This window comes from Emydura macquarii, unplaced genomic scaffold (assembly GCF_026122565.2).
Source record: "Emydura macquarii macquarii isolate MOO-44397 ecotype Brisbane River unplaced genomic scaffold, CSIRO-AGI_Emac_v2 contig_1253, whole genome shotgun sequence".
In the NCBI taxonomy this organism is placed as follows: Eukaryota; Metazoa; Chordata; order Testudines; family Chelidae; genus Emydura; species Emydura macquarii.
The window spans coordinates 95,025,816-95,282,032 of record NW_027131390.1 but is presented as its reverse complement, the minus strand read 5'-3'; the positions used below and the strand labels follow the sequence as shown (position 1 = coordinate 95,282,032).

The window sequence follows — 256,217 nt, the reverse complement described above, 5'->3', positions numbered from 1 at the left end:
CACTGTTTAAAAATGCCAATAAAAACCTCATTTATTTCATATATGCAAGTTGATTTGCACATGTGTAACTAGATAAGCTTTTTGCATTTTTGGCTTAAGTTTCTTTATGGTTGTGTGTCTTTTTTGTTTCTCTTGTTTGTAATTTATTAGTTGAAATTGTGTGTTTTGCTTAATGTCGGATTAAGTTACTGTTGCAAATATTTAATTTTTATGTGCCTTTTTTGTTTTTGGATGGCTGTTTGGAATGTGGGCACTGTCTGAACAAGTATAATGGAACACTGATTTGGGGGCTTGAAAAAAGGCCTTGTTACTAAATAAATACTAAGTGTGAATTCCAAAATGTTTTTTAAATAGCAGAGAAAAGCTGTCTAGAAATATGAAGGAAAAGACGTAACTGGTTCTTTGAAAAGAATCACCACTATAAATATCATATCCCTTGTTGAATATGTGTGGAATGATGGGAGGGTAGTGCGCTGGGGTACAATATCTAAACATAGCTCTCTAGTTTAATGACCTTGGAGCAGAATAGATCCACTATGCACCACAAGAACACAATAATAGCTAATAATAGACGTAATAGCTATTAAAATTGTCAAATGTGAGTGTGTTGAGGAAATGGGAGAGACGCATTAAAGATTGTGTGGCGCTCAGATACTTCAGTAATGGGGATATATAAAATAGACATGAGTCTGGGTGCCTGAAAATATATTGTCCATTCGCTGGCACTACTAGACGGAATACAATCTTTTGGTTTTTTATGGGTATCTGACTTTGTGGTGAAGGTCCATAACTGAGAGGAAATTCAGAGTACTTAGCACCTTGCAGGCTCTTGGAGAATTAGAAATGTTTGTCTTTCCTACAGGAAAAAGAGGATATTGAATAGCTTATGATCAAATTTCAGTGAGAAGGTAGCATGATCTGGTGGACTGAACTTGGAAACATGGGCCAGGAGCTCCTGGGTTCCAGTTGCAGCTCCATCACTGACTTCTGCATCGTTTTGTAAGTCATTTATTGCCGGATTTTTTTTCAGAGGTGCTTAGCCCCCGCAGCTTCCATTGACTTCAAATGGAAAATCACATCATTAACCTGTGTTTCGTTCCCTCTGTACAATGGGGCTGCTAGTAATTAGTGCACTTATGTACCTCAGCCTGGTGGAGCAAGGATATTAGCTCATACTCCATTTTGAAAATACATGGCACAGTGCAGCATACTGCTAGTGTAGCCTGCCCCTTTACATGGCTGCCATACCCAAGTTACATAGATGATTTAGAAGCTCACAGCTGTGGGTTTAATATATACAAGCCCAAACTGCTTTCTCAAGGATGTCTGGCTCACAAGGCATTTGGGGCCAGGTTCTGTTGTCATCGAAGTAAATGGTGGAATAGACTTAAAAGGGGGCTGGATCAGACTCCTGTAGCCTGATGCAACGCCCATAGGCTTCAATGGCCTTTGCATCCAACCCCTCCATTCTGTGTTCTTCAAATTAAGAAAGCGACAGCTCCTTTTAATAAACAGGAGGCATGGTTTGATGAAGGGTCTGATTCTAAGGGGATAAAGGCTGCGCATGTTAAGTTACTTTTATCAATGATAGGCTCTCTTGTGCATGTCTCAGTCACAAGTGGATCTGACTAGCTCACTGCTATGATGTCTCTTACTGCCATGCCACCTTATTTATTTAAACATTGAATATTTTAAATAGGTTGAAGTTTTGGGTGGTGGGGGAGGGTGTATTTCAGTTTCTAATTAAAAACTCAGATGACAGATTCCTCTTAAGAATCGTCAGTGGGGGCGAGTGATGAATTGTTGCTCTAGCTCTGCTTTTATTTAGATGTACTAGTTTTGTTGACATCGCCACTACTTTGTGACATTTGGGTCACAGCCACTGCACGTTCACCTCTTGATTAGCAAAGTTACATCCACTTCTCTTTCTCTTTATCCCACTGTCTTCTGGGTGGATCTACTCAATGAGATTTTCAATTGGCAACAGCTGGGTTGGGACAAGAACAGGAAAGGCCCAGGATGCCTTTAAATAAATGTATTACTGTTGCTGTAAATCCAACATTGAAATATATTGCTTTTAAATCTATTATTTAAACAGACCTTTTCCTTCATATTTTTAAACTGCTTTATAGAAAAAATATTTTTTCCATTTGTTTGAAACTTCGGAGTTTAACACTATCGAAATAGAATAAGATCAGCAAACTGGCTAATGAGCATGAGTGCGTACCGTAGGGATATCTAGCAAATACAAATGCTGAAGCTTGTATGTGTTGCATTGAGTTATCCATCCTATCCTTATTCACAAAGAGAAATATCTTTACACAGTTCAGCCACCACAAACCACTTATTTATATCTATACCTGGCTTAATTTGAATGTAACTCCTTCTATGTTAATACTGTTAAAAACAGCAATACTATTTTGAGTCAGCAGCCCCTCCAAACTCTTCAAGAACTCAGCATTAATGTAATTAATGAGACGTTGTCAGATAGTTAAGACACAATATTTGCTCTGCTTTAAGCTGTAATAAAGCAGGAATAACCTCAACATTCCAAACACAGAACATGCTTTTAAAATCTCTTTACTGTAAAACCTGTAATGTCCTTCCCTCTGCTTCTCCCTGCTGTTGGCAGGGAGAGATTAATACTAGGGATGGTCTAGAGTAGACTGACACTGTGTGCCCAACCGCATTAAACTGGATTATCCATGTGAGTAAAGCTACTCATGTGCACAAAAGCTCTTTAGGATCACAAGGGTGCATGTTGCAGCACTGGACCCCCTGCTTGTTCCGACTGAAGTTAATGGCAATGTGTCCGTTGACTTCTGTGAGAGGAGATGTTTGCATCACACTGGAAGAGCTCACTCTGGTGTCTGTTAGAAAGCATAGGGCCAGATCCACTCCCACCTTCCCCTGGCTGTGCATAGAGGGCTCAGTCTTTCAAGGTGTGGACACACTGATCCTGATCTAACAAAGCACTGGCTTAGTTTTAAGCATGTGAATATCCTCATTGAGTTGATTGGGCCTACTCATTTGCCTAAAACTAAAGACGTTAAATTGAAGACATAATTTACTAGATTGGGGCAGAGTGTGCAGCAGCTTGAGAGATCAAAAGCACAAAACACGCGGGGCCAAATTCATCCCCGCTGCCACTCTATTAGCTTCAGTAGGGTTATACCAGGAATTAATTTGCTGCATTCATTAACAAAATTTTTGCTGTAATCATTGATGCTGGGGACTATAAAAGAAAGTAAACACTGCTGTTCCTTCTCCCTAAGAAATACAGGGAGGAACAAGGAAATGCAGTATTTGCCAAATGAAAAAGGACATTGCTAGGACCAAACACTCAATTTGCATGTACACAAGAACTTCAGGGTCAGGCTCAAGTTATGTCTTTTTGTTTTGAACTATCTCTTGAAGTTTAGTTCTTTGCTTTTCTGAATGGTTGTGTTCCACTATATTAGGTTCAAGCAGTTTGATTCACATAGTACAAGTTGCAATGGATAGTAACATATTGTCAAATTATTGAAATTCATTAGGATGAGATTCTTTAAAAATATGTAAATGTCTGAATGTGTATGGTAATGGCATAGAACTATGCTTTGTTTTTGCTGTTGTAGAGAAAACTAGGGAGAAATTTATTTTTCAATAAACTTTTTCTTGTGTGATTTGGATTTGTGATCGTATGTGTGCTTAAATGGGAATTCCACCAGCTGCAATTTTGCAAGGATCACAGCAGTGTGATTTGCACTGCAATGATTAGTGGGCTGTCCACATTTCTGTCATGAAACTCTCTATTCAGAGGTGATTAAGCTACAGCAAAAATTCTGTCTACATTGATCCTGGCAGATAAGACAGGTAGGGAACTAGTTCTTTACCCAAGATGTTTCTTGTTGGGCTGAAGGGGTATAAAATCTGGGTATTTTTAATTCATGCAAAATAAGTTAAAATACCGATTGAAAAGATCAAATTTCATTTGAGGAAAGCACATCAGTAGCTGAATGTCCTCTGTTTTTGAAGGATTTCTAGCACACAAATGTGGCCAGCAGAGTTGCTATGGCTTTAAGAAGCTAATATGACAGGTATTCATTCACAATAAACCAAGTGGGTCCAGAAGAAGAGCTATGATCTCTTGGGTAAAATACCACCTTGTTTTAAAGAGACTTATTATGTATATACATTTAAGACCTTAAAGACCTTGTGGTTGTTCTACAGATTGCTGTTGCAATATTCTCACTCCTACCAACCCATGGAACGAGTGACCAAGCTTGGAACTTCAGGCAACATGCTCAGCTGGTTTAAACGAGCATATCTCCATTTCATGTCAATGAGCTATACCAGTTTACACCAGCTAAGGATCTAGCCCCTTCTATCTAATTTCTTGCATGATATCATGGAACCCCACCAGTAGGCTGCTTACTGTATGTTTGAAGAGATTTGAAGTCTGTATTTACCACAGATGATAGGTGCCAGATTGAGCACTCTGAAGACTGAAGTCCTCCATCCAGAAGCAGGTACAACACAAACTTCCTTACACTGCCCTATCAACGTATCTCACTGTTACCTTTCTGCTGCTGAGAGGGCAGTTCGCTCTCCGTTCCCTTTCACTTCTTGGTGTCCCTGCTGAGGTTAGCAACAAGTTTTTCAGCTGGGGTCAATTTCCATGGTGGCTTCTGGGGGTGCAGATGTTTGTCATTGGGGACTGGAGCGAGACTGCCAACTTCATTTCTTCTTTGCTCTTGTTGCATGGTCAAGACTCTGTCCAACTTAGCCTATCCCTACTTTGCTGCTCTCTTGTTCCCTCCCCTCTCGTTCCCTCCATTCTGCCTGCCGAAGCTGCACACCTGACCTTGCGCTTTGCTTCCCTATTTCACTCTTGTTCTCGGGCTACTTTCCATGAGGCTTCAAGTACCTTCAAATTTGATCTGCCAAGCCTTCACCTTAAATTGTAAATTTCTTGGTAGAGTAAAGGCAAACTCCAACAGCATGCACTGGGGGAGACAGAGAATAACTTTAAGTAGGTTGTAGAAATGGGTATATGAAGGAGGATAAGTTATCTGAATGTGTAGGCCTCAGAGAAGGAGGTAGGTTTTGAGAAGAGACTTAATGTACTTTGGTGGTGTGGGGGAGGTGCTTTCTAGATCCATCTGTTGTTTGTTCCTGTCCATCTGTTGTGGACAATAGAATTCTCTTTGGAATAATCATTTGGTGCTAAAATGAGATATTAAAAACTACTCAAAATTATAATGGCCAGGTTTTTTTTTCAATGCCCATATACATGATCAGTACCGATAAATTATAAATAATTGTGATGTTCTTTTTTATATTACTTGAAAATCCGCAATCTCATTTTATTACTGTTAAGTTTTTCTTTTGAAAAACTTTCTTTTCTTTGTTTGATTTTTACTCTGCGTACAAAAAGAGTAACTGAGATTCAAAACAGAAATAAAAGGCAAATATGGATTACTGTTACCTAAACCACTTCTCGTCTGTTTTGGTGAGTATTGTATAACACTAAAAACCTGTAACAGTGCTCATAACCTGAGTTGCAATGTCAGTTTCTAGGTGTTCTACTGACTTAGTAACATCAACTTCAAACTTGCCTAAATAAGTAATCCGCTGTATTTAAAAAATAAATGTAAAGTGGTGAACACAAGAAAAAACTGCATGATGCCCGCAAGTTGTCACCTTGCCTTCCATCTGGCTTCAGAATCTCAGCTGCATGTTTTATTCATTAGTTATATTGAATAGTTTAGTTTATCATGGCTGTATGAACACGTGTGATGGTCTTTTTCTGCTACAGATTCCTGGACCTGCTCCTGAAAGGCCCTTTCTTTCTTTCATGCCACAGAACTGTTTCCTTTTCAGGGAAGTAAAGTATGTGTGTATTCATGTATAGTTACTCCTCTTGCTTGATCTCCTTGGCATGCATCCTGTCATTCTAGATTAAAACAGATGGAAAACTAATCTGTGACCTTGTTGCCCATCAGTGTATCTAGGTGCTAAAGCACTAAAAAGTCTACTAGTATCACACTGAATTGTTGTTAGTGTGGTGACAATTGGGCCTATAATTTTTGCCTGCTTGGGAACTAACCGTGAAAAGTAGGTCAGGTTGTTTTCAATAATGAATGTTACAAGCAGAGGCTAGAGAACCAAGCAGAGAAATTGAGTTAGGCCAAACAAAAAGGCCTAGTTGATCAGGCTCAAAGACTCTGTTGAGACTGGATTTTATAAATAAGAAAATATAGGAACAAAGTAATTTATGCCAATTTTGGCCTTACGGATGTGGGTTTAATTGGTGGACAAAATGAGGAAGAGATGAACTATGCAGCACACTTCTCCCCCACCTCCACCCCCCACCCCTTTTTGGGATGTCTTCCCTGACCCCCAAGACAGAAGAAGCAGACCAGACAGAAGGATTTTCTTTCCTAGGGGAAGCCATCAGTCCTTGCTTTTGTTTAAGGAACTTTATTCTTCACCTGTGAGTCCTGAAAGTCACCATGACCATCCAGTCCTCAGCCCCATCGGTGGATGTCAGCCCCATCACCTGATTGTCAGCACCACAGAGGCTCCAGTCAGAGGCATGTAAGATCTGGTTCTGTCTCCCTTTCCTTTTTGTGTTACTTTCTGACCAGCTATGCTCCCTCCTTTCCCCTCTCTTGCTCTCTTGGCTGTTCATTGGATCCTGAAATCAACTGTACTGCTTGCATCAGCGCAGTGAGATGAGACAGCCCATCTCCCTGCCCTGTCTGAGGACAAAGGAGCCCATCAGATGTTATCCCTGACCAGAATGTGAGCCAAGGTGCAGAGCGACAGGTGTTGTGGCCGACCTGCCAGCTGAAAGCATCCATTCATGACTGACCAGCCGCCCAATGTTCCAAGAAAAGCTGTATTTCCTCCGCCTTTTCTATCCCCGTCTCTCCTCCACCTTATGTCTGTGTGTCTGTTAAAAACAGGAAAAGTGACTACGCTTCACAGATCAGGACTGGGAGTAAAATTAACCCTCTCCTTTTCAGCAAAGAACGGTTGCTGGCAAAATAAGAGCCTCTGATATTTTGCCGCCGAAAGGAGAGAGGCTTTAACACGTTTTGATTGTTTTGCATAATTACTCAATTTCAGGATTTTCTCTTATGATTTCTAGTTTTTATGTTTCAATCAATAAACTTCCAACTTTAGAATGAGCGCTCTTGGGTGTTTGCCAAGAAACTGAGCAAACCAGGGTCTCCGTAGAACAACAACCCTGAACCTTTGTTCAGTGTTGGACAGTGATTGTTTGATAACACCTTTAACTCTTTTGGCCCTTGAGATCCATACAGTAGTGTACACTGTTCATCCCTTGATTTGGCTAGATTGGGGGATGCTTTTAACGCTTTCACACCCCATCCCCTACTTGTTCAGCTTTTTACATAATAGGAAGGCTTTTGTGAAATGGTGGGTTTTCCAACAAGATATGATGTCAGGTAGATGGGCAGAGGTGCAGCCATGTAAGAAAGAATGTGGGGAAGGTGCAACCTGGAGTGGAAATACACGTCTTGCTGGTTTACTGCAAATAATGGAGGGGTTGGGGGCAGGAGAGGCTTCCCCCTCCTCCTGCAGCAGTGGTTTCACCCATGGGCTTGGTTTCAATCAGATCTCCTCCAGCCAGGTGTGGATCGCTCCACCAAGTCCTCCCTGCCTGCAGCTCCCAAAAGCCTCACCCTGAACTCTGACAGCCTCATCTTCTCTGTGGGTCAGGACTGAAGAGATGACTCTGAGCTGCAGCTGTTCCACTCCGTGGGAGGGCATTGCCATTCAGGCTGAGCAGTCCAAGTGCATTAAACCTCTAAACCCATCCTTTGTCGTGCTCAAGTTTTTCCTTCTGTGGAATTCCTGAATTTGCTAATTTTGTTAGGTTTTGTGTTAAGATCTTTGGGGGGGTAAATGTGCTACTGAATATCACGCGCTAATGCATTGGTTTAAACAAGCATAGTGCAGCGGACAGGTGCTGTAGAGGCCCTCATACGTGAACTGCTCCTCCTGCTGTTTGTCCTACAGAGACTTCCAGTCCTACTGAGCTGTACATGGTCTTTCTGCTGTGGAAAAACTCGCTAAGCTGCTGGATGCTGACTCAAGGCGGTTGCTGCAATGGGTAAAAATTATTGAGCTGCTGATGCAACGTTCTGGAGAAGGGCGAATTTGCAGGCTGCAGCCTGGGCTAGGAGTTGGGTGCATCTGGTGTTCTGACTGACCACACTGGTGCTGCTCTGCTCCCATTACTGAGATGCTGGAGAGAGGCGCCGTCCGGCTGCAACCCGCTGCTTGGTTTTACTGCAGCTGTGCTAGAGAATCCTTGTGTGAAACAGGTAAAATGCAGTAAAAAGGGGTTTTGCAGACCCGTAGGGAAAGGGTTCCTGCAGACTTTGGGGCTCTTCCTAGAAGAAGCCATTGTTGATTGTGGTGTTAACACTTCATACTTCACGTCATCAAAGCAATACCAGTGCTAATCCCTCACAACATCCCCTTGAATCAGCCCCATTCTGCAGATGGAGAAATTGAAATGTGAATTGATCCAAGTCACACACGGTGGGATTTGATTCAATCTCATGGGAGCAGAGCAGTGCAAATGGCCCCTATTTGTGTCTTTAGGGGCAGCTGAGACACAGGCGGAGTTCACCTACCAAGGACCTTTCTCGGGGGAGAGGCAGCTTTAATTTATAGTTGGGCTCTATAGGAATCCCAATGGCAGAGGCTACCAAAGAAATGGGATAGTTCAGGAAGCCCTACTTCTCCTACCTCTTCCTTTGCCAGCCATGTGCAGCCCGGTGCACTCTGAGCTTCCCAGGCTGAATTGAGCAGAACTTGAAGGCTGTTTCTACTTGTGACCACCAAGTACACACTGTCATGTGTAAGTCAAGAGACTCATGATATGTGTATTTTGCTAAAAGCCTCAGGTCCTGGAGTCACGTGATCCTGAGATCCCAGCAGTTTTTCTAATGTAAGTGCCTGGTCCTCATGGTTGTGCAGAAAAGCTTGGAAATATGAAACCTAGTCTCAAAACCCGGAAGACAAATAAACACCCCCAATTAATTTTTTCAACGTTTTTTGGGTTTTTTGGAGCCTAACTCATGAGTTCTGCAGGCTTGGGGTTGGCTGTACTGTGGACTTTCTGCCAGTAGGGCTTGCAGGGGGGTTCAGTTGACAGAATCAAGTCCAAATCAGTATTAGGACTGACTTATCTGGCTGCTAGCCCAGCGCTCACCCTACAAGGCTATTAGCTGTGATCAGTGCTAGTGCTTTCACTATCTCCTTACTGACCCATGGTGTAATCCAGTTTAACTCAGGCTTCTGTGTGACAGACAAATGTCACTAATCCAGTAAATGCAGTTCTTGTACTCAGTACATGTTTGAATTGGCCTGGCGTATCCAACAGCTTGTTGTGGTGAGGGAAAGTGTTAATGACTTTCCATATAGATTTAAAACAATGCGTAGCATCCTTCTGATCTGGGAGACTTTTAATGCTATAATGCCTGTGCCTTTAAGAAGGCACGATCTCAAAGCAATGACATTGATTCTGGTAGCAGTATCGTTATCCCTGGAAATGAAGCATTTTCTATTTACTTGCTAAACAAATTTAGAAAACTGATACCCCTTCAGCAGAGGATTTACTTCAGATCTACTTTCCAGGAGCTCTGTGGACTTAATTTCATTGCTTGGTGTCTCATGTGTCAGTTATGTCTCTTTGTCCACCACTAACCTGCTGCTGTCCAATGGTTGGTGTGCCAGCTCCCAGAGAGGATGTGGTATGATCAGAGCAGGGCATGTGGTAGTATCTTGTATTTGAAGTTCAAGAAATAGCAAATTTGTTTCCCAAGCATCAATCTTGCCGGGGGGGGGGGAAGGCATATACATGCACACTGCCTGGGGGCTAATCTCCAAGCGAATCCCTTTACCTTTTCTTGGTGCCTCTTCTACAAGAGACAGCCTGCTGCAAATGACAGCCTCCCATTCACTACACTATCCTAGGAGACTTGAAAAGAGAACTGAAAGCGAAGTCATTCTGTGAGAGAGGCACTGGACTGGCCATGGCAGGATCTGTGCAAGGTTGCCCACTGTGTCTCAGTACTTACCAGGAAGTCCAACCTCATTCATTCCTTGGCCCCTCTGATGGTGCTGTCATTGGATGCCAAATGTAACAGTGCTTTTTATCCCGTGGGCATTAAGGATTGGACTGGATGATCCTCATCATCATCATTAGACAAAGGCCTGCTGATATAACTCAACGACCTAAACAAGAAAAGTGTAGAACTCGAAATCAATGGTCCTAAATTGGTGTGTCAGAAAGTAGGCCAAATTCATGGACAAAAATTAGATCGATTTCATATGGCCCTCTCTTTTGGGAGTCCTTAAAGAGACTTTAGGGAGAAAAATTGGCTACTGGAACAAGCTTTACCATTATGGCTGCCATCCCCCACCATCTCCTGGGATCCCAGCCCTTCATCCTAATCCTGAGAGATGTCTTCACCAGACTGGGCCAAAGAGAGAGGGACCCAGATGACATCTTCATCTCCACTAGCTGAAATTTGAACACCAGGTGGGATGTTGAGACTTTATTTCTCCCCCTATTCAATGAGTCCTTCTCCTTGCCTACCTTATTCCTTCTTTTTCCTAACCCTCTGCTTTCTTATTCTGTTTAATGAGTCTGACTTAGCTGACCAAGATTGCATATTTTGCAACACTGCTGTAAGCCCAGAGGCAGCTAAAAGCAATGCCCTGAACAGTCCAATGCTGACACAAGTTTACCAGGTCTCCGAGGAGCTGATAAGACCATGTGCCATGGCTGTATTTTTTCAGCCATGAGGTTGGAAGCGAAAGTCAACATGAGGCAGAAGCTCCATTTTCTATCTTTGTGGTTCTTTTCTCGTCCCCTATTCTCTCCTTGTTTAGTCTTTTAGGAAACAGGCTTGAACTTTAACAACAACAACGACAGCACCAGCCCATCTCTACTAACCTCTTTTCCCCAAAAGGACAGTTATTACCATCTTTTATTCCATTGAAGAGACTGTCAGACAAAAGTTTTTTTCCCCCTCTACAGACTGTCTCCGCCTAAAGGGAACAAGGGATGTTGAAAGGAAAGCTTTATTTCATACTTCATATTTTAGATTCTTTAACTGTTTTTTTCTTGTCTGTATCTGTAATAAAAGGTTTGGATGATTTTTAAAGGTGTTTGCCATGGTACTGAGCAGGCTGAGGTCTCTGTATAGCAGACCACGAGCCTTGTTTAAAGCTGTCTAATGTTGAACAGTAACTGGGATATGCTAATACCTTTGACTCTTTGGGCTCTTTATTCCCATCTAAATTAATACAATAGTGGGTATCGCATAACTGCTGCCTACTATAGCAGAATGTACAGGCTCTGTTCAGGAGAATCGGTATCATACCCAAAATATCTGCTATTGAGGTGCATTTGCAATCTGCATCCCATGGCCAATCTGCACTCACGACTGACTATAGCCAGTGCCCTGAGCCCCTTCTTTGTATGAACACTGATGTTTCTCTCCGACACTCTTGTGCACACACACATTTTCCCTAGGATCACCTTGAACAAGGGCCATTTTATATTAGCAACTTGCTCCAGCAGCTACGATCAAATCGTATTTTTAAAAAGAAATCTGGCCAACGTAATTTAACTTAAGCATTAAGGGTTCGATTCCCAAATGCATTTAAGTGACTTGGGAGCATAGGTCCCATGGAAGCCAATGACACTTGTGCTACCGAATTATGTAGGCTTTTTGAAAATCCTGCCTTCAATTAACTTCACTGGGAACTGGCACAGGCTCTAATTTTGTTTCCTAGACTTCAGCTGTGTGTTTACCATGTAATTTTTCTAAGATGCAGATAACAGATGTGTAATGAACAAAACAAAACAACACTGATAATTTTGCTAGCTGTTTTACTAGCATGGGACTTTTTTGTACATTAAATAAGCAATTATCTCTTTCACTATTGCAACACATCATAAAAATTACCCCTTAAAATGAAGCTCAGTCTCTCACAGAAGAATATACACAGACTGTGATAGGCTTAGTCTTACTTCTGAATACCGGAATGTCTCTCCATGGTTACTCTCTTGGCTTTTTCCTCTTATGGATCAAAATCCCACAAGTATTTCCATTCATTTACATGCTAATGAATAACGACTGGCTCCAGGATGATTGCAGACGACCTTTAAAGCACTTGTGACAATTCAAAAACTGCTGGAATTAGTTTAAATTAAACAAAGCAGGAACTGATTCCACTTTCTTGTGGGATCAGCCACAGCTAGTGTACATGAACTACACAACAAAGGACATAATCCTGTTCATATCTATATCTTTTTGTCAGGAGCATTTCAAAGCGCTAATACAGAGACCTCTCAATTGTTCACCTTTTAATTTCACTGCTTACACAACGTCTCCAGTCCTATGCTCCTGTTTCACATCAAGCACTAGGCAAGGCTGACCAACAAAACAACTTTCAGTGCAGTCATTGATGGAAAGGGTTGATTTTCTTCAATGCACCCAAAGGTTAGTGACTTCCATAACAAAGACAGTCACCTTAGAAGCTAGGAAGTGTCTTGGCTAATGCTGATCTTGTTCTTGGACCTTCCCCTGAAGTATATGGTGCTGGCCATTGTTGGAGTCAGGAAATGACTCAGTGGCCCTCAGCTCTGAACCACTAAGGCCACTCCTATGTAACGTAGAGAGGCTGAAGCGTGCAGGAGCATTGATTGCACTGAAGAATATATATGGTTAGGACACTTAAATAACCTGCTCTTCTCAATCAGCGAGAAAACATCTGCTCCATCAATATCTATGAGGAGCTACAAGTTACCAACAAAAAAAAAAAGGCTGATGAGACAATAAATGAGACTAAGTGAAAGTTTGATGAATGACTTCATTTAGTTTGTGCTTTGGAAAATAGTTTCTGGCATTAGCCATAATTAATGTATTATTAAAGGCTTTGCTTTTATGCCAAGTGAGTGCTGGAAATGCATTAAGCTTTTATTCTTGCAATATGTAGAGATTATCAAGGACAAGATAGTGTTTTGCCGAGGTTTTGCTAAGCTTTTGCTAAAGTAATAAGTAAAAATAACTATTATAATTATTGCCAATTTGTTAAAACTGAGTACAGAAATCTAAGAACCTTGGTCAATAGGGGAAACTTTATGGGGAAATTGAAATAAAGGAACGTGGAGGTTTTCCTGACTATGGTAACGGACTATGGGATGGGTGTGTGTGTATGTTTAGCAGTAAATTAATATTTTTGGTATGGAATACAATGAATCTGCATTCCTGTATTAGATAGATTAATTAACAAATGCACCCTAGCACTGAGGAGCTGTTGATGGAGCACAGGACAAATCTGCATTGCTGTTTTAAGAAAAAAAAATCTAACTTATGACAAATGCGCTTAAGACTGCAACGCGCTACTGCTTTTGTGGAGGTTTGTCCTGTACTCTGTTACCTAGCGCTCACTTTGTTAACGGTTGTGCTCGTCTCCCCGTGATGCTGAGAAGTGCTGTATGTACTGCTGAATGGCATGTAATGATCTTTAATGCTATCCAGTGGCATTATGGATATTACTGCTACTACTTAGCACTGAAAAACTTGAACTCACCCAAATGAAGTACAAAGATCTAGATGCTAGAGAATGAAAATCCAGTTCACAGTGAAAGATGCATTTTTCTGCCCCATGTTTCCTCCACACAGAACAATATGGGGAAATAGAAAAATGTAAAGCCATTCCTGTAGTAGAAGAGCAATTTTAATTGGGTATAGCATTCTTCACTTCCTAGTCTATACAGCTAGTGAGGTTTTATGCTGTTTAACAGCACATGTCCCATCCCAGGAACTGATTAATTTTTATTTTCAGTTGTATGTATGTACAGATCCATCCAAATGCTGAGATGTTAACGATGAAAGGGGTAGGAATGGGCGTGCCAGATGCTCTTGCTACTCCCAATGACTTCTCACAGACTGTGTAGGAAAACGTGGCCAGCAGCTACATTACTTGTCTATATCTGTCTCCTGAACTAGGGAACTCCCCATTTTGGGGGAAGGGAGGAGATAGTGCACCAGCTGGGATTACTGAGAGTGGACAGAGTTACAGAGGGCTCTGAGATGCTGTGAAGGTCTCTGTGGAGATGGTTCTGTGCCCCTTTGCCAGGGATTCCCAAACTCTGTGTTTATGGGCCTGACCCCGCACCCCCCCCAAAAGGAAGAATGCAGAAGAAACAGAATGGTACCACAAAAAACTTGACAGTGTTTAGGCTGATGGTGCATTGAGACCACAGCCTCTCATGCTGACCAGTTCTGTCTCATTGTTTCCCTGTACTCCCCCCATCTGTCTGTCTGTCTGGCCGGCCATCTGTTGTCTCTTAGATTGTAAGTTATTTGGGGTGGGGACTGTCCTTTTTGTTCTGTATTTATACAGGACCAAAGGGCCCTGGTCAATGACGGGGGCTCCTAGAGACTATGATGATAACCTTGTTGAGTATTTTAGCCTTACTTGGGCATTACCACATAATGGAACAATCAAGCTGTCTGTTTTTATTCAGCTGCAGTTTGCTTGAATTTGTAAGTGCTTAATGATTGGGAATCAAATGTGCTATACAAATATAAGGCATCAAAAAGCAATGATTATCAATTCCTTGACAATTTGATTATAGGTCCGCTGCGGTATGTTCTCAGTCAAATGAATGTGGGTCTCCCTGCTCTTTGATATATTATTCTGTCTCCATGATAGCATAGCTGCTTTTTTACCCACCAGGGAACAAATGAAATGTCCCAACACTGACTTGCTTCTCCTGAAAAGCCAACCTGAAATATACGAAGTATAGAGGAAATGGCAATGACCAGAGAATCTAGTTTAATGGGCTGCTGTACAGGAAGACTTTGTTCTACAATACATTTTGGAAACAGCTTTCAAATGTTACTTACAGGTACTGTATAAAATAGATAACAGTTTTATTGTATACATCATGATCCTTGGACATTATAACCAGGATATTAAGAAATACATAGGAATGTGTGGTGGAGGGTGAACAGGGTTGTTTTTTTTTTTGTGTGTGTGTTGGTTTTTTTAGATTAACCTAAATCTAATGAATAGCTCTGTGTTTCATCACGGTTCAAAGCCATCACTGCTGTACCTTCATCAGGCTACAGAACAACTACATATTCACAAATACTGGTACATCTGTGTATGGTACAATAAAAGATTGAGAATCACATTTCTCATATAGGTCCTTCTTCCACTTAATTTTAGCTTTTAATACTCTGTGTGCTTGTTTGGTCCATGCAAAGCAATCTATTATCTGTGTCACTTGTTAAATAAAAACGAAATTCAAATTTGAAGAGGGCTTGGATTTTAGATAATTTAGGAAATTATGAAATGATTATGGAAGTATAAAATTAAACTCACTCTGATAATAGAAATGAGTGGGTCTTGTGCTGTTTTTTCTTTGGGGGCCATCCTCTCAACTCAGATGGTTTGGAGGCAAAAATCTGAGTTACTTCAGTGCCTTAAGTGACAGTTGTTAGCATCCATAATCTACATACAGTACATTGTTGAGTTGTGAACTGAAGAGGTTGACAATAGCTGTAATTCAAAGTTACAGCACAAGTTTGTAAAGTTTGAGCCAACATTAAAAGAAAATGCTTTCAGAAACTGGCACCTCTTATCTACAGACGTCTATTATATAAAACAATTTCACTCTAGAACACGGAACATGGCAGCTGGTTTGGAATTGCAAATTATGTATGTTTTCTACTGTCACAGAATTCAATAGCTTACTTGAAAGGAAAATGCTGCTGTTTTGCTGTGTTGTAAGCAGTGCACATATTTGCCTGTTATACAGAGAGATTTCCCATTAAAACAAACGTTAAAAGAAAATGTACCATGGGAAACACTGTATATTCAGTAAAATATCCGTGCCGCCACTTGCCAGAACGCATGATGCTGCAGTTTTACAGTCCATACAGAGGTGATATGTCTTCATTCAAACATTTCGTAATGGCGTGTTTGCCTCACACGTGGAACCATATCAATAAGCAACCTGTAAAGGAAAGCACAAGTGAGTACAGTAGAGCTGTAAGGGGAAAGCACAGAGCCAGGGGAATTGTGTTAGGCACTCTCATGAAATAAGAGGTTTATCATCTCCTAACTGCTGAACAGAGTGAAACCAGGCCCAGAACAAGCCCTGCTCAACCTATGATGGTTGTGGGGCGGCACAAGGGGTGGGGAGGAGGGTTTCTCCTCAGAAGCATTTGAAATACCAGGTGCACTTCTCTGCAGTTTAGATCTAAATGCAAGGGGCTGGGTTATGGCTTAAAAACACAGCCCAGTGTAGGAATGGGGAGGGGCAGGGTGATGCTGCAGTGAGTCCCTTGGAGGAATTGTGGCTGAATCAGGGTTGGCTCTCTGCCGACACCAAGACTGCTTTGAAAAAGAATGTTACAATGGAGGAGAATGGCAGAGACTGTGCTCCTCAGTGGCCAGAACTCAGTGCAAGGCTTATCCCCCAGTGGCTTGAATGCCCCAGAAAGACATCGGCGCTTGCTAGCTCTTTCCCTAGGAAGTGAGGATGATGGGGACCTGGCAAAGCAGTGCCGGCAAGCTGTGCAGTTGGAATCTGCTTGGAGTGTTGACTGGCCATGGCATATTCTGTCCATCCAAAGCAGTGTGGTGATGGCGGTAAATAGTTTGGGTGTCATGGGTTATATTTGAAAGATTCTAGGTTCTGTTGGTCATGTTTGCATTGTTCCTACTTTAATGTCCCCCGTCTCACCTCTGCATTTGGCCAGAATACCCTGCCTCTGCTGTGGAATGTATATTCCAATGATTTTACAGGGGCGTTTCTAATTAAAATGTTAATAACTTTCCAAACTGGATTATAAACTATAAATCATAGGTGTGGGCACTAGATGTCTGCAAGGGACATCCAATAAAATAGTTTCTATCTTTTATATTATTATTTTTCTATAAAGTAGCAAAAAGAAAAAAACAACCCTGAAGACATTCATCACTCCAAACACCTGCGGTGAAATCCTGGCTCCAATGAAGTCAATGGCAAAATTCCCATTGATTTCAACAGAGCCAGGATTTCCCCTCCAATTTTAGTGTCATCATTCAAAAATCCTTTATCCATTCACTTCAGAAAAAATAGTAGAAAAATTCTTTGGAACTTGGGTGACCTATCAGTTTCCAAGCCAATATATGGTGTATTTTGTAGTGTTATAGAGAGGGAGGCCAACATCTAGTTTATAATTTAAACTCCATTGCAGCCTCAGCTATGGAGGAGATAATCTTCCTATGTTTTCACTATACTTTCACACAGGAGAAACAGGGCTTAGAATGTGCCATAAAAATATTTTGAAGGAATTCTGCCTCAAAGTCAAAATTTTGTTGTTTTAAAACAATACAAATAAGCACACACAAAAATAGATTTTTTAGCTAAAACAAAGCAACACAAAAACCCCTAAAATTATATTTTTGGCTTCTCTGTAACATAGACTAGCTTTTGTTTTTTAAACCCCACTGCCACCGCACTGCGCATTGTGCTGACAGCTACCGTACTAAATACCAGAGATTTATTACACCGAAGTTATATAAGCCTCTGCCAGCTGATGCTTATTTTATTTGAAACACCAACAATCCTTTTGTTAAAGATGTTGTGCTGGGCATAGCAAATACCTCTTAACAGAAGAGATGTGTTAAGAGTGAAATGTAATTGTTATGTGAGTGGTCTCCATTTCGTTGTATAGTGTTCTGTTTTCATTGCAGGATTAATGGAATATTATTTTGTTCTTGAAAAAAGTAACTTTTTTTTAAAAAGGGGAATATTCTGAGAACAAATAAATCCTAAACACACCCAAGGGACTAGATGTTCAGGGGGATGGTGCAGAAATTTTTTTCATCTCTAGGTCACATTTGAGTGGCTAGAAACTTTGTTCTCCCATAGAGCTATAGAGAAACCCCACCACCATCCATTCTAGAAATTAGCCTTTCTCCAGCTCCCATCTATTTGAGGAGAACAGGTTCCCAAACAATTAATAAACAGCTTTCTTCTCTTTCAGATACTGTTGCCTTCAATAACTAACAATATATCTGGTAATGTGATGTGAACTACCAGAAGTGTGCAGGTATGCACATGCATTCCAAATGAATATTGCTCTTGTTCATTAACAGGCGAAACCTTTAATGCTGTAGATCATGAATGAATGGCATAAATGTGATTACTATTGCCTGCTGACAGAGCAAAGTAAAAAGAAAAATTTAACTCACTTGATTCCATAGGCAAGTATTGTAAGTCCCATTAAAACTCCTACACTGCCATCCAGGTACCAGACAGAAGCATTGTGCTTAAAAACTTCTGCACTTAGAAGGATGGAAAATCCCATTACTCCACCTACAAGAGAGTTGAAACCTGGAAGAAAAAAAAGACACATACAAATCAAGGGAAGAACTCAATCTCTTAGCATCAGCTTTAATCATCTCAACTATGAAGAGACTCGTGTGGACAAAAGCCATTATACTGCACCTAGAAGCATAGAGGGCAAAGAGTCTCTTTTGACTGTAGAGCAGAGCCCATTTTATGTTGTACTGCACTGAGAAGGAAGGCACAGGTCTCTAACACATGATAAGCCATGGCTTACGATGGGGCCTTCATTTGAAAAAAATCCGACTTGGAATGTTCAGTATCACCCCTTTATATCCTAGGACCTGCTGCTGCTCTTCATTTCCAGCGTGACTGAGGTGAAGTCCACCTCTTGTCATTGTGTCTCTTATTCAGTCATCAGCCACCACTTTTCAGTCTTCTTTTAGTCTTCATCCTAAATCCTATTAAGCGAGTCTCTTTCCTTGAGTCACTTTGCCACTTTCAAAGTATATGTCAAAGGGTAATTCTAGCTGAAAAGTGACCTGGTTTTTTTTTCAAAGGACCCCTTAAAGTTCTAAGTTATTGTTTCTTATGAATGTCCAGATTACTACTTAGAAAATGAACACACATCATCTTCTTTCTAACTTCAAGAGGTGAAAACTCCATGTTGGCATCTGTCTTTAAAAATATCATGGATAAAAGTTCTGCAGGCCAAATAATATTCTGATAATTGTGTAGGCCTACTGATGTACACAGATGCCCTAAGAAATACATGTGCCAAAGTGCATTAATGGGTTTGTACCCGTGTAACTGGTTACACATTAATAAGCAACTTAATCAATAACGTGAGTCCATCTCACTCGCCCATAGTGTGCGCTGTATTTCTGTCACTTAAAGGAAGCAGAGCTATCTCTGAATACATGCAAGAAGCAGATCTAATGAGCATGAAGGTGCCATTTTTACATAACGTCAGAGAACTGCCCTTTATGATTTTTTGTTTTTCTTTTGGTCCATATATCCTGCTTTAAGGTACATTGAGGCTTTGGCTTATAGCTGAATACACTACTGGATGTAATAGAGAGTGAGCCTGTTAAAACTATTCTCCATTTGTTCCCCATACGTCTCAAAAGTCTTGCATGCCTGTCACTCCCAGTCAGGAGTGCTTGCAGGCTTGATAATGTTCTTTTCAGTCCAATTTCTTAATTTTCTCTTTTAACCTATCAGGTTGGCTCTTCAAAGACCTTTCCTCTTCTAGAGCATTTAGTTTCATTCCTTGAGATCCTGCTTTTTTAAAAGAAAAAGTCCTTCCTCTCACTGCATGTGTGCAGCCACCTTTTCTTCCCAAACTCAGGCTTCACTGTTTCACCCTTTCATGGTCAGTCCTTTTCTACTGAACAATGGGCTTCTACCACCAGCCCTCAAAGGCCAAGATCTGACTCAGGCTTGGGCTGTAGCGCTATAAAATGGCAGTGTAAATGTCTAGGCTTGGGCTGGAGCCTGGGCTCTGAGACCCAGCCCGCTCATGGGGTCTCAGATCCTGAGCTCCAGCCTGATCCCAAACGTTTACATTGCAATTTTATAGCCGACTCAGGCCAGCAGCTTCCATGCCGTAGGTCTTTGATTGCAGTGTAGACATACCCCAAGTGACCTGCCCAACGTCACACAAGAGGTCTCTGAGAGAACAGGGAATTGACCTGGGTCTCAGCTAGTGCCCTAATCACTAAACCATCCTTTCTCTTTGTTAATTTTCAAGGGCCAAAGGGAGTTTTGATTAAAATTCCATGGCACGACATAGCTTCCCATCTGGAAATGCAGCTTCACCCTCAATATTAAATAAACCCCAGTGTCTTGTATTTATCACTCAAAGGGACCAGAGCAGTGCGGTAGTTAAGTGATGCTCTCTTATATAGCCTAATGTTCTCAATAATAAAACTTCACATTGTACAGCATTTTTCATCACAGTTCTCAAAGCATTTTGAAACCACTGACTGAAACCCCGCAACACTCCTTAGACTGCGGTAAGTGTTATTATCCTCATTTTATATATAGGTAAGCTAAAGCATAAAGAAATGACTTGCTCAAGCATCACACAGCAAGTCAATGACAGAACCAGGAAGAGAACACAGGAGTGGCAGCCTCACACTCCAAACACTAAACTATCTTGTTTCTCTGATTAATGGCCTTGCAACGGAAGACCAATGCTTTCACAGAGAAGAACTGGAATCTGGAAGGGTTTTAGCTTTCGGACAAAGGGTTTAATTATTCTTTTGAAGTTATCATTGCATCCCTTTTCTGGGTAATGCAAGCTTGTTCCTTACAGGCCATTTTCTAGTGTTTTGTCCATTCTATCTCTGAGTCCCAAGCAACTCAGCTTTCATTTATTCCTTCTGGGAGATTGTGCCACAATTTAACATATCTCAGAGTCAGAGTTTTCCTTCACTCTCTAAATTTCATCCCATCACTCCATATGTCTATCATCCTACATTCCATTCTGTCCTTGTTTACAACCTTCAAATATGGGCAAACTGTAATGTTCTCTTTAGTCTTCTTTTAGCCTGACTCTACATATTTAGCTCCTTAAGTTCTCCTAAATCAGTCCTTCCTGACACAATCATTTTTGTTCTTCTCTGAGCTCTCTCTTATTTGTCAATGTCTTTCTGGTAATGTGCAGAGAAGGAGGTGAAACAGAACAAGTTCTGAATTCTAATGTTCCTGACATTTGAGTTCTCAGCAGAATAGCATTTGGGCTAACTGTTGTTTGTGTTCACACAGATTTCAGCAAGACTACGTCCTAGGTAAAAAGACTTCATTTCTTAGTTCTGAATGTTGAGGTGAGATTTTCAAAAGCACCTAATTGATTTAGGAGCACATGTCCCCCTGACTCTCTCCTTTCTGGGTCTTGTACTCTGAAGTCACTTAGGCACTTTTGAAAATGCCATCCCTCATGTTTTTGAGGATGAGAATATGCTTGTTAATGCTGACTAGATCTAGCTTACTAATACTTGGGATCTGGACAGCAAGAAGCAAGTTGGGGAACAATGGTTGTTGGAGAACATCAGTGATGGTTCTCCATGACTGTAGCCCTGATGGCTTAGTAAGATTTAGAGTATGAATCTGGAGCTAAGGAACTTTTATGCCCCCAATTCTGCCCCGAGATATCTGTAAGACTCTGAATGGAAGTTGTACGGATATTTGAGGGAAAAGCTGTTCTCCTTGGAATGTAATTCCACTATAGCCTGTCTGGAATTGGTCTGCTCTCTAAATCACAGTAGCAAGGACACTGGAGAAATTCTCACCTAGATGAAGGGAAATTTGATTTGGACAGTACAACCCAAGGCTGTACCCAGAACATATTCTGAAACGAGCACACTTTTACACAGACCTATATTGCCGTGATCTCTACAGAGTGTACATGAAGTAAGAATCTAATCATAAACTCCCCTCTACTCACATCCTGACAGATTCCTCCTACTGCAAAGCACTGCTGCTTCTCAGTGCTGAATACCCAGCAAACTTCCTATCCCCCAAGAGAGAGCTGTCCCGGGAAGGTGAAATACTCCAGCTGACTGAGTGCCATTCTGTATGGCACACAATTTGCTCTGGGATGATGACGTTGCTGACTACAATTCTTGTGTTTTGTGATTCAAGCTGTCACCTCGCAGAAATATGTGAAGAAGGAACATGCTTCTCAGCCTAAGGGAGAAATAATGATCCAGAGGCAGGATTCAAGGAACTGAAGATGTAAATATTTGAAAGCACATATTAGAGAAAGAGGAGCCTTTTAACAGAGTGAAGATAGCAAATTCACACAGGTGTTTCTGTTGCCTCCACAGCTTGTAGCCTCAGTTTGATTCCTGTATTACAGATAGTTAAGTACTTCTCTGAAATACATTCAGTATTTAATTAAGAGACTCTTCTAAGTCTTGAGAAGAACTTTGGAGTGTACAGTGATCGGCTGCCAGATAGGGAAGGTTGTATTAAACCTCCCTTGAAGCACATCACTAGTTCACAGCCTTCTCGTACTAATACCTCAGGCATATATATGAAAAATCAGGGCTTGCGCAAATAGGCTCGTTAAATCTATTGAGAAATGGATTTTTTTTCATGTAAACCCTTCAACTCAAAAGTTTGCCATATGAATGAAATCTTTCTAGACTTAGAACAAAGATACTTACTTTGATGGGTTTATCTGACAATCCTCACATGGATTCTTTTGATACTGGCATCTGTCTAGTGAGATCTGAAGCTGCCTGTGTAACTACCGTATCTTGGGGATTTCTATGACTCAGGTGTAAAATACTGATTGTGAGCCACCTGCAAAATTTCACGGCACTTGTTGTGCTAGTATAGTTATTGGAGAGACATCTTTTCTTAATCATAAACCAAACTGAGAGGCAGGACAGGCCTGCCACATCTCCAGTGCATGAATCTGATTCATCTGAGGTTCTCCACATCCTCAGAACTTCATATATCATCGCATCTTAGTATCAGAGAAAACTTGCATTCCACTCACCCCATCAGAACTGGACCAAGTCCCACAGATAGAGGTATCGTATCCAGTATGCATATGCAATGAAGTCTATTCTACCATATATAGTCTGGACCACTCTCCCTACTGGCTGGTCGAAACCAGAGAGCAATGCCTTGGCTACTCTTGATAGAAATAGTTAACATGTCCCTCAGATAAGTGCTCCTCCTAACATTATGAAGTCTGAGAAGTCCAGCATTTCTCACCAGTGACCTCGTTAACTGCCAAACTCTCCCTTCCTGGGCAAGATTATTGTGAGGCTGGCAGCAGAAGCACCAGATCACCACTAACATCTTAGACAGTTCTCTATCTGGCTTCAGGCCAGGCCATAGCATGGAAACAGTGCCAGTCACACACATGACCAGTGGCAAAACAAAACTGGTGAGGCAGGAGGAGAACCAGGAAGGAACAGAACAAAAGCCAAAGGGAGGATAGGATCAGATTTTTGAAAATACCTTCTTACTGCCTGTAGCTGGGGGAGGCACTTCGATAGACAGCAGAGAATGACAGGAGTTGAAAAAACGTGTGGCAGCTAGGGTGCTGCTGTCCCTTCCAACCTTCTGTTCATTCTCTGCTCAGCCACTGGCTAGACAAAGGGGGATGGGGCTCATTAATTGGCTGCTGTGTGCCCCTCCTTGCATACTTAAGCTAAGCTCAGGCTTTTCAAAAGCCTCTTAAGGTATGTCTACACTGCAATAAAAGATCTGCCACATGGTTTGGCTGGAGCCCCGGCTCTGACACCGCATGAGGTGGAAGGGTCCCAAAGTTCAGACTCTAGCCCAAGCCCAAACGTCTACACTGCAGTTTTCAGCCCCACAGCCCATCAGTTGATCCAGGCTCTGAGACATGGTGCCATGGGTTTTTCATTGCAGCGTAGATGTGACCTAACTATTTGATTAGCTGCAAGGAAACAGTTGCTGTTTGGCCATGCCTGGAGCAAGAATACATGTGGGCAATGCTGCAAGAGTCATGGGAACAGATCCAGCACATGGACTCTTAGGTTCCCACTTTCAGGAAGCCAGGGCAAGGAAGAATCAGGATGGCTTCTACAGCCAAGAGATGCAGTGCCCAGAGGAAAGGCACTAGTTTTGGGACCCCACTCCATGCTTGGGGGGGGGTGCACTCTGGTGAAGAGGTCTCTACCTTGCCATGGGGGTCACACCCAGGTTCCCCAGTCTCAAGGCCCAGACCACTTAAGGAGCAGGAGCCCTGCAGGGTGGGGGGGGGAACGGGGATGGGGAAAGGGGGTGGCTTGCTTCCAGAGCTGCAGAAAATAAAAACAAGAGGAAGCTGCAGGGGATTTAGCAGTGCACTTCTGTCACCCCCTCTGCCTATTGGCAGGAGACAGGGGCAAGGACACATGGGGCAGCTGATGCTGTGGGAGCATCTGGCTCGCTAGGTTCTGCTGCCAGGACTGTCCATGGTGCTGCTGCCCTTTCTCTCACCCTGCTCATGGTGGATAGGGGTGAGAGACACGTGAGGCTGTTGGTATGGCAAGGGGCTTTCCAAAACACCCATTCCACAAGCCATTCAGCTGGGACCTGGCAAGATGCTAAGTTCCCTCCCACCCTTAGCTTAAGGGGGAGGGTGCTAAGGTCAAGGGACAGCGTTGGGCCCTGCTCCCCCCCCCCCACACACACACTTGGGGGTAGGGGGCACAGTCTTTGGCTACAAGAATAAGGCATTGGGGTGACTGGGGCAGCTACAGCTCCTGGCTTTGCAGCAGCCCCTCCCTGTGCAGCTACAGGAGGGGTTGGCACTGTGGGGTTGAGAAGAGGCATGGGGGTAGATGGGGGCCATAGAACAGGGTTCCCCTCTTGTTCCCTGGGGGACCCCAGTCCAGCCCTTATGGAGACATTTAAAGTGGTGGCCTCAATTGGGCAAGGATTCCATGCTGAGGAAACGTGGACCTAGGGTCACTGCTCTGTGGGGATACAGATTCCTGCAGCACTTCAGACTGGATGGGACCACTGGTAAGGCAACAATGGTGAGGAGGGGAGCTGGGGGAGACACTCTCCCTCCTGGACTGAGGATCAGAGTAGAAGAGGGAGATTTCAGTGGACAGGAACCAGGACCTTGGCTAGGACCATTCATCTTGCAGCTAGCAGGCCACAGATGCCACAAGTTTGCTCCGCTTGCCAACAGAGATCCACAGGTGATTCCCAACCAGCTGTGGAACCTCGGCTGCTGACAGCCATAGGAGTAGTCAGGAATACAGTTGCCCCAAGGATATTCAGGGCCTGTAAGGTGTACCTTACTGAGTTCACAGAGTCTAGAGCTCAGCAAGGGCTCCAGCATCTGTGGCCCATCCCTTAGCATCAGATGGTGAAATAGGCTGTGTCCTTGGTGCGCCATGGGTTAGCTCCCACCACTGGATTGGGTTGAATAGTTGGACTGTCCTTTTGGTGTAAGCTAGCAGGTTTCCCAGGCCCATGTAGAGATTTCCTGGTGTGGAAGCTCTTGATCAAGGCGATGGGCACAGAAATGGTGACAGGAACTGCATAACCATTCTTATGGGGTTATTAAACGGCCTGCCCACGGTATGCAGTGCAATCATGGAGGCCTTTTTATTTAAGGCAGCATTTGTTGTGGCCTTCTTTGTGCTTTCAGGGTGACAGTGCCTCAGGCAGCCACAGACAGGTCCAGGTGGGTGGTTTAATTATCGGATGTGCAGTTGTCATTTGTGCAGTGTTGCTGCACTTACGGTTCTCTGAAACAGATCAGTATGGGAATGGGGCCTTGGTGGTATGAAAATGTGCAGGTGAATGCCTATGCCCTATAAGGGCGGTCAAAGCTTTTCTAGCCTTATGGAACCAGGAGCCAGGCTCACTGTTTTTACATGGGATGGTAGCTTCCTAACGAGATACCAGTTCACTGTGGTAATGAGAAAAGCTTTGGCCTGCTGTAGCCTCACCCCCGGCTAACTTTGGTACACATTCTTTCAGGACTGGCACAGTGACATCAGCAGCAACATAGGGCTTTGACTTTCACTAGGTTCAGGCCATAGAACACTGGAAATCGGATCGTTACAGAACTTGTGTTCACCCCAGGTGAAAGGTTGCTGGGATGGGCATTAAGTATAACTAACGCTGGCTGGTTTTGATCCCAGAGATATCCAAAGCATAGTCGATGTTTGAATTTGAAGATACTCTCTAGTCCGCAGTGGTTCTTAACCTTTCCAAACTACTGTACCCCTGAAGCCTGAGTCCCACCCCCATGGGGCTGAGGCATGTAACTTAGTTTCATGGCGCCCCTGTGGCTCCAGGCAATTGCCTTTCTTGCCACCCCCAATACCAGCTCTGCACTTGCGACCCCTCTAAAACCCCAGGTTGAGAAACACTGCTCTAGTGCATTGGGCCTGCAAGAAGGCAGCCAGGTTGGCAGCTGGCTCACTTCAGACTTGAAGCCGTACACAGGCTGTTGGTTCAGCAGGACAGGCATGCTGTGTGAGCGAGCTGGTCCTGGCACTCATTCATGCTGCTGGTTGGTGATGGGTTGATTAAGCAATTGGGGCTGGATGTTGGCCAGGCCGTAGAGCAGGTGCATCATAATTGCATTGCAAGGCTGAAGCCATTTGCCTTTGATGGTATGGCCAACAGGGCATGAGCTGGTCTCATCACTCGTTGATGCTGCTAGTTGATGTTGGATTAAGCAATTGTGGCTGGACGTTGGCCAGGTCAGCAGGTGGACTGAAGCGGAGCTGAAAGGCTGAAGCCATTTGCCTTCAGTGGTATGACAGATGATGGAGCGTTAGTTGGTCTCAGCACTCACTGATAGCCAAGCTACAGCCATCTGACGCCCTGATTATTCACCTGGGCAAAAATGGTCTTGGGGACTGCACAGGATTAAATTTAGGGACCAGGATACAGAGGGAACTGGCGCTCTTCCTGCAAGGCACTCAGTTTGTTTGGTCAGAGATACTTACAAAACGAGTTTGGCAAAGGGCCATTGAGCCAGCATGTCAACAGAGCAAGGAAAAAATGTGAATCGTGAGGTAGCCAGGATAATTTTGAAAGTTTGGTGGTGGTGGAGGGGATAATATATAGCAATATCTGATACAATAGCCCTGAGCTCCCTAGGGGGGATGGAGTTCATCTGTCAGATGTTGGGGCTAACATTTGGCTCCATGACATCAGGGATTGGGTGAGGCAGGAGATGTGTACTAAGAAGGAATATACATTCTGAGATATAGACAGGAAGAGGTTATTAGGGATCTTTGGTTGAGAGAAGGGAGAATCCAAATTAAATAAAATCAGTAGACTGATCCTCTACACGGGCAGCTATAGAAAAAAAAATGCTAGCATAAAGGTAACAATTAAGGTTGCCAGATAACTCTCAAGTCAGTAAATTATTCCAAATGCTAAGATTGCGCTGGCATTATATACTTTCTATTAATCAATACCATTAAATATACAAGATATGTAAGGTGCATGAGTTAATATTGTGGATCAACCCTCACATTTGCCTTTTCAGTGCTTGATCTCATCACTTTAACACTGAATTAATATTAGTATTAAAATATTAATAATAAAACACAATAGGCACAACATTTTTGTACATGAACTTCAAAGGCTCATTCTTGCCCTCAGAAACATGAACATGACTTTCACTGTAGTAGATGAGAGCATGAGTATTTATGGGCAGAATTTTATTTTAAAAGTTTGATTGGAGAGGTTCCTGGAACATCCTACGAGATAGTGTGTTGTGATGGCAGAATGTCTATGATGATGCTACATTTTGCATAATAATGTAGAAGAAAACAATGTGCTCTTGACTGATGATGCAGAATGACACATTCAGTTTGAGACTACTGCTTGAGAAATGTACAGTATCTATGTACTGTCCTGCATGGAATGTAGAGCTCTGATTTATTTTCCTGAGCTGGCCACAAGATGTCACTCTTATTCCACAAAAATCCTGTTCAACTGCATTCATTTGGTGGTTGCCTATGATATTTACCCGTTGAAGAATGAAATTTGATTTTAAAATGTCTCATTTTTATTCTGTGTTTTGCTATGTAATTTATCTCTGAAAAGAAAAATAAATAAAAGTGTCTGATGGTGTTTTGTTGGTACTTCTGTTTGAGCCCTGGCCTACACTTACCTGGAAATTCAGCGGCAGTCAACGGGAGTTAAGCAAGCTACGCAGAGTAGCTTGTGTAACTCCCATCGACTGTTGTGCTTCCCTTCTGCACACCGTCTTCAATGCACTGCGCTGATGGGAACTGCGTTCCCGTCGAAGCAGCGCTTCGCCATTTGAGGGGGTGGTTTACCAGCGTCGACTTCCTGATTGATTGAGCGGGTCTACACCGACCACTCAATCGATCCAGGAAGATCCATTTGACGGTGGCTTCTTTGCTGCTGTCAGTATAGACATAACTCATAAATCCACCCAAAGATTAGGGGTATTACTGTGGGAGTATATGGCTTTTTGTGGGCTGGGGAAAAAACTATTTTCAGTACGTGTCACCGTTTCTTAGTTCTATGTTTTGTAGTTCAAAATCTTTAATAAAGGCTAGTGGGAAAAAAATTACAATTTGAGAATGAGTTTCCCAGAGCTTAGTAGTGGTAGTGATATTTCCAAGGTCTCTGGAATTAAGACTTCACAAACTATACAACACAATAGCATCTGTTTTCTCTAAGCATCATTTGTATCCCACTGCATGGTAATAAGACATTCAATCCTCTGTCATTCATCACCAATGACAGTTAGGAGCTGACAATGATAACTTTCCTCACATGGCCAGTGCTGAAGATGTGGATAATTTGTAATAATACTCCTATCCTGTCTTATGACATTTCTATCACATCCATCATCAGACGGTCTAGGTGTGTGTTTTGGTTTTTTACACTGATACAGTAATGCTTCCACCTTGTCCCAGTGATCCCATTCCATCTCCTGATCTCCTTCACCCCCACTTATATCCCCCTCCCTTGCCCTTCTCTTCAACCTATCGTTGTTTTCTGGCACTTTCCTCTCTCAATACAAGAGGCTTTAGGCTCTCATATCTTAAAAAAAAAAATTCCACCTATCTCTCCAACTACCACCCGAACGCCCTTCTTCCTTTTATCTCTAAGCTTATTGAGCATGCTATTCATAATCATTTCCTGGAGTTCCTCTCTTCCAATTCCATCGTAGGTCCTCTCCAATCTGCCTTCTACTCCTTGCACTCTGCTGAAACCAATCTCAGCAAAGTTTCTAATTACTTTTTCCTAGCCAAAACTCAGAACTAGTACTCAATCCTCAAGGACCTTCAGCTGCCTTCAATACTGTTGTCATGCCCCTATATATGTACGCCCACAGCTTTTATAACCCTGTCTTCTCCTTGGTTTTTTTATCTCTCTGTTTGCTCCTTCAGCATGTCATCTGGAGGGTCTTCCTCATCCCATCTCCAACTTTTTGGGAGAGTTCCACAGGGCTCTGCCCTTGGTCCCCTTCTCTTCTCCCTCTACACCCCATATTTGGGTAATCTCATCCACAAAAACAAGTTCTGTTATCATCTCTATGCCACCAACTTGAAGATCTATCTCTCTGCTCTGGACCTGTCTCCTATTGTACAGACTAAAATTTCAGCCTGTCTGACATTTCCAACTATAAACTTAAGCTCAACATGGTCAAAACAGAGTTCTTGATATTTCCCTACAAACCTTCTCATTCCCTCCTTTCTTAGTCACCATGAACGCCGCCACCCTCATTCTTGTCACTCAGGCCTGTAACATAGCTGTCATCTGTGACTCAGCCCTTTCTGTAGATCGTCACATCCAGGCTGTGTCCAAATCTTACAGATTCTTTCTGTATAACATCTCTAAAATTTGGCCTTTTCTATCCATCCATGAAGCTAAAACTCTTATCTAGGGATCCTCATCATTTTGCATCTTGGCTACACCAATGTTCTTCTCTCTAGCCTTGACAAATTCCGTCTTGAGCCACATAGATCCATTTAAAATCTGCTATAAAGATCATTTTTCTGGTTCCTGATTTTGATCATGTCAGCCCTCTCTTTGCATTCCTCAGTTGGTTCCCCTTTCTCCATCATATTAAACATAAGCTACTTGTCTTGACTTACAAGGCCCTTCACAGTTTATCCCCATCCTACCTAGCATCGGTCATATGCTGTTGATTCTCACATCCATTCTGTCAATGATGCCATCCTCCATCACCCACCTGTTACATTTTCAAACAGGTTCCTTAGTGTTTCCTCCCATGCTGCCCCTCATGCTTGGGAGGGGCAAAACTACCTTGCTGTCCTTCTCCAAACCTCTCCTTAAAACTTTCCTCTGCCATGATGCAAACAAAATCTTGATATTGCCTAGCAGTTGGTGTGCTGAGGTAACTGACTGTCATACTGAGGAATATTGTCTCATTATTTCTTTGTGCTCTCTCGGTCTGTTGTATCTAGCTGTTGTCTCTTGTCATATATTTTGGGGCAGTTTTCATCTTTTTGTTCTGTGTTCCTACAGCGCATAGCACAATGAGGCCCTGATCCATGACTGGGGTTCACAGGCACTACTGCAATTCAAATAAATAATAATTATAATACAGAACCATTCACCAGAGTATCCCAAAGCATTACAGTTTATTTACATTTATACTCAAGAGTGACTCTAGAAATGGCACTGAGACATTACATATTTCTCAATGACTCAGTAGCAAATTACTGAGTTTACAAAGCTGTCTAACAGCACTGCACCCACATTACTGAGATATGAAAATCAAGCTTTGTTCTCTCTGGCTCATGCATCTGCCTTGGCGATAAAGATACTGCAATTAAAACTTTGTTAAAAATTCAAGTGAAGTGCAAGCTGGACAAGAACCCTTCCAATTATTGTGCTGGCTGAGCAGTATCAAGGGGAGTAAAAAAAGCAGTAAAAATTGTGTGTTACTAAATTAAACAGATGTGACTCAAGAAACAGAAGATCTGTGAAGGAAAATGGGGTTATTTTTACATAGTCACTTTTTTCACTGTAATTGTACTTTGAGGAACCCTGTCAGGTGTGTATTAAATGCATTTCACAGATAAGAAAACTAAGTCACAAGAGAGGATATGTAACTTGCACACAGTATTGTGTGAGCTGAGAATACAACCAAACTTCTGGTTTCGGTCTACAAATAGGAGTCAAAGGACCATAGTTAATTATCTGTATGGAGATAGTATCCAGAGGCCTCAATTTGCATCAGGGCCCCATTGTGCTAGTTGATATAAAAATATAGAAGGAGAAATGTAGCTTGCTCTGATACTCTTACAGTGTAAGAGCGTGTCTACATGGGAAAGTTTTACCAGTTATACAAATATAATTACACTAATATAGTTAAACCTCTATAGTTATATTGGTATAACTCCCCATGTGGACACACTTATTCCAGAATAAAAGTGACTTTTTTTCAGTTTAGTTTAAACACCTTCCATGTGATATAAGCTAAACTGGAAGCCACTGATACCAGAATAAGAATGTCCGCTGGTATACTGGTCATACCAGAGCTTAATTTGTGCCATGGGCTGGCATCTCTAGTCAGCAGTTCATAGCTCCAGCACCTCTGAGTTTGCTTTGTCAGTTATGAAAGTAAAAAAAATGGCTTGAGCCCCAGCACCTCTTTCATTACAAATTAAGCACTGAGTAATACTGTATCAGTTTACAGTCATACTTCTGCTTATATTGGTAGAACTTCCCATGTAGACACACTCTGTTGATGCATCTTGTTTCAAATCAGAGCTTAAGATACAAAAGGATGGAAATGGATAGGCAGCAGGGAGAAGATAGTACCTTGCAGTTACTAGTTAGATATTGCACAATCTGATAGTTAATAATTTTCAGATTTGGAAGTAAGTAAATAAAATCCTCTGTCCCTGACTAACCATTCAACCAAAGCACCCTTCGTTGCCTAATTTCTAAAGCGTCACTGAAGAAGTAGGTGTTGAGAATGAGAATGAAAATGTTAATGGCCATTATGTATTCATTCAGAAAGAGCATTCCACGTGTAACGCTGACAGACGCTGGTCAGCGGCTGACAGGATACCTCTGAAGCTTGGTGTATGAGCCTCTACTGCAGAAGATGAAAACCACATGGCTTTTAGCTAAGGCTGTACCAGACTCATCAATCTCTAGCTGGGCTCAGTGCCACTAGAAGGGGACAGATACCACCTCTAGCAGGAATGGGTTACACATGGAGCATGAGCGAAAGCCCAAAGCTAAATCCCGAGCGGTCACGTGCTAGGATCATCTGAGCATATATCTCCAAACCAATTCCCTCAGGCAGTGGTGGCACCTTAGTCCCTCCTGTTCACTGTCTGTGGCACTCTAAAGTGTAGTCTCCTGAGGGCTGCTGTGCTTTGATCTAATTACAATTGTTGGGCTTGTACAGGGGTGGTTGGGCGGTGTTCTGTGGCTTGTGACATACAAGAGGTCAGACTAGATGCTCTAGTAGTCCCTTCTGGCCTTAAACTCTGACTCTAAAAGGTATCAGACAACTCACACTGAAGTCAACTAGAGTTGCAGGTTTGCACCTTGTTTCTGAAGTTGGCCCACAGTATGTAAGATCTTCAGGAAAGGCATCAGGAGACCATGTCTGTTTTTATTCTGCAAAGGGCTATGCACACCTACAATATTTTGCTGTGTAAATCATAATAGTTTGTCTCGCTGGCATTGAATGAATTTAGATTTTAAAGAGCTATGATTATCAAATCTTGCAGTAAGGCAAAAGCTTTCTAAACAATTAGCCTTAATAAGGAGAATTTGCTGCTTTGAAAATAAACTTATGTTTCAGAAAGAAAATGATAGGCTGTACACCCACAAGCATCTTTATGAGAGCAAAGGGAACCTGTCATAGCAGGAAGTAAAGTAGTAGGAAACAGAAGCAAGGAAAGTACTAAATCTGTATCTCGACTGCTGGCTAGCACTGTCTCCCCCTCATGCATATATTAAAAATAAAGCCACCCTGCTGAAGATGCAATTTTATCACATTCGTAATATCAAACTGCTACATTTTCTGAGAGAGACAGACTGAGGAACTTATATAGTTTGAGCCCTAATTCTTTTAATCAAAGGATGAGCAGGCTCCAGATCAGAAGCTACACAGCTAGCATAAGGCTGTAATGTGCGATAAGAGACTTTTGTGCCATTTCTGCCAAGCAAAGGACTCATTCAGGATCAGAGCTAGCCAGGAATTCTTTGACACAATAAGTTGTCAGAAAATGATGATGTGCCAAAACCAGAAGTTTTTTTGGGGAGGGTCAGTTTCAATGAATTTCCCGTTTGGAAACTTATTTTTCAAAATTTTTTCTAAGTCTCAAAAATCCCATTTCAACATTTTCAAAACAAAATGTTCCTTTTTTGGTTTGAAACAACTTTTCATCTTGAAAATCAAGTTAATTTATAGCAAAAATTTTTAAAATGAGGCCACAATTGAAATGTTTCTAAATTATTGAAACAAAATGTTTCAATCCAATCCCCCAAAATTGGGGGGGATTTCTAACGCATGAAAATTTGAGATTTTGACTGATTCAGAACAGGATTTTTTCCCCCTAAATCTCAATTTGCAGTACTGGAAAACCATTTCCAACTCTATTCAGGACACTAGCTGTAAATTAAAGAGTAGAGAGAAAATGTCCGTCTGCCTCAGTACATATATGCAGGAAGTTCTGGGTTCATGTAGCTATGTGACTGACTCAAAGACTTTATGGAATGAATTCCATTGGCTTTAAGACCTTTGAATCAGGCCCTCTATCTCCTGTTTTAAAGTCTGGTCTAAATCTGGGTCAGGCAATTCAGGGTACATCTACACTGCAAAAAAGAAAACCTATGATAGCAAGTCAACCGATTTGGGTTCACAGGAGTTGCACTGTAGGGCTAAAAATAATAGTGTAGATGTTCTCTCGCGGGCTCTGAAACCCACAGAGTGGAGTGGTTAAAAATAACCCTGTACACAGTCTACACTAATGCTTCCACCATTGCTAGCATTACTGATCCCCTGTCAATGGTAGGCCATTGATAGAATTTTTTTTTAAATTCACATTGGGTCATGACCAGCCAAACCTAGTAGTGGGAGCCAAAGTCATGAGCCAGACGTCAAGAGTCTGCTGGGTCAGGATACCGAAGGATCAAAGGCAGGAGACAAACTGGAGATCAGAACCACAAACCACAGTCAGGTCACATCAGGACACCAGGGGGTCAGACGCAAGAGACAAGCTGGGGTCCTGGAACAAGTCAGATGCCAGCAGTCAAGCTGGGTCAGAATGCCAGGAAATCAAGCTGGGGAAAAGGAAGCAGGAGTAGATAATAGGGAGCATAAGGCACACACTCCAGAGCAGGATGGGGTTCAGTTGTTCAAAGAGCTTCTTGTTCTTGCTATAGGCCCAGCAGCCAACTCAGCTGCTCTGGGGCTCTGCCAATTAGCCTTCAAGGATGGAGCCTCTCTTTGGGGCTGGCTTCGGGACTCTCTAGTAAGTTATTGCCAGCAGTCTGCCAGGTGGCGGGTTGGAGCATGGTCACTCCCATGAACTCTGCAGACCCAGATTTAAGATCATTGGGTCACGACAAATTGTGGACAGTATCACAACTGTCACACTTTAGTAAATCAAGAGTAACGGCATTTATTTCACACCAGTTATTTCCAAGCAACTGGTGTCAGTGGAGTTACTCTGGGTTTACCACAAGTATAAGTGGGAGTAGGATCTAGCCCATTGTATTGAAAATATTTTTTAAAAGACAATAAAACCCTAAGAGCCAGGTTCTGGTTATGAAAAACAACTAGATGTGAACATGCAGGGACAAGTGCCTCTTGTTTTACTCATGTAAAACTCCCAGTGATATGCCATCCATTTTTCATCTTGTGCCTCCCAATGGGTGTTTCAGACAGATATGGCAAACAGCATTTGAACCTTCATGAAAGAAAATTTTCTCAACACTAAGACAAGTGAGAATTCTATTTGCATACTAAAAGAATACTCAGGGATTGGAGAGCCCCTATGCTGTAAAATAGGCCATTGTCAAGGGTGTAGTTCATGCTTCTCTATAAGAAATGCAGCATGCAAGGACGCACAGCCTATCAAGCATACAATGTCCCTGAAATAAATTAATTTCTGGTTACTCACTATAGAAACAATGGCATCTGAATCATGTCCCTCTTGTCTTTCACTTGCTTTTTATGCACCTAAGTGCTTTTTGTATGTCACTTAAAATTAAGGGAAGATGGGAAAACAGAGAGGCAATTTGTTTACACATACAACTGACTGCATTGTGAAAGTGTAACCTATTGGCAACCCAAGTAATTACTTGGCATTGCAGCCTGAAATTCAGGTTCTAAAGACTTGTGTAGTGATAGAAAAATGAAATACATGTTGAATTAACTTTGACTAGCGCCACCATTATGATATGGTCTGGGATCAGAAAATGTAGGTTCTGTTTCCAGCTCTAACTTGTATGACTTCGGGAAACTAACTTACTGGTAACATTTCTGTCTCTCAATATCATCATCTGCAAAATGAGGATGAGCTGCATCTAATCAGAGAAATTAAGGCTTATTTCTTTACTGTTTGTAAAGAGCTCAGAGATCCTCTGGTGGAAGGTGTCATAACATTAATACTAAAATGTGCAATCTATAAGGTGCAGAGACCCCAACAGATGTCTGTAAGGACTTGTTTGAATGATGAAGGCACATAATAGTCCCCAAGAGGGCCTCCCACTGAGGCAAGAGTGCTTTCGTCACCTCCCAGGGTTCCTTTAAGGTATTCCATAGGAGAGATACTGTGGCCAGAAGCTGCTGAAAGCCACAACAAGGGGCCATGACTTAACCTTAGCGATCCCCATGACCTCATAGTGCTGGCCTCAGTGAACAGTCCTAAGAGGATGTTATTAGGGATGTGTCTGTAGCAGGTTGGGGAGGTCACGGAAAAGGAAAAGGTAGTAGGTGAGGGGAAAACAAACTCATAACAGTGAGACACGGGTTAGTCACTGGGAATGACTATAGGTAAGGACTAAATTGGAGATGGAGGGGGAGAGCTAAAACCAGCCCCTGGATCAAGGAGGGTTGCATGAAAAACACGGAATGGAATTAGCTGGTTGGAGTGGGGGAGGGGAGGGAAGAGGGCGACAAGCGAGGCGCCACAAAAAGCTCCTGTACCCATTTAGGCCCCGTAGTCTGTCAGTCATGTTCAAGGTCAGTCCACCAGGGCAGGTGGGGGGAAGAGAGAGAAGTGAAGGAAATTCAACACAATTTTAAACAAGCTACAGGTATGGACCCATCATGGTAATGGCTAGTCCCTGCCCTTGTGCTTGTGTGTTGTATTCCTTCCCCTTCTTTTTTTTTTGGCTTAATTTTAGGATGTTTCTTGTTTTTAGTTTGTAAGCAATTTGGGGCTTACAAGGCCATCTTATATGTCTGTACCTCACCCATCGCATGTTGGGTGTGTTTGAAGCATACACAGATAACAGAATAAAACAATTGTTCATAACTAAATATAACAGTCATTAGAGCTAACAAAGTTGAGGTGGAAAAAAGAAGGATCCTTAAGGTGAAACCCCCAGGGCAGCAAAATTATACTGCCATAATTTGTTAATTGTTTACTATCTGCTGTGTGTATAGATACAGTGTATTCACTTGAAAACCATCCTCTCACAGATGAAAATCTCTACAAGATTTTACCTTCCCATGAAATCCCAGCCATAATTGTGGATTCACTTGTCCATACAGCAAATCCCTGTGGTCTTTTTGAAGTTTTACAATCTTTGGTTTTGTTTGTAAAAAGAGCATTTGAGCATATTTATACCTTTAAAAACAGCAGCAGCAAAAACTCACCCATCCACATCTAAGTGGGGAGCAAGAGTGAGTAGCTGCTTTTAACAACTTTTAAAATTTGTTTCTTCTCAGAAATGCACAGTGTGTGAAATTCACCCATGAAAATGAGATGGAAGAATCTGCATTAGAACTATGATAGTTCCATTGTGTGGGATGGATCATTGTCAGCTATCCCTTGATACTAGGATGATATCTGCTAAGGGGAAAGTCGTTGATGAGACTGAAGATGGCTGAGGAGTCCAATTTTTGCTCTACAGAATTTTGCACATATGTGACGGGCGGTTGCTGGGAAAGAGCACAACTGCTGGCCAGGATGCTGTACACTTTCCTTCCTCCTCCGTTTCTCAGCCTCTTGAGCAAGGCGATTCTCTTCAAAACAGGCAGAGGCTTGATGTATGATGTAATGCCATTACAGCCTATTACTAGCCATTTCTTCCCAGTTCATGGAGTAAATGCCTCCCTTCTTACGACATACTTTCAAGGTGTCCTTGTAACATTTCTTCTGACCTCCACAGGTCCTCTTACCATGACTAAGTTGAAAAAAGAGGACTTGCATCAGAAGATGAGTATCAGCCATCTGGACACAGTGATCAGCCCAGCAAAGTTGATGTTTCATAATCTTTGCCTCAACACTGGTGACATTAGTGGCAGAGAGAATGTTGGCATTGGTGCCATGGTCTACCCATCTGATGCAGAGAATCTTCCTAAGGCAGTGCTGTTGATATCACTCCTATGTCACCTATATCTCACAAAGAAGAGTGGGGATGACTACTGCATTGCAGACCAGGATCTTAGTTTCCATCCACAGATCTCTGTCAATAAAGACACGATGGAGTAACTTTCCAAACAAAGTGCTGACACAATGGATCCTTTCAATCTGCATATCAAGATTAGTTGTCTGGGAGAGGTAGCTACCAAGATAAGGGAAATGTTCAGCGTTTTCCAGGGATTCACTGCCAATGACAATTTGTGGGAGAAATGGGGCAACCTGTGCTGAGGCAGGCTGGTGGAGCACCTTAGTCTTCCCAGTGTTGAGGGAGAGTCCTAGGCTACGATAGGCACCTGAGAAGAGATCTAGAGTGGATTACAAGTCAGCCTCAAGTGTGCTAGGATAGCACAGTCGTCAGCATACTGAAGGTCAGTATGAACAGTCCTGGTGAACTTAGTTTTAGAATGGAGATGCCGCAGATTGTGGTACGGATAGCTGAGGAGTAGATGTGCATAAGTGACAAGTGAGGGTCCACTGAGCTGAGAACTGCACCAGCTCCACGAAGACCAGCTTAGCAGAGTGATTTGGTGACCTTCTGCCTGGCAGAGTGACTGAGTGCATATGGGTGGCTGCTACTATTCCAACCCAAGAGGGGAAGATAGATTCAATCTTCCCTACCCGCAGAGAGTTCTGTTCATAAAGGGCGGAGGTGAATTTCATCTCTTGGGCATAGACAATGTACCAAATGTGGCTTTACACAAGCTATATAGTATATATAATCTGATGTGCCGACACTGTCCTGCTTTGCTGCCAATTCATGTCTGATTTGCTGAACACTATTACCCCTGAACTCCTGTATTACTGCTTTCCAGGTTCTTCCTCCCATGTTTGTTGTGTTTGTTTCGTTTTCCCCAGATGTATTAGATGTATTTTTCCCCAGATGTATTTTTCCATGTTGACTCACGTGTTATTTTGTCTATGCTTCTAGTCTCTCTAAAGTCATCTGCATTATTTCTCTGTGGCTGGTTTTCACCTCATCCCAAGGAATAACATCTGTGATTCCATTAACCTAGAATCATGGAAATGTAGGGCTGGGAAGGACCTCAAGAAGTCATCTAGTCCAGCCCTTGCACTGAAGTGTGACCAAGTACACTTAAGCCACAACCCTGCTTGGAAGCCTACTCTAGTGCGTAACTATCCCTATAGTTAGACAGTTTTTCCTAATGTCTAACCTATATCTCCCTTGCTGAAGAGTAATTCCATTGCTTCTTGTCCCATCTTCAGTGGACATGGGAACAATTGATCACTGTCCACTTTATAACATCCTTTAGCATACTGAAAGGTTGTTATCAGGTCCTCCTTCAGTCTTTTTTCAAAACAAAAAATTCAGTTTTTTTAACTTTTCCTCTGAGGCTATGTTTTCTAAACCTTTTTTCATTTTTGTTGCTCTCTTTGTTGTCTTCTGGACACTCTCTCTAAGTTGTCCACATCTTTTCTAAAGTGTAGCATCCAGAACTGGATACAATACGCCAGTACTCCTCACCAGTGCCAAGTACAGTAGGAGAATTACCTACTGTCTTATATACGATACTCCTGTTAATAAACCCTAGAATTATATTAGCCTTTTTCACAATTGCAACACATTGTTGGCTTATATTCAATTTGTGATCCACTAGATCCCAGATCATTTCAGCCTAGCCAGTGATCCCCTTTTTGTATTTGTGCATTTGATTTTTCTTGTTCTAAGTGTAGTGCTTTGCACTTGACTTTACTGAATTTCATTTGGTTAATTTCAGACCAATGCTCTAATTTGTCAAAGCATTTTGAATTCTAATCCTATTAGCCAAAGTGTTTATAACCCCTCCCACCTTGGTTTCATCTGCAAATGTTACGTGCATACTCTCCACTCCATTATCCAAGTCATTAATGAAAATATTGACCAGTTCTAGACCCCTGCTGGACCGCATGAGATATAGCTCCCAGTTTGACGGTGAACCATTGACACTGGACAGAGAACTACTATTTGAGTATTGTATTTCTACCAGTTTATAGTAATTTCATCCAGACCGTATTTATCTAGTTTGCCTGTGAGAATGTCATGTGGGACTGTGTCAACTATAGCTTCCCTTCTATCCACCAGGCCAGTAATCCTCTCAAAGAAGGCAATTGGGTTAGTTTGGCATGATTTGTTCGTGACAAATCCATGCTGGCTATTCCTTATAACCCTATTATCCTCTAGCTCCTCACAAATTGATTGCTTAATAATTTATTCCACTATCTTTTCTGATATCAAAGTTAAGATGACTGATCTATAATTCCCTAGTCCTTTTTTGCTCCCCTTTCTAAAGATATGTTCTGTGTTTGCCCTTTTCCAGTCCTCTAGGATCCCACCTGTATTCCAGGAGTTCTTGAAGATAATTGCTAGTGATTACAAAATTGCTTCAGCTATTTCTTTAAGTACCCTAAGATGAATTTCATCAGGCCCTGTTGACTTAATTCTAAATCTAACTTATATAAATATTCTCTAACCTGTTCGTTCCCTATTTTAGCTTGTGTTTCTTCCCCCCATTGTTAATATTAATTGTGTTAAGTATCTGGTCACCATTAACCTTTTTAATGAACACTATAGCAAAACAGGCATTAAACACTTTAGCCTTCTTGAAGTCATCTGTTACATGTTATGTAAGATACTAAATAATACCAGTGAATGGTGTTAGACTTCCATTAGCCACCTGCCTTCATCTCAATATTTTGCCATGCATAGTTGCCCTTTGTTCATGAGTCTTCAGCCAATTCTCAATCCATGTGATATTATCTGAATGATTCTGTATGATGAATATAATATTTTCCTACTCACCATCAGTTATCAGTGCTCTGCTTGTAAGGACTTTTCCCAACATAAATTTGATCACTGCCAAGATAGAGCAAAGGATTCCACTTAAAATGGAGACACTAAACAGAAAATCATCCTGTAAGAGAAGATGGTAGATATTAGTATGTCTTCCGCATCTAGCTGTCCTGTATATTAATTGCCAAATTCTATTTTGAAATAGCTCACTTATCCAACAGAAGTAAAGACTTGGTATTAGATTTCCATTCCACTCTTTGCTTACTCTGGTGTGCCTAGTCACTTCATTACTGTAACAGCTTCACACGGGGCCCTCCTATGGCTCAGGTCCTCTGCGACCACAAACCAGTCAGAGATCTCAGCTTCATGATCCCACCAGTGAGGTTTATTTACAGTTTGCTTGCTCACCACCTTCTATTTACAGACAGTTCAGCTTAACTGCCTCAGGGGCCTCACAGTCTCAGCTACCAACCGAGAGTCGCTCATCTCCTCCTTATGCTATGGCTTCTTTTTTTCTTCACCCCTGCACGTCCTTCCTGTGAGCTTTTTGTAGCCCCTGGCTAATGAGGCTGGCAGCTGCTCCCTATTGGCCCACTAAGTGCAGGTTTACTCAGCAGGACCCAATTCTCTTCCTTAATTGGGGCTCATGTGACAGAGGGCTGGCTCAGCTTTCCTTTGCCTAGCACCCTATCTCAATCACAAATGGTTAATAATGGGCCCAAGCACAAACTTTTGGATCTTGAGCCAGACTACTCAGAATTAGGAAATATTTTGATCTGGATTTGACTGGAGGCTGCTTCTCTGTCTAACCACTGCATGAGTAGTAATCTGTTAACTGAGTTACAGAGTCTTCATCCTGGCTTCCTTACTTTGGTTGATTTTGATCTGAATAATAATATTTTAACATCATTTCTGGGTTTACAAATCCCTATTCATTAAAAGAGAGGATGAGGGAGAAAGTGGGCTATGGCCAAACGCAGGTGCCAGTGAAGTCAATAAGAGTTTTGCTATCAATTACTGTTTTCTGCAGCTGAAATTCTGATCTCATAATCTGCTACTGGTTTGGCTTTGCCGCTTAGTTTAAGATGTTACAATGTCAATACAAATACATGAGAAACTTCTATTCTACACCATAAACAACTGAAATCCTTCCAGTGACATATGACTCCTGTAGCCATTTATAACTGCAACACAATGTTAACAGAACTGTCTTGATTCGTGTGAATCATCTCTGCTGACGTCCAGTGGTACAATGTCAATGGAACCCTGGGATTATGATAAAAATAATTCCTGCACAAACTCTTACTGAGAGCAACAGGATTTTGCATCAAGTTGATCCATCTCCATTGTTATCAGCAGAGGATAACTATCAGAATGGGAGACCTAAGGAAAGGGAAAAGGGGCTTTGGAAGGAGGTCGTCACTGGGGACAAAAATCAAGAGCATAATATCTTTAAATAAATCACTAAATGTAGGTGGGAATCATATCATTTTCTTTTTTTATTCTATTTAGACTCAGATTTTAGGGCCAGAAGGGATATTAGCATCGTGATCACCTAGTCTGACCTTTTGCTCATTGCAGGCCACAGAAGAATTTCTCCCTCCCCATTCTGTAACAGACCTATAACCTCTGGCTGAGTCACTAAAGTCCTCAAATCATGATCTAAATCATTGAGAATTGAGAATCCACAATTTACTCTAGTTTAAACCTGCAAGTGACCCTTTCCTCAGTTGCAACTGTAATAATTGCAACTATATCTGGCAATGGCTGACTTGATAGCTAAAAGGCCCTTAGTTTTCCCTGCAGATTTTCAACCTAGCTGGTCATTAGCTAACAGGAAGATGTGGCTTCTCAGCCCAGGCAAGTGAAGCACAGCCTAACCAAGAATTCCCAAAAGCTACAAAATACATTGAGCATATTCTTTTTTATTTAATTGAAGAATGTATACAGATTTAAGGACAAACTGTGATTTTATTTAAATGTCACAACTTACTCTCTCCAGCACTGAAACACAATGCCAGAAAGTTTGAAGAACATGGTGCTGCACGAGGCTCAAATCTTGGTATAGCTAATAGTGCATCAAGAAGTTGCCTTGTTATCCTGGTAATTTACCAGGCCCAGGAGACACTTTATAAGGGTATTGCCATGGTAACCACTGCTTGATTAGGCCAGAGCAGGATTGTAGCAGGTAAATTCAGGTTTCCGGGGGGGGCAGAATTAGGGCCTGTGCTATGCACCTTCCCTGCCCCATGGGGTGGTGGACCCCGTGCGTACGTGTAAGGAGCCTCCACCAAACCCCAGATCTGCTTCCTGGGCCACCCCCAGGCTCGCCGAGGTAGCAGTAGTGGCAGTGGTGGCTCATGCTCCCAGGTTTGTCTGCTGCTTTGTCACTATAAATAAGGCATGCTTTTAATAGTTGTTAAATTATACATTGGACAGGGGCTGAGGTGGAAATAACTGTTTTGAGCCTCACTTGCCAAAAAAGTTAAGTCGCCACTGCCTCCCATTGATCATTGTCAGTGGAAATCCATGTAGCATTTATATCAGAAAATGGGGGGGGGGCAGTATGTGAGGGTGGTCTGGCTATATGATTAACTGTCAGTAGCACAATTCCACTAGTGGGAGTGCTAGTATAGACTGGTCACTGGTATTTTACCTCTTGTGCTGTCATTTACCTTTTTTCCAAGTAAGTTTATATGACACAATGTAAAAAAAGCCTGCAGGTGTCTGCACTAGAACTCTCACTGTTGTCACTGATGAGAAAAGTGTAAAGAGGACAACGTCTGCTGCGTTTTAGCACTTCTCCCTAGTCAATGTGACACCGGGCGCCTTTTACGTAAGAACTACATATGCTATAGTCTACAGTATGGTTTGACTAACATAGCTCTCCAATTACAACCCCGATCCACGGCAGTCACGGAAGGATGTTTAAATAGTTCTGATACCTATGTGGGCACAGCCTAATTGGATCTAAATGTTAAATTTAATCAGAAACGTAATCAAATTAAAGGGGGGACTAGCAGTGTGTTTACAGTATGACTTGGATTTCTTTACATATGAAGGCAATTTCCCATACATACCTGGGGAGGAAAAAAAACCTTCAGCTACTGATCTAAATATAGATTAGTATATTCACCTCTATATATGTGCAATTAATTAGCATTCATTCTTTGATTAATTTCATCACATGTCCTGATGCTCAAGAAGAGTTAGCCAGACCTTATTTCTCCATTAAGTTCTTCAGAGCATGAAACGTGCCCTATTTTTGGGAAACTTTATCTACAAATGCAAAGAAACAATTTAGTAAGCACTCAGCTGAGCAAATGCTGTGTCTCTCCTACATCATGGTCACCAAGGTAAGACCTAGGGCTGAGATGAGACCCTCCTGCTTAACTGGAATTTTGTGAGGTGGGATTTAAGTTTAGTTGTTTGCTCAAGCCTAGTCCATCAAGGAATTTTAGGGGAAGTTAATTAATGTGGGAGTGGCTTTAGGACACAAGATAGAACTTTAAGGGGTTAAGAAATGGAAGGTCTTTATTTTCCGGGGCCGGGGTTGAGGACTCCAAAGGCTAGTAACTCTCCACACAGTAGATTTTAAAATAGTTTCATAATTTTAAGGGTGACAAGGTGAGTGAGGTAATATCTTTTGTTCAACCAGCTTCTGTTGGTGAGAGACAGAAGTTTTCAAGCTACACCGATCTCTTCCTCTGAGTAGCTCTAAAGCTTGTCTCTCTCACCAACAGAAGTTGGTCCAATAAAAGATATTATCTCATCCAACTTGTCTCTCTAATACCCTGGGACCGACACAGCCTCAACAACACTGCATACAACAATGGAAGAGATCATAATTTTAAGGACAGCGACAACTTTTTTTCCCTTCAGGCATGTTCCACAATTGATAAGACTTACTTGAATTGCCAGGAAAAGATTTAAGTTATACTGTGGATTTCATGGTCACCAGCTGTGATCTTTTCAAAGATGATATACTTCTCATTAAAGTTTTATTGTGGAAATCAGTGTGTAACTTTGCTTCTGTAGCTTTCTGAGGTTTTAGGAATACATTTTTTGCATGTCCTTGTTGCTTTTTCCAGCATTAGGGAGAACAGTGAATGTTGTAGTGAACCTCAACCACTTAGTACTTTGTTTACAAAGTCAAATGTATATAATACATTGCCACTGTATAAGCAATGATGTGCTATGGCTTAGGTTGCTGTATTTATACCATTTCTGCCTTATTCTGCCAATTAGTGGGGAATTTGCTAAGACGACATTTTTCTCACTTCAACCAGAATTCCTTCAATCTGCTAGTCAGACTTAGCTATAGTTTCTTAATATGACTCCAAAGGATTGTGGGATGTGACTGCAAATAATTGTAGGATTAGGTTGACAACAAACAAGCATGGCTCCTTTTAAAGGTCTTAGGTGGAGAGAATTCTTGATTTAGATGTTCAGCAGTTCAAGTCTGACTCTTCATTCAGAATCTTGAAAAATATGTATCTGATTCCTTTTATTATAGCATTTGTTTTGTTCCTTCTGTGTTGTAGGTTGTTTTTTTTTGAGAAAGGCTATGATTTTAAGCTATATTTGTTTTGTAAATGAGGACATGTAGCATAGGTTTTTGTCCTGAATTCAATTTATTTTTTGTATGTTTTGCCATATCCATGGTGCCTAAAATGTATTTTGCCATTTGTTATGGCTGCCCTGTTGTGTGTTACTAATGTGATCAGAATTTGTCTAGCCAGTTTTAGAATCCATGAATAACCTATACATTTAATGAAGGTTTCTAAATAGATAGATATCACTTCTACAAACTCTTAAACTGAATACATGAATGTATTATTTCTAGGGGTTACAGTAAAAAATTTACATAAGTTATTTCTGTCATTGAATTATAGAACATAACTTAAGTATTGTTACAATTCATGTAGTGCAAAAAGGGATCTGATGATAGAGAAAAATTGGGATGTCGACTGGGTGACCAGATATGTTCTTCCAGCTCTAGTTTTTATGGCAGATGTACAAAGTGAAAAATAAAAAACAAAGTGACCTAAAGAGCTTAGTTTAATGCCATAAGACACTAGGGGCCAGATTTTCAAAAGAGCACAGTTTGCATGTCAGTACCTAAATGATTATGATAGTAGATGAAAGTTTTAAACAATATCCACAGAGTGACATTAGGTACTGTGGTAACTGAGTACTTTATAGATTAGATAGGTAGACTAGAGAGAGACAGAGAGAGAGAGAGAGAACAATTTTAAAAAGTAAAAAGGCTTCCAATTCTAAAACCACTCTCCTTAATCCCTTAAAATACTCCTTGATTTCCAGATGCGCAATACCTGGAAATAGGAAGAATGATGCAGCCCTTGGCTCAGAGGTAGCAGGAGGGTTTGAAAGGTGGAAGAGGAGACAGCTCGGGGCACCTGTCTTGTGGATAAGACTGCGAAAGAGTTTGGCAGCTAAGAAGGGAGATGAGAGTGCCAGCCTTGGATCAATAGGTGAGAAGGTTGCATGAGGGTTGTCAGCTCAAGTTGCTTGTTGGGAGATAGGTTGCAGTAACATTCAGAAGCTGATATGCCGTGGGTAAAGACAGATGGTGGGGCATGGCAGGAGGGTTATGCAGCTGCCTTGTACACCAGGGAGATTGCGGTAGGGTTTGGCAGCTGGGAGGAATCCAGTGGAGTGCTTTTTGGGGGACTGCAAAATGTTTGGAGTTACTGGCACAAGGAGGGGTTCTTATTAGGTCAGTTGCTTTGGGGATAGGGATATTAAACTGATGCATCCAATAATATGTCGTATCGCAGATATGTAAGAGTTAAATATGGCACTCTGTGGCTGTAAAATCATTATCTGACTAAACTAACTTGTTCTTCTGAGAAATACTAGAAGAGACACAATATTGGAGATCTAAATTAATAAAATAAGCCTGACCATCTGGCATCATGTCCCTCAGGACCTTCCCTCAGCCCCACCCTCTTCCCTTAGCATCTGAAAATCACAAACAAGTCTCACTGTTCATTTACTCTCTGCATTATGTTACTTAAAGCAATAGCAGTTAATCAAAGCAGAAGATTAAATTTTAGATGCTGAACATTTCCATAGGATGGAGTCTTCTCATCATGATAAATAGCTCTTTCCTTTTTCATTCTCCTCCCCTCTCACTCCCCACTGCGTGTACCCACACCTCTTTTACTTATTTATTTAGACAGAGTGAGCGTATGATTTCATATATAAAATATCAGTGCACACTTAGTCTGGTTCAGTGCTGGACTGCCATTCTCCGCACCATGCAGGTGCAAGCAGCACTGAACACATTATAACAATGAGAATCCCCCTGTACAAAACAACCTCATGCTGATGCACAATTGCGTGATCCAATGGTTGCCTCATAGGGTATGGACAGGGCACTGATTCAAGGCTGGTTCATAAGGGAGGATATGTATCCGAGTGCATTTCTTAGGGTACATCTACACTGCAGCTGGGACCACGCTTCCCAGCACAGACAGACATGCTATCTATCTCTGCTCAAGCTAGTGCACTGAAAATTGCAGTGTAGCTAGGGATGGCATGGGTGGTGGCTCAGGCTAGCCCCCAGAGTACGTCCTCTGGGGCTCTGGGAGGGTTTGTATTCAGGTGGCTAGCCCAAACTGCTGTGTTATGTCCCCCTCCATTTACACTGCTATATTTGGTGTGCTACGTGAGCACAGCTAGCATGTATCTGCCTACCCATGCTTGGGAAGCATGCTTGACTTGTAATTTCTGCATTTCAGAATTAACATTGAACTTATTTTAAAGCATTGTGCTCTCTAAGTTGCCAGAGAGGAATAATTTTTTAGGAAAGGGAGCTCTCAAATCTTGTCCCTTGATAAAGCCATCTAGTAGCCCCCTATACTTTAGCCAAGTGCACTTTGACCACAGGTGTAGGTGAGAATGGGATTTCTAGAGGGGTAATGACAGTTCTGTGTCCAAGCTGCATTTTGTTAAACTCAAACAATCTTTCCATGCAGAGCAGTGACCATCTGTTAGTAGTAACGACCTTGATAGTACTCATTAACATATATTTTTGACAGGTTTCCACCATGGGTTTTTTTTGAGTGCATTAGGGGTCTGTTTCTTCAGATAAACCCCACATTGACTATCTTATATCTTCAAAGTTAGAAAGGGGCCCTCTTGTTTTTTAAAACTTTCCTTGGTTTAAGTTTTTAAAAATAACCTCTTTTACATAAGCTACATTAATTTTTAAAAAGTTATTTCTTTGAATAACAAGGGTGAAGGTCAATTTTTATCTACCTCCTTCACATAGTTCTAGGAAGGATAGTGGGGAGGGGGCTGTTACATAATTTCTCTCCTTTAAACTTCTTATTTTATACATTAAGACCATTTAAACAGTTAAAAATGTGTTAAATCCCATTTATTTTTATTGTAAATGGTAACTGTTCTTTAGCTGCACAAGTTAACAGCTTTTGTAAAAGCTTGCTTCTTCAGATAGGCATCATTGCATACAAAAGAGACCTTACATTTTATTTAAAAATAACTAATGTTAAACTTTATTTAACATGATAGCAAAAGTGTTAAATGGAGGGTTGCTTCTTCAAATCTTTTGGCAATCACAAAGCCACAGCTTAATAGCTTCAAATAGGAGAAGGGAAATATTTATCTTACTCTTTCTGCAGTCACAAAGCCATGCTTTTTGTCTTCTATAATGTTTATAAAATACAGCTTTATTCCTATTATTTAATCCATTACAAAATTAAAGTTTAACTGGAAATTGACTTTTAATTTAAAGTAATTGGAATAAGCAAGCTTAATATAACTTTTACAAGTGTCTTTAACAAAACTAAATCCTGTTTTTTAAAACTTTCCTTGTTTTACATTTTAAAAAATAGCTTATCTCTTTTTTTGTATAAACTGCTTTTTTAGTGTCATCCAGTATAAATCTGCTCACATAGCTTTATTCCTATCATGCAGTTATGTTAGCAAAATAATTTTTAAAAGGGTTTGTTTCTTCAGGAGCAGTATTTATCTTACATTTTCAAAACAGTTAGAAAAGGGCCCTCTTGGTGGTAAAATACTAGTTTTTCCTTTTAAATTTAAAAAAGTTTTTGCATAAGCTGCTTTCTGTGTGTCATCCAAAATAAGGAAGCTTGATATAACTTTCATTATCTCTGGTAAAAAGTATTAACTCTTTCACATAAACAGTTTTGTATTATTTTGTTAGGGAAAACTTTAAAGACTGATGCATTTGTTAAAACTTTAACAGACTTTAAAAAGTTAAACTGTGGGAGAAAAACAGCCTTTTTGTCCATTGTTTTACCATTTATATAATTTATTTACAGAAGTTTTAAAAAGCCTCTTCTGTGGGTTTTTTTGTTTTTTTCTTTTGGTTTGGTTTTGGTTTATACCAGCCTCTTCAAATGATAGGTTCATTTGGTTCAAAAAATGAATTCTATGATGTATCTGAAGAACAGTTTCTGATTGGCCTGACCAAAAGGCATGGTTGCCCTTGAGGCTGCCTCCCAGAATAGTTATTTCCCTACAGGCAACCATTGGGATAAGCTGCTTTTCTCCTCTCTCTATCCCTCCCTACCTTCCTTTGCCTGTGCTCAGTAACCTAGGTTTTCTTGCCGCTTTAAAAAGTTTTTCTTCTCTCTTTCTCAGCCTCATGCTCTGTAAGCGACACAAGCTCTCTTGCAGCTTTTTTTTTCTTTTTCTTTTTCTTTTTTTCAAAATAACCTTTTTTCTAAAAATTAAAAAAAAAAAAAAAACACTTTTTGAAACCCTTTTGCTCCTTTCCCTGCCATGTGGTGCTCACTGTCTTTTTTCCTCTTCTCTCTTTACCCTGCACTCACTAAACTTTCTCTAACCTAACAAAGAATTCTTTAATTACCGAATACCCTTTGTAATTTCTTTTCTTTAATTTTTTTCTTTCTCTCAGCCTAATGTGCTCTGCCTTAAAAACTTTCTCTCAACCTAACAGAGAACTCTTTAATTTCAAAATAACCCTTATTTTCTTTATTTCAAAATAATCCTTATTTTTTTCTCTTTTCTTTCAAACTAACCCTCATTCTTCTCTTTAAAACCGTGTGCTCTGTGACACAACCTCTCTTGCTGCTTTCTTTCAAACTAACCTTTCCCCCCCCCCCCTCTCAATTTTTTTCTTCTTTTAAAACACAGGCTTCACATGTCCAAAGACAGGCACACAAGCACCACGCACAGGCCCCAATCCAATTTTTTTTTCTCAAAATGGCTGATGGTGCCAAACATGCAGAGTACAAGCCCAGAAATGGGAATTGGAGGGGAGGGGAAATAAGCCACAATGGGGCGTGGCAACCTGTCAAAAAATAAATACATGTTAATGAATACTATCGAGGTCTTTACTACTTCTGTTAATTAGCTTAGTTCCTGCAACATTATTAAGTTTGGATGGTAGGGAGTTAGCAGCATTTACCCATATAAGAAGGGAAGAGTCTGATAGAGAGAATGGATATATCTCCAAGATTTCATTTCATTGGTATTTGTCCCTAGAGGGATCCCTTCCAAGTGTTTTCAGTGGGTTAGATCAATGTGTCACTGCAGATATTTCACTTCTTATTAGCTTTTGGATTAGTAGTTGAAAGAAACTCCAATAACAATCCTCCAAGCCTGTTACTAAATTTAAGATATTATTTGTTTTTAATTATCTTTTCTGCTTCTTTCTAATTCTAGACTCCAATATCTGCACTGATCCCACACTCCCTTATTTCTACTAGTTGCTCATGTCTGCACAACTGAAGTGATTCAGTGGCTGCCTTGCAAAGCATGGATTTTCTCTCTCCATTTTACTTTCAGCCTCTCTAACAGATGCAACAATGGGAAAGGACACATTATTACCCTTTTCAACATGCTACTTTGAGGTCTATGGATGAAAAAATATATATAAAGAACAAGCAAATCAATTCTGAAAAAAATAAACCTAAACCTTCTGTTCAAATTGGTTCCTAGAAAGACCCTATTCCCATTCCAAACACAAATCATGAGCACACTGTTTTACTGAACTCCTCCAATATCTTTTGAACCTATTCCACCCTTCTGAAGACTCTTACTCTCTCTGTGCGTCTCCATATTTCTGGAAGTATTGAAATGCCACAAGAAAAGCATTTATGTTTATGAGGAAGGAAACTTAACTCACTCATTCTCTCTGTATTTAAGCACTCTTACGGCAAGCATCACAGTAGCTATATGCCTCCTGAACAGTAACTATATTATCACACCACTCCAATGAACTAGGGAAATATTATCATTGTACCACTAGGACAGCCGTTCCAGGTTCACCAGTCACTATTTTGAGAACTAGTCCCTGGGGACAGGTGTTAGGATTTTACAGTTTTGTAACAATATTTTTGTTAGTTACCATGATACAAAACATACTTTGCATATTTTGTCATTTTTTAATTATAACAATCCACACTTTTATCTAGTGTAGCACATTTTCCAAGTACATTACAAATATTACCTAATTCATCTTCATACCAACTGTATGAGGGAGGGTAAGTTTACTCTGGATTTTATAAATGGAGAAACTCAGAGAGAATCAAATTCACCCTTAGCAGAAGGAGGTGCAACTCTCCTTAAAAATTTTCTCTCAAAAGAAAATTGTTCCTGCTTCTGCAACAGTTGAATTCAGCCCAGAGAGATTAAATTAATTTCCCCAGGCCACACAGCAAATAACTAGAAGAGTCAGAATTAGAATTCAGGAGTTACAGGCCTTTGATCCACTACATTATACTACCTTCTGTTCCCTTTTCTTCTTTTTGTTCAGAAGTATAAAGCATACATAGGGGTTAGCTAGACCTACAAATGAATATTCATCTACTAAATATACGGGAGGAAAAATATTCTGATATGATTTACGTGCCTTTTGTGTACAAACTGGATTATTCCTCCACTGTGCTGTAGCAAATGACAGAAATATGGACAGATACTTGCTTACTCTTGCAAGAAGGTGTCCTTTGCTGTACCGATAAGGACAAACACCAAACTTCATTGACACTACATGTGTTACACTATTATCTGGGGAAATGCAAACACTGACAAATAGTAAATGTAAATTGATTCACAATCTCAGGTGAAATTAAAGCAGTCAGTCTCTTCATTGGTCCTTTTAGCCTTCTTAACAAACAAAAATGTGTGGTATCCGTCCAAGTGATAACTCACCATTTTCTTTACTATTACATTTTATTTAATTATATTATCCAATAGTATTTAATTATTCAAACAGGATGAAAAAAACCAAAAGATTAATCATATCCATCAAAGAAGTCCCAAAGTTAAATGTTAGCACATTCAGACACAGTATTTGACAGCCAGGATCGAGTTATATTCTGATGTTTCTCCTCATATTTGCAAGTAGTTCAAGATCAAAAAATTACTGGAAACCGAATAGGATTCCAGACACAATTATATCAAAAGGATGTAGTGTCAATATTTCTCCAAACATGTAAATGAACACAGCTACTGAGTTTCCTTCCATTCTTTGGAGATAAACATAGGATACTGTATAGTTTCTTTCCTAAAACTTTGAGATGTAATCCTCTTTTCATTAATATCACTCCCCCCAGCTTAGTGTCATCCACAAATTTGAAGTTGCAATCCACCCCATCCTTCAGATCATTAATGAATATGTTGAACAAAACCGGCCCCAGGACCGACCCATGGGGCACTCAACTTAATACCGGCTGCCAACTAGACATCTAGCATGTTGTGTGTGTGTGCGCATGTGTAAAAATTATATTTATATAGATATATAACATGCTTAGGCAGTAGTCAAATGATAAATTACATAATAGCTACTCACATTAAATATGTGGAGGTGTTAGCCCTGGATAAACTGCAAAGCCATATGATAAATTACAGGACTATAGAATGTTACCACTTTGTTGCACCTCCAGCAAATTTCAGTGTCCTAGGAAGGATGTCACATGGATCAACTGATAAGAGCCACATTAGCACAGAACAAGACATAGCATTTCATCTTGCGATAACTCCAAAAATCAAAGTACAGGAGTAAAAGGACCACACCAGTGAGCAGTTTGAAAATAAATAATATCTTCAATAAACAACATAAAGGTATTTATGTTCGTATGTATATATGGGCTTGAAAGGATTAGATTTTTATTGGTAAATGTCAATTTCACTGTGTACACACAAAAAACTATGAAAAAATATTTCCATCGTAATAGAAATTTACAGATAGGGAAAGTAAGAAAAACACTGCTTGAGAACTTCTTAGAATTTGATTTAAGTATATTTGCTTTGTGTATTTTGATATGTGAGGTTGATTATTTGTATTTTAACAGTGATAAAATTTTAACTTTTTGAATCTGTGTCTAGTGTCACTTAATAATTATTGTCTGATTCCCCCTCTCCCCCCATGCTTTTGTGCAATTGGGAAAATTTAAATTGATCATCAAAAAAATGCTTGAAGATAAACGTCAATTTTATCTGTCAAAATTACATAAAAACATCAAATTCTGCCAAGCCACTGTGTGTGTACGCATGTGCGTGTGCACGCGCACACACACACACACAAACTTCATATACATACACACAAAACAATCTGTAAGTCTCCAAAAATCACTTATGCCTTTTCAAAACACTACAGATATAAACTGAAACTAAGGGTGGATGAAAAATATGTCATAGGATCTGCTCTGGACAGAACATGGCAGCAGAGCCTTGGTCTCATAACTTCTTGTGCCCTACAACCTGGAGGAGAGACGCAGAGCACGCTTCCTGGACACTACAATAAAAATAAAAGATGGTCACATTAATACCACCCTATACCGAAAACCAACTGACCGCAATACGTATCTTCATGCCTCCAGTGTTCAGCAAATTTAACTCCTCTGGCAGTAACAAAAGGGATAAATCTCCATTTTGATGCCATCTGTCACTCACAGTTGTATAAGAATTCTAAACGTAGTGCTTCATTCATTAAATGTGCCTAGGCCCACCACAGGCAAAATTTCCATTGACTGTGAGAGGAGGTTCAACTGCAGGTTTTTGCCTGTTGTTTATACCACAATAATTGGAAAAACATTCATTATGCTATTCATTACATATAGTCTGTAGCACAGTCCTTGCAAATAGCACTGGAGTACAAGTGCTTAGGTTTTTAACACTTGGGAGAAATTCATTTCTGAATCAAACAAACCTCTGTTCTCCAGAATAGTAACAACTTATACATAATTTACTACCCAATTTTCCCAAAGTGCTATGTCATTGTTCGGTGCAGACTTTTTCTTATTGCAGCTAGAAAAACTTAAATTGCCAAGCCTCAGCATTTGACATACACACTCATTTACCACTTGAAAACTGTCCATGGCTCAGTCCATTTAACAAGACAATCAAATTCCACTTTTCAGGCATTTCCTAAAGCCTGGTCTACACTACAGAGTTTTGTCGACCAAAGTCACCTTTTGGCAACAAAACAGTGGTGGTGTACACACTACAATGCTTCCATCCCCCGCCGACAAAACTCCCTTGCTTTGGCAACAAAATAAAACCGCCTTGATAAGAGGCATAGATCTTTTTGCAGCAAAGTTAGACACTATGTGCCGTAACTGGCCTCCAGAAGCCATCCCACAATGCATCCGTGATTGCTCTGCTCTCAGTTCTGAACTCCGCTGCGCCACTCTGCATTCCAGGTACACAGGTATGCGCCTCCGCCTCTTTCAAAGCCCCAGGAAGTTTTGAAATTGTTCAGCGTGGAGAGCTTACACAGCTAAGCATGCTGGTTCCCGGCAGCAAAGGTACTGCTGCCCGGACTAAAGAGGAAGGGGATGCATCTCCCGGGTCTGTGGGGAAAGGCAAAGGAAATGTGAAAGCAAGCAAGAGAGGTAGCACATGGCTGTGCAATGGAGTGCAAAAGTAGTTTAAACTTGATGTGCAGCACACTGAGGAACCAAAAGAGTGACAAAGAGACAGAGGTTACATGTTAAAGAAATGGGTGAGATGGCAACAGTGTTTGAACTGGCCTGGCGTGGGGTGATTTTTGTCCCAACAGGAGGGGCTGGCAAAAGCTGAAGCAGGAGATTAGAGATTTGGCATTGGGACTGAAAGGAACGACTTATGCAAACAGTACATTTCTATGGGGTTATCTTTATAGCCAGATGAACACCTGCAGCAATTGTAGCAAGCACTGTCCTTCTCCAACACTACATGATCCTGTGAAGAGCTTCCAGTGAGCATGGGAGTTCTTTAGGGCCCAACCAACCCCTTTGCAAATGATTTTCAACAGGGCCAAAATGAGAAATTCCTGTAATTTCTGGTGCACATTTTATACAAAGGAAAAAAAAATCAGATATGTCCATTGCAGCATGAGAAGAAATATGGGGCAGATTTTTGAGTTATATGAGCTTGAAACCCATACCTGGGTACTCCAGTTATAGCTTCCCTTATTGGTCCTGAATCTGGGACTAGTTGGACTACTGAACTACCTAGGGGAAACGTACCAGACATCTGACTACCTAGTATATTAAAAAGCTTTAAACTTGTTCCCACTCCATTTTTGTAAGCATTGCTGATAACGCTGAGCAAACATCGACTAGAGCAAAATGGACATTTTCTGAAAAGATGGAGCATCTATGAAAATTGGGTCATGCTTGTAATTGAGTATTTGAGTTTGGCACATTTTGGGATGCATGAATTCACAGACTACCCAAGATATTGTTCTTTAATCATTAGTCATTGTTCATAAATATTGAACATAAATTGAACATATTGTTCTTTAATCATTTCCTCCTTCTAATCACTTTAGATTATTAATGTTGAGATTACTTTTGCTAGTAGATATGTACATAATTCCTAGCTGCCATCCTAAAAGCATATCCTGACAAGGGGAATGCCAGCTAAATGAAGTTTCCTATCACATAATCTATGAAACTTAATATTAGAAAACCATACATGTTAGTTAAAGGCTATTTTATATGCCCCAGAGAAACTCTGCAATATTGCAGCTATGTATTTCCTTTGATGAAATTGTATATGTTCCCATTAAAGGTACTGTTAAGATACTCAATATAGACTTCAGAGAATCTCAGTGCAGCTCATTTTCTACTTAGCAATGGTGCAAACACAAAAGATTCTCAAGGTGCCTGGGGCAAAGTCTTCTAATTAGTGTTAGGAGGATGTTAAATTTGTCTTGTTAGACACTGAAGATAGTTGAGTCATTGCCTGAGGAAGATTGATGGAAAGCCAAAATGACACAATAAACAGGAGTACCTTGCTGAATCAATATGTTGTGTCATTAGAGTTGCACTGGACATGTTGCCATGCATTACCTTGTACATGGTTTGGCTGTTGGGGAATGGATACATATGGTTTCAATGGAGTTGTGCTAGTGGAAATTTGGTGCATACAGAGAACAATCCAGCCTAATGCCTCTTAAAATGCCTGACTGATCTGAGATCAAAGGTCCAATTCCGTAAATTGTGGAGGTCTTCTCTGTACCCTAAGTGGAAGTTCTGGGCACTCAGCTCAATCAAGCAGCATTCGGCACCTCACACAATGGGACTCTAAAATAGGATTTTTGTATTAGCCTATAAATCTGACATTCCCCTTGGACTCATTTAATCTTGGTTGGAATTAGCAAAGAGAGAACTCAAATCTATGGCAGAAATCCATCACGTAACATGGCTAAAATATCAAAATTACATTTCCATCAAATCCGAAGAAAAACGCCATGCACAAAACATTTCTGCATGCACTGAGGGATGATTCCTTAGTCACTGATATTTTGAAATCCATTTGTTTTTCTTTTTTCTTAAAACACATTATAATTTTTCCCTTTCTGAAATCTATTTCAAGAATAGGTCTACCCTTTACTGAAGGAACTTGCACATTCTTTTTATGTTTCTGGTACATTAAAAATTGACGAACTAAAGGACCCAACTTATAGATGGCAGGAAATTCAATAAGGTTAGCATAATTATTCCAGAATAATTCAGAGGTGGCTGACTACCCTTTGAGGCATTTATCTAAGCCAGTTTACAATTAACAAATTGATATGTAATTACATGATATATTTCTCATTCAAGACTTGTTCATATCTTCAATTATTTGTTCTAAAAATTATGCAAATTAAAGTTGAGCTCAAAGAAATTGTATCTGCCCCACCATCCTGTATATATAATCCTGACAAAGTCAGTGTAATTTACCATATATATCAATGATGAAAAATGAAGCTTTGTACTTCTGGCAGTGGTTCAACCTATCATTTTGTTCCACACAAACAGCCATGTAAATTGTGCCCAAATGATGAGTAGAGCTACACATTCTAAACGTTCCATGTCTTAAAAACAGACTGACAATGCTAGTTTTGTGCTCAACATTTGAACATGAAGGGCTACATTTGTCAGTGGTGATACTAGGATTTTAGCCACAGGATTCCTCTTGAAATCAGAGACACGCTGCTAAAATTTCACACAGCGCTTTGAAAAGTTACCCTCTGCTCTGTAATGACCTTAGCTCCAGGAAAGGCAGATCTGAGTATAAATTATACAAAGAAGTCATCCAGTGTGACTCTCCTGAGAAATTTACATTGGATTATATACTCTGGATTGAATTTGGGCCATGTTACACTGGTGAAAAAGTGGTGTCAGGGCCAGGCGACCCAGTGGACCATCTGAGGTGCTAAGCTTGGGGAAGGGGCGCTGAGCTTGGGGTGTGTTTTTGTTAGCGACAAAAGGGAAAATAGAATGTTTGAAGTAAAATGTTTCAGGTATTCTGAATGTGGATTCATTTTTCACTAACCTCCTACAATGTTCTGGACCTTTGTAGAGTCTCGTGGAACCTTCCAGACTTTCTGAAAAATACATTTTCATCGAGACTCCTATAATGTTGTCGGCCATGCCTTCGTGTATATATTTGCTTATATATATATATATATCATGAATAAATACAAATGTATCATCTTATATGATAGGGATAAATCATGTGTGCAAATCATGCATCAAAGTCATGAAATAGGCTACAAATGAAATAAAAAATAAGATATTCAAATTTTTAACAAATGGAGGGCTGGGGCGCTGAACACACTCTCCTCTGAGGTGCCATTTGGTCTAGGGTGAGCCCTGAGTGGTATAATACTTCTGGCTTATGTGGAGTTACAGGCGCTTTGTTTTGCTCTCACGCCACCAGAGTAACTCCACTGACATCAATGGAAAGCCAGCGTTAAGATTAGAATCAGCCCCAGAGATTGTATTCACAGTCACCATCTTGAAGTGAAACTGGATATTGTGTTGCTGTGAAGAAAAGACAGGGTATATTAGACTGTTCTACTTGATACCTTTGCCATTAAAGCTGAGCAAATAACTTTGAGTTTTTTTGGTATGGTGGCTGAACAGGAAAATCCAAACCGAAAATCCAAAAAGAATTACATTTCAGGTCAACCCAAATTGGAAACTTTTCTTGCTGAAACAAAAAAAGGTAATTTCATTTTGGGTCAAACAAAATATTTAGTTCAAACCAAAATGCTTTTTTGGGTTTGTTTGTTTGTTTTTTTGTTTTTGTTTTTTGATAATTTCATTTTCAGTGTTTTCTAACCTTTTTTCTTTGTTTTTAAATAAATCAAATTAAATTTAAAAGCGAAACATCATTTTGAAACAAGTTGAAATATTTAATTTTTTAAAAAGTCTACACAAAACATTTTGTCTTTTTAAAAATAAAATATTTTTGACCAAACTATTTGCCAAATTTGACCCTAATTCTCTAATTGTTTGTCAACCCCAAACTGTTTTTCAGCAAATAAATTTGTCCAAAAATTCACTCAGATCTGGTTGCCATTTAAATGTATAAATTACAGCTATATTAGGTGATGATATACCCACAAAATTAATATTGATACTATAAATTAGTAATATAAACTATATATTAGCTGATGCGCCAAAAAGAGCAAACAAAACCTCCTCGTGAGTCATCACTATAGAGACACCAATATAGAATAATGCTCACAATTAGGACATGCTGGCGGCGATATTTCATTCCATTTAAACAGGTTTTCCATTAATGGCAGACAGTGTTAATGATGTTGTTTTGGGAGCTGTAGAGCTACACAGAGAACATATTTGTTCCTTGAAAAGGTCTATGCCGGTGGGAGGAGGAACTGTTTGCACTGGGATAATATTGCAGCTAAAGCAGAGCTATAAATAGGAAGAAACAGGCAGAATCAACATTAGATTCAGGCATAGAAGAACAAAATACCACTAGATCACCTGAAGGGGTCCCTATTAAACAGTATTAATTGCCATTAAATATTTTGAATAGCCTTTAGGCAAATCTCCCCATTGGAGATTACAGGTGGCAATATCTCTATTATAATGCTGTTCTCTCAGTCTCCAAACTTTCCATTTTTATTCTTGCGTTGCCTATATATTCACTTGATTCCTATTGCCATGCAAATCCTCAATGAATTGGTTTCACATAGAGAGCTGAACTATGACAAGACAGGGAATTCCTGCCATATAAGTGGCCCTGAATAGTAACATATAAATATCAACAGCATCATTTTTTGCATTTTAATAGCAACAGCTTTCCAGGTAAGATTCTTTGATCTATTACATTCTGAAAACTCCTAAGTGTGTGTGTGTGGTGCTTGCCATATTATTAGATGGCCCCACACTAAACCAGCCGAGCTACACTTTCGTGTTGTCACTCCTATCTGGGTGTGTATGCGAATGTAGCACTCATGGAAGGTGGCAGACTAATGTCTCTAGAGACTAAATACAAAAATTCTTCAATTAAACATTTTTTTCCATCAGCAAATGCCGATTCATTGAAAAGTGACAGAGTGATGACCCACCTCAGGCAATGCAGGGACTTGAACCTGGGTTTTCCACATCTTAGGTAAGTGCCCTAAACGGAGCTATTGGCTATTCTGGGATAGGTGTTTCTCTAGTGTTTTTTCATTATCAATTTCAAAAGGTCTTGTTTTCACTCCAGAACAAAAATAGATTTAAAAACCTCAAGTCCTCAAATGTTGGGAGATTCATCTCTGGGCACAATACTTTCTACAACACAACTTTCAAGATTCTTTATTTCTGATGTAAAAAGTTTCAAAAATGAAATGCTGAGACATCAAATTTGTGTGAATCGTAAGGAACTCTGAGACTGAAATGAATGACATCCCTTGAACTGAGCTCCACTTGAAATAGATGATCCTAAGCTAAAGGCACTACCTCTAGTCAGGAAAATTTTATTTCTACGTCAGTTCAGTCTTTTTGCCTCTTATCTAATTGGTTTTTATACTGTGGACATTTGCCTGCAGAGAAATGTACTCAGACTTACAAACTCATTTGCTGTGGACCACTATACAGCCATGAGATGGCTATTCTGCCTCTTACAAAAAAACCTCCCTGCATGGCTTGCTACTGTTACATATGTTCAGGAACATATATTTAGATGGGAATATTCTTGCTAATTAAAGAAAATATCATACTTAAGCCCACAGGGGCTTGCTCTAATCTTGATGGGTGTGTAACTCCCAATAAAGTATTGAATGTAGACTTTTAATTTAGTTTTTTGTCCAGCCACAAAGAAGTTTCTAGAGAGTAAAACCCCACATTGTTGATTTGTGTTTTGAAAAGTGTGGATAATAGTTTGAGATTGTATTTTGTAGTTTCCAGGTCTGCCTCCCTCCATCTCCTGGTTGAAAGCAGGCGGCCAGGGTGCTAATATGATGTGGGGGGCAGAGTTGGCAAAAGAAACACCCCAGGGAAAAATTTTCAGAGTAATGTTGCACTGCATGGGTATGGGTTGGAGGCATCCAAGTCAGGTGTGTACAGAAACTTTTATGTGCACCCAATCCTGACTTAAGCATGTCCATTGGGCCTGGGTATGTTTGGACCAGCAAAGACTGGGAAGGCGCTTCGGGTGATAGAAATAGTTCCCTCGGCTGTCCCATTGGGCTGCCAGTTTGGATAGACAGGAGTGACGGGGACTGACTCTAAGTGCTTCTGGAAGGGACGACGCACTGAGCTGAGAGACAGCTGGCTGGCGAAGGTTGCTCTGATGGGCAGGGAGAGCTTCTGTAGCTGCACTGAAAGCAGGGAGCAGGAGAAAAGCCTGTGTGATGCCCCACAGTGGGATAGCTAGAAGAGCCAGCTCTTTCTCCAGCGGAAGCTAATGCATTCTCCCCTCACCTGCTTCTCTCCTGCCACCTGAACGTGTCTCTGGATGTGGAGGCAGGAGCTGGAAAACATAAAATACAATCCCCAAATATTTTTTCCACATTAAAAACAGAATTCCCAGATAGGTGAGGTCTTGCGCTGTTGATACCTTGTCCTCATTATAAAATGTACCTGGGATGGAGAGACGGCACTTCCACATCAACATTAGGGCCTAAATCTACTTGCTTTACACCAACTCCTATAGCCCTCAATAGGAGCTTTAGGTGATTAAGGTGAGCAGAATTTGGCCTGTACTGCTAATGTGGGTCATACTTGTACATCAATAAAAGATTATACCTTACAGTATGGAAAAAATATCACTTTAAGACCACGACCCTGCAATGATGTGTACACAGGCCTCTTCACCTGCTGGAGCTCCACTGAATATGATAGGACTTCATGAGGGTGCAGGGTTTGCCTTCCTGCATCCCATTGCAGGACTGGGGCCCAAGAGAGCATCTTATAGAAAAGAATGGTCTTACCACTTCTGGGAGCAACTTCGTCGCAAGGTCATGGATGGCTTTGACCACTATACATACAGCTGAAAGAAGAAATATCACCCCCAAGATGACACAGGCTCTGAAAAGAAAGAAACGGTGAGAGCTTATTGGAGCTTTCAGACCTACTCATTAACAACCCAATGGACAACCTTAATTATCAATTATATTGAGGAGATAAAGAATAGGAGTCTGGGGTAAAGGATGGAACCAGAATACAATCCCAGTTCCTTTTCATGTCATAAATGCTGGGCAATAGTTGGAAAAAATTGTGCAAGAATAGCTGTCTGTCTGCACACGTGCCTTTCTGGTCTAACTTCCCTCTCTTTGCTAGAGGTTGATGGGAAGATATTTGGAGGACCTAGATGGTAACCTGACACCTGAACTGTAGTTGTCTCTTTCCCAACATGAAGGAAGAGAAGATTATGAATCCCAACTGGTAATCAGAAGCACTGCATTTTAGGATTCAATATCATTCTACAGAATGCCCAAGGATCTGATAATGCCTAGAGGCCCCAAAGAAGAATCCGAGCACTATTGTGCTACGTGATATACATAATTAAAGTACAAAGACAGTCCTTACCCCAAAAAGCATACAATCTTGTTGTATGACAAAATGAAACAGATGAAGAAAGCAAACAAAGGAGACAAGGGGAATGAAAAGAGAATGAGGCAACAATGAAACAAGTATGTTTTACATATAATCAGGAGCACATCTTTAGATGTGAATATTCTTGCCAATTAAAGGAAATATAATACGTAAACCCACAGGAAGTAGTCATAGTTCAGACTTACAATGCACACAATTGACATTCAGAATTTCAAAGCAAGAGCAGAGATAAAACTCCTGTTTCTGATCCAAAAGCAAGGGGCCCTACTTCTTTGCACTGGAAGAGACTCGCCTTCTGCAGTTAGTAGCATAGGGCATGTGACACCAGCTCAGATTCCTTCCAGGACCGTGGTGCACCCAAATACTAGCCCTTCCATTACACACAGTATCAAGACATTCATAGCACTGCTCAGTTGGATTCTCTTGGCAAATTTACTTTATTAAAAGTACTCTGTAGTCAGTACATAAAAAGCATATAAAATACAGCAACAAGTTTAAAATAGTACAATATTTAAAACACTAAATAGTTGTAGAAATCATAGGTCTACAAGTGTATTTTTCTTTAAAATTTGTTAAAAGAAAGTAACAATTTTCTTTGTCTGGTATTCAGTATTTTGGCACCTATCTGTCAGAACAATCTGAGGATGCTATAATTAGAATAGCACTGTGCTACTATTTTTAACAATTTAGACATCAGCCCATCTGGCAGAACATATTACATTCACATCAAACTCAGTTTAGGCACCGCGATGTGATTGCATTGGTCTGCTAAGGTCAAGAAATGTAGCTGCAGCAATGGTGCAGATGCAGCATTCCAGCACTTTGTTCACTATTGTACTAATACAGCCAGATCCTGAAGTAGTCAGAGTTCAGACATACAATGTACACAATGGCCACTCAGAAGTTCAAAGCAAAAGCAGAGATAAAACTCCTATTTCTGATCCAAAAGCACAGGGCCCCCTACCTCTTTGCACTGGAAGAGACTCACCACTTTGCACCACATCTTTCACAACTCTGGCCACTAAAACTTTGAGTAAAGGGCACAGAGAGGATCACCCTTATGCAAGGATGATCCTCCAGTAGTCTAGCGCCAGCAAAGAGGCTCATATGTCATGCATCCTTCTTGCTGTTGGGATAACAGGGTTATCTGTTGGTTACTGGAATGACACAACTTTGTTACACTAGTCCTGGAGTAAGTGTTGAGCTTTTTTAGCTGTTTGCAGCCTGGGGTAAGTGGAGAAGGCCCTTTTAGTGTGCTCTCCTAGAGTACATGGCGGAAAGTGTGCACTGACCAGGCGCAGGTCCAAGCTCACTCTGCGCTTTACTCTGCCTTTGTACACCACTCCCAGACTTCTACTCTGTGCATTTTGAGAGTACCCGAGAGCTGCCAATAACCTCTAGGTGGAGGAATAAGCAAGTAGGATGGCTTCTATGCAGATCTGCAGCATTAGGTCATCATCAGCCTGCATGATTTTACACTGACAAGTCTGCTCTTCAGAGAAGACTGTGGAGACATAATAATGAAGGCAAAGTAGGTCATTTCCAAAGGGGAGTGAAGATTTGCAAAGGAGAAAACAGAGGGACAGTGAGCAATCTTATTGCACATTTTCTAAAAGCTCCTGGTTCAATATTGAGTAACTATCATAGATTCATAATTTCACTTAATCAGAATGAGTCAGTGAATGGGAATACATTCAAAGCCTCCTACACTCAGTATGAGGTGGAAATGGTTTTTATTTTCAATATTACCTTCATGTACTATTTTAAATACTTTATTTCATAATACTTAGCATTGATAGGTGTCTCATTAAATAAATCCAAGACATAGGTACTGTGTGATTGTTCCCATTTGATGGATGGAGAAGCTAAGACCTGGGGCCGCATTCTATTCACACAGATATTAAGAAAGAGTCGGGCCATTGACTGAGCGCAGATTTGGCCCACAAAGATTGAGTGACTTGCCTAAGGCCAGTGGCAGAGCCAGGACAGGACATTTTCATTTCATGCAGGACCATGGTGCCTTTTTTATTTAAAAAAAAAAAAAAAAAAAAAAGTGTGTGGGGGGGTTTATTGTCATTCCTGACAGGCTAAACCCCAGCCAATGTATACACGCATGTGCTGGGATCAATTTGCCCCTGCTAGCACAGGGAGCTGCAAATTACATTTCCCTGTGTCAATGAGCACTGCTCCACCCCAAGGAGATTCTCCCTCACAGAAAGAAAGGTATTGTTTCTACCACCACCCTCCTTTAATAGTTCTGGGGAAGGCACTTTTAATCTACATCAAGGGCTCCACAGGACAGAGACTGCTAGCGGGTTCACTGAATCAGTGCATACCTTGGCCACGTTAGCTGAATCTTTTTCTTGCCCTGACCCAGCAAACACAACTCCCTAGGCCTCGTATCATTGATTATGCCCGCAGAAGCAAACAAAACGTAAGCTATCCTTGAGCTGCTTGTCTGGCTCCCAGGAAAACCTTTGACCATGGTAAGTGGTGCATGACTTGGAGATCTCAACCAAACTGTTTTGAACATATATAAAGGTTCAGTGGAAATTGTGGCTCAAAGTTTGAGTTAGGTCTTACTGTGTCAAAAAGGATCCCACTACTCCTACTTAAATTGAGATAGTTAGAAAAGGAATACAAGGGAGAAATAGTGGGACAAAATGGGTAGGAGATGTTAATAATCATGAAAATGTTGTTAACAGGGAGAAATGCAGTTATATCCGTTGGCTTGAGTCAGCATTCAGTGATCTTATTTTGCAAAGTTAGTATGTCTTTTATATATGGGCTCTGAGAATCTGTAGCGTATTTTTATATGCATAGTGCAATACTTTAATGGCTAAAGTACATCTCTCGCTTCATCCTGAGTACATTAATTTATCTGCAACATAGCTAAACAAAGTATTGAATGTTATCTTCTTTGACCTTCCAATTTGCCAGGAAACAAAATCTTGTCTAGACTAGAAATCATACAAAATTCCATTTAAAGAAAAAAATGTGCAAAATGAAGAAGCCTTGAAAAATTAACACAATTTTAACCGTAATACAAAATAATAGTACTGTAATTTTATTCACTTTATTTGCTTCATATTTATTTTCAAACCATCAAAACTATAAATACTACAGTATAAGTGTGTTCGCTCCCATCTATTAACAATTACTTGACTACTTTGCAACTAAATAAAACATTTCCAGTTACAAGTGCAGTCTCTTAGTACTAAGGTGGGAGGCAAATGCAATTTCATAATTTCTATTATGAGTCTTGATAAGACAGCTTACATTGCTAAATAATTTCAAGTCAGCTCAGATGGGAAGTTGTCCACAGAATTATATATCAAAGGGTACATCTACACAGCATTCTCCTTTTGGAGGTGTGTAGAGTACATACATGGCTAGCCCCACTAGCACGGATATAAATAGCAGTGTAGACGGTGATGCACTGCTTAGGCAAGTAAAGACACTCCTGAACCCTCTGGGTATATATCCAAGTATGTACTCTGCAAGATTCTCTACTCACATAAGTAGTGTCGCTCATAACTCCACTGATATTTTTAGCTGTGTAGTGGCCCACTGCCTCCCCACTACTGGATTCTTTCCCCACCACAGGGAAAGACTCCATCACCAGGAAGAAAGCAGGAAAAGACTCAAGGAGTGAACCCTTCCCCACCGCAGGGAGCTGCTGGAGCCTTTCACTGCCACCGTGAAAGACACCCAACAGAGGGGAAAGACTCCAGCAGCTCCCTGCTGCTGAGTCTTTCCCTCGACTGCTTCCCCCCTGCCAGAGCCTTCAATGACATTTGTAGGTACACACTGCCATGTGGACAAAGTCTACGTTTCACTGCAGCATGTAATTACACATACCCTACATGCTGCCACAAGAGGTGTGCGGTGTAGACATAGCCAAAATGTACAAAGGAGGATCACTGCAGTTAAGGGGCTTGATTCAAAACCTTTCAGTAGGAGTCTTTCCACTGACTACAGGTGGAATCGGACTGGGCCCAGAGCAAACAGTAGCGCACTCTCTCTCTCTCTGCGTATGTTCATAGAAAGGCATGGTGATATTGACCAATGCATACCATCCATAGTTACTGTACATATTCCCAGACAAAACAACTTTAAGAGAGAGCTGAAGTTCTGAAGAATTATTGGTTACTTCAGAGAATCACCTTATTTAGGTTGCTGGGTTTTAAAAAACAACTCAACTATTTGAACGGCAGGACATTCAGAAATAAGGTTAAAATTAAAAAAACTCTGGAAAGTCACAGCATTCAAGATTATCACCACAATATGTGGCTGATTTAGCTGTATATGTATTTCACCTGCTTTTTGAATCTTTGAAACCACTAGAAATCTAATTGTATACATGCCCTTTCCCCTGCTTCATACATGTTGAGCTAAATGCTTCACCATGCTTCATAATATATAGGAACCACTTTTCTCACACCCGGTCAGTGTAGCCACCTCTGGGGAAGGAGCACAGCACCCACGGCACACCACTTGTTGGAAGGCAATAAACAAGCATGCCATATCCAGCTGAATTGCCAGGAGAGTTCAAGAATTGAGTGTAATGAATTAGCTATGCTGAAATTCTGCCCATTAACTGGGATTAATGCTGCTACCTTTCTTGCTGACATTAGTGCTGCTACTCTTCTCAAGAGTGTCATGGCATTTTTAAGAACCTTAGTTTTCTCCCTCTTCTGTAATAAACTTTCAGCATCATAGTGCCCCGCTACCACATTCAGGCATTAATTCTGTGCAGTAGACATTCAGAGGAAAGAGTTCAGTTTGATGAATCACTTAACATTACTTCCTGCAGCACCTATTTTTTACTTAGAAGTCTTCCATCCGAATATTAAATCTGCTTAGCTTGAGATGTGACAAAAGGATTTTTAAAACAGTGACATTTTTTTAAAAGTAGGAGAAAACATTGCTCTAACATTCTTTCACCTGGGCTGTCACAGAACCACTGCTCAAACCAACAGCTCTGTAGTGGGAAATGATGTGAGTGTAACACAGACAGCAGCATATTATGATATTTAACTATATCATATGTGAATAGTGATTTGAAAAGCATCCTCTTTCTTGTAAAAAGTCCTTTACCATATATTTACAAGAGAAATTCATGAAAATCTAAGGAAACCATTCTGGTCATTTGAATCAATAGGATGCATTTTACAAAGTCTTTAAGTATTTAGATTAAAAGTCCATGATGTATGGTTTTATTTGTTCCTTTTGAACAAATACATAAAGGAAATTCCCACAAGGCAAATTAAGTTTAAATATACATTCAAGGCCAAAAAAACAGGGTGACTATTGTAAACTGTACCCATTAAAACATGTGCACAACCTATGCGTATAAGCATATTACACGTGTGTATGAAATATGTAACTGCCCCTACAATTGGATACTTATGTTTACAATTCCCAGTTTAGGAACTGAACCTGCACATTCTTTCTTGAGCAAAATTCCTACTGATGTCAACAAAAGAGCAGTCCTTTTATGGGTTTGCATAAGCATAGCTGCATTTTAAGAGCTCAAATCTGAGACTTGGACCCTACAAGTCTGACTTAGCCAGTTAAAAGTCTGGCCATTCAAAAATAAGGCTTGGAATGCTTCTTTTTAATGTGCTGCATTATCCTTCGGTATTACAGTTGTCTACAAACAAGAAGTGATGCTCAGTGCCATGCATAGCAGTTAGAATAACAGGACATAATGGAATATATTAAGAATGGAATTTCATCCTTAACTCCTGATTTTGGTGGGTTTATTTAGTTTACTTAAATTGTTTCCAAAGTCATGCTATTTGATCTAGTCTGGCAATATTACAATACGGCTCTATAATAACTGAATCAAGTCTTGTGTTTGTTCAGAAAGACTAGAGTGTTAGATATTTCTCTTTTTCCTTATTTTGAAGTCTCTCAAAAAGAAATTAAAATCTAAATGTATCATATGAAATGGTGGAAAAACAACAAAACTGCATTTCTTGTGGGGGGGGTAAATCATATTTCCTATTTGGTATATTAAAATTTAAACTCATAACTTCCTTTTACTCAAAAATAAAGGTGCTGTCACATTGACACAACCTAAGTAGAAAGAATATGCTGTGTTTATTCTGAAGCCCCTGGTGTGAAAGTTAATATATGAGCATCTCACTCAGCAGCCAACAAATCATTATAAGCCCAGGATAATTTATCACTGCAACTGTGTCAGGTAACAGTAAAGATCTAATGAAAAACTCATGAAGCTGAGATATCCTCATGTGGCTCTGTGGCTTATAGAATGTATTCTTCTGAAAGGCTTGTATATGTTCTAAAGTGGGAACACAGGGACACAACGAGAACATAGCTGAAACATTTTAAAAGAAAATGCACAGTCATTCAAAGATTGCCAAACTGGTTTGCTAAACTGACAGAAAGACAAGCTTGTTGGAATCTTTTAGGAAGCAAAACAGTTTACAAAATAATATACTTCAGAAGGGACAAAGCAAGAACTACTCTCTGAAACTCCAATTTATGGAGTCAATTTATGGTCAGCTTTTCTGCAAATTAAAGCTTGAGAGATGCTGAATTTGTTTTTTCCTACTGCAATGGCATCTGACATATAACTAAGGGATTTAGTTTCCTCTAGATCTCAAATAAAACATAATGTTGCAGTTAAATGGTGAAAACACCAAGACTTCGTTGGTTTGTCCATTGACCTATGCCTCTGTGGTAAATCTTTATCTGTGGCAGGTATTTCTTCAAGAAATGTTGGTTGCAGTAGTTCCATCTGAAAATACAGATGCTGCTACTGTAGGATATCATTGCACCAACTGGCTCATTTTGTCAGGGTATAAATGTCACATTGTCATTTGGATCGATGCATTATGTTGTATCCTCCAGACATCAAGAATGTAAATATTTAGCTTACTGCAAGCTGCCAAAGATTTATGTTGCTTATGAGCTTCCAAGAACCCCTATTCCCTTCCAAGTAACACACTAAATCTCAAAAGCTAAACTGTGCCTTTAAGGCACAAACACGTGTTGTGGGCGCTGCAGAATTATACAGCCTCCCCAGCCTTGAGTGCAGGGACTGCAGTTATGAACAATCCTCGTGTGTAACCTCACTCACGTGTACTTTCATTAAGTCCAGCTGCAATCTGGCACTAAATTAAATGACATCCTACCAGGACCTCATTTTCTATAACACATTCCCTCTACCTAGCTCCAACTTTTTAGTCTTGCTAATAAATCTCTCAGACTCACAAAGAGACTAGAGAATGCAAACCTCTACTTGATACATGATGTTCTTTGCTTGCATCAATCATTTGACATTCCATACAAATTGACAATTATTGATAGGCAACTTTGAATGCCACTGAGCTTTACAGGCAACACCAACAGATCTTGTAAATTCTAAAACAGGTATTAGAAATTTAATAATTATGGCATTCTTTTCTCCCTAATCCAATTGGTTAATTTCTTAAGAAAACAAAAATCCAAATATTTAAGTAGTTTGCTTCTTAACTCATGTGACAAAGCAGTCATGTGATTCAGGGATGTATCTTACATTTAACTATTTTGTTCAGATTTTTCTACCTAATGGGAAGAATAAAATCATGAATTATTTCAGTTATGGAATAAAAGGCCTAACTGGTCCAGATCTCTGGGATCATTAATCTTCAAGATGATAAAGCAATTTTCCCTTCTGAAGTACCTTGTTATATTGGTTATCACTTACACAGATGAGTATTCTCACTAGAGCAAATGGGATTATTCACTTACATAAGTGTTCAGTGTGAGTAAGGGCTGTAGAATCAGACCTTCAGTTATTTGGGACATAATATATTATGTAAATAATACTTGTACATACTCCCACAAAGAAACAGAGGCAAATCCTGCTATAAACTACACCAGAGTAAATTTGGAGTAAACTATTCCAGTGTAATTGAGAGCAAAATTTATCAGACATAATCTGACTGCTTTGAAACACCCATTGCAAGACTTTTCCCTGCCTAATTCTCCTCCCACTGGCTTTCCAGCAAATGGAATATACTGACACAGTGCCTAACAGGGTTTATAATGAAGCCCTTGGTAATTACTGTTCTCAATACAATTTGGTCTGAGAGCAGCAGAGATGGTACAACACAATTAACGTTTCAGAAAAAAAGTAGTGATGCATATAAATGCAATCTGTATACATGTTTTAGTTTAAACTCGTCAGTTCATGGATGCTGTTTTGGTTTTTTTTTCTCCTCATGTACTTAGTAAGATGTCTTTCATGTACTAGAATCAATTTCATCAGCATTCTTAAGGTTCATTAGAATAGTCACTGATCTGTGATGACACCATGCGGAATAAAACAGGATCGTCAATATCAGTCAAATTACTCTGGCTTTGTTAACATACAAAGTGCCTAAAATGTGATTTTTAAAATCTGTCAGAACACAATTATTTTTCTACATTTATAATCACTGGGTACATTTAAGAGCTATTGCTATTTTGAACTAAAACAGAAATGTAGTTCATACAAAACACAATAACTAAAATAATCACAGGGATTTTTTCTGTTCTCTACTAATTTCAGATCTCTTTCCTTAGCATTAAGGTAATTTATAACCTTAAAGACATATTCTGGCCAGTTTTGCAGAGCTTAATCTTGGAAACACATACAATTTGTTGGGTTTATTACCAGGCTAAATATCATTGAAGTTATTCCTGATAGTAAATAATGCTCAGTATTGTCTTTATTTCACACATAAAACCATAAAAGCTGCACATTAATCATATAAAATAACAAGAAAGCAATAATGAAAAAATAGCCACATTGGATGCATAACCTTGGCGATATCTGATCAATGTGATCACTACATGTTGTGTTGTACAGTCAGTTTCTGCTCAGTATTGGGTACCTTTGAAGTTCTGGAGTGATTTATCCCTAATTTTCCTGTCCTTCAAGAGTCAAAACTTGCTTGTGAACAGTTCTATTAACCTTAATAGCACTACTCAAGTGGGTATGACAAGCAGAATTTGACCCCAAATAAGTAATAATGTTTGTAAGGATGTTCACATAATGTATTTTCCAGAGAAAAAAATGTATTTCTAAAAATTTTTTTGTTTTTGCTCATGCAACACAGCCTCTCTACCTCTCCAGGTTATATCAAGAAGATCTTTCAATAGTAACAGTTCGTAACAGCCCAAAGAAAAATAACTGTTATGATCCTTAGGGAGCTATTTGCATTGCTGGTACTGAGGATACTGTGTTAAAATTATTACTTTGCAGGGAACTGTAACCCAGCAGTAAAAATGTTCTCCAAGCCAAAGCATGGAATCTGAGGTCTGTGCCCAAGAGTAATGTGGCTGCTGTTTTTCAGCAAAGCTGACCAAGTCATTTTTATGTTGCAGTAGTGCAAAAAGGTCAGATATAGGATTTAAGCTCTCTTATAACCCATTAAAAGAGACCATCGGTAGTAAGAAGAGGAAAAAATGAGTTAAAAGATGAATTAATTAATTTAGAAAGCAACTAGTATGTATGTATGCTAACTCCTATTTCTATAAACATTGCAAGGACTTCCATTTATTTTTCAGATGGACTGAGTGAACATGTGCATTAACTGCACTAACACAGCAGACTGCTGACAAGTAGTTGCCTAAAATAGATTTTCATTGGGTCAGTCATTATGAAGACCTTTCTTATGTGTGTCTCCATTTCTGTACTCATTTCTCTTTCCAGTTCTGCATCTTTCTCCGTTTTACACATTTGTCTTCCGTGCCTATCCTTTTTGCATGAGAACTTCTCTGCCTATCTGCTGTGCCAGTCCTCTTCATTTCATCCTTTCCTTGGCTCTCAGTTCTCTCCCCACCCAGGTTCAAACCATGTTCTGTGAACACTGCTTCCCTGTGACCTTGGCATTTACAGGAATCTGAACCTCGTGTATTCTGTTAATGGGAAGTGTGTCAGATTCAAATGACTCTGGTGATTGTGGCCCAAATTCTCTGCTGGCACAACTCCAAAGATGTCACTGGAGTAAAGCCAGCAAAGTATTTGGCCCAATGTCGTCTCTATTCCAGCAGCAGCTAAGCCGCCTGTAATATTGAGGCAACTGATCTGGAGTGTTGTTTTTAATACCCACCTGAAGCTGGAATAATGTCTAGACCCAACACAAACACTTTCCCATCCCCATGCATTTTTCCTCTTCCCCCTCTTATCATTACTACTTGATGATACATTGCAGTTCTTCACAGACTCTCTTTTAGCCCTTATGTCAATAAAGGCTCAATTGAGAAAGATGCTGAATTATCACTAGCAAGGTGTTAAGTAGCTTCAACTTTCAGTGAAGAAAATGGAAATTGAGGATGCTCAAAATCTTTAAAAATTGGGTCTTAAATTTGCATCAGCTGCTTCATTGCTGGGACTGGAATGTGTCCATCTGAACCGAATATTGTATTTTGTTAATCTTGTTAATCCCTTAATGTGCCATTGGTAGGTGCTGTTAATAGGGTGGATCAATGTACCCAGCAATTGATCAATGAATTCAAGGAGCCTATGCATGGCATCAAAAGTGAACGTGCTTAAAGGTGGGTTTTGTATATTAGCAGTTTGTAACACACAGAGTGAAATTAAAAATGAATTATGTGAGAGGCAACCACCCAGTTTAAAAGACAATGAACCAGTTCTGTGGTTATTATTTCATATTAATATTACAATAGTGCCTAAAAGCTTCAGAAAAAATAGTAAGGAATATAATCCCTGCCCCCAAAGAATTTATTTCAGGCTTTTGCAAACTGGTTATAGAAGCTGCATGTGATATTGCCAATTATTTTTAAAATAGATGTGAAAACATGATGCAGCTGTTAATTAATATTCAGTCTGTAATACTGCACATTGTCTCTGTGCAGAGATGATCTATTACTAGCTATGCTCTTTCTTAGTATGGCTCTTGCAACTGTGAAGGCTGTAGAGTCAGTCTTTTAAGCCCAGCTACTCTACTAAATTATAGTCTAATGTTATATATTAATGCAGTGTGTGTGCATAAGAAGATGAAATGTTTGCCTTACTCTGAGTTTTCCTGCTTTTTTTTTCAAGTCGTGTCACTAAACCTTTATGTCCTTAACATGTTTTTGTTTGTTTAATTATACAAATACACTGCTTGGTTATGTCTGTGATTTACATTATATTATTGGATTTAGTCACCAATGAGGGTTTGAAAACCAACCTACGCAGAATCAAAGCTGTTCAGACTTTTTGCACCTGCACAGTGAAATGTGATTAGGGAATAATGTCATTTTAATGTGCATAGGAAATATGTGGGTTTACTGTTCACGATATACATTCCAAAGACTAGCTCCAACTGTCAGAGTCTGAATCGGCAGTGCTTCCGATCATCACCACCATTCATTGAAAAATCAAGGTCATGAATCAACACAGATCCACTTAAGAAATTTTTGAATTAATATTGGAAACATAGAGCTGAAGAGTGTCTTTTTTAAAAAAATACATCTTCCTTGATAAAAACACAGCTTCTAACTCATATTATAAAATGGAGTCAGCGTAATCTATGGTGCTCATAAAATGGTCTTACAGCATCCTTTAGAATTTAGATAGAACATGGAGGGGGAAATGCTTTTTATATCTGGGGAATCCAAATTAGAGATGGGCCATGCTGGAAATGTTATAGGTTGTATGTACTTAATATTTTTATTGGCTCCAGGAGCACAGTGTTTCTAAATTCTTCATGGAAATGGAGATGAAATAGGGCCAACAGGGACCATAAATTATTAGACTTTTCAGCTATTTACTATCTACTGATAAAGGCAGAGAAACATTTCTATAACTTACTATATTTTGAACAAATCTGTACCATATTTACTCATGCCAGATTTGTGCTCTGCATTGCTCTATCTATGGGTAGACTGCCTTACAATCAGCTGCAAGACATGTGAACATCTGGTCATTCTGTTTAACCTTACTGCAGCTGAGAGTAGTAACAAGGGATTCCGTTCAGACCTCTGACACTGAGTAAGAGCCTCATAAGAATGTTTGTAAGATTCGTTTTCACTGAAGATTATCAAAGTCACATATAAAATGAGAGATCAAAGAAATAACAATAAAACAAACACAGTGGACCCTGATCCAAACCCTGGTGAACTCAAAGGAAAGACTTCAGTGGGCTTTGGATCATCCCTCAGTAAATTTCTAGCCAAGTCTGCAAGATTTCTGATGCTTGACTTTTTAAAAATAGAGTCTTACTTAGAATATATAAAATAGCTAATGTGTGTTTGGGTTTTGTAATTGTATATAGAGGTATGTTTATATTTATATTTCCTATATATGTATTTCTGTTTATGAGAGTAATTACATGATGGCTTACAGGTTTTTAATTGGCCTATGAGGCAATAGATTAATGCATGACTGATAAAAGCGGTGATCCAAAAGAAGTGTCAATAAAACCTGGATATATCACTGTGCACTATCATGTACTTTATATATGCCACATATTTTAGAGAAAAGATAGAAATTCTGAATAAGTTTTTAAAAATTCATATTGCCTAAATCCAGGTTATAAGTCCAACTGTTCAGGCTTAAGAGAGAGAAAAAAAGCAATAACTAATATTGTTAAATCTCTAATGATTTATAATATATCTTCTATGAATTAAAGCTGGGTGATTATAAAGCTCAATATGTTGCACCCCACCAGTGTTAGCAATAGGTGCTCAATACCATTCAAAAGGCAGACATAAAGCTCCCCAATAGAGTAAGATGGGTCTTTAGCACAACTATGCTGGGAAAGATTCTGCTTTTAAGCTAATGATGACATTTGTCAGGAAACAAAAAAGAAAGAATAATAAACAGTGGATAGGTAGGAACTTCGGAGTTTGTATTTGTGGGTTCTGATTCTTCAATCCTTGCATATAACTTGTGCCTGCATGTGCATTTTACCAGGACATACCAATATGAGAAGTCTATTAGCATCATCTGGTCTATTCATAGTGGTAAGCACTACTCAGTGCTATTGTCTGCAGTAGCAGGTCATTAGGTCTTAGCTGAAAGTCCCATTCATTGCAATTAAGAACAGCAGAATCTAGATCTCTCTCTCTAGCTATTCTGTTTTGTAGAAAACCTTCGTAAATGTGATACCTTTCCAGGTGATCATTCAGCCAGTATATTAGCACATTAAAAGGGATTACTCTCTACACACAGAGATGTGCCCTTAATTATGGATGGGTGTGGATTTTGCCGTGGGTGCATCACTAGTTTCTCACATGCACGGCATAGCTAACCCATATTTTGTTTGGATATGAAAGATATTGTAAATGTTATGATTGAATGTAAATGATTCCTTTCATTCAACATTATACAAACATAACAGTGCTCATTTGTTAAGACTGAAATATGTATGATAGATCCAACTTGCAGATCAAGTGTTAGATAAACTGCTGGGTCATTGGAAATTTTATATTTTAGAGCTGGAAATTTTTTATCTCCTCCTAAGCAGAATATAATTTTTTTTAAAAACCTCAGTGTCCCAGCCTCTCCAGTGTTTTTGAATATTTATTATATGTGATTTGATTTATCACATTATTTAAATCTGTTTTCAGTTCCCTAAACATTACATTAGGTTCTCTCAAGATCAACCAGCTGTGGGACCCATGGATACTGGATTTTCACTGGTGACTGCCTGTCAATAATAGACAGTTCTTTAGTGTAGCACAAAAAAGGCATAACAAAATCCAATGGTTGGAAGTTGAAGCTATATAAAGTCAGACTAGAAATAAGTTGCAGATTTTTAACAGAGAGGGTAATTAATTATTGGAAGAGCTTACCTATGGATGCAGTGAATTCTTCATTTCTTAGTCTTTAAATCCAGACTGGACATCTTTCTAAACAATATGCTATAGCTCAAACAGTAGTTATGGGTTTGGTGAGGCTGGGTGAGGCTTTTTTGCCCTGTGTTATGTAGGAGATCAAATTAGTGGTTCCTTCCAGCCATAAAAACCATGCTCCTACTTGTTCTCTAAGGAAAATCCCTGGGGAAGAGATTTTTTCATTTGATCCAGTGGGATCCAGTAATCTGAGATAGGACCAAACCTAGCTGCCATTTCTAAAAGGCATAGACTGGAGGGAGTAAAGTTAGGGAGTGGCACTAATAAGCCACCGTAACATTTTTAGATGATCTCTGATAGTACTGTTGACATATGCCTTCCCCAATTTCTTGGGCTGGTACTGTAAGTCTAACACGAATAATTCAGGGAGAGATATACTCCTGTCTTGCTCCTGGGTCCAATTAAAATAAGGGTTTATCTAAACAGAGCAGCAATGCATGCTATAGGGGGGTGAATTCTAAAGTGCACCAACTCACCTGTGTATACTCTGCTGGTGCACATTTTAAGTTCCCTAATGCACATTAAGGCAGTGATGTTTACATTAGTGTGCAACTGTGACATGTTGTACCTCATGTACACCCTTATAGTGTGATTTGTGTATCATTCATGTTCACCCTTATAGTATAACTGTGTATTGTCTAATGCAAAGTATGCCATGTAAGGTGTTTTTGGAATGTCATGAGATACTGAACATTATTGCATGTTTCCTGCAATGTTGTGAGTATGTGCAGATATGAAACTCTGCTATGTCATATCCCCAGATGTGTGTTTCACATGGCTTGAATAGAGGCAGACCAACACAAAGCTGTGGTTCCATGCCCTGCAGAGGCATGCATACAGGAACAATGGACTGGCCTAAGCACCTTTGAGCATTTTGGCTCAAGTGGAAGAAATCGTGCCCATTGTCAGACATGGCCAATCACCTGACCCCAGGGGCTTGAGGAAACTTGTTAAAAGAAAGAGACATCTTTGTCTCAGCGCTCTCCCCTGGAATCCATCTTCTAAGGAACATCAAGGACTGACAACAGCCCACAAGAGGGAAGTCTGGCTGCAAGAGGCATCGCAGCCAGCTGTAGGTAAGATAACATCACAGAATGAAAAGCTGCTTGAAATATTAAGCTTAGTTTTGGATGCAAGTTACCTTTTTAGTTAATTGTGACCCACTCCTTGATTTATATTAATCTCTCAATTTATATTAATCTGATTTATAATCACTTAAAATCTTGCTGTAGTCAATAAACGTATTTGTTTGTTTTATCTAAAACAGTGCATGTGGATTGAGTGTGTGCAGAGACCTCAATCAGAGTGACAGAACTGGTGCATATTAATTTCTTTGGTAAATTGATGGACAAATGTAAATGAGGTTGCAGGGTACAGTGTACAGCACTGAACCCTGTAAGACGGCAGTTCCCGGGGTTGCATCAGGAACTGGGGATGTTTGCTGAGAGTCTATCCAATGAGTGACTGGCCAGAAGTGCTCCTTCACTAGGTCAGGAACTGATTACTTAGCAGGAGGCTGGGTGTGGGCTGACCCAGGAGCAAAGTAATCTTACCAATAAAAAAAAAAGAGTATCCCAGGTCAGGATGTTTCCCAATTTAAAACAGAAATGGACACTTTCACCTGGAAAAAGCCTTTTTCAGCATTAGGTGCAGCTACTGAATAACCTGGAGTCCATGGACCAAATTCTGCCCTGTTATACAACAGAAAATGCTGTAGGTATTGGCTTTCCCAATTAAACAATAATGCCTTGTATGCCCTCATTATCTGTCATGCCATGGCAGCGTAGAAAATAACTTCTCTGAGAGTTCAGTAGGAATTATTAACCCATGGTACAATTCAGTTTCCTTACTACCAACATTTGGATAGGAATAGCTGGAGTCTGATATATGCAGTAAAAAAAAAAACACTTAAAGAAATGTAAACTTTGTGGCATTCCCCTCGTTCTGAGAAAGGATTTCTATTTAGCCCAGTACTATGGCTAAAAAACATGTTGACAGATGCATTCCTGGGAAATGCATTTAAGTGAGTATTTTTGGCAAAAAGAATATATTGTATAAAACATTGGCTGCTGATTGTATGTGATCAACATGCCCAAAACGTGGTCCAATGTACCGACTTCAAACAAAACCTATTAGCCAAAAAATCCAACAGCAGCACAGACTAGCTGCATGTGTTAAGTAGCCTCTGAAATTCATTGTGGAGAAATGCAAAATAATGATACTAGAAAACAGAAACAGGAAAACTGCAGCAATACCTAAACAAACAAACATACTGTGAACCAGCAAGAAGGAGGAACAACTGAGTTGATAAAGTGCTAAATTTAGGCATAGTACTTGATAGGACTTAAAAAGAAAATTGAGACTTCATAAAGGTCTGGGCAAAAGTCAGAGGAATCACAATCTAGCAATTTTAATGGACTAGCATGGTTATATTGGCAATTGGTTCAAGAACTGATTTCTTCAGAAATTTACTTTGGAGCCTGTGATGGGTGTACAAATCCACACTGGGTCTGGCAGAAAAGGGTTAATGGTCTAGCTTGCAAATGGAGGCAACAGGAAGTTCAAGAAAAAGTTTCAAGAAAAAAGATTTCATTTTGGGAAATAAACATTTTCCAGTTCATCATGTTCACAAATGAACATAACTGACCCTGCCAAAGTGTTATATCATCCACGAAGGTCTTATATATGGAGGTATCAGAATGCCAAGTTGTTGTAAATATGCCTCAAACTATTTAGGAAAGGAGATATTAAAGATGATTCAAATGGTGTTTTCTTTGTTCCACTGTCTACTGCATACCTCTGACACATCTGCCTCCTAGCTTTCCATTCTAAATATCCTCCTTTACACCCTGTGATCTCACCCTGTGATGCAGTTACCATGTGGGAGCCACACGTCTCTTGGCCTAACACTACTAGCTATTTTTAGCTTAGATCACTCTGTGCAAGAAACATTTTTGTTTTATGGAACTAAAGGGATTTTCTGCCTGATCTTTCATATCATCTCAGTCTGAGTCATTAAGGGTATGTCTACACAGAAAAAAAAAACCCACAAAAAACCCATGGCAGTGAGTCTCTGAGCCCAGATCAACTGATTCAGGTTCATAAGACTCATGCTACAGGGCTAAAAATAGCAATATAGGTGCTCCCGCTTGTGCTTGAGCCCAGGTGCCCCAGTGGTGGTGGGAGGAGGAATCTTAGTGCTATGGGATTTCACAGGGAACTCTGGGTTATAAGCTTTCATGTACCTTTTACATTTTAAAAAGTCAAAACAGAACTATATAATAATTGCTTTGTGCCTCAGTTTCCCATTTGTAAAATGGGAACAATAGTTCCCTACCTTGCAGGGGTATTGTGAGGCGAAATAGAGTAAAGATTGTGAAGTGCTAAGATAATATTCTAGAGGGAAACATAGCCCAAAGGTAGAAGATAGATAAACGATAAGTAGCTTGGAAGGAGCAAGATTAACAAACCATTCCCCAAAGAAACTGGCTGCTGATGAGGAAGCATACAGCACAGGGGTATAAGATCCTGTGAAAATAGCAAGCTGATGCTCTGCCTCTTTCCCCCCAGATCTCCCACCATTTCAGGTTAGGAGGAGCAATAATGGGAGAATGTGGAGTGGGATCCTGAGCCAAATGTTTCCAACATGAAGCAAGGCATTTGGTTTAAGCCCTGGGCATGTACATGTATTTTACTGATTGGGTTGTAAATTCCTGGGTTTTATTTAAGTATTTATTCAATTACTTGGTTGTATTGTAATAATTTTTCCCTGCTATTGCTTCGGCTCAGATAGTCATGAGTGATACAATAACAGCTTGAAGGACAAGAGCCTTTTTCTGATGAAGATTACACAACGCAGCAGCAGCACTTAGTAATCAGAAACAAACAAAGATCAGCCGGCTGTTGTCCTGATGCCACTTTTACATTATAAACTTTCTGTGCTTGCATCAGCACAAAAAGCCAGGCAGATCAGAGGTGCATCAAAGGTTTGCAGCACTACATTAATCAGCAAGCCTGTCAGGCATCTGAGAGCTGTACAAGTTTGCCTGGTGCCATTCTGCCGCCAGTTCTGCATGAATTGCTGGTGCAGCTTTCTAGGCGCATAATGATTCAAGCATCTGGATGGCATTTCAGGCTTCTGGCAGTTTTTTACAGGTGTTCAACTATATGATATTAGGTCTTTTGGCACAGCAATGCACATAAATCCCTTTATCAGAAAGTGTGTAAGCTAAACTTGGCCAAAGTACTCGGACTGCCAATGGCTTGATTATATTTTTACTGTCTTGGGCTTAGTTGGCTAAAGTTTGAAAGAAAAAAACTGTTCATTTTATTTCCTGGATGACCGCCATAATTGATCTTGAGCACCCTCCATTTCTGATGACATCTATAGGAGTATAGGGCACTCAGCATTTCCCAGGATAAAGCCCATTATCCTGAAGTCAATTAATATGTATTGTTGAAGAAGTAGAATGTATGTTGTGTGAAAGACATCATTTAGAGTGCCACAAGGGGGTATAAATAGGAGGGGATTGAAATTAAGAAAAGGGGAATTTAGAAAACTAAGAAATGAAAAGTCCTCCCTTGAGGTGAGATCAAGACAGTAAAAGAGTCTATAGAGGAAATGGGGAAGCTCCATCACTTGAATCATTTAAAGCTACTCCAGACACAGCACTGGAAAATATATTGTATGAAGCAATCCTAAACTGCCAGAGGATGGAGTAGATGACCTCAGAGTCTTTTCTCTCTTTTACATCTATGATCCTACAAAGGTTTATAACTGGTGATTGGTGGGTCTAAGTTAGGGTCTCTTCCCCTTCCTTTCCCTTTATCCCTACATGAAGAAAACTCAAGGAATGAATTGCCAGAACCCTTCTTTAACAATGCTTTTAGTCTTCTTGTTTCTTCAGATTACCAATCTTTTTCCAGGTAACCTCGTTATTTCAATCCTCTTTTTTTTGTCTTGGATTTCCTGATCATTTGCTTTCTTGATGACTTGTTCAACAGCTCTAATTTTTCTTGTACATTTATATGCAGCCCAGCAGGTCATGCTAAGCAAATCAAGAGCTAATGAATCATATACTCAGAATAATTCTTAGACTCTCTTCCCAGCTGGCTGGCCTTTCTCAGTGCTTCTATCTCTATCACTTCTTCAATTAAGGCCTCTAAGGATAGAGGCTAGTTAACAGGCTATTTTATTTGTGTGACAAATTGGAAAAATGCTAAAATGATTAAACATCCAAAACGTACCAATCACAGACCTATCAGCTATGCATTTTTTCCCAGTGGGGTGCTGGACAGAATAAAACTGAATGGCTGATATGGCTTAGAATCTCATAGATTTAATTTTTTTGTAAAGACCCAGTTTATGAGGATACTCATCATATTTGCCAGGTCCACTGGTAGGATTAGAAAATACTTTGTAACTTTTTCATTATAGCTTACCAGGCACCTCTTCCCATGATGATTTAAAAAAAAACAAAACCAAACAAACAGAAAAAAAACAATGGTATTTTGCAAGGTTGCTTGCAAGCTTCAATTTATCAGGCCATCTGTATCACAGAATTTTTAGAAAAAGTAGAATCAAACAGATAAGTTATACCATATTAAGCAGCAACTACATGTGAATGACTGTGAGAATCAGCAAAGACATGCAGTATCCATTTCAATTCCTCTGTATACCTAACCACTGTTACAAGAGTTTTTTCCTGTTTTCAGAGAGGAAGTGAATGCTGTAGTGGGAAGTGTGAAACCTTCTAAACTAAACTCTGTAGGACAAATTCTAACACCAATTATAGCACTGTATCCCCACTGACGTCAACAGGATTTCATGGGATTAACACGAAGTAGAGTTTAAGTCAGTAAACAGAAGAAAAATTATTACTATTGTTTTTCTTCTGTGCTCTGATATGGAATGCTTTGAAAATTTCGATAGGCATTGCTTTTATCTATGCTATCATCAGTCTATATTTCTGGACTCTGGACTTCGATTACATCGTTCTTTCACGTTTGAATGTTTTATTATATTTATTGAATTCCTTCTCCACCATGGCTAGAACCTAAAGACAGATAAATGCAAATTAGAAATCAGGCCAGAAAATTTTAAGAGTCAGAGTGACTAACTTGTGGAACAAACTACCAAGGCAAGTGGTGGATTCTACCAAGGCAAGTGATATCTTCATATAAAGACTGGATGCCTTTCTAGAAGGCTTTAGCCAATCACAAGTTGCTGGGCTCAATACAGGAGTAACTGGATGAAATGTAATGGCCTGAGATATATAGGAAGTCAGACTTGATGATTTAATAGTTCCTTCTGGTCTCATAATTAAGGTTAAGATTTTGTCCGAGTTATTTTTAGTAAAAGTCAGGGACAGGTCACGGGCAATAAACAAAAATTCATGGAAACCTGTGACCTGTCCCTGACTTTTATTAAAAATAACTGTGACAAAATGGGGCTGATGAGGGAGGACTGAAACCTGAGCAGGGGAGGGGTGGGGAGCTGTGTTGAGAGCCCAAGCCCTGCTGCGGAAGGGGGCCGGATCCAACATCCACCACTTTCACAGCTTGGAGGGCTGGGGTCCTGCCGGCTGACAGCTCTGGCCTGCCACATCGGGGCTAAAGTGGAAAATATCATGGAGGTCTCTGAAAGTCATGGAATCTGTGACTTCTGTGACCTCCATGACATAATCTTATCCTTACTCATAATCAATGAATCTGTAAATATGTTCAGGGCTGTTTTCCCACTGTCTTTTTTTTTTTCCTTATGCTTTTTAATCCTTTGTGTCTTTAATTTTCTCTCACTTAAAAAAAGTCAAGACGTTTGGACAGTTAGGACTGGATCCATCAACCACTGACCACTTGGTTTTGATCCAAAGCCCATTAAAGTCAATGAGAAGCTTTCCACTGATTTCAGTGGGGTTTGGGTCAGTCCCTTGGTGCAAGACTCCAAAACAGTATTTAGAGCACACACAAAACCGTTTGCTAGCTGCTGCAAAGGAATTCAGGTGAGTAAAGAAGAATCTTCAAAGAGGTTAATACACACACACACACACACACACACACACACGTTCACCAATGCGTATTTAATTCAATCACAAGAGTAGGTGGAGCTACAAATGAAGGCATGCCAATAAAGGGCCAAATCCTTCTCATTTTACTCAGGCAAATAGCATCAATGACTTCAGAATATACGCATGAATAAGGCCATCAGGATTTGTTGGAAAATAGTCAAAGAAATTCTGTGTAGGCAAGTGCCATCCTGGTGAGACAAAGCTGTGGCTAAGCATGCTTAAACATGAATAATGCGTCACAACTTGAGCACCCACATGAATTGTCTACATTCCTCAGGAGGCAGGGGCATCAACCAGCAGAAGAATGCATCTTAAAAAACTCAGGAGGCAAATCCCACTGGGACACTGACACATAGTAAAACAATTGCTACTGCTTTTCAGGATGGTAAAAGAACAAGAGTAGTTATGAGTGTATAAGGCAAGGACTATTTACAATAGCAATAAATAACCTGCACGGCTCAAACACCATACCAGCCTCTTTTTAACCCCAACATGGAGGAAAAATCATTTCATGCATAATCTTTCAAGCAAGAGGCTGATTAAAAACAACAGGAAATTAGAGATGTTCCTCCCAGGGAAACCTGGCACCATAGGAGTTGTCTTTGTGATTTACAGCTGCAAATAGCCCCTCCTGCATGGCTATAGTATGATGATTCTCTGCCAGGTCTAGGAGCTACAGAGTGAAATCACAAAGAGAATCATATCACCCATCCAATGATAAAAATGTTCAAGATATGGTAATGTTCTTGTGCTTATTATTGATCCCATCATGTAACATTAGATGTCTTGCTTTAGAAGGCATGACCAAAAATCCCATCCCATTTGTCTGGTTTTATTTAAAGCATAGGAGTTACCTGAAGGCAAATTTAAAATAAGTATTAAAAAAGCTAAATATACTTGCCATTTTGCCTATATATAGCCCTAGCTTGAAGGCATGTTGATTATTGTTTCATACTGGGGCTTATTTACTTTACAGAGCTTTGTATAAGGCACACTAAACTCATACTGAAAAAGCCCAGAAGAAGGAGACTTCTTAGATAAGTTAACTAAATACTGAAGGGAATCTCTGAGGAGTCCCAAAAACCAAAGCATGCCAAAAATGTCTGGGCAGTAAGTCCAAATTTATGCAGGAAGATTAATTTTATTCACCTGTTTCTGAAAGTAACACCTTGAGACAAATAAAATTTGTATAAGGCTCTTCAACTGAAGAACTCAGTGTTTAGAACTAAAATCCTGTGCTATGTTGGTCTAAGGAGCTTCCAGGGCCATCAAAAACCCACCAAGGAGGAAAACTAAATAGGATTTGAAGAGGGTAACTAAAATTAGTCTAAGGCCCATTGAAAGCTGGGTTTAAATTTTCTTCACTTTTTCTTCTCCCTTTGCGAAAGGGAGAAGAAGAGCCAAAATATATAAAAATGCTCTGGCAAAAAACCCCAATAATTTTCTCCCATTTTCAAATCATTGTATTTCCCCACTCCAGAATATTGTGTGTGTAAAATATTTTGTGTCACTCTGTAGACACTAAGCTAAATTCAATCCTGGTTTAAGTAGGTGTTGATTTTTATGAATCAGGGAGTACTGCAGCCTTCCATGGCTGTTAGCTGCAAAGTACCATATACGGAACACTGCCAGAGTAGACTTTACAGCTTCCTTTTTGTTCTGGCAGCCTATCACATGAACTAGAGTTTGTGTATTTAAAGAATATTGGCCAATACTTTTTTAGATGCCTAAGTATGGAGTTAGGAGCCTAACTTTAGGCATCCGTTTTTTAAAGAAATGCACACTGTAACTTGTACATAGGGTGAAATTCTTGCTGATGTGCTGTGTCAAATCATAATTATTTTGCTAATCTTTACTGAATATTCTGCAATTGTCACATGCATTGACCATGAGAATTCCATATTGTGAGCTAGTGCAGAAGACACAGTGGCAATCATCTCTGTGATTTAATGCACTGCAGATTGGAGAAAGGAATTTTGTCCATATTGTTTATGCCAGAAATATGCACACTACAAGTCCTTACAACTAGCTATTGCAAATATGCAGTTGCTATTTTTTTGTTAAAATTACATGTAGATGATGCAAGATCCTTAGTTATAACATCATCAGTAGATGTTGCTATAATATAGTTTGCATGTGTGTTTGCATAACTACAGTGGTTAAATTATATAGATATCCATCTACTATCTTTTGACTAATCCAGACTCAATCCTATTGGGTTATGCAACCTCAACTCCTAATTATGTTAATGAGAGTTGAGGGTGCTCAACACTTGAAAAATCAGTCCACAGTTTTCTTCTGGTGAAAAATGAGTATAACACAAGCATCAAATACTAGAAACTCATCCTTGTGTGAGTAATGAGATGACATGTGAAACAAAAATTTACAAATTCAATGCTAGTTGCAATTATATATCATCTCACATTGATCCTTCAAAGGGAAACATGTAGAATACTTTCTCATCTAAATCAAATGAAGATGTGGATTCATGTCATGGGGGAGGTTTGCTTGAGTTAGGGCTGCAAGTTTGGGATCATAAACTGAATGAAAAGAAAATTAAAACTTAATGGCATGTTAGAATTTTTGTCCTTGTCATTGTTAGAACATCATGGCTTGATTGCAAAGGCTCTACAGTCTTCTATCAAAGTGAAAAATAAGTAAGTATACTTACATGTATTCCCTATGTGCAGAGTGTACAGCAGCTGCATTGTTGTAACGCCACAGAACTATCACTGATGACAAAACGTCCAGGATAGCATCAAACTGAAAAGGATACAGAGTCAATTGCTTTTGTGGGTTATTAAGGTGTACTGTAGTTAAAGCAATGAATCTGTAATCATGCTGCAAGGGCACAAAGCAGCTCCAAATAAATCATTTTAATGAAAGCTGGATTTACATTAATTTAAATTATCTTTAATTTTATTTTACTCTGTATCAGTAGACAATAGTGTTAGTGTATATCAGACTTCAGCTAGTCAATCAAAGAAAGAGCTTTATGTCTATAATCCACTAGTATGCAGAGTTACTTGGCTAAAAAAATAATTCTTGCAATGATGTGGTCACCACAATATTTATAATAGTAATATATTCCTTGTACAAAGTCTAAAGCAAAAAAGGGCACCTGTCTTTCAGTGACTTGTCCTACAAATTCACAGGTTTTGTTTAACAGAACTTTGCAACGTAATTTCATCTGTTTCATTTCACTTTATGCCACATCTTTGGAAAAATCTTCACATTTGCAACACTTTAAAAACAAGAAATTTGTCCATGTTTTTGATACAGTACCATCTCAGCTCAATGACTGGCCCATTAAGCGTTTCCTCACTTTTTGATGTAGAAACTGCTGGGCACTGACAAAAAAGTATACAGTGCATTTCAGTAGTGAGTTAAGTGATTCTTCTACTCTGTGCCTAGAATAATTCACATGTGCAACCCAAATTTTTCACAGACAGTCCCACATTTACGTTCGCAACAAAATACAAAATGTTTAACTTTCAAGTTGTTTTTAATTTAACTAGGAATGTTTGCTCTACAGATAACCTCTACTGAGAATATATTAGTGTTCAACTGCAAACTGAAAAATAGTAGTGACTTTTAGAGACCAAAGATGAAATCCTGGCCCCAGTGAAGTCAATGGGAATTTTGACATTGACTTAGATGGGGACAGGATTTCACAAGTGAATTTGGGACCTCAGATCTATGCCTTCATGGGGGATGAACATGCTGCAGGACCTTACAATGGAAAATTGGTTCTGGTCCTAGCGTCCATCAGCATAAGATCTAAGCACTGATATGAGCGCCTTTGTCTGCTGGGAACTGAAAGCAGATCACCCTAACACTTTTACTATTACCTCTGTGATCAGGTTTAAACAATGATCTTTCTAGTCAGCCACTGATTTTCTTCTACTACACCTGGATGAACTCCTTGGCTTTGAGTTCACAAATAAGAAAAATTGTGTTCAAAATTCAGAATTAGCATACAACATAATATCTCACTGTGAAACATATTTAAATCATAAAATTACTTACAGCAAATCCAAATGATGATGCACTGTACCTCATTATGGAGACAGCTAAAAGAAAGAAAATATTATTTAGCATAATTTAAAAACATCTCTTTGATATTATCTTTCATCTAAGAGGAGAGCTGCACTTGGAAAATGAGAAAAAATACACATGTATATAGAAAATAAGTTAGAGCATTAATTAGCTGCAAAACCAGATTGCGATGGGCTGGGCTTCTTTCAAGTCTCACAAGAACGCATAGGGAGGCCTACAAGGAAGGCGCAACATGCAATAAGGAATGGTGTGGTGAGCTGGTAAGTATCCCTCTTTCTTCCAAGATGGTACTGGGCCAACGCCCAAGCATGGCATTCAGAGGTGCTGTGCTGCCTTTCAGATGAAGTTCTGACCAGAGCTGTGCGGAAACCAGAATTTCTGTCCCATAGAAACTTTTGCATTTGAATTTGTTTTAGTTCCAAATCAGAATGAAACATCCAAAATGCCAAATTCTCCATGGAACAGATATTTTGGAAAAAAATCCATTTTGCAAGAACCAAAATAGAATTTTTCCAAAATTTCTAGGCTGGCTGGGGTAAGGTAGCTTCCCGCTGGCTCCTGGCTGCCTGACCAGCTTGTCGGCAGAAAAACCAGGGAACCAGGCAACCTAAGGCAGCTGGCCAGTTTGGAAACTACCTGCCCTATTCCCTGGGCATCCTGGGGAGTAAGAGAGTCCCAGTCACTCAGCTCCTGGGTAGCTAGGGACCCCAGGAATCTGGGCAACCCATCCACCAGCTGGCCGGTTGATGAGGAAGCTAGTAGGAAACCAGACAGCCAAGTTTCCATCAAAAGTTGACGTCCCTGCGAAGTGTCTATTCCATCAAATCAGCATTTTCCTATGGAAAACTGTTCTGTCAGAAAATTTTAGATGAATTCTAGTTCTCACCACCAACAGCACTTAAAAATCACACAATGCTTGTCTCAAGCATAGGCGTGTCTGTTAACTCTTGTATCCTAGCCAAATTGCAATTTAGGTATTTATATTCCGCCAGTCATCATTTCATCTGCAATGCGTTTCCTCACTTTCTGAGGTAGAAGCTGTTGGGCAGTGATCAAAAAGTATCTGCTGCATTTCAGTGGCGAGTTAGTGACCCTGCTACTGTGTAGTTAGTAAATGCTTCTGGGATCCTTCTGGATGAAACGGACTACATAAATATGAAGTACTGTATCATTATTACTCATTAATTATACTCTATAAGTAAACTCAGTATTGTACTTCCTGCAGATCTGTATGCTAATTTCTGTGGACGGGACCTGATTCAGCCATGCTTACTCCCATTGAGTAGCACCATTGATTCGTATTTTCAGAGTATATAAATACAAATGAACAGGAGAAAGGGCAGCAGTACTGGTCCTATGTTAAAAGAAAGTTCTTTTTTTTCTTTCTTTTGAGTTAACATTAACAATAAACCTAAACATCAGCCAGTGGGACAAATTTACTATTTTTCCTAAACCCAATACTAAGTAGAATATATCCCCAGAACTATGGGCAGGGATTTACACTCATAATTCCCATTATCTCTGATAGATCTTATTATCATCTTGATGCATGAATATTCAATGTAGGTGACGATACTTGTGTGGGATTAATTGGCTGAGCACACCCCGGAGACAGAAGCTCCCGAGTTCTAACCTCAGCACTGACTGTGACTTTCCCTCAGCCTAACAGCAAATCACTTGACCTTTCTGCTTCAGCTTTCTTATCGGTAGCATACATAAGATAATAAGAGGGTTGCCATCTCTTAGGGTTTTATTGTAAGTCTCACCATAGCTGGCGTTAGTCTGGCATATTGTTTGTAAGCTTGGAAGTGACAATACTTACTGATCTCCCAGAGGGGTCTGAAGGAAAATTAATGTTTGTGAAATATTTTGAAGATTTTAAGTTTTATCTGTTAACTATGTTAGGACCATTAACTATGTTAATATAATTTAAATCATAATATATTTTATAGAAATACCATGCATAACATTTTTAGCAAAGTAAAGGAACTAGATGATTGGTTTTAGCTCCATTTGTAAGTTACCAAGGCAATGGTCACAAAAATGGACATCGACATAGGCAAAAAACTATTGATTTGGAATTTTAACACTTTTGCACAAAACCAGCCAAACATGATGTATGTTTTCTGACCATTGTGAGTTTTAAGACGGTAATGGAGAGGTCTACTGATATTTTATATTGAACCTCAAGCCCCTTTGAAGTGTGCCTTGGCTTGAAAGTTCAATGAACTTGTGAGCTATGCTTGTAAATGTTCAATAATCATAGTCTGTAGTCATTTTCCCAGCTTAGAAGAAAACAAAGCTCTTCCTCAGATGACTGGCTTGCCTCACTCCTAGACCATGCCCTGGGTACAACCTGGTATATCTAAGGTAAGAAGGGGATTGTCCTGAGGCTTATTGGAGGTAGGAAAAGAATAGATGGATAGATGATTTGGCTTGCTGTAGAGGATGGGAAGTTGATTGAGGAAGAAGTGGACAGCAGTGGGAGGGGTTCTTACTATAGGTCTGAGTTCATCCCACTCGCACTTGCAACAGGCCCTTCAAGCTAATTTGTAGCATCCAGCTGATGAACCAAATCCTGCAGCATTTGTACAGTCCTAGTATTCTTCTGTCTTGTTCTCTTTTAAATAAGGATCTTTAGCAAGAAAATGTGGTTAATTGCCCCTGCACTATCTGGTCAACCATCAGAAAAGAGTTCTAATTTGTCCAACAGTTCTGAATGAAGTGAAACAGGCTTCATATGTGTTACCCATTTATAAACTGACACCAGCTAATTGCTTTTAGGAGAAGGAAAACATTTCAGGATTGTTTGGGGAATAAAATGACTATGAAGAGCTGTAAGATCAGCCTTAGACATTTTCACTCTGTGACTTGACACAAAGGAATACCTAATTTTCAGTAAAGCAAGAACTCATAGCAGTGTCTGGAACAGCATAGATACTTTCATTTAACTATTTCTCCCACTAAACATGTACTGCAATTCTGGTTGCGGCGGGAGTGTGTGTGTGTGTGTGTGTGCACGTTATTGGTAAACACCAATCTGGGTGACTTTTAAAAGGAATAAATAGCCACTCTTTTTTATCATGAATTCTCACTCTACATCCTCTACTGCACTTCCTTGATGAAAACGGGGACTATATCTCTCCATCATGACTGCTGGGCAACAGCCAGACCAGACAGGCAGGGCTGATATGTAGTGGGAGACAGCACTGGCAACAAATACCCTCTTCATTTAAGGGTTTGACCCGACTGTGGATATAATATATTTAATGCCAGCGCTTAGGTTACATGAACAAAATATGGGCATAGACACACAGACAGAGTTTTGTAAAGGGGTGTGTTTATATTACACAGCCCAAAGCCACATTTCTTTTTTTTCATTCTCTCACTCCCATCTCTGTGTAATTTTTTTTTAAACACTGCTCCATGCCTGGAATGATCTTCCTATCCCAGCTGATTAAGCACTCATCTTCTCATTCTAATTCAGATTTAAAACTAATTTATTCCATGATACTCCCAAAGATGACTTTAGGAATTCTACCCCCTCTGGGATGTTTTGTGGGGCCCTTCTTGTAATCTTGACACAAAGGAGATCTTCAGGACAAGGATGGTCTTTGTTTTTGTTTAGTGTACAGCAATGAGCACATTGCCACAAACACAAAATATATCAGTGTGTGTCTATGCCTCTTTTACCTATTTCAGTGTTCTCCAGTTGCACCTCCCCAAGTTCTAGGCACATAGCAAAGACGTAGTATGTAATAAAATACATAGCTCTTAAGAAAAATTCTTAATGAAGTAATTCAGATCTTATAAAAACTTTAAAAGTACACCTCCTCACAATCTTTCTTGACCCAAAATAGCCTCCATTCCACTTATCCCGATTTCCTGCCCACCCATACAGGAAAACCACTGGATAACAGGTGAGTATGGAAGTGTATTTTGAAGGAGATCAAATCCAGCTTCTCATGGCTCAAGAAGAGAATTATTTCCAGAGCCAAAAGGTCCTCATCAAGAATGCCCCTATGCCTGCACCTTCCAGTTTAAAGCAGTGAACTGTCAACTCAAGCACCACAAATGGTCCTAACTGTAGTGTGGTATCATACACAGAGAGAGAGATGGTCTTGCAAGCGACTGGAATTTGAAGACAGAGAGAGAGAGTGTGTGCACATCTGCCTGTGCATGCATGCTTACAGATGCATCTCCCTCAAACTTCAGCAGCACATGTCCCTTTAAAAACATGAAACCATAAGCAAACGAAAACAAACATTATGTTGGGGAGGAGAGTATTAATCTGGATGTTTTGAGACAGAGATTGATATACTTCCAGATCTTGGCAGACCCTGAGGTGCTAAACTGCAGTTGCGGGGTGGAATGCCAGAATAATAAAAGTAGCAATCAACATTTTAAACAGTTGAAAAATGTATTTTATTTTCTTTAATTACTTGTTGGTTTTCTAATAGCAATAAAGACCTATTTGTCATTCTTTCCAAGCCAGACAACAATCAATTAGAGGGAAAGCACCCACAGCTTTGCCTCAGGCCTATTAATACCTCTAGTTGATAAGTAATGTGACCAATAAAACTCGGCTAATAAATCACTGTTGCTTAGTTAGAATGCATGTCAGTGAGCTTAGTGTCTGTGACAGGAATGATAACTTTTTTATTTCCATGCAGTAGGTCCAGCAGTAAAGGTAGCCATAGGACTTCCATTTCATAAAATGGCATCCATCAGGTGATGGGTCCTGTTTCATGCAATGGGGAGGAAAATCACAAATACACTTCTAGTGAAGTGCTTCTCAGCTGTATATTTCAATGGACTGCTGGATGGGTCATCTCTGTCTCCCTGTCACCAGAGCACAGCTGCAGCTTTCATATCCCAGGAGCGTACTTACAGAACCGCAGGTGTGGATCTACAGTCATGCAGCTTCCCTTGCCCTCAGACCCTCGCCTCTGCAACACATGCTTAACCCATGTCCAACTAATCTAGGGCAGTCCATTAATGGGGAACCACAACTCCACTGCTTTTCATCAGGAGATGAGCACTGAGAAAATAATAGGACAGGTATGTTAAAAACCCTGCTGAGTCACTCAGAGTGGTCTGTACACTTTTATCACAGCTACTATCTCAAGCTGGGGAAAGCTTGCATTGAGCATCTGTCTGACATAGCCCTTCCCCAGCACCACAACAGTGCAGACAACCTTAATGTGTTTTCCTGACAATTGTTTACCGAATGTGCGAGCAGTCAAAGTAAAAAATTGAAGACAGTGCAGTAAGTCACAAATCTGTCATTGCGTCCACCAAAGAACCTGTACAGCACAATCTATTCAGTTTGCCAAGCTATGAACCAGATTTTGCCTTTCCCCTCTCCTCCTTTCCCCACTTTCCCCCAAAGGAGTGCTGAGCAAAGAAGTATGGTGTTTCCTATATATTCTACCATGACAGGAGCAAGGATCTTTCCCCTGCCAATTCCATTTATCCTCAAAGAAAACAGTTTAGTTCTTCAGCCCTGGCTCCACTGTAGACACAAGGCCATTCTCATAGAGGCTTTGTGAGTCCGTATTGATTCTGGGCCCCTTTAAGCCCACCTTTTCCCAGGCAACACAGCTCTTATTGAACTGCATAGCCAGAGCATCCAGCACCAGCAGCTGCCCTTGGGGTTCTTCCCCATGTGGTGGGGGGAGGGAGAGGGTGGTTTCGCTGCCCTCCTAGACAGACTTCCATGAGATCTGGGGACCTAAAAGAATGGTGTCAGAGGTGGCTGATTTCCTCCCACCACACAGGTTGGAGGAGATCTGCCTACAGAGATTTCCCCTCCACAGGTGGATTCTGGCAGGACAATCCCTGCACTATGATTTCTTTAGAATTAGCCTTCATGGGAGATGAACTTAGGTGCCAGGTAAGATAGCTCCAAAACGTATGTTTTTGCAAAAAGGTTTCACTACATGTAATGTTAATAGACATGGGAAGTGTAGCGCTAGCAAGACTGTTGCAGGTAACCCCTGACCCTGGAAAGCGGGGAACAACTCAGTAAACTCTGTGGACTTCTTCACCCTACTCAAGTCTGCTCTGTACTTTGTCTTGGATCCTGAAGAGCATGGTCACACTTGTCTGTATAGATTATAAACTCTTCAGAGCAAGCACTGTCTCTCACTGTGTTTGTACATTATCCCAGCACAATGCGACCCTTATCATGGTTGGAACTCCTAGACCCTACTGTAATGCAAACAAACAAACACAAGACGATCTAGCATCCAGAAAACAAACCAACTTTTTTTAAAGTTGGTGTCAAATTCATTTGGAAAAGAGTTTTTGTTCTTGACATATTTAATGGTAATTTCAAATCTCTTTTCCAGGGCAAACAAGAAAAGAGCACAGTGTATCCTCAAGAGCTTTGCAGACTCAAACGGCTACTGAGGAATAAGTGAGCTTCAGTGGGTGCTGTCACATTTCCCAGGACCATCTTTCATTCCCAGTCCTTTGCAGTTAATAGAAGTCTGAAAAAAAATATAAATAAATGGTGTGGGGCAAATTTTCAGCTGATATAAATTGTCATAAGTCCATTGAAGTAAAAGAAACTATAACAATTGACAGTTTGACATCATCTGAAAATCTGTCCCATATTCATTACCCATGCAGTGAACTTTCAGGCATTTGTCCAAAGATTTTTCTGTGAGCCTAATCCAAATAATTATTTTCAATCTCCTCACATATTAACAAAAAGGGCTAATTATCTTTCACTCTGAGATTTTAACCCCTAAATCCTTCATCTGTGTTCCTATTGTACATTTTTATTACCCTATTTTTCTTGTTTCTTATAGTTGAAGATAAATCCTCAGCTAATCCAGTTTGAGCAGTATTTTTGCAAGTTTTCTATTTGTTAAATTTGTAGCTGCAGCAGTGATTGATGGTGAAGTGACCACCCGAGGAATTGAAGTCCAAGTTGTCCACAGAATGGTTATCACATGGGTAGCAACAGTGCACTGACTCATCACTATACCTTGGCACTGACCTGGAGAGGCCACTTAAAGACCAGAAGGGTAGTTCAGTCTGTATGCCTACTCAGGCTTTGGTCTCTCTCCAAAAAGTGCCAATTGTGATGGAGATTTTTGTGATGTTGACAACTGAAATGAAGCCACCTGAAAAAAACATTGTTATTTTAACTTGCTATTTATATAGCAGCAGTTCAGTGGTAGGCACTCTAATCTACTTCCTCTTGATGACAATTGATTTAGAATATGCTAAAAGGTGAAAATATTAAGTATATCTTCTGAATTTTGTTTTTGCATTCATTCTACTTACATTTTCATGACAGCAAGGGAGACCAACAGCACTGATTAAGGGCAGGCATATGTGCAAGCTTCCTTTCATCTAGCTCTGCCAAAAGATCTTAATCTTTGCTAATTTAATCCTGGTCTTCTTTCAGACAGAGCATGCCCAAGGTGTCAGATAAAATACTGGCTTTGTGATGTGGACTAAATGTTTGACTGAAACCAACAAACTCATTTAATTTGTGAGCTAAATATGGACCAATATTCAGAGACAAAAGGCTAACAATTTAGCCCATTGTCCCATCTAACCCGTTGAATGCTTATGTATCTAACCAATACAACCTATTCTTTTAATAACATCAGAGATGCTATTGAAATAGTTACCAATATTGAGGAAAGCATAAGTATTTGCATATTGCCAGGTAGCTGTCTCTCACAAGAGACGAACAGCAAAGGTCACTGAAATGTTACCATTTATCATGGTAACTGGAAAAGGTCAAGTTATTCCTCATCTTGATCATAAACTGTATTTTGCAAAGTAACTAAAGGCTGTCTTCTAGGTACACAATCAATCCCATTATTATGACATGTTAATTTCTCAAGGAATTAAATAACCTAAGCAAAATACCAAGCGGATACTCTTCACACCCAGAGGCAAGTTCTGCCCCAATCAGACCCTTACAATCACACTGACCTAATGAAATACAGACTTCCTCATAAAATGTAATAATTATATCTGATCAGATGATAAAAAACCAACAACAACAACCCTGATTTGTGAATAAATATGGATTTAGGCACTCAAGTTGAAAATTTTTGGCCTAGGTCTCTTGGTTTCCATTCCTATTCCTTAACCACAAGATCATCCTTCCTCTTTCTAAACTGATGTAGAGTTCTTTGTTAAAATTTAAGCCCTGTTAAAAGTTAGAAGAATATGATTTACACAACAAATGTTTCTTATTTTATTTGAGAACAATCTGCTGATGATACACTACTCTTTACCTGCTTGTGTAAAATGTTTAAGTCAGAGATTCATCTCCCTTGTCTTGCAAATTGCTATGTTTCTATCTGTGAACTTTGCAAACTTGAACAGCACATTACCATATTTTGGTTTTGTGTTGAATTGTTTGAGAAACATCCTTCCAGTTTGCAGGCATTTCAAAGCAGTAAGCTAGATTCATCCCTCGTGTAATTCACTAGGTACAATACAGCTGTGAATGAATTTAGCCCCTCATTTCAGCCTGCCATTAGCTGGCAGACATATGCTGTTAAACATTTAAAAACCATCATTGATTTAATAGGCATTCAAACTGTCAAAAGAGGAAAAAAACAGCAATGGGATAAACCTTCAGCCCACTCAAGCAAGAGACAGCAAACGTCACCTATAGTACAAAGCAGTGAAACATGCAGAACCAATCACAACAGCATCTAAAAATGCTGAGGTCTTTAGGGCCTAGTGTAACCAAAAGATGTCCATCCCTACTTCTAGCAGGGCTCCTTCCAGAAATATGTTGAGTTGGGAACAGCTTTTGCAAATATTAAAAATGGCAAATTAGTGAGTGGCTAAATATAATGGGTCAAAGGCATTGTATAGGCCTTTAACTCTCTTGGTAACCAGCCCCTAATAGTTCTAAAGAAATAGCACTACTTACAGGCAGGCATAATAAATCAATAGTAAGCTTTTTATTTTAAGATTTATATTAATAACCAATTGCTGAATTTTGTGCCTGTAAGATTTACTCTTCCTTCTTTTCCTTTTCCCTCCACACTTTTTCTCTCCTTTCTATCTTGGTGTGGTTCTTTTCCCTAATTCTTATTTTCCCTTTCTCTTTCTCTCTCACTCCTTCCACTCTCATTCTGTCTTGCGTCTACTTCCCTCCTCCTTCATACAATTTCAGCCATTCCTTCCTCCCCAACCAATCTCTTTTGCCTATACTTTTGTTCTCATCCTCTCTTTTACCTGGATCTCTCTCTCCTCTTTCTTTCGCTTCATTCCCCAAAAGAGGATGTGGTATGTGCAATATAAAGATTGGATGGTGGTGGGGGTTGTTTTGGGTAAGGATGCTTACTGTGAGCTGGTCAGGAATTTTTTGATTAACTGTTTTTTTCACTGAAAAATGCTGATTTGTCAAAAACAAAATTGTTAGCAAAACAGGGTCGGGTTCAATATCACTTCTGACTTAGCCTTTTCCCACTGAAAGTCCCATGTGTTGATGTGGAACAAAAGTGCTTTATTTTAATTGCACAATTTGCACCAGCTGCAGTGCATCCAATGACACATGCCTTAAGACCACCAGGCTTGATTCATTCCCTTTTTTCAGAGCTGCCTCATCATTTTCAGCTTGTTCACAATATAGAATCATAGAAGTGTAGGACTGGAAGGGGCCTCAGAAGATCATCTAGTCCAGTCCCCCTGCATGCAAAGCAGGACTATGTAATAACTAAACCATTCCTGATAGGTGTTTGTCTAACCTGTTCTTAAAAACCTCCAATGACGGAGATTCCACATCTGCTTAGGCAACTTGTTCCAGTGCTCAACTACCCTGACAGTTAGGAAGTTTTTCCTAATGTCCAACCTAAACCTCCCTTGCTGCAATTTAAGCCCATTGTTTCTTGTCCTATCCACAGAGGCTAAGAAGAATAATTTTTCTCCCTCTTCCTTGTAACAATCTTTTATTACTTGAAAAAAACTGCTATGTCCCCCCTCAGTCCTCTCTTCTCCAAACTAAACAAACCCAGTTTTTTCAATCTTTCCTCATAGGTCATGTTTTCTAGACCTTTAATAATTTTTGTTGCTCTCCTCGGGACTTTCTCCAATTCGTCCACATCTTTCCTGAAATGTGGTGACCAGAACTGGACACAATACTCCAGTTGAGACCTCATCAGGGTCTACTCACTGGTTCAAGCTATCATGGTCATATTATGAAGCATTTAATAAGACTTAAATCAACACAGCTGGTTTTTAAAACCCTGATGGGTGTTGCTACTACATGCATTCAAAGCTCACACTTTGATTCTCTTCCTGATGGGAATGTGCACTCACCCACTACTTGCTGTTTAAGGGTCCCTCCACTGCATTTGAAGTTGACAGGAAGTCATGGTTTACTATAGTGTGCACGATAGTGTGAAATGTCTCTCCTTTCTGTAATCTCATTTTGTCTTTCATTACTTTTAAAATAAACTCTTAAAGCATGTTCACCCTCCAAAGGTGTTTCCAGAACAACCGCTGTTGGCCCTGTATTTATTACCTTTCTTTTCAATATCTTTCTTTGCAATTTTGACATAGGGCCCCATCACTTCTTTTTCTGTTTGTGCTTTAGGAGAGAAATACTCTATTACATCCTCTGTTGTTCAGCACACCAAGCCTGGTGGTGGTTGTGGTGGGGTGTTATATAAATAACATTATTACTATTTTCCATCTGTCCATTTTTTTTCTTTTCTTGATACAAGAATACATAGACAGAAGTTGCATCGCTACAAAATAACAGAACTGGGCCCAGAGTAATGGATGTTTGTATTTTTGGCATGTACAACAATTTGAGTGAGAGAATGAATAGTGCTAATATCTTGTACAAGGATGAATATGACCAGCGTCTCAGAGCCAGTATTTCTTGAATGAGATGGCTAATAAAACTAATGATATAGCTGCATCTACTTAATATGACATTTGTACTGTACTTATGTGCATACTAATCAGAAATGCAAGAAATTACTGACAAAGTGTGTGGCCTGTTTCTTGAAAGGCAAGATAGCTGGATTTTCCCCCTACTGGAGAAAGACACTCTAATTTTTTTAATTACCCTGACCCTGATCATGCATTGAGAACAAATGACCAGTTAGGTCACTATGTGCGCATCCATTTTGAAGAGTAAAACCTACAAAGATATATAAACATATATAAGGTTAGTCCTACTTTGAGTAGGGGTTGGACTAGATGACCTCCTGAGGTCCCTTCCAACTCTAATATTCTATGATTCTATGAACAGACAGTCCAGCTCTCTTCTCAGTTATATTGGGACAACCTCCATGATTTTGAGCGCACAGGTATAAATAACAGCAGAGTTTAACCTGGGTGTACTCAGGAGACAGGGTTTCCTTGACTTAGCCAGACTTGTGTCAGGGCAATGACATTTCAGCCCAGCATGGTACTAAAGAAAGTTTTCTTTTGCTCCTTGTGGGATTGTGCACTGATAGTCCAGCTCTAGATGTAGCTGTTGCAGAATCCCAGCTGCACCAGAAGTGCCTTAGGGCAGACTTCGTAGTCTGTACCAATGACAGATCATTTGTGAGCCAAATCCTCCCTTCACATATTACTGGAAGGGGGTGACCTGCAAAAGATAGGGGAGGCTGGGGATCTGCAGGAGACAAGTCTATGAATTTCTGACCTTCTACAAAGCCTCAGTAACTCTTCTCATACCAACAATAACCCCCCCATATTGACCTGTGCTGCACTTGATTCCCTTCAGGTCCATCCCCCTCTACCAATACAATAAAACTGTACAGAGAGGAGTTACCAGTGCTCCAAGCTGCAGCACCTAAAGATGCAACCTCAGTTCTGGTGGAATTCAAGGAGAATGTGCTGCATAGAGCATTCTTGCTGTGTCCTGACTCCAACTTCCCCCACATATATTTGACTGTGCAGAGCTGAGCACCATTGTAGTATCCAATGGGGACAAATACCAGAAAACATTTGGGGAGAAACACAGAGTGATTGTACCATGTGTTACCCATCTCCCATAGCAATTGGGCAGTTCTCTTCCCATGCACCATAAGAAGAGGGTACTATATGGTACTTTTGCTTTTTATGATCCTTAAATAGAGCAGATTCAGAAAACATTGTTCGGTGATGACAAATCTAGGCTGAGAAGGTTTTTGATGCAACAGAAACTTCATACATACCTGATCAGTGCCACTATCTACAAGTATAATCAGCTAGGCCTTGAGTTCTAGACTTCTTGAGTCAGAGTTCATTTTTTTACTTTGTCCTAACTTCTTATTGCTGCTTTAACTGTGCTTTGTTTGTTAATTACATATTATTTTCATACAGTACTACAGACACAAAGAATTTAAATAAGGCAACCGTTGTGTTGTTAAAAAGATGAAGTACTTTAAAAATACTTAAAATAAGTTTCCAGTGTTCTAAAAATCTAATTATCAAATTGTCAACATAATACTGGACATCTCAATGATTCAAAAAAAAAGAGAGAGACAGACTTTTATGGTGCCTATAATGATCCTGTCATTGCTTGATACTACAGCTACAAACTCATGCAAGTGTAACGATTCCTTTTATTAGACAAGCATATGAGCTTTAATATATAAACTTGTGATTAAAAGAGTTGCTCTCTTACCATGACCAGTGTGACAATATTTTCAGCTGATAAAGTTTTGCCACTGTCTATTATCCTTTGAATACCGACTGACCTCATCACAATTAACCATGCCTTTGTTATCTCAAGCTTTGACTACTGTAATGTGCTTTATCATCTTAAGATTTTTCAGAAGGAAAACCTATTTTATAAGAGGCGACTCAGAGTTTGGCTTGCTCAGTCTAACCAAAAGAAGGCTGAGGGGAGATATGATTGCTCTCTATAAATACATCAGAGAGAGAAATATTAGGGAGGAAGAGGAGTTATTTAAGCTAAGCACCAATGTGAACAGAAGAACAAATGGATATAAAATGGTCATCAAGTTTAGGCTTGAAATTAGATGAAGGTTTCTAACTATCAGAGGAGTGAAGGATGGGGGCAAAAAACATAATTTGTGTCAAGACTGAGCTTGATAAATTTATGGAGGGGACGGTCTGATGAGGCTGCCCACAATGGCATGTAGCTGATCTGTGACTGCTAACAGCAAATATCTCCAAGGGCCAGTGATGGGAGACTACATTGGGAGGGAGGGCATTTTTTTTTTTGACTCCATTTGCCCATATGTAAAGTTAAAGATTCTTGGGTTCAACATTAGTGAAAAATATTTGTACTATAAACAACTAGCATATCTCAAAAGATAGTCATTTCGTAATGAATGATGGTAGATATAAATAAAATCCTGCCATTTTTGTACTGTTATTTGCTTTTACTATATTTAAAATAAAAAATACCACAAATACCATGACAAGTTTCACAATTAAAATAATAATATGCAGCACGAGCCACGACTTCTCTGCACCAGGCAGCAGAAGCAGCCAGGCAAGGAGAGGAAACATGCTCTACCATCCACTGGGATTATACAGCAGGCATGCTCCTCCATTTGCCTTGGAGCTCTGGGAATGACTGGTGTCTCTCTGCACCTGGGGTGGGGCAGTTCCATACCATTCCTTGCATTAGCCTCTGGCTAATGCCACAATTGAGCCCTTTGTTGTTGATAGGGTTAACGTAAAAGTGGTCCCTAATAACACAAAAGCTGACAGATGTTTGAACATCATGATGAAAAATGTGCTGAGTTAAATTTATATTTCTCCACAATGCTTTCATGAACACACAAAGTGCGAAACACAACTCGCCAAGAAAGGACCAGAGGAAATTCCCTTTCTTGACATTTAGCTTCATATTACATGTTTGCTCTCTAAGCATTTTAATTAATTTAGGAATAAATAAAACAGGGATGAGTTGAGCCAGAATGCTTTAGTGGTTGAAAATAATTAGTCGTCTTTACAGCTTTTGAATCATCCTCTTCAATTCAGAAGACATACCAGTGTATCCAGGTTTTAATTAAATGGCAGGCAAGCTGCTTCAGAACCAAAACAAGCTGCCAAACCCAATTACCCAGGCTGAAAGAATACAGGAAAATATATTACAGGGATTTTCTTTTTACAAAGCAAGATTTGTAATGTAAACCCCCTTACAGATCTTAGGTGGCTAGCAGAGAAAGTTCAAACCCTAGCTTTAAGGATACACTTAAATAAGAGGATTTCAATTTATAATTGCTTTCCAGTGAAGACAGCTTTAAATCCCCCACAACTGATTATGGGAAAGAAAATATCTCAAACTTGCACTCTAGCCATAAATGCCAGTGCCTCTTCTTTAATAGATTCATAGGAGATTGAGATTGAAAAGCACCTCAGGAGGTCAGCTAGTCCAATCCCCTGCTCAAAGCAGGGCCAACTCCAACTAAATCATTCCAGCCAGAACTTTGTCAAGCCGCACCTTAAAAACGTCTAAGGATGGAGATTCCAACACCTCCCTAGGTGACCCATTCCAGTGCTTCACCACCCTCCTAGTAAAAAATATTTTCCTAATATCCAACCTAGACCTCCCCCACTGCAACTTGAGACCATTGTTCCTTGTTCTGTCATCTGCCACCACTGAGAACAGCCTAGCTCCATCCTCTTTGGAAATCCCCTTCAAGTAGTTGAAGGCTGCAATCAAAGCGCCCATCACTCTTCTCTTCTGCATCCTAAATACGCCCAGTTCCCTCAACCTCTCCACATAAATCATATGCTCCAGCCCCTTAATCATTTTCATTGCCCTCCAGTGGACTTTATCCAATTTGTCCACATCCTTTCTGTAGTGGGGGGCCCAAAACTGGACACAGGACTCCAAATGTGGCCTCACCAGTGCTGAATAGAAGGAAATAATCACTTCCGTCAATCTTCTGGCAATGCTTCTACTGATACAGCCCAATATGATGTTAGCCTTCTTGGCAATAAGGGCACACTGTTGACTCATATCCAGCTTCTTGTCCACTGTAACCCCCATTTTCTGCAGAACTGCTGCTTAGCCAGTCATACCCCTGTCTGTAGCAGTGCATGGGATTCTTCCGTCTTACGTGCACTTGTTCTTGGTGAACCTCATCAGATTTCTTTTGGCCCAAGTCTCCAATTTGTCTACGTCACTCTGTAACCTATCCCTACCATCCACCATATCTACCACTCCCTCCAGCTTAGTGTGAGCCGTGCACTTGCTGAGGGTGCAATCCACCCCATCCTCCAGCCCATTAATAAAAATGTTGAACAAAACTGGTCCCAGCACCGACAGCTGGGGCACTCCATTTGATACCAGCTGCCAACTAGACATCGAGCCATTGATCACTACTACCCATTGAGCCAAACTATCTAGTCCATTTTTACTTATTAAAAGACTTTATTGGCCTATGTATTAATGGCCTTGATTACACAGTAAAATTTAATGGCAGTGCTATATTGGTATAAATCCAAACAGAGACTTTTATTCCAGAATAAAGTATCCACATGGGGAGTTATAGTGCACAGATTTAGCAGTATAATTATACCACTATAGTTCTGCCACTCAACTTCCCAATGCAGACAAGTCTACTGCAGTTCTAAATCAGTTGGTCATTTTATAATTTCTATACTATATGACCAACAATTTCTAATATTTAGGGCATTGCATCAGCATAGTTTATTGTCCAATAATGCAGTGCCTTGGAATGATTTTAAATTGTCATCATTTCACTGTGGACTCAAGTGGCATATCTCATAGTCTAGTACAATATATTTTACTGTTATCTTGAATCAAATCATACATTTAATTTACATTTCTAACTCTATTTAAGAAACTAAAATGCACTAATAAGATTAGATAGTCCAAGTAAAATCATGTAAAATGTACAGACAAGTGGAGAGGAAGAATCAAGTTTAAATATGTAGGCACCAATCCTGAAATTTACTCTGGTGCTCTAGGCAAGCAGGCATTCAGATAATTTGCAGCTGCATGAAATATTTGTTGTTCGCTTCCCAGATGATACCCATTTTGTAAGAATGAAAAGGTAGCTGGTAAACCCTCCAGATATAAATCCCCAAGAGGAGCAATTCTGGACAGTTCCCACTCCTCGAACAAAGCAACCTACCCCACTACACTATAAAGGTGTCTGCAAAAGCTTTCTAATCTATTGGATTTGTTCCCTCTTCTATTTCATGATTTATCTTCAAAAAAAGCAAAAGATGGGTTTTTTGTTTGTATGGTGAGTTTGGTTTTGTTTTGGTATTATTTTAGCTTGTGTTTTACCTTAGAAATATCAAGAAGGTTAACTCTGGCTTCCTTATTTTTTAGCAGAGCTGCAGGAATGCAGGAAATGATCACTTCCAGTTTGAACAAGGTTAACAATGCATTTATTGATATTATTCATTTAAGTAATCCCTTCTACCTTCTATGGAGATAATTAAACAGGCAATTGTTATTCTGAGACATTTCTGCTAAATAAGTCAAAAGGAACGAGAAGGGAGGGAAAAGAAATGCCCTGCATAGTCATTTTTATCCATATACAATGAAATGCAACTTAGCTGTCAGAAAAACAAAAATAAGCTATCTGGTAATTGTCAGTTAAGTACAACCGCAGGAAGCAATTGCAAGCCCTTCGGAGATATATATCTCTCCAACAACATTCTGATCTCAGCAATTTATTGGTAAGGGCTGTAATATAGCAAGCTGTCATCAATCCTACGTTACATATTATAATGCAGAGATACATTGCCAACCAGGATCACATTCAGGAAACAGGCACATGTAAAAAGATCACAATGTAGTTAGATGTAGATTACAACACTGGAAACAAGGTGGTGCAATGAGTTAGCCTAGGGAAATTTAGGACAAACGTTCACTCTGAATTTAGTTTGTTCTGCAGCTTTACATTAGGCTCTGGCCAAATTTTAAAAAGGTCCTCTAATTTTCAACCTGAGTCTCTTTGAATGAGCTCATCTACAAATCTGATAAACCAAGTGTCTAACCTTCTAGGTTAGGGCAAGCAAATGCAGATTTTGCGCACACATATTGAGAGGTTGGATGCAAATTTATCCCTTAAGATTTTTCTGTGTTAATAGCTTTGTAATAGCATAGCAGTAATTAAAAAACTGAAGACTTCTGTGGAAAAGTGTAAGACTTGCCTGTGATCTAAGAATCATTTTTACACTGTAATGGCTGTCTTGCAGCTGTTCAGTCATGGTGATGTCTATTAGTATGGATCCTTAACCTCAGATCACAAGACCCTATAGGCCAGTGTTTCTCAATTTTATTTCCCCCCGGAACCCTTACGCACCCATGCAATACCCTCCGCCAAAAAGTCGAGGAAATCTTCCTCTTTTCGGCGGCGCGGTGTAGGGTTGTTTTGGCGGCGCGCTCTCTGAGCCATATTCGGCGGCCCCATCAGCTGTTCAGCGGCGCGCGAACAGCTTTTCGGCGGCCCCATCAGCTGTTCGGCGACACCCAATTTTTAGTACTTTCGGCGGCGCGGTTCCGCTTCTTCGCGGAACCCTTCAACTCAGCCCACGGAACCCTGGGGTTCCGCGGAACACCATTTGAGAAACACTGCTATAGGCCATAACTGCTTAATTGAATCAGTGAAATTTTCCATAACTAAAAGAACCACATATCAAACTGTACCGAATACTTTGGTTTTCCAATTAAAATATGCATTCTAAAACAAGCTGTAATTGGCTGTATGTGCTCCATAGTAGCTTTGAAATCCAAAGTTAGTTAGGGGTTTCATATATTTTTAGCATACAAAGAAATACCAATACTAAACAAAATTAGCCCACAAAATGTGCTGTAAATTCTCTCACAGTAAGAGTCCCTTTATGTGAAGCATCAATTTTTATGAATATGCAGATTTCTTTGCTATACAAACCAGTTATTAGCACAAAAGTGGATGAAGATAAAAATATCCTTCTAAATTTCAGGAGACTGGGAATATTTAAAGTTAACTCAGAATAAGAACTAAAATGAGTTATAATTAACTCAATTTTTCAGTAGCATATCCAGAACACCTACCATTAACACTAATGTAAAGTATATCACTGATCTAGCCAAAATATCCTGGCTTAAATATTTAGAGTTATTTTGGGTGCCCAACCTTCAAGGTGTCTGATCTTCAAAAAGTCTTGAGCCTCCATCTTCTGAAAATCAGGTCTTTTTAGGAATCTTAAGTTGGGCACCCAAAATCACTAGCCACTTTTGAAAATGTAGACCTCTGACCAACAATATGAAAAGGATCTTTGTCAAATAATTAGTTTTAAAGTCAGTTGGACACTTTTAGTAGCCCTTTGCTGCACAGAGAAACCTGAACAGATCTTCAGAATTTTGTTGTCAATCATGTATTTTTAAAAATCATATACTTTTCTCTGATATTAATAACACTCTTGACTGTTAAAGGGAAAAAAGCTTGAATTTTACTTTCCACTCCTTGTGCTGCTTATTTGCCCTTTACCTTTCTTTCTACTTGCAAATGAGACTAGATTGTTTCTAGTCAGTGTCTAGTCACTCCCTGGTTCCATGCACTAAGGCAATGCTACAATGTTTCATTTGCAAACACAGCAGGGAGATGTTTCTGGATTATTTAAAAAAAGAAAGAAAACTATAGTGGAATTTTTTAAGAATCTGTATTGGAAGAGTTTCATAAACCCTTATTTTTACAAAACCTAATTTGGGGGCCTGACAGTATGTATGCTCCTTAAAATAACTAGGGCTTAGAAGTGCAATACTGTCATAGCATTTTATATTAATGAAAGATGTCTTGCTTGCTATTCCCACTGTGCCAGGTTTGCTGCTTTCCTTTCTCAGTGATGAAAGGCTTTGAACTCACACGGTCTGATGCACCAATGAGGCTTCAGCCCGAATCCCTCAATGACGTAAGTACTACCTACCACCCCTAGTGATTTCAGCTGCCTGCTGCTTGATGAAGAAGAGTGGGTTTTGGTTTTTTTTGCAAATCCTTCTGTGTCAAAAGAGGTATTTCATATTCAATTATAACTCTAATTACATTTATTTATTCACTGTTCGGTGACACCCCCTCCCCAGGTAAGCACCTCTTAATCGTTAACAAGTTATCATCTGTTTTCCCTTCTTTGTTGCTAAGAATTCATTTTCTTTCAGTTGCTTGAGACCCTGAGCCCTGGGAATTCTACAGCACTTAAAGAGTAGTTTTTGCAGCAAAACAAAGAGAACGCTGCAGCAAATTCAATGAGCCTGATTCTTCTCACACCTACATCAGAGAAAATCAGGAATAACTCCATTGAATTCACCAGTGTAAAACCAATGTGAGTGATTGGAAGATAAGGTCCATCAGTAATTTTCCATGGGGTCATGGAATTTAACGCTTTCAATTTATACTTTAATATATATATTGTGAGAGGACAATACAATCTTTCCTCATGCAAAATCTCTACTGAATTCACCCCAACATTCCCAAGGAGGGAAAAACACCACGCAATACATTTTTCCATAATATCTTCAAATGCTACTTGTTCTGGAGTTCACACAGAAGTTTCAAAGGTCTGTAAAAAAAATTTTAGACACACAACAGGATTTTTTCAGGTGGCAAAAGAGTCATCACTTCAAGGACATTACCCAGCCTATCATGAACTACCATAATACTATTCAGCCTAGTAACATAAAGCCAAACAAAAAATAACAACCTGAGGTCCAGATCGCAAGTACTTATGCAAATACAATTCCCATTGGCTTCAGCGGGAATTTTATGCTCCAAAGAGTTGCAGGATCAGGCTCTGAGGGAGTGCAGCGGGGAGATGGTATTTTCACAGGCTTTTTAAAATCATTGCTAAAATATAGCACATCACTGCCATAGTGTTTAGACACCCTGGCTATAATGTGCTTTAAAAGGATGAAAGGTAGACACAGATAGCTTCCACCCCACAACATCACTTCTCACTGCAAATGGACACTGCTGCTAACACACATACACCAATGAAGTGTGTGAGTTTAGCTGCATCATTTTAAAATAAATGAAAGAGCAGTATTGTGATGGGTTCCCCCCCGGGGTACAACCTGGGACGGCAGTACCACTGTGCCCCCTTAACTCTTCAGCCTGGGCTCTCTCTCACAATGCTTTGCTAGTGACAAGCAGTGAACCCCTCCAGATGCTGTTACCACTAAGCACAAACGCATGTGAAGCCTCACATCCAGCTAGGTAGCATGAATGCTCCCTGAGCCACACACAAATCTCACAGGAAAAGGCACCAGGCAGTTCATCCCAGCTCCCTGCCTTGTATCCCAAAGTTACACCATCCTGCCCTGATGAGAAGCTTGACCAATATAAGTTTATTAGCTAATTCGCCCCTCCCTCAACATGGAGAGGATATACACAAGTTTTTGTTAATTGAGCTGAGATTTTCCAAACACGTCAGCTGAAACACACTGTTTTAGTTAAAATATAAAACAGATATATTAACTACAAAAAGATGGATCTTAAGTGAGTACACATGGTAGGCATAAGAGATCAGAGATAGGTACCAAAGAAAATAAAGATAAACACAATCTAAATCTTAAACTTTATAGCACTAGTCAGTATCTAGATTAAGCAGTTTTTCTCCACTAGATGTTATAGTTCTCAATATACAACCTTCTCCCTGAAGCTTGGGACAAGTCTCCTGCTGAAGTCTTTGTCTCTCAATGCTCTCATTGCTTTCAGTGTAGGTGGGGGAGGAGAAAGGCCAAGGCATGCAGCCCCGTCCCTTATTTTATATCTTTTGACCATGTGCCTGGCAGACACTAATCCGGACATGTCCAGGTGGGCTTTGCTGAGTCACGAGGTTACTCAATTCCCCGGTGTCGTCTTTTGCCACAGAGCTGTAGAGTTGAGCAATTCTCTGTGTGGTACTTGTGCAACAATCATTGAACTGTAAATCCTCTGATTACAATTACATCCCCCTTGCAGGACAATAATCACTTAACACCCTCCTGGGTGGGAACCACCGTCCTTGTAGAAGAGACTTTTAAATTTACAGCATATTTCCCTAATGACAATACAGCAAAATCTCATAACTTGATACACACTAATGATATGCATATCTGGACAAAACAGTGGGTTTTAGCAGATCATGACTTTTCTTATATTTTACATGGCATACTTTGTACGAAATATGTCATAATTATATACGATTGATGAATATGGGGTTTACAGAGTGCTGTTTTTGCATACAGTGTGTCACAAGTATCTCAGGAAAACCTTCATAACTGTAAGAACAGTAGGATAATAGAACTGACTGCTTAGGGAGGTTGTGGAAGTTCCTTCACTAGAGGTTTTCAAAAGGAGGCTGGATAACCATCTGTTTCAGATGATTTAGACACAAATAAATCTCACATCTTGGGAAGGGGTTAGACTAGATAACATTTGTAGTCCCTTCTAACCCTATGATTCTATGATTCACAACAAATAACATACAAGGTAAGAAGCCAGAACCTCAGCTGCTATAAATCAGTGTAGCACTCTGGAAGTCAAATGGAGCTATGCTGAGTGATGTCACCTTAGGCTCTGACCCACAGCTTCTGTGCTGTAACTGACTATGTATGTAAGACGGTCTAAATTTTCAAATTTCAGGTTTTCAATGGGGAAAGAAAATCTCTAAAAAATTGCATCCAAAAAAAATTTGGGTGGGTGGAGGGATTGACCAGTTCCAGAGTTGAAATTTTTCTAATGATCAAAAAAACTGTCAACAGTTCAACAATTTTTTTTGACATTTAAAAAACACAAACATTTTGAACAGTAACAATGAGAATAACAAGGGAGAAAAGATCTATATGCAGATGAGAGACGAGACTAAAGGAGAGTGGATGTGTTGCTGTAACGCTTTTTTAGACTGAAGAAGTTAGACAAGCTGAAGTATGTGAGTGAGGCTGAAGTAAGGCTTTATCTCAGGATCCATATAAAAATTGTCCTTACAACCATGGAGGACCCTTTGGAGGTTTTTGAAAAGAGGGGTGACATGGCAGTGTTTCTCCGTACATGTGAGATGGTGGGCAGCAGCATCAGTGCACATGGAGTGTGGGGAGCTGAGACTAAAGGATACTATGTAGAGAAGAAGGGTTTTGCAAAAGCTACCGCAAGACACAATTCACACATATGACTGAAAGCCCTTAAAATAAAGAAGGAAAGTGTCTTACTAAATATAAAATATATAGACTAGGATTTTCAAAAGAACATAAGTGAATCTTTATCCCTTATGTGCCTTACAAAATCATAACCTTAGTTTATTTTTGCAGTGCAGACAAAAAAGAGAACTGTCTGTCTCTTCCTAGACTGTATCACTAGTCAGAGCCAGTCATCTAGTAGACTAGAATGTACTTGTCTATTTCATGGTCATGCATCCTTCCTTCACAGTAATCTATTGCACTATCCAGCAAGCCATCACGTTGGCTAGCACAAAGTCTTTCAAAGGAATATGGGAAGGAGAAACTCTTGTAGCAACATCTCTCATCTATGCTATTCAAAGTTCTGGCCCACAAGTGATGTAGTTTCTAGTGAAGATAACTGAGGTGATGGTATATTGATTACAGAAACTCCACTCTGATGGCAGGCTCACAACAAAGTCCTGCAGATGACCTCAGCTGCTACAGAGCAAATTGGTTCAAAATGGCTAAGAACCTGAATCAAAAAATAATGAAGATCCCTTTTATAACAAGGATATTTTATTTATTGTTTGATTATTTCACATACGCCACTTTACCCAGGAAGATCAATTCTCTTCTCCTTTGTATAAGTGACCAGGCACTTGGATTTGGGACTTTTTTACTCATATTCAATAACAGAAAGAGAATAACAACAGCTCATGACCTGGCTTGCTATAAAGCATAAGCAAAACTGACACTGCTTCCTCTTCACCATAAGGGACTTGTTTTAGTCTAAATGGCCAGCTGGTTCCAAATCTTACAGCTTGCTTGCTCACTCAGATGATTCTTGCTAAGGAAAATATCTCCCCTTCCTATCCTTGTTGCTATGTTTATGTTTCAGTCATTTTAGGCCATAATTCTGCAAACAGGTCCATGTGGTCAGACCCCTCTAACTTTCATAACACTCAGCACACAGACCTATTAATATAGATCTAATTGTAGAATTGTGGTCTTAGTATTTATTCAAAGCCTACAGTTTGGTTTTTTTTCTAAAAAAAAGGTGACTTATGAAAGATTCCTTAAGAGAGTTATGAACATGCAAAGCAAAGGAGCTACTTGCCCCTTTGTCAAGAATCTAAGCAGGGTTTCAAGAAAATCTCAGTCAAAAGAAATCAATAGCTCCCCAGTTATAAAATCATCTCAGGAATCCCTGTTACAATCTGTCATATCAGCTGGGAAGTCAATGTTCAGTATTGGACAGTTCTGTATACTTGATATGTCTCCAAATGTTTATGCTGACGTGCCCATTTCATAATCTGGTTCTGCCCTAGTCCTTTCATGAAGAAAAGAACAATGCAGATTGTCAAGAATATTCAGGAGAAAATTAATTTTATTTTAATCAAGATTGATTATTATTATTTATTTGTACTAAAGAGTGTCACAGTTCAGGATTAGTTGCACCTTTGACCCTTTTTTTGGTCAATCATGGAGTGTGAATACAGCTGACAATCTAGTGAGCTCAGGTCCTGGAGCAATGAAAGCTGCAGGCTGTACAAGCCTACTTGGAACTCTGGGTAATTATTCATGGGGCTAGCCCAGACTGCAACATATGCTACGATGGCTTCACTGCTCTAGTACTTAAACTAGCTAGATTAAAACTAGATCAGTTATGTCTACTTGAGAGGCAGTCATCCTCGTGATTGCAGTATAGACAGACTCTTTGAGTGTCCCCTCATCAGGTCTCAGACCTCTTACAGAGTGGAATCCTGTGATTCTGCCACATCAAACCAGGTTCAGTATTACACTATACTGTGTATTCGCTGTGCTTACCCAGGAAGTCCAACTGAACTTGGTACCTGCGGCTCTTCCCTTTGAGAACTGTGACCACCACTGAATACAGTGTCCCAAAACAGCCTTGTTAAAACAGAAGAATTCATAGATACATAGCATCCGAGGCTGAAAAGGGACCCTTATGATCATCTAGTCCAACCACCACTATAACACAGGCCACAGAACTTCCTAAAATATTTCCTAAAGTATTGTTTAATCTTAACAGTAGGGACATAATACCACAAAAGAGAAAAGGATTTTTAAAACAACAAAAGGCCTACATAGGTATCTTTTATACCTAAAGGCTTGCCATCCCTCGGTAGAGACTATAGGCAGGTCTAATTTCCCAGACACCCCAACCTCTGGGATCTGGGTCCATTTTAAACTTTCTTTCATTCCCATCTCTACCCATGGGTGTACTTTGCGGGAGGGTAGGCGGAGCATTGCCTCCCCCAAACAAAGGCGAGGTGTGGGACGGACACACAGGGTCGTGTGCCACTGCCCCTACCCCCATTTCTGCGAGCACCGAGCTGCCCTGTGTTCGGCCTGCCACAGGGAAATGAGGGGAGCTCTGTCATTCCCACACTGCACTTCCTCCTGCCCCTTGGCACATTTCTGGCTCACTTGGCCACAATGGCTGTCCCTCTCACCACAAGCCGGGCCCGGGCTGGGAATGGAGAGGGCAGAAGGGAGTCGCTTCTCCTGCCCGGTGCTCAGTCCCTCTGCAGTTGCATACCGCTCTCTGCGTCGTAGTGCTGGTTGACTTCCTCTTCTATGTATGCTGGGCACCCTGCATGTCTACCATCCTGTTTCCTGTACTGGTGAATGCCCATGGGGAGGCAGGGCAACTGGGAGGGGGGTCTGAGGAAGGGCATGGAGGTGGGTGGAAAGGCAATCATGAATTGTCCACAGAGCCCCAGGCAGGCAGTTCTGAGCTACAGACCATTCCTCAGTGGGGTCTGTGTGTGTGTGTTGGTCTCTTCACCCCATGCCATGTGCATGGCTAGTTCATGCCATGTGCATGGCTAGTGGAAGACTGTGGACATGGACACGGACCATGGACTTCGGAAAAGCAGACTTTGACTCTCTCAGGGAGCTGATGGGCAGGATCACCTGGGAGGCTAATATGAGGGGGGAAAGGAATCCAAGAGAGCTGGCTGCATTTTAAAGAAACCTTATTGAGGGCAAGGAACAAACCATCCTGATGTGCAGAAAGAATAGCAAATACGGTAGGCGTCCAGCTTGACTTAACAAAGAAGTCTTTGGTGAACTTAAACACAAAAAAGAAGCTTACAAGAAGTGGAAGCTTGGTCAGATGACTAGGGAGGATTATAAAAATACTGCTCGAACATGCAGGAATGAAATCAGGAAGGCTAAAGCACAATTGGAGTTGCAGCTAGCAAGGGATGTGAAGGGGAACAAAAAGGGTTTCTACAGGTATGTTACCAACAAGAAGATTAGGGTAAGTGTGGGCCCATTATAGAATGGGGGAGGCAACCTAATGACAGAGGATGTGGAGAAAGGTACTCAATGCCTTTTTTGCCTCTGTCTTCACAGACAAGGTTAGCTCCCAGACTACTGCACTGGGCGGCACAGAATGGGAAGGAGGTGAACATCTCGCAGTGCTGAAGGAACAGGTCCAAGACTATTTAGAAAGATTGGACATAGACAAGTCCATGAGGCCAGATGCAGTACACCCGAGGGTGCTGAGGGAGTTGGCTGATGTGATTTCAGAGTCATTGGCTATTATCTTTGAAAGCTCCTGGCAATTGGGGGAGGTCCCTGATGACTGGAAGAAAGCAAATATAGTCAACATACAGTCAACATGGATTCACCAAGGGAAAGTCATGCCTGACCAACCTGATTGCTTTCTATGAAGAGGTGACTGGCTCTGTGGATGTGGGGAAAGCGGTGGATGTGATATACCTTGACTTTACCAAAGCTTTTGATACAGTTTCCCACAGTATTCTTATCAGCAAGTTAAAAAAATATGGGTTGGATGAATGGACTATAAAATGGATAGAGAACTGGCTACAGCATAGGGCTCAATGAGTAGTGATCAATGGCTCCATGTCTAGCTGGCAGCCGGTCACAAGCGGAGTGCCCCATGGGTTGGTCATGGGGCTGGTTTTGTTCAACATCTTCATTAATGATCTGGAGGATGGGGTGGATTTCACCCTCAGCAAGTTTGCAGATGACACTAAGCTAGGGGGAGTGGTAGATACCGGAAGGTAGGGATAGGATACAGAAGGACCTAAACAAACTAGAGGATTGGGCCAAAAGAAATCTGATGAGGTTCAACAAGGACAAGTGCAGAGTCCTGCACTTAGGAAGGAAGAATCCCATGCACAGCTACAGACTGGGGACCGATGAGCTAGGCAGCAGTTCTCCAGAAAAGGACCTGGGGGTAACAGTGGATAAGAAGTTGGATATGAGTCAGCAGTGTGCCCTGGTTGCCAAGAAGGCTAATAGCATATTGGGCTGCATTAGCAGGAGCATTGCCAGCAGATCGTGGGAAATTATTATTCCCCTCTATTTGGCATTGGTGAGGCCGCATTTGGAGTATTGTGTCCAATTTTGGGCCCCCCACTACAAAAAGGATGTGGACAAGTTGGAGAGAGTCCAGCGGAGGGCAACAAAAATGATTAGGGGGCTGGAGCACAAGACTTATGGGGAGAGGCTGAGGAAACTAGGCTTGTTTAGCCTGCAGAAGAGAAGAATGAGGGGGATTTCATAGCAGCCTTTAACTACCTGAAAGGGGGTTCCAGGGAGGATGAAGCGAGGCTGTTCTCAGTGGTGGCAGATGACAGAACAATGAGCAATGGTCTCAAGTTGCAGGGCGGGAGGTCTAGGTTGGACATTAGGAAAAAGTTTCTCACTAGGAGGGTGGTAAAGCACTGGAATGGGTTACCTAGAGAGGTGGTGGAATCTCCATCTTTGGAGGTTTTTAAGCTGCGGCTTGACAAAACCCTCGCTGGGATTATTTAGCTGAGGTTAGTCCTGCTTTAAGCAGGAGGTTGGACTAGATGACCTCCCGAGGTCCCTTCCAACTCTATGATTCTATGACTCTATGACACTTGGTTATGCAACAAGCATGTCCTCATGAAACTCCACATCTGTGGTTCTCATTTTTTCTCTTCACCTTCCTCCCCTTAGCCAATGCAGCTAAACAACTCCAAGCTGGTGTGTAAAGCCTGCTTCTGTGATCTTTAACGGGCAGGTTCCTGCACCAGTGAGGCAGCTGGGTTTGATCTGATGGGGATGGTTGAAATTTGAGGTGGGGGCTGCAGTTGCTAGCAAAGGATATGTGGGGAAGGATAGGGGGGCCATGCTGCCTGGCATGTGGGACCCCTGAAGGGGGGGACTTCTGTAGTGAATGTTGTGCTTTAACCATGGAATTTTGTATTGTGGGGGCTTTCTGGATTGATCCCAGTGATAATTTGGGTTACCCCAGTGGGGAAGGAAGGGGGATGGGATAAGGCAGGGGGGAGAGAAGGGAATAGGCGAATGAGGGTGGGTAGGCGGGATCCCGATATGCAGCGTCCCCTTGGCAGCAGCTGGGGATCCCCAGGTAAGCCATCCTATCCCCCTATCCCCCCAGCCCTGGCAGCCCAGGTACCACTCCAGGCAGGGGAGAGAGCAGTGAGCCAGGAAAACTGTCTTCAGTGTGTGCATCACACCCCCCCAAATATAGCAATCAAACTATACCTATATCTTCAGCTCCATCCTTGAGGGACCTCCTTTTTAATACAGCCGAAGTCCTTTGTTATCCTGTGTTCTCTGAGCCTGCTTAAACTGGTTTGGGCAGCACAAGTCAGAGCAAGCAACGTTAACATCACTTGTCCTGGATGTTTGGGCTCAGAGGCTATCATCTAAACTGTTGTCCTCAGTCCTGCCTGAAGACAGACCCTTACTGAATTAACTCAGCGTATGCATACAGTAAATGTTACTACAACCAGGCCAGGATGGTGTATTCATAAGTCGTCACAGACAGTTCCTAGAAGCCCCAGTCATGGATTAGGACCCCACTGTGCTAGGCACTGACTTCTTTCTTTCTTTCTAACCAACAAACCTATGGTTTTCTATACTATCCATTCCAGAGTATCTTATGGGCTTCCTGGGAAGGTAACAGTTGAGAATGACTTGCTTCAATATATTATTTCATATTGAATGCCAACCATTATGTTTGTTTTTCTACTGTCAGCCCATAGAAAACTTGGACTCTGCCCGATTCTTACTCAGGCAAATCTCTCCCAGAAGTAAAATTTTGAAGGCACTGGGACTATTGCCTGAGTAACCACAAAGGGCCCAACTCTGTCATCCTTACTCACGGTGAGTAGAACCTTACTCCACAAGCAGTCCCACTGATTTCCTGTGAGGACACTCAACTAAGATATTTCTCAATATGAATAAAGATGGAAGAATCTGGCCATGGATGTCAGTGGGAATTTTTTGCAGAGATGAAAGATACAGACTTTTTATTCTTAATGAAAATGGGTGACAGTTACCTGTGTCCAAAATTACCCACTTTAGTAATAATTTCATAATGATTTTGGCACATTATTGCTTTTGTTAAAAACATGGTAGTTTGCCACCATTAAATTAAAGAGAAAAAGCACTTTAAAATGTTATTATCAGAGTAATACAAGCTGAACAGCATGCTAAAGTTCAAATAAAATTATGAATGATGTTTGGTGGGAACTCTATACAGCAATCAATGGAAATGATTTTCACTTTTTTGTGTTATCATTAGTCTTTGTCATGAAACAACATACTGCAGCAATTATTTGACCAATGGCTTTTCTTTAATAAATTTTGCATTAAGTATTGTCAGCTTTATGCTGACACAAAGGAATTAGATGAATTCTTAGGTTTTTCTTGAGAGAAATTGTAAAAACAGGTGTTGACATTTGCAAGCTATAATACTGAATATAAACCAGATGATTAATTTTAGAGCTAACTGTCTCCTCAACTGCCATAATACAATCCTAAACATAATATTTCATTAAAACAGAACTTTGGTTAGAAAAATTTTAGTCTGAAACAAATAAAAAAGACTTCATTAATGTTCACCAAAACTAAACGTTTGCAATTAACACAAATTAACCTTCACTCTCACCATGTATTCCAACCCAGATTCCAGAGACCTCCTCATCCCTGCATATACCCTACAAGGATAATTGCCTCTATATGTCCAATATAAGCTACAGACATCCACTCAATCAGGCCCTTGAAGAGACATAGCACGACAGATTTCAAACTGTACATCATGTAATTAACAGAACAACTGTTATGTTTGTTGGGATTCTAGTGTTTGACATCAGACACTCTGAAACAATTAAGCATCTAACTTCAACATCAAGATACACTATAGGAATCACTCAAATATATTCACATCTCTCAGAAATGCCATTTCAGTATGATTGCAATTTTTAAAAGTTCTCCCTTGCAGCCACTCTGCGGTGGGTATCAGTTGGGTTTTATTAATCAAAGCTGTGTTCATTTCCAACAACATTCACACAATTCAGAAAAAAATATCCCTGATGTTTTAAAAACTCAATGGAGAAAATGTAGACTTAAAATTTACTGGGTTATTTTACAGTCAAGAAATGGGGGTTGGGAGGAACCTGTATATAATCAAACTATAATTAGTGAGACCGGTGTGAGTAATATTTTATAAAGAAATTCCAACAATCATCGCCACCTTCTCTTGGTCACTAGCGAAGCAAGCCACATTAATAATGACAGTGAAGGATGAGTCATTACATTCCAGTCACCCAATGCTATATCATGATATTTGTGTCATGTTGTATCAGTATGTAATCATGTTGAGTTGCAGTGAATCAGTGTCCTAGCTTATAGTTGCAATAGCTTGATTGGAACATAATTATGTAATAAGGCATGGCACTGCCATTATTTTGTGACTCTCTGCTATTCCATCCAATGACAAAGTGGCTCTCTTCAAGGATGAGAATCACCTCTCTAGCTTATTACATCTGTTTAAAGCAGCGCACTTTGTCAGGGCATTCAGAGCCTGATCCAATACCCATTTAAATCAATCAGACTATTTCCATTCACTTTACTGGGCATTGGACCAGGCACACGCATCTTCCAGAAGCATTTTTTTAAATTTTCAATTTGCAAAAATACTTTATATACACACACATAACATAAATGTATTAAAACCCTTGCACAGTGAACTGTTTAATTCATAGCTGAAGGCAATTCACTTTAAAGCCCACAACTTAATGGTCTCCAGTGAGAGTCATAATTGATGATGGTATGGAATTCCAAAAGAAAGACCTGCACTCTTTCAATATTACCCAACCACTGTGTCTGGATGAAATAAATGTTTTAGTTGTTTACCACAATCAAACAATTCATGAGACATAATCATAATTATTTAATAATTTAAATATGTAAATTATTTAATAATAATTTATAATAATTTATAAAATGACACCCAGACATCCCAGCAGTTGGAGTGCTGTACAATATAGAGATTGTAAAAACTTTAAAAAACAATAAGACAGAGAGAAATACGGATAGAAATCTTTTTCGTAGGGGAAAGATGAGCACATTTTAAAAGAATTTTCAGGATTAATAATATGCCTGTTATGTCACACCAAATATGAAGGTCTCCTTTTTTTCTTTTGCATTCTTTAGTGTAAATTAAACCTGTGCATATTCAACTATATAATTACAGGTATATTAAGACTGAGGTTGCCTACAGAGTCTGTCACAGCATGTACATCTCCAAAGCCATTCAGGAAAGCCAGGTCAGTCAACACCAGTTGACTTTCAGTGTAACTTTCAGTTACACCAGGGCAAATCCCACTGTCCCAATGGCTTTACTAGGAATACAAATAGTCTTAAGGAAAGACAGCAAAATGAACTTCACACCAAATTATAACAAGGTGAAGTTAATCCTTTGTGTGCATCTGGGGAGGAACGTGGGGGGGAGGTTGAGAGGGAGGGAGGGAGAAAGAGAGAGAATTGTGTTGGGAGCAGAAGGAAAGAACAATACCAAAGATAAGTTGATATTTGTTCAAGGACATCTTCTCATTTTAAGAGCTTTGTAATGCCCTGCATGAGACAGCCTGTATAATAAAAAAGGGCTAATTCTTCAGTGGACTGTGTGGCACACTAGAAGAACCAGAGGTGCAGGCCCTTCCCAGCAGATGTGAAGGGAGACAGTGCAGAGTCAGACTTATCAATCTTCATCCTGTCAAAATTCTGCATTAGGTGCATGCTTCTGACTTACCTTCCTTTATTTCCCAGGTCTGAGCCTCGTACCATTAAGAGGAGGGTACTTTTTGTGGGCAGAAAGCAGATATGGTTCAAGGTAGGCCTCAAACTCTATCACACAGCAGCCATCTTAGGCAAAAGCAGTACCACCTGACCAGCTGTTAGAACACCATAAGCTAGGCATCAGACTCAACTAGTAACAAGTAGGCTGGGGAATAGGACCGTCAGCTGCTTAGATGGGTATCTTTTGCCTTTTTCACATGCATGTTTCCTCTTGTTTTTTAAACAGAGGAAGATTTGTCTCTAAATGAAGAAGTCAGCAGGTGAATAAGACACTCCTGGGTCTGACTCACTGAAAAACGTGACAAAATAATACAGTAGATGTCAGCTCAAACTTGGGCAGACCTAAGACTTCTGCTCTGTCCATTTACTACAGATCTCCAACAGTTGCCATGACAACAGTGGATATTCTGAAATGCTCTTAGTTTATAGTATAAATATTTTATATTCTTCATGCAGCTATTGTTTGTGGGTTGGGGGCAGGGTTCCTGTCACAAATGTTCTATCAGACAAATACTGTAAGATTCAGCCATGCTGAATTAATAGAATAAATTAAATATCAAAAGCCATGCTCAGTTTAATGTCAATGTTTTTAGGAAAAGTAGAAATAGCCCGAATTGATAAAGCGTGAGATATGGAGTCAGGGAAGGGAGATTATGGCAGGCTCAAGTTCAAACTTAAGTCACAGAGGGCATATTGTTGTGTTGGGAAGTGAGAGACCAGAATGAGATGAACACTGCTGGAGATACGTGAACACTATACTGCACTGAACAAAAATGTGTCATCAGCTAGTGTAGAACACTTTGCACTGCTGAGATGGCCAAAGGAGGCATCACCAATGAGAAGTGGAGTGGTAATGACTCAGAAGAATAAGAACAATAAATAGGATAACAGGTCCTGTGCCCTTCATTTCACAAAACTTTTTGGGCTGCATTTTTAACTCCATTGTACTCATGTTAGCCTTGGTTTGCACTGGGAGTGGTGAGACCAGAAGCTGGTCTTTTAGCTAATAGTTTGCTCTATTTGCTGAGCTTTCAGTTAAATTAAAACTTCACAGAAGTAAGAAACAGCATCTGACTCTTCAACATTTGCAACAAGAGCAACCTACAATTCAACACTCTTCAAATTCTACTTGCTGTATTACAGGCTCATTTGGAACACTACCGTAAACAGCTCATAAGCAAAGCAGAAGTTGTACTCATGTCCACTCCTTGGAATGGAATGTTCAGATATCTCTTCTCTGAAGGAGCTGCTATGTACAGCAGTCGGTCAGTTCCAAAACTTCTTTAACCAAATGCTGCAAAAATACATTTTAAAAATCAGATCTCTTTATAGCGAGAGCTCAAATACCATTCTGAACACAGAAGTGAAGCCAGTGGAGTTACTCCAGATTTACACTGGTGAAAATGGGATCGGAATCTGTTTCACAGTTCTCAAGCTTTCTACAGATTCTCAAAAACATGAAATGTCAAAGAGAACAGCATGTCTTCCCACATTGCGTTTTAAACTACAACCTGCTGTATAATCAGATTTCCATTGAAATAAAAATATTGAGTACTGGGAAGATGCTTGACAAATTCTGACCTGAGTTACACCCACGCAACCCCAATGATTTCAGTGACGTTACACAGCATAATTGAGGACAGAATTTGGCTCATTGTCTGTACAGAACCATCAGAGATCACCTCATCCTCAACATTCTTCTATACTAGTAATAGGACACTGGATTTAACAAGTGCTCGTAAAGAGTCCATTTGATTTCCTTTTGTTTTCAGAATCTGAGTCCAACATTAATCACAAAATTTCTCATGAGCATGCAGGAGATTGCAGTGATCTACATGACAGAGACCCCACACATCATTCTTTGGGGAGGGCACAGGGCTTGCTTAGCATAGAGCAGAGGGCCTACTTCCAAATGTGGCAGATCCCCAGGGATCCATAGATGAATTCATCCATGGAGGAACTGTGTCTCCATACAGTGCCTTAGTGGCTCTCCTAGGTCCCTGGCACCTCCCTAGCCCACCTACTCCCCAAACCTTTCACCAATACAGACACCAGACCCGCAGGACACTTTCTATAGGGTTCAGCTGGGAGAGGTCTTCCCTCCTCCACCTTTCCATGATGGAGGAGGGAGACCCACACATGGAGGATCCTGTCTGTACTCATACCTCAGGGGGACAATCTGGGCCAATAATATTTGACACTAACAAAACACATTACATTTGACAACTCAATGTCCTTTAAAACATTATGGGCCAAATCCTGCAAGGTAGAGTGCCCTTAACTCCCACTGGAGGGAATGGGAGTGCAGGGTAGAGCTGAGAGAATGACAGATTTATCGTTTCATTAAAACTCCAAAAATAAAACAAAAAATTAAAAATTCATTTCAGGTCAAATTGAAACTGAATATTTTCTAAATGTTGGTGAATCAAAAAGTTTTAAAAATTGTTTTGGGTTGAACAAAATGCTTTCTTCAACCCAAAATTAAAAATCAAAACAAAAATATTAATGTTTCTTCATCTTTTAAAATAAAACTAAGAGAAATTTCAAAATAAAAAGTGAATCTGAATAGAAAAATAGAAACATTTATTTTAAAAACTGTCAAAGCAAAGTGTTTCAATTTTTTTTAGATTTTTTTAAAATCAAAACAATTTGGCAAAATCGACACAATTTCACAAAATGTTTCGGGCTTGCTGAATTTGCATTTTTTCCAAAAAACTCTCAGCTCTACTATAGGATTCTTAGCATCTTGCAGGAAATTCTCCACATCTTGCAGAGAACTCTGGACCTATTTAATTAATTAAGTCCCACAACACCCAGAAGATTGAAGTATTTTATTGCTTTTCTCTCAGGAAATTATTCACTCTACAAATGAACAATGAGCTGAAGGTTTTGATGGGAGAGAAACGTTTCCTGACTGTATTATGTTTGATCTTTGTCTGCAGAGCAGTAAAATATATTGATGTCCTTGGCAGTTTTCAGCATATTTGCACTTTCTGGCAATCAACTAAAGGAAGCTGGGGAGTCATTCAGATGCTGTGTTTGAAATTTATAATATGAATATCCTCATCACACAAAATAGGATTTATTCTTGTAGATATCCCATGCAACAAAAGAATATGCTGGGAGAAGAAGAAAAGTGCGAATCAGTGGAGATGTAGGAAGAATACCCATGCAAAAGGACTAGACAAAAAGCACACCAGAGGTTCATCTCTTTGTTCTACAACTGTTCACATTGATTAACTGGAAGGGGGCAGCCCAATCCCACTGTTAGCAGAGCCAGGTTTTGGAGAAAGTCAATCTCTAGTCCTTTTGCCTGCAGATATAGCATTGGAAAAATACACCAGTACAAACGAACTGCAGACTGAAAGGAATATGAAACTAGGCTACACTTCCTCAGGAGAAGCTTGTTGAGACTCAAAGATTCACCCCCACCCGGCATACACATACGCAGTATAATGTAAAACCAGCCTCTTGTTAGTGTTGTCAGCACAATATGTCACTGACTGTGTACACTGATCAAAAGCTCTGATCAGCTGTTGCAATTCCAAATTTAGTATAAAAAAGAAAGGTAAATGCAAAATGTATATTCGGAGCTGCTGATTCCAAAGTCCCAAGAAATAAAAAGTTTTAATTCTAAGCAACCTTTTCTTGGTCATTTCCAAAACAAATAAGGATTTTGATGGCTGATGGGTTTGCCCACAGGAGGATTATGCCTGAAAGGGTGAGGTTTGGTGTATGGAACTCTACATGAACTCAGATATTGGTAGCTGTGACAGCAAGTTATTATCTGAAACAGTTCTCCAAGCTGTAAGGCTTGAATGAGTTCTGAGTTAGTATGGTCTTTTTTTCACCCCAGGAGAAAATGCTAAAGTATAATATTGGACCCCACCCCCCATGTATATTTAGGTACATACGTATGTCCACTGGGTTAATAGACTGATCTTCTGATCTGACTTGGTGCTTCAAATTTCCTTAAATGATTTCATTGTTTCTTAAATTTTAGAAATGACTGTAACTAATAAAAAAATGATTAAACACTGATGTGGGGTTTCTACTGACTTTGCCTAGACTTCTCCAGGTATAATTCTTGGATTTCATTCAAGACATTATTGATTGGGTAAACATCTCCTCTCGTGGAATTTCCATTGAAATGAATGGGGGGTAACATGGGGGTAATAGAGAGCAGAATTGGGCTTGTGGTATGCAAATAACTCTATACTTCCAGGTTAAAAAATGAGTTAGAATAAGGCCCAAATCAGGGTCACTGCACCAAGATCAAGAAAAGCTAAGAATAAGAGGGTTTGCAGCTATAAGTGGGGGTGACGGAGTGATAGAATGGAATCCTCCCTGGAAGGGCCAGCCTGAAGAATGCAATAGCCTCTATCAGGGTGTCTCCCACAAGATGGGGTTTGGCTGGTGGATCTATGAAGCCATAGATACACTGGGCAGAGCCACAAATTTCCACTGTGTGCCAGTGAGGAAGGAGGACGGTTTCATAGCACACAGGGCATGTCGACTTTGTGCCATGCCCTCCACCTCCCTCCCCATAGAGCAGAACTGCATCAGCTGTCTCTCAGGTGGTGATTGTCTGCAGACAGAGGTAGCAGACTATGCCCCTAAAGGCATTATACTAATGATGTCTCATATTGAATACGTTCATCTTCTGCTTTATGAATCAGAGTAAAAGGTAGTGAAGGATGGTGAGCCATTAGTTATAATATAAATACAAAGTAATGCTGTAAAACTTCAAAGAAAATACATCAGGTAAGATTATGTTCATATTTAATTCTTCCCTGTATGGTTTATTCTGTTTTCCTTCCAAACTTGCTTGCAATGGCTGCTGCAAGCATTTTAAGTAGACACAATTAATTCCCTCCAGAGCAAAGGCAAGTACTATAAGCAGCACTGTTAGGCTCAAGAGATGTTCAGCAAATGTGTTCAATCAACACTTGCTCCTCCTGGAATACAGAGGATGTGCCTTCGCATTACATTCAGTCATTGTCCAGTGTTTAAGCAGTATGACAGGCTCCAGCTATACCAAAAGGTGCTTTGGCTGTAAGGGTGAAGGGCAGAGACATTTTAAACTATATTGTGATATCCAATTTTCCTATTACTTAGTTTACATCTGAAAAATTCCAGCTACTTTAAATGTGCAAGTTATAGAGAATGATTGTGTGAATCTGGACGTGATTGTGAGTAGGCAGCTTTAATTTACTGTGCCAGAGTTATTAATTCTATAAAATTCTGTTAATTATTCTCAATGGCATAAAGGTTTCACTGATAAAATGAATAAATTTTTCTATTTCATTACATAATCTCTCCTTCCTATGGATGAATAAAATATCAAATTTAATTTAATTATAACTGAAAATACCGAGCTGCTTTTATGCATAAAATTAATTAGTACATGTACTAGCACACTGCTTAAAAAGGTAATGTATCAACATATTCCTGGACAACTGTTCTAGTTCAAAATACACATTAAGGATTAGGATCCTTGTGAATGTGGCCAGAAAATATATTTCAGAGCTATGGTCCTGATCCTTCAAACCTCACACGTATTAGTAATTGTAGTCATGTGAGTAGTCCCATAGATTTCAGTGAGACTACTAGTGTGTGTAAGTGTTTGTAGGATTGAGCTCTTAAATTGTAAAAGTAAATGTCTACTAATGAGACTGACAAAGAAAGAAAGAAAGATTTACTGTCTGTAGTTAACTTAATTATTTGGGTAAATATGGATCAGCTGTAATAAACTGATAAAATGAGCTCAAATCTTAACCCCAGATCCAAATACCCTTTATATTTGCAGAAGTTTGAAATATAAATCAGAAATTTACAAATGTTAAGGAAATATAATAGTACAAAAATCAGCTAGTCTAGATGACCTGCATCCTACGGTATTAAGGGAATTAGCTAGTGAATTTATTGTACCACTGACAATGATTTTTTAAATAGATAACATTTAGATACCATAATGTCAAATGCCTTAGATTAGAAATACAGAGATAGGAAGAATTGGGGAGACATAAAAGATTGAAGAAAACCAAATGTAATACTTATTATTAATTTTAAAAAGAAAATAAGTAATTAATACCTAGCTCTTATATAGCATTTTTCACACATAGACCTCAAAGCACTTTACAAAGGAGGTCAGTATCATTATCTCTACTGATTTTAGAGATGAGGAAATTAAGGCACATAGAGGTGAAATGACTTGCCCCAAGTTCACCCGGAGCCCAGCAATAACCATCTAATGCTAACATCACAATGTTCAAAATAATGGAACACATTTTAAGAAGAGGAAAAAAAATATTAAACATCAGAAGGTAACTGAACCAGGAGTAGAGATGTAAGGAGGCCAAAAATTCTATTTCACAAGGAATTTTGAGTTTTGAAATTTGGCTTCATTCCAAATCCGAACAAAACCCTAATATTTCAAAATTCTCTGAAGGAAAATTTTTTTTAAATTAATTTCAAATAAATCACAGTATTCCATTTAAAATTTCTTCATTTAAAAACAAAACATTGAAACCTTGCATTCCCAAAATGTCTAACTGGACATGTTGATATTGTTGAAAATTTGCCCCACCCCCAAGTTTTTTCCTCAAACAAAATTCTAGCAAAATAAACTCAATTTCACAAAGCATTCTGATTTCAGTGGAACACATATTCAGAATACGGGTTCCATTAAATTTTCTCTGACCAGCTTTAACCCACAGTAATACACTGTACAGTTATAAAGAATATATCTGGCCAGTTAAAACCTGTTTGCTTTTTTTATAGCTTTATTTACATAATTAGTGAGTGAAAGAAATATAGACATCATATATTTGGATTTTAATATAGTACTTGATAATTTGTGTTCCAAAATCATTCTTGAAAAATATACCTATATTAGTTTGGATAGAAACGCTACTACACGGATGGAAAACTGGCTAAAAGATAGGAATCTTGAGTAGGGGTAGAGAGTCACTAGACTCCTGGTCTATCAGACTCTTTATTGCCCCAGAAGGGGAAAGACTATAAATGACACAGCTAGAGGGCCGGAATCATAGAGAAAGCCACCCAGCACAGGGCCAAATGACTGTTGATGCAGTGGAGGAAACTGAGGCAGAGTCACCATACCATCAAAGTAGGTCCATCATCACTAGGTCCAGTCCTATATGCCATCTTTATTAATAACTTTGACGATCAATTGGCAAATGATAAACCTCCACTGAGAACAGAGAAACAATATGGAGGGGCTGGAGAGATTAGAAACATGGGCAGAAAATAAAATGAGGTTTGACTTGGAAAAATATAAAGTAATATATATGAGAAAAAGTCATCTGCAATAGGAGAAAAGAATCTGGGGAGCAGTAACACTGAAAGGGACTTAGGGAGATATTAGAGAGCAACTGAGATTCAAGTTTGCAATGTGATGTTGCTGATAAAAAGCCAATGTAATTTTAGGTTGCATAGGCAAAGGCATCATGTCAGGAAGCAGAGATAATACGTCTCTTGTGAGACTGCAACTGGAATATTATACTCAGCTCTCAGCATCACATTTTCAGCAAGATCAAATCATTGGAGATTGACAAAAATTAACTGGAGGGAGTGACCTATAAGGAGCTAAATCTGTACTGCTTAGCTAAGCTACAACTACAGAAGATTCATTATAATAGTCTACAAATAACAACTGAAGGGTGTTAAAAGCATTGACAGGGGAATTTAATGTGGTACAGTATAACTATAAGAGCAATGGGATGAAATTAAGAAAGAGAAAATCTGGATTTATAATCAAGAAAATTTTCCTGACAATTAGATGCAACAGGTTGTAAAATAGTCTCCTTATGGAAGTGGTGAAAGATTGATCACAGAAGATTTCAAATGAATTAATAGTTTTCCCTCTCCTCCTCACATCTTCAACTTCTGTTTCTATGGCTGCCATGGGACTTCATGCTACATATACCGTCATTCCCTGACTAACAACAGTTTTTAATCTAAACAAAGTAACCAATATAAGGAGATATGACAAAATGATTAATTTGATTAACTATCATTACTTCCCTTTAAACTGGCAATGGCTTCTTGCCAAAATGCTACCAGTATTCTACCATTGCGACAAAACCAAAATGCTGCCAGTATTCTCGAATACCATTCCAACACACAAACAGAACTGATAGTTCCGATACTTTTCCTTCATTCATCTTGTATTTGTCCAACTACCGCTGGCCCCTTTTTTTCCGTGGATTAGAGATTAATTATCACAAGAATCTGAGCCCTGTCAACCTATCACTTTACATCTCTGAAATCCATTAAGGAAAGTTGGCACAGGGCCATTCTTACACCCAGGTACTTAGCTGCTTTTATTTCTGAGAGCTGAGTCACATTTATGTCTCAAATTTCCCATTTCTCTGGTAGCCTTCCATGTTTGCAGAAGATGTTATTTGCTGCTAATCCCCAGTAGTATTTCAGTAAAACAGAGAAGTACATGACAAAGACCAGTAGACTACAGAGTGCTACTCTTTTGGTCATCGGTCCACACACACACCAAGTATTTGGCAATACCAATGCATAGCAATTTCTCCTTTCCTCAGTAGCAATAATTCAGTTACTTAATCACATATACATAGAATTGTGAACACAACATATACTTATCCACGTGATACTGAGTAACTCTTCTGCTATTTTGCTTATTTTGATTCTTTTGCTAGAAATGGGGCCATAACTCTATTGATAAATGTACCAATAGTTTAATTATGAACGTATTAAGTTTGATATTTAAAGATATCTAGCCTGTCTTTGCTAGAGTTACAGCAAACTTCTCTAACATGTTTATAACATGGTGTGGTATTATAACCAACCATATTTACATCTGTATCTCCTCTGGAGTCGATTTCTATTACCTGTGACTTTTCATACAGTAGCACAAAGGCTAATATGGTACCATGAACTCCACATAGGACATTAACCTGGGAGATGCTGAGCAACTGAAACTGAAGTTATTGACACTGAAGTCAATGGGAGTTGCACGTGCTCTTTCCCCTCTCACAATCAGACCAGCAGGGCCTGATCGAAAATCCATTGAGGTCAATGGAAAGACTCCCATTGACTTCAATGGGCTTTCAATCAGGTGTGGGGAAACTTATTGCAGTCCTGAAAAGGATATATCATACTTTGTTCTGTGCATTCAACCATTTCCACTGGCCAGTACACGGGGAAGGAAGAGCCATGGCTTCGCCAGCTCCCAATAGTTGACTGTTCCATCTTGCCCATTTCCTCACAAAAGTAGTCCCTCTGAAGTCAACGAACCACTTATAGTATGTAATGTTAAGATTGTGCGTAAGTCTGTGCAGAGCTGGGATCAAAGATTTCACTGACTTCAATGGGATCTGCATGTCTTAAGAACATATCAAGAATTTGAAAAAACAAATATTCTGTATTTTCACCTAGGAGGAGAAACGTTTGGCTGTGTAGGGGAGGCGGAGAGAAAAATATCCCTACAAATAATAGATTAATAAATGCTCCTTATATTAAGTTTCTGGTAAAAAGTGTTGCTATATTGAGCTATTATACATTTATGTTTTAAAAGTACCATGATTCATGAATCTGAAGCTATACTTGCTAAATGAAGAAAGTAAACATTTGTGTTTAATACAGGCACTTTATAGTAGTTTCCTGAGAAGACATATTATTAATTTTAACAGAAAGGAAAGAAAAATGTAAAAGAATCTACATTAGCTGGTGGTTTACAAGTAATAGAGGCTTGCTCAATGTCCTTTAGAAACATCTGGAATGAATGGACAGCTCACAATGCTGGTTTAAGCCCCCCTTGGGGATTTGCTTCTAGAAAAAGGTAAGGCATTTAGTTTTGAAGCTAAAAAATAATGAAATAACTAATATTTCACATTATGTTCTTTATATTGTCAGGCCAGTCCTGGCTGTTATAATGTGCATTATTCTTTGTATTTTCTTTTAGAAATTGTCTACTGTCTACAAACCCATCATTTAAGAGCCACGTAAATTATTCAACAAATTGGTCCTCATGCTACGAAGACTGAGAAACATCTCAGAGGTATTTTGTTGTTAAAATCTTAATGGTTGTAAAGATACTGCAAATGCAACCACCCTACATGTGGGGGGAGGGAGTTTAAAAAGCGCATTAATCAAAATTATTCTCGTTCACCCAGACATTTCAGAATTTACATCAGAACAAAATCAATCATTCTTTGGGTAACATTAAGGGCTGAAATTTCAAAGTCACTTCCAAAATAGTGCCTGCAAAATTTTGCAAGTGCACCCAATTGTGCATGTCTTACTCCACTATGCTATTAGAGCAAGGAAACAGATACACTAATGAGTTCACTGGTTGCATTTTTGGGTCCACCTAAAAATCTAACATTATTGGTTTTATCTACATTTATAAATAGACATATATATATATAATCCTCAGAATCCTCCAGGGTCCAAATGCAGGACACAATGTGGAACGCTGACCCAAAGTGGCAAATCCTACCTGCTATATACAAACAAACAAGTAACCCCCCTGGCTTCAGCAGGGTATGGAAAGCATGATTTGTCCAAAAATGGAGAAAATGAAAAAAGTAATAGTGCAGGAAGCTTAAAATGATGTTGATTTCATTTCTTGAAAAAAATTTTTCCATTGCCACTGTTTCATGACTCGATATTTCAGATATAAATAATGACAAACAGGAGAGAACTCTACATTTGCAGGGACAGACCAGAACTAATTTCAGTCTAAACTGCAGAGAGTACAACTTAATAAATGACATTTGAGAAGCATGTAACTGGACAATTTCATATATATGCAGCAATGTAAGGCTCCAATTCTGCGAAGACTTACACAGATGCTTATTTTTTTGCACTGTGAGTAGTCTTGTGACAGCAGTGCATACATTTGACAATGCATTAACTACAGTATGTGTAAGACTTTGAAGTATTGGATCCCTTTCTAATTATTATATTCAGCCTCGTTCTACCACCCACATTTTAATGACTAGCACCTTGCTCTTCAAGTACTTCCATTGAAAGGGACCACTTACAGAGTGAGATACTTCTTATTGTGAGCAGGGGTGGCAGATTGGCTACACCTTTACATTTCTAAAGCCTGGTCTACACTTAAAAATTAGATCAACCTAGGTACACTGCTCAGGGCTATGAAAAATTTTGCACCACGTTCAGTGTAGTTAGGTCAACCTAACCTCAGTGTACATAGGTGCTGATTTTTATTTTTGCCAGTGGGTGCTCCTCTTTTTCCACTCGTCCAAAGCGCCCCTTGCATGCCGCTCGCTCCTTTCTGCCCCATCCTGCTTTAAGGACGAGACAGGGCAGACAGGAGCGCGTGGTGGGTGGAAGGGCCCTTGAGGGGAAGTGGCAGAGTGAGGGCAGGAAAAGGCGGAGCGAAGATGGGGTCTCAGTGGGGAAGAGCACAAGCAGGAGCAGAGCAGGGACAGAGCAGGGGTAAGGCCATGGTACGGGCACCAGCTGCACTCTCTGCAGAAGCAGGTACCATTTTGTGAAGCAGAGCTGATGCAGCATGTTACAGGAGAAATGCATGCTTTGTGCTCTCTCATCTGGTTGTTTTTCCTTAATCTAAAATAAAACACATTCAGACTGAATGTATGTCACCGCTCATTTGTGCATGGGAAAACATAACAGGCATAAAAAGTAAATTAAATATAGAGTTTCAACCTAAAATCTCCATATCTTGGCTTTGGCTTGAACCAGACTCATAGAATTTATTGTAGTTTTTGTTCCTTATTTTTAGGGAGGCTCTGACCAAAAAATAAAAAAAGTACAATAGTTTTTAAAATGTTAAAAAGTAAAATATTTATATGATTATAATGGATCTTTTTAACTTGAAGCTTATTATGCAAATATATATTTACATAATGTTCAAAAAGCATATATTATTTACATGGTAGACTATAATGGCTTACAATATTTGAAGCCATTAAAGTGCACTCTCTGGGCCAGATTCTGCCTCAAATACCACAGCCTCACTATTAGCCACTATTAGCACTGACAATATGTACACCACCAAGGGCAGAATTTGGCCACTTTAGTTTTTACCCAACAGCAGCAGCTCCAGAGACATTCATTACACACACATGAAACACTGTAACCATTTTTTCATTCCAATGTCTTAATAGATCAAACACATTTTTGTAATTTTTATATTATATATTTTTCAGGCCACACTTTCACCTGGAGCAAATTTGTTCAGTCAAATGATAAATCATGGAAAAGAGAAGTTTAAAAATGGAAATGCTGACAGACCTTTAAGCCTTGGTGCAGCAAGTCCTTGTTTAGTGTGCATAAGGGAGCACAAAGCTGTTCAGTCCAACACAAAGGTGAATGAGTGGCGGGGGGAGATGGTTACAATAAAGTTAAGCACTAGACTTGGGGCTTGTCTATACAAAAGTGGTCCCCAAACTGTGGGGCATGCACCTCTAGGGGGGCACAAAGGAACATTTGGGGAGGGCACAGCAGGATCCAGGCCAGCCCCCACATGGGGCAGGGAGAGAGTGCCACCCACCCCTGCTCTGCCCCCAAGTCCACTCTAGCTGCAGTCACAGCCGTGGCCCCAACTGTAGCTCTGGACCCAGCCCTAACCACAGCCCTGCTTCTGGCCCCGGCCCCTACTGCAGTTTCGGCCCCTGACTCCGGCCCACCACAGAGTTAATTAACAGGTAAGGCAGCATAAAAAGTTTGGGGACCACTGCTATTTGGGGACACTTAGGGTACATCTGCACAGGGATAAAAGACCTGCAGTGTGGCCAGAGCTGGCCTGGGTCAGTGGACCTGGGTTCAGAGGGCTCGGGTTGCAGGGCTAAAAATCACTGTGTAGATATTTGGGCTCAGGCTGGAGCCTGAGCTCTGAGACCTTTCGCCATACAGGCTGAGCCCAAGCATCTACATAGTGATTTTTCAGCCCCGGAGGAGAGCCCGAGTCAGCTGACCCAGGCTAGCCATGGGTTTTTTAACATTCTTAGGAAACTTAATCGAAATTAACTAATGATGTGCATTGAAGTAGATTGATTAAACTGCATTAAATCCCTGTTTGAACACTCTCATTCAGAATTAAAGTGGCCTTAATTCAATTTAGCTGCAAGTGAATTAAGCAAAACTGAGTTTAGGCCACTTTAATTCTGAATGAGTGTCCACACAGTGGTTTAATGTAGTTTAGTTAATTTGGATTAATTTTCTACTCCTGAGGGAATTCAGCACCAAAAAAATAAAAACTCTCAGCACAATATTTTAAACTTCTGAAAAATTCTAGATATTTTGTTTGTCAATAAATAAATATGGAAAAAATAAATATGGAGCAGCATATGAGCAATATCAGCAATGAGGCTGCACCTTACCCTGACACAGAGCAAGGGCTGGGCCTGGTCCAGAAATACGTTGGGGTTCTACCCCTCCACGCCAGGTGCACCAAGACATCAAGCGCGAGGGACAGAGTCTCACACATATGCCCAGTCTTGGCTCCCAATCCAGGTGTGGGGCAAGCAGGTTTAGCCAAGCAAGATCCAAGTGTGGAGGGACTCTGGGTATGTACAAACTGACAGCAGCAAATTTGCCGCCATCAGATCGATCTATCTGGATCGATTGAGTAGCAGTGAAAACCCGTTCAATCGATCCGGAAGTCGATTCAATTAAACCACTTCCTCAAAAGGCGCAGCACAGTGGATACGGCATGCTAAAGGGAAGTTAGAAAGTCAATAGGAGTTACGCAAGCTTCTCTGCGTAACTCCCATTGACTGCCGCCGAATTTCCCGGTAAGTGTGTACTAAGCCTTAATGTGGGGGGATCCAGGTGTGGGGTGAGAGGGTTCTGTGTAAGGCAATCTGGGTGCAGGTAGCTCAGTGGGACACTGGGTGTGGAGGGATCTGATTCACAGATGCTTGTTGGGGGGTTCTGGATGTAGGGGGAATGGAACTCTGCAAGAGGGACCAAGTGAAGGTGGTTGGCGGTTCAGTGGGGGGGTGGGGTCTGGGTATGGGGGGAACTCAGTGGGGTGGGGTCCAGGTCTGGGGGCTTAGTGGAGGAGGGGGAGTCCAGCTGCAGGGGAGTGGGGTTCATCAAGGTGGGGATTCAGGTGCAGGGGGGTCTGGATGCATGGGAGTTGAGCAAATGCGGGAGCAGCTCCCTGTGCAGTGACCTTTTCCCCCACAGCTGAGGAACAATGGGGTCACAGAGGGGAGGTGTGGAGCTTCCTGCAGCCGGAGAGATCTCTGAAGGTGGGTCTGACCCTGCCCCGGCCACCTCTTGCTGGGGAAGAGGAAGTCCTGTGGTCCCTCCCCTCTCCACAGCCTAGCAGCTGAGCCTGGTGCAAGGTAGGAGCCAACAGCTGAGGCATTCCACCCGCAGTGATTTACCTCTCCACTGGCTGCTTTGGGTGCCCAAAACAGCACTCCTGCGCTGCTGGGAGGGGCTTGTGACTGCTCTTGCGGTTTCCCATTGCTTCCTCATCATTTTCTGCAGGGAAGAAAAGAAATCTGTGGGGGACATGAATTCTGCATGTGCATGGTGGCAAAGAATTCCCCCAGGAGTAACTTTCCTGATTACCTATGAAGACAAGCCTGTTATCCTTTGCAGTGAACAGAAGTAAATATCAAGAGCTTCATTCTTTTAGTCTCAAGTTTTAAAAGATTGGGATGGGGAGAAAGAATGGGTGAATCAAAGGAGTCAGGAGTGAGCTTGATCCACATTACACTAATGAAGTGCTCAGTTAAGCATTCTCTTCTTAGATCTTAATCCTGCTGCTGAGTAGGAATAACTGGGTAGCTGCTCCACAGCATGCTTATTAAGGTAGGACATCATATAGCTTAAGTATATTGATGAAAGGGGTGCTTGCTTTTGAATAAGCTTTTTCCTAATTGCTTGGGTTTGCCCTGGGAATTCTGTAATACTTCTGTAAGTACTGCCTCTATTTATTACAGCCACACAATACACTCATGTTTATTCACAGTCTGTATCCACAAGATCACAGAGGACAGCATTAAGTTATTAAACACCCATTGCCAAGAGAGGGTGAAGAACCTAACACACTCTTTACCAGTGAAAGAAGCAGGACCATGTCTTGTGTAAACATGCAGCAAAGTGCAAACTCACTATCATACATCCATTGCGCCTATGTGAAGAAATTGTTGGCCTTTATTCAGGTCAGAGATTTACAGTTTTACCATAACAACAGAAAACCTCCCCAAAATTATTCCTTATTGAAACTAAAACCAAAAATAATTGAAATGTCTTTGAAATATATATTCCTTCATAGTGCAAGCAAAAGATAGGTATGAGCAATAGGTATCAGTAATATCATTATATTCTCTAATTAATACATTGAATCTGGCAAAAAGGCTCATGGTGGCAGACTGAATACTCTAGAGAATGCTGGTATCTTGTGTTTATTGGTTGGACTGGTGGCTAGAGGTGAGGACTCTTTGGTTCTGTTGCCAGCTCTTCCACTGACTCATTGTGTGACTCTGGGTATTATCAATATAAAATTTAAACCATAAACTGAAGAATATCATTATTATTTGGACAGCATAAATTGTTCCCTATATATAATTAAAATTGAAAGTGATAGCAATCATCTATTTTGTCTAATATTTGTGTAAACATTATGGTTGATTAGCTTGGAAATTTGACAGCAGTCAAACGTATCCACATTCTAGAAGGCTTCAAATCTTGCTTACTTTGAGGGGTTTTCCCCCCAACCCACTCGCTAGTTCTGCAATTTTGTAGAACTCTAATAAGCCTCGGACCTTAACCTTAATCTTTTGCAGTAGACAAAGCGAATCTGCAGAAAATGAATTGTTTTGAAAGAGATTTTCTTCCTTCCCCAGATGTAAAAGATGAACCCACAAAGCCAACTGAGGAGGTAGAGGGGGGGAATATCTGGATTTGCTGATCCATATCCTACTCTTCCTTTGACTTTTATAAATGTTTCTTTTGTGGGTCTACTAAAGTGATATTGCCAACAACTGATGCAATCATCCTGAAGGATCTTCCTCACACAAAGTGAACATCACCAGACTGACTCCTAGTTGAGCCCTAGATGTCTCAGAAATAAATTCATTGCCACATTGGTTACAGATGGTTTTGCAAGATCAATATCTATGGTGCCAGGGAATAAACTATCAGTATTTCTATATTTCACAGAACGGGTGCAGGGGTCCCTGATCACTGCTTCAGGTGTAGTAGTGAGGGCACTGAGTCACACTCCAGACACCAACCATAAAAGCTCTATTGTTGAGTGAGGGGACAAAACTGTCCCCTCAAGTCCATAGTATGTCATTAGTGCTCCTCCGTTCTATTCTCATAATTTCCTGGACGGTACCTTTGGATTCAATACCATTCATAACCACAGCCGCTATTAATAACATTAGAGATAAATCAATTAAACATGGAACCAGTACAGAAGGTGGATTCTCCAACAATAATATAAGGCTAGTCTGTTGACAAACAACCACATGGAAACCTTAAAGGACTTTCAACATCAAAAATTTGGAAGGAGGAGGAAACAACTAGAGGTCATAAATCTTAAACATGGGACCATAGCTACCAAAACAAAAGACTTCCTACTTTATTGCAGTAGTTGATCATGGCCACAACAACTGTTGTCTTAAAAAACTGTGAGAAATCCTTACCACACTTAAGTCAATGGAAAAGTCCCATTGACTTCAATGGGGCCAGAGTACTCGCTAGCATTTCAGCAGTTCTTGGCCCTCCTAACTGAGCCTTCTTTTCAGCGGTGCTTAAGGCAGAAACTCTTGTTAATCCACAGAGTGAAAAAATAAAGTTTCCAGGGAACACCTGCCTTGCTACAATCATAGTTGCATCTTTTGTATAGACTGCCAAACCTCAAACTATTGCAGATAGCAGGTAGCGAGATTTGGGTTCTTTTACACAAAGAAAGAATCAGGTTTGTGCAATGAATATACACACATTATTTTCAAAATATAAATGGGTGTCAGTCCTTCAGAGTTTGTTTCAGTATAAATTAAAACAGACTGATGGAATAAAGCATTCAGTAGTGAGACGGTAAAGGATTCTGTGTTTATTGGTTGGACTGGTGGCTAGAGGTGAGGACTCTTTGGTTCTGTTGCCAGCTCTTCCACTGACTCATTGTGTGACTCTGGGTATTATCAATATAAAATTTAAACCATAAAAGGATCCCTACAAAGCTTATTTAAGTAAGGCTAAGGGATGCCCCCCCTCTAACATGACATCACAGGTGAGGGAGGAGGAGCACGGAATATCCTCCTCCTTGGAATGCTTGTGTAAGAGGGGGATCAAAATCGCAGCCACTACTTTTAGGCGTGTGCAGGAGTTATCATCAAGTTGTACCCCACAGAAGCAACCTGGTGAAAAAAGGGCAGGTGGAGTGGGAAATATGTAAAGCTGGCCAGCTATATGCATGTGGTGGGGAGAGGAGTATATATTGTAAGGCTTAAAGGGCTGTTGCATATTGCACTCACTGCAGTGCAAATGGGGAGTGCCAGGAGACGCTGAGCGGCCCAGCACTTCCCTAGACCAGTGCAGCTCCCCAAATACATGGGTTTGTCATTGAATGCCACAGTTTAGTCCAACGCTTAATTAGAGGTCTTTACAATTGCAGGTGCATTGCATTTTTTTATTGTTGTACAGTAATCTTGAGTTATTTTGGGAACCTTTGTGTGTATGTATACAAAGTGTGTGTGCACATGGATACACACATTCAGAAGCTTGGCAGCATTTGATTTTATATAATTGACAGATATACTGATGTTTATTTTTAAGCATTTTTTTTTTCAATTTCAATCCGTTTAAATTTTCACACTTGTGCAAAATTATGTGGGGAGGGTCAGACAATTATTTAATGACAATAGGCATTTAGACGCAAAACCATAAAGCTTCATAAATTGTCAACAGCCAATGTCAAAAAAAGTAAATATACTTAAATCAAACTCTAATAAATTCTCAAGATTTGCCTATCTGTGCATTTTTTATCATTATTGATAAATAATCAAAATACTGAAATAATCGAAAATAAATTGAAAATTGAAATAATCGAAATATTGACATAATCGGGGAAAAAAATGAAATATTTTTGTCAGTTTGTGTGTGTAGTGAAATTGACATTTACCCAACATTTACTGATAAAATTCAAATTCTTCCAAACCTATAAGTATAGCAGTGGTCATTATGTCTGATGTCTACAGAATACATTTAAATGGATTTGTGAACCTAATTTCTGTGATTTTTTTAAGTTAACAATAATAAAATGAACAGTGAAATGTAATAATGCAGTGTAGACATGAGGAGAATAAAACCAAAATACATTTGAGATATAATCCTTTTCAACAGGTCAAATCACTTTAGCTCTTCCATGTCCTCCATTAGCAGAGCAATTTTCAATTTCACTGGTTTACTAATTGCTAATCTCACTGCAAGATGCTGACAAACTAAAACCTAGAAATAACAGTAAGACAGCACTAGTTTCTCAGGGGACCAATATGTGTGTTAATGCATGATTCCAATATGAATAATTCAGGATCTTCCTTTCTGAAAACACTTTTTTAGATAACTAAGAAACATTGCATTAATTAAACAGGTTTAATAAGGGCGACTGTAATTTCTGGGATTTGTTATCCTGGTTAACCTTACTGGTTAGAACTAGAATGATCTCCAGCTAAAGAAGGATGGTCTTGGGTTTAAAGGAAATGGTTGGAAGATCTGGGTTTGGATTCCAGCTCTGCAACACACTTTTGCGTAAATCACTCACTCTCTTGGTTCCTCAGTTTCCTCAAGTGTAGAAAGTGGACCATGGTACTTACCTCACAAGGTTGTTCTGAGGATTAAATATTACTTATCCAGCAATTAGGAAACAGCTACTCAACAGACTAAAAAAGGCAATTTGTTGTAAATGGGATTCTAAACTATCAGCTAGACCTTCCAGTGTGGTGCTCCTTTTTGTGCCACTCCACCGGTGAAGGTGGTCACATAACTGGCATATCTGGCTCTGGGAGAATGGCCCCAGTTCAAGAGTAAACATCTGGGAATGAGGACAAGGGCAGGAGCAATTACAGAATCACTTCTCCCTCTTGCCAGTGTATGACGCATGGCTAAAGGAAAGAGTGTAGCCAAAACATGCCAATTTCCTCACTACAGGTTCAGCTCCTTAGGGCTGTTAGTGGCTGGTATGCATTAGTACAACCCTGAAGTGTCTTCAATTTATGCTAGAGAACTGGCCCTGCTTATGGTGGCCCCAGGGTTGTGATATTGCAAAAGAGCTAAACACCATCTTTGCCCCTTTGCCACAAACTAATTGTCTCTGTGTGCAGTTCTCCTAGACCCCAGATTTTGGCCTGTACTATGAAATTCTCTATTATTTACTATCAGATGAGTGTTAGTGCTGGGTGTTAGCAGGTTGCTGTTTTTCTTCTTTAAATAGTTTTGTTTAGAACTGAAGGAACTTCAGTGCTTCCAGAGAATGATCTCATCTATGGAAACACTTTAATGACAGTCAAAGCACTTTAAACTGGAAAAGAAATATCTTATAGCCTTTTATAAGTGATTTCTTTAATGTTATCATGAGACTAAATCAGTCTTACTAAAATGATTGCTGTGCCTTGGCTGACTCTTTTTCATATCAGTTATTTGTTGTATAATCACTATTTAATTGTCATATAAACTTGTATGACACCTCAAAGAAACTTACTATGATATTCTTATTGTTTAAATAACAACACACCTTATTCAGCTGACATGTGAGGTGTGAAGTCTGCCTATGTAGAATTCTGCAGTAGTTACAATATCATGCAAAGCACCTTTAGGTGCTGACACAAGCAAAGCATTATCCAAGATAATTTATTATTTATGCAACTCACAGCTATATTAAAATAGCTCAGTGTTTTGAGATGGCATAAACTTAATTCAGGATGCAGTTTGAAAGAATGTCTGATTTCCTAGTTAGATTGTTTCAAAGCAGGTCTGAAAATATTTGTAATATTACTCCTAAATTAGTGAAAGAAATACTTAAATAATTTTCTGACTGTATTTTATTTCTTTTTCAGGAGTGATTCATGTAGATGACTAATATTCAGTGAACTCAATTACATTTCTTATTGGAGGGGCCCATGGGGACTATCATCAACCTCTACATACTTTTTTTTTTTTTTATAATTTCTGTTTCATTACACTCTTTAATCAAACAAAGATGTGCATAAGTCAGAGTGCAAAGCAGACATTGTCCATAAATATAATATTTCTGTAACTGATTCACCTTCTTTTTTCAGCTGCACAACCAGCTTATACTGTAATAGGAGGTGCTAAATATATACTTTGCTCTTCTCTAGCACATCATCCAAGGACATCAAAGCACTTTACAAATATTTGTTAAGTAAGCTCTTGATCTTGCACACAGCACTTGCTAGAATTTCTAATGAAGTTCTACGTGAAACACTTATAGGCTGGGCTATAAGTCTCACAACATACCTTTACTCGGTATCGCCTATGCCAAACATTCAAAAATCATGAGACTGGCTTAAAAATCAGGAGGTTTTTAAAACAACAAATTTGGGTGGGGGGGTTATATGTCTTCTGGCTTTAGTCTTTAGGATTCATGTTTTTCTGCACAACTACTAAGGAAGGAAGGATGGAAGGAAATTAAGGACTTATTTCTGATGTAATCCATGACTCCAGGAGCTGAAGTTTTAAGGAAAACATCAAATATTGTGAGACTTGTGATAAAATCAAGTCACTTAAGGCATAGAGAGATGAATGAGTTATTAACCGCAAATTGGTGGCAGTTATTATTCCCAGTCCCTTTCTCTGACACACCCTTCCTAGTGGCACTGAATAGTGCATATAATCGCAAGGCACTCACTCACTCCACAACAAATGAAAACATAAGGACAAACAGAGAAAACATAATACAGACTTGAAACCTGATTCTGTAACCTCTGAATGCAAGCTCTGCTCACTGGGAGTTCCCCAAATGAAGCAGCTGCAGAGTCAGGACCAAAGGAACAACAAAAACAAAAAGTAGGTGATTAATTTGCCATTGAAACCTATTAGTGGAGATGATCAGCGCTCATCCTGAAAATCTACAAACCAGATTCTGGCCTCTGTACACACTCTATACACACACAATGGGAGTTGTGTATGTATATTAGAAGGCAGGATTTGACTCTAACGATGGTGAAAACAGAATAAAATGTACTATAGAGATTACTGTTAAAAATACTGAAGCATTTGAATAAGGCTGCAACTTGAAAAAGAGAAGTTGCAAATCCAAAACAATGTAAACACTTTATATAGGAAAATAAGAGATGGTAGGAAAAAACGTAACAGGCAACTATGGAATGAGAGAAAGAAAGAGAGGCAATACAGATTTTGTGTTTTGGGGTTGTTTTTGTTATGTTTTACTTCTAAAATAGCATCCTGAATTATTAAGAATGTAATTTGACTCCAATGGAATTCTTGCTCTAGAGTCTAGAAGGATATTCCTTCCCAAGGGAAATATCTTTTCCTAACTGGAGAAAAATATTTAGGCCCAGAGCAGAGGCATACAAATAGCGAGGACAAATTCTCCACTGATTTGCACCCCATCCGCAACCCTGATACAATTCTGATTTTGTATCAATGGGGTTTTTAGGGTAAGATGACACAAGGGTAAAAAAAAGCACTGGGTCTGCACTGCCACGCTCATTATCACTCTCTCCCTCTCTCCAAAGGAGCTGCAGAGATGCTAGAGTGGTAGGAGATTTTCAGGAAAAGCTTGGTGTAGAAGCATGCTACAGTGGCGTACTGTGAGTCTCTGGCACCCTGGGGCCAATACTTTCTTCCCGGCTCCGGAGGCAGCAACACCCTGCTGGAGGGGTGTCTGTGGGCCCATTTCCCGCTCTCCCCCACTCCACCCCCCCTCCGCTGTGGGGATAGCGGGTGCAGCTGGGAGCACAAATGACAGGGGCAGATGGCCCTGGGCCGCCTAGTGGGGGGGAGGGGTGCTTGACAGGCTCTGGTCCCCATGGCTCCCTCATTGTGCCCAGCAGAAGGACTGGGAGGACGCTTGCTCCTCCCACAGCATGAGCCCTCGGCAGCAGGCCTGAGCCAGCAGGTCTGAGCTGGGGTCAGTGCGGCCACTGGGCCCTGGCCACCTGCGACAGCAGGGGCGGATCCTCCCCCGAAGGCCCAGCCGGTGCCCCTCCCAGGCCGGTGCTCGGGGGCATGCCCTCCCTTTCCCTCCATACGCCACTGGCATGCTAAGTGTTTACTCCTTTATCATTTGTATTCAGCTGCACTTCAAACTCTACCTCACAGCATTCAATCTCTCCATCAGCAGGTAACACTCAAGATTGCATCCTTTCCAGAGCCTCAACTCCTCCAAACGTGATTTTTTTTTTCTTTTCCATTTTAATCCTCGATTTCAATATACGTTTTCTCTCAACTAGTTCTGCAGCATTTAACTTTTGAAAATGACCAATTATCCCATTACTATAGTATCTGAACCTACCACTGACAACCTTGACCTCAACGCCAGTTTAAGGCAATTAACCACATGAATACGTCAGTTGAACTATCTGATGCCAAGGACTGGGAGCTGTATTGTATCTTCCTTTGCAATGTGAGTACAAAAGAAAAGAAGATGCTAGATTCTCTGCCTGCTAGTACAATACTCCTTTTATCACCTCCGTCCCTAAAAATCTAGTGACCTTTCCTGAATTGAACAAATGTTCCCTCCCATAAGTAACAGAGAAAGTTTGTAATGGATTAACGTGTCAGCTTCGATGTACAGCTAACTCTTGGGGCCAAATTCTGCCCTCAACATAATTCAGGCAAATCAAGTAATTTGAAAAAGCAACGTGCAATTGCAATTTTAGAAGGGTTGAATGTATTTATTTATTTAGGCCCCACAAATTCATAACTGTGGTTCATAAAAGCTATTCTATTATTTCTGCAGTTCCCAAAATTTGACATCCATAATGTGTAACATTTTGTATTACTGTTATTGTCTAAAGCTATATAGATTTAATCATCAATTCATGTTACAGAAAAGTAACATTTGAAGGCCCCAAACCTGCATTGAGAACTGCAGGGATGGACTACTGTATTTGCACAGCATCAACATAAACTTCAAAGGGGCTCTGTGTGGATGTAGGGGTGTCAATGGAGCCTAAATAAGAAACAGTAAGGAACAGATTGGCCCCTACACAGGGAAAAGCCTTTAAAGACCAGCAAACTCTACAAGTTCCAACTCCCAACATTTCCACTGTCTGTTTCTATTTGTGAGTAGGACAAAGTTTGCCTTGATACAGAACAGACAGAGTCCTGCCAAACCTGCAGATGTCCTGATATCCACAAGGAAGATGTCTCGTAATAGTTTAGAATGCTGTCTTCAAAAGAGCCTAAGGAAGTTAGGCGTCCAACTCCCACTGAAATTAAGAGGCAGATAGGCCCTTAACTCCATTAGGGCTCATCTAAAACACAAAAGTTGTACCACTTTAACTATACTGATATGGTTACCGTGATTCAACCTCCCCAGCATGCATGCAGTTATATCTGTGTAAAGATGCTTTTTACGGACTGCTATTCCCATATGGGAAGGGGAATAAACTATACTGGCATAAAACAACTTTATACAGCTAGAACTGTATCCACTCCGGAGGTTGTACTAATATAATGTACTAATGTTTTGGTTTTTAAAAAAAAAATCACGTCTCTAACCAAAATAATCATACCACTACAAATACAATGCTTAAACCAGGCCTTAGACTCCTTTGAAAATACCAGCCTTAGTTTTTATTTTTAAGATAATGGCCTTGATAAAAGAGAAAAAACTGTATTATTTCCCATTTTGCTACTGCATCACATTCTATGTACATACAGCAAACCACCACCTATATCATCTCAAACAGCCTCTGCCACAACCCCGCTGAAATAGTGTCAGCAATGTTGTAAGAAAAGTCAGCATTTCAGTTCTTACCATCCCTATGCAGTGGCTGCAGTTTACACTGTGCTTCTCTTCTTTGAACACTTTACATGCATTAATGCACAACACCTCTGTGTTTGTTTTTTAATGGCATTTTATGGACAGATAAAGGTATTCTGACCTCCATTTTTGGGTGAAGAAAAGGAAGCAGAGTGTGACGTGATGTCATCTAGAAGCAGAGAGAACAAGTTTGCGACCTGAGATTAGCACGAGCTCCTGCCTCCCCCACACCTGTGCTCTGACCAGAAAGTCAGTTTTCCTATGGACTGCAGACCTGCATGGAACAGGGTACGTGTTTACATTATCCCATGTGCACAAATATTAATCAACCACATTTTCAAAAGTGGCTTTTGATTTTCGATGCCTCCATTTCTAGATAAATGGCATGAGATAAAAGATGGTGAGCACCCACAGGCCCATTGAAAACCAAGGCAAGGTGGCTCAAAATGGACACCTAAAAACCAAAGCACCAAAAATCACAAGCTGTCCTTTTCAAAAGTGACCAAACTGCCTTGTAGTTAGACTTTGTTCTGCTCAGTATTTTAATTGTTGGCAGGAGAGCTATAGTTGCAGTTTTTAGATGTTCCCTTAATTCAGGGTCCATTAACCTGTATGTATTCTTTTAAACTGTACATTCATTCAGCTTTCTGTTTTTTATACCTTTTACACTATCCAGGAGTAAGGCTATTACACAGTAAAACTGTTTCTGCACTAATACAGGCTCCTCGTTAGCTCTATCTCATCCTTCACATGTTCTTCCTATAGGGCAAGGACGAAAGAAACAAATACTCTCCTAAGTAGCCATTAGGTTATGTCTAAAATAACAAAGCTTAATGAAAGAGAATGGGATGGGACTGAGAGGACAAAGAGGCATTTGCCCATTTTTTAATATAAATACTGTTTATCACAAGTGGGAAGGGGATTCTTTTCTTCAGTTGAGCAACACTTCAGAATTCTGGGAGCATTGAACAATAAAGACAAATTATTCACGAGCAATGAATTATAATTATAGTCACATTTAAGACTCACCAGAGTAACAAAAGGTGGCAAGCATTTCTAAAAGGCTTCTTATAGGAACATGTAGTGTTTTTTAATGGGGAGAAACAGGACAAGTGGAGATCTTCATTGCAATTCTTAATAATGTTGGTAGGTGAAATCCTGGCCACACTGAAATCAGGGACAAAACTCCCATTAAGTTCAAAGGAGCCAGGATTTCACCCACTCTCTCTAGTGCTTCAATGCTACAATACATCTTTTCTAATGCATTTGGGTGTTTGTGAAGATTAATCCATTTGTGTTTGTAAAGTGCTTTGAGATCTTCAGACAGAGAGTCTGGTATGAGTTCTCATTATTTTTGTTGCTTTATGATTGTAATACCTGGCATTCCCAACTAACATTAGGGCTCAATTATTTCATCCACTGCCCAAATACTTAGTTAAGAGACAGACTTTACACAGAACAGCTTGCAGTCTAAAGCACTAACCCTGCTAAGATATATGCACATGCTTAACTTTATGCACTGTGAGTAGTTCCAGTGACTGAGACTACTCCCCATTTGTAAAGTTAAACATGGACTTAACTCTAGCAGAATCAGGACCTAAACAATGAAACCAAAAGTCAGTATAAAGGAACAGAAGTTAAGCAACTTGCCCAAGATTACACGAGACACCTGTGCCGAAACTGACCTCAGACCGGCTGGGTCTCAATCCCATGTTTTAACCACAACACTACTTGTCAGGAATCAGGGCCTGCAGCTGGTCCAGAGACCAGCTAGCGAACCGCAGATGAAAGCCCTAATTGGCCAGAACACCTGATTGGCTGAGTGGTACTGCCAGAGGAATGCTCTTAAGCCCAGCAGTAGGAGATGGCCAGTGGCTGCTGAATGTTACACCTGCAGCTGCGATCACTCCTGTATCTGCCTTGTTCCTGCCCTGCTCTGTTTCTGACTCCTGATTCTTGACCCCAGCTCTGACTCCTGATTTTTTACTCTGATTCTGACCACTAAGCATGACTGCCACATCCCCAACTACTAGGTCTGACCACAATGCCTACGTCTGTAACACTACCCTTGCATTCTTAATTATTATGTAGTCCCCCTGGGATACACAAGGGATGGGGAAACAACAAATTCAGAGCAAAAGCAGCAAAAATAGCAGGTTTTAGTGAATATAAAAAGCTAATGTCCAAGCAGAAAAAATAATATGCAGGGAAAGCCTGGAAAGCCATTAACAGATAGGCAAAGATAAATATTGTGAAGACCCAAAAGGTATGTTTATCTTCCTCTTCGCTAGTGGAAGGACATTACTAATATCAAGATGTTTCAGTGGAAGGGTACGTACAATGACTCACCCTCCTCCTTGAATCAATTTGGAAAGAATCCACATTCTAAAAAAGGCGGATTGCCAACTTCCAGGAAGCATAATTTCATTGACATCTTCAATGTGAGATAACGGCATGACCGGGACCATGAGAATTCTTGAATTAATCAAGGTTCTGACACTGACTCTGTCTTTTGCCTAAACTGCCTCACTTTCCTTGTATGTCAACTGGTAGGGCATGATATTTACCTGCTTTATGGGGTTGCTCAGGAGACCAGGGTTCAAATCCCTGGTTCACTACAGACCTATTGTGTGGCCTTAAGATAGTCACACTGGGTATGTCTACGCAGCAACTGGGACACATGCTTGTGCACTATAAATAGCAATGTGGCCATGATGGCACAGACAGCGGGTCAGGTTAGCTGCCTGAATACATACCAGAGTGGGTGGGATTGTACTCAGGCAGCTAGCCCAAGCTACCGCCCATCCTGCCACAGTTACAGTGCTAAAAATAACTCAAGGAGAGCTATGGTGTAGCTGTCTATCTGCACAGGGAAACATTCTCCCAGCTGCAGTGTAGATATACCCATAGTCTCTCTGTGCCTCAGATCCCCATCTGTAAAAGGAAAATAATAGTACTTTCCTACCTCACAGGAGTGTGTGTGGGGGGTGTCAGGATAAATATATTAAAGATTGTGAGATGCTCAGATACTACGGTCATACAAGCCATTTAAGTGCCTAAGATAGAAAGACATACAAGTACTCTTCTCATTAAATTCATTCTTCAAGATAAGATTTCGATATTTGGATAAAAGGAGATAAAAGACTTCTCCCATCTGGATGTTAGTAGGCTGGGATACAAAAACCACAATATTAGCATTGTAGTATTTTGTTATCCTGTGTATTTACTGGTTTTATTTCACTTTATAATGTCTATGTAACAGTAAACTGGAAGACATAGCCTGACCAGATATGTTTTATGTATTTTTATAATTGGTTATGCAGCGTGTGGATTTTTGCAAGCCTAACACAATAAGCAAAATCAAATCTTCCTTGCCATTCTTTGCAAGGAATTCCTATTGATTTTAATGAGAATTTTGCATGCTGGGCAGCTACCAGCTTGTCCTTGATCAACATCTTCTGCAGAACCAATATATTGACCTTGCCTATCTTGATTTTTTTCATTGTCCTAAGACTTACGCTGTAGGATGTGCGCATGAATGTCAATAAATATTAAAGCCAAGCACTGAGAATAAAGCCTAATTCTGATTTAAGTAACAGCAGTGTAAATCAGGAGTAACACCACTCAAGTCAAGATGTTTCCACCAGCATGAGATCAGAATCAGACCTATCCGCCAGCATGAATAAAATACATTTTATTAGGCTACCCCAGAATTTGGCTGCATCTTGCCAAAAAATTTAATTATGTTCAATCTGAACAAGCCAAAGATTAAAATAATTCTGTATTAAAGTTTACACTTGCAGGAAGTTAGAGAATATGTACTAATTGTGCTCTTTCATAAACAGACCTCATAAGATGTGAATATTCAGGCTAAAGACCAAGCTTCTGCTGTCTCTTTAAAATAAAGATGCAGTGTGACTATGACACCCTGTTTGTAAAGCAGAGGTGGCAATACTGCTTTTAAAATTACATTTAGCTGTGAAATGTATCAGTTGGGTAACATTTAAATAGATTAATTACAAACAAAGGTCAGATCTTTACCTATCTTACACTGCATGAGGAATAATAACCTATTTATTCTTGCATGAGAAATTCTAGAAAAGGACAAAGCTAAACAAAACCGAAAACAACTGGCAAATGCAATACTTTACCCTTCTACAGGGCCTTACCTCTGAAGAACTCAAAGTGCAGTTCAAACATTAATAATGCTTGGAACATATATTGCACATTACAGAACCCGTTCTGCATTAGGGCAGCTTTCTGCCTCTCCATAGGCCTTCAAGCTCCCTTAGCCAATCATAGAGTAGAGGAATCCTTAGGTGGAGTAGAGTCACCCTAGCTGCTCCTACCCACCCCTGCCCCAGCAGCCATTGCATCAGTGGGAAAGAGGCCAGGGCTCTCCCCTGTAGTCTCTTGCATTTTGCAAGAATGTCAAGTCTCTTTTGTACCCCACCTTCCCATGCACACCTAGGCCTGTACCTTCAAATATTAACCACTGCAAATTAATACTCTCAGCACCCTTGGGGGGTAGCTAAATATTGTTATCCTGATTTTACAAATGGAGAACAGACTTACAGTGGTAAAGTGACTTGCCCAAGGCTACAGAGAAATATAGTGACATGGTAAATCCATAGGCAACAGGTGGCGAGGGCTAGAGGGAGGATCAGCTCCAGCTAATCTCAGCCATCTTGCCGCTCGTGCGCACAGCCCAGCTCTGCAGATGAAGCCCTGCCTCTGGCAGTATCAGGACCATCTTGGCACCAACCTGCCTAGCTGCCCAGCAGCAGGACAAGCAGGGAGAGTCCCCAGCAGCAGTGGCACATGTCCACAGGGCCCCAGGATGGTGCTGTGAGCAGAGTCTGTCCCAATGGTGGCCCACACCCATCCTCATCCCTGGTGCAGAGGCAGCAAGCCCATCCTTCCCTGGTGCCTGCGAGCAGGGCTAGGGCAGGAGGCTGGGGCTGAGGCGAGAGAGAGAGCAAGACACAGAGGGGAGAGGAGGGAAAGGGAGGTGTGGAGGAAAGAGCTATACCCAGCCACAGCCAACTGTGGCCACCAGCACCACCACACAGCTCCTTGTGCTCCAAGCCCATCCTGTCACAGCCACTACCCTCTCCCTCCTACAGCTCCCACCCAACCTCCTAATCCCTACTACCCCCAGCCCCAAATCAACCCACCAAGCCACCTCCTGTTACGGTCTACCACACCAACTCCCATCTCCCCAAACAAACGCACCCCGTCACACAACCCCCACGAAACATAACCCTGCCTAAACCCTCCCTCCACTCACCAACCCTTCCCCACCACAGCTCTCCTTTCTCCCAAACCCCATTACCCAATAAACCCACTTCTTAAAACCTATTCTAATCCCATCCTCAAACCTCTTCCCTCCCCCCAACCTCACTCTTCTCCCCTGCCCACCCCACTGCTTCATGACCCCTATTCCCCACAGGACTCTTCTGCTGCCCCCTATGCCCAAGTCCATCTACCTATCTGTTCAAAAGCCCCCAACTCCTGACTGCACCAATCCCCCCTCTCCCTTATTCCATTGCTGCAGTCCCCTTCGGCTCACCTAGGAACCCTCACCTCTTTAGCCCTGACATCAGCATCCCATTTTCATTCTGAAGTACTATGCAGGGCTGGTGACCTTTTCCCCTTCTGTCTTCTCCTTAGCTGGCTAGCACCCCATCCCCATTTGGAGGAGTCCACCACAGCATCTGTGAGCAGTGGGAGCCAATGGCCGGATCAGGGAGTCAGGCTCAGCCACACTGTGGGATGAGTGTAGGGCAGGCTTGTTCTGCAACCTCACCCGCCCTCCAGCACCAGGCCTCACCTTCACACTGGGCCAGGATAGCGACAGCAACCCACATATACACACCAGAGAGTGAGGCCAGTCTGTATTACTCAGCCCCTGGTTGCCCCCGGATATTTTCACTACTCACCTATGGGTCTCACTGAGTCTAGTAGAATATGAGTTGATGCAACTTACATTTTCTGTCTGTTCCTTTAAGATGCATGTTAAACCAATTTAGACTCCATCTAGACAGACTGGCTTAGACACAGACCTCTTAACAAACAAAAGAGGAGTGCAGCAAGAACCATTTAAAAAAAAGTGTGTAAAGAAATGTAAACTAAAGTAGGCTATATCTTTTTTAATTTACCTTTTTTCATCATCACCTGGCTCCCCTGCTTGTTAATAACACAGACTAATTTTCACAGGGGTAGCTTCACAGAAGTCAGTGGACCTATGCAGATTTACACGATCTGAGGACCTGGCCCATACTTTTGAGTGAAAGAAGATCTAAGCCTAAAAGATCTACAGAACATTACACATCACCTCTGAATTTGACCGCTAACTCTGAGCCTTTCACTAGCCCAGCACCACCTCTCTTTAGGCAAATGTGGACTAGATTATCCAATCCATAGCTCTTTATTAGAGAAGGGCAACAAAGTTCTAGTTTGTGTACAGTCTGCCTCAGTGTTCCTTGGGATTCACAAACCACACAAATCAGATTGTTCTGCTGTTAGCATCTGCAACTGCTGAGCTCTTCATTCTGATAGAGAATCCTTTCATGTACTCAGAGAGAGAATGACAGCATTCATACATTCAGGAGCCCACGTGGCAGAGAGCATTTAGCAACAAATTTTATTACAACCATTACCCATGGTGCCATAAAGTTTATTTTGTTGGCCTGTTTCTTGATTTTGGGGTTTTTTAATATATATATTTCTATTTCTTGTTACACTTTCTTACATATGGAAATATCAAGTCATATTAAGTAAAAAGATATCGAGTTTATTATTCATACCTAATGTCCCACATGGAAAAGCAAACAAATATGTTATTTTGGCTACTATTAGTTCCACATAGTTGAACATCATAGTCTGATAAATGTTGGCTGCTGCAGCAAGTCATGGTACAGTGAAGCCTATCAAGTCAGGAGGTAGATATTAATCCTCTGAGTATAAACGGCTCTCATTCATTATCCAGTTATGAAACAACCACCATAGGACTGAAACCTCTTGATCCACCCCATCCTTCCCCAAACAGACATGGACTAATTGATTACTAATGAAACAGTGTTGGTGAAGGATTTCTTATTCCATAATGTACTGCTTAGTGGCTTTCTCCTAACAATTTAGCCATTCCATTAGGGCCTGATCTTATAGCATTCTGTCACTGGGAATTGTTTCACTGACTTCAGTGGAGCTGGACTGGATCCTTAATGGTGGTTAAAAGGTACTCCAAATCATCCACCTCTAAAGAGGAGCTAGTTTTCTCCAAGATCTGAAGAATACATTCCTGTGATTAACCCAACTCTCTATTGAATGTGAACTGTAGCAAAGTTCAAAGAGCATAGCTCTGCTACGAAAAATCCCAAGCCATTTGTTGCTGTGGAAAGGCACTGTTAACCTAGTGGATCATAAATAAATCTTTTGACCAAAGTATGGTACATTCTAAATATACAATATAAAAAAAATATTTCCAGACAGGCAATTCCTTTTTAATACCACACTTGAGAGTTTTTCTAACTGCATTTTAACCAAGATTATTATTGGGCCCTATACAATGGTAAAACATGCAAATATTTATGATTTCCTCAACTGCATTTCCTGGTTGACACTGGAAGCTGAAATTGCATTCTATTAAATCTCTCATGGGCTGACAATAAATCTCTTTTCCCTAAAAATTGCAGAAATTAATATTTTTCAGGGGTTGGGAAGGTATTGTCATTCTTCATCCACAAGATGTTTGATAAAAAATTGTGAGCCCCCAAAAAGGAAACTAAATGGAATGAGAAGATTGAAGGTAGGTCAGTATTTTCATCACCTTGCTATGTTAAAAAAGAGACATACTCAATCGTTCACTGATGCACAAACCTTAATGTCTGGAGGAAAGATTCATTATTTAGGATATGGAGGAGGAGGGTTTTGTTCTGCAATAGCTCTTCTCAGTATTCATGACCTCAGTGTTGTTTCCTGCACTGACGCAGCCAGTATGATATTGGCTTTTCCAAAAAGGTGATATTGTGTATGCTGCAAGCAGCAAAAGCAATTTACATGAACATTGAGCCTTCTGCAGCTGTTCCTTGACTGGTCATTGTGTCTAACAATATTTGTTAGACTAAACCCCTCCAATAGCCTCAGTCTATCTGATCAAAAGGACAGCTGGCTTACTCCAGTCTCTGGTTACATAGTTCACTCTTCTCAGGCTGAGGACTGGTTGGTTTGCTTCTCAACATTCTAGAGTTAACTACTTCTTCCTTTTCTTCTCTGCTTCTAGGGAAGAGAGAAAAGGAAGGGGGTTCTCCTGGGGAGACAAAGGAGGAGAAAGGTAGGCCTTGTTTTGTGCTCTGGTAAGGTTGCCTTGCAAGTGAAAATGAAAATTAGTGATTAATAAAAATTCTGATCTTTTCAAATCTCAAGAGATTGGTTCAAAAAGGTTTATGATGGTTCATGTGTTTTATAAATAATTAGTAGCTGATTTCACAATCTATATATACAGATTACTCCACAACCCCCATGAAACACCCCTACTACTAGGGTGGAATACAGCAATTGTTCAACCGTGTAGTCAATACTGCATAATAGTTTAGTATCTGTAATGATGAAAAATAACTGATTCAACTGAAATAATCTAGGGTGAATTTATATAGATGGATTATATCTTGTACTATGCCACAAGACCTCTATTAACATGCCTACTCTTTCAATGTGTGCCATAATATCCAATGACTAAAAGCATAGTGCTGGAACTAGGGGTACTGCTACGCCCCCTGGTTTGAAGTGGTTTCCATCATATACAGGGTTTACAGTTTGGTTCAATGGCTCTCAGCACCTCCACTATACAAATTGTTCCAGCACCCCTGACTACAAGTGGCCAGGACATTAGTTTTATGTTTCTATGGTGAGATAGCACCTCCAGCAGCACGGTGACCTTGGATAGAATGTCAGGACATTAGACTTGGAGGAAAGAATGCCATCTACTGAATCAGAATCACCCCTTGCTATAGCATCTAGTTTTTTCTCTGCCATTTCTACTATAGTACTGGTGCAGCTTCATTGGTGTTAGCAACAGTGTATGGTGAGACCACCCACAAGGATTTTTACCATTATGTCATCTAGATCTGCTGAGAGCCACATAACATTTTAAAGAAGCACATAATATTTTCCTGAATACTTTTTTGGTAGCAAAATTCCTCTACTATTCACCTGTAAACCCCCCCTCTCCCCTCCCACACACACTGTTTAACCCGCAAGTGAAATAAAGTACAGGATGAGTGTTAAAGTCTATTTGGCCAGAACTTCAACTGAAAGAGAAGTTAATTCAGTACTAGAATTGAAGAAATTACACACTAAAAAAAATTCATCAGTGTCAAATTATATATTAAATGTTTTCAACAATCTCCATTATGCGAAACAGCTAGAATATTATTTATAAATTCAAATCAGGTAATAGTCTTTGCATCTGAGGGTCTAATAAATTCAGCTAAATCAATTAATATTTTAAAATTCCTGGAATATTTTAAGGAAAGTAAATCTAAAAAGATAATGATGGAAATGAAAATCATAAGTAACAGTAAACTTTTGAAAAGTTTTAGTTTTAATTACATAGCAACTTGTAACCTCACATACAACCAATACACTCTGAGTAAAATATTACTTTGCAATGAATATTAAAACTTTTACTTTCTTTCCTTATTCCTGACATGTCTTTTGTTCCAGACACTGAGAAATTACAAGTTCATTTCTGATAGTAAACATAAGTTACAACTTTATGGGAGAGAGCAGGGAAATTTATAAGAAAATCAAGTTTGATTGGCATATCATGAATTCATGAGGAAATCTACTTCACATGGTAACTAGACCTGGCACAGTAGAGTTGTTAATTTGTATTATCAAGGTCATGTTAATTGTTTGATTTTTCTACCATATTTAGTACAAAATTGGATTTAACTACTCCTGTAATACAGGTCTGGTTTGCTGTTCTTGCTTTTTATGGGATATTGTGGGTGAGTAGTTCTGCATTTTCCCTTTGAAGAAAAGTAATTTCAAATGCCTAGATATTTTCAATTAGGAAAGTCATTACTGCAATAAGTATAATGCTTGTGAATTTTTCTAAAGATTTGCATGTAGTATTTTAGTCAAAATGCACGTTCTGCTAATCAATAGTATAGTTAAAGCATGTAACTGATGTGAAAAGATGTATTATTGCACAGGTGCAAGAACTTACACCAGCTCAATTACTGAACTACCTGACAATTGATAGTTACTTTTTCTTACTGCATAAGTCTCCAACCCTGTAACTGCATGGTTGGACCATATATGGTTGGTTAGCCCACACAGGACTTCATTGGGGCTCCACTATGGATCTGACTGCAAGATTGAGGCCTAAATCTGTGGAGTTCAAAAAACCTCTTACATAAATATATGTTGTTATTAATTAATTGCATTACAGTAGTCTGCTAAGCACCTTACAGACATACAGTAATGGACAGTCCCAGTCCCAAAGAGCTTACAATCTAAATAGATCAGATAGACAAGGAGTAAAAGAAGGTATTATTATTCAATATAGTATATCATCTTATACACAGCACATGACAGCTGTGCCCCAGGACTTGCACTGGTTATCTGTGAGCTTCCAAATAAATTTTAAACATTAGTTTTGATGTAAACAGTCATAAATGTACTGGGACCAATTACCTGAGCTTCGTTTCCTATGATATGCTATTGCAGTTGTGACTAGCAAAGGTGCTGATGTTAGATCTCCCTCTTGGCTGCAAAATTCCTTGGGACAAATTCTTGTCAACAGAGGGCTTTTTTGGATTGTAATATATTGCAGAATTTGCCCGAGAAAATGACTGCCCTCCCATTTTCTACGTAAAGACATAAGGAGGCCTTATGGTTTAAAGGTTGGCATTTGAATGTGAATTCGTCTATTTTAATAAGCTCCTGCCACAGCCATAAATATTCAACTTAATTTTTGTTTTCTTTTTAAAAACATAAAATCACGTGCACCATGATGTGGCTTTTTTAGATTTCACAGACCTAGATTACTGAATTACCTGATACTAGCTCACTATATTTTATTGGATGACTTCAACAAGGTTGCCTGGTGTGTTACACAATCAGAATTTGGCCTCATGTTTCTTTTTAGATCCTGCCATTACATATTTTTTTTCTCTCCCTAAAATCACAGAGTTTTGTATGCATAAGGCAGCAGGCTCTTACTGGCCTTTCATTTTATTTTCGAGTGAGTGAAAGCCGTATTTTGCTGTTCCTAAAAAGAGCTGACTCACTATATTGTAAGGCCATACTCTGCACATGTAATTGGTTTGTCCTTTAAACCCTTCATATAATATGCTTGGGGCCAAGTTGCGCTCTCAGTTACACCAATGCAACCACACTGAGGCCAGCAGAGTTGCACAAGTATCACCGACAATAGAATTGAGCCCTTGGAGTTTAACTTAGCTATTTCATTGACACTTTTGTGAGACTATATCCCTGTGCCATCTGTCTTTTTATAGTAGCTGTAATTGAATGTCCTGTGCAATATGTAAAATGAGGTGTTTAAAAACTCACATGGGATTTCTGTTCACTTTTTAACTTTTACATGGGTTGGGGGGGATCCTGCATACTAAATGTAAATATGTGTTAAATGGTTCATTGCCAATATAAATCCAGTCCCGTAACAATGAGAAAGGCCCAGTGATTTGGTATAGCACCTAGAAAAGAAAACATGAAGGCCAAGATTTTCAACAGTGGCTAAAGAATGTGGACAGCCTCCATTTTTGGATGCCCATGTTGAGACATCTTAAAAGGGCTTGATTTTCAGAAAGTGCTGATTACCCACCTCTGAAAATAAGTCCCCTTTAAAAGACTCTTGAATGGGGTACCCAAAAACTGGAACACCCACAATCACTGGTCACTTTTGAAAATCTTGGCCTACATTTGTTTTTATTATTATAATTAATTTCCACTGTTGCTCCCCACTATGGACACAGCACTGTGCAAACATAAGGGAAAGCACTGATCCTCACCATGTGCAATTTTTAAAAATTTCTCTTTTTGAAGCAACAGCTAGAAATGTATCACTGGGAAACTGACATAATTCATTAATAAAAATCCACTAGCCCAGTTATTTGTGTAGTTTGCCTTTAAATGGTAACTAGTGAAAAGTGACATCAATGCATCAGTATAAACACTTATAAAGACTGATTCTCCTTTCATTTACACCACTATAAATCAGGAGTAATTCCATTCAAGTCAATGGAGTTACAGTGGAGTAAAAATAACGTAAGAGGAGAATCAGGCCTACATTTCCAGTCAGTCAGAAATGAAATTCTGTCACTTGCTTTCTAGTCATTCTGACCAAGAGATTGGATCTGAATCCAGACCTCCCAGAGTTTGCAGGTGTTTGGGTCTGTGGCTTTGGAACAAACCATTATAGAGACAGGGCCTAGACTGACATGAATTTCTGACTCACCCCTGAGCTATCCTGAAATTTAAGGGTATTTAAAATGGGGGGATGGGACTTCCATTTGGGCCCCTCTCTAATTGGAATGCATGAAAACTCACATTGTCTAACTAATTTTCACTACCTACTCTGGAAACTCAGAAGAATATAATATGGTAACATATGCATGTCAGTTTCTTTCATACTTGCATATTGGAACTAATCTATGAAATCCTATAATATCAACAGCCTAGTACAATAAAAATCCTATCAGCTGCAGAATTACCTCAACTAAGGTCATATGCACAAATAGAATTTGACTTCTCAGAATAATAGCATATTTCCCAAACTGGATTGGATGGTTACCAGTGAAGGACCTCAGAGGATGTGTTATCAGTTACACTTTAATGTATAGCTATTTCTACAATGTCATATCCCTAAATCCTTTTTCAGTCCTTGTCTGCAAAGGGAGCTTCAACTTCAGAATTTGGACTATACATTACATTTATGCATTAATATATCTACTCTGATTATTATAACAGTTTTAGCTAATCTAATCAGGAAGGCATATTAACAGACTTTAAATTCTTTGAATCAGAAGACAAGATTAGACAACAAACGCCTGATAGAATGAGGGTTTTGCTTTCTGGCTTTGATGATATTCTTAGAGATCTTGGACTGCTGGGCAGGAATTAAGCTAATACTGCAAAAAATCTGTATTTGTGCAATTTTAGGAATGAGATTTTAATAGCACAAAAGCAAAGGAAAAAAAGCTATGGTTTTCCATAGCCACTATCCTATTACACACATAGAATTTCCTATTCCTACATAGGAAGTTCCATGGCTTAATGTGCATCTACCATGGGGCAACTATCTTAGAGAATGTCAGCTGTGTTATGTCAGGGATGAAATTGACCCAAGATGGCCAAGTTGCTGTTATGAAATAATTTGACTTCCTTGTTTGTGTAATCAAAATCTCTCCGGTAAGTAAAAAACACCATGTTAATAAACAGAAGGAAATTACCATTGCATTATTTAAAAAGACTAGAAACAATTATGAGTAAAATGATATTTAAAATACAGATTCTGTAAGTATTTTGAAAAAAAATTGAACCTGATTTTACTTATTTATTTGTATTGTGCCCAGGATCAATTTCTGAGAATATATTATAAAAATTAAATCCAACTCTTGACAAACTGAATCCACTCCCATCCAAATTAAAAAAAGAAGAGAAAGGCAGAGTAAACATATTCACCTGGCATTGCTTCTTCTCTGACAGAAGTCAAGCACTCCAGAAAAACACAATGCCACAATGGGCATGAGATAGTCTTGAGATAGTTGGGTATCCAGACAGTAAGGATTTTGTAGATTTGCACCTTAAGGCTTCATTGAAACCAGGGTTTTATAAATTAAAGTCTATAAAGGCTTTCGGGCAGTCAAGGCTTTTATAGCTCTACTCTTAGGACCAGCGTGGATTGATTTAAGACACCAAGAAAATCATGGATTTAAATCAAGTTTTCCACTGATATTTCTTCACATATTTCTTAAACAATGGTGCAAATCTGATCACTAAAACATGTTAATTTACAACTCAATACAGCATTTCACAACATCTAGAAGGGTATATTTGTGTAATTTTTTAGATAACTTGATTTTTATTAATTTAAGAAATAGTACATAATACTCATTACCTGTGTCAAGCTGCAGATGCAGCAGCAGTACATTAGGAATGGTAAGAACTAAATCTCACACACAATAGCACTTATATTTTATTAAACTAAATCTTAAATGTTACATAAATGTTTCACATTTGCAATTGCAGCAGTCTCCTGAATTGCCGACTGATGGCTGTCCTTAAACTTCTTTTTTTAATTTTCAAATTTTATTAACTCTAACAGACAAGTCATCACAAACTAAACATATGCTGTCCTTAAAACGACTACAGCTAGCTCTCATCTTCCCCACTCCCACTGTCATTTTTATTCATAGACAAACAGATATACAAGTTTTCCTGCTTTTTCAACTCCCAGTCGATTTCTTAGCTTTGAGTGAATGATACCAAACGATGAAAATATTCTCTCTCTGCCTAAAGAGGAAGCTACTGCTGTGAAAAGTCGGCTTAGCAACTGAAGGAACTCTGTTTCAAGGTGCCTGACTAATGATTTCCACCAATTCAGGGGAGTGACTTTATTCAAAACATCATCAGTAAACATGTACTGTCTAAATGGTTCCGCTCCAACCCTGAAATTTATTATGACTGGCATAACTGAGGAGTGATTTTGAAATGCCCATGCCATGGCAGCAGCATCTTCTTCAGAAGTTTGGCATCTACCTTTATAACTGGGGTCGAGAATGTTTGCAAGAAAATAAGGTGGAGTTAGTGCTTGATCCATTCGCTTCTTTATTGCCTGCAGTTTAACTTTCTGGTGAGGTATTTCTTTCTTCAATGTCTCTTGAAGTGCCTTCCAAATTTCGACAGCATCAGCAATGCAGCAACAATTTCTCTGAAGTTTGTTTAAGGCTATGGATATAGGCTTCAGTATACCGAGCGTATCCTCGTTATCCTCTACATTCCTCTTTAATCCAATGTTAGATACTTTGGATGAGATACTTCCATCTATTTTATCACAGTTTTCTTCACAAAGTTTTATGAGACTAGGCCAGTTCTTAATAAATTGTTCAAAACAATCAACCACAGAATTCCATTGAACATCTTGAGGGAGAACTAGTTTGGATCCTCCTGCTCTCTTCAGTGAAGCTGAAGCAAAATGGTTGTTATGGAAGTATTTTGCGACTTCAACAACATTTTCTTTTATTCATGGAGAAGATGCACTTAAGTCTTTGGCTAAAAGATGCATTAAATGGGCACTACAGCCATGTTCTTAAGGAGCATCCTTCATTTCTTCTTCTAAGGATCTTCTCATCTTTGCCAAGTTTGCAGCATTGAATGAATACCAAACAACGAAAATATTCTCTGTGCCTTTAAGACTGTGTCTTAACTAACTCCTCTGCCTCACTTAGCCCAGCTCCACCACATAAGCACAGAACAACAACAATCTTATCCAGCCTTTGTCTTTCTTTGCATATGTGACTTTAGTCTGCTGAGAAACAGAAACTGAAAGCCCAGAACTTTCAAGAAGCAAAAGCAGGTAGTTAGGCTGGACAGATTATAGCCAATAATTCATTTTTATGAGACTAAGTATAGGGTTAGCATGTCTGTGATGAGATTTAATTGTAACTGTTATTTTTTAAACGAGAGAGAAATTTAGTATTTTATTAATGATTTTTTTTTAAATTAAAAAATCCGATTTAAATAAAAAAATCCAATTTTTTTTATTTAAAAAAAAAATTGATTTTTATCCACCCTGCTTAGGACCAACACCTTCAATTGCACACAGAAGCTTATTGGACTGCAGTGGCCTGCACAGAACTCAGAGGCAGGAAGCTGTATTCTGCAGTAGCTGAAGCTTCTGAACTACCTTCAAGAGTAGAACATCTCTCCGTCTGACAGTAGTGAAACTACTTTTTGAGCTAAATGAAAAAGCTGCTTCTACTGTAATTCCTATTTTGCAACAGTCTGGTAAGTATATTCAACCATTCATTTTCCCTAGAAAGACTTCCACCCCAAGGACCAGGCCAAGCCCTGTTTAGCTTTTCTAACCAGATGAGACTAAACATTCTACACATACTCAGATAGATGCAGCTTCCCTCTTTCAACTATGCAGCTGGACCTTCAATAGCAACTTACTGTGATTTTCACAATTCATTCATCGCAAGGTACATATGCTACACCATTATACATCTGTTATATCATTACTTGAGTTTATTATCCACTTTAGTTTTAAAATATTATAAGCCACTGTGCATTAACTCGCTATTCACAGCCTAAGAACCTGTCAGAGGAGTCAAATTAATGCAGACAACAGCAGGACCCTATAGCAACATGGCAAATGAGTAAGACATGATGCTGAAGAGCGGAAGCAGGATGCTATGGAAATGTACAGAGATTCTTCCATCGGGCCAATGGTCCATTGGGTTTTCCAATGTCTTTCCCCATAGCGCTGCAATCTATATGTGATTTTTGGCCATGCCCAAAATGTTCCTTTCAACAACAAGCCTGGCACAAAGATAGCTTAGCATGATGCAGCCCAGCTTCTAAGCCCCTGCTACCAGTGATCATTCCCTACTAAATACCTTCTTTGCACGTGCTTCTCACCATTAGTGTCAGATTTATCAACCTCCTTGAAGAATACTACCATATTAAAGATTACGCAAATTCTGCAGGAACAGCAAATTCAGCCCATTGGAAGGGAATGCATCACACAGTGACCATTCCAACTGATTAAGGAGATGCAAAATTAGTTCTGAATGCAGCTCTAGCTAATCCTGGATGGAAGGATGGTGACTGTATTGCAGCACTAAAAGATGGGGATTATAAAACAAAATTGGAGATTATTTTAGTTGCAATCACTGTGAGCATGAAGGGAACACATCTCAATTTCCTCCCCCTCCCTCCAAACACACACACATACTCCTCCCATAACTTTTACTACCCTTTGAATGTCTCTATTTTTACAGATGCAGATCCCATGCAGTCTCACTCCTCGTCCCCCTCTAACAGGTTTTTTTTTAATGTTCTACTGCAGTAGTGGTGCAATAAGAATGTACAGGACTCCCTGGGGGGCAAATATTGTGAAGACTGAAAGATGAAAGAAAGAGAAGTGTACAGGGAGAATTTAGAGATAAATCAGAAGGAAGCAGTAGGAAGGCAGGCAATGCAGCCTGACAGCTATCAAATATCTAGCACAGCAAGCTCACACTATCTATGTACAGTGGAAAGATTGTTCCTCACTGAAAGTGAATATCAGGTCTCTATAGCCAACACTTTGCCTTTACAGACAAGTAGTAAAAAATAGTTTGAATGGGAAGTGAGGAAATAGGATGCTTAAAATAGCAGGTGTTTGCCAAGGACTGTCATAGTCAGATGCCCCAAAACTGACAACCAGCCATTCATATCAAACAGGCAGCAACCTTTTCATCACCTGACATGCCTCCTAACTCAGGGATTAGCTAGAGGAACAAGCTGACAACTGAAAGAAAACATAAAAGAAAAGTGCAGATAATGAACGATAAAACATGGGAGACTTTAATGAGATGGTCAACTGCTGAAACTGCCATCAGAATTAAGTGATTGTAAAGGACCATATGGAATAGTCAATGACCCACAGAATTAATTTTTCAAAGAGCAAAATACACTTAATATTAAGTATATAAAAGGCTTTAGTAATACATGTTATATGACAAATGATCATGTAAACATGCACAGATTTAATAGCAAGATTTGTGCTGCATCTGCTTTTAATTGTTAATTATTGGCACCTAAATACCACTACAAAAGATGTATTCCGAACACCTAAAATAGGTTAGACACAATCAATAAATTTGTAATTATTACCTGTTATTGGGCATAAATACAATAACCCTCCTGTTAAGAGCTAGTTATATGCATAATTTATTGTATTTATAATATGTGGGAGTAAATTCTGCTCAAACTGTTTGTGTTAGTAGTCCCAATGAATTCAAGTGAGAGGGGCAAGGAGATGGTCCTTTAATTAAACATGTTAATGTATTACACAAAAAAGTGACATTGTTCATTCATTGTAGGATAGCTAAGTTCATCATGAAGATGAATGGCTTATTCATTTGGTATAGTCCATAAAAATCATGCCATTACAATGTTAAGTCTTTTCCTGAGATTAAACTATCATAACAAAACTCTTCTTAAGGGACAATAATCGATCTTATTTTTACAGTGTCAGTATGAAAAAGAAATTACTGAATTTTCACAAAGCAGAACAAAATGTAAACTCTGTTGTCCTACTTTCTCATAAATGTTTATAGTCTATAATGCATTAGATTCTGCTTTTAAATGTTCCTTCTCTCTCTCGCTCTCTTTTTTTTTTTTAAAGTCAAATTATTGTGTTTGTTTTCCATATAAATAGTTTCAAGTAATATACACTGAGTTTTGCAGAGACCATTTGGTCAGATTCTAATAATCCCTCTTGGGAGCTGACACCAACTTCCAGCAGCAGATCCAACATTGCAAATTAGAATAATAAAACACATGCTGCTGCAGCTCCCAGAAAATACAAGTCTGTCTTTTCCAAGATGAAGGCTGACATTCTGAGCAACTCAGCAGCCTCTTTTCTCGTAGCTAGAAGCATAGAGCTTTTTCCCTTTTAATGAGCAGTAAACATTCTGGGCTCTAAATAAACAAACAAAGTGAACTAACATTTTTTATTCACTGCAAAAGATTTTGGTTCAGGTCCCATGATGTGTCTTGTTTTGTCCATAAAATTAAATAAAAAACATTGTATTATTAGGATAAGAAACTGATAGTAAATGTGTTATTTTAAAAACAGAAAAAAGTGCTACTTAGTGCATTTAAATAAAGACACTTTTACTCAGCACAAAATTAAAAAATAAAATAAACCTATATCCCAATTTTTCACATGATGAAAATGTTGATTTTTTTAAAAATTCTGTGTATGAAAATTATTACTGGGCAGATGTCATTAAATTTGCCTCCAGGAAGACAGTCTTATTAAAAAGATTGGGATTTCACTCCCAAAAATTAGCTTTCTGTTAGGGTATTTGTCAGCCTAAGAGAAATTATACATCTACCCGTTACATTGTATGTCTATCTTCAGAGCATGCCAAATATAAGCCTCAGGTAGGTCTAGACTTGTCATGTTTGGTCTCCTTAGTTAAAAGCAATCCACTGTATAATTTTTTTAGTACTAGTCTGAAAAATGAACAGATTTCCACATGCACAAATGCTAACAGGAATCAGTCTCCTATTTCTTCCTCTCACCTTCAACAACCCTGTCCTCTGCAGAAAAAAAAGAAAAGAATAAAAAGTTGTTTTATTAATTTATAAGCGCCATGCAGACCCAAGCAGTCTACAAAGAAATCACTCCACCAGTAATACAGATATAAAATCACAAAGTATCCTGTAGGATTTTGAGAAATTCTGGTAGCCAAGAAAAAAGCTTAAAGAGTTTTAAATATTCCCAATACTCACTGAAGGCAGCTACTGCAAGAGCCAGTGTGACGATGATGGAGACCCATGAAACCCACAACGCCTTCTTTCTGTAGCTCTGAGCTTCATGAGGTTTTAGCCTTGTACTGCTTTCTAGTAAACCTGATAAAGGCAATACACATAGAGGTGTGAACATTACATTACTCCTTTTAAAAACACAATTGTGTCAAATCAGGACCAATCAGATAATTTTATGTATCATATACAGACATTATGAGCCAAATTCTACTCACCTCACTCAATTCAGGTGAACAAAGCTAAAAGGAGTGCTTGAGTGAGCAAGGAAAATGTGTTTTGGCTCTAATGTTTACATTTCACCTGAAAGAGTATTAATTGCACTCATCATCCAGAAGAGCACTGGAATCTTCAGGCAACTAAAGATAGATTCACAGTAACTTCACTGGGTATGTCTACATGGGAATAATAAAAGCCCCGCAGGCTTGGCTGCAGCTGGCCCAGCTCAGCTGAATTGAGCTAGTGGAGCTCAGGCTGCAGGACTAAAAATTGCTGTGTAGACATTGGAGCTTGGGCTAGAACCCGAGCGTCAGTGTCTACACAGCAATTTTTTCAGCCCTAGAGCTCAAGCCAGCTAAACTGACTTTTTTATCCCCAGGTAGACACGCCCAGTGTTACATTGCTCATCAATATAGGTACACATTAAGGACTTGATCCTGCACCCATTTAGGTCAATGATAAAACTTTAATTGACGTCTGTGGTTCAGGATTTGGCCTTCATTCCAGAATAGAGCTAAAAGAACATAGGAAAAAACTTGTTTTGAGTGTCAAGTTCACCAGGCTAACACACCTGAGAAGTTAACTTGCTGAAGTGTTCAAATGGAGTATCAAAGCTGGAGCAGATGTATTTTAGTATCACACCAGTTAGAGATGAAAAAGACATATTATATGTGAAGAAGAGCCCTATGTAGCATGAAAACTTGTCTCTCTCACCAACAGAAGTTGGTCCAATAAAAGATATTACCTCACCCACCTTATCTCTCTATGGGAGCATAACATCCATCCTCCTGCAAGGACATACAAGCCTCCCATAGAGGGACATCAGAAAGGAATTTAGGGCCTGTGCAAAAGTTCCATTCCCGTCAGTGGGTGTAGAATTGGTTCCTTGATCTTAACCAATTTCTAAAACTGTTTTTGTCTTTCACCATGCTTTCCAACTGTGGAACCGTCCAATGTCTCCCCCATCCTAATCCTCAGCTAACAATTCAATTTAAACATCAGAAAAATAGTGATAGTCTTCTGCTCCCTTCCTCAGCTATTGTCTCACCTTGCTTAAAAAAGTTATTTTAATTTAAAATATCACACCTTCTCTCCCCAGTCTTTTTACCCCTAATTATGATGGTCATTTAATTAATTTTTTAAAAATACATTTATTCCCTTTTACCAGAAACTGTAAAATCTGATCCAAATTTGTTTCACCCTTGATCTCTGGAATATTTTGTTTAACAAATGTAAAAGCCAGCCAGTCAGTCTTCTCCAGTGCTTCTTTCAGGATGTCTGTCATTTTTTCAGAAAATAGGTGTGTTTGAAAGGGAAACTACTGTAGGACTCTGAATCTGTAACGCTAATATATTATAAATATGAGAGACAGCATAGTTTAGTAGCTTGAAAATGAGGTTGGACATTAGGAATTCCTAGTTCTAATCTTAGTTCTATTACTAACTCACTGTGTGCCCTTAGGAAAATCACTTAATCTCACTGCCTCAGCTTCCCCATCGGTAAACAGGGATAATATTTGCCTTGATACCTCATAAGGGTGTTGTATGGATTAATTACTTAATATTTGTACAATATTTTTACACGTAATTATTGAATTCTTTATGTGCCCAGTTCTGCCCTTAGATACATGCATGCAACTCTAATTATCTTCAAGGGGAGCTGCACACTTGTATATGAGAAGAATCTGGCCCTATAATATATCCTATTTTTTAATTTTTATGTTTAAATTTTATTTATTTTCAACACACATGTAATGCTTTTGAATAACCAAACGGATAGCCCTCAAGGCTTTGATTACTCTGTTTACTCACAGAACAGGTCTGGCACGGGTAGCAACAATACAAATTTCCTACTTAGTCTGCCTACAAGGACCACTGCAAGTGGTTAAGAGGGTAATTCCTCCTCCATATCCATTCAGGCCTGTCTGCTGCCACTGCCAATAAAGATGCACAATTTCAGTGCTGGCTTTTGTGGGGCTAACGCCTAAGAACAGGACTAGAAATAGAGGTGAGATTTCATTGTTCTAATTTTATAACCACAGAAAGAAATCTCTCCTAGGTTTTTTTGGTGTCCTTTTTTCTAGATGCTTTTAACAGTTCTACTTTAAGATCCAAATTCTGTCCAGATGTAAAGCTTTTGTCTGATTTTGGCTCTGAAGATGAAATAAACATGAGGTAGAATGACACAATCATTCCTGCTTTTTATAAATCACTCAATTCCCAGGTAACAGAGCCGCAGCCATGAAGACCAAGGCAGACAATAGATGTTTATGAATCATAAAGAATCTTAGCTAAATAAAAGGAAAAACTCATAGCTAGCCTCTTTTTATTGCTAATTATTATTCAAGTGCTAAATGTGTTCCCCACTGCATAAAATTCAGCTCCTTAATTTAATAAAATCAAAGCACTCCTGCTATGTGATCTACCCTGTAATGTGTATGTTAAAAAATGGTTGACACATTCCTGATTAGCAGAATGTAACTTTTTTTCCTCTGGTCTAAAAATAATTCACCTACTTATATGTATTTACAATTTTTCCCCACAAGAAGCACCATCTCATTTTAATGAGTCCTAGGGGACTGCATGTAAACATACACACACATTCATGTAGCTACCAAACACACAATATGAACATTATTTTACAGGAAATATTAGCTCATTAATTTACATACAGCAAACAGATTAAGGAGTTTTGATCTTTTCATGGAATGTTATAAAACAATGTTTAATTTTAACTGACCAAAGCACATTTTAGATCACCTTTAAATATAACCTGCATTGCTACAAAATGACAAGCTTGCATCTACTGACAAGATTTCTCCACCCTGAAACTGAATTGCTGAATAATTCTGCTGCAAACAATAATTTGATTTAATACCTAAATATCCCTAATGTAAAGATGGTACATTTGTTAAATGCACTGAATTTTGTATATTTTATATTATGTTTCACCATCTGAACATTTGAATATTCACAAAAAATAAATTTGTTTTTAAATTAAATAAGAGCCCAGGGAGGAATCCTTCCCAACTATTCCAGAACACAGGATATTTATGAAGTGATTCCAGGATATTTTTTACTACATACTGATTTACCAGGGTTTTTCTTAATTTAACTAAAAGACCATTTTAAAATGTCACGTTTTAATTTCTATGTTGTTGGGTTTTTTAACTGAAAAAAAAAAATCTATTGTATGATTACAATGTTAAATTAAGTCAATTCCAATTGACTTTCGATTGGAATCCATTAAAAGACTCATTAACTTTGGATAAGATCCTTAAAGAACATTTTTTTTCAAATACTTCAGCGACCTTTTTTGACAATAAATGCAAAAGGACTTGAAAAAGTACTTGAAAAATTATTGAAGACAACTACATTAGAGATTCGTACCTATATGACGGTGTCTGCATTTATGATTCATTGGAAAGGAGGACAGTAAAAACTGCAGTCTAAAACAACCTTTCAGCAATATTATGAACAAATTGCAAAAATCATACTCAAACTTTTCCTGGAATTACTGGGGACCATCTGGGGATGGGAGCTATTCCATGGGCCTGAGGTGGGATGGAGAGGAAGAGAAGGGACCGTGAGACAGCTCACTGGACTCTTTCCCCTTTAACCCTACCACTGACCATTTTAGCTGGGGACTCTCTCTTCTCAAAATCTCCCAATTTCAAAGGTGCGAGCGCTGAGCATTTTATCACAAACCTGGTAATAAAGGGTGGGGGTTGCAGATTTTAAGTTTCTCGAGTCTAAATCTCCAAATTCCTGTCATCAAACTTTTACATTTTGACCTTAGTCAAAATAGCTGATGTTTCCCATTACTTCCAATTGAACTGAAGCCACAAGCTTCCCTCTGTCAAGTTATCTATCATTTTCATATAATATTAGTGGTATTTTATTATTTATTTGTATTATAGCACCTAGGAGCTTCAGTCATGGATCAGGACCGCACTGTGCACCCTTTGATCATGAAACAAGGCAGCCCTTAATAAAGATAGGCACCAATTTCCATTTTTTCCAATATGGCAGAAGCCCAGCCTACCTCAGGGAAGATGGTTATGCCCTGATACTCTACAGCTAAAGAACTGGAAAGGAACTGTGAAGAAAAAGAGGACTATGGAGAGCCTGAGGAAGACTAAGGAGAATGGAGGGAAATGTGAGGTGCTGGATGTGAACTGAGGACGTGCAGGGGAATCTGGGGTGTAGATGGTAGAATAAGGATGGTAAAAGAGGGAGAATATGAGGAAAATATAGAGAGAAGGTAAGGGGCAATGGACTGTATGGGAGCATAGAGAATGAATTTAAGTGGAGCACTAGCTGCTGCATGGAGGGAGATGGGACAGTGATGAAGCAGAATAGAGAGGGATGAAATGGCAACTTCCTACAAGTAGGGGATAGGCAAGGGTAAGTGGAGTGCCCTCCAAGCAGTGATTGGAGAGACCTGCATTGGTACATGTGCATTTAAGGTTTGAACCTGTAAAGATCACATGCAGTTTAGAGGTTGACAGCTTCCCCCAGACACTCAAATAAATGGGCAAGTAAACCCCCTCCCTCACACACTATTAATTATTTTTAAATCATGATTTTAGGGGAGAGGTGATTCATGATTTTTGAATGGCTTATGTTGGCAACGCTGTGATTTGCATTTTGGGGGCACTCTAGATGTAAGCACTCCCTCATGACCTGGAGTGCCAAACAGCTCTCCCACCAAGAGAGCCTCCCCTGATGGGCTCTTGGCAACTGCTGCACCAAGGGGCTTCACCCCATCAGCAAACAGCAGCCTTTCTGTAGGAAGTAGGTTAGCAGAGACCCCAGCACTGACTGTCCCTCCTTGGAGTTCCCTCACTGACTCCCTCCCTTTTTATCACTGATTTACTTATTTGGGGTGCTTCCTCCCCACCCCCATTCATCTAGTCTGCAGCTTCTCTGGGACACCTCATCTATGATTCCCCATCCCTCTCCCTGACTGCATCTTTAGGGATTTTCCCACCCCACCCCCACTCTCTGATGGAAAGAAGTTAGACTGGCTATATATCTGGATGTCTCCATGCACTGCCTAGGCTGTCTGCCTCTCATCCGGAAAAAGAAGTGCTGTTTTGAGGCTGTGGTGGAGTGGTAAAAGGCTTAGGGACAGAATCTATAGGGTGGTTCTTAAGAAGCTTCTGGGTGGGGGAGGTTGGGGTGGTTAATGGAGAGGCCGAGGACGATGCAGATGTGAATGTTAAGTGAGTTGTAAAGGACAAGTAAGGGACAGGGACAGGGGGTATGGGTTGCAGGGGTGAGGAAGGCAAGAGTTGCAGGTGTGTGAAGGGGTGGGCAGAGGATTAGGGAACTGTGAGTGGCTTGGTGGCCGTAAGGGGAGATCCAGGATAGGTGGTGGCTGTTAGGGGAGCAGAGGGGGCAATTATAATGGGGTGTAGGTAGGAGGCTGCAGAGGGAATATGGTGAAAGAGTGGAGGGACAAGTGTTAGAGGGGCTGCAGGGAGTGACGGGGGGGAAGGGTACATGTTAGGGAGAAACAGAGGCCGGGTAAGTGATGGGGCAGTGAAAAGGGTAATAGAGGGACAGCGGAGGCGGCCGCAGGGGGGTGACAGAAGAAAAGTTGGATTTGGGGAAGGTTGCAGGGATGGTTTGGGATGGGGGAGATTATTACGGGGGCTGTGCGGAGCGATGTAGGGTGTGAGTGGAGGGTGGATGCTGGGGCTGCAGGGAGAGGTGCTGGGGGGCTGCAGGGGTCTGGGCTGTAGCTGGTGGTTAGGCGGGCGGACGGGCGTGGGGGACCTGCAGGGGGTGATTTAGGGGAGGGGTGGATGTGGGGTGAGGAAAGGCAGACGGGGCGTAGGGACGGGGCTCACCTCTGTCCTCCAGACCTTCGCTGAACTGGTCGCTCTCCCCAATCCGCAGCTGTTCCTCCTGCGGGTCCCGGGCGCGGTACGGCGGGGCGGTCCCGGGGGGCTGCACGATGGTGGGGTCCGGGGGGCTGGCCGGGTCGCCCCCGGCTGCGGCCGGCTCCATGGCTCGGTGAGTGCGAGAAGGAGGCAGGAGAGCGCGGCAGGGCAGCGAGGAGTGAGCGGAGCATCCAGCGCGGGGAGAGAGGAGGAGACTGGGCTCAGAGCATCAGGGAGACGGGGACAGACGGCAAACAAACTCTCCCGGCCAGCCGCCGGCTCCCTCGGCCTCTCGTCCCTCCGGCGGCTCTTCCTCAGGGGCAGGTGGGAAACCAGAACAAGCGCGCCCCTCCCAGCGCCTCAGATCAGGGGGGCAGCCCTGCAATCAGGTCCCCCCCCCGCCCTCCAGCCGCTGGGGGGAGGGCTACAATTAGAGGCCCCGCCCAGCCCTAGAGAGGAGCTGCCGTGGGTGACACCCCCCCCAGCCCGCAGGGGAAGAGAGGGCTGCAAGCAGAGCTCCCCTCAGGTCCCCAGGGGAGGGGCTGTGTGGAGAGCGGGCACCCGATGGGACGGGACGGGGTAGGGCGGGAACACAGCAGCCGGTGCACAGCACCGCGCTAATGGCGGGGGGCGGGGGGAGCCCCACACCCGGCTGGGACTCGACCCCTCGCTGTGCAGGTGGCGCAGCCTGGCAGCCGAGAGGGGTGAGACATCTCTTCCAGTTCCTCACCTCCCTCCCGGGGCTGTTCACGAGGCTGTACGGACAGGCCTGCAGGCGTGGGGTAAGCGAGGCGGGCTTCCCTGCCTGGCTGCCTAATGCAAGGCAAGTCCTGGGCCTCTGGATGTCGGCATTTGCGTGCCCGCTCTTGGTTCTGCCTGGCTGTGGTGGTTGGGTTGTGGGGTGGGATGAGGGGAATTTGGGACGTGCCATTCTTTTGGGGGGAAATCACAGTTAAGAGCGTTGAGGTGACTTTACCGGCTAAATAAGGACCCACAGCTCAGGATTTCACAGCAGTTGCTGTTGGCCAAGGAGGAAATAATCCATACAACGCAACAGGCCCTCCAAAATTCCCTACGCCCTGCCCTTCCTTATCCCACATCCTCCCCTCCCCTTAGTCATCCCCATGCCTGCCCACCTGTCTGCATAACCACCTTCATCTTCCTTTTAGGCCTCTGAAGTTTCCTTAGCATCTACTTTCGGAGAAGAAATAAACTGCAGTCTTTTTTTTATCAAGGGGAGAAGCTAACACTTAACACTCCTTTATGTTTTCAAAAGCATTGTACACATTAACTAAACTTCATTGCACACTAGTGAAGAATGGAAGTGTTACTCTCCATTGTACAGATAGGGAAACTGAGGCACAGCGTGGTTAGTGCCCACGTTTTCAAAAGCATTCACTGATTTTGGGTACCTCACTTCTTAGGTGGGAGATCTCCAATGGGAGATAGCTGGGACAGGAGCCAAAAAATCAAAACAACCATTCATGAATGCGGGGGGAGGGAATGGTGAGTGTGTGTGCATGTAAATTTTGCCCTAAAAGACTTTCCCAAATCCTCATAGCAATTCAGAGGAGAATTAATTAGAATTTGACACTTTCTGATCTTCAGGCCTGTGCTCAGTCCACTAGTCTGACATAATGCAGAGGAATGCAAGAAATACTAACTGTCTTTTAAAAACCTACAGGGAATGGGGGGGGGGGGAACTAACACTTTGCCAAAAACCAATAACTTTGTCATATAGCTATTCTGTTTTACTTCTCTGGTTGTTGGCAATGTCCAAATAGAGATTTGCACCCCAATAGCATTTTCCTTCATCAGTGTTAGTAATAATCCTATGTGGTGAATATGGAAAGGCAAGTGAGAGTTAAATGAGAGTTTTTACCCATACACACACCTTATATTGTAAACTGTCAGAATCCAGGGGAGGTGCTTCATGTTTGCTGTAGTAGGCACTTTCATTAGAAAGAGAAGTTCTCTAATGGTTTAATAGGACCTGTTTGGGAATATTTATTGAAATATGAATATCCAAATGGCCTAAATCTATATTATATCTCTTAATCCTTGATGCTAATCCTCAAGATATATTCAACTGTACTTTTTAAAACATGAATTAATTAAATAGGAAAACTACATTTCAATAAACATTCAGAGTTGTGATGCAAGCTGATATTTTAAAACTTTCATAGAAGCATATGAAATGCTATTATTTAGCTCAGCTACCTAGTTGGTGCTTTTGCAGTATTGTGGGGTGGGAGTGTGTATTAGGGGGTTGTGGAGAGAGGGCATGGTATTCTTGGATGTCCGAGCATGTTGTTCCCTTGCGCCTGCATCTAATCTAAGCAAGGTCCTGAGATCCCTTCACCTTAATCTTTTTTTCATTCTTACTCCCTTGTGATGCTTGTAAACCCAATGCTCCTGCTCCATTTGAGAGATTTGCATTAATATGCATGACCACAAGGCCCTATGAATGCTATTTTTCTCACCAAATGGATATTTAACATAAAATAGTAACTTTTTAATTATTTGGTTTAAAAAATATTCTCATACATATAAAATAGTCTACGAGAGGTTTTAATAAATAAATTTAAACAACTCCATACATGAAAGTAGATGGGTTTTTAGAGGCTTATCTACTTGTACTTCTCAACCTTGAAACCTGCTAATGTGAGACACAAACCATCGACATCTGCAACAAATGACCGAATGAAGTACATCACACCATAAGCAATAGATCATAATGTTTGTTTTTCATTAAAATCTGTTGTTAAGATTTCTCAGTTTTGCAATTGGCTGAAGGTGAGCAGCAGAAGGTTGAGGGAGAGACCCTGCCCAGGTTGTTTAGGCCTTCGCCACGGCGGAGAGAGGCTCTGAACATGGGCTTCTGGTGGGTCATCAGGAGAGGGGAATATGGGGAAGGAGTGGTGGTCCTGGCTCAGCTGCCCCCAATTCAATTAATGCTCCTCCATTTCAAATCATGCTCAACAATATAGCTTCTGCAGCTCCCTCCCCTCAGTACAATTATTTCAGGTCCCTCTCCCTACTTCCCTAGTACAATTGTTGTAGGCTGTCCCTACCTGCTTGGCTCCACCTCTGCTGCTCCTTCTCCATCAGCAGCTCTGGGTCCTCTGCTTTTCTCTTCCTCTCCAAGGATCAGTGACCTGTGAAGAGGAGGGCACAGCTGGCTGAGAGAGGTGCATGATAGTGTTTAGCTGGGAAATGAGGGACCAGCAGGCTGAACAGACACTGTTTTTTTCAAAGAAGGGAGCAGAGTTAACTTGAGCTACTTGGCCCTTTCTATTCTTTCCCCTATTGTAGTCTATAGGATGGTTTAGGTTAAAAAATAAGTAGAAGTTAGGTTTTGGGCCTAAGTTAGCCTAAATGTAGAGGAGTATGGGAAATTGAAGTTGCTAGTGTTATTACTAGTTTAAGCGAGGTATATCACTGGATTAAGCAAGTAATGAGTGTTTTTTGAGAAGTGTGAATGTTGCAGTAAAATGTTGTCTATATTGGTAGAATGGGAAGGACATTGGCGCAGATGTTATTTTAAATAATGTGTAATGTAAAGAGCCAATTAAAAAGTGGCAGAAATATAATTTATGGCAAGGGTCAGTTTAAAATTAATTAGTATTATAATGGAGTATATCAGAAAAGTTTTGCTAAATTGTGGGAGAGCTCCAGTTAACATCCAAAGGGTACCATTTGGTTTCAGGATTATAAGGCTGTATTTCACTCTATTGTCACTGGATTGATCACCCATTGATCCACTATTTCATCTTTGAGTGTGAGTGTAACAGTAGCATTTGTGTAAGTAGTAATTGTGTGCCTGTTTGCTTAACTACTTATTTTTCTTTTAGTAAAATTTGGTTGTATCGTTCAAAGTGTCACCAAAGTGTTCCTCTACTAAATACATTTTCTACAGGCTTGAACCTAAAAACTAAGTTGGATTTTATTGCACCCTTACCTTCAACAACATAATATTGATTGGGAACATTTCAACATAAAAGGTTACACTACCCATTGTGAAAAATGGTGTTGGCTCAGTCTGCTTTTTCTTCTTTCTAGCCTCCTCTATCCATAATCTATCAGTAGCTCCTCCTTCCTCATAGACCTTTATTCTCCTGGGAAGATGAGGCAGGGTGCTCTGAGCTGACCGAGGAGGGTATCCTCCTTTCTCTCACCCCTGCCAGTATTGCCTGAGAGCACACAAATGAGCTTCAGAGCAGGGTGTACTGTACAATGTAGTATGTCTGAGAATTCTGCATATATATTTAATATTTCTTCCATTCTTAGACTTGCAGGAGGCTATTTAACTTCCATCTTCTTACCAGGGCAGTAGATGTCCTTAGCATTTCTCCATCTCTCCTTATCCCCTCCATAAACCAATTAGTTTTTCCTTTTTTTTTGTACTGGGGGAAAAAAGATTCAGTCGGAAGCAAATGGAAAAGGTTTAACAATCAAGGGCAGACTTTTCCCCTATTAGCTGTATTATTTACAGGGCTTGTGGCTTGGCCCTCAAAAGTTCTTGACATTTCCCCCCATCTTTGCTGGCCGTGAAACAGGAGAATCAAAAAACAACTACAATACATGAACCAGAAGCAGCCTCCATAGATACATGCAGATAGACTTTGGGATTGCTGAGAGATTTAAGTACACTGTGACTAGCATGCAGAATGTTTCTTTATAAAAACTTTGTTCACAGCTGGTATTGCCTATGATCTTAATGGTATTTTGGTGTCCACAGTAAGGTGATCTCAAACAGTGAAAGGTCACTTAGGTCCTAGCACCATAGCAACAGACTGACAGTAGCTGAAAATAAGTTCTCTTTTTTTATTTAGTTGGATTGTTTGTTGTCTGCATGGGTCCAGGTTTTCTGAGGTTCTTTTTGTTGTGCTTCTTTTTTTCTTATTCACCCCTTGATTCCATTGAAAGGACAAAAAAGTCTGTTGGATCCTAAGTCTTTTTCACTTGGGACCCCATCCAACTTCCACTGAAGTCAATGGAAAGATTCTCGTTGATTTTGATGGAAGTTGGATGGGGCCCATCATTCCCATTCTTCCTACAAGTAGACATTTCCCTAAGAATGTGAGTAATCTCTTGGCAGTAGGGTGGCCTATATCTCTGAGTTAGTCTCTGTTTCAGTTAGTGTGTTCCCATAACACCAAGAGGAACTATAATGAGATGACAAATAGCCTATGGTACAGAAGGAGAAGAAAGAGTGGGAGCACTTGAGCACTCCTGGTCTTTAATGTAAATGGTTACAGGTAGAACCTATGAATATGAATAGCAAAACGTGTGCTGGGCCTTCTGTGCGACAATGGTCACTATAGAACTGCAGAATGTTTATTATTCTACTTCACTCTAAATGGTGTTGAATTATATCCATCTTAACTGTAAGCAAGTTCCAGAGTAGCATTGTATATTATGCTTGTTCTGGGTTAAAGAGTTGCATCTACTCTAGATTTACAGTAATTCCTTTTCTTTTTAACACAAGTGGTTGAATACCTTTATAGAAATTAGCAGAGCACAATGCTGCATCCACAGACTCCTGAGAGTGAAGTTTGTTTGGCTTTTGTTGGTGTTAGCTGATAAATGTTCCAGGTTGCTCAACATCCTGAGTGCAGCATGAGATCATATTTATGAAAAGTTAAGAGTACTCCCATACAATGGACTGGTTCAGCGGTAACAATTTAATTGTGTTTGAAGAGGTAGCAGCAAAGTCAATACCGTTATCATTCAGCCAAGTTTGTGTGCAAGGCCATGTCTCATGCATCTCCTAAATTAAGAAAAACTGCTTCTTTCTGAGAACCATTTCTCAAAGGCATTGTTTTGCAGTATCGGGAATGCTAGTACAAGCACAGCTGCTTTATTCCTTTGCTTCTGTCAAATGGCTCCAGCCTGACATTTAAAGGAGAGTGCTCACTTGTTATTTATATCAATTTGTCTGTCATCAGTCTACAACAACAGGTAATGGTAACCCATTCAATCTTGGAAGATATATTTGAAGCAAAAACTAAGTATCAGTCCGGTTCCCAATGGACAGGTAGGCAACCATCCTGTACAAATCACCACCATAATTGACTCTAATTGGTATTCCTGTTGTTATGCTCAGCAAGGAGGCCAAGGATTGAATGGGCCATGACGACTGATTTACCCTGTTACTCCTAGAAATAGTTCCTTTGGGCCAGGATTGGGAATAGTGTGAGGAAGTTTGCTCCCTTGCTGCCTGTGCTGTACCTGTTCTGTGCATAAGTAGAAGAGACTAAGGTTGAAATTTTCAAAGCTGTCTTGGGCAGTTAGCTATGTCTCTTCTATTAAAATTAATGGAAGAAATGTGTCTAAATCCCTAACCTGGTTCAGTCTCCCAGACCTATCAGTCTGGCATTTTTCACCAATTTAAATTTAAATTAAATTTCACCAAATTTAAAAATTAAAATTAAAAGAATATTACCCCACAGCTATTAATTCCAGAAGCTTCAAAACAGATTCTTTAAATTACCCATTAAGGTTTCTCTGTATCTAGATTACTTCTTTCCTCTTGTATTGGTGTTGGATTCAATATACTTAAGGCCTAAAAATTCGCTCTTCCTTGGCATTTTTAATCTTTGCAAATAAATACAAAACAAGGACATGTAGTAAAGAAGTCATTTTGGAGCAAAAAGGAACACGTGTCTTTTCCTTCAGGATATGAAATGTCACCTATAACAAGCACATCTTAAACTAATGACCCTAGTGGCATGTAGCACTTTGACCTCTGTGTAAAATTAATGATGCCTAATATCAGCTACCGCTTGCTCTCCCTCTGTTTGATATTGATGCTGAATCATGCAAACAAAAAAACACCTATCAAGTATGAACCCCAAATACTGATAAATGCCACTGTACCAATGAAGGAAGAATGAAAATGCAAAGTGCCACCATAAAAAGAGCATAGCTGTAATACAGTTTCAGGAAGTGGTTTTTATGTTTGTTTTGATTTTGAGTTTGCATTTTTAGAAAGTGCATTTAGGAAGCTTTAATTGGTTTACAAATCATTGCCATATAATGTTCAAAAATAAAATATTAATCATTATAACACTGAGCTTATCAAACATTTTGTTTAAAGAAACATTATTTATGGTAATCAAATCTCTATTTAGTAGGGAGTTACCATCTTACAGAGTGAACCTCTTTCCACTACCAGGACTTGTTTCTGATGATTTTATTAAGCTGAGTGAAACTATTGTCTCCACTCATATTTTTCAAACCAGGTGTGTCTATATAATGTTAACATTCCCAAAAAAATGTAGAGGTGTACTGGGCTTTTTTGCACGTGAATGTACTTTGTCTGAGTATTAGATAAATAGTAACCAAATATCTAAGTATCTATTTGTCCTCTGCCTATTTTGCTGGGTGAAACTGATGCATTGATTTTTTCCATTACAACAACCTCCCATTTATTTTAATCATTTCCCTAGTTTTGGACTACTTTTTTTCTTGTGAGAGGCTATCAGCACTCTAGCAGTTATTATCAGATGAGAGATTAGATTAATTCTTCATTTCTTTGTGTGTGACCATTTCCACTAGGAAGTCCCAGGAGGATTATCAAAAGGATCATTTGAAAATAAATATCCAACAATTTGTAATATCTGGTTACAAATCACACCCCATTAATCCCAAATGACAAGACATGTCCACCATATATGTATAAAATCTCCTCTTTCCCCACAATTTCTCCAAAATTTATTCCCATTCAATGTATGTTTTTAACCTGATTTGGTGTGAGGTACCATTGAAATAGTGTCTTAAAGAAATTTCCTTTTTTTGTGCTACCAACTGATGTTGCAGATCCTCTTTTTCAGATCAAAGCCCATTCCCCCAGGGTAATTTGTCCAAATATTTTTTCCATTGTGTCTCACATGGACATTTCTCTGGTAGGAAAATTGTCTGCCAAGATTGATTGATATAACTTGGAGGCACTGGTACCATGGGAGAGTGGGCCAGTTAAAGTTAGTTTTGAGTTTTAAATAGTTAGAAAAGTTTCTTTGAAGAACAGCTGGCCAACTGGATCTATTCCATGCCTTTCCCAATCTTTAAAACACCTATTTGTGATTTGGGTTAAAATCTGGACTTTTGAAATGAGTATCAGTGGCAAAGGAAAAGAATTTATCTCTAGTTCTATCCCAAACCCACAGAGTAGGCTTTTCTAAAGAATGTATATACAATTCTGGAAGATGTGATTTTTTTATTAATCTGTGGTACCCTAGTAATATTTACAGTTCCACAATTTCCTTGTTCGAACCCAGGGTTTAGTTGGATTAGGGCAGTGGTTCTCAAGCAGGGGTACACGCAGAGGTCTTCCAGGGGGTACATCAACTCATCTAGATATTTATCTAGTTTTACAACAGGCTTTATTAAAAAGTACTATCCAAATCACTACAAACTAAAATTTGTTTATACTGCTCTATATACTATACATTGCAGTGTAAGTACAAGATTTATATTCAAATTTATGTCTTTTATAATTATATGGTAAAAATGAGGAGGTAAACAATTTTTCAGTAATAGTGTGCTGTAACACTTTTGTGTTTGTCTGATTTTGTAAGCAAGTAGTTTTTAAGTGAAGTGAAATTTGGGGATACACAAGACAAATCAAACTCTTGAAAGGGGTACAATAGTTTGGAAAGGTTGAGAACCACTGGATTAGAGCTCCTCCAATCAAATGTTGCTTTGAGCTAGCTGTCTTGATAGTACCGTATAATATTTGGAACAGTTAGTTCCCCGTTAAATGGATCTGTATAAAGTATCTGCACTCATTCACAGTCTTTTCTTATTCGATATAAATTCCCTATATTCCTACTAGAGTTATAGCTGGGATGATTATAGAAAGATTTTGAAACCAAAAAAGTTGTCCTTTGCAAAATATTCGTTTTGACTGTGGCTATTTTTCCTAGCCAAGAAATTGCATACTTCCCCCAGTACTCCAAATCTTTTCTTCATTTGCTGAAGTAGTGGTTTGATATTTGAATTATACAGCTCTTTTAGGTTGTTTGAGATTTGAATTGCCGATATTTTACAGAACCTGTTGCCCATTTGTATCCAAGTGTTTTCTGGAGGGATAGCTTCTCAGAATGTGTCCTATTTAAAGGCAGCATTTCAGATTTGGAATAATTTAGTTTAAAGCTTGTTGGTTTCCCAAAATAATGGATTTCTCTATATAGTAATTGCAGGTAATTGTTTGGGTTAGCTAAATAATATTGCATCATTAGGGCATGATGCTGTTTTCTGTTGTGTCCCAACAAGTTTTATTCCTGTGATAAAATAATTATTTCTTAACCTGTGTGCAAAAGTCTCTGTGACCAATGCAAAAAATAAAGGAGACTATGGACATTCCTGTGTAATTCACACAGTGAGATTTAACCCCTTTGATGCCTACAACTGCATTTGGGCTGGTATCTATGTAAGAAGCTGGGGGCAATGTCTATATGGAACAGGACTTCAAACAGAAGGTTCCACAAAGTTTTCTCTATCAAGTGATAACAAGAAATGGATCTCTTTTCGATTTGACATTATGAATGATACCAAGTGTTCCATGACTATTATCTGACATTTGTGTAACCTTAATGAATCCAGTTTGATCTGAGTTTCTATAAACTGGGAGCATGGATTCCAATGGCGTAGCTAGTACTTTTGCTAAAATCTTTATATCATGATTCAGTGGTGATATGGGACTATAAGAGCTACATAAAGATAAGGTATTTTCCAACTTCAGGGAGAACAAGAACAGCGGCTTTTTTCAATGATTGTGGAAGTTCTTCCCCTGAAAGAATGGCATCAAAGGTGCTCCTCAAAGGATCTTCTAATACCTCCATATCCACCTTGTAAAATTCAGATGGAAGGCCATCAGGTATGGAAGTTTTAAACCCCTACTACAACGAATTTGTCCTGTATGTCAAATGTTTCCATCCAGGAGTGGTCAATTTCAGTCAAATGATCTGCTAAGAGTAGTGACTGAAATCAATTTCAGTCTTCTCACAGGTGCATAAAATACAAGCAGATTTTCTGTAAAGCAGATGCCAGTACCCTTCAAATTAATCAGCTGGCAGGAAATAATTTGACAGGTGAAACAGGCAACTTCTTTTCTTCCCTCTAGACTTCTTTTCTTCATCATCACAGTACACTGATATTTAAACAGCCTGCAAATTGTGAGTTCTGTGCCTTATCTCCATCCACAGAAATCCCATTGGATTCACTTTGTTTTCACATTATTATTTGAAAGAGTAAGTATTTTGAGGGGTTTTGAGCTTATTTTAAAAAAGCAATATATTTGAATTTATTGTATTTAATTTTTACAACCTGACACTCAGATCAGGAAGTCTTATTTTTAGATGTCTGACTCTTTCCACATTAAGGACATCAGCATATAAATGGGTATTTTGGGGTGCATGGTTGCAGCCTCTTTGTAACATGACTTGCCAGGCTGCATCGAGTTCGAACCATGGTAGGATCAGAGAGATACTATTTTTGTGACAGGAGGAAAATCGTTTCTTTACAAAAGCTTTTAAATTCAGAAAAGGTCAAATTCAGGAGGAAAGAAAAACCGTTTCAAAGCAGGGAGACCTGGATATCTTTATCATTTCATTTTCCAGGACATCTCAGTTTTATTCTAGCAAAATTTTTACCTGTAAATGTACCTTTTCTCTTATGATACAGCACGTTACATAAAAGCACATGTTTAGTTCCTCTCTTGTTGTTTGTATTAAGTCCATTAGCATGGTTTTATTGTCTCATAAATTATGATTTTACCCTCATTTATGTGGATTAACTCTCCAGGCCTTTTCTTGTCTACTCATGATTCAAGGCCCTGATCCTGCTTCCATTAAAGTAAGTGAGGGACACATTTTCAAAGTATCTTGTATGCACACTTACATAGACTGTAAGCTCTTCAGGGAGGGGACCATCTCTTTGTTACATGTCTTGTACAGTGCCTAGCACAATGGAGCTGAGGCCTCTAATGCGGTGCTGCAATACACTAATTAATAACATACAAACAGTGGAGCTTATGATCTTTTGTGCACATAGGATGGTGGTAATTCACAATGATTAATTTGAACTAAACATGCTGAAAATTTTCCTAGATCTGTGTGCAGCTGAGGTCGGGGAACCACACAGATTTTGATTGCATGCATAATGCTGGGATTTTGAAACAGAGCTTCTGTAAACCACTCATTCTTCCATCATTTTCTGAGACAGCTGCAGTTCAAGTGTCACCTCTTTTTCTTCTTCACAGTTCCAGTAAAATATTACTGTAATTGGGTCCAGATAGTTTCTTCTGCTTTTGCTCAGGTGGTGAGCTAAGTGGAGGGGATGTAGTGAAATGCCTTTGCAGCATCTGGATGCTCAAGAACTAGGCAAACATTGTAAATACTGGAACATGCAGGAGATAAATGGCTTGGCTGGGTCAGTCTAGTGCACTTTTTTCCTGAATTACTACATTTCCCTATGAAGACCTTCCTATTTGGGTTAAATAAAAGGGGGATTAGGATTAGGACTTTGTCATAGATCCAATGGTTTCCAACCTGGGGAGGTGGGACCCCCTTGGGGGGGCACCAAAGATTACAGTAATATTGAGGTCATTTAGCCCCTTGAGCGCCACGCCAGCCAGAGCAGAGGAGCAGGCCCCCAGTCCCGCACTGGCCAGGGACCCGGCCGAAGAGGAGCAGCCCCAGCAGGTAGGGGCCTGGAGCTAAGGCCCACCTACACTACCCTCAGTAATGAGGGTATAGGTATGAGGGATGGGAAGAGACAGGGCCACACGGGGCATGCAGTGGCAGCTGCGTCAGTGTAGGCTTAGCTTCTAACTCAGGTAAGACTACTTTTTTATTATTATTATTATTTATGTAATTTAGTATTTGAGTTTATGGCCGTGTTTGTGAGGGGGCGGGTTGGGGAGTGGAGGAGGGTGCATGTTTTATCTAGTGTTAACCAGTGGAGCTTTCACTCAGAAAGGTTGGGAACCTACTGTTATAGACTATCCTTGATTTCAGCCAAACTCAGAACAATAACACAACCAAACACTACTGTGTTGTGTCTTCCATCCTTAGCACACATGCCACTCTGTAACATGGACAAAGGCAGCTAAATGAGCTTAGAGTGGAACTTTTTAAACGTACTGACAGCTGTCACCCTGGAGCTGTTGGTGAGGTTGCCACGAGGTACAGAAGTGACCATGGCAAGCTTGGTCTTTCCAGGAACCTCATGGCTAAACTGAAGAAGTGGGTTGTTTACCATCCTGACAATATCAGATGAGGGAGAGAGAAGATCCTAACTGATATTCCATATGCCCCACTTCTGGTCCTATAGCAACCAGAGAGTCCTTCCAGGAAGCAACATGCAGCAGGGGCCATTGGTGCCTGAAGTATAACTGTCACTTAGTAATAGATAGATCTAGGATTTTTTTGCAGTGGCTCAAAAGCCTGCATGGCTCTTATTTTAAATTTGTTTAGCTTTACTGTGGATCAGTGACATTTTGGCCCATTCACTTGGGGTTTGCTCAGGGATTGCAGATTTGGAACCTTACACAGAATACAGTCATGTAATGTGTCATGTGCATTAAGATATGCCTTTACAAGACTTATTGCTCTGTATTTCTTGCTCTGTTGATATTGTTCTGAAGATATTTCTTTAGGAAATCCAAACTGGCATCCTTTTAAAATCTGAAAAGAATAACAAGCAACACCGTAAGTGCTGATAACACTGACAGTGTGACTTACGCAGACAACACTCACCCACTGAATCTAATTTGTTATGGATTAGTTTGCACTTAATTTTCATTTAATTAAATGTGAAAACATCATGAGGTATGTACCTGTGAGGATTTCTTTTAATGAATTAACTTCTAAAAATCAAAACAAGCTGACACAAGACATTCAGAGATTTATATCCCGAATTATATCAGGGTTTAGAAAAGGTTATTAAAAATGTAACATCTGCCTTGCACTGTTGAACGAACAACTGGATTCTAATAGTTTACTTTACATGATGGATAGCACCTTTCTCTATGGATTTGAATAAGACTGTTAATGGAGTAAGTAACTGTTCAGTATGAATATAAGAATCTGGCTCCATGTATGTATCGTCATCAGTATAACACAAGCCTATTTCATTTGATTGTATGTGTTTGACTTTAAAGCTATTCTTTGACAGTCTCCCATCTGACTGTTCTTTGTGTATGCCAACATATACATGTGACCATCCCAGCCACTCTAAAGATGAAGGCCATTCACTCTCAGACATCTCAGGAGAGTTATAGCTTGTTCTAGTTGGTAAATTTGATCAGTAAATTTCTCTCAGTTCTTTGTTACATGTGCTTGAAGATGTTCCTCCTTCCACTTCCAAAAAATAAATACAAATAATTACTAAATAAAATTAAATCAGAAAAAAAAAAAACCCAGCAACACTTGAGATTCTCTAGGGTCCATTTTACATCTTGCATTTGTAATTAATACAAGTTCATTGAGATCAAAGTTTATGAATTTATTTTTGAGGACAAAATGTCCCTGAAATAGACACACATTTTTGAAGATTTTTTTTTAAAGTGGAGAATTTAGAGCAAGAGCAATGATGTTCACTTTTCAATTATAATTTTATATTAAAACCGTCAAACACTAAATAGATCATCTAACTCAGCCTGGACAGCTAGATGGACTCGTTACATCTGTGCTTGTTGATTTGCCACTAGATGGCATTATCCATTAACGGCAAGGTGAAATATAGGTTTTGCCATGGTCTTAACATCTACAAATAAATAAAATAAGACATGGTCCCTGTGTTTGCGCCCTGACACATGCAGAAGTGAAAGTACTGTAGCTCAAAAGTAATTTGGCCTACTTCTGCATCACTGTAACTCAGTCAAGCCTTAACACATCAAAAATGAATTTACTCAAAGCAATGAAAGCAAGTCAACTGTGGCAATTCCAGATGACCCCATATGTAATGCACATTTCTTACCCTTCTACCCTCATTATTGCATTTAAGTTTTGAAAAGGGGCCATCTTTGATTTCCAGTGCCAAAAGCATTTGCAGACAATAGCTCCCTTTTAATATTGCTGCATTTTAAGCATTAGGAAGTGTTATGTTGCATCACACTGAATTGTAGGTGAAGATTATCTTTACATAAAGAACACTAGATATGAGCAGGTATTTCATATGCTCTATGGCTTTGATTTAGGAGGCAATGAATGAGTTATCATGGTTATTGTAAATGTAGATGAGAGATTTGTTAGTGGGAAGTTATGTTCCTTGACTTCAGTGGGGTTGAACCAATGTTAGAGCAAGATTCCCATACAGCCACACACCCAACTGCACACTCCGAAGTGCCTGCTGTATAGCACTTCCTTCACCAGCAGAGGAGGCTGCAAGCTTTACCAGCCAGGAGAACAGGGCTAGAGGGATCCCCTGTTGCATGCAGTTTTTCTTTCCTGACCAGGGCTGGGTGCTCTAGGACATCCAAATCATGCTACTTCTGCTACTCCCAGCCACGGCAGGGGGATCTGGAGCTCCTTTCCTTTCTTGTTTTCATACTATGGAACAAATATCTGCCAATACTCAGATTTAAAATTTATGGGTGAAATCCTGGCCTCCCTGAAGTCAATGGGAGTTTTGTCATTGAGTTTAATGGAACCAGGATTTCATCCTATGAGTTGGAAGGTCTTGCTGTCTCTCCCATTTTCTCCCCCTTTTCTTATGCTGCCTATCCTTTCATTCACTCCTTCCTCTTTCCATTCATTCCATGCCCCTCATTTACTGTCACCTCCTCCCTGCCACTCACTCTGCCTTCTCATCCTCCTCTTCACATTTCCTCACTCCTTTCTCCCACTCTTTATCCCACACACCTTCTCCCTCACTTTCACTCTGTGTATGTTGCTATCTCTCGCTATTTTATTGCAAGCCTCCCAATATTTGCTGTTTTTTCTTAAAGCCCCAGCTGTTAGGAATCAGGATGTAGGTGGTCTGGCCGAGTGGACACAGCAGGCATCAGATCTAGTGGACAGAGCAAGCATTCAGATTAGGGAACGAAAGCAGGAACAGGTTAAGAGCCAGAGTTAACTGCTAAATACTAGAGCCAGGCGATAGATCCAGAGTCAGGACAAGTAATTGAAGCTGAGGATCAGAACCAGGATCAGATACCAAATGCCAAAGCTAAGGGTTGAGCCAGAAATCAGAGCCAGGACTAGTAGACAACAGTCATCAAGAGAAAGGTGAAAGGGCAGGAACCAGAGAGAGGCATGGAGCAGGAGCAAAGAGTGAGGAACGGGTCAGGAGTGGAGTAGGAATCGGGTTGGATATATAGTAAAAATGGGAAAGTAAGCAATTTTTCAATAATAGTGTGCTGTGACACTTTTGTATTTTTGTCTGATTTTGTAAGCAAGTAGTTTTCAAGTGAAGTAAAACTTGGGGGCATGCAAGACAAATCAGACTCCTGAAAGGGGTACAGTAATTTCGAAAGGTTGAGAGGCTCTATTCTAGACCTGCACTCTCAGATGCTAGCGTAAGGAGTTATGTGAATATGTGAGAATCAGGTTTTTTGATTTTTAAGTGAGTTGCAGCCCACATGGTTGCAGAGGAAAGTTGGGAAATGTGACTAGAATATAAGAATAGCTATACTGGATCAGACCAATGGTCCATCTAGCCCAGTATCCTGTCTTCCAACAGTGGCCAATGCCATGTGCTTCAGAGGGAATGAACAGAACAGGTAAGCATCAAGTAATTATCCCGTCGCCCATTACCAGCTTCTGGCAAACACTAAAGTGCATTCTAAAAGCTCAAAAGCCAGAAGGTAAATAAAAATAACTCAAATTATATATATTTTTAATCTCATGATTTTTGGAGGTCTTATTCATGATTTTTGAATGCTTGCAATTGGCAATACTGTGTAAGGGTGTGTAAGTAAAAGAGAAATTAGCACAGAAAAAGCAAGGGCAGGAGTGATGAAGGAATAGATGGAATGGGGTGAGGCAGAGTAAGAAGAAGAGGGAATGAGAGCAAGAGAAGTCACTCACTGATTTTAAACTTGAGCGTGGGTAGTTGTTTGTTCCACACATAGAAAACAAAGTAGAGAGAACATTGTAATTTACATTTCCTTGTATGTCATCCAGGACTTGAGTTAGTGTTTACAACAAGCTCATGGCTGACCAAAGCCTGACCTCATACATATTGTCCACTATACATTTTTTCCCTAAAATTATTTCCCTGTATTCCTTATTCTGAGTGGCTTGTGGTTTTTTTCCTACCTTGCTTATGTGTAAGTGAAGTTACTCCAGCCCTGAATTAGGTAAAACATTTCATAGTTATTCCGGATCAGGCTAGTAGTTCTGAAGCCCACTGTAGTAATATCTGAAAGTAAGAACTAGCCCAGGATATTAGACGGTGCCATGAATGAGGAACAGATAGGATAGACAAATTCAATCAGTTTGGCCTCATCACAGGAAAGCATCTTGATCCAGGACAGCACTTAAGCAAGTGCTTGAAGTCCCACTGATGTCAAGTGCTGATCTGAATAAGATAGACTTAAGCACACATTTAAGTACTTTCCTGAATCAGGGCCCTTGTGAGACATAGCAATGCCAGTTGTATCAACTAAAAATTAATGCAGAGTAGTGAAATATTTTTATTTTCTATTATTAATTTTATTCTTCTCAGGGGATCAATTAGAGCTTGATTAAAGTCTTAATTTAAACTATTCTCTAGTGGAAACTTCTTAGCTCATAATTTAATTCAAACTGTGTCTCCCTGCCTAATGCTTGGCTCTAGATACTGTAATATCCACTTCTTTGGCTCTTCTGCATAGCAACATTTCCGTATCCTTATTTGCGTCAGGAGTTTCTATGTCTCTGAGAACACTGTTTTGTTTCTAAGTACATTCCTGAGCTGCTATTCCTGCAGTGATAGTGGCAGGTTTTCTAGCCTTCTCTTGATTTTTAAGCATTTTCTTATGATGTGCCATTCTCAGTGTTGTTTTGGTGTTTTTTTATTGAAATAAGCCGTTAATCTTGTTATCCATGACAGCATCAGAGAGGCATATTGCACTTTGTACAGCATATAATAATAATTTCATGAAATTAACAGTGATGATATTTAATGATATTTAATGATATTAATGATATTTAAGTGTCATCCTCTGTGATTATCATAGGTTTTCCTGGGATTCTTTTTTTCCCTATCTATTTCAGAGTTTAGCTTCTTCCTTATTCATTTTAATGGCAACTTTCTTCCACCAGTGCTTGATTCATCCACCAATGCCTGGTTAAAGTGATCAGAATAAAAGATGGACGTTCATGGGGCCAGAAGTTGAATGGTTTGTGCCATATTTTCAAAAGAGCTCAGCCTCTATTTAGGCATCAAAATAAGAAGCCAAATTGTCAAAAGGGCTCATTATGTTGCAAGCTCAGCTCTTTTGAAAATCTAACCATAACTATCACAATGGGAGCTGCTGGGTCTAGGCAAGTCTTGAAACTCTGGCCCTAAATGAGAGATGAGCCCCAATTGTAGGTGCTGAAGGCCTGAAAATATAGCTCTTGGGGCCTGAGCATTATGGTTTCTGATTCACAAAGAGCTAAATGTAATTGCAGTGTAAATGACTTTTATTTTAGATTAAGGAAAACAGCAAAGAAATAACAAATATAAAATTTCCACCGAAAAGATAACTGTGTGTCTCTCACATCCTTAGGCCCTCCATCTTGATTCCTCTCCCAGCCCTACCCTCTAGCAAACAGACAGACAGGTTTCTTACATTTAAAGATAAAGTAGACATATGTGGCTTTGTTTAAATTGCAGAAGGTCAAATTAAGCAGTGATTGAATTAAGTAGAATTAATTTTACTCTTGACACATTTTAACATTGACTTTTATCTCTTAATAATGGAGAGACAGAAATGAGATGGCAGTATGAAAGTAACATAGAATTCAGTGATTACTATTAATTATTATTATTATTTATTATCGTTCAATTATAGCATGATGAATTTGAGGACTGGGAACTTGGAGGCATCATGTAAAAGCGCTGCTAAACTGATTACATCAGATACTGTTACTAGTGAACAGATTTCAGCATGAACAAGGTCAATATTAATTCTACCAAAGGAACCAAATGATTCATAGACATTGGCTAAAGCTGCATAATGGGTGTAGGATTGTGTGTCCATCTCTGTTAAGAACTCCTTTATTATTTGATGTGTAGTGAGCATTTATTGGGAACCAACCTATAAGACCTAGCATTTGAAATGTCTACTCTGCGTGCCTTTAACCTTGTAGTACAATTGGCTGGCTTCCAAGTACCCCAAAAACTTTGATCTGCCAAAATGTTTAAAGGAGCTAGGTAGGGTGAGATGGGTCACAAGTTTAAGGAAGACAGATATTTTGGGCAAAGGTGCTTGTTTCCTATTCCTAAAATTTCTTCCTTGGTTTATTTTCCTAGAGACAAAGGAAATAAAAAAAGCCCCCCACCCAATCAATTGAGCTAGAAATATAAATGCATAAAAGCAAGTAAACTTTGTGGCAAAGCTATAGGACTCTTACCTATCGTGCTTTGATATTATATCCTCTGCCAGAGAGTTTCACAAAACTGGCTTGCATCACCTACCACAGGCAAAATCCATTTAATCATTCAGTACAGAAAAAGGTCTATGTGCATTGACTACATTCACTATTCTGTGCTCCACTAACAGTACTACAGATTGCAGTCTACAGTGTTTGTAATGAACTGCAAAGAACAGTTGTAATAAACTTAGCATTTGTATTTCATTTTGCTTCTTTAACACACCATACAGCATTAGAGATAGGACTGAAACAAAGCCATCAATCCTGTTCTTTCACATCTCGCCACTGAACTTGGAGCCAGTTAGATCCACATCCTGATCCAAATTTTGCAATTGACCTCTTTCACTACAATGGATCAAACCAAAACTATTTCCCCACAAACTTATTTGGGGAAGTCTGGATTTTCTAGTGACTTTTGTGGGCTTTGGATAAGGCTCAAAATAACAAATTCTGCTTAAAAGAACTGCAAGATGTTAGGCCCCAGAGAAAGTAGTGTGTAACAGAAGGTGTCAGAGTTACAGGGCAAGCTGTGCTTTAGACCCTATTTAGTCCCTTTTGAGTATACGCCTTTCAGAACAGTTTCACTACCTTCACCCCTTTCTGGGAGGAACCACACAGACCAGGCTGTCTCTCTGGCTGCAACACCCCTACCTTGTTAATCCAACAGATCTAACTGTAAGCCCTCTTCCTTAACGAACCTATGACAGCAACGGATAAAAATGACTCAAAAACAGTTTCTTCAAAACAAAGTATTGATTCACCCAAAGGTACATTGTATTGATTCACCCAAAGGTACATTGCACACAAAGCAAAGGGTCAAAACAATAAGGCCCTATGTGCATATTTCCCCTTACCCAAAACTAATCTTTCCTTGCATGTTTTGCAAAGATCCATTCAGCCTGGTTACCTCCATATATGGTTGAGGTTGAGCAGGCTTGCTGCTGTTGCTGTGTCTTTCTGTCAGAGACTCCTTTCCAGCCATTTCTGGCAACCCACTCAACTCCTTTTCTTCCCTAGACTGGCATCTTTAAGCTTTTAGTGTTCTTTTTGAGGCTCAGGTCTGGGAAAAGTAATCCTTGAATGCCTGGCTGGAGTCAGGCAGACCATTTCCCAGTTAATAGCTTTGCCATTGTTTCAGTTCCCTTAATGGCCTCCTTTGATCTAAGTCCATGCAGTCAGGTAGGGTAATATCACACAGGTAGCCTGAGATGCATATGATATTTATAAAAAATATATGTCAACAATTCCCTCATTCTTCATGGGCAGTCAAGATGGCTGACCATGTCTCGTAGGGCAAACAACACTGTACATAAGAGGCTGCCTTTTCCATGACCTCCACACACACAAATGTAGGAAGACAAGTTGTCTAATGTGCCTCAGAATCAATTCACTGCATATGTCCAAGGGCCAAATCCTACAGGACACTTGAGAGCTTATCAAAACTACATTAGTCTAATAATTTTTTCACCCTTATGCATCTTTTGAAGTGTTGCTTGCTACAGCAGTTGATTCAGAAAGTGGGAAATTCTTTACACTGGAAAGCAAGAAATATAGAATTTCAAGTGAATTGGTGGAACTCATACCTTTAAACTTAGTCAGGACATTTTTTATCAAATGTAGAAAAGGTAAGACTATTTCTATCAACCGACCCCTAGTGCTCATCCAGATTTTTGGAATTTCAAAGAAACAAGACAAGACACAAAAACAGTGAGTGCAACAAAAAACCAAAAATTAAAAATCATCGTATTATCCCACATAAAATACATTTTCCATCTAGTGAACTCTATGGTATGGGTCTCATACCCATAAATTCAATATTCATGTAATCAGCAGTAAATACTACATTTTAGGAAAGTACAGCTTACGGGCCCAATGTACTACCACTCAGCTTGAGGAAGTCCCTCTTAAAAAGTGGTCTTGAGTAGCCAGTTTGTACTGCTAATATTATTGCATAACTTAATTAAAGCATTATTTACAAAATGCCCTTTAAAACTACATCCCTACAGCTCTTCTCTAGTAACCTCCTCTCCACACCTTGTGTGGTCTTTTTTATTTGTACCTGCCTCCCTCTTCAGCTCATTGCACTGCAGCTATTAACCCTCTCCATTAGAAGTAATGGCCTCAAAGTTTTGTTAACAACACGTCACCCAATCAGTGCTAAGGGCTTGATCGTGCAAGGTTCTGAACACTCGGGCACTGATCCAGCACAGCACTTTAGCACAGCCTACTGACTTCAGTGGTACTACTTGTGCTTAAAGTTAAGCATATGCTTAAATATTTTATTATTGGATGAGGATCAGAGTACTCAGTGCTTTGCAATATTGAGCCCTAAACTGGTAGTGCAAAATGAAGGTAGCTTATTGGGGAAAGGGAGGGATTTTCCTCTAAAAGCCTTTTAAATGATGATGCCATATTTGGTAAGAAGAGTAATAAATAGCCTTTTGAAGAGAAAACTTTTCAGTGGGCCATATTCTGCCAATCTGTACAATTAACTGTAGACAATAGGCTTGAAAGGGTGTAACAGAGAACATTTTGACCCACTAGGCTAAATTCTTACATGGTGTAAGTTAATGCATTTGAAGTCAGGGATGAATCTAGCTCTTTAAATATTTACAGTGAAATCAGCTTTCATTGTAAGAGCAACCAGGCATTGGCAAGAAAGCTGGCATGGGATTTATGCTATTTCCAGAGTTGCTAATTATAAGATTAGTTATCTTTTAAGGTGGGATTCATGTAGCATTATATACTGCTTGATGCAGCCGGTTGGCATAAATGGTCCAAGAGGTCTTTCTCTGGACATCAGCTGTGACTATCATTCTGTGAAATAACTGATAATATTAACTGTGTATGTTTTCATAAATAAACTTAATTACCCATTATGTAAACATCTAATTGCATATTTCTAAATTAATCATCAATCAAGAGCAGAGAGAATAGAAATGCTTATGCTTAATCTTTAACCTAAGTGTAAAGAAATGAATAGGAAGGAAAATAACTATGAGAGTAGTTTTCAGGTTAACACTTATGAATGGAATTGCTAGGAAACCATTTTTGCTTTGTAATAGAATTATACTTCCTTTCCTGTACTGTACAGCACCTTATTATCTTAATACAATGAAATGCTAATAGGATCTGTTGATATCCTTCACTGAATCTCAATTCCAAGTTTTTGCAGCAACAGTATACAATCTGTCTTCATCTACACTATAGAAATTTGGCATGAGCCAACTGTGTAATCCAGCTAGAACATCTATAACACACTTTAGTCCATTCACCAGTTCTCCCAACAGTGCACTTGGATTAGACTTGCTTTGAGCAAGGTTTACTACCATGTGGTGCTCTATAGTGCTATTCTGCAGCAGGATGGGGTACCCCGTTCAGACAGGGAGCCAGGAGAGCTCCCTTTTCCTCCTGTCGGGCATGCAGAGGACCAAGGAGATGGTGCCACAGACAGTCCAGCATAGGTAGAGGTCCAGAGACATGGAGGCTGAAGTGGAAAAGACTGCTTGAGAGGGAGAGACAGGTGGAGCTAAAGACAGAACTGGAGCAATAGAAGCTTGCTGACCAGGATAAATATTACTGGCTCAAACAGGAGAAGAGGGTCAAGTCACGCCCATGGAACCCAGGAAGAAGGCCATGAGAGTGTACCTATTCAGGGTTTGGCAGGCAAACAGATGCACTCCAGTGCTCTGCTTATGGCCTGAGTCAATACGGGACACCAAAGAAGGTCCTGGAACTCTGACTATGTGAATATGGGAGGTATGTCATGTGCTGTGTTATTTTGGAAATGAAACAGGGCTTTAAAACCAAATTCAGCTTTTTCTCTGGGAAAGGCAGAGAGGGTGAATCAAAACTCCCTCAGCTAACTCCAAACATGCAGAGGAAGGAGTGAGCCAGAATGCAAATGGGCTAGCTGACAGTAGGAAGTGCATGTAGGATTCTCCCTGCAGGTAACGAAGAAACTAATAGTTTAAACAGCCAAGAAGGAGGAGGAATTTCTCCCCCCACTCTGACTCTCTGATGGTCTGTGCAAATGCAAAAGACCCTGGGTGGGGAAGGAAGTGGTGCTTGCCATGACTTGAATGCAGTGTGTGAGGATCAAAAGGCCAACTCTGTGGGGGAGGAGTATAGGTGTAGGAGAGAGATTAGTAAGCTTCCTCCTCCCCCAAAGGAAGCTGAAATTATGCCACAGGGATTCCCAGTCCCTCACCTCCAAGGAGGTGAGATAGAGAAAGGATTTGGGTTATGGGGAAGAAAGTTTATTATCTGAATTGTAATATGAAATTATAAAATATATTGGCTGTCATGCCAGCCAGGGAATGAACCTGTGAGTTCTCCAAGGATGATGATGGAGCACCCTAGTAACACCCACTTCTGTATAGAGTGTGATGTGACCAATATTGCAATAGCGTACATTATCTTTGGTGACCATATTATATTAAATCTATGAAAGGTTTATGTCTGATTGTATTCTACTCCCTGGGGGATGGCTACCCCAGCTCCTACAAGAACTAAAAACAGTGGGAAGTGATTAAAGTGAATCACTGAGAATAAACAGCTCTAAAGAGGCATCATTCCCAGGAGTGATTTGCATGTACTGGTTCAAACTGGATTTTCCAGAGACTAGGAGACAAAGACAGGGCTTTTGGTATAAAGGATGTGCTTGAACTGAGACAAGGCCTTCTTTCTGAATCAGAAAATGGACAGGACCTTCTGTCCAAGGTGAGCATCCATTTGTGGGAGGGTTGGAAAGACTTGGCTTACTAGGACCCCGTAAGACCAATGGGTGACTCCTGGTATGTTTAGTGTGTTTAAATCTGTTTATTTTTTCATTGTTTTTTCCTGTAATGCTTTTGACTTAAGAATAAATGTTGTTTAGAAAGAGCCATGTGGTAACTTATAACTGCTGGCAGTACGCTGTTCATAGCCCTTGGAGAGAAAGTAAAGCACAGACCCTGGCCTTTGTACAGACTGGCTTGCTGGAGATATCACAGTGTTAGGCAGAGAGCTGTGCAGTCTTAAAACACCCCTTTCCCTTCTGACTGGGATAAGGGTCTCTGCCCCGAGACAAGTGATGACTTGAGGTCTGAGACTTTACTGAGAACTCCTGGGAATCACAGTGAGGGTGTAGGTACAGTTATCCTGAAACTATTAGAACTACAATGTGATCCTCCCTGATGTCATTCTCCATCCAGTTCCAGCAGCAATGGAGGATCACTGATGTAATAGCCCCAGTGGTAACACTTGTCCTCCCGATGCCATTCAACGGTGTGCAATGGCTTCATTTTTCTGTGCAATATACAAACTAATATTGCTGCCTGTGAATCATACTTTGAAATGTCCTATTAAAGCAGTGGTCGATATGCAGAAAGATTCTACTGTGCATTAATGATAACTTTTCTGTGACCCTTGACATAACTTGTATGGCAGTTTACATAAAACTGAGTACAGGCTTTGGGGTTTGGATCTTGGTTGAAAAAGTGCCAAAGTCCTTAACCCACATAGGCTCGAAGTTGTGTTTCCATCAAAGTCAATGGTAAAAAGACTGCCATTGATTTCACTGGAAATAGAATTGAGCCCTAACGCCAAATTTGGGATTAGTACACATGGAAAAAGAATCCCATAACTTTAATGCTGAAAAATGTTCACATCTTACCTCCACAAATCCAAATAGCCTCATCAATCAAATAATTTATCTGGGGAGAATCAGATTCAGAGCTTCTGTTTCTCCCAAGCATTATGCTCACAGGGGATGACCAGAGACAGCTACGGTATTAAACCTTGAAAATTCCAATTAATAAATACATCTTTAAAAACCTGCATAGTTGGAAAGCTCTCTGTTCTGTTGGTGCCTATGGCTGTCTTTCTTCAGACATCAGTATCCCTGTTTTTTCAGAAGTCCAACCCATAAGTCACCACTACCCATTCAGAGCTAACAACTTGCAAAATAATTACTATGAACCAAAGTTTCAACTCACAGGGTCACTGGCAAATGCTCTCTGTGGTGAGCTGGAGTCACAGCTGCATAGAGAGGCTGGAACATGTGGCCTTGCATTCAAGGAGACCTTGAGGATCCAGGAAGAATCTCAGCCTTATCAGCAATACTCTAGGAGCATTCATGAAATGTGCACATTCCTTTGCACTATCCTAGATGCTGTTCTGGAATACTTCTCTCTTCAGCAGCAGATCAAGTGCAGCATACTTCCATTGATCCTTGGTCTGCAATTGCTCGCTACCTTCCTTTGAGGCAGGTCAAATCCACAGACCTGAATTTAATTAATGCTGCTCTGGGCATCATTAACTTAGAAGAGTTTTTCCACCAGAAAATGTGTGGGTTTCTCAAGGTGTGTCCACCCTGCAAATTAAGCTCTGGGTTAGTGGGACTCAAGTCAGCTGACCCTGGTTTACAGAACCAAGGGCTTGAGCATCTACAGTGACTGTCAGTCCTACGTTAAGAATTTTCTAACCCAGGCTCAAACCTTGGGCTCTGGCATCCACATTGCAGCACACAGATCTGAGTCAAACCAGCCATGTCCCAAACTCCCTAACATCCTCCCAAAATGTAGCTGCTGTAGTCTTCTGATGTGGTGCATTGTGGGAAAACTTGACAGTCCACCCTGCACATTACAGGAAGCTTGAACAGCCTGCTGACACAGCCTGCCAAGCACTCATTTTGATCTGTGCACTCCCAGCTACCAGAGCCAGCAACATGGAGGAAAAGTTTTCCAAGAACTTCTCTTGCTTATGCTTTCACTGCTGTCAGAAAACAGGCAGAGTTTCCATGAAGCACTAGTGGTCATTTTGGTGTCCTTTTCTGACCCACCAAAGGCACCTGACAGAACTTATGATGGAGCAGGAGGAGGGATACCCAGGCAAAGCAGATTCGAGCTGGCTGATGGTGCTCATGACACTTGGTATAGCTGTCGATGCCCTGAGTAGACCGGCACTTCTGGCGCAGGGCCACAATCACAGACTGGTGGAATCACATAATCATGCAGACCTGGGGTGGCCAGCAGGGGGTCCAGAACTTTCACATGAAGAAATCTACATTTCTGGAGCTTTGTGAGCAGCTTGCCCCAACGTTCCAGCATAAAGACACACATGAGGGCACCCTTGCTGGTCCAGAATCAGGTTGCTATAGCTGTTTGGAAGCTGGCTACCCCAGACTGCTATAGGTCCATTGCCAGCCAGTTTGGCATTGAGAAGTCGACTGTAGGTAAAGTAGTGGTGGAGGTTCTGAAGCAAGCAGGCATGTGGTTTACTCCAAGGTGTTGGGCGTAAAAGATATTCCTTAAGTAATGGCTGGTTTTGAGAGAATGGGGTTTGCAGGCTGTGCCAGGGCCATTGATGGGACTCATGTGCCCTAGTTTGCCCTCCTCAATGAGCAAAAGAGTAAATAAACCACAAAGGGTATTACTCCATAGTTATGCAGTGCTCCACTGGAAAAGTTCATGATGCCAAGGGTTTTTTGCCAGTCAGGACTCTACATTTATGGACAGGCTGGGACACTGGGCCACCAATTGACATTGTCATCATGGAATTATTGTCCCCCCCTGTTATTCTGGGGGACACCCACATAATCACTTTTGCCTTGGTTTATGAAACTGTACCCTGATTTCAGAGGCCCTGGCAAAAGATAGTTTAATTACACTCTCAGCAGGTGAAGAATGGTTGTTGAATGTGCATTTGGCAGATTGAAATCCCATTGGAGAGGTCTACAAACACAAGTGGGTGCTACTGTCATCAGTACTGTCTTCACTGCCGTGGCTTGCTGTGCTCTTCATAATCTTTGTGGAGCCAGAGGTCAGCCATTTGCCTCTGAATAGACCTATGACAGTGAGAGGCCACTGAATCGGTACACACAGCCAAAAAGTGCACCTACCACAGCTGGAGCTGACTCAACAGAAGTCAGGAATGTTTTGTGGACTTGCATTGCTCAAGGGAAGAGGGGAAATAGTACCTTTATGAATGTGCTTGTGAGAGGAGGGGATGGGGCTCATTGGTTGTGGTGTGGGGAGGAGTGTTCTGTGCTTGGAGAGGGATGGGGGCTATATTGTCATGCACTGTACTTATGAATGACATCACCACTTATGACATGGGGATGGGGGATGATTCACAGTATGGATTCATATAACAAAGTGATTGAAGTGGATTGATGCTCCTAACTGTATTGAGGAGTAGTTGTCCCCTATCATGTGTTTACCTTTGTTATTTTAAATACACATTGTATGATGTGATGCAGTGATAGCAACAAATATCTTGGTGACATAAAAAGCTTTATTGATAATGGGTATTAGAAAAATACAACATTGACCCATTGTCAGGCAGGCTAGTGGCCATTGCCACACCAAAACATCAGTGACAACAGAAACTTTCCAAACCCCCATCTCCCCAAAAACTGCATGAACAAGTGCAAACAGTGAAAGCATATACAAGACAGAAACTGCATACTATTGAATGGGCCCCCATTTTCCTATCCCTGTTTGCTGCGCACTTGGTACTGAGGAAGAGAGGTGGAGGCATCCGCAGGGGAGAGGGTCAAAGACGGAGGACTGCATAGGGCTAACTTGCTCTGTCCAGCCACTCAGGAGGTCTGATTGCATGGGCCTCCCACCCATGGAGTTTTCCAAGCTGTTTCTGGATTGCATTTGAGAGTACTGTGCAGGGCATTCGGGCTGTAGAGCAGGTGCAGCAGGAGCAAGTACTCTTGCAGCCATTAGTGATATGGCTGCACTCAATAGCCACTCAAACAGTTCTCTCTGCTGAGCTCTGACCTCCTCCCTTAGTTGCTGTTCCTATTCCAGGAACTGCAAAGGAAGCACCTGCTCATGCTCTGATACTCTATCTTCAAGTTGTGCGGCCAGCCTCAGCCTGTCCTCTTTCCTTTTGCAATGTCTTTTCTCTAGCCATAAGTCCCTCTGGTTTTGATACTAGACCTGCTTGTTGGAGCTGTCCAGAACTTCAGCCATAAATTCATCACAGAAATACTTCCTCTTGGAAGGGTCGGTGAAGCTATGCTGTCCCAGGCTTGTATTGCAGTGTGGGCTAGCTGTGAATGTATTGCAGTAGAGGTAATGGGGCCTGGAACAGGACAAGACACAGAGGGTGATTGTCTCAAATAGCTCAGTGCAGAAACACAGAAAAAATCCTTGTGGAATTTCAAGGACATAAAATATTACTTTTCCAAACTGAATTTCAATACATTGTGAGAGGGATGTGTCTCAGTCCATAGAAGCTCCCTGAACACAGTCTGGTTAATCGCAGTGAAAGAAGTGCAGAGACAATGGTAGGTTAAATATTCAAAACTGTTTCTTGTTTTCTAAAAATTGCAGACCTTCTTGGGTTGGGGGTTTGACTGTCAGTGGCTTTGCTACAAAAGCTTTTTCTGTCATTTCAGGGCTTCCACATTTTGGAAGACCTAATCGTTCTTGTGGTGCCTGATTGGCAAAAAGAGATGTTATTCCAAGCTGCAGGTGGGAAACCTGCAGCATATGCAACCAAAGTATTCAAATGTGTAGTGACTGGCTTGGTCAGCTACAAAGGTGCCCCTGGAAAATAAACCCTTCCCCAAAATGTGATTACCGCTCTGGAATTTCTTCTTCAGGAAAAGTTTGTATCTATCAGCACATGGGAATTCTCTCAGAATTCATGAGAGAATCAACAGGATGCTGTGTTATCTTCCATATGGCTTAGCTGGTTGTGATTGCATACAGACACAGAACTCCACAGCCATCACCCTTACACAGCCGCCTGCCCCAGCACATTTCTGGGTGCATTTTCAAACCCCAGTCACCTATCACCTATTGACTACATGGACTACATTTACCTGAAAGGGACTGGATTTGTGAATGGAACACATTTCCACCTCCTGACCCACAGTTCACTGTTTCACAGTTTCTGAGTGGTTACAGAGCAGTGTACTTACAGGTATGGCAATGTAAGATTATTATTTTTTAAGAAACAGGAATGTCGTAGCAAAAATCACTTCTAGTAAAAATTCACTTTCAAGGTATTTTTCACTGTCTGCATTTCCTGGTCTCCATTTTGAACTCCATGTGGTGGGGGGATGCGGAGCCACACTGGTGGCATTCATGGCTGAGGATGTGAGGGGTGATTCCCAAACCTGAGCCTTTCTTTTTAGATCACAAATCTGAGGAATTGTCCCAGATTGAGGTGTCATTAGAGGAGGTTTTGGAACAAATTGATAAATTAAACAGTGATATGTCACCAGGACCAGATGGTATCCACCCAAGAGTTCTGAAGGAACTCATATGCGAAATTGCAAAACTACTATCATTTAAATCAGCGTCTGTACCAGATGACTGAAGGATAGCTAATCATAGAAGATTAGGGATGGAAGGGACCTCAGGAAGTCATCTAGTCCAACCCCCTGCTCAAAGCAGGACCAACCCCCAGCTAAATCAATCCCCAGCAATTGGTCCAGAACTTAGAGGTTTTTAAGGCCCAGCTTGACAAAGGATGGAGACGCCACCAACTCCCTAGGTAACCCATTCCAGTGCTTCACCACCCTCCCACTGAAAAAGTTTTTCCTAATATCCAATTTAGACCTCCCCCAATTTGCTCCTTGTTTTGTCATCTGCCACCATTGAGCTAGTTCCATCCTCCAGCTGATAGGAGCAGAAGCAGTGAAAGCAGGGACCTCTGGACATACCAATCAAAATTGTAGGATGTCCTTTGACTTTCTCTGCCCTTTGTTGATTGGCAATTTGCTCCAAACCTCCCCTCCCTCTTCATTATGTTTTCACCTCAGCTTCATTCCACATCTGCCCCCTTTACCCTCCCCTCCCCTGTCCTATCCTCTCCTCCTCATCCACTTCCCTCCCCTTTTCTTTCCATTTAGCTGATCCCCTCCTAAATCCATCCCCCAAAAAACTGTGATACTAACATGATATTTGCCACCATCATGTTGATCATGGTGGTGTGTCACACCCCTTCCCTCATCCTGTGTCTGTCTTCTCTATTTAAACAATACTGTCTCACTGTTTCCTTTTAGTCTCCTATCAGTCTATCTGTATCCATCTATTGGCCTTGTCTTATACTTAGATGGTAAGTTATTACCACTCACCTGGTGTGTGTGGCCTTGGGCAAATCAAGTCTGTGTGCTTCAGTTTCCTCATCTGTAAAATGAAGATAAAATATTGATCTTTATAAAGCACGTTGAGTATTGTATAACAGCTAATTATTAATAGTCTCTAAACTTCCCAGCTCCTCATTGCAGGTGGTACCCCAGAATTCCACCAGGTTCTGGATCTTCTGCATGCATGCATGGAAGATTTGGCCCTATTAGCAGTTAACTAACTTCATGGGAAAGGTTCACCTATTTGATACTGTGCAAAAAAAAAATTCCAGACTCTTGCATTATTTCTAAAGGTGACATTTATAAGATGGACTCATCTCACAGCCTCAGGGACTATGTGGTCTTTGATGACAGTCTCAAAGGACCGATGCAAGTCATTAGGAAAGCCAAGAAACAATGTGTTGCTAAGCAACTGCTACAAGCCTGTTATTCTATACTTACTAATTTAATTTCTAAAAGGACAGATTTTCTAAGTAGCCTCAGCTTAGCCACCAGCAATGCACACACTCTTATCCAGGTGCAATGCTCTGCATGTGTGTAAAATAACTGATTTGTAGACACAAACCAGATAGCTAGACATCTAAATTAGCAGGTGCCACTAAAGAGTATGCAAAATGAGGGTTCATTATTAGAAGCTGGTTTGTAAATTTGGCACAAAAGGCTTTTGGCAAAGACCATCCTGTATTTGTGTCTTTTATTTCAATTTTACCTTTCTTGAAAGTGACCAATCTTGATACTTCAGGTCAGTGGCATTGCTTTCTCAGCAGTATGACTGCATGTTGATGTTCCTGATGCATAAAGATCTGTTATGTCATAATTTCCCACACATATGCCAACAAACTGTCTTATGTAATGAAACAAAGGCAAAATGTGGATCTTCAAATGTCGTAGGGAAGATATTGAATCTGAGATCCTATCATTCCTTCAAAACCCTGTTAAATTGCATTTTGAAAACAGCATTAAGCATAGTAATTCTAATTTTGCTCTCAGTTACAATGCTTGTAACTGAAATCAGAGGAATTACTCCAGATTTTTCACCAGTGTAACTGAGATCAGCTCTGGCCCTAATAGTTATCTGGCAAAGTTATCCGGAAGGAGACTTTTTACTATGTCCTCCAACCTCAAAAAACTTACGAATAGAAAAGATTGTGCAAAAATAACATATGGAAGCTTCAGCATTAATCAGGAGTGCAGTTTGTTTGGTAATGGCTCCAATAAACCTATTTCTTATTAAATGTGATATTAAAGAAACAGATGTTTTGCATGCCTGAACTGGGGGCAAGTGGTCAAAGCTTGTTTGGTTTTAAAGACCTTTTGATGCCTCATGGAAATTTGGAGACATATTTAGAAACAATTCTGTGTGGACAGTGCATTTTGTGTTTCTCTTTTCCGGTTTTTTCTTGTTTGCATGAACATGCAGTCTTTAATCCATAAGGGTGAAATACATTCTGGTTCAGAGCACCTACACACCCTATCCCAGAGTGTTATGCAATAGCACTTTCTGAGAGTTACTGACCTTGATGATATAAGCCTTACATGACACATAGGCCTTCTGCACATGCGTGAATTTCACCCTAGAAACTTGGAATAGTGCTGGAGAATCAAGCCCACTGTTTCTCAAAGTTTCCCTTAAGGACTTAGCTGCTTTTTAATGCACATTGCAAGCTAGAAGTTTTCAACAGCAGTTCACCTGTACACAAATTTGGCTCCTATAGCACTGTGAAGGTCTCTGAGACCTCTGGTACAGTTTTGTGCTGAGTGGAGCAAGTAAAAAGACCATTAAGATACATACAGTAGTCCCAAAAATGTGTAGTACTATAATGCAGCACAGGCCCTTAAATATTTAGTAGCTATGAAATAAATAACTAGCAACTCTGAATCAAAACCATGTTCCTTTTGGGAGGTTCTAGTGATGTCAAACCACATGGAGGTTCTGAATTTAGGTCCCAGGCTCTCTGGGTTAATAGACACTGTCTACCCCTAAGGCCTTATCTTATTCTCTGACCAGCTCTTGGAGGATGTCAAGATCAGCCCTCTGTGATGGACCATTATGATATAATGACATGGTGTCTGAAGAAAGCAAGAAAGAAGTTTCTTGATGCCCCTCCAAAAATAACAATATATTCCACGGTTTTTATGAACACAAATGTAAGAGACTGCCGTCCAGCATGGAATTCTGATTCTTGAATACAGCAATTTACATTACATGATAGGTAGAGACAGTTGTGATCTAGTACTCTGCATAGGACTAGGAGCTAAAAACTCCTGACTTTTAATCCTGGCTCCAACATCTACTTCCTCTGTGGCCATGAACAAGTCACTTAAACTGCAAAGATTTTGCTAAAAGTTAAAGACGTAAGATCCCAAAAGAAGGAGTTGTGCATAGATTTTGAAAAAGCACCATAATTCATGGTCTTCCCTAGAACCTCAGATTGAGTCAATAGTGTTCGACAGACAGTAAGGATATACCAGGGGGAACACATGAGCTAATAGTACCAAATTATAGAGAATAAAGGATAGTCCCAGTCAATAGTGTCAGAGAGTCTAAGGGAGAATGAGTGATATTGTGTAGACATACTGAATGAGGAAGGGAGGATAAAATGAGCCAGTATTGTGATGAAGCCAGAGATAAAAGATAAAGGATAAAAGAGGAGCGTAGCTACAGCCAAAATTCACCATTTCCATATTTTTTATAATGTAATATTAGAGGAACTCTGCGAGAAGGAGAGGAGTAATGAGAAGCATGCATGTATCTACTAAAGGCTTCATTTTATGCCCTCTTTATAAAATCTTTCAGAAGAGGAAAGAAGGGAGTTAATAGCAACATGTTTAAAGTTTTTGTTTTTCTTTAGTAATCAACTTTTACGTTTATAAACCAACTTTTATTTTAGACTGTCAAAAACTCCATTTATACTGCATACATAAATATAAAGCTTCACCTCATTCTCCATTGAGTCCACTGTACAGTAATTTTTGCAATAACTTCCTGAGAATCATTGACTTTAGATTACTTTGTAGCTTCACTGCAATGTTGACTCCGTGATTGGTTACTGTATGTAGGCAACTTGATAGGACAGCAAGTGGACTTAAATAACACCCTAAGTTAGCAGTCTGCTATGCCAGGGAGTACAGAGAACTCCAGGCTAATTAGAAAACGTCTTTCTTAGAACTGTAATTTTCTTGTGATCCTTCAGAGATGAAAATTGATATTCATAGTCACATTCTACCTAAGGAATGGCCTGATCTAAAAGAGGTAATAAGAGCTTAGACATTTGGGGCAGTATTAGAGTAGCAGCTATTGTTACCGTTGTAGTTTCTGTTTCATCAATGTTTCTATTGATATAAACATCTGTTTTCAATGAGGTTTTCTCTATTTGAGGGGATTTATGACCATCTTCCTGCACTATTTATTAAAGAAAAACTTCCACTGAGTAAGGAGTGAAGGACTGGGCCCCATCTATTACTTCAATGCAGTTTGAGTATGTTTGTGCTTTCTAAATAATCCACATTAATTATAAACTTTGAAACATAAAACAAAGGCCTGTTGTCTAGTATGATGTTTGCTACATTAAGTGGATGGGGCGGTTTCAGATTTCTGTATTTTTATATATTGCCTGCACAGTCTGATTTTTTAAAAAGATTTATAGTTGTAAAAATGCTGAGCTATTAATTCTATGTTCTTAGTAAAACAGATAACTATTAGGGGAAAGTTTTCAAAGACACAAAGGACAGTTAGATGCCCATCCCATTGACTTTAAATGGGAATCGGGTGCCTAATTGTCCTTTGTGCCTCTCAAAATCTCCCCCTTGTTTTGGTTTGTATTCACATTTTCTTAAAATGTGTAAAAGAAGCAATAAGCAAATGACTATTAATGGATAGGACTGAAATCGCTCTGTGACTCAGCCTGCATCCTCTGAAGTGAATGGGAGTATCACCACTGATGTCAATGGATACAGGATTGCCCTCTCTATATTTGGCTACAAGTCTCTCTCTTTTTTTAAAACTATTCCTTCTTTTGCTGGAACTTTTTCAGCCATTGGACAAATTTGGTATATTGCACTCTAAATGAAAAACTCAGTTAATAAATTGTTCAGGACAGAGGGTAAGTTATATTGTTTGGTTTTAATATGTTCATGGTTTAGAGGTAGTTTAAATCTTATCACCTACTAATATCATAGGTTCAGAGTCTCTTAGTAAATCCAATATGCACTGTCAGAAATAATTCCCTTGGCTCCATGTTCCATAGTTGCAAGCTGCCTTGGTGGTACAGTAGGACCCAAGTGCAGGAGGGAGATGTATTGGTAGCACGTTTTTCACACAGAGGCATGGTCTATTCCTTAACCTCTCTCTGTCTGACTTTCCCCATCTGTTAAATGGAGGCATAAGCGCTCTGAAGATTCCTTAGTTAATATCTGCACAGTGTTTTTAAAATGGAATGTGCTCTCTGGGTATTATTGTACTAAAATAATCTAATTATTTTGATGTTATAATCAAAGATTCTTTAATTTAAAAAATACAAAAGTACCTAGTTCCAACTCAGTTTGTAGGATAGCCTTAACAAATGATGTACACTATGAAATACATTTTTATCCTTTTTACTTCTACTGCACTTCAGAGAACTAGAAAAGTCACTTTAAAAAAAATCACATAATGAAACAGAATATAATTTCTGAAATTATTTTGTGATAAAACTGTGACTTTGTGTGATTAGATCCATTAAACAGATTGAGTGTAGCTGATTTTTAAAGCTCATATACTATTTCCATTTGAGGGAAGATAGCAAATTAGTTAAGAGAGAGGACGAGAACTGAATTAGTTGCTTTTTTTGTAATGGCTGTTTTGAGACCCTTATTCCATTCTATCTTCATGGTAGTTAGAATGAAAGACTACTGGGCTTTTGTCTGTCTGTGACATGGAGCCATTTGATCTCATTGTGCCTATCTTTTGATTGCAAAAGAATACTGTGATTTCAACCTTGCTGTTAGGCACCAGCCACAAGCTGAGGCTCTCTTTGCACTGTGTGTCTGATTCACTGAGATTTCAATTTGTTCCTGGTGACAGAGATTTCAAAAGTAGTTTTTGTAGGTTTGTTATCTCTGTGTTTCTGTGAATGTTAAGTACACAGGCTAGCAGAGGTTGAAGATTAGTCAGAGAGGGACAAAAAACTGCGAATTATTTATTCAAAGATGAGTAGCAATGGAACCCAGAATTAAGAACACACAAGTGATTATTTCCTTAAAACTATCAAGAATAACAATAATACAAATAGAACTGATTGGAAGGTAACGTGTTTAGCTCTGTCTCAAACACATGTAATGCTATCTTATAATTTTTACATTCAACTGTTGGCATCAGAAGTACTAAATCTTGAACCTAAGATAATAGAAAACTTTGTGTTTGTTTGTTCACCTGTGAACTCAGAAACCCATAACATATATAAAAATCATAGAATCATAAAAATGTAGGGCTGGAAGGGACCTCAAGAGGTCATCAAGTCCAGTCCCCAGTGCTGAGGCAGGACTAAGTCAACCTAGACCATCCCTGAAGATCTTAGTATCTTTTTGCTAACAAAGTGCACTATGCAAAGTGGGACTACGTTTTGTAAAATGCTCCTTAAGCAGAATGACTATTAACAAAATAAAAATGGCCAAAATCTTGATTATAATCTTGAAAAGGCAGAAGCTTTGTTGGGAGAATCTGGGATTTCAGCTATGCCCTCAGATAATAAGTTGCTGAAAATGTCTCACCATTATGCAGAAGCTTTTCATAAATCATTGAAGATTCTGATTATTCCACAGAAAAGAGTCTCTTCACTACGGAAAAAAGCAGTTTTGAATTGATAATGCCAAAGTTACCAAAATGTTTTTATTTCTCTTGTTAGGCTTACGCGGTAGAAAATCTATATTTTAAGCTACAATTTTAAAATATGTTTAAATAGAAGTTTAAATATGAAGCCTCACAGAAGGCATATAAATCAGAAAGTTGAAAACAGAGTCAGCTCTAATCTCAGCACCAGAATACAGACGATAAAGTAGACCCCGAAGCTATGCAGAATAATTAGTGATGCCTTGCAAGGAAAACTTTCTTTTAAAAATGTTAGAACTGCTTTTTCACTCCTGTTGCTGAATTCTTATAGCTCCAAATGTTTGGGCCAACATTTTCAAAAGTGACTAGTGCTGAATGAGGAGTATGAAGTGCATCCAGTAATCCCTGAGGGCATGAGGAGGAAAACTGGTAAAAAAAAAAATAGATCATTGATTACTTGATTTATTGTTTGTGTGGTTGAGCTGTATAGTGCTTCTGTTATCTGCACAGTTGCATAATCATAGTTATTAGGGAGCTGATCCAAAGCCCATGGAGGTCAATGGAAGTCTTTTCATTGATTTCTGTGAACTTTGGCTCACCCGCTAGGTGTCCTTGGGAAAACACAATTTTCATGGAATGTAACTTTAAATTTATGTAAATAAATATAACAACATATCACAGTCAACAGCATCTCTGGCTGAAATCAGTGGCCTGATTTATACTTGATGTCAGTGATTGATTTACCTGCATAGGATGTGCAGGATCGTACATCCAAATTGCTTATGCTGATGTGTTTATGATTCCTGCTTTTGTCCAGTTTCCTATGAAATGTTACTTTATGGAAAAAATAGGGAATTTTGAGCCTCTGTCTCATTATATTTAATTATTTCATATAATTTCAAATCTTATAATTTTAGGGGATTAAATGAAAATAAGCCTCTGGTGGGTTTTTTATTTTAATTCAAAGAACTTTAAACATCTTCAGGAGACTCAGTGGATATATAACTTGTATCTTTTAAGCCTGTCCCTCCTGATTAAATATTAATAGGCAGAAAAAGGTGACCTTCAGCCTTGCTGCTGAATCATGAAAGCTGAAAGGCAGAATCAATACATCTTCATACTAATGATTAACTAATTGCAGTTTTCTAGGATCTGAAAATGTGCTGGATCATTTTTCATCTCTTATTTTCCTTCACATACTTCATTTGGTTGTTGTTTCTATCTTAAAATACTCTTCTGTACAGTAAGGTACAGCCCCAAAACAGTAAGGTACTTGAGCATGTGCCACCTTTAAGCATGTGAGTCAGGCACCTTAAAATCAATTCTTAGACACACGTTTATGTATCTTATGAACCAGAGGCTAAAGGCTCAATCCTGCAAGTGCACTAACCCAGTCCAGCAAAATACTCAAGCATGTATTTGACTTAAGCACCTGAATAGTCTTGCTGAAGTCAAAGGAACTATTTACATACTTAAAGCGAAGCATATACTTGGATATTTTGCAGGACTATGCTAGAGTGATCAGCACCTTGGAGGATTGATCCCTAAAGAGGACTTTTAAAAGCATGTACTGGCTTGATACTGTGAAGCTCTAAGCTCCCTCTACAAGGTGCTGAGCACTCTCAGGTCAACACCATGCAGGATCCAGCTGCCAGAGATTTAAGAGAATTTTTGCCATTAAATCAAGGAATATGTGCTAGAGTCAGACACAAAGGAAAGCTTTTGCTACTATAATAATTGTGAAGGTTCACCAGCTGATCTTACTGGCACTATTCTGTAATTGGCTACACTCCAAAAATAATGCAAATGTTCAGATTTCTAAGTGTGTCCCTTGGTTTCAGAGTATTCATTTATGGTTTATGAATGCCTTCCTTTTTAAAGGAGAAAAGCATCATAAACAATAAAAAAATTAAATAAATACTTGAAAGTTTGTCTTATAAGTAGTGGTAACATGCAATTATTCTTATGAGTCTTAATAACTGTCTACAATGGCAAGATGTCAGATTTCAAAATAATCAAATGTTCCTCTAATATTTTCTATCTATACTGTACAGTTAATTGGTCCTGTAACATTTACTCTTTAATCATTTTATTAATATATTCCCGGTGGGAAAACTGACAATTCTCAATTCTTATTGTTTGTTCTTGATATGTATTTAGAGCTTCAAGAATCTATCTCCAGATCCATGGTATTTAATTGTAGTTTTCATATGGAAAAATCTCTTAACCTTACCTAATTGAATCTTCCATACATGCATCTTTGGAAAAGAAAACACACTGTGCAGATGAGGATGTCATTGTGAAGAGTGCTGTGCAAATACATAGTTAGATGCTAAATGAGTATATGTGTAAGATTATGTGGATGAAGTACTGCTACAGATCCATGTAATACACACGGCATATGACATAGTTTCTCACAAACATGCATATATCCTGTGCTAGATCCTCAACTGGTGTAAATCTACGTAGGTCTATTCAGTTCAGTGGAGCAATGCTAATTAACACCAGCTGAGGTTCTGACCATATGTTCACCATAAGTATGTAAGTGCACCACACTTCGCCCGGCTGCCTTTCATCAGATGAAACAGTCCTACATTTGATAGCCTAAAGAAGATGTGGTTTTCATCCACTTTTAGCTAATGAAGCTCTAAAAGGATATTAACCATGAAAATGAATCATAGAAATTATAAATCAGTGGAAAACACTCTTAAAAAGAGGATGAGTCTGTCTTAACTATTTCTTAGTTGACTATCTATGGTACCTAAGTATGAGACAATAATAAGCATCAGGCATTTCCACAAAAGGCTGTTGCCTCTCTCACTTTGGTGCAGTAGATATTTTTGTTTTATTTATTTTATTTTAGTCCTTCTCCTCCTTCTCTTCTCTCTTTCGTGGCTTTTTGTGTTTCTTTCTTGCCTCTTGCTTCCCTCTCCTCTTTGTCCTTTTCTGGGTCCATCAGATGGAGATGCTGGTATTGGAAGGGAAGGCTTTATCAGTGAGGTGCATCTTGCACTTGGATCTGTCTAACTGCATGAAATGAGCCTTTGATTTTCATTCCACAGCATGGTCTAATCACTTGTCTTTTCTTCCTCCCTTCACAGAGATATGGTTATGGTGGATGGGTTCAACTGGACCACCATTGCAAGGTACACTGTTTCTTATTCCTTAAGGCCTTATTGTGGTGTCAGCCCATCTATACCCTTTAAAAAGCAGAGTGCCAATACGATTGATGTTTAACATACCATTCCATTTGGATACATCCTTTTATGAAGCAACATTACTCCAAACACTGAAATATCACCATAGATTTGTCTGTTAAAGAACTGAGATAGGGTATAAGATGACCTAACATCTTCATAATCACTGCAGCCTAATATTCAGAATGGGTAGCTCTAAAAAACAGATTTTAATAAGATGACACAGCATAACTTGGATCAAATTAAAATCTTTTTTCCATAGAATCACCAATTTTAGAACTTAACTTAGAAATCTTCTGACATTATATAGCTGTCTAGAAGGAGAAGAAAACACAAATGGAACTATCTAACCATATTTTAATAGAAATTAGAGAACTAGAACATCAAAGAACTTTCAAAAAGAAGAAAGAGTAATTCATTCCTCAGCTTTATAACAAGGACAGCAAAGACAGAACAGTGGTTTCAATCGGAACAGTATGCAGCCTTTTGGGGCCGTACTGTACACAGAGCTGTGTGCACAACTGATTTTTCAGTTCCGTGGCTAGCGCCATGCAGAAGAAGGTAATTCTATTTTGCAGAGAATTTTGTTATTTAAAAATCTGGTTTTTGTTCCAATTTTCAACAAAACCTCCAAAATTCTCCCCAAATGGGACATTTTGGTTTTGATAAACTGGCAAATTCCAATGAAAAACTGTTTTTTTTAGTATTTTTTCCAAATAGCTCTAGTTGTGGTGTATATAACCACAATCTGCAGCAGGGGGCAGTGCAGAAGTGATATACCTCAGCAGGTGATACCAGATGCATTGTGTCTCAAAATGCTACTAGCAGCACAGAGAGAACACAGCCACTGTGACAGAATATGCACTCCCTTCTAGGATGAGCCAGCTCCCTTCCCACACCCCCAGCCTTCTGGAGAGGCTAGCACTATTATTGGCACTAGCCTGGAGCAGTCCTTGCTCTCAGTGGAGCACAGGGACTGCCAATTGATCCAGCCCCCTCAGGTTCACAAGACAGGGAAGATTACTTATACCCTCTCCATATGCCACACTTACCTGTGCAATGCTAGGAACAATTGAGCCCTTAACATAAAATTTAAGAATAATTTGTTGGTAATAATAATAAATAAAATATTTTATAGTGCCATAAGTTTATACATGAGACACAGCCTGGCCTGAGGAGCTTTAAATTTAAATAATACAGGACATATGGACACAAGAGAAGAGGCAAGCTAACACCTCAGGAGTCTGATCCGATCACCTACTGAAGTCAATGGGAGTCTTTCCACTGACTTCAGTAGATGCTGGATCAGGTCCCACGATTTTATTATGACGAGAAAGGAAAAGTGGGTGTTTGAAGAGATGGGGTAAGGAGGAGGGTTGGGTACATAGGGCACTGGGCTTTAAGAGACTTGTGTTCAGTTTGCATCACAGCCACAGACTTCCTGTGCTACCTTGGGCACCTGCCTCAGTTCCCCATATGATGTAAAATGGTGGTAATATCCTGGCCATACGGGGTTGTTGTAAGGATACAATCTATTAATGACTGTGAGGTGCTCAGATACTGTGGTGATGCATGGTTTGTTAGCTAAGGAGGGATCTGAAGAAAAGAAGGAGATATTTAGTGAGTAAGAACAGGAATAGTGAGCAACAGGACACAAGGTGCACAGCTGAGAGTGCAAAAAGGAGAGACATCCTTACTCCAGCTAAGAGCATGAGCACATGCTTTACTTTAAGCATGTACACACTCCCATTTAAGTCAACTAACTAAAAACAGTTACAGTATAAAATGGTTTCCAATTTAGATGGTGAGTTTAAAAAGACATAGTTAGGGTTAATCTGGTCCCATCTTCTGTGGTTCAGACATGACTTCCATGTGGGAACTCTGAACCGAGAGATACAGGGATGAATGATATTTGAGTGACTAGATCGGTGCAAAGACACAAAAATAAATATTCAGTGCATGGCATTTTCAGGGTGTTGCCTCAGTATCCCCTTCAGGTTTAACCTAATGAAGACAGTAACTGATGTGCTCTGCTTAAAAAGAAAAAAAAAGCCTCACTTCCATGATTCTCACTAAAGATCTAACTATTACATGTGTTAAGTAAAACATAGGCTGAGATTTTCCAAGCTACCTGAGGAATTTAGATGCTATTTTCCTATTCATCTTAATGGGAACAGGACATCCAAATCCTTTGGGATCTTGGAAAATCAAAGCCACTTGTGTGTCTGTATTTGAGTCTGTTTGAGAGCACATGTAAGTAATGGAAATAAAGCTGAGAAGGTTGATAAAAATGCAACATCTATTTATTACCAGAACATTCCAATGCCAAAAGCATCACTGAGATTTAAAACCATGGAATATTTTAAAGATTCAGTTGGGCAGGAATCCCATGGCAAGCAGCACCCTGGGCTATAAAGGAAATCCCATCCAGCCTGCCTCTGTCAAAGTAGTTGGATGATACTGTTCTTGGGAGGGAATAGAATAAAGTCCTTTGCAGAGGACTGGAGCAAACAAAAATGTTTCTTAGGATGAGAGCAGGAAAAAGCTTTTTATATGACATGGTAAAGGAGAATAAGGATCAAACTGTAAAAAATTAATTAGCTGGGAATTGCAGAGACAGAATGTCGATATCAGAGCGGGCCTTAGGGCTTCACTGCATCTAGCTGCTATCCACTATGCCTCCCCTCCACACCCTTTACAGAGAGGTTCCCAGCCACTGAATCAATGTAATCGCAGATCCTGTAGCCCTTCACCCCCAACATGTCTGCTCTACGCCCATGCCTCTCCACCACGCACACACCGAATATTGCAAGGTCCAGAGATAACTTAATCCAGCTATCTGCCATGGTTCAGCTTTCATGCATTCCCAATACCCAATAGAAGCAGCTAAGAGCATCTGCGAACTTTCAGACCTTGCAGCTATTGATGGGTTATGTTCCAGAATAAAACAATAGGAAAATGGACTGTTGCAGTTGCTTTTGGTATTGAATCACTAGCTCTAATAACATGTCCATAAGATCATGTGGTTATGTACAGTTGCAACATTCATTTTTTCCTTGGCTTGATTTGACAAGATAGTGACCACACAAGGTCTTTGGCCAGTTGTCAAACCAATCAAAAATTAAAGTCAGAAGTGTTGCACTGCTCTCTTCACTTAATTAAAGGGACACAGTCAAAGTTAGTGATCTTTGCATTAAAAACTATATTGCTATAGTTGAGGGAATTGTTTTACATTGGATCTTTTTCCCTGATATGAATGCTTCAGTATTCCTTCTTATATTACTAAGAAGAAAATTCAACCTGCAGCTTCCATTCGGGCTGATTCTATCTCCGTTGCACAGGGTGAATCTGCAGAATTCCACTGAATTTATAGAGTTACTCTGAATTCTCTCTGGCGTTACTAAGGCTATGTCTACACTGACGGCGGCAAAGTCGCTGCCGTCAGATTGACTTATCTGGATCGACTGAGCGGTCAGTGAAGACCCGCTCAGTTGATACAGAAGTCGACATTATTAATCCACCCCCGCAAGTGGTGTAGCACCGCGTCGACAAGAACGCGGTTCCCGTCGGCGCAGTGCAGTGAAGACGGCGCGCAGAAGAGAAGCACAGCAGTCGACAGGAGTTACGCACATTCTTTGCGTACTTTGCGTAACTCCTGTTGACTGCCGCTGAATCACGGAGGTAAGTGTGGACCAAGTAAGATGATTTTTGAGCCCGCCGACTTCCAAAGAAATTGGGCACCCCTGATGGCAGAATTTGGTTTATGGTCAATAAACAGCACTCATAAGCATCATTGTGATATCAAATGCAGGCGCCTGAATGATGGAGGACAAACTTTAGTTAAGGAAAGTGTTTCAAGATAATGAAGAGTATTATAAACAGCAATAGAGAGAGGATTATTTTTAAATTATGAAAAAGATACTTTGATAGTGTCCTTTTGAATTACAGATTATTTCTAAATAATTTTTTTGGAAATTTTTCTTCTATTGAACAAAAATTTAGGGCCTAAATTCTAGCATTGGTGGGGCACTGGCAGCCCCACGTACTTCTAAGACGGTAGAATTTAGGCCATAATATCTTGACACAACTGTATTACTGTAATGAAAATTTCATTTCACAGGGGGAGGCAAAAATGATGAAGGAGGGAAAGATTTTCAGAGTTATCCAAGAGAACTGCTGGAATCCGGAGATTCGGATTAAAGAGATGAACCAGTCAGGTAACTCCAAAAAGGAAATGTAGTAATCATAAATAAAATAGAACAATTTAAGCTTTCGGGTCAAAGTGTTTTACAATAACATTAAAATCAAAAGGTTTTGCAGAGTTACAAATTAGTTTAAATCAATTGCAAGTCAGTGAAAACAAATACACTTCACATTTAGACTCCAAAGAGACAGATTCTCATACCTTTTGATAGCTGGCTCCAGAAGTAGTCTAAATTAATTTCTGTGCAGGAAGGTACAAGTTAATGAGCATGGGTGTCAGAATGTGGCCTCAAAAAGAAGAATACGCATTCCTGATTTTAAAAGTGGCCTATAAATGAGAAAAATATGTTTGAGCTTTTTCTTTGCTTTTGATTATTTATTTTAAAAAAAGAAAAAGAACAGAACTTTCTGCCATGTTTTATTTTCCTGATTGTTTTCGCAATACATTGTCTACCACTTTTTTGCTAGAGGACTGTGAGTAACTGGAGAACTACTGGAGTTATGTTATTAGATGAGACAGGAGGCCCTGATCCAGTAAGCATATGCCTAACCTTGTTAAGCTTCAAAAGGACCACTTGTGTGTATCATTAGGTGTATGCAATTATCTTCAAGGACTTGTGTTGAATAGGTGAGGTCCAAGAGAACTGGAGAAGGGCAAACATGGTATCTATCTTTAAAAAGGAGAACAAAGAGGACCTGCAGAATTATATACCAATCAGTCTAACTTAGATATATGAGAATATACTGGAACAAATTATTAAACAATCAATTTGTAGGCACTTAGAGAATAATAGGATGATAACAAATCCATGTTGGCTATTACTTAAGAACAAATAATGCCAAAGCAACCTAATTTCCTTCTTTGACAGGATTACTGGCCTAGTGCAGGTGTGTGTGGGTGGGTGGGTGGGTGTGGGGGGGAGCGATAGATTGGACTTATCCTGATTTTAGTAAAGCTTTTGACACATTCCCACAGGACATTTTCTTAAGCAAACAAGGGAAATGTGGTCTAGATGAAATTTCTATTAGGTGGGGGCACAATATTTGAGAACGTGTATTCAGAGTATTTATAATCGTTCGCTGTCAAACTGGGAGGACGTATCGAGTGCGATTCTGCATGAGTCAGTCCTGATTCAGATACTATTCAATATTTTCATTAATAACTTGGATAATAGAGTGGAGAGTATGCGTCTAAAATTTGCAGAAGACGTAAAGCGAGGAGGGGTTGCAAGCACTTGGAAGGACAAGATTACAATTCAAAAGGACCTTAATAAATTGGAGAATTGGTCTGAAATCCACAGGATGAAATTCAATAAAGACAAATGCAAAGTACTACACTTAAGAAGGAAAAATCAATTGCACAACTATGAAATAGAAAATAACTGGCTAGGCAGTAGCACTGCTGAAAAAGATCTGAGAGTGATAGTGGATCACAAATTAAATATGAAACAATGTGATCCAGTGGCAAAAAGGCAATCATTCTGGGTGTATTAAATAGGAGTGTCAGTGAATAGGATGTGGCTGGTAGTGCTTGTAAGTCACTCTCCAGTTGAAGGAGAAATCAACAACACAGACCCTGAGTATTTTCTTAGTGTAACTTGTCTTATTTACATTATATACAGCAGTCCTGGAACAGAAGAGATCATAAGTGGCATACAGGCAACCCCCTCTTTCAGAAATCTAAAGCGCCCCGACATCAATGATTTATTCCCAGGGAACAACTCTGCCCCAAGAGTTGATTCTAGTTAGAAAGAGAAATTCATAGATTCCAAAGCCAGAAGGGACCATTGTGATCATCTAGTTTGACTTCCTGTATAACATATGCCACAGAATTTCCCAAAAATAATTCCTAGAGCATATCTTTCAGAAAAACTCCAATCTTAATTTAAAAGTTGTCAGTGGTGGAGAACCACGACCCTTGGTAATTGTTCCAATGGCAGAGTGCAAATTCTCCTGCTATTTGCACTGGCTCTCCCAAAAAGAAACTACATTACAAAACTAACAATGCAGCATTTCTTCAAATGACTGAACAGTGCTCACACATTAAGAAAAATAATTTATAAAACTATGCGTGACAGCACCAGCTGGTGACTCTTGCCATAACAATATCAAATCCTACTAGAGAAGTCTACAGAAATGAGCTCCATAGGAACAGTAATTGTAGGAAAGAACACTGGGACTCTCTTAGTTTGCATTTGTCAGAAAAAGAGTATAATTTAGAGATTCTTGGCAAAATAAAAAGTAAGATCTAGAAAGACACTTTATAGAAAAATATCAAAAGATATTACTGATATTCAGAACACAAAGATGTATCCAATTTAAAATCTGAATATAGTTCTTCACTTTAAAAAGTTGAGTTCTCTGTTTTATTTTTAAGCTGAGACTTAGTACTGATAAACTGAATAAACTGATACTGAATAAGCTGATACTTTAAAAATAATATTAAATATACACATTTTCTTTAATTAGACAAAGTTCAGTGGTGAATAAAACTGTAGTCTGGAAACCAAGAGAAGACAATTCAGGTATTATATTCCTGATGTTTCTAAGATTAAAAAAATAACAAGCAGAAACAAACTTTTCAGGACTTTTTTATGCATTATAAAGAAGCAAACTAAAAGAGTCAAATACATTTTTTTTTGCTTTGCACATCACTTTTAATAAGCAGTGAATTCCTCAAAGGATAATAACTACAGGCCATATCTGATTCTTGTTCCAATCACAGAGCTGCAGCTATTGACTTCACAGACAATTTTGAGTAAGAAAGATTGAGGGTAGAATCATGGCCCTAAAAATGGCACAATTTGGAAGGTGTGATGGGACATGCTTGTTCCGCACTGGTTCTTCAAGGGTTAATTTTATCATGTGGGCTGAGAAGAACACACCCCCTCAACCCTGCTGGGCATGCTACAGCTGGAGTCTAGGTATAAGAGGAAACCAAGGACCCTATTTGAGGCTGGCTGCTGAAGGGAGAGGATGCATAGAGCCGGCTTTCTTCAGGGAGCTGCGATAGGCTCTGAACCCAGAACTAAAGCACGCAGAGCCCCAGATGAATTCCAGGCTGTCAGATGAAGTCAGAGAAGGGACTGAGCCTGCACCAGCTGAGGACCCTGGAGGCCCCAGAGAATCATGGGTCATCACCACAGAAGACAGGGTAGGAAGTAGCCAAGGGGACTTAAATGTTGCTGCTGTGAGGGAATTGGGGAACTGGTCAGCATGTTTTGGAAGGATCCCCGCTGACTTGGGGATGAGTACCCCCACCACTGTCAGGGCCCTAGGCTGTGGCTCAGAGGAGCCGGGAGGATCTGAGCCCCTTTACCCTGGGTGCCACACACCCCTAGGTGGTGCCCCATTTCCCCAATGTGCCTGTAAGCTAAATTATCCCACAGAGGTGGGTGACTTTATTGACTCCAGCCATTAGGCCATGTTGCCCTGACCAAAAGGGTCACTTTATTTACTCTGGCCCTTAGTAGGATGGCCCTGGTTTGCAGGGCAGCAAGGCCTAAGGGCTGGAGTCAGTGGGAACTTGCTGTCTTGCGAACCAGGGCCATCCCACCATGGCCACTGGGCCATACCGCCCTGAGGGAAGGGGCAACCATATTGACTCTGGCCATTAAGCCATACAGTTCTGAGAGAGAAGAGCCACACTGACATTGGCCATTAAGCTGCACCCTCTGAGGCTAAGGGGGTCGGGGCACACAGCCACAAGGCTATAGCAATCCCTACCCACCCCAAATGGCGGACGGGCACGCTTGCCCTGCAACAGGAGAGAAGATGGAAGGAGTTTCTCTCAATTGAAGAAAGCTGGTAACCAGCAGGATAAGGTGTCATTAATTCAGGTAACTTAGGCCCTGTTTGTGAAAAACTTTATTCAGCAACATAAGAACTTTATCACTGATAAGAAATGCAACTGGTATCCAGTGCACTGGAGCAGAGATTAGGTTACATGATCATACCTCCTGGCTCCAGCCAGAATACAAGCTGGTGTATAAAACAACTTAATTAAATGTAAACTGCAAAGCCAATGTGAAAACTGTTTTAAGATCACAATTTTATGCCAAATGCAACCCCTAGCCAAGCTGTGGGCAGCGCTGAAATTAAATATTAATTTTAACTAAGTTTTCTTTAATTCCTTTCCCCTCTGTGAAATTTTCTTGGTCCTTCCTGCTCAGAGAAGACATAGCAGAATGTATCCCATTCTATGTCATAATAAATACCATGGACTGCAATGAGATGCCTGCTGTTGCAGATGTGCATTCTGGAATATCAACAGTGAACTAGGACGTACCAAGAGGATTTCAGAAAAGTGTGGGGGAGGTGGGAAATACTTTTTCAAAAAGTAAGTTAAAACTCACGTATGTGATGATTCATTTCCCTCATCCCCTAACAGTGTGGTGACTGAGAACAATCTCTAAATCCATTTACAGTTTGCCTTTCTGCAAGCTGGAATGCCAGAAAATAAAGCATTAAAGCAATCTCCCTATCAGAAAAGGAAAGAAAAGACTGAATTCTGTAAATGACCTTAAGGCGGTAGAAATCTGAATTTACCACCTCATAGAAATAGATTATTCTGTTTTCCTTTAAAAATCAGAACACCGAGACTCTTATCTATTTATAGTTGATGACTGAATATCAGAGACTGCAAAAGAACCGGAGAATGAGGTAGCAGATTTAAGATGGTGTCAGGAAATAACAATTCATAGCTCAATTTTTGTAGCAATTAATATTTAAACATCCTTGGACATCTGTGTCCATATATTTAAGACAAGCTGATCAAATAGTGGAAGCAGAGGAAATGATCATCACATGAATGCATAAAAAGGAAAGTTGGATAATTAAATCCAAAAAAAGCAGGCAAAGGTTGAAGATTAATGGTCTCTGGGGACACTGGGAAGAGACGCAAACTGCACAATGTCAGATGGCTGTGATCACTTCCATAGCAAGTGCTGTTCCTCCTAAGCCTATATCATCATAACATTTCAAATGACCGGTGGTATCAAATGCTATTGAAATATGCAGCAATACATGAGCCAATAAGACCATCGCCTGCACATAGGAAGAAACAATTCACCATTTAACCACTGCTGTTCCAGCAGTTGTAAACCTAGCTTGCAACCTTCTAATAAACCGGTCTGAGGAAGCTGATTAAACAGTTGTTTGTTTGCACTCTCTTCAAACACTCTAGCAGGAAAGGATAAATAGGAAAAGATAAATAAGCTGCTGGACAGGAAACTATGGCTCTGTTAAGAAGAGGGCTGTAATGGGAGTTAATTGTTTTAATGTGATTGGAACAAGATACAATAATAATCTGTTAAGACATAGGAAGTGTTTCCAAAGGTGCTGATCCGGTGTTCACTGACACATTTTTGGAGAATGTAAGTGAGCCAGGGATCAAGGACCTTGATGTTCTCCCACTATACAGTGCAAAGAGGAGCAAAATGGCAAGAACATCCATAATGCTTCTGTATATAGGGGAAAATTGACTATATGACACTGAGAAACATCACTGGTACTGAATAGGAAGAAGCAGCGCACAGAGCATAGACACTCCCCTGTGCCATTGGTATGGGCAGGGTCGAGTGCAGAGATGCACCAAACCCAGCCCGTCGAGTCTTCTCCGGTGCCTGCATCTCTGTGCAGGAATCCTCCCCCGACTCTTGGGAGTGGGAGAGTGCCCCTGCCGACGCAGTCGACACCAGAGGCTTTTTTGGCGGCAAGAGCCTTGTTGGCCTTGCCTATGCCACCTCCAGCCCTCCCCTTCTCCCCCCCCCCCCCCCCCCCCCGCCAAGGGAGAAGGGGCCGATGTCCTGGGGCAAACCCGAGTTGGGTCCCCCCAAAGGACGGTGGAGATCCCCGCTGGACGTTCACCGGGGATAGAGCAAAGACGCTCCCCCAGCAGTCGCTCCAGGTTGGTGTCGTTGAGCTGGCCTCCTTTGACTCAGGGCGAGGAGTCTCCCTCTCAGCGCCGACATCAGTCCCGAGCACCAGAGGCAGAGCATGGCAAGAGGCGGCACTGGTCGATGTCTGCCAGATGGCACTTGGACAGCTCCCACTCCAGATCCCCAGCACGAGGAGTTCGCCCGCACCGAGGTGGCGCAGAACCTGTTCGCCATCAGAGGACCCAGCACCGTGGAGTCCCCGACGCAGAACCCGGTCACCGGAGTCCGGCTTGGCACCGTGGAGTTCGGAGCGGCACCAGTCTCGGTCACCGAAGGGCAAGCAGCACCAGAAGTCATCGGTACTGAGACGATGCTCCAGTACCTCAAGCTCTTCAGAGCACACCTCTGCTCGCTGGCACCATTCGCGGCGATGGAGGCAGCCCTCGTCGTCCTCCAGGTCGGAGACATCGAGAGGGCAATCCCCAGCACAGAAGGGCACCCGAAACTGAGGACGTGCACGGCACCGCTGGTTCAGTGGTTCGGGGTCTCCCAGGGAAGACAGTCATCGGGAGAGCTGACACCCCCACAAAGTGTCACAGCCTGTGGCGCAGTCAGCCCTGGGTTGGCCCCAGGGTCAATGGCCGCAACGATGGCCTTATTGAGCCCCATAGGGTATCTAGATGGGGCCGGGGCCCCAATCCATTCTGTCATCAGGGATGCAGTCCGTGCCTCCAGCACAGGAGAAGGCCCATAGATACCACTCTTTGGACGAGGAGTCGGACCCCATGGAGGGACCCTCTACAGGTGCAACCCTTTGTCAGGAGGGGGAGCACCCACAGGATGTGCCTTGGCAGTCCTCTTCTTCCTCACCGGACGAGGCAATCTCCCATGACCACATGGCGCCACTGGAGGATTTCAGGGCGCACCAGGAGCTGCTCAAGAGGGTGGCCTCTAACTTGGGGCTAGAGGTGAAGGAGTCAGAAGAGTCCGATGATAGCCTCTTTAGTGTGCTGGCGGCAGCTGCCCCAGTGAGAGTAGCCCTACCAGTCCATGAAAGGGTCCTCAAAATTGTAAAGGCCCTGTGGCAAACCCCTTTCTCGATCGCTCCTATGTCAAAGGTGGCTGAAAAAAAGTATTATGTCCCGGCTGAAAGGTTCGAGTATCTGTTCACTCACCAAGCCCCAGGAACCCTGTTGGTAGACGCGGCCAACCAGCAGGACAGGCAAGGTCAGCCAGGTTCCACTCCCACGAACAAAGGCGACAAAAAGTTGGATTTGTTTGGGAGAAAGATTTATTCTACGGCAGCCCTGCAGTTCAGGATTGCCAACCATCAGGCCCTCCTGAGTAGATATAATTTTAACTTGTGGGACTCCCTGAGGCGGTTCGCTGTGGCCCTGCCCCAGGACCAGGCCACAGACTTTACCACCATCCTGGACGAAGGAATCACGGTGTTAGGGCAGCACTCCAGACGTCCAGTGACACTGCTGACTCGGAGGGTAGGGCCATAGCCTCTGCCATTTCCATGAGAAGGTGCTTGTGGCAGCAATCCTCGGGCCTCTCCCAGGAGGTGCAGCAATCGATTCAGGACCTCCCCTTTGATGGGTCGGCCCTATTCTCCGACCAGACCAATGCGAAGCTGCGCCGTCTAAAGGACTCCGGGGCCACGTTTCGCTCCTTGGACCTGTACATGCCCCAGGCTTCCAGGCAGCAGTCACGGCCCCAGGCGCAGCAGCAGCCAAGGCCTCCGCCTCGGCCCTTTCAACCCTATAGAAATAGGGACAGAAATAGGGGGTTTAGAAGGAGGAATCAGCCCCCCAGCTCATCCTCAGCCCCCTAGCAGGGGCCCCCCAGGGGGTCGGGAAATCGGAGGAGGCAGTTTTGATGGTGCACCCGAGGGTGGTGCCCCTAATGCTCTCCTGGATCCACCCCGCCCCCTCCTAAACAAGGCCTTTCTATCCCAAATGGGCAAAGATCAAGTTGGACCATTGGGTCCTTGCGATAGTCTCAGGGGGCTACGCCCTACAGTTTACTTCTACCCCTCCCCCACCATCCCCCCCACGTCCCTCTTCAGGGACCCCTCTCATGAGCAACTCCTCTTGCAGGAAGTGATCACCCTCCTCAACATAGGAGTGGTGGAAATGGTCCCTCAAGGCAGAAGGGGAAAGGGGTTCTATTCGAGGTACTTCCTCATCCCCAAGGCAAAGGGGGGTCTGAGACCCATATTAGACCTGAATCATCTAAACAAATATGTCAAATGTCTCAGGTTTTGCATGGTTTCCCTAGCCTCCCTCCGTAATCCTTTCCCTGGATCCAGGAGACTGGTATGCCGCCCTCGACCTCAAGGACGCAGACTTTCAGGTATCTATCTTCCCCAGCCTCCGTTTCATGGTGGCTGGCTCCCACTACCAATTTACAGCCCTGCCCTTTGGCCTATCTTCGGCTCCAAGTGTGTTCACGAAATGCATGGCGGTTGTGGTTGCCCACCTGAAACGACAGGGTGTGCAAATCTTTCCTTATCTGTACGATTGGCTGATCAGGGGCGGGTCCAGGTCCCAAGTGCATGAGAGCGTGACCCTCACTTGCTCCACGTGCAGTAGGCTGGGACTGCTCATAAACGAGCACAAGTCCACACTAATCCCAGTGCAACGTATAGAATTCATTGGGGCAACCCTGGACGCCTCCCAGGCCAGAGCCTTCCTACCTCAGCCACGTTTCGAGGCAATGGTCTCTATCATCTCCCAGCTGCATCGATGCCCCATGACAACAGCCAGGCACTGCCTACAGCTGTTAGCCACATGGCGGCCTGCACGTACGTAATGAGACTGGCTTGCCTGAGGCTCAGACCACTTCAGGCGTGGTTGGCCTTGGTATATGTGCCAAGCAGACACCCATTGGACTGGGTGGTCACAGTTCCCCCGCCAGTCCTAGCCTCCCTAAACTGGTGGCGGACTCCCAGGGCAGTAATGAAGAGCATTCCGTTCAGGGAAGTGGTCCTGTCGGTCACCCTAATCTCCAATGCTTTGGATGTAGGATGGGGAGCCCACATCAGTGCCAACCTAGGCACTCAGGGGCTCTGGGCGGGGGAGGAGAGGCGCCTGCACATCAACATGAAGGAGCTGAGGGCCATTCGCCTAGCGTGCAAGGTGTTCCTCCGATTCCTGACAGGCAGAGTGGTGCAGGTGCTGACGGACAACACCACAGCCATGTTTTACATAAACAGGCAGGGGGAGCGCGCTCCTCAGCCCTCTGCGAGGAAATCATCCGCCTGTGGGACTTTGCTGTGAGACATGATTTCCACTTGACTGCCTCTCAGCTCCCAGGAGTGAGAAACGACGAGGCAGATCGCCTCAGCAGGTCGTTTCTATCCCCCCAGACTGGTTGTTGCACCCGGGGGTCGTGACTACAATCTTCCAGAAGTGGGGTGTTCCCCAACTGGACCTATTCGTGTCAGCCTGGAACACGAAGTGTCCAAGGTTCTGCTCGCTCTGGAGTTGCGAGACTGGGTCAATTTCCGACGTGTTCCTCATCAACTGGATGAGAGCTCTCATGTATGCGTTTCCGCCCATTCCACTCCTGCCCAAGGTCCTGCTGAAAATAAAGAGGGACAGGGTGGACATCATACTCATCGCTCCGGCCTGGCCGAGACAGCATTGGTTCAGCATGCTGCTGGACCTTTCGATCGCCCCACTCCTGGAGCTCCCGAGATGGCACGACCTTCTATCCCAGGATGATGGTCACCTGTCGCACCCGGACCTGGACTCCCTGCACCTCACAGCCTGGAGGCTCTGTGGCTAATGGAGGGAGAGAGAGCCTGCTCGGTGCAGGTCCAACAAGTCCTGCTGGACAGCAGGAAGCCTTCCACACAGGTTGTGTATCGGGCTAAGTGGAAGCAGTTTACCTGCTGGGTGGAGTGCCGGGGTATTCCGCCCAGCCTCTCGCCTATACAGGCGATCCTGGAGTACCTACTCCAGATAAAGCTCCAGGGTCTGGCGCTGGCCTCACTGAAGGTTCACCTGGCAGCCATTTCGGCCTTCCATGAGCCGTAGAGGGGAGATCCTTGTTCTCCCATCCCATGTCGGTCAGGTTCCTCAAGGGGGTGGAGAGGATTTATTCGCAGATCCGTGACCCGATGCCTCCCTGGGATCTCAACCTGGTCCTCTTGAGACTCAGGGGGCCCCCATTTGAACCCATGGCTTCATGCCCCCTGCTCATGCCTTCATGGAAGGTAGCCTTCCTGGTGGCCATTACCTCAGCTAGGAGGGTCTCCGAGATTAGGGCCTTGACCTCGGAGCCCCCTTATACAGTATTTTATAAGGCTAATGTGCAGTTAAGGCCGCATCCAGCCTTCCTGCCCAAGGTGGTTTCCCAATTTCATTGTAACCAAGATATTTTTCTCCCCATGTTTTTTCCCAAACCTCACGGTTCGGAGGAGGAGAGGAGATGGCATTCACTGGACGTGAGGCGAGCCCTGGCCTTCTCCGTCGAGCGTACAAAGCCATTCCAGAAATCAACACAGCTCTTCGTCGCAGTGGTTGACCAGATGAAAAGCTCACCTGTCTCCACCCAATGCATCTCCTTGTGGATTACATCATGCATCAGGTTCTGCGAGGGTACCATTTCCGGGAACAATCACAGCGCACTCAACCAGAGCTCAAGCCTCGTCTACGGCCTTCCTGGAGAGAGTGCCCCTGCAGGACATCTGCAAAGCTGCCACCTGGTTGTTGGTGCATACCTTCACGTCCCACTACGTCATCGACCAGCAGGCGGGAGAGGACATGGGATTCGGCAGAGCGGTGCTGGGGGCAGCTCACAGGTAACTCCTACCCACCTCCAAGGTATTGCTTGTTAGTGACCTATAATGGAATGGACATGAGCAATCACTCAAAGAAGAAAACAAGGTTGCTTACCAGTAACTGATGTTCTTTGAGATGTGTTGCTCATGTCCATTCCACAACCCATCCCCTGTCCCTGCTGCCGGAGTTGGCAGAAAAAAGGTACTGAGGGGGCATAGGGCCGGCAGTGCCTCATATACTGCGGCATGTGCGCAGGACTCTAGGGGGCACCAGAGCCAGCCCTACGGGATCTGCTAAGGGGAAAAAAGTTCCGGGAACTGTGCACGGAGGCGTGCACTCACCTATAGTGGAATGGACATGAGCAACATATCTGAAGAACATCAGTTATTGGTAAGTAACCTAGTTTTTCATCATCACTTATGTAAGAAGAGTTATGGCCAGGGCAAAAAGAGGATCATTCTCCCCCAGAAGGAAACCTGCAGAAGGAATACTTAAAACATGCAGAAGGTTAATGTTACTTGAAGCAGAAGGCTGGAAATCAGCATAACCATTTAGGGCCCAAATGGGAAGTCAGTGGGAGCTCAGGGCACGCAGTACCATGCAGTTGTTCAGCATGGATTCACGTCCTTAGCAGTAAGAATACATCAAGGGATCTCTACTGAAAGAACAACCATGGAGACTCAGATACAACACAAGAGCTCATGTTTTAGGAAACGAAGCAAAAATGCTACTCACTGAAGAGTGATTCACTAGCAAAATGGGTTACTATTTAGACTTATTCTGCTTCCTAAAGGAATCCAGGTTCAATCTTTTGTTTCCACTAGTTAATTATTACATAATAAAGGGCACTTACTACTTAAAATTCACACTTCAGTATGAAAATACTTTACAGCAGGTAAATCAACTGCAAATAACATTTAACGGAATAACTATAAGGGAAAATATTTTTCTTAAGTGCTTTAGTGTGTATTAAACAGCACCTTGCCTATAGTCAGTGTCACTGTTTCCCTTGTGTAGTCAGTTAGGCCCCAATCCTGCAAGCACTTGCATAGGCTTAACTTTATACCAGACTTCGCAAAATCAGAGTCAGTTCCCTCTGTTTGCATAGATCATTAACACAGCAATGAGAGAAAATCACTGGAAAAAAAATTAGGAAAGAGTATAAAACCACAAAACTTGGCAGAGGGATTCTGAGGCAGGGGTCGTTAATGAAATAATTCTCACTCATTTTTTAAACTAACTGATTTCAGTGTGCTATTAGTGAATGCAAAGTTTCTGCATTTATCATAATAAGCTTTGTTACCACAAAGGGAGCAAAACCAATATGTATTCTCACTGTCTTAAGTGGGACCTTCAACTTTTTTACATGACCAAATACATTTATGGAAAATGAAGTGAAAGAATTTCAAGAGTTATAAGTATACGCAAGTATTTAAATTAATACCAATCTATTTGTGTAAAAATAGATCTCACACATGCAACTGCTGCTCTAAATTTTTGTCCCTGAACTGAAGTGATTCTAAAGAAAATTGTTATATCTGTTTCACAAATAACAAACAAAAATATTTTTTTTTAAACCAAACATCAATTTTTATAGTCCCACATTAAGACAAATGTATGTTTATTGTGTAACCAGAGGGTTACATGCTTCTTATGGGCACAGAAAGCTCATCCCGAGTATCTGTGGCCCACAACAATTCAAATTCCACATATACATCCACTTATGTGACAACGGCCACCTTGGTCAACATCAGGGACTGAACTGGGTACTGCCAAAGCTAAAAGTGTAAATCTATAGGGATTGAGCTAAGTAGCTAGATCCTGTTATGGGGGTGAGGAGCTGAATAATTACTATTCACTCATAAAAGTACTTTCATTTGCACATATGCCCACTTTTGATTGGTGAGCTAGACTGACTCATCATATTAATTATTTTCCCCATTTTGAGTTATATTCTTCCCATGGATACCTCATGTACAATGCCTAAGGATATGATTCTGTCACGGAGGTCATGGAAGTCACAGATTCTGGGATCTCTGGGGCAGGGCTGAAGCAACTGTCAGCCATGGGGCTGCCAGAGCAACTGCTGCCTGGGTTGCAGAACAGCTGTTCTGGGACTAGCCTTCCCCCCACCCCCATTAGTTGTTTGGAGCCAGCCCAGCTGCTTCTTATTTAGATCCTCAAGTCAGCGATGGCCAGTAATAAAAGTCACAGACCAGTCACAAGCTCTGTGAATTTTTGTTTATTGCCCCTGACTGGTCTGTGACTTTTACTAAAAATAACCGTGACAAAATTTTAATCTTAATTCCCATTCCATAGCAGTGGTTCTCAACTTTTTGTGGATTCTTAAAAAATTTCTAATGGAAGTACGAACCCCTTTGGAAATCTTAGACATAGTCTGCAGGCCCCCAAATTGAAAACCACTGTGTTCCATGATAATGACAACTTTTCATGGACCCCTTAAACATAGTCAGCGATCCCCAGGGATCTATGGACCACAGCCTGAAAACCACTATTCTATAGGAACAATGTGCCTTTATCCAGTCTATCCCTATGAATGTATCTGCTTCCTGCAGATCAGCAGACAAATCCATATAATTAATCTGTAATGCATGGGATCAAACCCAGAACAAAATCATCACCCGCATTTTCATATTTAAAAACTTTTGTCCTTCTATGCAGGAGTCACTGTACAAGCCCTTTCTACAGTTCCTGTAATGTTCAGCTATTGGGTAAGTCCTTGCAAACAAAGTTTGTAATTCATAGGTACTATAAAATTCAGAATAATGAGACTCACGTTGCCTGTGAGTTAGGCATTCAGCCAGTCACCAGAATAATACACAAAGCTACTCTGCAGTGAGGATAAGCTTATTCTGCAATGTAAGAGATATAGAGCAAAGCTACTCTGGCCATGGAAGACAGGCCAGCAGAGTAGCATGACAAAGCTGCTCCAGCAGGAGCTGGACTCTGCAGAGCTCCACTCTGGAGAACATTTAATAAGAATGGGTGAAACAGCAACAGGCAGGGAGAGAACCTTTACAGAGCATGAATCTAGGACTGGGATGTATGATATAGAGGAAAAACAGGTGAGTTCTGATTCACTGGGTTGTAATTCCAATAAATAGATGGGTTTTTTTTTAAATTGTCACACAGAAATCTGCCTTCTTTGTACTGGAGTCAGGAAGAATGCACTTCGTTCACTCACAGCACTGCAGAATTAGCCAAGTGCTTTGAGGGATTTCCACTTTCCTTCAAAGCATCTAGTAGGAAACTAGAATTTAATGAGTCATTTGTCCAATCTACTTTGTCAAATCATGTTTGGATGCAAGTCATAAAGAATCTTATTTGTCTACTGAAGAGTACCTGTGCAATTTCCATCTTCTTGACATTGAAATGCATAGATGAAATATTACAAATACACTTTAATAGAACAGATACATTCACAAAAAATTGACCCTTCCTTTTAAATATCACACTCCCAGCATGGGAAAGCTGTTGGTCCAGGAAGCTCTGAGTCTGAAATTACACCTCCCATTTTACAGCACAACTAGATTGACAGAATGGCTTCACAGTTATTTCAGATGCATCAAACAAACAAAAAAATGTTTCTGAAAGATTGAGCCTACCAAACAATGGGCTAGATTCATGCCTTAACTTCACTAATTTAGTATCAATGCAGTTACATCACGAATTAACTTGGCCCATTTCCTATATGTATCTAGTAGTCCACAGAAATCATGTTGAATGATAATACATAAAAAATGCAGTTACAGGTGTCATACATAAAAAATTATTACAGAACAGCCTATAAATTAACTGCACACCTCTAGTACTTTGTATTGGATGACATGTCCCATATTCTATGAAACAGAAATATCTCTATTTGGATTTTGTTTGGTTTTTTCTTGAACATACCCGAGGAAAAAACAGGGAACCAATTAATTTGTAGCTCTCCCTGGATGTCATGGCTGCCATATTAGAAATACCATTATGAACTTTTTTAAATTTTACAAATCTTTTGTTCACATTTTCTCTGTAAAAATTCATCATGCTCCAATGTTATACATTTCCACCTCTCTCCACTCCATTCTTCCATATTCCCAACTCCAGTAATAAAATGGTAAATATTCAACTATGTTAAAAAGAAAGATATGCCCAGGATGCAAAGTTTAGATCTGGATAATAAAGACCTTAAAACTGTGGGACTGTCAAATCTAATGGATTGGTTTGGCTCATTTTAGAGAAAAAGGCCAGATGCAAAATCCACATTTGGGATTTTGTTCCCAATTTCACCTTACCCCACTCACATATACAAAATTTGGAGGGCTCTGAAATTTTACTTCACACTCATTTCTAACTAAAAATCTAGGGGAAGGGGAATGCCTTCAGAAAATACAGATCAGATATACACTTCCCTTTTTACTTGGTCTGTTTGAAATTTACCCTTTGGTAAACAATGTAACCCAAAGGGTATATACTGAAATTGGTAATTTTAAATGTGAGCAATATGTTCATTATAATACCACCAGAAGAACCTTTACAATTCCTCACCAGGGGAATTATTTTATTCTTGTACAGCATCAGTAATATTATTTGGATACTAGACCAACTCTATGATCAAACCTGAGCAGAGGTAAATAAGGTGAGATTTGAAATCAGCGGTGAGAGAACTTGCTATGCCAAAAATCCATTTGAAAATTCTAGCTTCTATACTTAAATCCATTTGAAATTCCTGGCTTCTATATTTAGAAGAGAATTCACAGTCTTTGAGCGGAGATGTGCTTGAATCAAAACCCCAGATGCAAACACCCCCTTTTAAGAACACAAACTCAAAGTTTGGGGTCCCGGTCTGGTCCATGGGGTACATTTTATGTTGCACCCTCCTATTTGCTGGTTTTCTTCTTGTGCCCCATTCTGCCCTCTGAAAACGTAAGTTACAATAATTTTACATTACCACTGAGAGCCAAACTGTGGCAAGTTTACACCCACTTATGCTTTGTGTATAAACTGGTAAGAAAATGGATGTAACTCACTTCACCATTTAAATCACCACTCCATTCTGCCCAGAAATTTAGCAGGAAGACACAACTGCTTACACCAGACCTCTATTTGCCTTCTGACAGGCACATGAGTGCTATAAGAGATTCTCTAAAAAAATCCTGAGAGCATCAGCAAATGGATCCAGATTCTTCCTTGCCTTATACACCCCCGACGGGTAATAGGAAAAGCAACTAACACAGGAGTATGCAAGATAAAGCAGACACAACTCATCAATCCTTACCCTTTGATTTCAAGCAGGGCAGAATTTGGCCTTAAGGTCTTACACCTATTCAGGATGACTAGTAAAGCAAGAGCATTGGTTCAAGTCTTCTCCTTGTATTGTTTGCTGTGACATTTTTTCTTGGTGATAATTTACATGCAATCCTTTGTGTTTCTTCCAAAATCTGTCAAGGTGATAAAATTTGAGAACTACATTTTAATGTACTCTTCTTCTTAATATTATCCCAGGCCAAACCTCAGGATACTTTAGATCTGTGCCAATTATTAAATAATGACTTAGCTGCTACCGTAAAAAAGTACCCCAAGAGGTTTATTGGCCTTGGCACATTACCCATGCAAGCACCAGACCTGGCTGTGAAGGAAATGTATCGCTGTGTGAATGAACTTGGCTTTCCTGGGGTACAGATAGGATCTCATATCAACGAATGGGACCTGAATGCACCGGAGCTCTTTAGTGTCTATGCTGTGAGTAGACTTTTCCTAATTTATCCCAAGAAATGTTGTGATATGGAATTCTAACCAAACAAAAGGCACAAATTCAGCAGCCAGTTACACTAGTATAAATCCAAATATTTCAGTGGAGATGATCTAAATTTACAGTGGTATATCTGAGAGCAGAATTTGGTCCAGTAAGTCTGCTTAGTGTAGCTAATTTTCTTTATGCAATGAATGATCATTACAAGAGACACTCATAAATTTGCTCTAAATGGTGGGGGAAACAGCTAATACTGAACATTATGAATTTGCAAATAAACTAACATAATAAATTTTAAAAAGCAAGGATAGTACATTTCAAAGATACTTTGTTCATATAGTGTCTCATCCAGCCCCATTGAAGTCAATGGGAGATTTTACCATTTATTTCAGTGGGTCCAGAATCAAGCCTGTAGGTCCAATTAAGCACTCATGGCTGTCTCCCATATTCACCCAGGAATCCCAATGAAGTCAATGGGAGTTCTGAGTGTACAAGGACTGCAGAATTGAGCCTTTATTCAGGCAAACTTCCTGTGATGCTCTTTGAAGCTATGCCTGAGTAAGAAGTGCTGATAAGCTATTTGGAAAAATCTAAGCCTCAGTAATTTAATTTTTTGAAATGTATCTAAGATATTTCTTATGTAGCAAGGGCCTGATCTAAAGCCAACTGAAGTATTTGAAAAGACTGTTATAGACTTCTATGGGTTTTGGATCAGGCCCTGATGACCTTGGAATCTAAGCGCCACACAGAATTGAGTAAACATCACCAAAAATGCCAAATTGAGTTTATAGTTCACCTTTTTTTTTAAACAGTATGAGGTCCAGATGGGCACCATCATTTGTCCAAATTACTGGATTTAATCTCTATACATTCTGTATCTGTTTCACAGGCTATTATATCTGTCATCTTGCAATTGATTCATGGAGGTTATTTTTCAGAACTCTCAATTTGCTTGAGAATTGTTAGTACAGCATCTTGATGGCTTATTCGATTTTTTGGTCACACACAGTCTTTTATCAATCTCCCTCTTATGGGGATGCTTACATCGGTCAATATATGTTGGAATATATTCAGGAAGTTACCTCCAACAATAATTGCCACCACATGCAGAAACATCCTTAGAAAGTAAAGAGGATGAAGAAGAGCTACATTTGGCCTTGAGCTATATCTGTTCATCAAGTCACTTACTGAGCTGCAATTTTTTTGTTTACAAATATAATCCTGATCCTTATGGCAACAGTTACTATTCACAAATCATGAGCTTGCATTTATCCACAAATGTTAGCTTTTTTTACTTGCCTAAGACTAGTTAACCAGAAATTGTTTAACCTTGTGATTATGTCCCTTACAGCGAACATAGGTCCAGACATACATGTGACAAAATAGAATTCTTAAGATCCCTATTAAGCACAAGAGTAGACTAGACTACTTGTTCTTAAAGTTAAGCATGTGCCTAATTCACTCAATCAGGGCCCATAACCTCTACAATTCCTCTGCTTTCTTTTCTAAAATTACCAACAGTTGAATTCCCAGTGTTCAAGGTTTGTATACTCTTTGTTTGGGTTTGTTTTGTTTGTTTGTTCGCAAGGAAATTCTCTTTAACACTCTAAATAGATGGCCCTATATTGTATAGAGGAGCTATTCAAACACTAAAAAGAAAGGAGAGGGAAGTTAAGACCAACTTATAACAAAATAAAGACTAATTTATATGAGCACTACTCCCCACAATTACATCTAACCTACCATGATTTACATGTGTGCTAAATTATGTAATTAATACATTAATATTATTTTATCACATTCCTAATAAATCAAAAGCACAGTGTGCATGTATAGTCAGTGGCAAGAGTTTGTGTTGATGGCAAGCTACTCAGGTCATCCCTGCCCATAAAAGCTTTAAACCACACCACACTATCATGTAATTTGCTATGCTCCATATTTAACAGAAAACAAATATTTCAGAAATATATGGCCTTTTAAAAAATATATTGGTACTATTTGTGTATTAACCTACATGTAAAGTTCGAATCTCTTAACACCATCGGTACAACTGTAAATTTTTTAAATATCTAGAAATTATCCAAATTAGATCTCACTACTAAGCTACTTAGGCTAGAAATAAGAATTGCATCCTATTGGAAAAGAGGGAAATCCCAGCTTTCCGAAAGGATAGATCCATTATTCCTGGAAGCTGCACAAAGTCTTGAAATGTTAGACGTAGTCCCAGTGGAGATGGATTACTGAGAAGAATGGAGCTTCATTTCTAACCCTTAAGATTGGATGGAAACAGTTCTAAATGTGAATCTATGTAGTGGGCCAAATACACTGCCCACTGTAATGAATGTTCCCAAACATAGCAGACTTCTGTTCGATAAGCATCTCTATCCAAATACTCTGAGAATTCACCCCAGTGTGTTAAATACAGCCAGGCAGAATGTTAGTTTGCACTTAGTTTCACTTTGCAGTAAGATACAGATGCAAATAACGTGACAAGCACTTTTGTACCAAACAATTAAATCCAAACGCTTTTACTTAAATGACAAAATGTTTATACGAGCTCAATCCTGCAGCCCTCAGTGAGAATTTTGAATGGGAGTAAGGATCAGGGTTGAAGAGGTAAATAGCACCATCCTCATGGTTACAGAATCTTTAGCCAGAGGCTTGTCTTCACTAGAAAAATTACACCAAGTTAGAACATTACCTAGAGGAGGCGTGTTGACTAACATGATGTTGAACACAGCTTTGCAGGCAGCATCAGTATTTGTTAACTTGAGGTTGTGCTCTAACTCAGTGTAGTTCTCTACAAAGGCAAGCCTCATGTGCTGCTGCTGTGATGGGCTTTGAGGACATGCTGACTGTATGAATCCATAGCCTCATGCACACACACGCACGTGCACACACACACACACACACGGGAAAAGGAGCAGAGCAGCCCTGGAGGCCCTTGGTGTCCTGTAGTTGTACTAGGGCTAGTTTTGGGGGAGGATTCTGTATGTGTCAAGCCAGTCAATTTACTCAGCCTTGGTGTAGGGGCTACAACTTGGGCCCAAGTGAGCACCTCCGTTTTTTTCCTTTAATTCTTTCTATGAATTATTTATAGGCAGAGCAAAAAAATGCCTTTTTAGCAGTATTGCCTGGAGCATACATACATTTTGGAGTCCATTTTGCTACCGTTAAGTCCAGATAATAATTTTTTTCCTTTTCACTGTAGGCTGCTGAATTATTAAACTGTTGTCTATTTGTGCATCCCTGGGACATGCAGACAAATGGAAGGATGTCCAAGTACTGGCTACCCTGGCTTGTGGGTGAGTATATAGTTACAGTGCTTAACCTTCATTCATTACCTGGCATTAGCTGAAAAACATCAGGCCAAGGAGACAATTGCAAATGTACAATTGCATGAGAAAGACTACATTACTTTTTTGTCAATCATTTTTTAAAATTAGACACTGCCATTAGGTCAACACTGTAAACTTCAATGGCTAAGTTTTATGTATCTATATTTGTATCACTAGAATTTAAGGAGCTTGCAGCAGCATCTAGTGCTCTCTTGCCTCCTAGAGAGCAGATCTCCAGGGAGTATGATTAGAAGAAAGACAGGTGGAATTAGCAAATAACAAACATTAATTTGTATGATGCCCTCTGAAAGAAAGACCAGGAAGGGAATATTTTGAATTTAAAATTAATTTCAACCATAGCTGAAACAACATGTACTCGAGGCTCCTTAGAGGCAAAGGCAATAGGGGATTGTCTGGTTTCACATCTGTCAGTTAAATTTGAGTTGCAGTCCAGCACGAAGTAACGGTCGGTAGATCTGTGACAGTTCTGGAAAATTTTAGGCCTGCTTTTGTTCTTACTTACTCTGGTTTAGCACTGTGTACATAGATATCAATGGAATCATTCCTGATTTACACCACTGTGACTGAGAACAGAATCAGGCACTTTAGCCCAATCTACACTAGAACATTTTGCAGCTACCACTGCACTTATGAAACATCTCACCTTCACACATGCAATTTCTAGCATAGGTGCACAAGTGTTCACACCAACATCATGCTTGCATTGAGTTGCACTACATTGGCCTTATCTTCACTAGGGTCTTTTGTTAATCCTGGTTTAAATCCACTGGTGTTAGCAATGTTGTGAGCTCTAGTGTAAATGGGCTAACAGCTGCTCACACCATTTTTACCACTATATCAGATACTTTACTCAATGCAGGTCTGTTTGACGTGGTGTCAAAAAGAACTGAACATTGTTAATGAGATGCAGTAACCTAAAAACACATTCTCATGGTACTTATGTAGGGCTTTACATCTTCAGAACACTGCACAAACATTAATTAATCCTGGCAACTCCCTTCTGAGCTGGGTAAGTGTTATTAAACCCGTATGACAGGATAACTAAGGCAGAGAGTTTAAGGCCTAAATTTTCAAAGTTGTGTGTCTAAAGTTAGGCATATAAGTGACCTGATGTTTTAGAGGTACCGAGAACCCCCAACACCCTTTCACTGGTTTAGGCTCCTAAATTTAGCTTTAGGTGCTTAACTCTAGGCACCCAAGTTTGAAAATTTTGGCCCAAAGACAGAGAGAGAGAGAGTCTGTGTTAGAGCTGAGATTACAGCTCAGGAATTCTTAGTTCCTAGTCCTGTTTTCTGACCACAATTTGAGAACCTTAACTGACTAATAGGGTTGAGTGCTTCTATAATAAGAAAATAATACTATGTAGTTTTTCATTTGCACTGTAACTTAACTTTGGCATTAAGTACAGAGGATATTGGGGGTGGGGGAAGGGAGAACATCAAGGTGCAATGTGATGTCTTATATTATGAAACTTTTTCTTGTTAGGCATGCCAGGGGAAACAACCATTGCTATTTGCTCCATGATTATGGGAGGAATTTTTGAAATTTTTCCTAAACTGAAAGTTTGCTTTGCCCATGGAGGTAGGTAGTTTGCCTCAGAAGCCACTGCTCTTGCTGGGTATTACTGAATGGTTATGTAATTTAATGTTGTCTGTTATCATAACAAATTCAAGTATTTAATTGTATTTTATTTGAAAAATGACACAGTAAAAATATAAAGTTAAAATAAAGACACAGGCCTATCTCAAAGGAGATGATTTAAAAAGGAACAAGTCATTTTAAAGGTGAGTGTTAAAAGAAACCAGGCCTTGTTATTCCTAATGACTCAGTTTAGTTCAAATATTTGGGTTTGTGGTCTCAGTCCAGTTTCCAGTGGACTTGTGTCCACATCAGAAAACACCACTACAGCTGTCAGTAATTGGCATCCTTGTTGATAGTCTGAGCAAAAAAGCCAAGGATTGAAAAGGCCTGGAGACCAAAGTATTCACTTATCTCTAGAGATGCCCTACGTTAATTGGTGTTGATACCTGGGTTTGAATACAAACAGTATGACCTACTTACCCTTTTAGAAGTCAATGGGAATTTTGCTCCAGAAAGATTTGGAGTGAGGCCATAGTTTGTGGGTTGGTTTTCAAATATGCAGATGGGATAACACAAATTTATCACAAGCGATCAAAAATGGATCAAGCAGTCTTTGTGTAATGCTTCTCAGTAACTTCTACTTTCTGAAAATAAGCTTCTCATTGGCACCCGTAAGTGTCTAGTTTTCTGACAAAAATGTTCACTCAAAACCCAAACCCAATAATTAAATAGGAGTTTTCCATACAAAAGGATGCAGAATCTACCCCTTCAGTTTTGATATGTCATTGAGACTAAGTATGACGACACAGCAGATTTAATCAAAAGCAGTAATTAAACAGTCACCACAAATTACTTACTCTAGGCAGGGCTTTTTTAATAGCCCATCTTAATTCTGCATTTAAGATGAGCTTATAAGATCAAAATGCTTATGGATGGTGTGGGGGGAAAGAAAAGCTGTAGCCTCTTCAACATTTTCTGGCAACTTCTTTGGCAAGTGAAACATCAGAATAGCTGAAGATGAGTTGTTTGTTCAGAATTTCTTTCTTTTTCATCTCCTCCCCCTGCCTTCTTCCTTCCTTCCTTTTCAAATCTGAGCTGAGAGTAAACTGGAAACAAAATCAGAAGCCAGCACCAACTCAGAGATACTCAGGAAAGAGCTTCTCCAGTAAGAAGAAAAGGCACACAGTCTGAGCAGAGGGAAACACAGAAAAGCTTATATCAATGAAAGATACAAACTGAAATGCAGGTGATCACAAAAATGCAGAGATCACAAAAACTTTACTGACAGTCGTATTCTAAGTTTTTAAATATTACTGTGCTCCAGTGATGAAGGCAGAAATATTGATGTTGCACTTACTCCCACTTGTTTGTTTTTAAGTGCAGTTTTATATAAATTTTTAAAAGAAGGTAAAAATGGAAAAAAAGAGTTTTTTCTAAATACATCAGAGCTATGATTTTTGCTCTCAGGGTTGTGTCTGAAAAAAATGACATGCAACCATATCTGATATAAATAATGAAGCCTTCATGGCTAACTTTATAGTCTTTATATTGATTTGCCTGCTGTGTGGTATAAAATCTATGACCAGGATAACTTTGCACCATGGCTCATACTATCATATGGAATCGGGTGGGCTTTAAAGAGGCACATATGTTTTCTGGTGTATTGATGACCTGGCCATTTTTCTGTTTTGACATCCAGTGGGAAGCAATTTTCTTTTGAATTTATGTTCTTGAAGAAAGAGAATGGACAGCTGGGGAGGAAATGTAAGGAGGAGAAGGGAACAGAGACATTTATATCTCATGGCAAGAGCTGGCACGTGTAGCTTGAATAATGGTTGTCAATAAGTATATTATTTCCACCTACACACCAAATTCAGCTCTCTTGAAATGGAAAAATGAGACATCAAAACAAGGTGCTAAACAAATAGGATTTGCAGATCTTCAGAATCTGATATTCCCTCTTTTTTCTTTAATGTTTTGCTCTGTAGTGAAATTGATAATGTTGATATTTAAATTATTATTGTTCATGCTTCAGTGTTAACAGTCATTGATAATGGATAGGGGAAGTTCCCAAGAACCTATCGTTTCAGGTTGTCTACTAGCTGAGACAGACATCACTGCTTCAGTTTACATTGGGTTCATATTTCAAAGGTTTTCCTTATAATCATAAGGACTAGAGATCCAGGCTAGCACGGTCTAGGAAACTGTAAAGTTCAAGTAAATATCAAGCAAACTTAAGTGAAGAGAAGATGTACAACTGTTGGGCATGTATTTTATCTATGTAATAATCAGATACATCTATTTCTCCCCTCAATGCATGAGGAATTTACTTGCATTGACGAACAGGGTTCTTACTAATGAAAGCACAGTAATTCTGTCCATCAAATGTTATAGTGCTTTCACTTATCACTGTGCCATCATTTAAAAATTGCCTCCATCCTCACAAACAACCCATCTCACAACATGTAGCTCAAAGGGCCGATAGTGTCTTCCAAAAGGCCTGTCTATATCAGCAAAAACAATTCCTGGCCCCATTAAAGTTGATGGGACCAGGATTTCACCACATGTCTAGCAAAAACTTGTGTTCTGCTTCCACTACCATGGTAAATATGGCCTTAAGACTGTACAGCTACTGAGCCAGCTGTGATGGGGAGATCATGAGCAGTGCTGTGAACACTCTCCCTACCCAAAATAAGCTGACAAAGTCATCTCCACCATACATCCAGCCATTATTGGCCCAATGAGTGTGTTTTCCTACTCCCACTTCCACAATCTCAAGCCCTGTTCATAAACACTGTATGCTACTCTTTAGCGATTGATATGATTCAGTTCTTATAATGTTGAAGCCAAATCTTCTGCTGGAGTAAATTGGAGTTTCTCTATTGACCTCGATGGAACGATGCTTATTTGCACTATTTTATTACATTTTGGACAGGGGGTTGTTTGTGATTAAGATCTTTTGCTCAAACATTATATATTATACTCACTTCTATAGCTGCACAATAACTTATCTCTCTGTTGACAAATTAGCTTTTTTCATTCCTGTATTTTCAGGTTTAGTAAAGCAAAGAAATAATTTCAACTTTCAATAAAATTACCTCTTTGTAGGTGGCGCTTTCCCATATACAGTGGGGCGTATTTCCCATGGATTCAATGTGCGCCCTGATTTGTGTGCAGTGGATAATGAAGTTGATCCAAAGAAATACCTTGGTTCATTTTATACGGATTCACTTGTCCATGATCCTCATGCACTAAAGCTGCTAATCGATGTAATAGGAGAGGTGAGTTAGAACATTTCCTATTATATACGGCTGGTAATGCCCAGGTGAGTCATACTGCATTCAGTTCTGTCTTGAGGAACTCGAGTGAGAATCTTACCATGCTTCAAATATGGACACAAATAGAAAATTATTTCAGCCCCCTTTTGGGGGCTAGATACTTCCAATCCAGGTGGTTAGTTAGTGGCCAGTAGTTATTTTTCAACTGAGAATGGCCTTCCTCAAGGCAAATTTAAGGAAGACCATTTATAGCTGAAATTCAACCATTTCTTAAGTCCTGCATTATATATGTCAAATATTAGGATTAGTTTTATAAAAAGTATTATGAATTTGCACTTCCAAAATGCCTTCCCTGAAGATCTCAAAGCAATTTACAAAAATTAAGCCTCTGAACATTCCTGAGAAGTACCCCCATGTTTATCTGAAACCCTTTTAAAAATGGTTTCCAGGCATTTCTCTTTTTGTAATGTAATAGGATTCAAAGGGATTAGGCATGCAGGCGGATGGGTAGAGTTGGGTATATTACCTTGTTAATATAGTTAGGATTCTTGCTTTATTCATAAACCACCACAAAAACCCCAAACCCAAAGAAATAAAATCTCCAACTGTTTCCATAAAAACATTTTTATTTAAGGAAATCTTTCTGCTTGGGAAGCAGTAGGCTGAAAAATCACTGAATTGAATTCATGTGGAAATCCTGAGAGGCATATTAAATTGCACAGAATGCAAAATAGTTTAATTGTTATGGCTTAAAGGCAAGTGAATATAGTAGCTGCCTATTTAAAAAAGAGTATGGGATGACAAAAACAACCCTAAACTGTAATGTCCCGAATACTAGTGTGATTGAACAGTCCCTTCCATGGGCAAACCTGCAGAAGGGGGCCAAATGATGGAATCTGTTTTCTTCCCAGTTACTCTATGGGGGGCAATGTTTGCCCTTCCCTGGAACCAGTCAAGGGAATAGCACACAAATTCCATGAAAGCAGAGATCTGTATGGATACCAAGGGATCAGCAGGCGCTTAGAGCCATCTGTCCAGAAGGCCTGTGTCGCTGTGCTGTGAATCTCGGGAACCCCCACAGGGCTTCTGTATCTGGCAGGGGAACCCACTATGGAGGGGAACTGTAAATACAGCCTATGCCTTCTCCTTCTTTGTCGCAGCCACTGCTTGCTCCCTCCCCACACATTTCCCTGGCCCCTCAGAGCACCCTCCACAGGAAAGTCGGGGTTGCTTCCATAAGGGCCCCCTCCACATGCAGAACTCAGAGGCACACTATGGCCAATGTTTTCTCTTCAGCATCAAATACTAAAAAACTGCAGCTAATTACCCACTTTCACCACTAGGTGTCTGTGCAGACCCCTGTAATTAATAAATTGTAGCACTGACACAGGGATCTTTTGACTAGCCAGAGAAGAAAGAGCAACATTTAGAAGCTATTGATTATAGTTAGCTATGCATTCTGGGTGTAGTCCACAACCCATTGAAGTGAATCGGTTTTTGGATCAGGGTCTCTGTTGGAATACCCACCACTTGTGAGTCTTTACATCTTCATGCAGCTCCCCCAGAGTATCTCTGCAGGGCAGGCAGACTTACCATTTGAAGATGCCCACAAGACTCAGCAGCTTGATAGCACAATTAACCACCCAAATAATATAGGGAGAGTTCTATAGACAAAGCTGCACATAATAAGGCTACTATTCCACTGAGTGAAGACAGAGTGAAGACCAAGTAGCTGGTTAAAGTCACCAGAAGCCAGAGGGAGATTTAAATTGGGAGCTGTATGAAATGCCCACAATGACAACTGAAACCATGCAACCTAAGTTTATTACAAACAAAATTTGTGCTTAGCTATATGACAGGAGGTAGAAAGGTGTCTCTTAGTCTGGAAAGGTTACAGGCTTAAGGGCTAGAAAAATGTCTTTTCCACAATTGATCCTGTTGTCTAAATTCAATCTGAGAAACTAGATTTGTTGTCCTTTGCTTCCTACGTATTAGGAGGTAGATTGTAAACTTCCCATTTCATTGCACTGCTTATAAAATGACACTGTTTTTAGTGCCTATCAATACTTTTCCTGACTTTCTATGGATATAAATACATATGCACACACAGAGTAATGACTGTTTCTGACAAGAACAGCAATAAAATCTTGCTTATGGATAAAAATAGTGGTTGGGATACGGAAATACAGGAAAAAATGCAAGGGCTTAATAAATACATATGTGTTGCACTTCCAACATATCAAATATATCTTTCTGAATATAAAGCCCTGCATGCCTCCATTCACAACATCCTAACTGTTCCCTTTTTCTCCTTCCTCCTCTCATCTTCACACCTTTTACATAGTCCTTTTATTTAAAACAACTTCCCACTTCTCGTGCACCCACCCTTTCTCCTTCTTAAAACCTCTTTTTAACTTCCCCTTCCTCCACTAAGCTTCCAGCTACAATGACTACTTCAGATTTACATGTGTGGCACTGTACCTGTCTGTATTGTATTACACCCATTGATTTTGTCACTCTTTAAGCGTTTGTGTGAAGGGACTCTTTTCTTTGGAGTATTGTGAAGCACACCATTATGATTATTTTTTACTCATATCTAAGGATAAGATTAGGTCACGATTTCCGTGACTTTCCGGGACCTCTGTGACTTCTGGGCCTGGGCTGAAGCATCTGTCAGCCCCCAGACTGCCACCAAACAGCTGATCAGCAGCCAGCCCAGGGGACACAGAGCAGCAGCTGATTGGCCAACCAGCTGGCCCCCAGGGCTGATGCCACCAAACAGCTGATTGGCTGGCCAGCTGGTCCTGGAACTGCGGAACAGCTGATTTACAGGGCAGCTCTGTTTCCCTCCTTCCGCAGGGTATTTTTAGTAAAAGTCAGGGACAGGTCATGGTTTCTGTGAATTTTTTTTTTATTGCCCATGACCTGTCCCTGACTTTTAGTAAAAATACCTGTGACAAAGTTATAACCTTACTCATATCACATTAGTGCCCAGAGGTCCTGATCAGAGCTGTGCAAACAAAGAGGTAGAAATGGTCCCTGCCCCCAAAGAGCTTACAATCCCTGTGTGCTTACAGCACTATATAAAAATAGTAACTTCAGACTTCCATTCTTCTATTGCCAAATCTTTCAGGTCCACAAGCCCAAACATTTTTTTTATGGGGGAGGCTGGGGGGAGGACCACATGAGAGTCAGCTTCTGTTCTTTGTGAATTAAATGGCAGCCTCAGGACTGCTTTATGTAACATTAGTTTGTAATGGGTCCCGTAAGAGCAATTACACCAGCCAGGGATTACTGAAGTGGAGGACTCCGTGGTCCCAGCCCCACAATTGAGAGGGCCAGGAGCAGGTGACAAAGAACCAGCTACACCAGCTTTACACTACTTGGGAATTCCCCTACACAAGGGACTCCTGAGCCAGAGCAGCACAAATGCCATGAAGCAGAGGCAAAGAGTGCTCATTATTTTTTTCAGAAAACTTTTGATAACATTTCATGAAACCATGTGGAATCCAAGCTTTGCTTGAATTAGCTCAACACATAACAAATAGAAATTATCTCAAATCAGGTATAGGAGGTACTAAATGAATATATAATAAACTAGACAGGCAAGCATCTGAAGGAGATACTAAAGGCCAAAGTCTGCCACACTTACTCATGTCAAATAGCTTCTTGCTTCATGAGTAGTTTCACTGACTCCAATGCGATTACTAGAGTAAAGGGGCTGAAATCTGGACCTAAATAAACAGCAGATTTGGCTTCCTATTGCAGTATTGCCAAACCCAAGCATTGGAAAAACTGTCAAGCCCTCCCCAAAATCATGAAATTGTCTTAAAAATCATGAGGTTGTGTTTTTTTAAATAACAAATTTTGCATTCTTTTTCAATGTCTTCTGGTCTGTGCACCTTTAAGATGCATTCAGGTCATGTTTTAAAACTTTTCTCTGCAACCATAAGGTGCTGGGAATTCACTTTTTTTTTCTTTTAAATGAAAGTTAAGATTCTCACATAATCACTTGTCTCCAGGAGCTGGGACATTTAAAAACACACCAAATATTGCAACTCTTGCAATGAAATCATGAGCACTGGCAACACAGTAGAATGTAAAACTGTTAGAAGTAGGACAAATAAATTTCCAGTGCAAAGCCAGGAGCTGGGCTGGGAAGGCATCAGGTGTGTGCAAAGATTTGCATAACTTAATAGATGTAACTTAACTTAATGTCTTTGGGGGACACCCATCACCTGGAGTCAGAGTGTGGAGTGCTGGCTTGGAACCCGTAAGCATTAAAAACTCAGAAACCACTTTGATGTATCATGTATCTTTAACTCCATCCCTCCAAAATTCCTTGTGCTCTTTCTAGGTCAGACAGAGCCCACAACCTAAGTCAGTTAACTCTAGTGGAAGACTCCAGAGGTACATCATCGGCTAGATGGAAGGGGGGCAGGCAGCAATGCAAGTTGCAGCAGGCTCCCCTCCGCCAGACAGCACACAATAGGCCAGCATGGAACAAGAAACTGGGCAGTGTTGGCCAGAGAGCATCATTACGCTGATCACAGGATAAAATAATTCAGTCTATCCCCACATGACCTTTTCCTGGTCATCTACTATAGGGCTCTCAGAAGAATGCAAAGCTGCCACCTTCCAGCTGCAGCACTCCTGCCTATTTCCCTTGGGGTAAGTCCCAATAGGAAGGAAGGGGTGCAAGACTGGTGCCAGGAGGTGTAACTGACACTTCTGTGCACCAGCTAGAATAAACTTGTCTCTCTGTTTTCTCAGTATATATTTGTACTACTGAAGCCCCATTTGAACCTCACTTGTTTCATATATTGACACACTCTTTCCTCAGATAATATTGAAGCACAAGGAAGTTAAGTGAGTTGTCCAAGGCCACTCAGCAAGTCAGTGGCAGAGCCACAATAATATTCCCAGAAGTCCTTCTTTATCTGCAGTTCATCAGATCAGTTCATTGGCAATATAGTGATCAGCTGTAAAATACTTTAAATCACAGAAAACTAACAAAAACTACATTGGGATAGTTTATACCAGAGATTCTAATGACAGAGGAACAAAAACCAGAATGTCAGACTTTCTTCTGCTCTGGCCCACATAAAGAACTTAAATAAAAATGTGAAAATCTCCCTGGCTTGGTTGAGCTTATATCTGACACGCTAAACTGAATTTCATTCTCTTTTCTCAATAAATCTATCTAATAATACAGATGCATAGCATCTTATGCCACACATGGAAAAAACATTTCTTTCCCCTGCGTGTATATTCTCATGCAGAAAACATTCCAGTATCAGTAAACATATTGTAAATGAAGTAGCATCCTTGAGACGTTTAAACACACACTCTAATATATTTTCTCATGTAACTGTTCTCAGAAATTCCTTTAGCAGACAAAAATATATAAATTCTATCCTATTCTAATCTGACATACAGAATACAATTAATTTGCTGCTTCTACATTTTCATATATCTTAAGAACATAAGAACGGCCACTCTGGGTCAGACCAATGGTCCATCTAGCCCAATATCCTGTCTTCCAATAGTGCTTCAGGGGGAATGAACAGAACAGGTAACATCAAGTGATCCACCCCTTGTCGCCCATACCTAGCTTCTAGCAAACAAAGACTAGGGACACTTCAGAGCTTGGTTTTGCATCCCTGCCTATCCTGGCTAATAGCCATTGATGGACCTATCCTCCATGAACTTATCTAGTTCTTTTTTGAAACCTGTTATAGTCTTGGCCTTCACAACTCTAGCAAAGAGTTCCACAGATTGACTGTGCACTGTGTGAAAAAATACGTCCTTTTGTTTGTTTTAAACCTGCTGCCTATTAATTTCATTTGTTGATCCCTAGTTTTTATGTTATGAGAAGGAGTAAATACACTTTCTCATTTACTTTCTCCACACCAGTCATGATTTTATAGACCTCTATGATATCCCCCCTCGGTCGTCTCTTTTCCAAGCTGCAAAGTCCCAGTCCCAGTATTAATCTCTTTGCATATGGAAACTGTTCCATACCCTTAATCATTTTTGTTGCCCTTCTCTGTACCTTTTTCAATTCCAATATATCTTTTTTTTTTTTTTTTTTTTTTGAGATGGGATGACCAGATCTGTATGCAGTATTCAAGATCTGGGCATACCATGGATTTATAAAGAAGCAATATGATATTTTCTGTCTTATTTTCTATTCCTTTCCTAATGATTCCCAACATTTGTTAGCTTTTTTGACTGCCACTGCACACTGATTGGATGTTTTCAGAGAACTAGCCACAATGACTCCAAGATCTCTTTCTTGACAGCTAATTTAGACCCCCATCATTTTATATGTATAGTTGAGATTGTTTTCCAATATGCATTACTTTGCATTTATCAACACTGAATTTCATCTGCCATTTTGTTTTCCAATTACCCAGTTTTGTGAGATCCCCTTGTAACTCTTGACAGTCTGCTTTGGACTTAACTATCTTGAGTAGTTTTAACAACGTAAAACTAGCACTTTAAAGACTAACAAATTTAAGTTCTATAGGCATAAGCTTTCGTGGGCTGTAACTCACTTTGTCAGATGCAAGAAATAGAAATCAAATGGCATGTATATACATCCAAGTTTAAGGAACAACAATGGGGAAGTAGTTGAGGCCTATTCACAACCATTGATTAGGAGGTGAGAATGTGTGAACAGAGAGAATTACTTCTTGTAATGAGATAGCCCTTCCAAGTCCCTGTTTAAATCCAGTTTGATTGTGTCAAGTTTTCAGATCAGTTCAAGCTCAGCAGTTTCTCTTTGAAGTCTGTTTTTGAAGTTTTTTTCTAAAAGTATGGCAACTTTCAAGTCATTTACAGAGTGTCCTGGGAATGGCTAGTTTTGTATCATCTGCAAATTTTGCCATCTCACTGTTTACCCCTTTTTCCAGATCATTTATGAATATGTTAAATAGTACTGGTTCCAGTACAGACCCCTGTGGGACACCATTATTTATCTCTCTCCATTCTGAAAACTGACTATTTATTCCTACCCTTTGTTTCCTACCTTTTAACCAGTTACTGATTTAGGAGAGGATCTTTCAGAGACCCCAGGGTGACACCTACTGGAGCCAGAAAAAATAAGCAGCATTTGGCAAATCAGCAAAAGCAGTCCTATCCTAAAACACCTAATGCATGTTCTCCTCACATTATTTTAGTACTGTCCAACCCAAGTATTCAAAAATTGCAGTGGTTAGGTATAATATGCAGATGCTGGGTGGTGTTGATCTGTGATATACAGCAGGTCAAAATAAATCTGGAAACTAACTCTAAAAATGTATGCAGTGTTGTTGCAGCTATGTTGCTCCCAGGATATTAGACAGACAAGGAGGGTGAGGTACTATCTTTTTACTGGACCAACTTCCGTTGGTGAGAGAGACAAGCTTTTGAGTTTACCCAGAGCTCTTCTTCAGGTCTGGGAAACTAAGGCTATGTCTACAATAGAGACCTTACAGCGGCACAGCTGTACTACTGCAGCTGCACCGCTGTAAGGTCTCCTGTGTAGCCGCTGTATGCTGATGGGAGAGCTCTCCAGTCGGCATAATTAAACCACCACTAAAGAGCAGCAGTAGCTATGTCAGCAGGAGAGCATCTCCCACCAGCACAGCGCTGTCCACACCAGCATGTCTGTCAGTAAAATTTAATGTCAGTCAGGGGAGTGGTTTTTTTTTCACACCCCTGACCAACACAAGTGCTAGTGTAGACAAAGTCTAACTCAGAATGTCACTGCTAAGCTACTTTTATTACAACAATCTGTAACCCACTAACAACTCTCCCGTTTCCCTTCCTCCCCTGCTCCCCATATGACTGTAGGGGTGTTACTGGGCCACTTCACCTTGAATAGTCCCCTGAAATGTGTTAACTGCTTATGCTAAAGAATGGGTTCCACCTTGTATATAGCAGTGACACTGTAAGACTATGTTTACACAAGTTCTGTTGACATAAGTGGTAATGTCGCTCAGGTGTGTGAATATTCCACCCTCCTGCGGCGTAAGTTACACCGACATGAGTGCCGGTGTGCACAGCACTATGTTGGTGGGAGAGCTTCTCCTGCTGACATAGTTACCGTCTCTCATTGGGATGGATTAATTATGTTGATGGGAGAGCTCTCTCCTGTTGGCATAAAGCGGCTACACAAGAAATCTTATAGTGGCGCAGCTACGTCGGTGTGTGCGCCCGTGTGTCCATCCTGGAATATAAAATCTGGTGGGCTCTGGAGGACTTTTCTTTGAGATATATGTTGTAAGCTCTCTTACCATACTTGAAGGGACAGAAAGGTTGGGTTTTTTTACATTTTGGTCTCAAGTGTGCTTTACGCATCAGAGTTAAATAGAGCTGTCACTATTTGCCTGATACCATACTGTTAGCAGGAGCTGATCCTGCTGGAAAATGTGTGTCTGTTTTTCTGACTCATTTTTGCAGGTAGCTCAAACAAGCATAAGGAATGTGGGAGTGCTGCTCGTTTTTTAAAATACCCAGGATGTAAGCTGACCAGACTCCTAAAAGACATTCTGGGAGCAGCCAAACCCCAGGGAGAAGGTTAGGGCTTCACTTTATATTGTTCATTTAATTCCTTATGTGAATAAAACCAAGTCCCAGTAAGGGAGTAAGTTTTCACTTGCTAAAGTTCATGTGGCCTCCATATAGAGCAAACTGGGGAAACCACCTGATCAAAAAGGTGTTAAACTAAAATTCTCTCCCCCTCTCAAATGCACAGCTTTCAGTCCCTGGTCTCTCTCAATGCCCTAATTCCATTAGTTTTCCAGTTGCTGCAGAATCTTTTTATGTAGACAAGACACAGATTTCTAATAGGAAAATTAAGCGGAAATAAAACTAAACTTTTTTTTTATACTATCCTTTCAGATATTCTTTACATATCATAAGCAAAGGAAATATACCCATTTTCCCCCTTTAAAGGCAACTTATCGATGGGGCCACATATGAATCACTGTATAGTCAACACAGGTCAGAACCCAAACAAGATAAGCACTGGATTCTTTGTTTTATACATTTCAAGGCAATATCAGATTACTTCAGTTAATCAAACTAAGAAGGGTTTCACTGTTCCTACCACATTCCTGCAAGGGGATATATGTTTTCTGTACATGAAGGATTTACATTCTTAACTTTCCATGCATCAAGATGAAAATACACCCAAGCATGGCTGGCCCTTAAAGTCATCATTCTTGGGTTCTGTCAATCTCTTCCCTTCTATACAAAAATCAGTTCCTCCAGAATTTTGTACAAAATAAAGGAAACCTTGGGAAGTGTTCTTTTTGGGATTTTTGGGTTTTTTAGAAAACAAAACTTGGAATCTTAAAGATGATTGAAACATAGATACCACAGCTATCTGTACTGCATATACTCATTATGTTATGCTGTTTATAAGAACCCCATAGAAGATGTGTAGCTATTTTATTTCATTCTGAAATGCACAACCTGTTTCTCTGTTTGCAGGACAAAGTTCTTTTGGGTACAGATTACCCTTTTCCACTGGGGGAATTAGAACCAGGAAAACTGATTGATTCTATGGAAGAGTTTGATAATGGACTAAAGGTACAATTCTCTACATTTTTTATTTCAGTTTTTAAGCCTCCATTTTTAGAGCCTTATCCAAGTCCCTAAGAAGTCAATGAGAGTTTTCCATTGACTTCAGAGGGCATTGGATAAGCCCCTTTGTCTTTAAGACCCAGTTCACGTGCATAAACTTGACTTCAATATGATTTAAGTATGTACTTAAGTGCTTTGTTGAATAAGGATAAACTGCTCAATTGGGGGCCTAAATGACTTAGGAAAGCAAGCTTTTGCAATATACTCCATAGTGAATCAGGAAAGAAGAGTGAGCAATATAGCAGGGTAGAATTGTACAGCCAAGTATAGGGATCCCAGAGCCAATATGGAGGCACAGAGCATTGGGGATCTCCTGGAATCTGTTAAGCTCTGTAGGAATATACTGGTAACCATGTCTCATTTTGTGGAACACATAGGGAAAACTCTCTGCACCCACCCCAATAGAATGATATGAGGGAAGCCTTGTAGAGGATTCTTTCACACCTCCCCAACCACAGGCCTCCTCCTCCAGGTAATTCCATGGAAAGGGATACCCTGAGACATTATTAATAAAATCCTGTTTCCAGTCCTTAGATGTTAACATACACATCATTTGTAAGGTTGTCTATAAAAATATACATTCTTTTACAGGATAAACTCAAAGCTGGCAATGCTCTGGCATTTTTGGGTCTTGACAGAAAACAATTTGAATAACTTAAAAATTACTACAGAGACCCAACATCAGCAATAATATTGTATCCTTTTGTATATCTGTGTACATGCATGCACATGTATATTTCCATTATATCGATGCCAAATAAAATCTACAGATAAATAGTATTTACTGGTATCCTGAAAGTAAAAGCAAGGGCACTGGAAATCCACGTATGAAAATTTCTGTGCATCCTATGGATTTTAGGTTGTACTGCAGATTTTTGGGATCCCTGCTTTTCTACAGAAATTTCATCTCTTTCAATTGTGTTAACCCTATGAATATGAATCAATGCAGTGTTGTCAGTACCAGGTTCCTTGAAAAAAAATAGTTCAATGAGAGTTGTGAATTTCTCCCATTTGTTGTTAATTATGAAACCTAATGATCATAATGTAAATATTAATACATAAATAGTGTGATTCAACATTCCATTCACTTAAAAGGGTATTCCTCATGAATAAAGCTGCATGTTTTAAATATGAAAATATGCTAATATGCTAATGGTGGTTTCTAATTTTGATTTTATTTTTTAATTCCCAATGTAGGACTGCCCAGGTGACAAGGTTATTTTCTTTATCTAGGATGACCAGTTTTTTTGGATGGTGAAGGGTAGGTTGAAACCTTGGCCTTCAAAATTATAGGGTGACTACCTGGACACCTAAAAGCATTTTTAAGCAGTCAGAATGATAATATTCTTAATACTTCCTTCTTATTTGCTCAGGTTTGTTCCTTGCTGCTTGTGATGTGTAAATCCCACTAGTTCTCTAGTCTTCCACAGAATCTTCCAGGAAAAGCAGGACAGACCAGATTTGAATTCCTAATGTAGATGAGCACCTCCACTCTACTTTACAGACTGAACCTGAAAGGTGCTGAACACCAGCAATTCTCATGGATATCGGCCTCTGTTGAACTGCAAAGGAAAAAAAATTGGATCTGCACCCGTTTTTCCTCCTTTATAGTATATGAAAAAGCCTGAAAGGTTTAGGAGTCTTTTTAAGGGTAAGGTTCTTTTTTGTTTTACTGTGTGCTTATTTTCTACATTAGGAATTTAGGTCTTCTCTCTCTTATTTCTCCAAGAAGACTCTATGAAAGATTACAGAACTTCATTGGGAACTGAGGGTACTCAGCATTTCCTAGTAGCCATTCAGCACCTCACAGCATCAGACCCTTAGATAGATATATTCCAGGACCTACAGGAATATACTACAAAGGAATTTAGGTGCCTAAAATCCCAGTTTTAAGTGCCACTGTGATCCACAAAGTCTCCATTCAGTTACTGCCTAACCCCATAGGTACCTAAATTCACTAGCTGCCTAAGTTTTTGCTGTAGAAGTTCCCTAGACACCTATGTTTTGCCTTTGAGCATATGCACTGCTGCCTCACTTAAGGCATCTGGATATCTATCTCCCACCTAAACCCCAGGTCAATTCACAAAGCACGGGAGGGTAGACATTCCACTGCCAATCTTGCCTGTAGGGTCCAATCTGGAAGGCGTGCTCAGAGGCTACCTAATTCCACACAAAAACATCTGTGGTTAGGGAAAGAGAAGACAGGGACTTCCTTTATAACCTTTAGTCCAGTGGTTACAGTACTCAGAGTCACTCAGAAGGTGGGAGACCCCGTTTCAAGTTTGCCCTCTGCTTGATGAGACAGGATTTGAATAGGTGTTCTCTACCTCTCAGATAAATTACCTAGCCATTGGCCTGTAGAATGATTCTCACTTTCTCTGGCCCAATTAATGTTTAATTAAAGTGAAACAGCTTTAACAAGAAGGATGGGAAAAGACCCATATGAGAATATCCAGTAGTCCAAGGGCACTTACCTGAGAGGTAAGGAACCCTTGTTCAGATTCCCTTCTTCTCGTCAGGAAGAAGGGGGACTTGAAGCAGGGGTCTCTGACATCCCACATAGGTACTCTACCTCTGGGCTAAAGGTTATAAGTGAGGCAGTTGCTGCTGTTTTATGAAGATAGGCAAAATGTAATTCCACCTTGCAAGAAACAACTTAGGTGCCTAAGCCACCTGACTGCAGAAGAGGGGTGTCTAGCTGTGGATCGTGACCAGAGATAAGGGCCTCCATGAATCCCAGACTTAGGCATGGAACTCTGTCAGAAGGGCAGGGTTTAAGATACACCTCTCTCATTGGTATCTGCTATTGACTAGCTTAGGTGGTTTCCTGACTAGCATGCTGGCTTTTGAGGATCCTGCTCTGAGGCACCTCTCTGACCATTCAGCATATGGGGAACCTGGGCACCTAACTCAAGCTTTGTGGATCACACTGTTCTTCCAGTGATTTTCTAGGCACCTAAAAGTTAGCACTGCAACACTGAAGTCTCTTTGTGGATCTGCACTGCAACACTGAAGTCTCTTTGTGGATCTGGGCCTAGATATTTGTGTACGAGGAAAAGGGAAGCTAGTAAAGTGGCTTCCATGAAATTTAATTGCACTCAGTCCAGCAAACTTTTCAATAGAAGTACCGTGAGTAGAGGTTCAGAAGACAAGGTGCATTGTCTTTCCTGTCAAACTTTTCTCTCCTTTGAAGTCTGTAAGTATATAAAGGATAAATTCTTCAGTTATTTAAATGTTACATGATTTCTCCACCAACTTGTTTTAGTTAAACTTCAAAGTGGAGAAAAGGCAGCTTAATTCTCATAGCATAGTCCCTTCTTCCCAGCCTCCCCATAACCTATTAGCTTTGCTTCTTACAAATGTTTAAATAGAAAAGGTGGGTGAAGTAATTTATTTTATTGGACCAACTTCTATTGGTGTGAGAGAGAAGCTTTCGAGCCATACAGAGCTCTTCTTCAGGTCTGAGAAAGGAACTGCGAGCACATATTGATACAGATAAAGGCAAGAGTTTCCGAAGACTCCAGTTTGAAAAGTTTTGCCCACAAGTATGAAAGCACTGATCAAGTTCTTACTACAAAAACAAATCTCTGTAGTTAAAAATAGCCTTTGGAGCAGCTGAAACTTAAAGGTGATCTAGAACTCAGGGCCAGTTAGAGACAGATAGGTCATCCACTTCATTTTTCTCCTTGCAAGATTCTTCCCTATGTTGCACATTTACTAATCTGTTTTTTTACATCTTGAAAATTGTCATATATGTATATAATCAGTGCTGTAATTTTAATAGAACTAACCAGAACACAGTTCCAGAAGTAAATATGAGACCAAAACACATCAGAATTCCAGTGGGATGTGGTGGGATGAAGAGACACCTCCTCCACTCTCATTCCAACCAATGATGGTCTGCACTATATAAGAACTATATCAGTAACAAGTCTCCATGACATATCCTGCCTTTTTTTTTTCCTTCCCTCTCTGCAGCTAGACTCCCTGTTTTCCCCACCTTGCGCAGGGAACACATTAGTCCTGTTCTCCTTCCCAGTCCTGCTGTCCCTTTGCATAAACCTCTTCCTCTTCAGGTCTCACTGTTCATGCTCTAAAAAACAGAAAAGAGGACCACTAGTGGGTGTATCACTGGGATAAAAACAGACAAAAAGGATCATCAGCAGGGTTGAGACCTTTAGATCCACTGCACACACTGCCTCTTGAGCTACAGGGGGTAATGGAGATACTGTGGTGAGTACAGCTGCTTTCCAAGAAGTTGAGCTGGGTTTGAATCCCAGCCAATGCAGTGATATGTTTTAGAAGCGGATGGTCCAGTACTTAGGGAACTAGCCTGGGATTCAGACAATGTGGGTTGTTTCCTGTGTGGCAGACTTCCTGTGGTAGCTTAAGCACTTTATACCTCAGTTCCTTGTTAGGTAAATAGCATTAAGGGAGGACCTGATAGAAATAGTAGGCTGTCATCTTCAGCGTAGACCAAAAGAGAATGAGACTCTTTCCAGTCAGTTTTACACCTACTGGGTAACAGGACATAAGACTCACATCATGGAATCCATCCCAGGCTCTGTAATAGGCAGTGCTACCAACCTCATCTACATATATGCCCACACTGGCATCTTCTTCTCATCAATATTATTGTCCAGAGAAGAACTGCACAAGGGAAAGCCACATGACTACCCATTTCGGGCATGTTTTAGGAGGTTTCTCCTGAATAGCATAGTCCCTTCAGCCACGCAGTAGAGTTTATGAATGTACAGTGGTGTTGGCTATCGTGGAAGTGAGGCCGTGTGACCCTGCCAGGAGTGGCACACAAGCCGTGTGAGAACTTGCAGAGCACGACAGACTCAGGCGCCGAGTCCCCCCCGCGGCTCCGTCTACACCCAGCTTGTCCGCAGACCCTACGCTGGCTGCACAAAGACGGCGAGCACAGCAGCAAAGCAAACAGGAGGCCGCTGGTACACAAGGGGCCAGCGCCCAGTAGCAGGCGGGACCCCGTCCCCAGCGTCCCTCGGAGCCGAGACACAGAGAAGCGGCTGTGCAGCCGGCTGCAGCTGCCCTGGCCTAGGGCCGGCAGGCGGCGTACGTGGCCGGTGGCGGGATGGACGACGGGGGGGGGGGGGTGGAGCAGCCCCTCCCCCTTCGTTTTCTGGGTGCCCCGCAGGAAACCCGGTGGGGCCTCCAGGGCAAGCAGGGCCACAGAGGGGGAGTCCGGGGAAGGGGCGGCTCCAGAGCACGCCAGGAAGAAGGCAGCGGGACGCGACGGGACGGCCTGAGGCGGATGGGCAGCGGGGGAGGGGCAGCTGCCGCAGCACGAGCCCGGGGAGCGGGGCTGGCACGGACGGACTGACGGCAGCACAGACCCACTCTGCGGCCGAGGCGGGCCTGGCCGAGAAGCTGGACTTCCCGGGTCACAGAAGCCCGCCCCAGGCGCCGGAAGGCGGGCTTGTGCACGGTGACGCACGGCCTGCTAGCCAACCAGCGCGGGCGGCTGAAGAACGGCGGTGAGGGCACGATGATACCTCATTTCTGCCCGGACCCGATGGCGGCGGAACTTTTCTCAGGCTGTGGGGGGAGGGGTCGGAGGAGTTACAGGCGCGGGAGGAGCCGTTCTTGAAGTGGCTCCTTTCCCTGCGCCCCACATCCGGGGCGAGCCTCTATATGGTGCCTCGATAGGCATGGCCGCCCCGGGCGACTTCGATGACCACGTGACGCGGGTGGCCTTTGCGATGTTCTAGCTCCAACGCTCGCCAGACTCTATGGTTTTAGGCGGCTAGGTGGAATGCTCGCTGGTGGGCCTCGAGTTCTCGCGAGAACGAATATGGAGGGAGACGAGGGGCCAGGCGCCGCGGCGGCTGGGCCGCCGGCGGGCGGGGCCGGACTCGGAGGAACAGGGGGAGGAAGTGTCATGGCGGCGGCTGCGAGCGGGTCTGGCGCGGGCTCGGCGGTGAGGGGTGGCGGCGCCTCCTTGTCTGCGTCGCGCTGGTTCTTCAGCCGGGAGCAGCTGGAGAACACGCCGACCCGGAGCTGCGGGGTGGAGGCCGACAAGGAGCTCTCGTATCGGCAGCAGGCGGCCAACCTCATCCAGGACATGGGCCAGCGCCTCAACGTGTATCCGACCGGGGCCTCCGGGCGTGGGCGGGGGCGGCGTGGTCGTCCTGGGCCGCAGCCTCATCCGGCCGCCCCTCAGCGTGTGGGTGGAAGGGAGCCGGTTCCGGCCCAGGGGCAGGCCAGGCACCGGGTCGGACGTGGCGAGAAGTTCCGTACGCGAGCTGGAGCTCGGCGCGGGACAGCGCCGGGGGCCTAGGCACGGGGCGAGCTGGGGCCGGACGCCGGGAGGGGAGCCGGGGCCTACGGTGTGGGGGCAGGGAGACAGCGGGGGGCCGCTGCCTGGCGGGTGGGTCTGAGAGCGGGAGTTGTTGGCTGGTCTCTATGTTCCCGGGCTGTGTTTCTGGGGGAGGGGGTGGTGATTACAGTCGCTCAAACTCTCCGTTGATCCAGCCCTCTTCGGAGTGCGGGTCTAAAAGCTGGTGTTACCTTCTCCAGCGCCGCCGCTGCCGTGTGTGTGTGAGGTGGAGAGAGGGATTGAAGCACATGATGACTCTCTAGATCGGTTCGGAACTCTTTTCCCCCAGTTAAATTGATGTGGATAAACTCCACAGTGGTTTTCATCTGCTTTGGTATTTGCGGCTACTGTAACATTCTTATTCCCTTAAAGCTAAACTTCTCTCCCGCCCTTGAAATAAAAGGGAGAATGACTTTTATTTAAGTTGAATATAGTGTTAGGAGGAAGAGCTCATTTTTAGACCCTGAGTTTGTAGCTTAACCTTTTTCTACCCTACTCACCACAGAGAAGGCCTCCCAGGTGTCTCACTTAAAAGTAGACAGACTATCTCTTTTTGGCTTAATTCTAAAGCAGTTTTTATAAATTCGTTGTTTTCTCTTATTCAGATTGTCATATAGCTTGATTGTAGACTTGGCAGTTTCTTCGTTGATCACTGGGTTTTGTTAGAAGTACTTTATGTATAAATAATAGTTATTCATAGGAAGTAATCTATTCCATTTTATTGGAATTAACATCTAATTACTATAAGAAGTCACTGAATCAAATTGAACAAAAACTTATAATAATTAGATAAGACTCTAAACCTGCATAAACTAGAATAAAGACTTAAGAGAGTTAATTTAAAACGTTTGAAACAGTAAAATTGTTTTTGGCAAGAGGAAGCAAAGTTAAACTCTATCTAAAGATAAATCCTGAATTAGGGAGTCTGCTTCCAGTGAATGAGACATGGTAAATCCGTTTTTACAATCTCCCTATTGTGTTTGAAACAAATGAGTAAAGGTACCTTTACACTGGTTATGTATCCTTGTTTTGTTACTACTTTATTGATTCAGTTACGGTTTTATTAGAATAGAGTAACATACTGAAAAGGATTTGTGATAGATAGAATTTCAACTTAATTTGTTGTACATTGTTTGTTTAGATGTGTAAAATTTCCTTAACACTATCTTTCAGATCTCAGCTTACAATAAATACTGCAATTGTTTACATGCACAGGTTTTATATGCATCATTCCTTCTCAAAATTTAATAGAAACGTAAGTACTTACTTTTATGCTTTTATAAGCTACACTTGCACATCATTTTGAGGGAACAGCTGACATAGTTTTCAGGTATGATACTGTCAGTGTCATACAGATACAATGTACAGTTCCATTGTATATTAGAGCATTAATTCTAGCTTCAGAAGAACTATTTTAGAAACATTATTTGTAGAACTCTTATTTCAAGTGGAGACTATTTTAACTGGTAGTAATTAAAATTCTGCTATGTTCCTAAATTAGAGAAATAATGTGATAAGCAACAAGACTACATACTGACCAATCTTCTTGATTTTTCTGTTGTAGATATCTGTTGGTTTAAAAGTCTGGGGATATTGGAACAAATGCTACTTTTACTAGTTAAGAGTCAGCAGTTACTATGTTGCATGGCATGATGTACCTAACTGATGCAATTATGGTTTGTGTCTGATTTACATATATACTTTGATTTGTAAAAGCCATGATCAATTCATATAACTCTTCCCCCTTCAGTAACTCAGTGGGCATTTATAGTAGATGGAAACATTTCAAAACTGTTCTGACAAGTAGCTCTAGCTACCTTGTATGTAATTTACTGGTGAACTGGATGTTAAATCTTTAATAAAAAATTCTATTTATGTTTGGATGTTTCTGTAACCAGTTCTGTTGGGCATATTTTTTTTAAACTGGATAATGTGAAATCTCAAGCTTTTTTTTTCCTGTCAGGTATATTAGATGTGTTGGTAAAAAAATATTGGTTCAATGTCTTCATATGAAAATAGATCTTTTGTAATTTGCTTTCTTCCTTCTCTTTCCCTGTTCTCCCTCCCCCCTCTCCCCCCTAAAGAATAGTCAATGATGGAGAGGTATGTACTGGGTATGTAAGGAGGTATGTACAGGGGAAGGAGGCAAACATCCCGCAGTGCTGAAGGACTTCAAGACTATTTAGAAAGATTGGACATTCACAAGTCCATGGGGCCGGATGCAATGCACCCGAGGGTGCTGAGGAGTTGGCTGAGGTGATTTCAAATTGAGGTATGTAATTAAATGGCATGATGGGCTTTCTGAGCCCTGGCACTGAAACCTATCTGAGGTCCAGGTGTGTTAAGATTTTTTTGTATTTTGGTGATTAAACAAGAAATAAGCTAAATAACATTATGGGACCACAAGCAAATTTCATAACCATGACTAACTATTTTTGCCACCTAGGAGTTAGTGAAATTTACAGCAAGTTGGTTACCAAATAGCTGCAGTGTTTTAGGCCCTATGTACAAAAATGTTTTTACACCTCTGTCTATATCACAGAAATGTCAGTATTTAACCATTCTGAGACATGTTTATGTCTTGTACCTGGACACTCTTGTTTGTATGAATGGAGAAAATGTATGCTGTAATCATGTTAGAGGACCATGTGAATATAAATACCTGTGGTATGTACGTAGCCTGAAATGTAGTTCTTTAAAATAGCCTTTTGTCCTCAGGGGAAGAATAGTGTTAGAAGATTAGGACACAAGTGTATCTCAAAATCATGTTTAAACATGATTGGGTTATTTTGTGTAGACAGACCTTTTTTAAAAAAAAAAAAATTTTTTTTTTTGTGTTTTTTTTTTTTTTTGCTAAATACATTGAGGGCAGTAGAAGATTTGTACTCCATTGTCTTTTCTCAGTTTGATAGATAAGTACATGGTCTAGTTGGTAACCCACAGCCAATTGAGTATCATCTAGTGAGGTATCTGAAGGTTACTTTTGTGACTGTGGGCGATTTATGGCCTTCCTCATTCAGGTGGAGTTGATTGGAGTGGAGAGTTGAGTTTACATGATGTTTCCACAGCCCAGGCTGGTGTAGCCTAAAAAAGAAATCCATTGAGTGGTAAACCAAGACATCTAGTAACCAATGTCAGTTTTTTGTTAGTGAAAAGGGACTCTTTAGCCACTATATTCTACCTGCAACTGGACACTAGTATATACAGTCGTTTAGTTCTTAGAATTGCTACCACATCTGTAACTTGTGAGCAAAGCTGCATTAAATTTCTTACGGGTCAGTGCTATGCTAACTTCAGCTTCCGAAAAATTTCATTTATTGTAACATATCATTGAAAGTTAAAAAGCTAGCACATATATTTCAGAACACTTATACCAGTATCTCCCAAATAACTTTCTGTATTTGCTATGAATGTTACATTAGACAGTGGCTTTTATATTTGTATTGATACACAGGTGTCAAATGCATTGCCTTATTTTTGCTTTTCCATTCTTTTAGGGTGAAGGGAGTGGTCTCAAAGTGAATGTGAGTCACTTTTAAATTCATACTCCCAAGCCATCTGGCAAGTTCTTTGTAGACAGGGCAATGGCCAAAGACTGTAATGAAAGTTAGTCAGTGTTATCAAAATCATCAGAGTGCTTGGCCAGCTGAAAACTTAACTACTGCTTGTCCACTGCAAGAAGAAACTGTTAGACATTTAAAATATACAAAGTACTAGTGAGCAGGGTGGATTGATTTAAATCAAGGCGATTTAAATCACCAAGAGAAAAATCATTAACTTAAATCAAATTTCTCACTGATACTTCTTCACATATTTCTTAAACAATGGTGCAAATCTGATCACTAAAGCATGTTAATTTACAACTCAATATAGCATTTTACAACATCTAGGAAGGTATACTTTGTGTAATTTTTAAGATAAGTTGATTTTTATTAACTTAGTACATAATACTGATTACCTGTGTCAAGCTGCAGATACAGCAGCAGTACATTAGGAATGGTAAGAACTAAATCATACACGCAAACACGATAACACTTATATTTTATTAAACTAAATATTTAATGTTACATAAACGTTTCACATTTGCGATTGCAGCAGTCTCCTGAGTTGCCGGGCTGACGGCTGTCCTTAAACGTTTTTTTTTTTAATTTTCAAATTTTATTAATTCTAACAGACAAGTCATCACAACACTAAATGTATGCTGTCCTTGAGAACTAGTTGTAGAAGTTTTATCTTCCCCACTCCTGTCATTTTTATTCCTAAACTGAAAAAGAAATGAGTTTTCCTGCTTTTTCAACTCCCAGTCGATTTCTTAGCTTTGAGTAAATAATACCAAATGAAGAAAACATTCTCTCTGTGCCTGCAGAGGAAGCTACTACTGTGAAAAGTTGGCTTAGCAACTGAAGGAACTCTGTTTCAAGGTGCCTGACTAATGATTTCCACCAATTCAGGGGAGTGACTTTGTTCAAAACATCATCAGTAAACCTGTACTGTTTAAATGGTTCCGCTCCAGCCCTGAAATTTGTTATGACTGGCATAACTGAGGAGTGATTTTGAGATACCCATGCCGTGGCAGCAGCATCTTCTTCAGAAGTTAGGCAGCCATCTTTATATCTGGGGTCGAGAATGTTCGCAAGAAAATGAGGTGGAGTTAGTGCTTGATCCATTTGCTTCTTTGTCGCCTGCAGTTTAACTTTCTGGTGAGGTATTTCTTTCTTCAATGTCTCTTGAAGTGCCTTTCAAATTTTGACAACATCAGCAATGCAGCAACTCTTTAATGTTCAAAAGTGACCTCCAATTATATATTTAAATCAAATCACTTTATAGAAATACTGTCATTAATACCAAATAACTGGGCTAAGAATCATCCAGGGCACTTAAAATGTGATGTCCTGTCATTGTTTTAAAGTCATATATGTTAGAATCCTGGTAGTGTGCCTAGATACTATAGTGATAGGCTGTAGGTGAGATTGTTTTTCTTACCCATAATTATTGGAATTTAAAGAGTTAAAATATTTTGATAGCCAGTTGTGGAAGTTCTCAAAGTATTCATAGCTTTGGCTGTATTACAGTGATTGCCTTGTTGACCATCTCTCTCCTTGCACAATCCTGTAACATCCCTCCAGCATATAAAGCAATCATGGAAAATAATCTAAAAATATTAAACATTTTTACAAGGTTTTAATGAAATTTGGTTGCTGGAAATAAGGAAATGCCAGCATCGGGTGACCGTCCAACTCTGTGGACCATAGTTTGAAAAACCTAACATAATCTATAAC

General features: G+C 40.4%; 3 protein-coding genes and 1 long non-coding RNA gene across 13 annotated transcripts in view; 3 read left to right on the top strand and 1 right to left on the bottom strand.

Moving 5' to 3' along the window:
• Positions 1-14,872: 14,872 nt before the first annotated feature.
• On the bottom strand, positions 14,873-192,100 carry TMEM163 (transmembrane protein 163). 2 transcript variants are annotated; one of them, XM_067549542.1, is made up of 9 exons: positions 191,989-192,100; positions 170,513-170,596; positions 161,297-161,416; positions 86,535-86,578; positions 85,177-85,268; positions 60,951-61,047; positions 40,277-40,388; positions 18,298-18,439; positions 14,873-16,069 (listed from the first exon to the last, which is right to left on the bottom strand). In XM_067549542.1, exons 2-9 carry the CDS (start codon positions 170,544-170,546, stop codon positions 16,009-16,011), a joined length of 702 nt encoding a protein of 233 aa, XP_067405643.1. In that variant the 5' UTR covers positions 170,547-170,596; positions 191,989-192,100; the 3' UTR covers positions 14,873-16,008. The 2 variants fall into 2 exon arrangements, with proteins under 2 accessions (XP_067405643.1, XP_067405642.1); XM_067549541.1 differs by lacking the exons at positions 170,513-170,596; positions 191,989-192,100 and adding an exon at positions 167,406-167,827.
• Positions 167,683-245,708, top strand: ACMSD (aminocarboxymuconate semialdehyde decarboxylase). Of its 4 annotated transcripts, none has more exons than XM_067549540.1 (10): positions 167,683-167,762; positions 206,016-206,060; positions 210,232-210,328; positions 223,669-223,718; positions 226,495-226,731; positions 229,953-230,046; positions 231,586-231,681; positions 234,790-234,962; positions 244,443-244,541; positions 245,187-245,708. In XM_067549540.1, exons 3-10 carry the CDS (start codon positions 210,244-210,246, stop codon positions 245,247-245,249), a joined length of 897 nt encoding a protein of 298 aa, XP_067405641.1. In that variant the 5' UTR covers positions 167,683-167,762; positions 206,016-206,060; positions 210,232-210,243; the 3' UTR covers positions 245,250-245,708. The 4 variants fall into 4 exon arrangements, 3 of the variants coding, with proteins under 3 accessions (XP_067405641.1, XP_067405639.1, XP_067405640.1); XR_010919898.1 differs by lacking the exons at positions 167,683-167,762; positions 245,187-245,708 and adding exons at positions 200,234-200,361; positions 243,408-243,524 and having other exon boundaries at positions 244,443-244,542; XM_067549538.1 differs by lacking the exon at positions 167,683-167,762 and adding an exon at positions 200,234-200,361.
• Positions 245,709-245,726: 18 nt separating this feature from the next.
• LOC137153774 (uncharacterized) lies at positions 245,727-246,217 on the top strand. Its single transcript, XR_010919897.1, has 2 exons — positions 245,727-245,856; positions 245,969-246,217. It is a non-coding gene; the product is annotated as an uncharacterized lncRNA (long non-coding RNA).
• A 3,503-nt stretch (positions 246,218-249,720) lies between these two features.
• CCNT2 (cyclin T2) overlaps positions 249,721-256,217 on the top strand; it is a 37,331-nt gene continuing 30,834 nt past the window's right edge. For 3 of the 6 annotated variants that reach the window (XR_010919896.1, XM_067549533.1, XM_067549532.1), the window contains exons 1-2: positions 249,721-250,703; positions 252,112-252,193. Coding sequence is in view for 5 of the 6 variants with exons in the window: in XM_067549533.1 (XP_067405634.1) it covers positions 250,375-250,703; positions 252,112-252,193 (411 nt within the window). In the remaining variant the exon portion in view is untranslated. Of the gene's footprint in view, positions 250,704-251,088; positions 251,957-252,111; positions 252,194-252,216; positions 252,615-254,435; positions 254,463-256,217 lie in introns of those variants that run through there. The other 3 variants (XM_067549536.1, XM_067549534.1, XM_067549535.1) reach the window with 3 other exon arrangements.

Bases quoted from the DNA above. Each gene is read 5' to 3' on its own strand.
- TMEM163 (XM_067549541.1), bottom strand. From the start codon at position 167,565: ATGGAGCCGGCCGCAGCCGGGGGCGACCCGGCCAGCCCCCCGGACCCC. The intron at 161,417-167,405 runs GTGAGCCCCGTC...TGCCTTTATCAG, and splicing joins CGAAGGTCTGGAGGACAGAG to GTTTACTAGAAAGCAGTACA. The intron at 86,579-161,296 runs GTGAGTATTGGG...TCTTTCTTTTAG, and splicing joins TCTTGCAGTAGCTGCCTTCA to CTGTCTCCATAATGAGGTAC.
- ACMSD (XM_067549538.1), top strand. From the start codon at position 200,305: ATGAAAATTGATATTCATAGTCACATTCTACCTAAGGAATGGCCTGAT. The intron at 206,061-210,231 runs GTACACTGTTTC...TTCATTTCACAG, and splicing joins AACTGGACCACCATTGCAAG to GGGGAGGCAAAAATGATGAA. The intron at 234,963-244,442 runs GTGAGTTAGAAC...CTCTGTTTGCAG, and splicing joins TAATCGATGTAATAGGAGAG to GACAAAGTTCTTTTGGGTAC.